The sequence below is a fragment of the Indicator indicator genome, chromosome 1 (genome assembly GCF_027791375.1).
Source record: "Indicator indicator isolate 239-I01 chromosome 1, UM_Iind_1.1, whole genome shotgun sequence".
Classification (NCBI taxonomy): domain Eukaryota; kingdom Metazoa; phylum Chordata; class Aves; order Piciformes; family Indicatoridae; genus Indicator; species Indicator indicator.
In genome coordinates this window covers 33,701,401-33,911,742 of record NC_072010.1, presented here as the reverse complement: position 1 = coordinate 33,911,742, position 210,342 = coordinate 33,701,401, and the positions used below count along the sequence as shown (strand labels likewise).

Below are 210,342 nucleotides of genomic sequence, written 5' to 3'. Positions count from 1 at the left end.
CCTGCCACTCACAAGGAGGCATTCAGGTGGTTATTCATGCCAGCAGAAGAAGCAGGAGATGCTGACACTGGGCTGGGGGGGGGGGGGGGGGGGGGGGGGAATGAGAAAGTGAAATAAAACCAGTGCTGGGCAATGAAATGGTTGCTGGGATGTTCTTCTGCAGGTCTGCTGCTGCCCCAGTAAAACATTTTTTCCCAAGGCTTTCTTCTCACTGTGACTTCCTTCTTCCTAAAGCTCTTGATTTAGAATATAGGCAAATTTCTGCCAGCTGCATAAATAATGTCCCCCTTGTGAAACTGAAAACTCCAGAGAATTGTTTAAAAGCATCCTGTCTTCTTACAGGTACACCCAGAAGCAGCTATTAGAGTAATGAGAGAAATAACAACAACAACAACAATAATAATAATAATAGAATGCACATGCTCAGGACAGTCTATGAACTAAAACTGTAGGTTAAAAGCATTCTATGGTGCCATGTGTGAGAGAGCCCCAAGCAGCAGGTATTGCAACCTGGGAGAAATGCAGAATTTCTACAATAGTTTGGATGTTCTCGCAAACAGAAAGCAGTGGGTTTTAAGGCAGTTATCAGGATTTTGTGTATAAATGTTAGTGATGAAATATACCTTTATTTAAAAAATGTTTTTTTAAACGAATTTTGTTACTTTAGTTCTATCTGAAGGGTTACCAGATTGTGTATTTTGCTCTGCTTTTAATATGTCTATCATTTTAATGACCCACTATGGGTTCTTACTACCTGGCTGGCTGGCAGAAATTAGCCAGCTGCCATATGGATGAAATCATACCTTCAAATGTTATGCAAAATTAGTTAACAGGGGAAAAAAAGGCCAGCTGGCATGCTTACAATGAAGAGCATGAAGAACAACACCTCCTTGAAGAATTTACTCAAATTAGACTTGGCTACTACATGCCAAGAAAAGAAGGAAGTTTCACATTAGGCTAAGTTGATGAAAATTAGAGCATACTCCTTACGTGATACATAGTAAATGTAATGCTGGTACAAAAATTCAGAAAAGTGTAAAAAAGCTCATTCTCTTAATGTCTTTCTGCCTCAAATAAGAAAAACAAAACAAAACAAACAAAAAAAAAGGAGAGAAAATGAACAATTCTTCCTCCTTCCACCCCCTAGTCCCCAGCCCCCACCCTGGGAATGGTAATACTTAAAGAGGTTAGAATCAAAATCTGTATGTTCCAGTTTGTCAAACATACCCCAAATATTTTGCTTAGAAAAGGCAGGCATGTGTTACTATTTTCACTGCATGTAAAAAACAAACAAAAAAGTCAATAATGAAACACTCACTTTGTTGATCCAGTTTTCACTGAGTCATTAAGGGCACCAAACAGAAGACACAGGGAGAGATGAGGCATCTTTGAACACAACAGAAAGAGCAGACTACTCAGAAATTCAACCCCAAATGTCTAGGCTAATTGGAAAAACTTGGAAAGAATAAAATCCCCAAACAATCCAAACAAACAACATGATGTGGAACAAAATAAAAAAATCAGGATGAAATTAAACCAACCTTAGCCTGTGTTGGAGATGTTTTGATGTAATTTGGTGGACCAGCTAGGAGAATCACTGTCTGTTCTCAAGCCAGTTGCAAGACCTGCCTCCAATGAGCTCTTCACCCAACTCAACATCCTCATCTGCTCAAACACAGCTGGTTCATTTTAGCAGGCAGCTCCTTTACCTCTCACTTACAAAGTTTATGCTTGGCTTGAGCTTGACTTAAGTTCCTTTGCCCCTTTGTAAATGTGGCAGCACAGCCCTGAACAAAAAGACAAAATCCTGTGGTTTTGATATCTCTGTCCTCAAATTCTGCATTGGTTTTGACAGAATCACATTTTTCAGCAAAATACTTTGCCCATGATTTTCAGTCGGTTCAGCCAAGCAGCACAGAGACCTTGGTCTCAATTAAAACTGTGGCTTTTGACATGGAGAGCAGAGCTCAGGGACAGGGAAATCATACAGGGCAGGCCTTCTCAGCAAGGCTGAAATTTCTCTCCTTCACAGAAAGAAATGAAAATCAGATTTGGCATTCAGGAGCCAGAAAGGGCAGGGCTGAGCTGAAGTTTCATTTCAAGGGCTTCACTGAGACCTAGCTGGATGTGTGCAGCAGCTAATCTCTGTCTTCCTTATTCAATGAGACCTTGAAATGTACCTTCTACTTAAGTAGGTTGTAATCTTCTGGGGCCTATACTAGCTTTCCACTTATGGAAATCAAACTTTGAACTCCAGGGAATGAAATGAGGTGAATGTAATTGCATATCTAGTCACAGATATAAGATTCAGGGCACATGAAACAGAAAATGGGGCTGAAAGTACAACAAGAATTTGAATTTCAGGGCAGAAGGGTACATAGAGAGCTTAAGCTGAAGAAGTAACTTCAAGTTGCTTAAAGTTCCTGTGTATGAGTTTTCAGTTTTTGTGGTTCAGAAAGCAAGGAAATGTGGGGAGTTAGCATGACCTATATTTCATGGCAAGCCACTTTTGCCACAAAGCTCCAGCATGGCCAGTGATAGAGGCTAGACATCAAGAGGTATAAATGACCACCATGAGAGATCCTCCAGTGCATCATGAGAAAAAGGGAGCTGACTAATCTTACTCTACCACTCATTCTTAGTGCAAAGCCCCTTATAGTATGACATTCGTCAGAAGTGTCTAACACTCAGAGGACAAAGGGAAAGACAACTGTTGCTCACCATCAGCTTAAAAAAGCTGCCTTTCAAAAAGCAAAATGCTCTAAGTCATCTTGTTTGCTTCCTTCTGAGGTTACATTCTTACCATTAAAGACCACTGATAAACTTATTACCAACAGAAGTAGTTCCTTTTTCTACTACTGGAAGAAATGCAGAATTTCAGTTCCTCAAATGAGCTATACCACTGTGGCACTTCTTTGGGCCTGCCTTAGAGGTACATCATCTTAACTTAGTGGAATTTTTCTATCAGCTTAGTTAAATGCATAGATAAGACTTCATCTTTTTTCAGCAGTAGTGCTGCTTTTTTTTTTTTGTTTTTTAACTGCCAATATATTTTCCAAAAGTGAGAACTCTTGTGGTAGTCTACCATTTTTTGGTATGATAAAGCTTTAGAACATGAAGAAAATTAATGTATCTTTACATAGAAGTTTTAGAAATACAAATTCCTTTCTTCTTTCTTGTGAAATCCAACTCTTTTTCTGGTGTTTGCACTTATCAAGCAGGTGACCCAGAGATTACTTTTTGTAATCAAGTGTGATGACTGCAAATTAAAAAGGGCAGGCTGGAATGAAAAGGAATATAGAAAAACTGAAGTAAAGAACACTATTATTTTGGATAGTGACTGACGTTGCTTTTCTCACTCTAGAGAGTGAGAACTAGAGGTCCTACTCTTTCACGTATCCCTCTATTCTTCAACAACGGGGAGAAACAAACGAAAGTGTTGTTGTAGGAGATTGTAATGCACTGGCTATTCAAGGTTATGTTGGTAACTAGTACACCATAAAGGCTGAAATATACACACTGTGCATTAATCAAAGGTGTGATGGAGGGCAGAGAAATCCAGCTAGTTCGTAAGGCAGATGTGGTGGCCTAGTAAGTGAAAGGCACCTCGCATCAGACATGGCCTACGAGTCTGCGCTGTCATTTCCACAGTAGATATGCAGTGTCCCGGCTCCAGTTTGTCTGAAGATAGATGTGGGACCACACGGTGCCTTCTACAGGGGAAAGAGGCTGCCCAAAAGAGGTTAGAATGTGTAGTACCGCGCTCCCGGAGCCTTGGTGCGGGGCAAAGGGTTACCTCAGCACCAAGACCCTGACGTCTCTCAGCCTCCGGAGAGGGCTCGTCCCGGAGCAGGGCAGTGAAAAGGACTCCCGCAGAGACATCCAACTGGGACCGTCGGGGTGGCAGACCCCACTCCAGACGCACCAAGCCGACGGGGCCGGGCCGTGCCGGGCCGGGGAATGGGAAGGGAGATGTAACCTCAGCGAGGCTTGAGCGGCTCCCGGCCCACCGAGGGCGCTTCCCCCCGCCAGTGAGGAGCATCCTCGCCAGTCGGCCTCGCCGCCACTCCGACAGCCGAAGCGATTGTAAAACGGTTTATGCCCAAGGCGATTTGCCCATAATCCGTTGGGCTTCCCAGGGCGGGGAGCGGGGGCAGGCGGGTGTGCGCGGTGCCCGGGGAGCCCCCGGAGCGGTGCCACGGGCGGGTAGGGGGCGGCGGGGGCGGGCTCCGCGCCGTGCACCGGAGGACACGGCGGCGGTGATGATGTGAGCGGCGCGGCAGCTGCAGACCGGCTCCCTCGGGAACCGGGGCTGAGCCCGGTGGCCGTGGGAGGGAGAGAAGCCGGGCGGGGAAGGGAGGAGGGGGCCTGGCCGGGGCCGGGGGAGAAAAAGGGAGGAGCGGGGCCGGGGCTGGGGGGGAAGGAAGAGCGGCGCCGGGGAAGCGCTGCCGGCTGGAGGAACGGTAGCAGCGGGAGAGAGCGCAGCCCGCTGTAAACTGCTCCGCTGTCCGTCGGCGCTCTCCCCGCGGAGGTAGGCGACCTGCTGCGGGGTGATGGAGAAGCATGGGTACCCCTCCTATAGCGCCCGCAGCCCCGCCTGGGAGGAACTGGTAGGTACATGCGTGCCTTGCCATTGCACGGGCATTTCCTACCCTTTTTCCTGCCTGTATTGTTCAGCTGGGGGGTCGGGCTCTCATCCTTATCGGTGCTCACCCTACCCCTCCCCTTCCCATCTATCGAACCCGCTCCGTGGCAGATCCCGATTGCCGGCTCTCGTCCCCTTCCCGCGAACAGCCGGGGGTGGGAGCCTTTCTCCCCTGCCGTGTCCGGCCATTTGCTGTCAAGCTCGTCCCTCTGGGGGACAGGGAGTTCTTGCCCTTTCTGCTCTTCACTGCCCGGGTAGAAAGCCTGGGATTAGCACCGAGAGCCTTGCCTCCAACTTTGCCGAGGGAGGGGGCGGGAGGATTGGATGTTGACACCGTTAAATACCTTCTCTTAGCACAGCAGGAGCAACGTGTCCAGCGCTGGGAAGCAGTTTCTAGAAAGAGACACTCTTTTGTTGTTATATTTTTCCTTCTTCTGTAGCCAGGCTGGGAATCGGTCCCATTGTGGCAGGAAAGCCGAGGCTGGGGTACCCTGCTGCCACTCTGTTTTGTGGGGTGAGGAGAAAGTGCGTGCCTTTCGGGTCCAACAAAGGGAGGCGAGTACCCAAACTGGCTAGGAGGAAAGCTGTGGAACGGTGTTTTTGTGATTTGTTTAAGAACCTCAGAGACCCTCCTTCCAACTGAAGGAAATCATGTCACCGGCATCCTCAGCAGGCGATAAAATCAGATTTCCCTTTTCAGGGCCATCTGGTCCCACTCTCGGGCTTTTCTCCATTGTGCACACACACATCAGGCAGGGAGGGCTAAAAATAGGCTTTGGGTAGCTGCATGGGAGATTTCAGGCTGTCTGAGAGGTCAAGGCTAGGCTGTCTCTGGCCCTGAACTTGTTGAGGCGATGCGAAGCATGGACCCACGCTACTGCCAAGCTCCCCTTTAGATGACAGTACCATGTTTTGCTAAGGCGTTCTGCTGGTCCTGGTAAATACTGTAAATACAGTTTTAAAGAACTGCCAGAGGAGAGCCACACTTTGCCTGGCTCAGCATACTTGCTCTCAGGAAAGCAGCAGCCCAGCTTTGAAGATACCCACATGAAACTTAAGTTCACCGCTTTTTGTGTTAGAATTTATAGCCCTCCCAAATACATTTTACTAGCTTCATTTTTGTCGTGAAGTTGAACATCCCCCTTCACTGCCCTCTGCAGTCCTTAAGCCTTGAAGCTGCTGCTGTAGATGCAGCTGTGATAGGGAAAACAGCTGTATGTGTGTTCCGGTAACATGGAGCTGACACTGAAAGGATAAGGCAAGAAAAACCCGAGATTTTTGCCTGAAGAGATGAGGACATCGTGGGAGGAAGGTGGCAAAGCTGATTCCTGCGAATGTGTTATCCTATTGAACAGTGACATTTAAATTGGCTGCCGTCACCCGAAACTCAGCTGAAAGTCGGGAGGTGGATGGATTGCAGTCCCTCAACTTGGAAATGTAGAGTCCTCGTTGAAGCATCCAAATCGGTTTCCTTCTGTGTGCAAGGATCAGATAAACATGGAAAAACAAGGAGCAGGGTTTTTTTTTCCCTCCCTCCAGTTTCCCCTCCCCCAGTAAGGGCCAGGATATGGGTCATGTTTATCGTTTCATTGCTGCATTTGTTACAGAGTACCTTCATGAATGCAGTTTTAAGGTTAACCACTATGCTGATTTCCTTTACACGACTATAATTTCAGCTAAACTACTCAATCCTTTACCTGGTAACCTGCTGTAAAATACACAGTCTTTGTGGCAAAAGCCACGTTGTTCTTCTTCATATCTGTTTGTAAACAGCCCTTTTATTTTAATGGGGCCAAAGAGTGGTTTAGGTGAAGAACTGCATGAAGGGGGAAAAAAGTGCACAGACTTCTCCCTTGTTCTCAAAACACACACACAAAAAAAAGTGCCCAGACTGCTGCCTCACTCTCAAAACACAGAAAAAGAGCAGCGGAAGACGAGAAACTAATTATTGCAGGTTTTGAATCCGTGCAAGTTAATCATCTATGCAAATTGTCAGAAGTCATTGGGAAGTGCTGTTTCTATATCTGTTTTGAGAAATAAGTGGTGGACATCAAGCGGAGTCACAACTCCTTTGCTTATCAGGGTTGAACTTTTGTGTACATGCAATGTCAAAATTCTATCAAACCCTCTTCTGAATTCATAGCTCAATTCCAAATGGAAAACCTCTTCCACACTCTACTAAGAGTTGCATTAGACCCTCCAGAATGGAGCTAAATAGAAGTGACAGAAAATGTAATGCTCATCTTGCCTTTTCTCAAGAGAGATTCAGGGGCTTTGTACTCAATATATATATATGTCTTACAGAATTCTGTATTTGACTTTGATATTTCATATGAGACCTGATTATTGACTTTATCTTTCCCCTGAAATGCACAGATAGGTCTTAGAATTTTTGAAAAGCAATCCTTATTTTGATGATCTCTACTGGTTTACACCTTTTTGCTCTGAAGCATTTAACACATCTCTAACTTACAGGTTACTGGATTGCCTCAGTTACACTTGAAATAGTCACGTGTGATATAGTTAACAGTGGTATGCATACATTTTGCTGTATTTTGGCTTCCCCTTTGGTAAGTAAGGAAGCCAAGAAAGAATAACAATGCTAATTTGCTTTGCAGAAGAAGTTGAGGCAGGCAGAATTTAAATTAATTTGCTCAGTGTGGGGAGCCCAGCTAAAAACTGTATTTATGACTAACTACCAAAATTATGAAATATTGAATAAAATATTTTAAATATGATGAATAAGGAATTGTTAACCTGACACATATAATGCCATTAATCCAGATCCCTTCAGAACAACTTTTTGAGGTGAAGGAAAAAGAACCCACAGTATTACTCTTCAGTTTATAGATGCCAAAATAGCCTAGAGAAAAAGAGGAAAATATGCTCGTTATGAAGGGAATTAGTATTAGAGCTGGAATAATTTATGTTCTAAGACTCAAATAATGCATTAATCTCCATTATAAGCAATAATCTCCAGCATAGCTGGAGTGTATGTGTATTTGGATTTTTTTCTACATTGCACTTGCATTTTAGTGACACATATTCGATTACTGGGATTGGATGTGGTCGAGTTAAAATGTTCTCACAGTGCATCCATGTACCCAGCACTTCAAGATTCTTCGAATATAAAGGGCAGATCATGAGCTGATTTTGGTCGCCATAGCACAAACGATGTCAGTGGAGCTGTTTTTATCAGTTGAGCATCTCCTTTTAAATGCCAACCTTTCTTTATGCTTTTTACCAGTATTCTGTGGCTTAAGCCATGAAATCTAAGGCAATTACTAAGAAGCGTACACCTGAGTATGTTAAATGAAAGACACAGCTTATGTAAATATTGTGGTTTTAATGGCTGAATATAGCCCCGTATTCTTCAAGAGCCTGACTCGCAGCAGTCTCGTAGTACCATTTGTACCGGTGTTCACAGCCGTATTCACTGAGCTAAAATGTGCTGTTCAGTATTTCTCATACTGAGTCTGATATTGATCACCTGGGAGAATTTCAGCTGTGAGATGAAGGAACGGAAGTCAAGTTGGTAGTCCTTACTGAGGCAAAATTTCATGGTTGTCTTAGGCAGCTTTACCTGGAACTGGATCCTAATTATCTATTAATGCCTCTGAAAAGAACAAGTGGAAACAGTGAAATCTATAAAGCTGTCTTTGTACATGTACAATGTATACATTTGTAGAAACAACTTTTTATGCTGATGTGAACGAGTAACTCGGGTACTTTCGACAATGCTTAACAGTTGCTTGGTTTCCACATTTTGAAGCACTCTAGGTGACAGGATTGTAGAGCCTGTAATTTCATGGACTGCACTACATGCTTTGCAGAAACCATATTCTCATTGCACTGTACTTGTGGGACACTTCCTGTCATTTGCAGATTTAGGTTATTACTATTAAAATCTTCACATCAGGTAACCTGAGAGAACACCCCTAGTAATTGTTTGTCATAGCACTCTGAAGTTTATCAAGATATGATGAAAGAGACTTGCTTGGAAGTGAAAGGCTGGTGCATTGTGTTCTTTTATCTCAGTTTTTGCATTTGGGCAGCCAGGAGAGAGAAAGATCACAACATAGCCCCTGCAAGGACACATGATGCCCTTTGCACAGTGCAGAAAGTATGCAGAAGCTACCGTTGATAGTTAAGCTCTGAAAGTGAACAGAAGATGAAGAACTGTATTTATTGCCCGTTTCACCTACAGATAGGCTTTTACCAGCTTTTATGTATTTGAGATGAAATGTAATGAAAAAAATCTGAGATGGCTATGCAGATGCCTAAGGAGATCTCCAGCTCTTCTGCTGAAATTTTAATAGCCATTGTATGTCACAGGAGCTGTTATATTTAAATCCCAAATTATTGTTACTATTTTTCCATCTAATAATGATGAAGCAATGTATTTACATCCATTGCTAAATGGACATGTCTTATAAAATTCAAGTTTTTAAATTAATATAACCAATTGTGAAAGTAGTTTGAAAACTAATCAGATTAGTGGTTTGCTCTGGAAGATACTGATGCCGTGCATTTATTACTCCAGAACTCCACTGGAAGGCTGTATTTCTGAAATACACTTTAACCACTACTGGTTTTAGGATCAAGGTCTAAATATGTGAAGAACAATTAACTAAGTGATATTTTATTTAAAAAAACCCCAACACCTGAAACCCAAAAGGTGCAAAACTTAGGATCATGAATAGAGCTGACTTCACGATTTCCCTGAGTTCAAATGTCCTAGTACCAAATTACACATTTGAGTAATATGCTGTCTTTGTGTGCCTTTCCCCCTCACGGTCTCATCTCTCCTTGCAACTGAATTTGGAAAGGTTTTCTCTCTGGGTGAAATGTATACTTGTAAACAGTTTTGCATGTAACTTCATGCAAGACCCTAGTCCTGTGATATAAATACCATAGCAGTTACATGCAGTGTATTTCGAATGCTTTTTTAGTACGGGAACAAATTTAATAGAAACTCTTGTTCAGATAGCGCTGTTTAATTTGGTTGAATTAAACAGAGTTAGTCAGTCTTGCTGGTGTTCTCTTAGCACTAAGACATTCCTCAAATCACAGTCACATTTACAAGCAACACATGCTACCATGAATTAACAAACTCTGTCTTCTTGTCCTTTTGCAAGGTTCAGTTGTTGTTTACCTTCAGAAGACTAAAGGAATTGCAGTGAGATGTGTTCTGGCATAATTTACTATTCCTGAAATAAAGGCAAAGAAGGGGAAGGAAGGAGGGTGGAAAGAACAAGTGTCCATAAACATTGCTCTTAACCTATCTTTCTTCCTAGCTATGCCATAAATTAATTCACTGAGAGCAGTACATACTTGAGCTTGCCCAAGTTTGATCCTGTGTTTTTGAAAAAGAACTCCCTCTCTGGTGAAGAGAGAGGCAAGACAGAATCACCCCTTAGTTTCACAACTGGCCTGGAAAGAAAAGGGACTATATGAAAACTTCAATTACTTTGAGATGTGGCATTAATGGTAGGATGTAGACCCTACTGTAATTCTAGTAGGGAGTGCAGGGAATATGATCAAAATTCCTTTAAAATATAATTTAACAGATTATTTTGATAATCCAACTTTGGACTTTTTTTCTAATACAGCTTAATACAAGTGAGGGTAGTAGAATTACATTTGAAGTACCTGATGCAGTAACACAGAACTAAGACACAAGACCTGCAAGGCTTCATAGAAATATTTGATTTCCCTTACTATGAATAAAAGTCCCAATAAAAGAAATGGGATAGTCTGGATTATATTAAGATTGTGGCAAGGTGTCTGCACTGTAGGGTAGGTTGTATGCTGTGGGTTTGGTTTCGTTTCTCATTAACTGCTTTGTATTTAGGTACTGTGGTATTATTAGTGCATTAAGGGATGTCAGTTCCCATTCTAGAAATATGAATAGAATTGTGGGAATGTGGAAGCCACAAGTATTGATGGCTTTCTCATGTTTAATCTGGTCCATGCAGCTAAGAGTTGTGTGTTTTATTTAGTATTGCTGTGACTTAAATGCTTATTTTGAACACTGACTACATACAAGCCACAATAATTTTGAAGTCCCACAATTCAGAACATGTGGTGACATTTTGAGAATGTGTGAGCTGCCAGATCTGAGATTAAAAGGGAAAACTGACCCTTTCTTTCACCAAAAGCAAAAGCTCATCTTTTACAAAGACAAAAATGAACAGAATAATAATAATAAAAAACCAAAAACAAACCCTACTGGAAATCAGTGTATGCATTTGCCTAAATTGTCCAGTGCTTTGATGCTGAAGGATACCACAAGACTCACTACTTGGAGAGGCACAGGTAGGAACCCAGTGCATTAGATGCTGTTCATTCAGTTCCCAAAAAGCACCCCGTGCTCCCAAGGGAAACACCCACCATCCTCATCCGTGGTGGGGCAGTACGTGGGAAGGCCACCCATACTCAGAGCCGGGGGGTTTCGCTGTGCTTGCCTGAGACATTTAGGACATGGCTTTCTACCTCCCACCGTCCGCCACCAGCTTTTGGGAACCGCGCGGCGTTGTGTAATGAGGGGTGCGAACGGAACGTGCTCAGGTACCAGAGGGCCGCTCTCAGCCTCTGCCTTGTCAACTTCCCGAACCTCGCTGGCCTATGTTCGCGCGGGGACGCCCGGGAAAGCCTTGGCAGGTGCTAGACGCGCCGGGGGTCCTCCACCGCCTGCCTTCGCCTCTTTCGCCCCTTGGACTCGCCCAACTGCTCCAGCTCTCACCTGCGGCGCGGCTTTCTCCGCCCCGACCCATCCAGGCCGACAGCGGAGCCACTCGGCGCCCCCTGGCGCCGGCCCTCGCTCTCAGCGGCTTCTTGGCGGCCGGGGCGCAGGGGGCCGGGCCCGAGCTCGTCCGCCCCGGCTCCGCCCGCTGGAGGGTGTCGGCGCTGCGGCCCCCTGCGAGCAGGGAGCGGCGATCTCCGTAGTCGGGCCAGGCGGGCTCGGGGCCCATCTCTGTCAGAAGGGTCGGCGGAAGATGGCGGCTGGCCGTCCCGTTTCACTTCGCCAGCGCCCGGCTCCGTCCCCGCCGCCGCTGCCTCCGTCCCCTCCCCCCTGCACCGCCTCTTTCCCCACCCTCCCGCACCGCCTCCGCCTCCTCCTCCCTGGGGAGGGGAGCGGCAGCGGCTGCCCTGGCTGAGCCGGGCTCGTGTGCTCTCTCTCGGCAGGAGTCCGGGAAGATGGCCGGGGCCGAGTCGGGGATGAGCGGCGCTGGGATCCCGCAACAGCCCCAGCCCCAACCCCCGGCGGCGGTGGCGGGGCCGGCGGACGAGTCGTCGGACAGCGAGGGGGAGCACGAGGGCCCCCAGAAACTCATCCGGAAAGTGTCCACCTCGGGCCAGATCCGCAGCAAGGTAAGGGGGACAGAAGACGGCGAGCCGCGCTCCCTCCGGGGCAAGTTTCTCCATCCACATCCTGGAGCGGGGTCCAACCCGGAGCCGTGGGCGGCCGCTGCATCCCGTCCGCATCCCCGGGAGCGGCGGCACGGGGCGGGGGGGTTGTGTGTATGAGGCAGCCGTGCCTCTTCCTTCCTTCCCTCTCCCCTCCTTCCCTCTCTCCTCCTCCCCGTCCAGCTGTTGCGTCCACATCTGTCCCCGGCTGGCAGGAAGAGCCCCCCGGGGTGGCGGAGCTTTGCGGGGCGGGAGGGGATGCCGCTTGCCCCGGTGGCCGGCAGCCCCCCTGTCCTGCCTGGCGTCCGGGGTGTGGGGGGAAGCGGCGGGCTGCCTCCCTTCGGCTTCTCTTCCTCGCGGCGGGCACCGCTGCCGCGGGGATCACGCCCTGCCTCCCCACAGCGCGAGTGGGCTGCTTCAACGAGCTTTTGCTCGACAACTTTCCTTCCTCCCCTGTCGTCTTCACATCCCCCCCCCCCCACCCCCCGTCCCGGTGGGCCGCCGCCGTACCCTCCGCCGGAGCGGCAGGCAGCGGCGGCAGGAAACCCGGGGTGGTACATCGGTCTGAGTTGGGAGCGGGAGGAGAGCGAAGGAGGGAAACGCGATTTCCACCTTGAAAGGCACCCGTTGAGATAGAAGTAAACTTACACATTCTTGCTCGTGGGGCTGGATACGTTAAGCAGCTGTCCAAATTTCATGTTAATGCATTATTTTGGCTGACCTGAGCTGCCGAGGTCATCCTGGTGGAATTAACCTTTTGATGAGTGGTGGTGTATTTACATCACATTTTTTCCTGTAAAATGAACTTAAGTAAGCATGTGTATAAAAGGTATAAAAATAATGAGATCCACTTATTTTCTGTGTAGAGGGATCCTATGATTTTTTAGGAAGCATGGCCCACATTCAGTGATGGGTTCTGTATAGAACCCCATTTGGGAGAGCTGGTGGGTGCAGTGACATCAAGGTCAGAATTTCTGTTGTAAGCATCTGGTTTGAGGGGCAAAGTGGCTCCGTGCAGGCCCAGACAGGTCATACTTAACGTTTTGATTTCTACACAGTAGATCATGTGGTGGTGTTTCCTCTACAGAGCACCCATTAAAGTTAGAAAGGTGCTGTTTGTGGAGTCCTGTCAGACTGGTGCTGTCCTTCCCTGGAGTCACCACTTCACGCACTACATCCAAAAGGCAGCCACGTTTAAACAGGGAGCACTGACTGGTAAAGAGTAGCGTTATCCCACTCCGTCAGGTTGAAAGCAATTTTTTCCCTGAAACCTCCTAACCGCAGTGTAGCATCTCATTTTATTGCTAAATGTTAATTTTGCATTTGCCGTTGTTAAGCCTGCCTGAAGGGTGGGTTACGTACAGTAAACAGTATGCAACTATTGCATCGTGTTGAGAATATGGTCCTATACAAAGTTTCATCTCTACACCACTTTGTGTGGCAGACTTCAAAATGTTTAAAAATGATGAAACATGGCATTTTATTAGCTGTGGGGATGTTAAGTGTGTTTGCGGGTTTGCTCTCACAGAGGTTGATACTTGTGTAAGGAAAATATGTGGATTATGAATGTTACTGAAACAAGTTTGTGAGCATGAATTCTCAGCCAGTTCTTGCCAGCTGTCACAGGTTGGTGGGATATTCTGTATCTGAGAGTTGTGAATGAATGCAAAGCTGGGATTGCCTGAAGTTCTAAGACAGCTCTACAAGTGATGCTTTCGTGTATCTTAGTTTGCATCTCAGTTCTATTTCTGTGAATCAGATATGTATAGGAAAAACTGACTGCTGACATAATTGGAGTCATAAAATGTTGCTTTACTGGTTGCCATTTACAATAATATGCAACCCTGAATATAAACATTTTTCTTTCTGTTTAATTAAAAGTGATATATCTTTGTTAAAGATGAGCCCCATGCTAAATAATTCAGTAGCACTTTATTTTATAACTTGCAATGCATTATTTAAAAGTAGCTATATTTAGACAGACAACTCCCATTTAGTCAAGGGTGGTGTATGTTTGCCGTTGTAGTAGTTGGTGATCAGTGGTTACATGAAACCACTAGAGCAAGGAACATCAGGGAGCTGCTCTTTTACTCAGCTTGTCCCTTTCATTCAAATTAGATTTGTTAAGCTTCACTTACTTGGTGAATGTGTTTGTATGCTAAGGTTTTAATTAAATGGATTGGATTTGTCTTACAGCTAATAATAGACTTTTAAAAGAACCCTAAACATGTATATACATTTATCATTGATGCTTGTGGGCTGTTTAATCCTGTGCTATTTTTCTCTGGATGTTGCTTCTATACTTATTTGAAGCATTTCAGCAACGTGGTGTTGATTCCTTAGCTCAGAACTATACCAGAAAGTCTCTGCTGGTAATTGTTTTTATTTTACTTAAGGAAGATGTTATTTTTAGATGTTTTGATACAGTTGATAATTTGTGAAAGCTACCATATGGCAGCACTTTACAGATAGAATCATTCAGGAGTGGATTTTTTTAACGTGTGTATAATAAGATTTAGCAAATGTATATATAAGAGCAAACCCCTCTTGCGAGCACAAACATAGGTCTAAAGATTTCTAACACCTGTAGTGCTGAAAGGGAGCTTTTAAGCTTTGCTCTCTTCCTAAATAAAAACAATTAAATATTTGTCCAAGGGCAGCAGGGGGTGAAAACCAAAATGTGGAGCTAAAAAAAAAAAAAAGAAGAATGCTATATTGGCAGATGTAATTACACTGGAGTTCATTGCTTGTTTGTGATATGCTAATCTTATGCTCACAGTTCTGCTTAGAAGTCTTGTCCGGTTTTACCATGGCTTGCCCACATTGAATAACAACTTCCTTTGCAAACTGCTCGTTTGTTTTCAGTGGAACTACTTTTGTAGTGAATCGCTGTGAGAAACAGATGAGTGACAGAGCTGGACATTGATGTAACTTCTATTATGGCTGTATTTTTAACTTATGCATATGTATTCCTCACATTTTTCAGAGAACTTTAAAGGCATGTCTGTGTAAAAATGTGGCCATTATTAATTTCCCCAAACAGAAAACTTGAAGATCAACATATTTTGGTGTCTGCAAACCTTAGAACAAGTTGGGGTGCAAAGGACTAAACTATTTTTTGAGCCAAAATCCTTGTTTGTGCAGGAGCTGTTTGCACAAGCCCTGTACTTGGTTACAGAGTGACATTGTATTAGTAGACATCTTTACAGGAGTCAGGAACAAAATTAATTAGCACTTGTCTGAGATTAAAGCTAGCATCATCCTGGGAGCTGTTCTATCTGTGGAGATTGTATGTGTTCCCCCGGTGAAATGCAAGGGAATGAACAGATGATAAGTAGCTTGTGAAGTTCAAGCAGTTTTGAGTCAAAATACCCAAGTGATAGCATTGAAACAATTCTTGACTTTGTAATGTCTACCCAGATCTCCCTCAAGTCTGGGAGACCTAAATATTTAGTACCTAAAAAAACTGTCTTCATGAAAAAGAAAACATTATTGAAACATACGTTTTGTTTTTGAGGACTTTGGAAACTGTAGTTAGACAATTTTGGTGTTATATTTGGGATTGAAGTAATGGAAGGTTCCCTGTGCATCTCCATTAAACCTGACTTCTTAAATTTTGAAGATGCTGGGTGAGATGGGTAGTGTCATTGTCTTCCTTAAATGAAACAGATTACTTCAGTTCTTGGGGCTACAGCCTGAAAATTCTGTCTGTCATCAGATGGTTTCTAATTTAAAATTATGGAATCATAGAATTGATTTGGTTGGAAAAATACCTCTACAATCATCAAGTCCGACCATCAACCTGGCACACCATGTCCTGAAGTGCCATTTCTACAAGGTTTGTGAACACTCCCAGGGATGGTGACTCCACCAGTTCCCTGGGCAGCTTGTTCCAATGCCTGACCACTCTTTCAGTAAAGAAATTTTTCCTAGTATCCAATATAAACCTCCCCAAGTGCAATTTGAGGCCATTTCCTCTTGCTAGTTGCTTGGGAGAAGACACCAACACCTTCCTCACTAAGACCTCCTTTCAGGTAGTTGTACAGAGCAGGAAGGTCTCCCCTCAGCCTGCTCTTATCCAGGCTCAACAACCCCAGTTTCCTCAGCCACTGTTCCTTTCTTTAACCACTGGAGTGCAAAGTATATTCTTTAAAACATTGTTTTGCTCTTTATCACTGGAACCTTTTGAGAAGAGAAGGTTCAAATTAGAGCTGGCAATTTTTAAGTTCTGCTTGTCTTGGGGATGAGCACAAGATTAATAAATGAAATAGTCCTTGGATACTGAGAAGGAGGGTCATCACATGAGCATAGTTTTAGTTCCTACTCTGTCTTGAGCACTCTGCTAAAAACTGGATATGAAGAATAGCACTTTCATTGCTGACCTGACTTCCAGTTTAATGGGTGCATGTGCAGTTAATAGGAAAGCTCTGCTGGATACATGTTTTGCTCTCAGATCTGTGATTAGGTATCTGGCTCGTGTTTATTTTTGGATGAAGCAGAAATTCTGGAGCCGAAAGTATAAATCAGGAAGTGCAAGAAAATATGGGGCATTGAGTGAAATAAATACCCTTGTAGCTGGGAGAATGCTTTCTTCCTCTCCTTCACCCCCAGTGGTTTTTATTAATAAGGAAATTGCTGTAACGTGGGAGATGTTCAGAAACACAAGTGTGTTGTAATTAGCGGAGATGATACAGTGTTGTTTAGTTAAATGGCAAGAGTTATTACTAGAATTATCTGAGGTCTTTATTTTTTTAAAGGTCCTAATTCATTATGGAGTAATAAAAGTAAATTAATTAAGTTCCCCATGGTGTTTTTATTGACCTTACTGGATAATATCAGCCATTTAGGAACTGAGGCTTCAAAAAGATTCTAACCTCTTCCATATGGTGACATTTGACAGTGCCAAGTCCCAGTAGTCACTTCCTGTTTGTTTCTGGTATACATTTCTCTCTGATTGCTGTAGCTTCTTAATTCACCTAAATGTAAAGCACTGTGATTGATTCTGGCCTTAGACTTCATGAATATAATTTGCAATGTAATCTACATTTTTGAACTTCAATAGTTCCAGATTTAATCAGGGAACATCATTTTTACACAGCAGAAGTTCTCAGGAAAATGTCATGGTAGCAGTGCTATTCCCTAAGTGGGATCCTTTATGTGCATTAGGGTTGTCTGAATGTGCAGAGCTTGAAAATGTGTTTTAATTTGCAATTTACTGTGCAGTAACATGTACAGTGTCGCTAAACTTTATTTTTGCATTTACACAGCAAGACACAGAACTTGAAGTGACCAAATGCATTATTAGCAGTCACCCTCAAATTCTTGGCACCTGGCAGCGCTCACGGAAAAGACTGATGGATGCTGCGGGATATTTATCTTCAGTATTTATATTTTATATAATTTGGATTAAATTGGTCGTACTGTATATCCATCTGTAGTAAAATGTTTCACCAGCTTTTTATCACAACTGTTGTGAAATCTGGCAAATTTGATTCCCTCACAGTGTCCTTGGGACTTCAGCCTCGATTTTGAAGTGAAATATTCAAAATCAGTTCATTGGTGTGTGTTCCTGACATGTGCAGACACACATATTTAGGCACAGAGTAATCTATTTAAGGTTTCATGTATGTGTAAAAAAAAATGCATTTTTTTAGCATGAAATGTAAGGGAAGTGGTGGAGTCACTGCCTGGAGTTGTTAAAAAATGTGTAGACATGGCACTTCAGGACATGGTGGTGTTAGGTTGATGGTTGAACTCGAGGATCTTAGAGGTCTTTTCCAACTGAAATGATCCTATGATGTGCAGGATTTGTTGCTTCTTATACTTGCTGTATCTCTACATAAGCTTTCAAAGAAGAGTCCATTAGTGGAAAATTTCAGCTAAGGACGTGATAGTTTGGGGAAGCTAAAAATGACTGAACATGCTATGCAGAAACCAGCAGGGTTAGAATGGAAAGAGTTACACTATTTAAGGCACAGTGGTCATTACCACTCCAGATTCTGACACATGTTTGTATAAAACTGAAATGAAATCTGCTAAGGCATTTTAGTGATGCATGTATTGGCAAAGCTTAAATTGCTAGCTGAGTATCAGAAAGGAGGAGCTTGCAACGTTTTTAAATACTTGCAAGCAGGTCTTCAAAGAAAATGTTGCTTTTGCTAGTTTCCTCCCCCTCCCCTACCCCTCCACCCCCAAAGAATCTTTAAAGGATTAGTGCTATTTTGTATTGAAAGATAACATGAATTATGCTTATGCACAGCTTCCCCTCCCCCCTTCCCCCCCAACAGCTGGTGAGCTTTGAATGTGAAAAAAGTCAAGATAATCACACTCTTACCTGTATTGTAAGAGATTTTGATTGTTTTGTTCCAGGGAGCTGGGTAATGCTTTTCTGCCAAAAAGATCAGGTGAAACACATTCAGCTGATTGTGTAGTTTAGAGAAAGAGAATTTCTGAGGTTTTCTAGGAAGCACGAGAAAAGACTGATTCAAGAATCAGTGATAACTGGGAATCCCTTTCTGAGATGCCTTATCTTGTGAACTTCATGTGCACATAGCAGCCATGCCAGAGCTCAAGAAAGGACTGTGCTATAGCTGGGTCTTTATCCATGTAAGGCCATATAGACATTTTGAATTGTTTCCAGCAGTTACATCAGAATCTGAGATGCAAGACTGCTATATGATTGCTGTATGACTACTGTATGACTTGCTGGACTAGCCAAGTTAGTTTGAATATCTGTAGCAGAATATGTAGAATTACAGTGATTTTTGTAATTGAAGTAGGGATCAAAAGAGTAGTTAGTCTGTCTGTCTGTCACAAAGCCTTTATCTGAGGGGAAGTATTGAATCCTCTTGGCTGGCTGAAGACAATAAAAGGCTGCTTAGACCAGTGTTCTTGCTCTGGAATGCTCCAAAAAGTTGTGTTTTTTTGTTTTTTTTTGTTTGTTTAAAAAAAACCAACACCAATGTTGCTCTTGTTTTGTTTGACCAACTATGCTTCTGTTAGGCCATCTGTAGAATAACATATCTAGTCTGGAGGAAGAAGGTACTGTGTGTTTTTGTGTGTGGATTGTATGAAGCTCAGAATACTGAGTTTTGGGCATAAAAGAATGATTCTGTAGTCATTCTGATGTTTTGGATGTTTTCCTCTGATAGGGATAATCAAGACATAGTTGAGTAGCTCACTTGAAGAGGAACCACGAGACTAGTATTCTGTTCTGGTTGGCTATTATGCTTCTTTTTTTTTTTTTTTTTTTTTTTAGTTATTTGTGACATAGGTGGATGTGTTGCTCTAAAGCTACTGACAGCGTAGCTAACTATGTTCATTTTTTCCTGTTTGATACTTTGGTTATGTGGACTTTGTCTTTTATGAAGAGTGAGAACCCCATTTCTTTCACCTTTTGATTTACCACCTTCTTATATTACAGTTTTATCCTTTCTATTCCTGCCTACAAAAACTAAACTGCATTATCTAAAATATTTTAAAAACCTAAGACCAGGCTACTAATTGCCAGCATGGTAACCACAGCTCTATTATAATGTGTTCAAACCATAACTCTCAAATTTGCCAGCAATGGAGGAAAAAAAAAAAAAAAAAGGGCAAGCTTAGCTTGGGGGCATCCATAACTTTCACCCTTTCACATCATCATAAAAAGAAACCTCATTCTTTCTTGATGTAAACACTGAATTTATCACAGCAAATAGGCTGAATGCTGACCTCAGATAAATATTATTTTGCTGATATACTAAAAATAAGACCACTGCATTGGATGCTCCTTAAAATTAAATAAGAGATTTATTCTAGTAAAACATTTAAGCACATACTGAAACACTTGTCCTGTACACTTTTAAATGATTAATTACTTCTTAAAATTAAGCCAGTGCTTAAGTGCTCACTGGATATGGGCCATAAAAAAAATTCATATGCTAAGTCAGAATGTAGTTGACTTACAACTTTTGCCGCATAGAAATTGTCCTGATATATTGCATAATTATGAGGAGGAGCAAATTATTTTCTTTTTTATTAATTTTTTTTTTCTTCCAGCTAAGTTTTTCATTTGACTGATGTTCCTGGTCAGGAATATTTCACCGCTTAGATACTGAAAGCATAGTAACAAAATCCCAAGTTGTATTCCTGGGAGAGTTAATGCTCTTGTAATGAATTCCGCAAGGTTTTGCACTTGATGACTATTTATTAGATGGGTGGTGTGAGATTTATGATCTAAACCATTCATTTCCTTGCCTTTAAATGTTTGGGGTTTGCAAATGGTGTGAGATCGCTCTACATTATTGTCACTTAGCAACCTTAATAGGGTTTCAAAGCTGAGTAGTAGTTTGTGGGTGGTGAGTCTCCCTGTGTATTTGCTGGCTGGGAAGCAACACAAGCCCCTCAGTGGGCAGCTGACAGGAGGATGTGTGTGCAGCCCATGACTGGGTCTTTCTAGATGTGCTTGCTTAGGAGAGCCGGCCATGCACGCGGTGTCATTTTGCACTTCTGGCATAGTTTCGTGCTGGGAAGATCTGCCGAGGTTTTTCATGCCTGTGGAGATTTAAGTGGATCTAAAGGGCTGTCATGCTGCTCTGGTCAGTTATGTCCTGTTGTGTGGTTGCTTAAATTTAGCAACTGAGTTTGACTGGCTTCAGTTTGACAGCTGGTAGTCCTTACTGCTCCAGTGGTGCTCCAGAGAGAGAGGGAGGACAGGGTCTTCTAAGCTCTTGGTGGTGTCTTGCTCTGGTTCAACTAAGGATGTCAGACAGGATCAGTGTGGCTTACCAGCAGTTCTGGCCACCTGTCGGGCAGAGTCTTCTTCCTTCCCTGTGCACAACGTTGATTGTGAGGATGGGCACGTAACTTCTGTGTTTGTTTCAATGCTCCCATAGAGACATCTTGCTTATTGTTCCCTCCCTCTTTTCCTGCCTGCTGCTGTCATGGTTTCTTCAGTAGTTCGGACAGTGAAAGGGTGACTTTCCTTTTCCTTTGAGCTTATGCCTCTGCAAGCATATCCCCAGTAATCCCCACAGAGGAACTGCCTGTCCTGGCTTTGCTGGGACAGAATTGCAGATGAGCAATGGGCTACAGGCCATTAACAGTTCTGAGTCAGCTGGGACAGCTGACCTGAGTTGGCTCACAAGTGTGTCCTAGACCATGAGCATCACAGTATAAAGGAGAAAGCTTGCTGTGGAGAAGGGAGCATCTTGCAAGAGCCTCCTGATTGGGCTTTGCTCCTTAGGACAGCTTTCTTGGATGTTATGACTACTGTGCTTTTGCTGAGTGTAGCTTTATATCTCTTGTATTGACACTGGTGGTCATTTGGCTATTTCATTTAATCCATTTTCATCTCAACCTGTGAGTCTTCTCTCCTTTTCCTGATTCCCTTCTTCTCCTGGGGAGGGGTCATCAGGTGATTACACTTTAGCCTCAGATAAAAGCTAAATGTAGATGCTGCCCAAGACCAAAAGTTTGTTGGGTGTGAGGTTTATGAGAGGATGCAGATCCATGTAGTTGCTCCTCTGGATAATTTCGCTCTGACCTACCTCTTCCTTCAGTAGTACTGATCAATCTTGGGAGCAGATGGTTCCCTGGGGAGCTATTGACTTGAAAACTAATGCTCCATTTTTGCCTTCCTTTCAGCTACTGTTTGTTGGTGGTGTTTTCTTGTTTGTTTTTGTTTTGTTTGTTTTGTGTGCATGTGTCCTGTTTTTGCCCTCTTCCCTCCCCTCGGGGAGCTTCTCTGAAGTAACTTCATGGACAAACACTGGTTGGCCTCAGTTTCAGAGGTCTGTTAAAGTGAAAAACGTAATATGGGTTTGTGAGTCAAGGATCTCATCATTGAAAGAGTATAGTACTGTTGACAGTGTAGATGCCATTTCTATTGTATATTGATATATTTATAGTACATGGATTTTGCCTGGGAAGAATGCTGAGAGGATGCAGGTCTGCAATGGTGAGCTAGTATGAGTGTGAAATAAAGAGCTAATGTTTCTAGTTAAATCTTAGCTTATAAGGAAAGAAAAAAAAATTATCATTTACAGAGCTGCTTACTACAGACAAAATAAACAGGAGTAATTTTTCAGAGATGTCTGACTGATGCTGTAAAGCTTGTTTTTTCCTTTCCCCTGAGTGGGGGAACTTAAGTCAACTTTGCATATAATTTCAAGTCTGCATTATAATACTTTTATAGGAGGAAACCAGAATTTAAGCAAACTTCATGTAGCTCAGTTGACAGTATCTTGGGTTTGTTTCTCGATTATGAATGAGTGCTGGGCTAATACACGTTTGTATGCTGTTTCTTGCTTGCTTCCAGAAGCAGGCAAGATTTAGAAAGCAAAGGAAGGGCTTTTACCTGTACCGAGTCCACTGGTTAACATTTTGTAGAGAGAACATTTTGGTCAACGTGCCTCAAAAGTATCTGTAGGCAAGATAAAATTTATACTTGAGACACTTGATTGCTTAGGCTGGTGATGTCCAGCCTTCTCTGATCCACTGGCAATTCAGCTGTCAAAAAATTCAAAGGCAGTATAGAAGTTAGAATCTGTGCTTGTGTCCTGTCTACTAGATGATAAGCTCTTTCTGAGCTTCGGAGGGTTGTCATATTTCTGTCTATGCCCCTGATTTTGCATCACAAAACTCTGTTTTGCTGCTTCTTCAGCATTTCACAGGAAAAGAAGATCCTAATAGGTACAGAACTTCTGATGAGCTATTGTCAAAAGCAACCTATTAAATGTGTGGGTAATGTTAAGCTGTATGCTTAAAATCCATCAGTGCTCTTGTGTATTATCTCATGTTGCCAGATAAATTCAAATGTAACTATAGTGAATAGCTCTTTTTTTAAAAAAAAAACTATGTAGTATTTACTCCAGTTTCCTTAATGTCTGCATTTTTCTATAGATCTGATTGTATGTATGCTTAAGATGATCTTTTTGCACCTATAATTCTGTGCATGTGAACCAATACTGAATTTTGTTTGTTTATGCTGTTCAGGGTAAAACCAACCAACCAACCCTTAAAAAAAAAAAATCAGTGCTTCTCTTGGCCACTGGGGAGGAGATGAAAGGAGTTCACATCATAGGTTCTACTCCTTCCCCACCCTTTATCAGACAGGAATCTGCTGCCAACAGTTTTATAGAGGGCTCTTATTTCAAATTACCCTTTGAGCTCATAATAAACCTATGCCCCCTGCAAGGCTGTCTCACAGTAAAAAAAAATAAGTCATAGCCAGAGCAAGAGGCAAATGAACTTGTGCTGAATTCTATGCTAAGGATGATTATACCTTTTCTTTGAAATATACATCACGGTTATTTACAGCTAATCCACAGTTTAAATTACTGTGTGTCGGTGTGAGAGATTATATAGAGAGACATTTTTCCCAGAGGAAAAAAATAAAGTATGGGTGTTGTTATGGAATCATAATAGTAATTTGTCTTGAAGACAGTTTGGGAGGTCATCTGGTCCTATCCTTGTGACTAGAGGAGGGTCATTTTCAAAGCAAAGTAAGGTTTCCCAGAGGCAGGTCTCTCACAACGCTTTACAGATTGCTAGAATATGGTTCCTCATTTGTTTCAAATTAAGTATTCTCTCTTTTTCATCTACATGAGTGTGCAACCTCCTCCAAGTGAACCTGTTCTGGAAGCGGGTGGGTTGGACTGGATGATCTCCAGAGATCCTTTCCAACCCCTATCATTCTGTGATTTTGTGTGTTGAGCATAACCTGTGTCTGCTGAGAAGGATTTGTCACTCTTTAAAGGCCTGGTTTAATAACTTCAGAAGAAAACAAAAATACTTCTTTTTAATGGTAGAATTGTAAGAAAGGTCTTAAAGGAAAGTGCCTTTCTTCTCTCCCTGTCTTACACCTTACAACATGGAGCAGGAGTGAAATGGTGTGGTTGCTGTCTGTTCATAGATTCAGTAATGTGCCAGTGTATGCTTATTGTACCTAATTAGGAGTATTCTAAGTTACTTTTTGTTTGCATTAAAGATAAAGCTGTGTGATTGCAGATGCAGATCAACGGCATGGAATCATGTCATGCCTTATCAAAGTCTAAAGTCTTTCTTTTCTCTCTAAATGGAACTTCCGTGGACTGATTGATGTTTTCAAATAGTCTCCCTACTATAGCCGTGTTTGTTTGCCCTAAGACAAATGTTTGTGTGCTGTTTGGTTAAAAATTGAAAGCTAGAATTTTAAGAGGCACCGGAGGAAACTGGGAACTCAACTAAACTTTCCTACAAAAGGAAATTGCGACAACTTACATTTTTTCCACATCTTGTTTCTGATGTCATTCAGCATTATGTTTGATGTAGAGTATTGAACTGAGATGCAGCTGGTTGAGATGCAGTTGAGGGTGCTTGAGTGCCCTCATCTGTACACCTGTTTCACCATTCTTCCCACATCACTGAGTCTAGCTCTGTTGGAACTAGACCTCTTGGAGGTAGTGACGTATGGCTCAGAGGCCATGAATATGGTACGAATAAAGACCCATCTAAATGCAGCAAGGAAATGCTTGGCACGGAAACTTGATAAAATATAGACTTCTTGGATGTTTATGTCCTGGATATGCTTTTAATGCTTTCCTTCTGGTAAATTGTCATGGAAGTGATTATAAAACATGTCAAACTGCAGTTTAGTTGGAAGACCAAGCTTGGGCTCAAATAGGAGATTTACAGTCTTTCATTTTACTTGACCTTGACCCACTTAAACTTGGTTGGTTATTGCTAATACCACTAAGCACTTTTACCAGAGCATATGGTGATGGAGAAATATTGATTCTGACTCTTCCCCCCAGGATGTTAAGCAATAATAAACCTCTGATTCTTGATGTGTGCAGAATTGTGTCAGGTATGGAAAAGCACTTCTGTGTTGTGTGGTTGGTGTTTTTTTTTTTTTTTTTTTTTTCATTGGGGAGATATGTAATGTAGTTTAAAAAGAAATTTATACTAGGCTGTATGATAAAAATAATATGCAGTATCCACGGAAAAAGAAAAAAAAAAAAGCTGGGAGTGCTGAATTTTGCTGGAAAAATCAGATCAGTGATAAAAGCGGACGAATATGTGCAAGGCTGTATTAGAAATACATGTAACAGAGCTTTTGTTCTCTAGGTAATTGCACAGTATATAAAATTGTTATTCATCTTGACAGATATAAATAAGGAAAATGTCCTGACACCGAAGATTTAATGGTGGCTCTTGTTTTAATTGCAAAATTACTCTCTTTTTAGAGGGAATGGTTGAAAAATCATTACTTGTATCTTGTCAAGTGGCATAGCATGTGGCTTTTTTATGTTCTTCAGAGCCTCCTGTATTTGACTGAAATCTACACTTAATTTTTACCCTAGGGAATGGAGCTTTCAGGGGGAATTTCTATACATGGTATCTCAAAACTGCTTAATCTTTGATAAAAAAATTATTTTTTTGGTGATGATTGTTTAAAGCTTGGTTATTCTCATCTTTACAAGTGTTTCTCGCAGGTTTAAAATCCAGGAAGAGCAATGCCAACTGTGAAGCCTGAAGTTCAGGCAGTTCCCTGAGAGAGTAGCACCTATTATAGAAGCACTGTTTATATAGCTCCAGTTCCGAACGTCACAGCGTGTCTATTACAACTATCTCCTTTTATATATCGGCTATAAAAACTAATTTTAAACTGAAAAAAGCATGTGGTCTCGACGTTTTATTGCTTAGAGTTAAGATACAGTGCAATACAGGTTTCAGGAGTAAACGCTGCTCATCATTGCAGACCCTTGGCAACCTGTGTTGGGTTCATTGCATATAGGGAAGCAGCTGTCTGAGTACTGGTGGGAGACTTTTGTATTGTTGTTTTCACAAGTTGCATAGAGTACAATTTGAAATGTTGGCATCCTGGGATTTTGACAATGGGAATGGATATGCTTACTGTTCCTAAAAGCTTCTGTGCAAAAGAGTGAAGGATGGAGAGAGCAGCCAGCATGTTTCATCAGTGCTGTTTAAATAGAGTAGTAATGTGTGGGACAGCGTCCTCTGGAAGCTAGATTAAAGCAGAGGTAGAAGATTGTTTGCAAACAGCAAAGTAACTTGGGAACAGCTTTCTGGGAAATGTTTTGGAGACTTGGAACCACACATCCCAGTAAATGCTTACCTTCACTGTCTCTTTCAGTGACCTCTAAGTCTTTTGGTTTGGCCTGAACACCAGCATAATGTTGCTGATGAATAGGACTGTTACAGCTTCTCAGAATGTCTTCATGTATTGTTGCAGCCAACAGCGGCTCAAATGAAGGCTCAGTGGAGGAAGAGAGGGTGTTCAGTGCGTCTGCAAGGAAGGATGTGCTACTTGATCCACTTGTGTAAGCTCCTGTACTGGACAGAGAAACAAACACAGAAATATGGAGTATCTCTAGAGCAGGAGTGAGAGTGTTTTTTTTTTTTTGTTTGTTTGTTTGTTTGTTTTTTTGTTGCCTTGTATAGTACGTTTTGTACGCACCTAACCTTCTGTGTTCATAGTAAGCAGATCACGCTGAGGAACTTTATAGCAACCAAGAAATGGGATTTAAGTGCCTGTGGATTGTGCTGGCTGCTATATATGTGTGCCTACAAATATCGTGGCATGGCTTGGTCAGGAAAGTGACCTGCGGGTGTTCCATCTCTAGCACCATATCGGGTATTGCCTGTTGTATTGGATTTGTAACAGCTTTTATCCTGGAAGCTGGTGGTGCTTATGGGAGCTGTTTAATTCTGTGGGTGGATCTTAAAAGGGGGAGGGTGTTGTCTGAAGGGCAGCATTCAGCCTGTTACGTTTCTCATGATTTTTCTGCAGTCTGTAGCTCCTGGGACATTTAATTTTTAATTTTTTTTTTTTTAATGGTAGTTCTCCTCAAGTGGACCCCTACCCATGAATTCACGATCTTGCTTCAATTAAGAGTATATTTTTAGTTGCTGCTATTGGAGTCCAAATAGTAAACCAAGCCTGCCTGTCTTCTTCAAAATCCAGTTAACCCATTTCCATCTTTTAGGAATGAAATAATAATATTCTAAGCATTGTATGTCTTCTGAGGATAATTACTTATTTTAATTGAAACCTATTTATTTCCCTAATCTTCTGCTCATACATGGAAGATGTAGTGGGCTAGTGGGAACAAAGGGTGGGAAGCAGTTCTGTAACTTAATTATTTTTCAAGGCATGCGTGTTCTGAAATGCGTGTTCTTTATGCCGTAGTTGTCTGTACTTAGGCTTTAAAATACAAGTTCAATATCATATCTGTCAAATTATGAAGGCTGGATTCATTTTTACGTTTCTTCTTTTTGTTTCCCCTCTTAAGTGAGCTTGGGGATTCTTCAGAAAACATTTTCATTCCTGAGGAGCAAGTTGCAACTCCTAAGCTGAGATTGGTGCTATACAATCTATGGAACACATGTTTAAATGTAGTCGAATTGTGTACCACTTAGCTGTTGTGTCAAATGGCTGTGAAGTCTGTTGATTACAGTGGTGGGAGAGGGGGGGTGGCTGTCATGCGTGAGCTGTTTCAAGTTGTTTCTGTCTCTTGGTTGGTTTTGTTTTTGTTTTTGTTTTTGTTTTTTTCTTTTTTTCCTGAAACTTCAAAGGACTTTTGTGTTGCAGTGAAACACCAGGGTAGGGTACTGGGCTAGAGTGATGATCAGGTATGGCAAAATGATGAAAAATAGCTTTTTGTCTAGCTGGGATGAATATCATGACCTGTTGTGAAAGCAGCAGTGTAGGAATCTGTGCTAAGGCTCTGCCTCCTCCTCAAAGACAGGACCTCCCTTCCAGTATTGGTGACACAACCAATATTTTGAGGTATAATTTGGATGTTCTCACCTTTCTTTTTACAGCACGTATTTCACAGTTACTTTTCCAGTGAAACTGTGCCTCTGCCTGTTCTGATGATGATGGTGATTTTTATTATATCATGCCTTTATAACTTCAGCTTGATAGATCAAGGAGGTGCCTATCTGGAGGACAGTAGTGCCATACTGAGGTACCCTAGCTAGCTTTAAGTGATCTTGTTTGCCTTCTGAATCCAGTACAGCCCTCGTGGGCTTTGTTCCCAATGGATTTAATTAGCATGATGTAGCACTCCTTCTTAAACTGGTTATCTTGTTTCCAGTTCCACTGTGCTTCATTTAGTGATAGCTTGGTATCTCAGCATTGTATTGTTTAGGCCTGCCCCAAAATGCTCACAAGGAGAGATTTAATAACATGGTACTGAGTTCTACTTCCTATTTGTGGGTTTTTTTGGTTTTTTTTTTAATGGTCTTTGCACAGTGGTGTATTAATGCTTCAGTTAAGGATGATGTCTTCTATGCTGCAGAAGGTGTCTTTTTGCACTTCTACTTTTCTTATTTGTCTTCGTGTGCCTTGCCACCTATTATGGATTGAGTTGAACCTGCTGTTATTCATACCATGCTGCAGTCATGCCAGCTTCAAAATGAAAGTGGTAGCTGGAGTAAAGTATTAATGGGGCTTGAAGTTCAGGTTGCAACATGGGAGGCTTCCTGTTCTGGTTGCTGCTTTTGGGTTCCAGATTTTTCTGGGTGTTGTCTCTTCCGCTGGGATGGTGATGGGACAAGGAGGGACAGGGCAATAGTTTTCTGGCTTGGGCTTTTGGCTTGATTGCTTCTGCTTGCTGCTGCTTTGCGCTGTGCTTTTTCAGCAGGTAGGCAAAGGCAATTAGGTATTTTGTACTACGATTAGATGGTTTTGCTCAGTAAACTCTATTAGTATCTCACTTTGGTTTTGTCTCAATCCTGATTTTTTTTTTTTTTTTTTTGTGTTACTTTTCTCTTATTTCTTGTCTTGGGAGAAATAGACAGGCTAGTCCTCTGGTTTGGTCTAACTTGTCTTGTTCTGATTTAAATCATTACACCACCCAACTCACTTTTCCACATCCTAACCAGTCCTTGGTACTTTGATCACTCACTCAAGGTGATGATTGCCTTAGGAGCAGCCTGCCTTCACTTCTCTCTGTGCTTATTTAGGAGCATGGTATCTGACAGACTGTGAGGTGAGAGAGAGTTGTGTCCTGCCACTTTACCAGGAGAATCCAAAACCTTTCCCACTCTTGTCAAGGGTTAGGGCTGGACTGGCAACTAAACAACTGATCCTGTGATATACTCTCTCTTAACCCCTCTTCACTCCCAATGGGAAGAGAAAGCGAATAAGGGAGAGAGAATTATGAACTGAAAAAAAAATAAACCTAATGAAAAGAAAAATAAAATATACACAAAACTGATATCAAACCACACATCCCTGATGCCAGTTAGTCACTATCACCAGGCTGGATCCAGTGGCATATGGGAATGAGATTCAGGAGCCAGGTTCTGGAATTGGATTCAGGAACTTGAATCAGGATCAAAGGCAGAATGGACACAATCCTCTTTGGATGCCAGCCATTGAAGAAGAGGAAGGGAAGAACAACTTGACCCTTGTGATCCTTCATTTTTATTGCAAGTATGATGTATGTGGAATGGAATCTCTTGTTGGTTAGTTTAGGATCCCCTGTTCTATCCATTCATCTCTGCAGGGGTGGCCTTTTACTCTGTACCTGTAGTAGTAGCATACAAGATTTAGTCTGTGAAAACATGCTATTAATTTCAGAAAGTGTACTTACAGAAAGTTGCATCACTGAACAGGATTTGTTCTGTTCTAACTCAAACCAGAACAACTCCCTGAAGGGACAATGTTTGCTTTTTCCCACCTTTCATTGCTTAATGCAATGAAAGACTACAAAGTGGTGTACTGCAAACTCCAGAATCATCATGGTGATTGCCTTACTTTCTTCAAAGACCAAGATGAGTGGATATGACGAATGGTATGAGGAAGAACCATCTTATATTTTCAAGCTCTTAATTTTCTTTTTTTAATGTGTAAATAGTTGATGTAAAGCTGAAGTGGAAAGACACTTGAAATGCCCTAATCCAAGATCTAGTCTAAAAATGCTGATGCTGTGAGGTGATCTATTCAGACTCAGAGCTTCCCTTGTTCAAAATTTTCCAATAGCTTTTAAAATATTTTTTAAAATTGTCCATTGACCTAAGAAATACAGTTATTGTAGTTAACAATACTGTTATAACATGCACTGACAAAATCCAGGTAACTTGAAGTTGGGCTGACACTTGATCCTTTACTCATACTATTGTTCCATTCTATTTTTTCCTCCATGACATCATGAACTAGGAAAGTGCCAACGTTTTTTTTATTTGTTTGTTTGTTTAGCCACCTAGCCTTTTCTTCCTTCATGCCATAACTTTTATGTTTAATTTTTTTATTTTACTTAATCCTAATTTGCAGAGGAACCTGATGGCAACCTGAGAATGTTTAACATCTGTGGTGGTTTTGCCACTGTGTATACCTGCATTTATCTGCAGGGGTACAATGACACTTTTTCTCAGCAGCAGTATCCATGACAACAACTGGGAATATCCATGCCTCTTTATTTCTCAGAAGAATATAGATTCTTACCTTCCTAATGAAAGGCCTGGAAGCAAAAGCTGTGCAATTTTAATCATGGCATATTCTCTTCAACCATTCAATAATGGCTATTCCCAAGTGTTTTAGTATCAAGAAAGTATCAAAAGAGCAAAATTAAAACACATGTATCTATGTGAGGGAGTTTGTTTTGTGATCCTCTGCTACAACCTATAATGAATTGTGTAAATTTTTGAAAAATGTTCTATTTTCTATTTTCAGTGTTGACATCTGTACCAAGTCTGAAAAGTTCAGGTGATGTGAGAGTGTGTCATGAAGCATGTTTCAGTAACACAAAAGAGCTGTTCTCCCTGTTCCTAATGATCAAAGTTACTGCTATTCTCCCAAAGCAATAAGCCTCTAAGAGAAAATAAAGTTATCAATGTACTGTCAGTCTAGCAATTTCATCTTTATATCTGGTGAGTGGTACAGAAGTAGTAGATGGGGCAGCTCTTCAAAAACACTCAACACCCAGGTGATTTATTTGCATACTTAAATGGGAGTTGATGATGGTGTTTAAAGCAGTCTCTTATCGTGAACAGAGAGAAGTCCATGAATTAAACAAAGGGCCTGGATAACTTGATTTTCTCTTAAACCAGTGAAGAGCCTTGAGCCACAAGTCTTATGAGGAGCAGCTGAGGGAGCTGGGGTTGTTTAGTCTTCATAGGAGGAGGCTACTTCATAAGAGGAGACTACTTCAAAAGAGGTTGGAGCGAGGTGGGGATCAATCTCTTCTCACATGCAACAAGAGACAGGACAAGAGTAAACAGCCTGAAGTTGTGCCAGGGGAGGTTCATGTTCAATGTTAGGAAAAATTTATTCAGAGAAAGGGTTATCAAACATTGCAATGGGCTGCCCAAGACGGTGGTGGAGTCACCATCCCAGGATGTAGTGTTTAGGGACAGGGTTTAGTGGTAGTGGTTTAGCAGCAGCAGTGGGATTATGAACTCTAGGTGAGCAGTTGGATGTGATGATCTCAAAGGTCTCTCCCAACCTCAACAGTTCTATGGTTCTATGATTCTATAAACAGAAATTTGAATTCAAGGACAAAGCCAATATGTAGATTCTGCTAATATACAGGTTGCCAAAACCCAGTGATTTCTTAGGATCTGAGATTTTGATTGCTGTGAAAATGAAGGCGTAAGATTCACTGCTTTGAGAGACTTAATATCCATTTTAATACCATTTCTGCATATTCTCTCAAGTAGCTTCTGGACTTCCAAGAAGGGCCGGCTATACCTCATAGCAGGTTTTCAGATGAACTCATTGTTTTAGGGCATAAGAAACACCGTGACAGATGGTAGCACTATTTAAATTGATTTATTCACAATTATCTGTTCAAATGTCTATTTTTTTCTTCAGGTGAATGTGGGAAATAGGGTAGAAGACATTTTGCTTACGATTTTCTGCCTCCTTCTGTGGAAGGGAGAGAGGAGGGAGGGAGAGTTTGTACCTTTAGCTTTTGGGAATTAGTAGGACAGGGAAGCCATAGAAGTAATGGAAGGAGGTGAAAAGAATTCTCTTAGAAGCCCAGAGGGATTTCTAAGAAGAACATACTCAATGTATGCGAGATTTAGAGCAAAGTGAAGAGGTATTCTCTGCCTCATGGAGTTCTGGAACTATTCCACATGAAGAAGATCAAAAGACATCTTGTTGGGGTGGGTGTCAGGACAGTTTTTACTTTGTTTTGAGCTCCCTGACTCCCAGCAAAAGACCTCACTAAGTCTGCCCAAGTGATTCAAACCCTGAAGCTTTAATTGTTTCTTGGGAACAGGTTCTTGTGAGTTTAGTGTAGGAAGTAAATAGAAATTGATATTCTGAGCAAAATCTCTGGATATGATAGAGAATATGGCCCTTTTATCCTTGCAGGAAATGAGGAAAGCCTTGAAAACTAATTAATCAGAAAACCAATTTAAAAAAGATTGCTTGTGTTGCATAAACATAATTGCGTCTAAGAGAACTTTGATTTTACAAACAAAGGTGGCAGATTTAACTGTTTTTTTTGACTGGCCAATCCTTTTTGCAAGTTTAGTTGCTGAAGTAGGCCTTTTCCAGAGAGCTTGTGAATAGCTGCAGTTCTGATAGTGCACACACAGATGCCTTTTCTTATGGCACATGTTTAACCAGAAGAAAAGGATGTAAGAAACTGTCAGGAAGGTGACTCCAGAGATGACCTTTGGATGCAGCACGTTGGCAGGGCTTCTGCCGGGCACTTAAGGTTTCTCTCTGCTTCTCACCTATAGGTGGCATGTCTGGAGAGGTCACCTTCCCTTCTCAAGGGGAGGAGGGGTATATGAATTGATGGCCAGCAGCTGCCACAGTGTGTCAGCAAGATGGGACTGGTACCAGTCTCAGTGTTCCTGCACCTGTTGGGAGTGAGTGCCAGCGAACCCTTGACAGCGTCCAAGAAAACCCTCAGTGATTCAAGAAACAAGTGGCAGGCTCCACAATCAGTATTTGGTTGCGATGCCCTGATTGGTGCCTTAGGAAGCTCCTAGCCCTGGGTTACTGGGAGCACTGTGCCTGGTTCTCTTTCACAGCTCCTTTTCTTTTCACTTTTCCATTTGTTACATCATTTGGTTGTGATTGATGTTTGGTTTATGCTGAATGCATACCTGATGGAACTACTCATTTGAGCGCTTGGTCTCTATGCCAATAAACAGTATACCTTGGCAGTGCCCGGCATTTTTTCCCAGTGAATATGTCAATGGTTGCAGGGACTGGATGGCAATAAAAACTCATGTGTTATCTTGAAATAAGAAGCATATTTTTAACAGTTGCACCACTGTTTTTACACTTTGTCTCCAACAATTTTATCGAAGCCAGTGCCATAAGTTTTCTCAAAAACCTATTTGCAGCCATTATTCATTATTTCAATGAACTTACTCGTTTTAAACTTCAGTTTGGTGAACCGATTTATCAATAGAACAGGTTATTTCACTACAAAGATCTAGAAGAGGGATAATTAACTCTATAGCTCATTCTGTCTGTCTGTCTTTTGTCCGATGGAGTCTGGAAGCAACTTAATGCAATTTTTAATACTTTATATTCTATTATCTAAAAATTGCTTTCCTTAATTCCATTCACTTTGCATGTTACAACACTGAATTAGTGTGTATTCTGTTCATAGCTGCTAATGAACTGCATTCTATTTACCTGGTTACTCCTAGGCTTTTCTAATAGAGTCATGAACTAATAAACTTCAGAGTTGAGGTACAGCAGATGTATCTGGAAAAGTGTCTGGTAATAATGGACTGATCTTCATCTGTTTTGTTACAAACAATATGGAAAAAGAGTCTGTGTGTTTGTTGGTTTTCTCCCCCCCCCCTTTTTTTTTTTTTTTTTTTTTTTTTTTTGGTAAGGAAAGGGATCTTTTCTTTTTGATATCAATATAATTTTCTGGCTAGCTTGTCAGAAATTCTACAGGAAAAATTAATTTAGTTCAAAGTATTTTTTTTTTTTTTACCTGAAAGTTGTGGAATACAAAGGAGAGCAGGGGATAACAAAAGGAAATTTAGCTTTTGCATTTTTGAATATATTTGAATATAATGGCTTTATGATAACCTGAGAAAGAAGAGGTAAGGTGGGATTCATGTTCTTTTATTTCACTAATACCAAGGTTAGTCATTTACCTTGCCACCCAAACTAGTTCTATAGCCAGTAGGAAGAAAAAGGTGGCTCTTCAAAGTGATTTGTCCCATTTCTCCATCATCATCTTTTGGACATCCCTCCTTTATTAATCACTTTTCTGTTGTCTGGTCAGATTTTACTTTATCCACATGACAGTCATTCAGCAATGAGAGTTGCTGGCATGGAACCTGATAGATGTCAGGGGTTTCTGTAGCATAATACTGCTTCCCTTCTCCTTTTTCTTCCCAGTAATTTAGTTTTGGGTGTGAATTAGCCATTCTGGGATGCAGTCATTCTCTTCCATTGTAATATATATAATTTCTCCAGACACTTGGAGGTGAACTGCTCTGCTCCCAAACAGTACTGTGTTCATGCTCAGTAAGGAGGAAGTTACCAAGTTCCACCTAGTTTTTAGGTCACTTGGTGAAATGCTGTGTTAGAAGAGCAGGTTAAATAAGAACCTGAACAAGGTAGCCACATATTTGGATAGCAAGAACAATTAGCTCACAAATAACTTTCTGGATGTCCACGGTCACGCTTTCACTCACTGTTCAAGGCAAATCTCCCAGATCTAATCTTTCCCATGCCCTTTTCCACTATATGAAAATGACTTTCAGTAAGGCAGCTCTACGAGTTTAAGACTGCTGTGTAAAAGTACAAAGTGTCAAGTGTTTCATGATTGATTTTCATTAATATCTTCATGGAAAGTATGAATCAAAATAGCATGGGAAAGAGAACTGACTTTTCATTCACTACGTGTATTGGTGGATTGAATTTGCACAGGACTTAGGAGCTCAGCTGAATTTTGCAGGAGCACACATGTATGATAGACATTAAAAGATGATGCTTGCAAAATGGGAATAATGCATCCTGTAATGAACACCTAAGCTGTTTCCCTGCCTAGGTTAGTAAATAGATAATATGTGGTGATGAGGTGTATTTTATGATAACAAAGTGCAGCTCTTGATGCTGGTATGCAAATAACTGATTTTTATTTATTAGAAAATTGCTTTAATCAAGTGCTATTTTAAATAAGACAAAAGTTGGTGTGTTTGTTTTGGTTTGGTTTTGTGGTTGCTCTTGTTTTAAACTAGGTGTCAGAGATGTTAATAGAAGCTTTTAGGATGTGTAGATGTGTCTGGAAGTGCCAGGTGTGAACTGGTTAAGGTGATCTTGGGAGGCAGAGGGCTTTTGTTCAGTAAAGGTTCTGGTACTTCATGTTTCTTCCACGCTTTTTCTTCCCCATCCTGCACTGCGTTTGGACTTCAATTACTTGTGGCATTGCATCCACCCCCTTCAGCCCCTTCCCACCCCATTCTGTATTTTGGGTTTCCACCTGTATCATACATACCTTTCATATTTCAGTCATCATAGAATCATAGAATGGTTCGGGCTGGAAGGGACCTCCAAAGATCATCTAGTCTGACCTCCCCGCAGTCAGCAGGGACATCCCCAACTAGATCAGGCTGCCCAGAGTCCTGTTGAGCCTCACTTTGAGTATCTCTAGGGATGGGACCCCAACCACCTCCCTGGGCAATGTGTTCCATTGTTCCACCACCTTAATAGTAAAGAACTTGTTCCTAACATCCAGCCTAAATCCACTCTTCTCTAGTTTGGAGCCACTGCCCCTCATCCTATCACTGTAGGCCTTTGTAAACAGTCTCTCTCCAGCCTTCCTGTAGGCCTCCTTCAGGTACTGGAAGGCTGCTATTAGGTCTTCCTGGAGCCTTCTCTTCTCCAGGCTGAACAACCCCAGCTCCCTCATCCTGAACTCATAGTAGAGGTGCTCCAACCCCCGATCATCTTCATAACCCTCTTCTGGACCCACTTCATGATGTCCATGTCCTTCCTATATGTACTTTAATTATCCACAGAATAGAGGTCATTCATTGCATGAAGGCTTTTGTGTGAACATGAAAGGTTCTGAGAGATCAGCAGGAGTGCTTACTTTTTTAATTTATTTTCTTCATAGGCCCCATCTCTTACCTGATCCTGGCTAGGCAGCAAGGAGGAGCAGGAAGAGTGGCTGCTCCCTCCTTTGAGCTCCTGGCTGGTTCAGTCTTGCATTTCTTTCTATCTTGAACCACTGATGCTGATAAGAAACACAGATGTTTAAAAATATCTCAAATAGCTGAAAATATTTGGAGTGTAGCTTTCTATTTACTCGTAGATGGAAATTTTCTTTTCTTTCAAAGTGTCATGCTCATGGAACATCCCAATCTGGAAGCTCAAAATATTGCTTTATATAGAAACAGTTCGCTGTGCAGTTTAGCCAATCGGGTGAATTCTTTCTATATTAGATTATGTGGGGAGTAATAAATCTGACTGAGGGCAGTGGCATATAAAAACCTTGAAAGGCAGAATAGGCTCAGTACATACTTGAAATCTTCTGTTTAGTGGATTTGTGAGGAACCTCCTGGGAAGGAAGAGTTAGACTAGACTTCTGATTTTATCGAAGACAGAGTTTTAGAAAATCAGTGAAGCAGTAAGTACTATATGAAAATTATGCCTATAAACTATTAACTGTATATATGTAAAGCCAGATTTCTACATAAAGGCAAATGTGTCTAAGAATGATGGATTTTAACTGAGCTAATTTCAGCAGTATCATTTAAGTCAGTAAACTTGTGCAATGAGCGTTGTTTCTTCTAATGCAGCTTTGTTTTATAATTGTCAGTATACTGGAGGAAATCACATTGGTCTCACTATTTCTCACCTCTCTCTCTGGTCTTGTGTCTAATTATTATTATTACTAACAATAGTCTCCAATTGTCTCTTTCTCTTTGTAGTTTATGCTGTTTTCTGTATTTTAATAATATGCAGGGGATATGTAGTTCTTCATGCAGTGCCTGTAGGCTTAAATGTGCTTTAATTTGAGGTATATAAATGTCACTTACCTGAAACCATCTTCCCTTCTTCCTTCTAATGTTTTCTTCTCTAATTTTTCATATTCAGTGACAGTGGCAAAGATATAGAGTAATGCTATGCAGCAATGAAATTTAGGATTTTGTGTTGCTGCTGGAAGTACAAAAATGTTATCCTAGTTTTATTTTAAGCTCCATTTCTGTGAAGATGAAAATGAGAGTTGTGAACGCTTATCTAAAGCATCACATAAGGAGTTACTACAAGAAAGATTCTGGTTTGTCCCTGCTTTCATACTAATGTTCTTACTTATAATGCTGATTTTAAAATACATTTTGGTAACAACTAGATCATCATCTTCCTCTTGAAGCTCTTTATTCAAAAGGCAGATAATTGGGAATCTTAACTTTACTAAAATAACTGTGTACTTGACATTGCAGGAACAGGTATTTAGAACCTGTGAAGGAGAGTGTTATACCAGGTTGCTGAATACTTACTGAGTTGTACCAGTAGATAAATTTGTAGTTTAGAATGCTTTATTTTCAAAGCACAAGGAAGCAAGGCAGCAGTTGCCTGCTGAGTACACAGCTTTATTCTGTTACTTAAGTTACTTTTAAATGTGGCTATTAAATGGCAACTTTTAGCACTGGATAGTATTAGGCAATTTAATAGCTTCGATTTATTGATGTTTCCATTATAACTCATAATGCACTGTCTGCCTTGCTGTGAAGCAGAATTGGGTTCTGGATATCACTATCATAAAAAATGTCTTAAGTTGTTCATTTTATTAAAAGATTGTGGTAAAAAGCTGTAAAGTACTAAACATGAAATAGTCAAATTAAAAAAGCCCTCTAGACTCAGTCTTGACTAATATTCCCACTTAAGTAGTATAAAAAGTACTGTAAAAATGAAATGCCCATTTGGAGTCAGTGAGTAAGTTCTGGAAGTTACTTGCAGCAAAGAAGTATCCCCACAGGAGAAGGGGACTATTTTATATCATCATATCTCATTGTATATTATCATATAAATGATATGAGTGATTTCTCAAAGGTTAAGGAAGATAAAGTGCAAGGGTTGTCCCTTAGGTGGTTATGGATGATTAACGTAGGATGTGGAGTGAAAATACAGAGAAGGAAAAGAAGATAACCTGAAACGAGCCAGTCAAAAAGATATACAGGTAAATGCATTGCATTGTTTGCCAAAGAGCAGTTTGGTTAATTCAAACTTCTATCAAAAGTATGAAACCCAGCAATCTCTATTACATGGTGGGGCTTCTCTTGTTCCTGTTCAGTAGATCTGTCTGCATTGCAGAGGAAGTTACTGCAGTGTTAACTAATGTGGTTGTATGACTTGTTAATATGTTTTGAAATACCATCTGATTTCCCTTGATCTCAGCTTCACTGAAGAGAATACTTGAATCAGAAAGCTTACCATTTTCCCTGGATTGGGCAGAGCTTTGCAAGACAACTAGGAATTACACTTTCCTCTAGTTTGAAGTGAGGTTTTGCAAAGCTCTTTTTTCTTTTGTGTCTTCATTGCAATCTTTCACAATGAAAATACCAGTATGGTGAAGTGATGCTGATTTTATTCACTGTTGCTATTGCTATTTATTGATGAAACCCTCTTAAGAAATTTATGACTCCCATGGTTGTCCTGTTCAATGGCTTTTCTTCAATTTTTTTTTTTTTTTGGTGCTGCATTTACTCTTCTTAGTTATGCTGGTGCAGTTTTATGGTCCACTCTGTAAATGAGATTTTTGACATGATCTGGGATGAAAGTAATTTTTAAAAAGAAATTCTAAAATTTGTTTTACCTCAATCATTTAATTGATCCAGGCTGCATCAGCGTAGTTGACAGTGGGGTGAAATGCAGGTCATTATATGGAGAATGAGAGGGAGAAAATGAGCATCATTAGGCTGAGTTTGCATGCAGGAGCCAACCTGTTGTGCAGCTAAGTGAAGTTTCCTACCTTGTCAGGAGAGACAGGAAGATGCCTCTGAAGGCCTCCAGAGGGAGATCCTGTCCATGTCAGTTGAGGAGCCTCAAATTTAAAAGGGATTTAGAATAAATCCTATAATATAATTGAAATTATCAGTAAATTCTGTAGCACCTACATTATTTTTTATTTAAAAAAATAAATCTAAAATTAAGTAGATTAATTTCTGATGGGAAAAAAAAGTGTAAATTGCCAAGTGGTAATAATAAAATATTTATGATGCTAAATTTCACTTCTTTTCGTTCAAATGTTCCTGTTTATAAACTTAGAATTCCATGGCCCTAAATGTATGTTGAACAGGGAATATTTTTTTTTCCCCTCCCATCTTTGTGTCAATACCTCAATTGCTATTTAAGGACATAAACCGTAAAGTAAGGCAAAACAGCTAAAAATAGGACTCAGTAACTAATACACGCTCATCCAAGTAGAACATGTGGAAAACTTCCGTTGACCGTGCTGAAGATTAATTTTACCCCCCCCCCCCGAAAAAATTAAAAAAAAAAAATTATGTTAAGCTGAGGATAAACACAGCCTTTTAAAATAGGAGGGAAGCTGTGTCAGTCTTTTAGTTTAAAACTGGAAAGGAAATGGGGAAAGGAAGAGGGAGGTTTGTGCAGCTTGTGTGGTGAACTTGATCTGGTTCAGAAATAATAAGGAAAAAATTAAGCAGAACCAAGTGAGAAAAAAGCCGGGATGTTTGCCTAGGGATTCTTGGCTATGTCTGTATATCTACTGTTTTTGTGCCATTTCAGCCCAGCAGCAAACTTAAACAGAGTATCTCCGGTTATGTGATTGAAATTTGGGAAATAAATTGGAGGTTTCACGATGCCTATACACCAGCAGAGCAAATATTTTAATTCTGCTTTTTATGCTTTTGGGTGCACACCTCCTCTCCTCCCCCCACCCCCCCCCCTTTTTTTTTTTCCCATCTGAGCAAACATTTTCGTCTAGATATACCATTTTCTTCCTATTTGTGCTAAGAAGTATTTTCTTGGGTTATTAAATCTAATTAAAAAAGGTCAGATAGAGAAGAATCAATCACTTTTGAAATGAAATGGAATTGAGGGGTGAGAGGGAGGGAATTAGTAAAAAATAAATGTGTTGAAAGAGCTGATGACTAGATGAAATGAGTAAGAGGGAGGGGCATGATCTGCCCTACAACTGTGGGTTGTTACAACTGAGCAAGTTGAGGCTGATCTGCAGTGCACCAGGAAGTGAAAACCAATTATTTGTAGAGCGTGAATTGTGTGGGAAGGGGAAAAAAAGTCCAATCTTTCCGCTTCATTTAACCCAAGCATTGAAATTTGTACAAAGGCCTGGTTTAACTGCCATCCTGCTCTATCCCTTGAGCAAAGATGAGGTTAAAATTTCCATCAAAATAACGTATTTTGGCAATGGAGTAGATTACAACATCTTGTATTCTGTTGTTAATTTAATTCACAGTTTAATAACTGTATTTCCTTATTTTGGGATTCTTTTTAATGTAATTGGTCTTCACCACTAGGCTCACAGAACTATAAATCACAGAACGGGAGGGATTTGAAGGAACCTCTGGAGATTACGTGGTCCCAACTTCTCTGCCAAAGCAGGTTCACCTAAAGCAGGCTGCACAGATCTATATCCAGACAGGTTTTGAATATCTCCAGAGAGCAAGACTACGTAACCTCTCTGGGCAGCCTCTTCTAGTGCTGTCACCAACAAAGTGAAGACGTTTTTCTTCCATCTTCAGATGGAATTTCCTGTGTTCCAGTTTATGCCCAGTGCCCCTTGCCCTGTTGCTGTGCACCACTGAAAAGAGACTGGCCCCATCCTCTTGACACCCACCCTTTATATATTTATAACTATTCATAAGATCCCCTTTCAGCTTCTCTAGTCCACTCTAAACAGTTCCAGGTTCCTCAGCCTCTCCTCTCTCAGGGATGTTCCAGACCCCTAATCATCTTTGTAGCCCTCTACTGGACTCTCTCCAGTAGTTCCTTGTCTGTCTAATCCAAACAGTTTTTGATGTACAAGAAAAAAAAGGAAGAGTTTTTGCCAACAGTTTTGAAATCTTTTTCTTTCAGAAAGTTACTTTTGAAGGAGGTTTCGTTTATCCATTTGAATAGGATATTGACCTATTCTGCTTTGTTTGGAGGAATGCTTTTGGTTTGTACATGACTGAAAACATAGAGGACATTTTTTTTCTCTAGTTGAGGAAAAAAAATACAGATTAGATGACTGACATATTGGGCAGATGGTGTTTGGGGACTGAGATATTTTATTTCTTGTGAACTTTAGTTTGGGTTTGTTGTTGGTTTTTTTTTTTTTTTAGTTTAAAATGCCCTAACCAGATTACCAAAGAGTGTTTATTTGTCCAGAAGAACATCTGTGTGCATGAGCTGTGCCTAAAATTGGTATTGCACTGAGGTATTTTACAGTGTAGGAAATTCTGATGCACATAACTGAGCCACTTGACTGTACTAATCAATAATAACAAGAAACATGGATTGTTTGAATTGTCAGTGTTTAAAATTGGGGGGGAAAAAGTGATAAAGGGGTGCAAGCAAAAAACAGTAGCTTATAGGAAACAGTTATTCTGGAGACAGGGAGCTCTTGGACTTTATTGTGATTACTCTGGTTTAATAATTATAGCTCCTTCCATGTTAATTCAGAAACCAGGTGTTAAGTTGATGAGAACAAATCCATTGTTAGATTTGCCCTTTTTTTGTTCAACTTCAGTAAAAGAAGTCCCAGTGGAAACCATGGACTAGGATTCAGATGAAGCCCCAGACTCTGCTCAGTTTCCCTCAGTGTGTTACACAGCTGGATGAAACTCTTAAATCTGTTAAATTGTGGTGATAACTGCCCCACAGGATGGGAGTGCTTCTGAGATGCATCAGATTGGATGGTCTAGTCAATTGGAGATAACTGGGTGCTGCTTCCTTTACTCAAATCCACTTTTTTTTCTGTTTGTTTGCTTGTTTGTTTTTTACATTTTTAAGTTTGTGCTGCTCTTTTGCTGCCAGTTCAATGAGAAGAAAAGGGTCAGCACCTGATGTGGAGTAAAAAAGTTTGTGAAGAACAGAAATAGGTGATTTAAAGGATGGGGAGAGAAGCATAATGTAGGCATAGAATTTGAGAGCTTAATATTCTTTGGGTGTAAGTACTACTTAAAGTGTATTCGTTGGTTTGTAAACACTTTCAAATGTGACATTTTTCTCATATGCTGAATCAAAGAACACAGTATAGCAATGGGGTTACAAATGCGGAGAGGACAGTGAGTAATCCCTACTAGTAAAAAAAAAAAGTAGCAGCAGTTTTCCTTTGCCTCAATTAAGTTTCAGATACCTACTTTCATTATTCTCTAAGCTATGACATATGAATGAAGTAATGCCTTCTGAGGTTTTGGAGACAGGAATTATAGTATAGTAGCTCTCTTCATTTCCAGGCTTGTCAGTACTGAGCAGCAATATGAAAAAGAGGACTGGAATAAGTGGTTCATATGCTCTATTCTGGAAACAGGTAACAGTCTGAATTACATGAATTATATTAATAAATAATATCTTATTATTTGCTTCTCTACAGCCAAACTTAATCTTACTCTTGGGAAGGAAGTTTTGAGATTTTGTGTGTAAACATACATAGATAAATATATGTTAACATGTACAGAAACAAACATAGTTTTTATATAATTGTGTGGTTTTGAGATTTTGTTCCTATCATATATAGCTGTTTATATACATACTGTACACAGACAAATGCACATATGTATGGCTATCTGTGTGCACCATGTATGTACATTAGACATGCATGGACATTTTAAGGTATTTTAGGGGTCTGGGGCATGTTTTCTCAAGAGAAGAGGGTGTGTTTACTTTTGTGAGTTTTTTTTCCCTGCTCTTTTTATCCCAAAAGCCATCAAGATGAATCCACAGGTAGTGGCACCCCTGCTTTATCTGAAAGAGGAGAAAAATGTTTGGACACTAGTGTTGGTTTGAAAGGCCATGTCTTCACTGCAGTTTTTAAACAGATGTGTAATTGGTGGATGGGGTTGGCTGCTTTCTGTCAATACTATGTTAGTAACTACAGCTGCAAGCTGACTGGATCTTCTGAATCATGGCTGTTTTGTAATTATCCATTTCAAGTGTCTTTTAATGTAATTTAACTTGCTTCTTATTTTCTTTTTATATTTTTTTTTGTGTATTTGGTTACGAATGAGTTATTAGTATCCCCTAAGTTTCTTAGTTTTCCTTGTAGGTGCATGTATTTTGTACATTGGTGGTGCATAAGCTTAGATACTACACAGCAATACCCCATTTTTCCATCTATTTTTTTTTTTGAGGGTTGCATAGCTACTTACATATGTTAATATGAGAACTGAGGTCTATCTTTTCCCTTCAGCCTGATAGGGAAGGAGTGAACGGAATCATGGCTTTAAATAGACTTACTGTATTAACTGGGATGCGGTCAGTTCATTGTGAAGAAATACTAACACCTTTAAGGAGGGTCTGAGAGCAAATGTCTTTTCTTAAACTGCTGGTGAAGGAGTCAACCAAGTAGGGTAATCAGACATAAAAGGACATTTCCTTTTCATGAGCCTACTTGATTAGGACTAAAAATAATAATAAATAATTAAAAACATAATTTTAGAAACGGTAGGCCTTTAATGTAGTATTTTTGTCATGTTGGTAGTGCAATATTCCACCATAATCTATACAATTTAACTCATCATGCCTGCTTTTCATCTATGGTGCCCTTACCTCCATATTAGTTTTGTGTTATGACTTTATAGGCACTGTAACAAAGACTTTTACCTAGAAACTGGTGGCATCTGGAGGAAAGTCAGCCATGCAATATTAATGTTTTTTTTTTCTAAGAGAAAGAACACATTTAAATTGCTACAATGATCTATTCAATCAGGTTTGTTTTCTAATTTTCTGCTTGCTGATGCTCAGTGATTATTCTGCATTTCATTCCTTTGATACGCGTGGGCTTTTTTACTGTCGAATTGATGTTTGGGTAGAGAAGCTGCTTGTAAATACAGAGTGACATAAAAATGTAAATTTTCAAATGATAGAAAAAACCTCTGCTTTAATGTTTCAGTGATTTACTTTAAGGAACAAACACTTCATTTTTAAACATCCTGCTGGATGCAACTTTTACCAAATGACCTGGACTAGGACTCCTTACGTGTGTCTCCTCATTGCTCTCGTATGCTGAATATCCAGATGCCTGCTCTTCAGAGTGTACAACTGTATTTCAAGCTTGTGATGGTATGTGAAGGCTGACAGATTTCCTAAACTTGCCTGCAGTGATCTAAGGCATGAGATTAAAGGCTGAATGTCTCCAATAGGAGGAGTATTTGACATTCTTAACTTCATTAGACATATGACTCTGTTTTGAGAAGACTTTAAAATCACATTGCTTTAGTCAGTCCATCAGCTCATTTGTTTGGCCCATGTGATATTTCTAATGAAGAAAAAGTACAGGACATGGAAGAATATGTTTTTTAATCATTGACCAAGTTATCTGAGATTTCCAGCCCTTCAGAATTTAAGAATGTTAAGATTTTTTTTCTTCTTTCAAATAATTGACCTATATATGCTTCTGTGCTTAAATCAAATGTATATCATAAAATACTCCTTTCTTCAGAAAGGTCTAATTTTATCTTGGTAATTCCCTTGCTTCTGAAATTGTGATACTTCAGATAAAACAGCAACTTAGAGCAATCTGCTGAGTCCTGACTGCTAGGATACATATAAAGACTATTTCAGCTACTTGAGTCCTAATCTTAATACACTTTATTACAGGAGCAGAATGTGAGAAGTGGTTTGAGCCTGATGTTCCCTGTGGAATGTTTTCCTTCTTCTTCTCCAAAGGGGGAAGCAGCTAGACAAGCTAGAAGCAAAAGAGGAATGAGTGTAGTGATGATACACATGTATAATGTACATGTGGAAACCCCAGAACTATGGAAAATAACAATGAAAACCTAAAACCTACGTCTTCGTCCATTTATCAGCCTTTTGCAGTCACTCTTAATCTCTGCATTGGGTGCATGATCAAGGTCTTTGGCAATTTGTATGCGGACACGGTTTTGCAAAAACAAGTTATCTGCTTGCATTTTCATTGTCAGAACTGGCTTTCATCTGCCTTGATCAAAGTGAATTCCTAAGTTTAACCTATAACCAAAACCTTGGACCCTGATGTTACATTTATAATTAGTTGTTGTGTTCATTAGTTGGGTTGGGGGTGGTGGTAGTGGTTGGTGTGTTGGTTGGTTGGTTTGTGGGTGGGTTTTTTTTTTTTTTTTTTTTTGAAACTAAGATATAGTATTTTTCATGCAGTGAATCCAACTGATATTTTGTAAGAATGTATCCCTGGTGGTGGAAAATAGAGAATAGATAAAGAAGAGCAGTAAGAAATTAGATATGTACAGGTAATGCTATGCAGTTACAGTTAAAAAGAAAAAAAAAAAGGCAGGAATGAATCTAGAACAGAAAAAATGAGTTGAAGGTAATATTCATCTTACATAATACTGAGTTGGCCTGGTTTAGAAGCTTACTGAAGAAACAAGTGCATCAAATAATAAAAACCTTTTCTTTGCTGTCTGCCCAGACAAGCTAGGGGGCCTGTCTGGAATGGAACCCACAGTACTGCCTGCTACTTGCATCAGCTTTTGCAAGGATAACAAAAAGGGTATCAAAAAAAGATGCTTCACTTGCAGAGGATTTTTAATGTGTTGGTTAAAGTCAAGCTTGTGGTATAATCACAGATAGGATTCTGAGTTACAAAGGAAGAAGCCTAATGACTCACAGAATAAAACCCATTAGAGGAAAAAAATCTTACAGCCTCTGACAATAGGGAGGAATCTAATGAAGTGATGACAGAGGGTGAAATAACATTTTCCAACTTCATCTTGTTAGTAGAGTTCATCCCATCCTTTCAAAAGAGGATCCAGCTGTACTCTTCAGTATGTTTACCAAGCCCATGCATAAAACACAGTTAAACAGCCATTTTTTCTCTTGAGTGTATTAGACTAGAAAAAACCCCAAACTTGCACCTTTCTGTGCCGAAGTAATTTATTGATTAAATTATTCCTATGTTTGTTTTAAAGGAGGAGAGTTGGCTTCTTTTGCATAGAACTGCATAGCTTTTCTTCTCTGTACCACTGCTGGGGAAGATTTACGAGGGGGACAGTGGAAGTAGTAGTCCCTTTTTGTTGCCAGTGAATCACTGATCGCCACAGGGAAAAGAGCCATCTAGCAATTTTCCCATGTCCATATTGTGACTGCACCCAGCTGTGTCATTTCTGCATGCTGCAATTCCCATTACACCTGCAAGTAGTATTTAGAGACAGCTGAGAACTTGATCACAGTTTTTAAAGACAATGATGGACCAAATCATAGCTACATGTATACAGAGACCACCTTCTCTGTATGCTTAGCAAAATAAATTTGTTTCTTAATGAAAACAGACACTGGAGGTAAAGTGCTTGGATTTCAAGAAGGAGTTTCTAGGCTTGTTCTCATCCCAAGGCAAGACTAGATGTGTAGAAAAACACAGATAAAATTTCCCTCGGCAACTGAGCACTGACTGTTTTAGGCTGATCTAATGGCATTGATGTTTCAAAGCAATCTTCTGCATTTCAGAGCAAAATCAAACCTGTTGAATATATTTAAATGGGGGAAGATTTGAAGAAAGAGATACACCTCTTTGTGAATATTTTTTTTGTGAATGCCAAGAGGATGATTTGACAGAATCAGTGAAAACTAAGTCATTCTCATATCTTTGAAGCAATTAGTCATCATCCTGTATAGTCCACGTTTTTAGACTTCCAAAATGGTCCTTGATGTAGTTCTGCTGAAGAAGGGGACTACTTTTTTGCCAGGTTTAATATTTTGAGCACCCGGACATAGTTTGGGGGCTTTGACTGTTTTCCTTGCACCCCATAGCTGTTTGAAGCTGCATTATAGAATATTTTCAATAGAAACCTCCATAGAGATTTCTTTGTGCAGTTTACTTTGTAGTTCAACATTTAGGATCAAGATTATGATGATTTTCTGTGACAAGGGCTGCGCTTCTGGTAGCTAGTGATTCAAAAACTGTCTGTCTTCTCTTCTGAATTTGAGCTCCTAGCTGGTTCTTTCATTTCCCTGTCTCAACCCTGTGAAAGAAGTGATACAGCCTCAGGCAATGTTATTTTAATTGCACATAGCTGCTAGACCAGGAAGAGTGTGGGATGGGAAAGGAAGAAATGAGGTCAACATTGCGTGGATGTGGAAGTACCATTTCACTGAATAGAATTTGGGATTTGCACATATTCTGATCCACGGCTCCTGCTGCTGTTTGAACTACACTTTTAATTGTTTTTGAAGACAGCAAAAGTCTGTGGTTGATGTCCTTTTATTCTAGGCTGAGTTACCTAATACTTCTTATGATAGAAGATTTTTGTACCTCTATTTTTTGAAAGGCGTTCTATTAAGTCTATTATTTTCACGTCTTTGGAATTCATCAGACATAACTGCAAAGCCAAAAAAGTGCTTTTTCTTTGTTGCTTGAAATCCTAGGTGTTTTTGTAAGCTCACTTACAAAAGATTGAAAACAGATATTCTTTTTCTCGTTGCTTTTGTCGTCTGCAGAGTTCTGGCATCTTGTCAAAACACTGCCTAAGCACAAATATTCTTATCAAAATCTGGTCCCACACTGCTGTCAACAGTGCACGGTGCTTTATTGGGAAGAAGGGGGGATGATAACAGTGGGGTGAGGAAACTGAGAGAAAGGGAGTTTGTGGTTAGATGGGCAGGGTTCAAGGAGTTTGGTAAGGGTGAAAGCAAGACACTGCGGCTGTAGTTTGAAAGCAACATCTCTTGCTTGATCACCAGGTGTGTAGGGAATGGAGCCAGAGATTAAATGCACAGGTAGGCTGTGAACTAGATGGGTGATATACAAGAGGATGCTGTATATAAGTCTTGCTGCTTCTTTAAAGGATTACTTAAAAGGCTTTTGGGATGGAAGGCCACTAAAACTGCAAGTCATCCATTCTTTGGATGCTACTTATGGAAATACTGGACACTGACTACTGCTGAGGTCCATGGGAACACTGAATGCTAAGTCCATCTGTGATCTACATGAATGATCAGTCTGTGACTGGAGGCGAGTTCTGAAGTTCTCTCCAGTCCATCAGTGATTCATGTCCATATTTATAATTGGAGAAAGGTAGCATGTTGTTTCACAGGGCTGATAGGAAGATGTTATGCACTAATGCTTGAATGGCGCATATTTGTAATGGTGAAAATTGTCTTATTAAAAGGAAAGTAACTGTTCTGAAGCCAACATAAAGACCGGGTGGCGTAGAATCCCCAAATGATCAGCATAAAAATAATACAGAATTTTCTCTTTCAACGTCTTGTATCCTGCTCACTGCCTCACCTGCCTAGAGTGAAGCCCCAGCGGGAAGAAATAGCATATCATTTTGTAACTACAGGGCTGTAAAAATAAGTATGTGATTTACAGAGCTAAATTATGATTGCTCAGCCAAATAGTTCTGGTTTTATTTAGTTTCTGAGTGCTTGACTTTGTCACTCCGATTGTTCAATGAATGTAATGTGATCATATTTTTGAAATAAAGATAAAATCAGCACAAATATTTGTTTCTTTGTTCTCTTTTCCCCTGTGATTGTAAAATGCTTCTCAGGCTCTGAATAGTAACATTTGTGTTGGTAATGCTGATTGTGTAATTAGGGCTTTTAATTTCCTGTATGAAAAATAGGAGTGGGTTTTTATTTTGTTTGTATTGTTTTGTGTAAATAGTGAAGTGTTACAGAGTGTAATTAGATGTCCCTGCTGGCCTGTCTTATGCCAGGCAGTAGCTTTTCTATTTCATTTTGTATAAAGTCTGGCTAGAAGTGTGTATTTTGCGGGTGCAGGGGGATTGTATCAAAACTTTCTCTCAGGCTTCTTTCACCTAAAGCTGGGTAGCAAGAAATTCTAGTAATAATTTTAGTAGGAAAAATTTCTATTTATAGCTGAGCTGTCTGTTTGTACTCCTGTGGTTTTTGTTGTTATGTTCCTAGAGAGCTTTAAGAACAAAGGAGAGTACATCTACCAAAATATTTCTTGTACAGGCTGCTTAATATACTACATAGAGTATGCTGAATGTCTAAACAGATTTTTTTTTTTTTAATTCTTTGTTTTTAATCCTCTGTTTATTCTGAGAAGAAAACATTACCTGTTTTACCTCAACAGAAAAGGCAGTATCTGCTAGTAGTAGGAATAAGCAGTTTCCAATTATAAACTCATGACCTTTTAACTCTGTTTTCTGGAGAATGTGACATGTTCATGATTTTCCAGAGCGTGCCCTGTATTGCAGGATTGATCCTCCACTTCTCTATATTTAGTTTGTTTTTAGAAAACAAGTCTTTTACTTAGCAAAAGAAAAGCAAATTTTTGTGGAGGGGAAAGATGTTAATTATGTGAAATCATCCTCTGATTTAATTAACTTTCTGCTCTTACAGTGAAATCTCTGTTTGGGACATTCCACTGTGAAGATTTGTACTCTGAGGTAATTGTCTGAACTGTACATGGATATCCAAACCTACTTGAATGAGCAGCTGAACCACTGTTTATTGTTTGATTAAGCTAAATTTGTTTATTAACCTCTTAGAGTTTGCGTAGTTATTATGTAATAAGATATATATTCTTATTATGATATTATATGGGGGGACAATATTGTCTTTGTCTCTTGATTTCCTTGATGGTATTTTCTTCTTATTTTCTACATTTTATTGAGAGGGCAAATAAATTTTTATCTGATTTAACCTAGAATTTCATTCTTTAGATACTCACTTCTCCGTGGCACTTGAACTGCACATTGGAGGAGTTTCACATAAGAGGAAGTGAGAGAGCAATTAATGACTTTAATAGTTTTCATGTAATCGTTTCCCATCTCCGCAGCCTCCAAATTCTTACTATTTTCTTGGCTGGGTTAGAACTTTCTTTCAGAGGAAATTTGGGCACTGAAGGGCAGCTGGCAAACCACAGTGTGGATGTCAGAAACAGAAATGAAAACAGAAGACTAAAGAGAAAAGTTTTAAATCTTGCAGTTTGGTAATCAAGAGAGCTGGTCCTTTGGAAGTGAACTTGTGATAACATCACTGAGACAGGGAAAAAAGAGAAGGGTATTAATGAATGGAAGCAATATTGTAGAGCTTAATTTTGTTTAGTAATATTCTGCATTTTCCTTCTTTCCTTAAACACTTGACCCCCTTGTACAGAAGACTGCATTGGGAAAATTTAAGTAACTGTAATCTATTGCCTGGACTTTATTTGAATTTCTCATCTCTTTTAGAAGAAAATTTGTTGGTTTTATGTCCAAAGAGATCTGGAAGATCTGCTTCTTGAGAACACAAAATTCTTGTGGTGCTTCTTGCAGTGTACAGGCTTCAGATTTCAGTTGATAATAGTTACATGTATTAAATTCATATATATATGACTTATAAATATATATTAAAAACATATAAAAATGACATATATATAATTTTATATATATATATATATATGACACACATATAAGTATGACGTGTATATATATTTATATATATATAAAATGTATATGACATACCATGCGTGAAACTCCTGGCCAATAACCTAAAGCAAAACTTCACACAGGTGTATGCTACTCTGGCAAAATTGCAGGCATTACATTCAAAGTAGCACTAGTTCTAGCAACCTCTCAGCTGAGTAACTACTAAAAATACAATTTGTTTTAAAATCAAGCAGTATTGTGGCTTGAGTTATCCACTGTAAATTAGGACATAAAAAAAAATTAAAGATGTACCACATTTTGTTGCTGTACATAGCAGTTGAATAGGATCATGCCATCTCTTCAGTTCTTTCTTTTAGTTTTGAACATCCTTAAACTCCTTTGCAATCTCTTCAGGCACAGTTTATACCTTGTTTTCTCACAGAAATCTGTAGATCACTAAACCCTATAGTGTATTTTCCTTTTACTTACTATTGACATGGTAATGTTAAATTGAAAAAAATCTGTTCAAATACCCCCTGGTGCTTCCTGTTGTGAGAGCACATCTTCCACTTGTGCCCTTCAGATTCATCAAGTTTGTAAATAACCCATGACACTTTTTGAAATGTTGTGTTTCCATTTATATTTTCTGCAAGTAAGTTTTCCTAGCTGCTTCTACAATCATATGAAACTAACTTTGTATCTTGTGAAGAGAATGTCACAAGAGACATTTCCCAAGTTTTAGAACACGTTGGTCTTGCTGTACCCACAGGTTTGTTACCCTACTGTAATTTTCAGTATTTTCCTAGGAAAAATCTTTGGCCATTATTCTTTGGCTCTTTTTTTAATCTCTTTATGAAGAGGAGGATGATGTTTTTGTGTTTGGTTTTCCTCAGGTATACTTCCCTGACTTCTCAAACGTTACTGCTGGTGTTCTGGCATGAATTTCTGTCAGACTGCAACCAAACGTTGAGATGTCTGTTGACAGTGATTTGCGGGAAGGTGAGTTAAGGGATTTGGAGTCTGTACTTGAGCAACTGCTACTCGACAGCTTTATTTTTCCCCTTTCCCCATTCCACAGCAAGAGAAACCCTGGAGGAAAATAAGATCTATGGGTTGGTTTAGGGTTGTATTAATATTGTTTTAACAACTTGCTGCAAATATAAAAAAAAAATTACAGTGGAAGAGCTTTCCATTTGAAGCAGAATCTCAGAATCAGATTAAGCAATGACATGATTGCTGTTTAGTGGTCAAGCAGTTTCAGGAATAAAAGTCATGTTGCAAAAAATAACGTCTTTAGTTTCCTTCGGTTGTCTTAAGGTTATAAGCTTGTTTGCCTATGTCTCTGTAGTCTGGAAATCAGTGTCAGTGGAGGTAGCAAGTACAGGCCATAATCACTGGTTCGTGGCAGGATGTTAGTGTGAAAATAACTGGGTGTCATTGAAGAGGTTAGATTAACTGTTAGAGCTGACAAGATATAATTGCTTATGAGCAGCTTTCTTTAACAATGAAAATTGCTTTACTTGAGGCTGTTTCTTCTTAGCATAGTGTCTGTGTCTGGCTGTAGCACTGGTTTTAATTAGAGGCTGAAACAGCTGAGAAGTAAACGCTCACTTATTTTTAGCCAGGATAAATATCAACTGAAACAGATTTTTTTTTTTTTTCTCAGAATTGGATGAATAAAGGGTAATGACAGACAAAAAATTGAAAGTGGAGATGCTGGTAGCTTAATTGAGTTTGAAACAAATGACTTCAAGACCACAGTCTGTATACAGAATGTCTATTTTCTAGTTGATTTCACCTTCATAGTGATGAATGCTTTAACCTGAGTTTCTTGATTGTGTCAATAGACCTTTTCAGTTGTCTGATCTTGAGTAGCAAGTTGGTAGCAAAATGTGACCCTCACACACATTGTAACTGCTGTCTGAATAGATTCAGGCTTGAAGAGGTAGGTTTTGTATATTGGGGCTCCTTGTGGATGTGAATAAAGTTCTGTGATTATAATTGAAGTTGTAACAAATGGCACATACATGCATTAACTGGGGCCTCTTTGTATTGTTTCAATATAGACTTTATGATTAACTAATGCCTGTTTCCTATTTTTTCCTATTCCTATTTGTTAATTTTTTCCTTTTGTTGGTCAGTACTTGATTTCCTGCGCTTTATCGAGGCTTCAGTTCTTCAGAGAAATCAATCACTCTTAGGGCTTGCTTTGGGCATCCATTATCCATTGAGGTATTTGCCCATCTTGTGGTAGTGCCTTTGTATCAAAACTGCTTTGTGCCGTAGGAGAGAATCTTGGAAGGAATGTAGGAGTCCTTTCTGTAGTGAGAGTGATGGCCAGAAGGTGACTTACAACACAGAACTGATCCTCGTCAAGCAGAATGACTGCATACGGTCTGCAACATGAGAACTTCAATACACAACTCTGTGTTCAGCACTAAGGTGGTAGGTCCTCAGTTCTTGAAACATTTCATGTGACAATCTGGAGTACAAACAAAGCATATGCACAGTCTACCACTTCATAGTTCACATGCAAATAAGCCTTGTGCTTTGATAAAAATGTAGTATGGGATGAAGTTTTGTCACTCCTCCTTGAGCCAATTGCTTTTTACACGACTCTGCAGATTGGTCAGCTAATGGTAAACAGAATAATGTGTTACTTGTATTAATGTTTCATCCTGGAGACTCGAAATATTTTGTCAAAAAGTAACTCAACTTTCTATTATATTTTTATGAAAACTTACCTAGGCTTTTAAGAGAAGGCATCAGCTTAGGACGCATCCCTTTTTCCCCCTCACTCTTTGAAATGACCAGTGACCAGCAACATATTACAAAATTTTTTTCAGGGACCTTTGGAATGGATTCTCAGGTCTGAAAGACTTCTTGGCCTGATTTTCTTTTCCTTTTTCACTCTGATCTCTCTCTTCATCTCCATGTATGTAGATAATAGAACTGCACTTCTGTGGCTATGTGTCATGGAGAAGTTGGACAGGTCTTGAACCAGTTTTAAAAGAATGATAGAGTTAAATAATGGTTTTTGTTGGAAGGGACCTCTACATCATCAAGTCCAACCCCCTGCCATGGTCAGGACATCTGTCACTAGATCAGGTTGCTCAAATCCCCATCCAACCTGGCTTTCAAGACTTCTAGGGATGGGACTTCCACAACTTCTCAAGGCAACCTGTTTCAGTGTTTTATCACCCTCGTTGTAAAGAATTCTTCCTTATGTCCAGTATAAATCTACCCTCCTTTCGTTTAAAATCATTACCCTTGTCCCGTGTACCATAGTTTTTCAACATGTCATTAAAACCAAATCAGAGTCCAAATTTGTTTTGTTGTTGTGCTCAAAGAAACCCCCCCAAAATGCAGAAGTTTGAAGTCCCAGTGTCTGCTCTTGTAGACAAGTTGTAAAGATTAATGCAGAACAGTATTTAAAAAAAAATTTATTGGACTTGAACTAATCCTGTGTGACAGTGCTCAATTAAGTTTAAATTTGGTTCAATTCAGTGTATTGTATCTTAATGAAAAATACTGGTGTGAACGGAATGGATGTTTGAGACTAGTGCACATGCTTGCCTAGACCCAAATTAGAGTTAATCCAGCACTTCAAATAAAACTCCACCTCTTAAAAAATTTCAGTATGTACTCAGGACATCAATGTAGCATATATTGGCTGGTAGAGGAATAACCTTGAGTTGGGTAAAAACTCATCAAGGCTGAAAAACTGCCAGACAGTGGTTCTCCTCAGTGCAGATTTTAACCGGGCTGCTGTGAGTCCTAACTGAACTTCTGTATTGAGAACCAGAGGAGCAGTGTAGTGGCAGAAAGCAAGCAGTTCTTTAGTGGATGCTGCTCTGGCATTTTTCTCTTAGTAGTGAGTAGAAGCTGTGAAGATACGATATGACTTTCAAAGATAGAAGAAATCCTTTCCCAGAAATTAGAACTTACCTTGGAAATACAGAGAGAGGCTATCTGCTAGTGCTCCTAGGCAAGAGAGGAGCATGGAACTTTTTACCTTGGCATACCTAATTTACTTCCCATGTGCTTCTCATGAGTAGCTGACCAGGTTGCTGTTGGTGGGTGGAAATTCAGAGTTACTGTATTGATGAAATCTGTGCTGTTATCAAAGGATACTTTTCTTTCCTGGTCACAAACTGGAGTACCATATGGAAAATTTTACTGGTAGGACATTAAGCCTGAGCTTTCTGATTCCATTGGCCCCACTGGCATATATTTTCCTGGAAAGGAATGTCAAGGTGAAATTTTCGTATGGTTTAGTTTCCTTTCGTAGTGACAAAATTTTGCTTCTGCAGCCTTTTTGGGAGGACACATGGGTGGGAGAAAGGTGTTGCAGCTGTTTTCTGCAGAGTTATGGAATTAGAGTGGAATCTGAATTTGCAGAACTGAAAGGCAAACTGAGATATCCGGTCAGGAAAATATCTGTTTTTCCCTGGTTGCCTTCTGTATTTTGTTCTGTGTTGTTAAGGCTTTTCTGAGAACAAGGAAACCAAGCCTGTGGATACTGGGAGAGAAGTGTAGAATAATGAGCTGTTTAACAAATGTTCTGAGGGACGCCTGAGGATCAAATGCCAGGAGACATCTTGCTTTGCTTGTGTGGGAGGCCTTATTGGCAGCATTGTCCATGCTGGTGTGTGCACTGTACAACATTCAAACGCTTTATGTAAGATTTACATGGTACTTCATTAACTGCTCCAGCGTGGGTCCCTTCCACAGGGTGTTAGTCCTTCAGGAACAGACTGTACCAGTGTGGGTTCCCCATGAGGTCACAAGTCCTGCCAGCAAACTTGCTCCGTTATGGATTCATCTCTACAGGGCCACAGGTCCTGCCAGGAGCCTGCTCCACTGCAGGCTTCCTATGAGTCATTGCCTCCTTTGGGCATCCACCTACTCCGTGTGAGGTCCTCCATGGGCTGCAGATGGACATCTGCTCATTGTTTAACCTTCATGGGTGCAGGGGGACAGCCTGCTTCACAATGGTCTTCATTATGGGATACAGGGGAATCTGCACCGGTGCCTTGGGCAGCTCCTCCCTCTCCTTCTTCACTGACCTAGGTGTCTGCAGAGTTCTCTGGCATATTCTCACTCCTCCAGCTGCAATTGCCACTGTGCAATTTTTTTTTTCTCTCCTCTTAAATATGTTATCACAGAGGTGCCTCCACTATTGCTGATGGCCTTGGGCTTGGCCAGTGGCAAGTCTGTCAGACGAAGAGGAAGCTTTGAGTAGCTTCTCACAGAAGCCACCCCTGTATGTAGCCCACGCCCCCTGTACCAAAACCTTACCACAAAAACCTGATACACACAGTCAATAAATAATATAGTGCCTGCCAAGATCCATGATGACAGAGCCTTCTGTGAAAGCATTAAAGCAATCCAGGAATGGAATAAGGGAGGAGTGGGAATCTCTTATTTTCCTCAGCCTTGGAAAAGGACTTATTTGGAAGGCATTAAGGGACACATCTAGCACCTCAGAAGTGTTGAAAGACTGAAGACCACAAGAGTACATGTGAAGTATATGACAATCATTAACTTAACTTCCAAAAATCATCTGTTACAACCATCTGCTTTCTCTCTCCTTTATGTGTCTCTCCTTATCTGTTTTTTAATTATTTGTTTGGGGGGGTAAGGTGTGTTTTGTTTTTATTGTGGTGCCTTTTTATTGTGTGTATGTCTCCTTTATGAGCTCATCTCTTCATTTTTTTTTTTTTCCCTGTCCCTGGAGATCCCAGGAATTTTGTGGGCATGTTTGATTCTTCATAGATGATTTACCTGACATTGAGCAGCTACAGAGGGAAGAAAAAGAGAGAGCTGGAAAAGGGTTCTACTTTCACTGGTCTCATGACAAGAGAAAGGCTGGCTTTTAGGGGAATGTCTGGTGTCATGACTTAGGACCCAGATTACATTTTCTTATGAAATCTACTCTATTTCATTAGGTCTGGTGACTTAAGTATGTTTGGCCAGGCATCTGAACTGGTCTGTCTCAGTCTCATGCCTTGATACCGTGTTGTATTATCCATCATTTGCATTCAGATTCATGCCCTTCATGGATTTATGTTTCTGGCTTTTCATCATGATAAGTCCAAGAATGTAATTGTTTCTGTTGTCACTGATGGGGAATTTCCCAGAAAATGCACTGGTTGTGTAGTGAAACGTTTTTACAGTAAGTAGTCTCATAGATACTGCAGCCCCAAAAACTATACCGGAAAGTAGAATGTTGTCTTCTAGCTTGCTGGAGTGTGTTTCTAAAAAAAGCATTTTTTAGTTTGTGTTTAGGGAGAAATGCTTCCAAAAAGTCACAGGGAAGGACAAGTCCATTGTCAGAGAGTGTAAAACCACTATTCACAAGTAAAAAAACTTTGTTTTGGGGGTCTTCAAGTCAAAAAAAAAGACTGACATGGAGCTGCACTTGAATACTTGGATCCTAAACAGTGCTCTGGAGGTTTATCAACAAAGCAGGACAAAGTATAGATGGATTTTCAAACACTTCTTCCCAGGGGCTTGGTGGTCAAGAGTTCATGTTGATTGAAGGCATTAATATGCCACAATAAAGGACGTAACACTGCATATGAATTCTGCATCAGCATCACCAAATGTGAACTTGCAATTCAATTGCAAGATCATGTTGCATCCATGTTGACCTAATGAAATGCATAAATTCTCTAGCTTTTATGTTCAGATAAAAATATTGAAGTGTTCATGGAGCCAGAAAAGCACAATTAATAATTGGAGGACTTGGTAGATAACCAACTATTGCTTTAGAACATTTAGATGTATACATTTACTTTGCTGAAGCTGTCAGTGAAGGTGTTTTGGTGTCAGAATACGTTTTCAAAATTGATACATGTGTAAAAAGTCAGATGTTTTGTAGTTTAAAAAAAAAAAATTCAAATGGCTGTGGTGCAGGTTAACTTGAGTGACTGTTACCTACGCTTTTGAAGTGTAGGTAACCCATTAATTTAAGCTGTAAGTATTACTGGGAGCATTCCTAAGTCAGGTACTTGATCTTGATGCTTTGCTTTGGATTAAAATTCTGAAATTCTGTCATTCTGAGCTTCATTCCATCTATTACCTAGGTTAGAGTGTTTGGCCTTGTTATAATTTTAAATTTCTGATTAGACTTGAAGTTTGCAGATACTAATTTAAACAGTCCCAAAACATTGTCTGAGGTTCCTGCAGCTAAAATTGTCTAAACAGTTGAGATGAAAATTGTCTGCTTTGTGTAAAGTTTTTTTTAAACATACAGAGAAAGGTTTTATATTTAGAAATCAACTGTGTATTCTACTCTAGAAACTCCCCAATTATAGTTATATACTCTTCTTTGCCTAAAGAAAAGCAGTGCTCCCACATTGGTAGGCTAGTGAAGTAAATACAGAAGCTGTTGTCATCTGTACAGACATTGCTTCTAGATGCTTGCAGGATAAGAATAAAACAACTTTCTTAAATTATTTATGAATATTTGTATTAAAAACATTTAATAGGACAATATACTATTTAAAACTTTGTTAAATTTACCATGCTGTACAGACTTCTCACTTCTCTGGAAAGCTTATATGAATTTTCTTAAAGATAATAGATGGTTCCCTTCTGATTGTTCAGTTAACTGCAGTATAATTTAATATTGCGTGAGGATTACTTTCAAATTCTGCCAGTAATGCCTGCCTGTCTAATTTATTCTAGATATTAGGAGGACTCCCAAGGCTATTGTATCTGAATGAATCATCGATATAACTAAATTTATCTTTTCCCTCTTCTATGAATAAAATTGTATTTTTGCTATTTCAAACTGTGAAATGAAACTAAAAACAGAAGTGGAAAGTTTCTTAATGCAATTGTTAGGAAGTAGAGGTAAAAATTGAGTCCGTGTTCATGATTCTCAAGTCATTCCTTTGCCACAGTGTTTTTCTTGGGCTTCTTATACTGTTTTGTAAAATTCATGCTTTTTCAGTACTGTCTGTATTTTGGAAGCAATCTATACTCACTGATTTACTTTCAGTTCAGGTGTAAGATTGGGCAGGGTATGAATTGTGGTTCTGTCCAGGTTTTTTGTGAGGTGACGTTAGCAAAGAGTCACTGAGGCCTCTAGACTGGGTCTTACACAGTTGTTCATGTGAGCGTTTGATGGAAGAGTTAATTTTAAAAATATTGTGATAAATACATGAAAAATAGGTGCAAAATACAGAAACATTATTTGCACTTCCAGTCATCTTTTGATGCAAAATTTTAAACCTTAATCTAGATCACACTGGCTGGTTTTGAAATTTTTGTTCTTTAAGACCAAAGGCCTTAGAACAACTTTTGATAGTCTCATGGGTTTTTAGATCAGGTCTGTTTCTGTTGAGGATAACTTTTCCATAAATGTATCAGCATTTTTCTGTCTAAAATATAAGTGCAAAACCAAGGTGCCACAGTCCTAGATAATATCATGGCAATTCGGTGCTGATTTGTTCTTTGAGGGAAATGTTAATGAAATAACATAATGGGGAATTGTGTTTCCTTATTATTTATGATTGGCCTCACTTGCTTACTGTTTAGAAGGAAACTAGAGAAAATGTATTTTAGGAGAAAGATGTAACCCCACATCTTAAGACTTAATATATGCAAACTGCTAATAAATATGCAGTACAGTAGGTCTGTTGTCTCCACTTAATTAGAGCTAAAAAAAGTTCTTTTTAAGTAAAATTACATTTCTTCATTGGTTTGATGCATAAAAATTCCTATTTATTCTCTACTTGCAGGCTACAAGTAATTTAACTAACAAGATTTGCAAACCAGTAAGTTGCCAAAGAAAATGTTTGTAACATTGTCTGGAACAGCCTTCCCTATCCCAGGATATAGAAAAATGTATGATTTTAGTCTCTCATGTTGTTTTTTGTAACAAAAAAAAAATCATTCTGACTTTAGGTGGCAAGTAAATGAGATGTGCCAAACTATTCTGGGCTGCTCTAAAGTGCAGTAGGCAACAGATGGGGTAACACAGATGGTTAATTCTTTATGTGTGTGTGAGTTAGCATACAGTTCTGGAGCGTTCCCAAGTTTGCATCTAAATGGAGTATATACTCCATTTGCTTACAAACACTCATGGAGATTTTTCTGTTGGTACAGTTGAGCTGAGAAAAGGGAGAGAGAAGATGAGATAGGGTGCTATTAAAAGCCATGTATGTCCTGAGGTGAAAAGGTACTTAGGAGGGAAGCTAAGCTGTTGAGTTCTTTGGAAATCTCTAATCTTCTTCTAGTCAAAAACAAAGGAATTTTTGATGTTGACTTGGGGGGGACACTTTGATCTGGGCATAGCATGTTGCTGTATCTGCCTTTGAGACTGCTATGTATCAATGCAGAAAAGGAAGAAGTTGTGTTGCCTATTGGGAGGTCACACTGGGAAAAAGTAATTTGGCAGACATACTCAGAATTGCTTCCCTGCTCATGACAGCAGTATCCGGATGTATAGCACAGGATATCATGTGCTTTTGTTGTGTCTTAAATAAATCCTCTCACTTGCCTTGTTGTTAAATGACTCAGTAACTTGTGAAAGCACCTATTTGGGATTATCTGCAACCTAGACATAATAATGTTAACTTGATGGAGGGGAATTATTTTTTTTTCTGTGAAATTCTGATCTATTTGAAATAAACTACCAGCAACCAGAGATTAAAATAGACTCAAAATGTTTTAAGATGATGTGCTAAAACCAGATTATTAGTTGACGAATGAGTGTCAAATATAGCATTGTAGATGCAAAAATAGTTATTTTTGGATACTGATGGTTATTTTAAGGTAATTGGCTTGCTGACAGTGTAATGGTGGGGAACTCTAAAAGTATTATACCTATACCGAGATGGAAGAGCACACAGTGAGGTGGATTAGGAACTGGTTACAAGGTAGAGTTCAAAGAGTGGTGATCGATGGTGCCAGGTCCACCTGGAGAGCTGTAACTAGTGAAGGCCCCCAGGGATGAGTGCTGGATCTGGTGCTGTTCAATATCTTCATCAATGACATTAACGAGGAGGGAACAGTGTCTGCTCAGCAAGGATGACACCAAACTGGGTGGCTTGGCTGATACAGCTGAAGGCTGTGTGGCCATCCAGTGAGACTTGGACAGACTGGAGAGCTGGGCACAGAGGAATCTAATGAGGTTCAACAAGGACAAGTGCAGAGTCCTGCATCTGGGGAGGAATAATAAACTGCACCAGTACAGGCTGGGAGGTGATCTGCTGGAGAGCAGCCCTGTGGAGAAGGACCTGGAAGTCCTGGTAGATAACAAGTTATCCATGGGACAGTAATGTGCCCTTGTGGCCAGGAAGGCCAATGGGATGCTGGGGTGTGTTTAGAAAAGTGTGTCCAGCAGATTGGTCTTGGTGAGACCTCTTCTTGAGTACTGTGTTCAGTTTTGGGCTCTCCAGTTCAGGAGGGACAGGGACCTGCCGGAGAAGGTACAAGCGGAGGGCTGCGAGGATGATTAGGGAACTGTAGCACTGCCTTATGAGGAGAGGCTGAGGAACCTGGGGCTTTTTAGTCTGGAAAAAAGAAGACTTAGAGGGGATTTAATAAATGTTTATAAATGTCTCACTTGCTCCCTGTGATAGGACAAGGAGCAATGGATGTAAACTGCAGCACAGGAGGTTCCACCTCAACACTAGGGGAACTTCTTTACTGCAAAGGTCACAGAGCACTGGAACAGGCTTCCCAGAGAGTTTGTGGAGTCTCTTTCTCTGGAGACTTTCAAGGCCCATCTGGATGTGTTCCTCTGTGACCTGAGCTAGATTGTATGGTCGTGCTCTGGCAGGAGGATTGGACTCGATCTCTTTGGGTTGCTTCCAACCCCTAACATCCTCTGATCCTGTGATCCTGTGAGATGTAAATTTACAGGATTTTGTGGTCTGAACACATCTATAAAATAAGACTTTAATTATTTCATTATGGAATTAAAACACTGCCTCTTTTGGGTTTGGTAGACATTTTCAAAGTTTTTTAATTCAATGGAGGTTGAGTAGCCTTTCTGGAGGTACTACAGCACTTCATCAATTTTGGATAGGCAGTAGAGCCCAAGGTCATATTTCTGCAGAAATAGTGGGAAAATAAGGACAAAGCCAATAGAAATTGCAGGCTTTCTTACAACTTCAGAGATGCAGATTTTGGTTTAATGTTTGCAGTGATTGTGCTTCACACATCTATCTCACTTTCCTCAAGACCTAAGTGGCAAAAGACGTAATTATGATGTTATGGCCTGAAAATCATAGTATTGAATCCATGAACCGATGTATCTAATACAATAACAACAACAACAAAAAAGCAAACGCAAAACAACCCTCAGCTTTCCCCTCCTCCCCCCCAAAAAAAACCCCAACCCCCCCCAACAAACAAAACAATCAACAGACCAGAAGTCAGAACCTGGGTCTGGTGCTTTCTGGGGAAGTTATCTGTTGGCTCATGGAGTCATTCTGAAGTTTCGGAGGCCGTTTGAACATCGCTAAGTATGTTTTGCCAAGTGGTGTACCTTCAGCTTTGCTGAAGGCAATTACTTCATAGTTAAACAGCCTCTGGTGAAGTTATTGTCTTAAAGGGACACAAGGGTTTGGATCCCTCTCCAGCTGAGGAATAGAGTGCAGTCATAGGTTTCTTGAGTCATGGCTCAACACTTTAAACTGCGAGATACTGGACCAGCAACACTTTTCTATGTTCCTCAACGGAAGTGATTGTGATGGGCTCTGTTATGAAATACTTTCCTGGTGGTATGGTGTAGGTTTTGTGCACATTTATGTTGCCAACACCTGACAGATCAGATTTATGTGGAATATTATGAGAATTGCAAGCACATTTTTGTGTGAGTAAGCCTCTGGACAACTTGCTGCTGCCAAAATGAGGCTCAGTCTAGAGAACTGTAGGAACAAAGCTTTAGCCTCCTTTACAGCACTTTACTGTTTTTGGAAACTGAGGACCTTGAAGAACCAGGTGGTGGTTTTTTGTATTCATGTTTTGGAGCATAAAGACTTCATAGAAATTGTTTTGTCCCAATCCCTCAGTCTGTGGAGGGGTTTTGTCAGTTATCAGGATCTTGCTGAGGTTTGGTTTTCTTGGGAGAAGAGGTTTCACTTTTTGAGTGAGGCACAGTTTCTGTTGAGAGAAGTTTGCTTCTCCATGTTTTGTGGAGATGAGGAGAGCAGAAGGAAGGCACATACTGACAGTTGTGTTGGACAATGTGTTTTAATGAACATAGATTTTTAAAAATGTATATTATTTAGGGCAAGAGGATTTAAAATCTGTAGGGATGTACTCCTTTGGTGCTGGTTGATGGGGTGACCTTTAAGCAGGGACGGTACATGCAAAAGTGCAAAACAGTGTTTGCATCACTTTTGGTGTTTATAGATACGTGTATGGTAGCAGCTATACCTTTAATGACTGTAAAAGTCTTCCTTTGCCTCTTGTGCTCCTGCCATTCTAGAAAGAACGATAAACAAATAAAACTTTTGGAACATAACCTCTTTGCCTTCCAGCATGGTTCCCTACTTTGTCATGAAGCTGCTGATTTTGCTTGTCCCCATTAATTCCTTTTGTGCTGTCATGAGGACTCAGACTTCTTTGAGGTGGGCAGCAGTGCCCTTACAGTGGACTTGTATCCTTCTATACTATTTCTTTTTTTCTCACCACTTTTTTTTTCTACTTTCTCCTATTTTAAAATAACATATTTTTCAGGTTTTTAATCATCTATAGGTTGAAGTCTTGTATAAAAAGACAACAAAAAGTGTTTCTATAAATATATTAATGCCAAAAAGAGGGGCAAGAAAAACCTCCACTCTTTATTGGACTTGGAGGGGAATATTGTAACCAAAGATGAGGAAAAGGCTGAGGTACTAAATACCTTTTTTGCTTCCATTTTTCAACAGCAAGGCAGGAGGACTTCAGGATAACTGGCCTCCTGAACTGGTAGATGGGGTCAGGGAACAGTATAATCCCCCTGAAATCCATGAGGAAGTAGTTAGGGACTTGCTGAGCCACTTGGATACTCATAAGTCCATGGGACCTAATGGGATCCATCCAAGAGTACTGAGAGAGCTGGCAGATGAGCTGGCCAAGCCACTGTCCATCATTTACCACCAGTCCTGTCTCACTGGAGAGGTCCCAGATGACTGGAAGCTGGCCAGTGTAATGCCCATCCACAAGAAGGGCCAGAAGGAGGAACCTGGAAACTACAGGCCTGACAGCCTGACCTCAGTGCCAGGCAGGATTATGGAGCAGATTGTCTTGGGGGCAATCACAGTGCACCTGCAGGATGGACAAGGGATCAGGCCCAGCCAGCATGGATTTAGGAAGGGCAGGTCCTGTCTGACCAACCTGATCTCCTTCTATGACCAGGTGACCTGCCTGGTGGATGTGGGGCAGGCTGTGGATGTAGTCTATTGGACTTCAGCAAGGCCTCTGACACCGTCCGCCACAGCAAACTCCTGGCCAAGCTGTCAGCCTGTGGCTTGGACAGCAGCACTCTGTGTTGGGTTAGGAACTGGCTGGAGGGCCAAGCCCAGAGAGTGGTGGTGAATGGTGTGTTCGTCAGGCTTGAGCTCTTTGCAGTAAGAGCTTTGGTCTTTCACAGAATCACATCATATAAGGAGTTAGAAGGGACCTTGAAAAATCATCTAGTCCTACCCTCCTGCCAGATCAGGGCTCTATCCTATTGGGCATGTTTTTATTTCTTGCACGCCCTTGTGTTTGTTAGTTGTTCACTTATCTTCCAGACCCATGAAGTCCAGTATCATGTCTGTTGCTATTTTCCTTCCCCTCAGAGACGTATTTATATGTAAAGTATATAGTCTGTGTACTGCTGTGCCTCATAGTGCCTATGAAGAAAAGCTAGCTTGTATTAGGGATAAATATCAAATATAATAATACCTTTGATCTTTGCTAAATGTGGTTGTGGTTCTTGTTAAATACCATGGCTGTTTCCTGTTGTAATGTTTCCACATATGTCTGTATGGGAAAATTTGAATTCGTGAAGAAGTGTCCTCAGTGATGTGCCTGAATATTAAGGTCTGTTTTGTTAAATCTGGTAGGGTTTTTTGTTTTGTTTCTAAATATATATTTCCTTATGGAAGTAATTCTTGTCAACAAGTCAACTCTTTGTTTTCACCACCCCCTAACTCCCTTTTTACTGGTACCACCTATAAAAAGAAAAGCACTGTATTAAACACTGAAGTTTTCCAATAGGTTGAGAAATAGATTTTTCATGCTTGGATTTCCCAGGTCATAGTAACAAGGATCAGTATCTTGCCTAGTTTATCACTTGAGAAAGGAAACCTTGGCTCCTCAGTATAATCAGAGCCTGATTATGTGAAACATGAACATTGCATAGACTTAAGAGAGGCTTGAGAACTTGGGAGGAGATTTTAAAATTTCTTTTAACTTTGCCTTTTGTCACTTTAACTCTAGGCTTTTGCTTGCTTGACCCTTAGAATTTTGCCTGCTAGGAAACCTCTCTATATTGCTAGTGACAGATTGTTTTTATTTTGGATTATTTATAGATGCTGGGCGTTCTTTGGGAGTGTGGTATTTATGAGTCCCTTTACGGAGCCACGTTCCGTTCGTGCTTGCTCGTGTGTGCACCTTTGGTTAAGAAGGCTCTGTGAGCGGCACTGCTGCAGAGGAGGAATGGTTTTCATAAAGTGGAGAGGTGGAGGTTTTGGCAGCTGCCTTCTGTTCCTCCCTGCCAGCCTTCCTCTTTAACCCTACGCTAGGCATGAACTCTGCTGTTTCTCACAGCTGTGCAGCAGGGTTCCTGCTCCTCCATATCCTGTGCTACATGAAATTGTAAATGCATATAAGCAGACAGCTTCAGTTGAAGAACTTGGTGTTGAGATTTAATCATTACTAAAGCATTTTGTTAAAATGCCAGCTATGTATGAGCAGCAGGTGTCTTCATAGCAATGAAAAAAATCCCGTCTGAGAAATCTACTGTAGAGCCTTTGCCAATCAGTTGTGGACAGAGCATTGTTTTCTTGGTGGTGGTTGCTCTTCTTGAGTAATAAAGGTCAAAGCTATGTCTCACTTGTTTCTGTTGACCTCTTGAGGGAATGTACATGCAAGAAATGCATATTGGACCCCTCATGAAAGTATAGCATGGAGAAAGCAAGTGGATGTTTTACAGTTACTAAAAATATGTAGTAGTATAATCTGTGTGTTTAAAACATTTTTGGTTAAATTCTTTTTTTTTTTTTTTTTTTTGTTAACAAACTCTGGTTTTTGAGAAAGAAATTGCTTCACTTAAACTAAATCCTCCCACAACAGGTCACATTTTAGCTTTGACCTCTGTTTCCTGTGACCATGATACTTAGAGATGTAAGGTTGGGTTATTCCATCATCTTGACATAGCCCTGTACTGCTGGCTGTTATCCAGAAATGTTAAAGAAAAAAATTTTTGCTAAAAATAACAGCTTTTGATTTTTTTTTTTTTTTTTTAATAGAGAGATGTGACAATACAATCTGGTTGAAGCCAGGCTGCATTAGTGTGGTGAATAAATTAAGTTTGTTATAGCACTGCTTATCCCCACTTCTTTTGTGCTGCAAGCTAATATTCTTCGTTGTATCCCTCAGAGTTTAGTTTACTAAGTTCTCTTGAAAAAAACCTACTTAACTCAGTGTTTCATGCCATTAAAAAGTCTGTATTTTACTTCTAATTGCATTTTTTGTTGCATGAAACATTTCTAGCAGCTATTGAGTGTGCTGACTGTCTACTTAGAAATGTTTTGAGGTGCCCTTTAAACCATCTCTGTTCTCTCTACAAAAGTTCACCTCCCACCACTGAACTGAGTAGATTATGGAGTCTTGCCAGTGAGAAATCTTAAGGGAAAAACACTGTGTTCAGAAAATGCTGCTGTATTCGGAATCCTAGGACTTGTTCTAAAAATATACTTAATTGAAAAGATTTGTTTTCTCTTCTAATGTGGTTTACATCACTGTTTTATTAATATTTAAATAACAGAATGTTGTAACCCAGAGTACAGAAATACTTCTGTACAGAGCTCCCACCAGAATCTTGGAAATCTTACATGAAGCATTATGATGTTTATTTTGCCACTGGCAATTTTCTTGGCTTAATGTTGCAATACAGAGGAGGATGAAACTCTGGGCTTCCTCCAGAATGAAAACCAGATGATTAATGGGTTAAAAAGGAAAGTCATTAATTTCACCAAATCATTATGCATAATCAGGAATAAGGGGTTATTACTTGTGAGAATCTCTTTGGAAATTACTTGGAAGTGTTTGCATTCTTTTTCCCCTCAAGCTACCAAAAATCCAATGCATGAACACAAAGAGTAAATCTGCTATTTTCCTTTGTATCTCTAGTATTGCAATCATGAAAAACTCTGGATGTGATATGCTCTTGGGTATATGTGCAAAAGGCAAATCCAGGTTTGAAGAACTTGATCCTACATAGCTTCTACAAGTGTTTTGGTATAGCATATTTTTAATGTAGAGCTACCAAAAGGTACACATTTTAGTTGATAGGAATTGATAAAATTTACACTTGTTTTTGTATTATTTTTTTTCCTACAGCAGACAGCTAAACACTAATTAAAACCCTTGGAATTTAGACATAGGTAGCAACAGACAGTTTCAGTGTTGCCCATTGCCATGTGAGAAGGTGGAGGGCTGCTGACTGCTTTTATGATTTGACTACTGAAAGCTCTAGCAATGTCATGCAGCCCAGGTTTCCTTATAGGTGTTTTTCCTGGGCATTATATGGGATGGAAATAAGAAATTTGCATTGCAAAAATTCAGGAAAATGCCTTCTGTTGTTGGAAGAAGTGGGTTTGCCTGGCTCTCGATTCCAACCTCTGTCTTACAAAGAGGGTGTTCGTTCTTCAGAATCCTCTTTACTTCTGAGACTTGGGTCAGAAACTGGGATGTTAGTCAGAGGTGGCCATCAGTGCTCTTGCCCAAGGTATTGGGGAGGGGATGGGGGCAACTAAGAAACATTTTTCTCTCTGAACATAAATACTTTTTGGTGATCAAAGAAGAGTGCATCATCACTGCCTGAGAGAGCTTGGTCAGGATGGCAAAGTGGGCCATCAAATCACATGCTGACTGGTGTGCAGGTTCGTGGTTTGGTAATTCTTAGCTCAGCAACTGAACAATTGATCCAGATCTTAAAATAAAACTTGCTCCTCCTCCAGTTTCTTGAAAAATGCCACAACGTGACAGAAGAAACTGGGTTTGCACATCCTTCCCGCCAGCTGTATTTCAGGTAGTTGGAGAGAAAGTAATGTAGCATACTTTGTCTTGATGTATAAAAATATCTGTCAGGATCATAGAATCAGTGTTTGTTAATTTTTTTTTTTTGTCAACGAGGTTAGAAATTAATATACATAATTACATTAACCAGGTTTGTTGTTCTTATATTCAAAGGATGGGGCCTTTAAAAACCCCTTCCTCTTGGCAGTTCTGCTTCAATATGAAGACCATTGAACCAAACTTTACGCCCTGATGAGGAGCTAAATACAGATAAGGCAAATTTGGATAGATTATGTTTTAAATTTACAATTATTACTCTCTATTAAACACAAATTTCCTAGCTTCTTATCTGTCTCCAAAGAGTTATCATTCTATATGGTCTTTCAATAATTTGAAGTCAAATGATTGGATTGATGCAAAACTGCAATGGCTGGCTTATAAATGAAAAATCCGTTTTTCCAGAGGAAAACCTATTTTAGTAACTTTAGTTATAACTTCAACCAAAAGCTTATGGCAAGCTGGCATCTCTTCCAGTGGATACTTTGGATGTGTTAATGTGTACCTCTTGAGTGTATTGACTTCTTTTTCCTTTTTTTTTTTTTTTTTTTTTTTTCACTGCTGTATGTTCTCCCATAATGTGGTGTGATGATTATTATAAATGTGGTCATGAAAAAACTGAGTACTCAATAAATTCAGATGCAATGAATCTAAGCTCAGTGTAACATTATCAGGAATTTGCTTATGATCAGGTTTATGGCAGAGATTTTATCTTGAAAACTTTGAGTTGGGAGTACTGAGTGATTTGGGGACAAGCCAGGGGTTTCTATTTGAGTACTAAAGTAGCAGTAAAGCAGTGAGCAGTGGTACTTTATAGTCACTCTTCAAATAATTACTTCATGTGTATAAAAGTTTAAGTTTTGTTATTATGTGATAATGCAGTGTATAAACTTAAGGATTTTCTTTAAACATTTTTAGCTATGTGAAAAAATAAGAGTAGACTAGAAATAATGGCAAGAGTGAAAGTTTTTCTTAAGGCCAATGGAAATTATGTTCATTAGTCTTTTTCAAGTAATTCATTACTTTAATATGATAAAAATGAACCGTTTGAAGACTATATATTTGTTTCAGCTCTGGCCATCCATCGTTGACTGTTCTGTTTAAAGTGGTGTTGAATGCAGTCATAGACGTGAAACTTTTAATGGAGTGTTTTGTTTTTTTTTACTCCATAAACTTTTACCTGTAATTCTTGTGATGCTAATGGAAGCTGTACCACCTTATTACATTTTAAAGATATTTCAGGAGAGTTTTAAATATTGAATTATCTAACATGACAATGTGACATGCCAGCAGATGGAGACAGAAAGTAAATCAGACTGTGATGCAGCGAAGTTTCTGGTTATCTGGAGTCACCTCCACTCGAACAGTAAATTTTCCATTTTCATCCATCCAACGTTTCAGATGAGCTGCTGTTTTTAAAAAAAGAATAGCAAAATTCAGCTTTTTAACAGAGATCTTATATTTTGCCTTGGTAAGATGACTTAGCTAGAATCAGTTATATGATGGCCTTTTTTTTTCATTTCATGCACTGATTTTTCTCTTCGTTCTTTTCCTAAAAACATAATTCCCTGCTTTTGCAGGAGTAGCACATATATATATATGTATATAGGTGTATGTATGTATACGGTGTGCATTTCTTCAAACTTCACATGAAGTTTGGTGATTTTTGTCTCAGTTCCCACTTAAGCTTATTTTGTTGGGTGGTTTGAATTTGTTGCCACAAAAAAATGTTCTTGCTGCATGAAGGAAAAAAAAATACGTTCTCCTCATGTCACCTACTTGTGTTTCCATACAAAACCCTCTTCTTCCACAGGTCAGTGACACTGGAAACTATTCTTTATGTTCACTTCATGTATACCTAGTAATTTTACTTAAGCCTTTCAGTCAGGTTAGAGATGTTTAAAAACACTATATTTCCTTTGGAAGCTATTATAAGGTTAACATTTAAATGGCCTTCTGATGAAGGATAATGTGCAGTTGAAGTATAACTGATGAAATTGAATTTCTGTAGATGCACTGAAGAAATAATTTGGCATAAAGTGTCTGGTTAATGATGGTGTGGGGTGTAAGTTTAATTTGAAATTGTGACAGGTGTGCACACCTAGCACCCAGACTTTCCAATTTTAAACCAGGTTACTGAATTCTAATATTCATGATTTCACAACTGGAAAGGAGTATTTAATTGAAGGAAACCACGTTTGTGAATTTAAAGAATAGGAAGAAATGTCAGAGCCTTCACAATTTTCAGTGTGCCTTTATACTCATTTTCCAAATAATATTTTCCTGCTGATTCTAAATTTGGGGAGAGTTACTTGTTTTTAGGTTAAAATGGCCTGATGGGTTGAAATTAGCTAAGCGACGCAGAACTGCTTTTGGTTTCCTGGTTGCATAAGCCTACCAGGAAGGCTGTGAGAGGTCATGCTGCCAGAGAGACTGTGGCAGCAGTTTGGGTGTGCTGTGGTTGCACTAATCAGAAAAAAAAAATGTTTGTAAAGCAGGGAGTGGTTCTGTGTTAGTTTTTGCACAAAGAGAGGAACTACTTGCATCTGTTTTTCTATGTTTTCTAAGGCAGTGGGAGAGGGCTCAGTGAATGTGGTTGAGTGTCTTTTGTTGCAAGATGACTTTGATTTATAGGCATATCTTCTTTAGGTTTCTGAAATGCCATAGGCATGTAGTTCTATAAAATTCACTAAAGCAGTGATAGGGGCCTGCTGTTCCACATCTATGTTCTGAGTAGCCTTGAGAAAGTGATGCTACTTAAGATGTAGTTCCTTCTCATTGTTTTTGTCTTCGCTGCAGAATACTTTCAGCAAACTTCATACAAAGTTGTCTGCAAGATGGGATGTACTTGGAGTTGTTCTCTGCCCTTGCCTTGCAATCAGCAAATGCAGGAAAGGAAATCTTTCAGTTGCAGAGGGGACGGATGGATAACCTAAAAATGGGTTCTCTCAGCAGTGAAAAGTAGATTTAGCTCTATTCTGGATCAAGCAGGGCTGGAGGAAGTGATTTAGCAGAGAAGCTGTTGCACCCCTAATTTTGTTGTGTAGATGGAAATGCAAATTTCTGAGGGCAGTAAATAGAACATACTGATTTGTATATTCCACAGTTGGCAACATGACACATCAGTGGTAAAAACCCTGTTCTCTACATGCTTGAAGGCTTTCCTTAACTAGCCTTACATGGTGCTTGCTTTATTGGGGTGACTGAGAAACAGGAGCAGAAAAACTGTGCAAACCCCTGTTTCTTCAGAGGTGCCAGAATATGGAGATTTTTGTACAAGGCAGATATTAAAATTACACAGTGATATCTGTATTATGCCTCTGCATCCTGAAATTATTCAGGTTCATTCAATTAGAAAAGACTTACACCTCTTGTAATATTTTAGATTGATTTATTGTATCTACTTATGAAAATGATCTTCTGTTAGACTTTATGGAACTGAATGGTCTTGTGGCATGAATAGTATCTTTTTTTTTTGAATGTGATAAATATTTTGATCCAACAGTGGGTAATGCACATATTTTGGTAAACTGTGGCTCTTAATATTCTTTTTACAATATATGGTAGGGTTCTGTGTTAGCAAAACTTACAAGGAGGAGGTATAATGGTAATTCTTCTTCTTAAGGTCATGAGCGGGGCTTGTAATAAGCGAAGAGCAGTACTCTATGAGGTATGATAATGTGGTTTATATCCATCATAGGATGCATTGAAAAATAACCCAGCACATGTACTGGGTGATCAAACTGTGTATAAAGGCTAAGTAATGGTTTCTCACCTTCTCTAAGGGTGGAGGTGTTGTTCACACTTTGTATGGTGGAAAGTTCTGATGCTGGGAGGTGTTGAAGGCTTTCCAAGGTTACTTAGTGAAACGGTGGGGAGGGTTTTGAAATCTGGAAAGCTTGATTGCAGTCTTGTTTTTATTTATTTATTTATTTAGTTTAAATTTTAAAACTTATTTATTTTTAGATTTGTTTCAAACCGGCGCCTGTCTAACCAATGAACCAAGTAATCACATGAGTATTGAATTTGCCTGTCTAGGGTATTTTGTGCTCTGAGCTCCTTTATGTTTTAAAAGTAAAGTATGTATTTTCTAAGGAAGAGTAGTGCTTCTGCCACTGTATTAAATAACATAGTCTTCAACTCAGAAGTATTTTCTGTCTGTATGTCAGAAAGGCAGTGTGGTAGAGCAGACTGGGCTAACATTTTATGGAGTTTATTTCCATATTCTTGCATTAAATACACTACATTTCTTAAGGATTTGTGGGAAATTGATACTGGAGTTGTTCTGGAAATTGAACACAAAAATCTTGTATTTTGATAGTAGCCCAAACTAAAACCAACTTTATAATGATGATGTAAGTGGGATATGTAGTCTGATAATTTCTTTAACCTAGTTTTGGCATTAATTTTTCAAATTTGTCAGTTCAGAAAACCTTTTTGGACTTGATTCCTTTGGAGATGGAGACGTTCAGTTGCAGAGTTTGTTCAGCCAGTGTTTGGGCTCAGAAACCCAAGAAAATCTTGTGTCATTTTGCGTGTGAGGTCGTAGTGTCATTATGCTTACTTTTTAAAAATTTCATTAGGAGTTTAAAAATTACATAAAAAGCCTAAACCAAAATAAAAGAACCCCCAAACCAACAAAAGCTTTCAGGTACAATTTGTTAAAATTCTTTCCTAGTAGAGCTTAAAAATTCAGTTTGTTGGTGTATCTGTCTGATTTTCAGAACATCTGTGAGAATCTGTTGTCATACACATGTGTGTCATTACAGCTCTGCCACTTTCTAATGCAACTAAAACAGAATGGTTTTGAGACTGCTATCTTAAAAACTTTGGTGGAAGCTGTCAGTAGATTTTTTTTAACTTGTTCTCCTCTTCTGAGCTTTGGTTTATACTATGGTACCCATGAGTTAACAGCCTTTTTCAAGGAGTAACCCATAACATGTTTTCACAGGTATGGGCTGATTTTTCTAGTTCCTGAGTGATTGATAACAGAAAATTTCACATCTGTTTCTTTAGAGGAGTGAAGAGGTGTCGTGTAGGAAGAGCATCCGGTATCCCTGTCACCATCTGCTCTTTTCTGTTCCAAATTTTGTATTCTTTACCTTTCTTTACTTTCATGTGTTTGAATTTTCTCAGGTAATGAATTCGCTTTAAATACTTTAAAATATATTATGTAAGCAAAATCCCAATATATTAGTTATTTTGCTGCAGTCTTTCAGATACTTTAGAGAGCCTCACATTCATTAGGGTACTCTTCAAATGGTCAGCTAATGATTTCATATCTTCCAGACTGATTAGCACAACCAAGTGTACCACACATCTGATTTTTGCTCTAGAAATGTAACACGTGGCTTAAGAAATGCAACTGATCGTTTATGCTGCTGCAGCCTTGGGAGGTTTGAGGAAATTGCAATAGAATGAGGAGAAATTCAGCTATTCCCTATATGCAGGACTTAAAGTATTAACTTAATTTTGTGTCCCTTCCTTTTGGTTTATTCATGAATAAAGAGATGAAAGAGAATTTTGAAATTGCAGTGTGGAATAGCAAATGCTGGCATTTGAGGAAATGCTAGAAAAGGCTTTCTGACTCCCCGATGCCTTTCAGAGATAAGTTTTGAGTTTTTCCTTAACCTGACTGGGCATTCTTTGGGTATCTACCGACCAAGTGGAATTGCCTTCACTCAGCCCTAAGACCTACACAGCTTCTGCTGTACAGGAATGGATTCACTGCACTTAGAACTTGCCTCAAAGCTTCTAATGTTCACAAGCTAAGCAGCTTTTATTCCTCTCAGCAGAATTTGAAACGTGGGTTTACAGATTTAGATGAAGAGCAAAAGGAAAGCCCTGGATATTTGCATAGGTTCTTGCTCTGTGTTGTCCATAACAGTTGGAGGAAAAGACACTGCCCTTTTTTTTCAGCAGATAATGCTGGAGTTTTCAGTGATGGTATCCAGGCTAAGCTGGTTTTCTTTCAGACTTCTTTTTCTGCAAGGGACCTTTCATGAGATCCACAGACTGAACTTTCTTAGGATCTTTGGCATAATTTAGTAGTACCTTATGCATTTTGAAATTGTCAGGTCATTCTGTATGAAAAAGTCTTGAGGTATGTTGTTATTTTCTCTAAGCCAGAGCAGCTGATTCCTAAAAATACTATGCATGGATTTACAAGTGATAATATCTAGCTTATTTATTTTAGCTTAATTATTTTATGATCAGGGTTGTTTGTAGAAACATGTTTCTGAGAAGATTCATTAAAACTATTTTTATGAGTTATCTGAAATACCCAACTTGACTCATTTATTTAGCATTAAGCAAGGATATACCATTTGACATGGGAAGTGAGATCACAGAAGTTCATCAAAAAGTAATGAAATGTTTCCTTGATTCATTTACAGGAGTGGACTGTAACATGAAAAATTCCTTGTAGAAAAGCAACTTCATGGTCGGAGAGAGGTATTGCATAAAATACAAGCAAAGTAACTGGATGTGGGAAATGAGTCAAATATAGTAGTTTGAGGATGGGTTCAGGATTTTGATTCACTGTTCTGTTGGTGCTGACTCACCATGGCCTTACGCAAGTCAGTGAAGTTTTCTATGTATCAGCAGCTCAGCCTGAAAGTGCTGTTCCTCTTACCTTCTTTTACTACCTCCAAACTTTTACTGTTGCAAGAAAAAGAGCAGAAAAACTTTTAGTTGTAAGAAATTTTCAGTATTTGGCATGTTCTTAAAATACACTTTTAAAAATTGCATTTTCCTGTTTCATTACTGTTTTGCAGTGTCTCTGCTGCACTTACGGAGAGCTTTGCAAAGGGGAAAAATTGACTCTTGAACCATATTTTACAATTAAAGCAACTGTCTTGGAAAAGATTTAGCAAACATGCAAAGTATAAACAAGAATAGCTTTTCTAATCCCCTTTGATTATGGTCAGTTTAAGCTTGTTTAACACAAGCATTTTAGTTACCAGTGTAGTTGTGCCAGTACAAACTGCTCAGCCTTGTCTGGTTTAGGAAATGAGTTACTAACAAATGAAGCCCTGGGTTATTGCAGTGGTAACATTATACTAGTTATTATTAACATTATAGAATTGAAAAATTACTCAGGTAAAACAAGATGACATTGTATTTAGACATGTATTTAACCTGAGAGTTGAAATTTCTGTTTGAAAGCAACCTTGTTTCCTCAGAGAGTGTTGGTGTGGCAAATAAATTCCATGCTCTTGAATTTTGTGGTGTTTAGCAGTAACTTTCTTCACTTTGTCTGCCTTGGCCTAACTTGGTTTTACCATGAGATAGCCCATTCTGACTTTCCACCCCCACCCCCCCCTCCCACCCCACTTTGTTTTTCTTGGGTTGTCAGAGCTGAATTTGCTGTGTTGAAGAATTATTTCAGACGTAACTGTTGATTTAATGAATCATCCTGACAGCAAAGAAGTTGTTCTTTAGCAGGGGATTAAGCAAAACAGGAATGTGATGCTTTTGCTTGAGGGTAAGAGTGACTGCACATTGGGTTATGGACAAGCTATCATGCTTTAGTGTCAAACACTCCCATAATCTGCCTCAATTTTCAAGTCCAGACAAGTCCTCAACAATGCTAATTTTGATCTTAGTACAAATGCTGCCTGTATAGAGATTATAGGAAAGCTGGAGTTGATTCACTGCAACGTATTACTTGCGAAAGCACTGGGGAGTAAAAGGTTGGAGAGGAACAACTTGGTGGCCTTGCCAACTTCCAGACTTCTTTCTTTTCCTGTCTGTATTCTCTTGGTAGTCTCTGACCACGTGTAAGAATGCTCTCCAATGCATTTGGGACCTCTGTATGCGTAAAATAATATGTATTCGGAATATACGTAATTTTGCATGAAAAATAGCCCAATGTGAGTGAAATAATGAAATGATTCACAGAATCAGTGTGGCTGAATAAGAACAAATCATGGGTGACAACCAATTTGTTGTAGGGTTTATCTGCACTGTATGATCTTGTATGTACTTACAGCTATTTAGACAGCAAGTAACCACTTCCACTTTTTTTTCTCTTCTCTGCTTCCGTGCAGTATGAATCTAGTAAATATTTATATACCTATCTTAAAAAAGAAAGGCAAATTATTTTTGCAAGACCAGCTTGTGTGATTTATTAATGATACTGACTGATCTAAGGAAAAGACAGATTGTGACCCTATTTTACACTGAAAGGGGAATAGGAATTGACCTTTCATAAGAGTAAAGCCTGAGCATCCTCTTTTATGAGAATCAAGAAAAGTGAATCCAGCTGGTCTACAGAGGTTCTTCTACCTCTCTACTCTGCCCTGGTGAGACCACACCTGTAATACTGCATCCAGTTTTGGGCTCCCCAGTTCAAGAGAGACAGAGACCTGCTGGAGAGAATCCAGTGGAGAGCCATGAGGATGATTAGGAGACTTGAGCATCTCCCCTGTGGAGAGAGACTGAGAGCCCTGGGGCTGTTTAGTCTTGAGAAGACTGAGAGGGCATCTCATCAATGTGTATAAATATTTGAGGGGTGAGTGTCAAGTGGAGGGGGCAAGCTCTTTTTGGTGGTGCACAGTGATGAGGCAAAAAACAGTGGGTTCAAGCTTGAACACAGAAGGTTTCACCTCAACATGAGGAGAAACTTCTTTACAGTGAGGGTGACAGAGCACTGGAACAGGCTGCCCAGGTTGTGGAGTTGTCTTCTCCGTCGACTTTCAAAACCCACCTGGATGCATTCCTGTGCAGACTACCCTAAGTAATCCTGCTTTGGCAGGGGGATTGGACTTGATGAGCTCTTGAGGTGCCTTCCAATCTCTAATGTACTGTGATACTGCATAGAAAATTAAAATCTTTATCTAAGGCCAGAAGTGAGTAACCACTGATAACATATCAACTTGCCTTAGCAAAAATGTTTACTCTTCCATGTTACAGGGACCGAAAGCCTCAGCTTTCAGTACATGACTGCCAAAACTCTTTTATATATTTTCTCACTAAATGTGTGGGTTTTTTCCACAACAAATCCTTTCTATTATTAAAAGGGTAACTTGCAACACTTTTCCACCCCCCGATTCTCCCAAATTTCAGATTTTGATACATAATTAGCCACATTTACTTTCTACAGGTAAAGTACATATGTTATAAAGAGTCAAAAGCTTGCTGCAGAAAAGCACTTATTTCACACAGGCACTATACTTATTTTCTGTGTGCTGCTGGGCACAAGACACTGTACCTGATCATTTCCATCACACTGCTACCCCCACGTGGTCATTAGCTGTAATCCAATTTTTATGAAAAGGAATAAAAACTTTCGAGGATTACTTTAATTTAAAAGGAAATCGCCATTTTTAGAAGGACACTGTGTTTGTGTTTTATCAATATTTGTTCAAGACATTAGATGTAGACTATTGGAAAGTGATAAAAATAAGCTCCTGTGCTCCTTTTCACGTAACGTTGTGACTTTTCACGTAACATTGTGACAGAGTCAGTGTTCACTGGGAAGTTGCTGTTAAGAACTAGCTTTTGCTACAGCTTTTATTGCTTGATTAGAGGAAGAACACCTGGAAATTTCAGGCACAGAATCTGCAATAATTTTAATATCCTGTGAAACATAAAATAGAACATACATTAGAAAAAAGGCCAGTGTGAGATTTCATTAGCATCAGCTACTTTGTATTAAAAAATTAGGCAACAGTATTTGCTTCCAAAGTAATTCTTATGTCCAGAAACAGTCTGTGCATTGGAAGTGTGCTTGACACCCCTGCTATAGAAAAGAGTAGTGTAAAGAGCAAGGAAATGCAAGGGACGTGAAAGAAATAAATGCTTTGTTCAAAGCCAAGGATAAAATCTAGGAAGTATGGAAATACTTTTTGTATGACTTGTCTATTTATTGTGGAAACCAGAATTAGTGATTATAAACCAGTTTATTATATCTTTTCAAGAAATACAAAGACAGGTATTAATTATGCACAGTGTGAAATGCTCACATTAAAATTTTTATTTTTTGCTAATAATTTCTGTGTAATACATTTTAGAAATAGTTACAATGTGTTTTTGAAATATTTCAGGAAATTTTGCTTCATAGTGATACATTCTAGAAATTAGACATTATTTTTCTGCGTGCTAACTACATACCTTTTAAAGCCAAACCCATCACTGACATATCTAAATTCCATTCATCAAAATTCTGTCAGAATTCCTTAAAATTAACACAAAGATGGTAGTGGAGATGTCTTTGTGTCTTGCACTGTAGGTTAACTCATTTCTTTATTGGGATTGCATATTGTCACCTTAATGTGGATCCTGTGGAGAGGTGGTATGTGGTTTCTTCATGTAGATAGCTTCTGCATTATCTTTACCCTCACTGTTGGCACAATTATAGCAAGTAATTCCTAGGATTAATTCCAGTCTTTGCCGATCATCAAGACCTGGAGTAACTCTGTTGCATCTTTTACGTAAAATTAAGCATCATATGGTACGCTGGGGCAGTTCGTAGGGGAGAGAAGAGCACAGCAGGCTCTGAAGGGGAGAGGCTGTTTTCTTCAGTCTGTTCCAAGAACCTATCTTGATCTTTACTAAACACAGAAAGGTGGTCAGTAGTCATTGTTTATTATTTAAATCCTAGTTTATAGATAATGCATGAATCATTCTTAACAGAGAGAAAAATTGTAAAAATCTCTGTTAATATCATCCAACATCAGTTCTGAAATACAGTAGTTTCTACTTTTTCATTTCTTACTATTTTTACTTTTAACATACCCAATTATACTCAGGTTTGACTGTTCATAAATTATTTCTTTCATATAAAGAAATGTTGTAATTTTAAAATTGGTTGCATTGATACTTCATCAGATAACTGCTTAGAACTAGTTTCCAGATATCCTTAGAACAAGAATATTCTACTTTGCTTACTAATAAGCAAGTAAGTAAGTAAGCAAGAGTTGTACTTTATCAGTCTTGTTAAATGCTGCTGGAGTTTGCTTATCTGGAAAGATGTCCTCCATCTTGATATCAGTATTAGTTTACATTCTCTCTATGTTTCAATCTTATTCATTCTCTCTGTTTCCGTCTTATTTGCCTATTGAAAGGTTTCTAGGTAGGTATATTAATCAGCTAATCTCAGCTCTATGATTTCAATGACACCATGTATCAAAATGACAAAAAAAGTGTTGTTAACAAATTTGTGTGGAGATTCCCAAGTGCAGATTTTCTCAATTGTTGATTATTCATAACAAATGCAGTAATTCATGGCATATGTGAATGATTTCTGTAAACGAGGATGTAGGCTTACGCTGTAGGAGTCTTGCTGATCTGTATGTGGCTTTTCCCATCATTAGCAATGATGCTAGACTTAATCTTATCTTTTTCCTTCTTTGTCCTTTTTCAATGCCAGTACTGCTTTAAGGATCTTCTTTCTCATTTCATGCATATCACTTCAGTTTTCTCTCTTGATTTAAATGCCTTAATCTCCTTTTGGTGTTTATTCAATAATATATATGTTGTTAAAAACTAATGTATTCCTTCCTCAGAATGTCTTGGTGCATCCTTTATGTATATTGTTTGTTTAAAGCTGCAGGCTCTTTGGAGCAGTAACTCCTTGATTTTGGTGCAAATATAAATGGCACCAGAAAGATGCTGCAAGGCACAGCAGGCTCTGCATTCATCTTTGGTGATTAAGGCAGCAGAAGGTAAAACCACTGTAAAACTTTTTAACACACACACACACACACACACACACACACATACATAGACCCCCACACACCCATTAACCTGCGAAGTCACGGTGTTTTTTGTGTCAGCGTATTTATTTTTGGTGATGTTTTCCATTGATGTCCCCGCCATTGAAGTTGAGTGTTAAAATAGAGGAATATAAATAATAATAAAATAGTTTTTCTGTATGGGAAATCTAAAAATGACAACATTCCTGATCTTTGTCTCAAACTTGGACAGTCAACGTTTTTTACATATAGAAAATGATATTTTTGTTCTATCAGCCTTAAGATATATTAGAAAACGCATAAAGAAACTTTCAGCCATCTCATTCAGAATTACAAAATGATGTATAATTGGCACTGAATTATAACCCACCAGTTTCTAATGCAGATAAAAAGCAAAAGGCCTGGTGCCTAGCAGGACCTGTTAATTAAATGGGCTTCTGTGGCTGAGTGCTGCATTCCCAATAGATGTGGAGGGCACAAAGAAGATGGAGGATCCCATTAGCCTTCAATAACCAGCCTACCTCGAGGCCTCCTGCCGCTCCTATCATCTGTTAGCTTGTCAGCACTTGGCTCTGCGTTTCCCCCCACGGGCTTCTCTTACGAGTTTAAGACCTTCCTTAACTAACAGGTACCTAAATTAAACCATGACTTCCAGTGGAGGATAACAAAGTATAAGGCTGTTGTTGGTGATGGCACCCATAGCATGGTGTTGTCAGGCCACATCAGTTAATGGAAGGGAATGTATGCCTAGACCTTGATAAATTCTGCCCATTTCTGAGGGTATGGAGCTACGTTTTGAAGTGCAAGTGCAAATCTGAGGTTTTAACAGTGTCATTTAGACAGAAAAGCCTGGTGGGAAGTATTTTTCTTTTTGTAATTCCCTTATATTTTTGCTGTGTACTCATACTGTGTGTGGAAAACCTATTCTATGTCTTGAACAATTGTTTGAAAGCAGCAGCTACAATGTCATTAGATGAATAATCCTCTATAGATAGTTGTAGAGCACATGAAGACCATTAGAGGCTGCTGCTCAATGAAAATTGATCAGATGCCCTCTTGAAATATCTGGTTGTTGTAAACTAGTTCCACTGGCATTGCCTTTTTCATTGACAACCTGAAAATTAGCTAGTAGCTGTGGTGTTAAAGGAAAGCACTTGCAGTCTCTGCAGCTGATGGGATAAAACAGTGGAACAGTTTAAAAATCAGTACTGCTGATGTGAAACTTGCTTTAGATTGTAGGAAGCATCTTTTTTTTTTCCTTTCTTTTTTTTTTTAATTTCTTGGAGATTTTTTTGGTAATATTAACTGCTCTGTCTCTAGAATTGCTACTTATGGTAGTTTCAGCCCAGATAAATAAAACCAGTGTATTGTACATATCATACATGTAAATAGGCAAGCGTGGTTTTAATTTTGTTTCCCTAAATGATTCAGTGGGGCTAGGGCTAGCATAGTGAGATACAAAGTGTACAGATGGCTTAACTGCTTGAGAAACATCTCTTCAGTGTAAAAAAAATAAAAAAGAAAAAAAAGGGCAGGGGGAAAGGAGGCAGTGAGAGAGAGAGAGAGGACTATTAACTGCATTTATTTCCAGGCTTCTTGCTAGTGTACCAAATCGGAAATCTGGTTGGAAGAATTGAGAGCAATAAAATCAGGTGACTCAGAAATTACTCTTAATGTGAATGTTTTGACTTTGTCGTCACCTTTCTCCCATCCAAGTTCTTGTGATCAGCACCTGTAATTACTATCTGGAACCAATTCATGAACTCACAGTATTTTTCTGCAAATGAGATTTTGGACTAATATTTTTTTCTTAAAATATTTAATCTAAAGGGCTTTTCATATTTTGACAAGGAAAGTAGTATAACAAATAGCTAGAATTATTTTTCTTGGAATTGAGGTAGTGTCAGACTGTAATTACCTAGCCTGTTCTCTTAATCCTAGCTAGTCTGAAAGAAGATTGAAGATCCTCCTATAGATACAAATTATTTATCATACAGCCTAGATCTGATGAATACATTTTCAATGATTTTAGCTTGTTTTCTGTGACTTCCTAGGTGTGTGAGAAAGTCCTGGTATAACCCAACCTCCATCAGAAGTGTGCAAAGCAAATAGAATGCTCTGACTGAGATGTTTTTATGGATTTAGTACTAAGGAGCAGGTTTTTTACTTCAAACCACTGGTCCAGAAACATGCATGCATGTACTTCTGTCATCGATGTTTCTAATGGCATTGTCTTAACTCAGGCTTACTGCTGTTGGCTACTTAACCTGAAACATTGCACAGTGGCTTCATCTTCCCTTCTGTGACTGTCACAGCATAGGAAACAGCATAGGCAAACATGGGGCTTATCTGGCAAAGTCCTCTAGCTCTCATCATAGGCAAAAAATAGCAACTGCAGATGTTCTTTAAGTACTTAATGCTTAGAAACTGGATGAATCTTAAAAGTTTATAGTACCTTTATTAAACACAAGTAAGCAATTATGAGATTAAAAGTATTTTAAACAGAAGAGACTAGATACCAAAGAAACATGATCAGGAAACATAAGAGAAAATCTGATTAATCACATCTATTTTTGAAAAATATTTTCCATGCTTTCCACTTAAATGTGAAAGGCCACTGAAATAAATAGGACACTCGATCCTCATCCCAGATGAGGGTAGAGATTCTTGCTCATAAATACTCTTGAAAATGCTACTTCATTGGGAGGTTCCACACAGCATAATTCTATCTACCTCAAGGGCTGTGACCCTTGTCTTAGTGAATCTTAGTCCCAAGCAGGATATAAGACTTTCATAACCTCTGTCCTCTGTGGAAAAACATTTGCAATTCTCCCTCTTTGTTCTGTTCAAAAATACTGCTAGATGTAACTCTATTAGCCTGGTCATAAAAGCAGAGCACTTATGACTTATTTAGTAACTGTGCATTCTTATGATTTTCTCCTGATGAGATATAGTGTGATTTGAACAAAACCAGGTGGGGGCATGTCAGATGAAGAGCAAGAACAATATTTCTATGAAGCAATTACTGTTCTCTCTGGTGTTCTCCCTATAAAGTACCGTGAATTAGGCACAACCTTAAAGTTTTGAGTTCATCCATTGGCGTTTTACATCTGTATTGTTCTGCAACAGCACTTTGTGGGCTTCAAGTGCAACAAGGAAGGTTTAAATAAGGGAAAACATCTTAGTGAAGAGGATCTCTGTAACTGAGGCCTTTAAGAAATATCCTCTGGGAATAGCTTTAGGATGGCTGATAAAGGCAGATGCAGATGCTCATTTAAATAGAAAGAGAAGAAGGATAGTGTCGTTTTGTAACGACAATCAGGTCATGTGAAAAGCCAGATTTTAGACTCCCCATCATTCTGTGATTCTGTCTGGAGATTCTGTAACTGGGAGCTGGTCATATGAATGTTAACTCTACAGAAGTGATGAATGCAGGCTTATGAGATACAGCACCTCTAATTCTCATGTTTTTTTGCCATCCAATGCAGATGTTGGATAATAGTAGCATTTTTGCCAACAAATGGGCCAGAAAAAAGTTTCAAGTGGAAAAGATGGGACCCCTGAATAAGATGATATATAACCTGTTTCTGCAAATCTGTATGCAGTTAGTATTTTCTTGGAGGAGAGATTGTGGACTAGAAGATCTTTTTATGCCTCTTCTAGGTCTTTTATGAGTCTCTGATTTTGTTAGTGGGTATGGAGGATACATTGTTTAGCAAAAATTTCAGAATATTTTTTAGGTTTTATTGAAGCTGAAATGGAATTTGCCTTTTTTAGCTCTCCTGAAGAGTAGCTTTTGCATCACAATTTGAAAGCAAGCACACTGTAAAACACAAAAGTGTTCTTACCTTCGAAGTGCCAAATCTTCTTACACAATGGATAAGTAAAGTAACAGGTTTTATAAAACTGAGGATTTATTTAAATGGAAAGTACTTTCCTCAATTAAAAAGCCCCACCACACAAAAAGCAAGAACCCCCCCTCCCCAAACAAACAAACAAAAAACAAACAAAAAAACCCCAAACAAATAAAAAACCCCGAACGACAACTATAGCAACTTTTATTCTCGTGCATTTATTTCCATGTTTGTAGTTTTACTTGGTCTTGTAGTGTTTTGTTGGTAGCAGTTTACATTTGTTAAATCAAAACAATTGCATGAGTCTGTTTAAAACAGAAAAGGCTAAGTCCATAATTAACTCTCACTTGAAGAACAGAATTTAGCTACTACTACATTTGTTCTGCTGTAGCAGTAAGATCTGTTGAACAGCAAGTGGGTTGGGAGGTGCTATGCTATTGTCTGATGCAGGGGTATTAGAAAAGATTCCCTCATGTTCAGGCATGATTTATCTTTGGTAAGTCCATCCTTACTGTGTCCAGTTGTATCCTCATTTTTATGCCCAGAAGTATGTTTCAGCAGGAGTCACTCCCTATTTTCCCATGGACTGAAGAGAGACATTGTGTTGTACTCCACAACTCAAGAGTTTGGACATGAATTAAGAGCCAGACCCTGTACAGAGCTGGAAAAAGGGTTGCTTGATAGATAGAAGCATGAGCCACGCTGTGTAAAAACTCTTGAGAATTATGGATCTGCCCTGTTATGGTCAGAGATGTTTTTTGGGAGAAGCTTAACCGTGTTTTCTGAATGAAAGAAAATATCCTGTACATGAATGAGCCTGGTCACAAATGTGAATGTGAATGCAGAAGTAATTGCAGGCTCTTATTTCCCTTTAGTAAACAGAGGGGAAGGGAGGGTCTGATGTATGTTATTCTTCTGCCCTCCAGTCTTGTTGTCTCAAAAGAGAGAATTTCCTCCTCTCATTGTAATATGAGAATTCTGCTTCCATTGGGGTTGCTGTTAAAGACTGGGAAGAAAAACAGGATTTTACCATGAGAATTGCTAGAAACAGCTGAGACTCTTGGCCTTTACTGAAAGTGCCTTGCTGTATTGGGGCTTTTGTCAACAGCCTTGTGGTAATACTCTGTTTCCTGAATTTGTAGTGGTTCAGTAGGTACACACGTAATGTTTGTATGGAACTGCACAAACCAGTGAATCTCTCAGCATAACATCTCTTTGTGGTGCCTGCCTGTTTGGATTTGAGGTGCAGTGAATAAGCCATCCAGCAGAAGTTACAGAGGACTGTTACTGGCCTGGAATGTAAACCTCAGATCTGTTTGCCACTTATTCCGTGCTATGTCACAAAAGTTATTTTATTTTAATTTTGATAGATTTTCCTTCAGTATATGCCAAGCTATAAAATATTACCTACTGAATTGAATAATTCCAAGTTAATTAAAATACGGTAACTGAAACTGGGATTTTTGCTGCCAATTTGGGCACTAGACACTGTCTAGAACTGCTACATTTTTTTGTGTGTAAGAAAATCTTGATTGGAAGACATTGTGGTAGGGGTACTTCAATAATATTTGTAAGGAATTATAAAAAAGCAAAACTTAGAAAAAAAATTGTGTTATGGCTACAAGGACTTTAACTTTTTGATCTAACAGTCAGAATCTGGCTGTTGGTATACTGCATGGGTGAACAAAGTGCTTCTGAAAAGCATACAGAAGGTGGAAGCAGTGGCAGATGACCCAGAAAAAATGTAGAGAAACAATCATACCAGGATGGGATTAGGACAACCAAACTCCACCTGGAATTGAATTTGTCAAGGGATCTGAAGATCAGATCAGAAAGAAGGCTTTATACAGGTACACCATGAGAAAAACAAAGGCTAGGACAAACTTGTGCCTGCTGCTGGGGACCTAGTGATAAAATGCATGGCAAAGGCTAAGGTATTCAGTGCCTTCATCACCTTAGTCTTTATGGGTAAGACCAGCCTTCTGCAATTGGAGGTCCCTGAGACCAGTGGGGAAAGTCAGGAACAAAGAAGTCTTATGTGGCAGTTTAGGCTGGATGCCCCCTGCCACTGCTACATGAGATACACCTCTGGTGTCCTGGGTGCCCACCCAGAGGGGTGGACACAGGAAACGGCGTATTTCTACCCATAAATCCTACGCCCTATAAGGCCATCTGCAGAGTCATTCTCTTCCTCTTTCTTCCCTCTGCTCCCATGGGAGATGTCCTCTCTTATCGGGTAATGCCAGGGGAGTATCCTCAAGGCCTCTTAGGCCTGTCTAGGCCTAATGCCAGGAGGAGAATGGAGGGGGAGGCAGTCTCAGACCTGGCCAGCCTGAGACTTGCCTAGCAGTAGGAGGGGGGGGGAAGGAAGAGCCCTGAGGGGTTGGGTAGACCCTCAGGTGGGAGGAAGGGAGGACTGGGAAGCTTTTGGGAATCCTGTGAGGGGATTCTGTATGCTTTAGGATGTTCTTTTCCACTATGCTTTGTAGTTTGTAGTTTTTCTGTAGCTTCACCAATTCATTTTTCCATTTTAACTTTTTCCATCACTCTCCAATCCGTTTGCGTGTGTCATTCTTTTGTCCCTTTCGGGGCAAGAGATGTTCTGGCTGGCCTCAAACCAGCACATCTTATCATAGGTGGAGGAGGATAAAATTTGGGAGCACTTAAATTGCATGAACACGAGTCCACTGAACCTCATGGGTTACAAGTCCATGTGTTGAGGGATCTGTTTGTTGCTGAGGGAACTGCTTTATGGCACTGCAAGGCTGTTCTCCATTACCTTTTAAAGGTTGTAGCAACTGGGGAAGGTTCCTTGAGGACTGCAAGAAAACAGATTTCATTCATGCTCAAGAAAATCAAGAAGAAAGATCTGGAGAAATACAGGACCAGTCAGCCTCCTCTCCATCCCTCATCAGATGTTGGAGCAAACAGTCCTGGAAACCATTTCCGAACGCATGAAAGTAAAAATGGTGCTTGGAAGGAGTCAGCATGGTTTTACAGATTGGAAGCCACTGACTTTATCATTCTGCAGGCAGGTGACTAGCTCAGTGGATGGGGAGAGAGCAGTGGATATTATCTTTAATTTAGCAAGAATTTTGACACTGTCTCCCATAACACTCTTCTAAACTAATTGACAAAGTACAAGCTGGATGAGTGGATAATGAGATGGACTGAAAATCAGATAAGCTGCCAGGCTTGAAGTGTTGTGATCAGTAGTGCAAAGTCAAGTTAGAGGTCAGTTACTGATGGTGTACCCTAGGGGCTGTTACTGGGGATGGTGTTGTGTGACATCTTCATTAATGGGCAGGACTATACCACCAGAAAGTGTGGAGTGTTGTATCAGCTGCTTTGTGAGGAGGAGTGGTTGATCCAACAGATGACTGTGATGCCGTTTAGAGGACAGGCTGGAGAAGTGGGCCAACAGAAACTTCATGAAGTTCAAAGGCAGTTGCTTCATGCACTGGGGGAGCTGGTACAGGCTGGGAGCTGACTGGTTGGAAAGCCAGCTTGGCAGAGAAGGACCTTAGGGCAATGAAGGTCAACAGTATGCTGGGCTGCATTAGGAAGAGTATTGCCAGCAGGTCAAGGGAGGTGACCCTCCACTCAGCACTGATGAGGCCACATGTAGAGTGTTGTGTCCAGTGCAGGGCGGCTTAGCAGAACAGAGACATGGACATACTGGAGAGGTTCCAGTAAAGAGCCACAAAGACGGTTAGGATACTAGATTATCTTTGATATAAGAAGAGGTTGGGAGAGCTGTTACAGTTTTTCCTGGAGACAAGAAGGCAGGAGGGGATCATATTCATATGTACAAATAACTGAGGAGTGTAAGAAATCTAGTGCCAAACTCAGGACAAGAGACAATAGGCACAAATTGAAATACATACATTATCATTTAAACACAAGAAAAAAAGTGTTGTTTGTTTGGTTTTAGTTGGTTGGTTGGTGTCACTGCCCCTCACACTCCCATTTTGAGGGCTGCCCAGGGAGGTTGTTGGGTCTCCATTCTTGGAAATATTCAGAACTCAGCTGGACTCAGTCTTTGACAAATTGCTCTAGATGACTTGACTTTGGGAGGAAAGCCGGACTAGATGCTCCCTTCCAACCTCAACTGTTCTGTGATTCTGCAACAACTTATGTTCCTTAATTTTGAATATATGTAACCTAAACCTACAGTACCAGTATTAATTATGGAGTAGAATTATTGAAAAAGTTCTGTGTTATTCCTTGTCTCAAAATGTAGCTTTTTATTCTGCAACTTTGTACCTTTTGGTTTTGTTTGTTGTTTTTTTTTTTTCCTGCCATTCAGGTAATAAAGGATAGAGACTGGTATTTATTTTTTTAGTTATAGTGTTATTATTTCTGAAGTCTCCATCATTCAAAAAGCTATTAAAGAAGAAATTTGATTAAAATGAAATGCCACTCATAGTGAGATGCTCAATACAATGGTAAGAAATCACAACCAGACTCCTGTGGAGGAGAATAAAGAAGACATTTTCTTTGCAGCATTGAGTCCAAAGAACACACAGTAACTGTTGTGCCCCAGGGCACACAAAATCTGTGTTCAAACTGGGAATAGATTTCCCATCTGTGGCACATATATACTGTATTTGTTTTCTTTAAATAATTTTGATGATAACACAAAGGGGTTTTTTTCCACTATCTACAATACATTAGCTTTTCCAAGCGCTTGTTGCTGTACGTTGCTTAATTTTTCTTTGTTTGATATTACACTGGTATAATTTTACAATTTACATTCAAATTACATGCCCAGCCATTCTCACTTAAAGATGAATTTCTGAATAGTGGGAGATACTGTTTTTTTCTCCTCATGCCTGAAAAGTTGAATAGATAATCAAGAGATCCCCTTTTTTGTTTTTTTGAGTTCTTATGGAGTTAAAGGTTTTAGAGATTTAAGTGGTTTAGAAATAGAGCATTAAGTTAAGACTACTGGTGGAAAAATAATAGAAAATTTAGTTCAAAGGATGATTAATGTGTATTCAGGATTTTATGTGCCATCCAGTAAAACAAAATGGGGCCAATATAAACTTGCAATGAAGTGCAGCCACTGAATTAGATTTAAAGCATTTAACCTTTGTTTCTGTAGCAGCTGGAAAATCCAGGAATCCTTGGGTATTCAGTTAATAAACTTACCTGTTTGTAATTCTAAACATATCAAGAATCTGCTGATCATACAACTACAGTATTTGTGGAATTGGTATTTATTTGTCTCTATGGATTATGGAGTAAGACATCAACTGCAATGATAGCTTAGGAAAGGTTAAGGAGTGAATGGATGGGATATTATTTTTACATTTTTCATATCTTCAAAGAAGTGAATAAATACAAAGAGTCTAAGAATTTACTGTTTCTAAACACATTTGCATTACTCTGAATTTTCCTGAAACTATGTGCAGAATGCATGTGTTTTGGGTGGTTGTAGGTCTCTTCCAACAGAACTATTTTACTCTTTTCTACAAGTCTTCCTGGCCTTCTGTAAATTCTGTTGCTAAAAAGTGTTTTCTCTATTCTAACTTGATTGGTGAAAGTTAGACAGAGAAAAAGCCTGAGAGAAGGAAATGAGTTGTTCCCTGGCTTTCCCTGAGGAATCAAAAGCTCTGAGTGCCTCTGCATAGGCTCCTTTCTACCTAGTGTAGCACCTAAGAAGTCTGACAGCATCACTGGAATTTGTTTACATGTTCTCAGAGGGGTAAAAGTAAAAACTACAAGAGGTTTGTGATGACAAATCTAACTTACAATTTGGTTTCAGGAAAGAATTGCTTTTTTGTTGCAGTGTTTAATGTATTTTTGTTACATGATGCTTTTGTTATTTCCTCAGGTAATCGGTAAACTGTTATTTGCTTATTAACATGGGCTAGAACTAGAGGAAGAGTTTTCTCTTTTCTGTGGAAATATAACGGAATTGATTTTTTTATGTTTGTTTTGTTCTTGTTTTTTTGTTTAATTGGGTTTTTTGTCTGCTTGTTTGTTGTGTGAGGTGACCAAATGATTAATTTTGGACCTATACTGCATATACAGACTGGAAAGTGTACTGAGTGCTTCTCCCTATTTACTTCAGATCAAGACCTAAATAACTCTGGTAAAGAAAAAAGTCTTGCCAACTGAGTGCTTTGACTGTTTACTGTGCGTTTCATGTTTTCCATTTTTGTTCTTCCCGAGATATGTACTTGTTTATATTTTTCTGTCTCAGAACCTGTTAGGCTTAGATGTTTTAAACTCTGCTCAGAGCATGTGTAATTAAAAAGGAAGAGCTTTTGAAACTCCAAACAGTAGACAAAAAATCCTATTCTAAGGCTAACTTAGCTGGGTTGTGTACTAATGCAAAGATACTTAAGGCTTTGTCGCTTAGTCACAGTCCTAGGAAGTGTTTTATCCTTTTTCAATGTATTACAGTGCTTTCATGCCCTGATTAACAGGGCATATGTGAGATCAGAGTGAGATCAACATGCTGTATGTGGATTGAAATTTGGAGTTTAAATATTTGAACCACAGATAAAGTTTTTGTTCAGTTTTTCAATCTAGTATCAAGTTTATATCTAATTTTTTTTTTACATGTGCTATAATGTATATTTTAAAATCAATCTGCTCATTTATTTTCACTTTGGTGCCAAGGTATTTTTGTTGTGGCAGTTTCTCTGCATTTTCATGTTTACTTTGTTTTACTAAGCTACCATATAGTCCAAGTGGAGGAAGTGGAATACTTTTGTGGGCTTTGTTTGTTTGTTTTCTTTTGTTGTTTTTTTTTTTTTTTCAGCAACACTGATGCAAAATCTGTTTCCTCAGTGTAGGCTGGGAGGAAACATGAAGGGAGAATAAGACTGAGGAAAAAAATGCTCTTCATAAGTTGTATAATTGCATTTTTTTTTAAATTACTTATTACTTAGGCTAGAGGCCAGCTTCATAAAGAACCCCAAAAATGTGGAATATAAGTTTGTAAGAACATACAATTTTATTATTACACAAAATAATTATGCTTAATCACAGGTTAGTGTTTTTATGGGTTATGTGGGGTGTGTGGCTGGCTTTCATTGTGACTAGATAGACCTTTTTTCTTTAATGGGACAGGAAGGACTGTCATCAGCAGTGACAGATTCAGCATATGCAATTTACCACCTTTTGTGATTTCTCTGTCAGTAATGTAACCTGGAGGATGTGTTAGCAGCAGCAGTCTGGGACATTTCAGTTGAGGTGAACATGGTGCTTTAGATGACCTGTAATATAGCTACAGATGTTCAGCTGAGTGATCAGTTCTTGGTGGTATTTCTTTTTACTAAGATTTTCTTGAAATGAATGCAGTGTTATGTAGGCAATGTGATCATACTTGGTTTAAGTTTTATTTTCGCTATTCTTAGCTGTAGAAGTTCATAGGTATAACATATTTCTTGATTTGATTTTAATTTTCAGGTATCAGCCTCCCTTCACTACGATTAAGCAATCTTCACTAAAAGTGTGACCTTGCACTGTGCAGCTGATTATTTTGGCATAATTAGTGAAAAAATCTGCCAGTATAAGTGACACTGATGGAAACTGCTGTACAGAGATTGTCAAGAAAGTCACAAGCTTAGAACTCCTAGGTCATAATTTTAATTAAAATCAAGAGTTGGATTGTCACACTTTTTAATAGTAAAAGTAATTTTCAATCTTCTGAACACATAGAATATTTTAGAGAGCTCTGACTTAACTTTGAGATGTGAGACTTTACCTTGTAATGAAGACTGTCTGCCTAAAGTCATACCTGTGCAGATGGTGAAAATGTACCAAACTCTCCACCATACTAAAATCACGAGGATTGGTTTTATTTCAGTACTCAAGTTTGCAAAGTCGCAGGAATAGGAAGTGTCACAGGAGGATGTTAATCCATATCAAATTCTTTAATCACCTGATTTGTCAACAACCAGTTATTAATTATTTTGGTAAATGAGGGCCTAGGTCCACTTAAAGATATCAATATCCGACTTTAAAGCAAGAAAGATATTGTCAACATAGTGAGAAAAGTCAGGCCGTAATCCATCCTCAATAACGGAATAGGAAAGGCTGTTCAGGAGCAGGATGTGATTTTGGATGCAGTCCATTCCCCTGGTAATTCCTGGCAGCAGATTAAAAGGACCATATACAGAGGTGGTGTTCTTGAATTTGTCTAGTCCTTTTTTCTTACTTGTTAGTGCTTTGTGCCTCTACAATCTCTTGTGACAGGAAGCTTCATAAAATCGTTACCTGCTATGTAAAGATGTGCTACTTTTTATCCTTGTTAAGCTGATTTCTATGTGGTTTCATCGCATCCCTCCTCTTTATAAGATTGGGGGATTTGGTGAGAAGTAGGCCTGCATTCAGCATACTCTGTTTCAATATTAGCTTTTATAAACTTTCCTTGTATTACCCACTCAGTCTTTTGCTCTTCAAACTGAAGAGTTCCAGCTGTTACAGCCTCTCTTTGTAAGGCAGCTGCTCCGTCCTCTGAATCATTTGAGTTGCCGTCCTCTCTACCTTTCCTTAACCCTGTTTCTTAAGTTGGAGAGACCAGAACTGTTTGGCACATCAGTGTTTTATATAGCAGGAAACAATGTCCTTTCTCTTGGTTTTGATACTTATTCAATTTTCAATAATAGGATAGGTTGTCTTTAGGACAACTGGCCTCCTGAGCTGGCAGATGGAGTCAGGGAGCAGTATAGTCCTCCTGTAATCCAACAGGAAGCAGTGAGGGACCTGCTGAGCTACTTGGATCCCCACAAGTCCAAGGACCAGATGGGATCCCTCCCAGGGTAATGAGAGAGCTGGCAGATGAGCTGGCCAAGCCGCTCTCCATCATTTTTCAACAGTCCTGGCTCACTGGTGAGGTCCCAGATGACTGGAAACTGGCCAGTGTGATGCCCATCCACAAGAAGAGAGGGAAGGAGGAGCCAGGGAATTACAGGCCTGTCAGCCTGACCTCAGTGCCAGGGAAAATTATGGAGCAGATCATCCTGGAGGCAATCACAGCGCACCTGCAGGACAGGCAAGGGATCAGGCCCAGCCAACATGGATTTAGGAAGGGCAGGTCCTGCGTGACCAACCTGATCTCCTTCTATGACCAGATGACCTGCCTGGTGGATGTGGGGCAGGCTGTGGGTATAGTCTACTTGGACTTCAGCAAGGCCTTTGACAACATCCCCCACGGCAAACTCCTGACCAAGCTGTCAGCCTGTGGCTTGGACAGCAGCACTCTGCGCTGGGTTAGGAACTGGCTGGAGGGCCAGGCTCAGAGAGTGGTGGTGAATGGTGCACTGCCAGTGGGCAGCCTGTCACTAGTGGTGTCCTGCAGGGATCAGCATTGAGTCCCATCCTGTTCAATATCTTTATCGATGATCTGAATGAGGAGATTTGAGTCCATCATCAGTAAGTTTGCAGATGACACCAAGATGGGGGCAGGTGTTGATCTGTTAGAAAGTAGGAGGGCTCTGCAGAGGGACCTTGACAGGCTGGCCAGATGGGCAGAGTCCAACAGCCTGAGATTTAACATAGCTGGGTCCTAGAGACTGGCCACAACAACCTCCTTCAGTGCTAGAGGCTGGGGACAGAGTGGCTGGAGAGCAGCCAGGCAGAAAGGGACCTGGGGGTACTGGTTGACAATAGGCTGAACATGAGCCAGCAGTGTGCCCAGGTGGCCAAGAAGACCAATGGCATCCTGGTCTGCATCAGGAATAGTGTGGCCAGCAGGAGCAGGGAAGTCATTGTGCCCCTGTACTCAGCACTGGTTAGGCCACACCTTGAGTACTGTGTCCAGTTCTGGGCCCCTCAGTTCAAGAAAGATGTTGAGTTGCTGGAATGTCTCCAGAGAAGGATAGCAAAGCTTGGTGAGGGGTCTGGCCACAAGCCCTGTGAGGAGAGGCTGAGGGAGCTGGGGGTGTTTAGCCTGGAGAAGCAGGGGCTCAGGCGAGACCTCTTTGCTGTCTACAACTACCTGAAGGGTAGTTGTAGCCAGGTGGGGGTTTGGTCTCTTCTCCCAGGCAACCAGCACCAGAACAAGAGTACACAGTCTTAAGCTGTGTAGAGGGAAGTTTAGGCTTGATCTTAGAAAGAAGTTCTTCACAGAAAGAGTGATTGCCCATGGGAATGTGCTGCCCAGGGAGTTGGTGTGGTCAATGTCCCTGGAGGTGTTTAAGAACAGACTGGATGAGGCACTTAGTACCATGGTCTGGTTGATTAGTTAGGGTTGGGTGATTGGTTGGACTTGATGATCTTGGAGGTCTCCTCCAACCTGCTTGATTCTGTGAAATAATTTACTTGGCAAAAGCCAAAGCTCTATGGCTTTTCTGACTGACAGCAGAGAGCTGTGAACGATGATTCCCAAATCTCTTTTCCACTCAAAGTTGGTAGGACTATGTTAGGTTTATTTTATGACATCCTTTGAGTTCCTCACCATTGGCATGGACTTTTACTACAGAAAAGATTTCATTGTTTGATTCTTCTTTAGGTCACTTTGTTTGAATAAACCTGATTCCTTGGGAATACACAAGAGAGGGTAACTGTTAAGCCTTCTGTTTCCTTTCTATTTCTCGAGCAACTTTGAGTCTACAAAAAGTCCCATTTTCCAATTACATTCTAACTTCATTTCTTTGATAGTCTTTGGTGGGAAGCTTTGTCAAAGGCTTTCTGAAATACTGAATCCACTTGGTCTTGATTTATCCACATGCATACTTTTCTCAATCCCATGCACTCCCTGCATGTATCAGGGTAATATTTTGTTTTACAAAAGCTGTGACTTTTCCTCATGGAGCCTATATGGATTCAGCACCATTACGCTTTTGTATGGACTGTTGTCTTACAGGATTGGAGGTTAGTGTCAGTGGTCCTTTCAGGAACCTCAAGGCTCACAGGTCAACGCCTTCTTGTCCACATGACTTAGAGATTTGGCTGGTGTAGTTCTTCCTGTATGTGTGCTTCATGTTGGTGTAGCTGTTCCAGTGTTAGAAAGAACATATGTGAGATACCATCTTGTCATCTTCTTTGGTAAAGACAGATGCCAAATATTTGATGAGGTTCTTTGCTCTTATCTTCTTATCCTTGAGTACTCTTTTCATTCCTCAGTTGAAAAATGATCCTGCCAAACCCCATGCTGTCTTTCATCTTTCACAGTATTTATGGACAATTTGGGTCTCAGTGTGAGCATCTGTTACAAGATGATCTTAAAATTTTTCTTCACCCTCTTAATTTCCTGTTTACATTTGAACTCTCTGTTTTATGGTTTTTCCTGTTCTCATTTTCATTCTCCTCACTTTTAGGAAATTTCTGATGTTTTTTTCTTCACTCTCCTGACACATTTTGAGCACTGTGTCCACTATGTACATGAAAAGGAGTAGAGGGGAGAGTTTTATCTTCAGTCATTCAGTACTTTCGTTCACAGTTGCCAATTATGCATCCATAGTGAGTTTACAATTTTCTTGTCTAAATTCAGAATATTTTTTTCTTTTAGATCTTTCCAGTAGCATCAGATGTAAAAAAAACACAAAAAACCCACAGAGTTTTGTGCAGACGTGGGACTTTACAAACTGAATGAATTTAGAAGTAAGACAATGTGGCTGGTTGTCTTTGAAATTAAAACTGTATGAATTTTCAAGTGTTATATACTGAATATTTTAAAAGCTGCTGATATAAAAAAAAGATGTTTCTCCTTTCTACTAATCAAAATATTCATAAATCCCCCTCACCTGTTTTTTGTTGGGTTTTTTTTGTCATTTAGATTATGGCAATGTAGACTTGCATTCAACATTCTTGGATAATTGAACACATGTACACTTTTTTTAAATCTATGAAACTGATCTTTATAATTGGATTTCTTCTGGAAAATATATTGCTGTGGAGCACTGTCTTATAATCACATCATCATTGTGAATAATTTTCCTGATTTTTAATGGTTACAGTGGGAAAGATCATTAGTGAATCTTTTCTAATAGTCTCATGCTTCCGGAGGGATGTTTTATTACTCAATGATATATGATACTGTATGGGGGAGCCCGAGGTTTTGGTAAGCAGATGAGAGGTGATTTTGTAAAAGCGGAAAGTAGCATGGGATTGTGGAATGTGGACTTTTGTTTCTCCTAGATTACAGTGAAGTAGTTAATATAACTGGCAGCGATTATTGCTTATGGTTCAGATTTGATGTCCAGCTCAAATTAATTAGAAGAAGGTTTCTCTGAACAGTGAGATCTTGAAGCACTGTTTGCAGTGGCATTTTAGGAGAGGAAAAGGTATTGATTGCTTTCTTAAGGTGTAGCTACAGCCTGATCAATGCTCTGGAAAAACTGCATGACCTGGTTGTTGACTATAATGCAGACCCAAATTCAACAACTTGAGAGGTCTCTTCTAACCTCAAATTACTGTAAGCGCTCTGACTTGTGTGTGTATTCAGGAAAGAGTTATTAGCAGATTATCTAATGGCTCAGTTGGCAATTGGAAGTTTTTTGCACATTTTAAAGGCTAAATTAAGTTAATTAAGGATATCTGGCCTAAGCTTTTTGTTCAGTTTTAATGCCTGCAGCTGCAGTACTGTCTATTTGAGATGCTCAGACATCAGCCCAGTGTATCTATTGGTGCTATTATGTAAGCTTCAGATGTGTATTTCCTGAAATGCTTACGTTTTTCAGGTTAATGTTTACCAGCCTAGCATTCTTTTTAATCTTTTGTTACATAAACACGCTCTGTTGAGCCTATATGTTTATGTACTGCCCACTTTAGGGAGTTAATTTTTAAATGGATTATTTGAAAAATAGTTTCATTGTTTGGTTGGGGTTTTTTATTTATTGATTTGATTTTAGGGAAACTGGTGTTTTAACAGAAATAGAGGGAAATATCTTATGTGGGCGTAAAAAGGACATAGAAGAGTAAATGAATTCTTTACTGAATAACAGCTCAAAGTTTAGTGAAATTCATGTTCTTTGAACAGATTTTTAAACTCATGAAAATACTCAGTATATGTGACCTTTAAAGGTCTCTTCCAACCTCCAAAGCATCCTATGATTCCATCTTGTCTCCTAGTACACATACTGAGTTTTAGGGAACATGAATTTCACAGAATCACAGAATGTTAGGGACTGGAAGAGACCTCAAAAGATATCTAGTCCAACCCCCTTGCCAGAGCAGGATCACTGTACCAGATCACACAGGAACACATCCAGGTGGGTCTTGAATATCTCCAGATATCCACAACCCCCTGGGCAGCCTGTTCATTGTTCTGTCACCCTCAAAGTGAAAGATGTTTTCCTCATGTTTCCATGGAGCTTCCAATACTTTGACTTCCACCCATTGCCCCTTGTCCTGTCACTGGGTATCACCAAGGAAAACCTGCCTCCATCCTCTTGGCGCTCGCCCTTTACATATTTATAAACATGAATGAGGTCATCTCTTAGTATCCTCTTCTCCAAGCTAAAGGGCCCCACCTTCCTCAGTCTCTCCTCGTAAGGAAAATGTTCCACTCCCTTAATCATTTTTGTGGCTCTACACTGGACTCTTTCCTTCCATTTTGGAAATATTTCCAGTAAGTCAGTGCCTGCTATGTTTATGGAGTACTGTTTCCTTAGAATTTAATCTTTCTGGCCTTCTATCTTCTGACCCTGGATGACACACAGAAGTCACCTACTCCCATCCTGTATGATGAGCTTTTGCAGTCTTGCAAAGCAATATGAAAGTGCTGCATGACTACAATGAACAGCTGCAAATAAACACTTGTATTTGATAATAAATCTATTTATATCATGTCAAGCTGGCTTATTCTAGGGTCTGTAAGAAAATTTCAAGCAATCTTAAAATGGTGTGTGGTGTGCAGACCCTTTCACCTGGGAATTGCTATCCCTTAGCTGGAGCAGGAAGGCTGATGAAATGTGTCAGTCCAGGTTGTTAGCATGTGAAGTGGGATAAATCCAAGTTTTCAGCTGTGACGTTTCATCTGAGAGGATTGCTTTTATGACAGCATAAATTCAATTGCTTTGTGACTTTTGCACCATATTCTTAGTTTTTGATGTTAGCGGTATGTAAATGAAGGGCTTGCTGTATGTAACAACGATGTTTCTCATTTTAAGGAAATGGTAGAAACATTAAAATGGTTTCTGCTTTTTCTGTGTTATCACTTCCATTAAAGTTAAGTAGAATTTGACATCTGATAACAGAAGGTGATGTTTATGAACTTCAGGTCAGGTCTTGATTAGGTCTCTAAAAGACCTAGAATAAATTCAATGATGTTTATATCACATTGCCTAGAATTTGTTTTGTTATAAGAGTCTTGCCATGTTACTACACTACAAAATGGAAATATTAGAGGCCATTTAGGAGCACAATATCAAAACGTACCTGCTTTTTCTCATTAATTTCAAAACTCGTGCAATTAGTATGCTGTGTCATGTCATTTCAGCTGATTAAGTGGAGAATTTCTGTAACTGGTTGGGTGAATCTCATGCATGCTGGCGAAAGCAGCTTGCACGTTTAAAATACACTCGTGTGTGTCTTACTCGTTTTAAAAAATGCTGCAGAATTCAGCCTGCAGTGGAAAGGTTTAGGTCACTGAATTGTGTTTTCCCCAGAAATGTTTGCCTGGTAAAAACATCCCTTGCTGTTACTGTTCTTACACTTTCTATATAATAATTATTCCTAATGGTGGGCGGATTTCATGCTGAAGGCTTCAGTTCAGCAATGCACTGGAAGTCCTGCATCATACTGGATAATTCCTTCTATTTTAATGGCGTAATTGATGTCCTTGAAATAGACACACATTTCAGCACTTTTTTTGAAAATGTGGAAATTGTTTTTTCTCTTCAAAGTCATCAGATTTGGAATTGGAAACGACCTCGTGTAGATGGTTTTTAGCATTTATTTTTTTCTGAATTGTGCTGCTGTTGGTTGTTGCTCACTTTAATATTTGCAGGTTTGCAGCTGTCCAGACAGTTGAATTATTTTGTGTTCATCTTCATGATACTTTTGTGCCGCTTAACTGCCTTTTGAGTTTACATGTAAAATTAGCATTTTTGCCACCATTGTCATTATCTAAGAAATAGCACTGCAAACAGAATTTGTCTCAATTTATATGAAGAGGTAAAAATTGAAACCACAGTTATATGAGGAGTAACATGTTTTAAAAAGCGTAACTTTCATCTATATATGTAGCTATTTAGATATGTATTTACATTGTCTTATGTATTTTAATATTTTTCAGACAAGTGTAAAAGAAGGATTACTACTGAAGCAAACAAGTTCTTTTCAGAGGTGGAAAAAGCGTTATTTCAAGCTTCGAGGTCGTACCCTGTACTATGCTAAGGATTCAAAGGTAATTCTTTGCTATTAGCATCTAATGCCCTATACTTGTAACTTTCATTTTTAAGTTAGTATAGTAATAATAATAATTTAATGATTTGGTAGTGATTACAGAATATATCTGGTTGGAAGAGACCTTGAAAGGTCATCCAGTCCAACCTTTGACCAGCACTGAAGGGTCAACACTAAGCCTTGTCTCTAAGCACCAAGTCCACATGGCGCCTGAACACACCCAGGGATGGTGACTCCAGCACTGCCCTGGGCAGACCATTCCAGTGTTTCATAACCCTTTCAGTGAAGAAGTATTTCCTAATATCCAGCCTAAACCTCCCCTGGCACAACTTGTAACTGTTTTTTCTAGTTCTGTTGCTTGTTATCAAGGAGAAGAGGCTGGCTCTTTCCTTGCTCCAAACTGCCTTAAGGTAGTTGTAGAGAGTGATGAGGTCTCCCCTTAGCCTCCCCTTCTCCAGACTGAACAACCCCAGCTCCCTCAGACGTTCCTTGTAGGTCATACGCTCCAGACCCATCTTCACCAGCCCCACTGCCCTTCTCTGGACATGCTCCATCACTTCAATATCTTTCCTTTAGCGAAGGGACCTAGAATTGTTTTATTAGAAACAAACTGTATATAAGATGTAGTGTGTTAAATTAAATTAACTTCAAGGAAGATTGGTGATTTCTCTTTTTTTTTTTTTTTTAATGATGTTTATTTTATCACAGCTATTTCAACCCCTTTGAGTATTCAGATAAATAATAAATTTATCTTAAGAAGATATGGAGTTTTCCTTGGGTGGTTCTCAGGCAGTCAAATCTAGCATTTAAAAAAAAAAAAAAAAGGAACAATTGGATAATGCTCAGAAGTTATCCCTCAAAATGAATTCTATTAAAATAGGACCATATGACCATAATACCATTTAACATGTAGCAATGGTTACATGAAATCATCATAGGAAGGATTTCTGCCAAAACTGGTATCTAAGGGAAAAAGTTGTATGTTGTTACAGTGTGAGAGCTGAAATCACCCTCCCACACTGACAATAACCAGACTAGCTCAGTGCAGAAGCAAATGAAGCTGTATTTACAAGCAAAACTACAATCTATGATGAAATGCAATAAATATGTACAAATAAACACTAGTCACAACATTTACAAATATGTACAATCAACAGAAAAACACAACAAAGCCCTGTGGACTCCCCGAAAGGGAGGGGCCCTGCTTCTTCCCCCCACTTCTTTTTCTCTCCCCCCCCTTCCAAGAGCTGGCATGCAAAGGGAAAGAAAAGCAAGAAGCTGTGGAGGATTCATGAGACTTAGCTTGTCAAGGTCAGTATGCAGGTGTATGTTATCTTCAGCCAGGAGAGAGAAGCAGCAGGCAGACAGACTGAGAGAAGATGGACTGCCTGACTTTGTTTTCTTTGTTTTGAGTACTGACTCTTAAACATTTCTATCTCTCCAATGGAAGTGTTTAGAATAATCATTATTTTGCTTTCTTACACCCAATAGTGATTTATTTACATTCCTTCACTTTTCTGCTTGAACTTTGTGAAAAAAATTAAAGACCATGGTCTTAAAACCATCACAGTTATCAACTGAAAGTTTTGGTGGGAAAATTGGGAGTGGGCAGAATGAAATACTTCTTTTCAAACGGCATTTCCACCCTCAAGGGCCAGGACTGAGAGTATTTTGGCTTGTTGGGCTGGCTCAGTTTGTGCTGTTTCATAGCAGTAAGCATTTATTTTTCTTTACCCTGAAGAAACTCATGGGATCTCTGGGTGAAGTGCTTCATGTCTCCATCATCTTCTATAGCCTGGTCTTCCTCTCAAAAATATTACTAAGGCATGAAGACCTCTTTCTAGGGATACATGACTGTAGTTGCATGCTGTACAGTTCTGTGGGTGTGATGAATTAAGGAAACTATCATCTCTCCAGGGAACCCAGCACTGAAGCACCTCTGTTGTCACACTTCTCTGCACACAGTGCTACCCGAAGCAGTTCATATAGAGACTCAACAAACGTGGCAGATAAGAGCTCTGAGAATGCCAATGTTGCCTGTGCCCTAAAAATGAGAACAGGATATGTCAGGAGTAGGCAATTTTACAAATGCACTGTAACACTAAATCTAGACAAACTGAAACTCCCCCAACATTAATTCTCCTTCCCATTGAATGGAAGAAGAATGTGGTATAGCTGAAAAAACGGGGAGGTGTTTTTGTTGGTCTTTTATCTGTGCTTCAAGCTCCATCATGACTTTACCAGAACCTAATTAATTCTTTGCCAGAGGCTGCGGTGTTTGAAGAAGACATATACTTCTCTTGCTGAAACATCAAAAAAAGTATTGGAAGGGATCCCTTCAGGTCCTTGAGCTCTGTTTTCTTAGATGAATATTGTATCATAGATGTTCTCTCATGAATTTGGAGTTCCATCCTAAAAGTGCTTAATTAATTTATATTTTACTAAATGTGAATCTGTTTCTTCTGACACCATATTTCTGCCACAGACACCCCAAAGCTGCATCTATTTAAAAAAAAAATAAGTCTTTAAAAGAGATTTCAAAAGAAATAATCTTCTTTGAGCCACTTTTTATTATGCTCTCATGTACCACTTGGATATCAAACAGGGCTGTGTTTAGGGGTCGGATAGGAAGTCTTATGACATTTCATAAGTCTTTTCTATCTTTTCATAACTTCTTTTCCTGTTTTTATTTTCCAATTGGATGGGCACAAGGAAGTGAAAACACAGACTGTAAGCATACCTGAAAGTGGACTCTGGCTATATTTAATGTTTTTATGTTATTTTCCATTCACAGTCTCTAATATTTGATGAAGTTGACCTGTCAGATGCCAGTGTAGCTGAATCAAGCACAAAGAATGTCAACAACAGCTTCACGGTATGGAACCATTATTTATATCGGTTTTGAAAGGTGTGGAAAGATCATTACTAAGAAAATCAAGAATCCTCTGAATTGGTTCTCATTTTTCTTTAGTTGGAAATAAAATGTGCTTGATTTGGAAATGGTGTAATGTATCAGAACAATATTACATCAGCTATTGATGATTTTGCTTCTGTGATTTGTTTTTTTACAGAAATTAGAATGTTAGATAATAATTGCTTCAGAAGATGATGATACAAGGCATTAATTTAGCAAGATTCAGTATTAATACTTCATTAGTACTTAGTATAGTTTGATTTTTGTACTGTGCTTTGAGGTGGCATGCTAAATCGATTCAAATGTAATTGTGTTACTGCTTTAATTTCTTAGCATAACATTTTTGGTTTTCTGTCATACTGAAGTGTACTTTGTATTTTTTTCATTGTGTTGGTCATATTCCTGTGTGTTTCCAAGTCACATGGAAAAGCTGTCTTCACAGTTGTGCCTTGATTCTGATGCTGGTATAAGAAACAGTGTTCCTAAGTCCCTGTTTCTGTAAGTTCACAAGTGTGTTTTACACACAGGTCTTGCCATTTATTGTTCAACCGCTTTGTTGGAACTAAGTGATAACGTCTGACACAGTTCCTCTGCTGATTCTTAACCTCTGGAAAAGTAAATTTTTTGAACAAGAACTAGCTATGAGGAAGATTGTGAGTAAAGTTCTTCTTCTGAAGGTCTTGAGTTCTCCTGCTGACTGCAATGGCATCATTTTTCTTAACCTGCAAATCCCGTTATTCTGTATAAAAATGTTGAATTTCCATTTTCCTGAGGATTTTTATTTCACAGGTGGTTCATGTTGTTGTTATTATTGATTCTTCTCCTCCAAGACAGTCCAGCACAAGCCTCCTGAAAGCTTCATCAGGTCTTCCTTGCTCTGGTACCTCCCAGGCAGCTACTGAAGTAGTCAGGATATTTCAAAGACATGTTCTTACTGGCCAGGACAGTTCAGTGTTGTGTCAGTCTGAGCTTCTTTACTGACTAAGGATGCAATTAAAAAACATGGAATTGGATGGAAGGTCTCAGATGAGGGGGGTGGCTGTGTGAGGTACCACTTGGCTTTTGAAAAATTCCTTTCTGTTGCTTAGAAGCTCTGCTTCTGTCTTCATCCTAGTCAGAAGTAAAGCTGTGATGCAGGCATATCAGACACCTGAGGAATAATGAGTTGACTGTCACTTATTGTTCAAGACAGGATATAAGGCTCTGCATCTTCTGAAGACTCAAACTTTCTTCACTGTAGCTTCCATTACAGGAAAATAAAAATTAAGAAAACTCTGTCAATAGTATTACTGCTGATCACTGAATCATGAAATGAGACATTCACCTGGAGATCTGGATAGACCAGAGAGCTGGGTAATCACCAACTGTATGAAACTTAACAAGAGCAGATGCTGGATTCTCAATCTGGGACAGGGTAATCTTTTGTGATACATACAAATTGAGGGACCAGAGGCTGGAGAGCAGCCCTACAGAAAGAGGTCTGGAGGTTTGGGTTGATTATGGAATGTAAGTCAATGATGTGTCTTGGGGTGCATCAAGGACAGCATAACTAGCAGGCTAAGGGATGCAGTTGTCCCATTTTACACTGCACTGATGTGGCCTCACCTTGAGTGCTATGTGCAGTTTGGTGTGACTTCATCTAAGAATGACATCACACTATTAGAGTATGTCCAGAGCAGTGCTACCAGGGTGGTGGAAAGCCTCAAGGGCAAAACTTGCAGCTAATAGCTAAGGTCACTTAGTTTGTTCAGCTTGGGGAAGAGAAGGCTGAGGAGTGACCTCATCACAATCTCAACTTTGTTGAGGGACACAGTGGAGGGAGAGATGCTGATCAGTTGTCTCTGGTGACACATGATAGGATAGTGAAGGTGTGCCAGGGGAAGTTCAGGTTAGAAGCAGGAGAAAGTTCTTCACTGAGAGGGTCATCAGTCACTGAAAAAGGCTCCCCTGAGAAGTGGTTACAGTACCATGCCTTTCAAGAGTTCAAGGAGCATCTGAATGATGCTCTTAGTCATATGGTTATATTTAGGTGTACCTGCAAGGATCCTTATAGGTCCCTTACATCTTGACATACACTATGATCTGTGATATTTGAGTACTTTTATGTGGGAAAGGAAAGTGACACATGTGCAGGTCTTTTTGGTTTTGGGTGGGGTTTTTTTGTTTGTTTATTTGGGTTCGTTGTTTGGTTTTTTTCACAGTGTTTAGTATTCTGTTATCTTTTAGGCTGACTCAGTGTCTCATTCTTCACTAAAGTCATGTTTTGTATCTAGTATCAAGATTTCAGAGGAAGACAGTAGTGAAAAAAGAAATTTCAGGGGCTACAGTTCTAACAACTTTGGAGACATTCTTTTCTTGTCTGGGGTAATTTAGGGCAAACAATGTTTTCTTTAAGGATTTCAAATTAATTTTGAAAAATTACTCGGATTTCTAGCTCTCTTGGATTGAAATGTCATTTGATGTGTCTGTGAAATACAGTAACAGTCATAATTTTGCTTAATCTTTTGGCTTCTTCCTTTGTGATTGCCTAACTCAGTCTCCCAGCTATGCTGCTCAGTGGAGGAAGAGATCTCTGGTATTCCCTGCACCAGTCGGGGGTTGGTGGGGAGGGTGGATGGTTAGCTTTCCAGCAATACTCCTTATAAATTAAAACAAACATTTCTTTTTACTTTTCCCCCCTTTCATTTTAAAAAGGATAATCCTGCCTTTCCCAGAGTTACCTTTTTTGCCCTTTTTTGTTCTAAGGGCTCTGTTAATTTTTTGGCATTTTAACAAAGAGAATGCTAAATCCTTAACTTTCTCTAGTGAACGTACTCCTCTTTGCTCTGTCCAGGTACTCATGTATCTGGAATCTACACCAAATAACCATATTTCCAGGAAAAAAACCCAACCAACCAAAGAAAGAAACAAACCCAAATCCAACCAACCAACCAACAGCTTTTAAAATGAACTACATACTGTTGGTTTTTTTTTTTTTTGACAAATCCTTTTGTCATTTCATTTAAATTTCACCCCCCATCCCCAAGCTTCCCTTTGCCCCACTTGTAGAAGCTACTGGTGTTTCTTCTTTTGCCCTTTTTAGTTTTTCTATTTGGAGACAGAGGTGTGCATGTCAAGATTTTCCATTATTTTTTTTTTTGGATGAAACTCAAGTCCTAAAATCAATCATAACACAGAGATTTAAGGTTGAGTTTATTTGTAGTGCGCATGCTTGCAGAATATTTTATGTAACTGAGTATCAGTGTTTATTCACCAGGGTTACTTTTCCTTTCTTCATACAAACAAATTGAGGTTAAAGGGAAAGCTGAGATAAATAAATATCTGCTAATTAAAATGAGAAGCTGCTAAACTTAAACCTCTTAATCTGTTTTAGTTTTTTCTTTATTGCTGATGATACCACTTTTCAGTGAACAACCAGCTCATTTCTAGCAAATTCTTCTAGTGCACAAGCTTGCATTAGGGTGCCTTGTAATATATTGTTGTAACTGTTTTGTAGTTCTGACCATCCTCATCTAGAGGGTGTTAAAGACAGAAAAGGATGTCCCTTGACTCTCGAGTCTTTATATGAGATCTCAAGGCAAGGTTATTCCTGCTTGCTTGTTAGGTACCAGTCTCCTGAGTCTGTGGGAAGAGGAGTTTCAAGAAGCCAATTTCACCCATCAAAGCACCCTCTCCATCACCCACATCAGGAACCAATGAGGGTTTTTTATGGAGTCATGGAATGGCAGGGGTTGGAACGGGTCTCTGGAGATCATCTAGTCCAAGCCTGCTGTGAAGGATTGCCTAGGGCAGACCACACAGGAATATGTCCATATGGGTTTTGCAGGTTTCTAAATAAGGAGACTCCACAACCTTTCTTCATAAGGCAGACGTTCTGGTCCTTTAATCATCTTCATAGCCCTCCATTGAACACTCTCTGGTATATCCCTGTCCCTCTTTAAATGAGGAGCCCAGAACTGGACACTGCTCCAGACCCTTGACCTGCTGGATGTACCCTTGGATATAATTTGCCTTATTGGCCGCGAGGGCATGTTGCTGACACATGGATAACTTTTGGTCCACCAGGACTCCAAGGTCCTTCTCCATGGAACTATTTTCCAGCAGATCAACCCTTAATTTGTACTGATGCATGGTGTTATTCCTCCCCAGGTACAGGATGCTACCACTTATCCTTGTTGAACTTCATTAGGTTCCCTTTGGCCCAGGTCTCCAGTCTGTCCAGTTCTGTCCAGATCTCACTGAATGACAGCACAGCCTTCTGGTGTGTCAGCCAGTCCTCCCAGTTTGGTATCATTGGCAAATTTGCTGAGAGTGCACTCTGTCCCTTCATCCAGGTTGTTGGTGGAGATGTTGAACAAGCCTGGTCCCAGTACTGACCCCCAGGGAACACCACTACAGGCCTTCAACTGGGCTTTGTGCCTCTGATCACTATCCTCTGAGCTCTGCTGTTTAGCCTGTTCTGAATTCCTCTCACAGTCTACTCTTCTAACCTATACTTCCTGAGCTTACCTACCAGGATGTTATATAGGGAGACAGTGTGAAAAGCCCTGCCGAAGCCAAGGTAGACAACATCTACTGCTCTTCTAAGATCTACCCATTCAATTACACATTATAGAAGGCTATCGGGTTAGTCCAGCGTGATTTCCTCTTGGTAAATCCATGATGGCTGCTCCTGATAACCTTCTTTTCTTCCACATATTTAGAGATGACCTTGAAAATGAGCTGCTCCATCACCTTTTCAGGGATGGAGATGAGGTGACTGGTTTCTGATTTCCTGGGTCTTCCTTCTTGCCTTTCATGAAGAGTGAAGTGATACTGGCTTTCCTCCAGTGCTCAGACACCTCCTCTGTTCTCCATGATCTTTCAGAAATGCTCACCCTATGTCTGCAGTTCAGTGATGTGAGTGGGCACCTGAGTCCCTATAATGGTGCTGGGTACCCTGCTGAACACTTCTTTCACAGCACCTTGCTTCTGCCTCTGCGAGGTTTATGTCGTGTTACCTCTTTGGGCACGAATCAGTCTCCCATCCTTATTACACGCAAGCAGACAGAACACTGGTGGTGTGCTTTTGTTCCAACAGGTATAAGGAATGGGATTTTTAAAAATGAAAATGATTCTTGGATGGGCATATTCAGTCAATGACACCACTCACGGCAGTAATGGTGGTTATGAATGAAAAGATTTTGACAGGTTACCTTTGGGCTCAAGTTTCAACCTCTGCCTTCCTTTTGATTGAAAAACTATTGCACGCTGATGAGTGGGGAAAAAAAAACATGTGAATCTTACCCATGCTGCTTTTCAGTCTCTGAGCCACATGGATGTATAAAAATTATTATAACTCTGTCCTAGAGTCTTGTGAAAAATGCACAGACATCATATAGCAGCACCTATCTTTAATCCAAACTAATGTTTGAATGATTTAATTCGATTATGTGTGTGTGTGTTTGGTTGGTTTTTTAATTGTTGTTGTTATAAATATGATGGAAAATCATATTTTTAGGATAGAAATACTGGCTTTGAGGCACTGTTTTATTTAGTTGACTTTTGACATTTAATTTGGGTTAGGCCAACTTCTGGTGCATCGAGGAATTACACAAAGTCATGGACACTCAATCTCTTACTATATAGTTATAATCTTGGCTAGATTAGTTCCAGTATCTATTTGCATCTAAGAGTAACAGATGAAACAATTCACTGTTGTTCTGCAAGGTGCCTCCAGGAATATGAGGGGACTTCATCTTACCCTAACTTCAGCGTACAACTCAGTGGTGGGTTTGTAGACCTCTATATTTATGCATACAGGGTAAGATTAATAACTCTTTAAAGCAGATTCCTGTAATTGTTCAATTCAGTATAGACTCCACTGTTTATTAACTAACTCTTTCTTAGCTATGATAGGAAACTTGACATCGAGCTTTCAGCTTTCTGAATCAGGTGTTAAATCAAGTACTTTTTGTTGAGTATGGGTCTTCTGACAGTAATCATCTTTAGAGAGTGGAAGCTGCAGTAGGTAGATCTGCTGTCCTGGGCAGCCTACTGCAATTCTTAGTAATCAGAAATTGTCTGGAAATGAGACTTTATATTCTAGCCAATAACACTGAGTACTAAGATTATGGATACGCTTGCAAAAATGTCTTAGTACTATGAATTTTTTGCTGATTTCTTTGTTTTAGTAATGCTTAAACCCTATAGACCATAGTGTCTAATTATTTGTTCTGTGGAAAAAGAACTCCTAATGTACTGGGATTTAATTAAGTATTGTCTCCTACCATTATGAGAAGAAACCTATAAACAGCCTGTTCTTTGTATTTGTATTATTTGCTTTTGATTTGACTATTTTTCAAGGTCAGTAATCTCTGTAAATTTTTTTTTCAATACTCTTACCTGTTGTGCTCTTCTGACTACTATTCTGCAGCATCATCTCATAAGTGAAGTGATCAGTTTGGGACTCAGGGAGCACAAGTCATGGATATTTGGGACTAGTTTTTCAACTAGAGCTCATTTACATTCCTTATGTATCCGACATTTTGTGTGTTTTCTGCTGTAACCACACATTATGCATTTTTTAAAAATCCTTTATAATGATACTGAGATCCATTTCCCGTAAGTTTGGAGCTGTCTGTAATTCATAAGTTCTATGCTTCTGTGATTTCTTTTTTTTTTTCCCCCCTCTGGTGTGTATTACTTTATTTTTTACTACCACTGAACTTTTTCAGGTCACTCTTTAATACTGTGCCTGGCTTGCTTTGAAGAGCCTTGGTGGTCAAGAAGAGGAACAAAGTAATGGTTTTGATATCTCTTAGCTTTTCATCTCATTGCATGATCATGACCTATTTTTTTTTTTTTCTGTTCAATGACTGGACTAAAAGATTGAGTCAGTTTGATGTTTCAGCTTTTTTTGAGCAGAATATTTAGTTCAATGACTGAAGTAAAAGGTTAAATCAACCTGATGTTTCAACTTGTTTTGAACAGAAATACTTAATTTAGTTCAAATTACAGGAATTTTGGCTTAAAGTATTATTTTTTTCATATTATATAAAGAATAAAAACCCCACCAAACCCATGAATGACATTTCATTGAAGTTAGTCCCTGAGTGTAACTTTGTTACAGAAAGGAAAAGAGCTTTTTTCCCCTCTGATACACACTTTTTTTTTTCAGTCAGACTTATCAGTTCACTTTGACCTGAAAGAAAAGGATTCTGCTTAATATGTTGTTAAACAAACAATCTCTGTCCACTTGTCTGCAGTTTCCTTGGTATTGTGTATATTTGGATTGATTTTGAAAAACTAAACATGTATATTTGCTGATTTTCCTTTGATCTATTATTTTGAGATGGTTAGATAATTTTTATAGGTTAGTGAAGCTAAATAATCCATTGGAGCAACTGCTTCAACTGTGGTTAAAATTGATATTGTTTTCTTCCAGAACTCTGATTACCCTATTTCCTAACCATGTTTCTGAATGTAGCATGTCATACATCTTGGCTGAGGATGTAAAGTTTGCTGTATGTGGAGCCAGTTTCAAGCATAAAACAAAAACTTTTTATATCTTTGAATCCTCCTGTACAGCCTCTGGTTTTAGTGGGAGGTTGCCCAGTTGTACTGGAAACTCAATTCTTGCAATTTGTCACAATTTCATGTGGAATATTACAGCTGGGCTCGAAGGCATATTGCTTTTAAGAAGTTTATTTCAGCTCTACTGCTTCTGACATTAGTCAGCTCTCTGCTCATCATCGAGATGAGCTGCTTCTAATTGATTTTAGAAATTTAACTTCTAATATTCGTGATGGGATTGGAAAACAGAATGCATTACCAGATTTGCAATACCACTTTGCAGTATGTTGGAGAGAGTGTCTTAATTTCATAGACTTGGACATATTTTGCTTCCTTTCTTGCCACCCAGATTTTTTCAGAGTTGTTATTAAGATTTTTCTTCAGGGACTACGAGAACTTCAGGGAACGTGAGAAATGCTTAACCTTCCCCAAAACACAGCAGGAGGAATGAGAAGAGCCTTTTCCCAAAGGAGTTAAAAACCTTTCATCTTTGGTTTGGGCACTCTAGTCTTCTGTATTTTTTAATATCATAGGCAAAGAGAGACAGTCCCAAAGCTGGGAATAATTAACTTAATACTGGTTTTTTTCCTGTTTAAATGATCTACCATCAGTTCAGTTTTATTACTGACTCTTGAGTTTCCCAAAGTTCAGGGTCTTGAGCTTTATTGAAGTGCAGAAAAGCTTGTGGATGCTGGAAGAGGTATTTCTCTGTTGTCCTGATTGTTTATAGAATACAATTTACTGTAGTTCAGTCTCAGTGGACATTAGGAGATGGTTTCCTTACTTGGGGCATCAAGCCTCTTTCAGATGCTATTCTGCATCAGTCTGTTTTTTTCCATGGGCTGCACACCTAAAGGTTGCACTGACCTTTAGTATGCTTTCTGCTTCTCTTTCACAGTCTTTCATATTTATGTAGTTTGGTGAAATCATCTGTGTTCCCTGAAATCCCAGGGAAAGTCCTGGGATTGTGGGGTCAGCAACCACCCTCAAGGCTTGTTCCATACTTGGGATGGTTTCCTCTGGTTTCAGCTATTGCTAAGCAAACCTTTTCTTAGCCTGACTTGTTCTTGGTCTGGATGAATGAACTTTCTGATTTGCTCTGTAGAAATACCACAGAGCACAGCTATCTGCAATTTTTTTTTTCTTTGTGAAAAATATGTTTGGAGTATATTACTACATACAGTCTCTGCTGCTGTTCCCTTGAAGGGAGACCTTCTTGTTTGTCTTTTCCCTTTAATAAACCACACAAAAGGAATGGATTTGCGTTTGGAAACATATTTCTGTCTTTTGATGAATTTACATAAACCAAATTTCAAATAGTGTACACTCTTTCGTCCACATGGACCTCTGCTATGGGTGTATCTTAATTGCATACTGATTTTATTAATACAAATAATGCTAATAATAATAATGATCCAGGTATGAATAATGAGCTTATGTTGGTATTATAAAATCAGTTGTGCAAAGAAAACCAGAAGAAATACGGTGAATTGCTGTGCCCTCTGTGTAGTGCTATCCTTAGGATTCCTCTTAGCATAATTTACATCATATTTTTCCTTTAGATGCGCAGTAGTTTTCTGGATTTTGGGTACCTTTTGAAATTTCCTTTGTATTCCAGTTGAGTGTTAACATTGCTAGCAGTATATACTGATGATGATTGGAGTTCAGACATGTGGGCAGACATCTTTACTTAAAGTACCTTACTCTGTGACCCCAATCCCATTCTCAGAAACACTGCACATTAAATTTTGTCCTGGGTGTTACGGGAAGGGTCAGTGCATGCCAGTCTTTCAACACTGGGGAATGGCATAGACAGACATTTCCCGTATCCTCTTTGCAGTGTGGCACAGGGATGATGGAGGTCTTGGAGTGGTATCTCTGCAGATCTCAGGGCTTCTTGTTATCTCTAGAAGATAGAGTATGGTTGAAAACAGCTCAAGTTCTTGTGCTGGCCTCAGTAGTGTGACTCTGCATTGCACAGGTAGCTGACTCTGATGGATTTAGTTTTTCCCTGATTGTGAGCTAACTGCTGTTTCATACAGATGCTGATTAGCCTCTGAATGATGAAGGCTTTTTGATGCTTCCAGTCCAAGCAATACCAAAACCACAGAAAGTCATGGGAAGTGCTTTATGTTCCATTTTGTTCAATTTTCCACTCGTTTTCAAAAATTTCTTCTATATTCAGGCTGCTTAGAAACAAAACAAAAACTGAAATAGCAAATGAATACGCTCAGGAAAAAAAAATAAATAGACAAAAGCAATTAGTGTGCACTTGTGATGCACTTTGGTTTTTCCTCCATTTAGCACTTGCTTGTTTTCCCCTACCCTCTCAATGTGACCAAATTCTGTAATGAAGCTGAGAGCTCTTTGCGTAGCTTTGGGTGTGACTTTCAAGTTTTAAGCTCCTTATCTCTGACTTGATGCACTGCCTCCCTTTCCCTAGAGTGTCTGGAGATACTGAAGCTTTAAGTTTAATGATGAAAAAGCAATAAAGCATTTCAGCTATGAGGCTTAAATCCATAGATAAATCACTTGAGATTAAGCTATTACAAGAAAGCTGAATGTTTTTCAGAAGGGGAAAGCAAGGGTATGCCTAAAAATGTGACCGTTCTGGACTATGTTGTACCTTTTAGTTACATTTGCCTGGAACTTGTTTTCCACAGATTTCAAGCTTAAGCAGAATTTTTTCTGAAGTAGCTCACAGAAAATGTCTCTTTTTCTTCCTTTAGTTTTCTAAAAGTTTCTTTAACTTGTTAAACACAATAAGGTTTGCATAAAAGTAAATGCGTTTAAAATATTTTTTTCTTGTCTAAACTATGGCATAGCACTGGTGAAGCAATTGGGGTATTTAGATATCAAGCACTGAGGATTGCCAGGTTTAATTCTTAATGCAGTTTTACACTTACCTATTCTCTGATATTTCTTTCACTTTTTGCTTCAAAACTGGTTAAAATACCTGGAGGAACCTCAAAAACTATCCCTCAGTGCAGTTCCTGTACACCAAATAATATCATAAACAAAACCATTGGCGTAACCTTTGAATAAATTTCCTGCTTATTATGAATAAGGATCCTTGATTTCTAGCAGCTGGATGATGTTTAAACAACATCTGTTATTGCAGATGAAAAAAAAATAGTCACTTGCTGATTTATTTTGTATAACTTTGCATCTAATGCTGTTAAATACATAACTAAATGTTTTCCTTTAAGCACAGAAGCAATCCCATCTGATAGTTTTGTAATAAGCTGGTGGAGCCAGAGCTAAGGGCACAGCAGTAATAATGAATGTAATACACCTTTATGTAAGGATTTTAAAGAAAGGTGCAGGCCTCAAACTATATATAGCAATTTCCAGTTTACATTTACAAGAATAGTCTGTTGGTTTTGTTATATTTAAATGCTGATTTAAGATAAACTTTTAAATTCTCCCCTCCAAATTCGTGAAACTTTCCTGCCCTGCTTCTTGTAACTGTCTCATTATAAAGTTATACTTCTGAAAGAGTAGTAATTTTCTTTTAGCGGTTGGTTGACACTGGATAGATGAAGTCAAATTTGAGGAGCTGTAGATTTCTAACAAAGTAACCTTTGCTGGATGCTTTTTGCATCTGTTTTACAGTTTGAGGCTGGACATATAACTTAATTATTTGATTTACCTGGATTATGTTTTCGCAGTATTACAGTGATTTGGGGGTTGGAAGGGTCCTCTAAAGGTCATTTAGTCCAACCCCCTGGCTGAAGCAGGACCACCTAGAGCAGGCTGCCCAGGACTTATGTCCGGATAGCTTTCCACTGTCTCTAAGGATGGAGGCTCCACAACTGCCTTGAGCAACCTGAGTCAGTTCTCAGTCACCCCTACAGAAAAAGCGTTTCCTGTTGTGCATTCAGAGCCTCCCGTGTTTCAGTTTGTGCCTGCTGCCTCTTAGCTTGTCGCTGACCACCACTGGAAAGAGCCTGGTTCCATCCTTTTTGCACCCTGCTTTCAGGTATTTACATATATAAGTAAGATCCCCATGAGCCTTCCCTTCTCTTGAGTAAACAGTCCCAGCTCTCTCATCCTCTCCTCATATGTCAGGTGCTCCAGTCCCTTTGTGATCCTTGTGGCCCTTCCCTGATCTGTGTGCAGTATGTTGGTGTCTGTCTTCTACTGAGGAGCCCAGAACACAGTAGTCTGGGTGAGGCCTCACTAGTGCAGAGTAGAAGGGCAAAATCACCTCTCTTGGCATGCTCGCAACACACCTTCTAATGCAGCCCAGGATACTGTTTGCCTTCTTTGCTGCAAGGGCACATAGCTTACTTATGTTCAATTTATTCTCCAGCAGGACCCTTAGGTCCTTTTTTGCCAAGCTGCTTTCCAACTCAGTGGTCCCCAGCATACACTGATGCCTTGGATTGTCCTCCCCAGGTGCAGGACTTGGGACTTCCTGTTAAAGCTCAGGTTCCTGTTAGGTTGTTTATCCAGTTTGTCACGGTCCCTATGAACAGCAGACTCCTGGCATATCAGCCACTCCTTCCAGTTTTGTGGCAGGAAACTTTGCTGAGGGTGCACTCTGCCCCACCACTGAGATCATTAATGAAGATGTTAAACAGGATTGGACCCAGTATTGACCTTTGGGGTACACCACTACTCACTGGCCTCTAACTAGACTGTGCCACTGATAACCAATTTCTGGGCCCAGCCATTCAGCTAGTTTTCAGTCTACCTCATTGTCTGCTTCTCCAGTCCATACTTCATCAGCTTCTCTATGAGGAACTTAACGGATAGTGCTGAAAGCCTTACTGAAGGCTGGGTGGACAGTACCCACCTTTGTCTCTTTATCCACCAAGCCAGTCATCTCATCATAGATTATCAGGTTGGTCAAGCATAACTTCCCCTTGGTGAATCTCTGCTGACTACTCCTGATCACTTTCTTGTCCTTCACGTGACTGGGTGTGTTCTGGGAGATGCTCCCTTATTTTTCATAGAAGTGGTGTAAGGCAAGGCAACCTAAATTACCTGGGCTGGATTCTGCTGCAGCATGAAGTCAGGGTAGACCTTGTACCTGTTTGTGATGTAACCACTTTTGTCCTGCCTTTTAGTTAAGCCTGCTTCTTTAGCGTTAAGCCCACTAGTGTACTGGTGCAGAACATGCTATGTGGGACTAACCCATTTCTTCCCCCTTATAAGAGCTTTTACTGCGAGGGCCAAAACCACACATTATTTCATTACTTCTGTGCTTGGCAACAGTGGAACAGCAGAAGACCTGCAAAAAGAGGGAAGCAACATTTTAGTGGAGCAGACAGAGCTATTTGTTCTAATTATAAATTCTATATTATATTCAGGCAAAGATAATAGCCATTTATTACTTGCCTTGCTTTTAAATCCTCCGCCCCTTTGTAATTTAGATTTTGCCAGGCTCAGCTCATCTTGAAAACAAATAGTGACTACAATTCACCATAAAGCACTAACTTTATACCTTTGTCAGGGACAGTACTATAGTAATTTTCTTAGTAGCCTGAATTTAAGAAATTACTGTAGAAGGCTGCCCAGCTGCTACGCTGTGATTTTTGCAGACAAGTTCCAGTAGGTACAGGAGCAACAATGACTCCAGGCAGTCTACTCCCACCACTGTGACGGAGGTGGAGTCATCTGTCGTGTTCATATGGATCCATTTGCGTGAGGACAGGGAAGTGGACAGGGAGGCAAAACATATTATTGTGGCTTTTGCCAGAAATCACTCACCAATGTCTAGAAGCAGAGAGAGAATTTAGAAACTAATAAATCTGTTATGTTCATACCCCAGACATGGGGTGTGATCCCTGAGAGGAAAAGTGGAGGTGCTGTCTTTCTTTATATCACACTCCTTTCACTAGTTGCAGAAAGATATTTTTCAAGTATCTGTTCAAAGAACAAGAAAACTATTTCCCCATCCATTTCAGATTCTAAATGATGTTTTTAGATTACTAAGTGAATTCAATATCGTCCATACAGAGTGCTATTAGTGTAATGCCTGATAATAGAGCAGTAGAAGGTGCCTTAATACAAATATCATGTTGCAGGAAGCAGGGTGCTTTAGAAGAGCTACTCTGTTGCTGCTTAGATGTAGACCATTATTTTCTTGATTACCAAGTGCAGTCTCTGTATTTTTCTTTGAATTGGAAAAGAAAACCATAAGTGTAGCCTCTGAGCTTTGGGAACTGTATTTTCTTATTTGTTGCTGATATGATAAAGTAAGGTAAAAATTGGGCAGTAGGCTTTAGTCAAACTCTCTATGATTTTATTCTACAGATCCACTGGGTTGAAAGCACATAGAATGTTACTGGTAAAGCTAACTCTGAAAGCAAAAGGTGCTTTCAAATTTACACTACATCTAATGTCAGTTTTATTTCCTTTCATGACGTTAAGCTTGTTTCTAATAAATGCTGTGTGCAAAAAAAAAAATGCAGTAGTGGCCCAAAACTTGCCTCAGTAATTTTCACCAAAGTAGGTTCCAGATTTGTACATACATATGTATGAGTATGAATATATTTTTAGAAGCCAAATTATCCTAATGTCAGCATGTGTGAAAATCCCAGTTTATGGCAAGACCTATGTGGTGGCAGACTGGACGAGGTCTTTTTGTTCTCACGCAGAATCACAGAATCCATCAGGTTGGAGGAGACCTCCAAGATCATCAAGTCCAACCAATCACCCAACCCTAACTAATTAACCAGACCATGACACTAAGTGCCTCATCCAGTCTTTTCTTAAACACCTCCAGGGATGCTGACCCCACCACCTCCCTGGGCAGCCCATTCCAATGGGCAATCACTCTTTCTGTGATGAACTACTAAGACCAAGTCTAAACTTCCCCCTGCTCAGCTTGAGACTGTGTCCTCTTGTTCTGTGCTGGTTGCCTGGGAGAAGAGACCAACCCCCACCTGACTGAAACCTCCCTCTCCTTCATTCCCCACTCAAAAGCCTCGTGTTTTCTTGACAGGACAGGAACATTATTGCAGTAATGAACCATTTTTCTTCCCATCCAGACATTCTTTGTTCCCTATGATGTTTTAGTACTTGCGATGTTTGCCTGCAGCTTTTAAGACTCCTTATATTCATTCTTTCCTGATGCCTACTGTGTTAAAAGTGGTTTTGATTCCCTCATTTTCATTACTTTCCAATATACTTCAGTATCTGGCTTTGATAACTCTCTTTCCCAAAATCAGCAATGCCTTTGTCTTGGATACTTGACAACAGTTAAGTAATTTAATCTTTTAAATTAAATCTACTTGTTTTATTTATTTTTTTAAGTAATTTTGTCAGTCTTCATCTTTCTTAATTTGTCCCCTGCTTTGTCAGTGTGCAAAGCATTAGCACCTGAGTTCCTCCAAGATGTAAGAGTTTTCTTATTCTGACATTATCTTAATGATCTTCCAGTGATTCCTGGGACACTTCCTTTGTCAGTGTTTTATGCAATTTCTTGTCTATTAAGAGTTGAGTATGTATATTGGAGTAGATGATCTCTAGGGTCCCTTCCAACCTAAGCCATTCCATGATTCTGTGATTCTATATTCAGAGTGATATATAAATAATAATATCTGGGGCAGTGATCATTATTTTTTTAAAAAGGTAATATGTAACAATTCTACTGACTTTGGGAAAAGTAAAGATACGGGATTTTGAATATGACTGGATGCAGTGAGATCCTATTACTAGTAAAATCCAGATTTACAAGGTTGGGAAATAGTTTTTAAGGGCAACTCAGTCCACCTTAATTTTGATTATGTCTGCATGCAGGTCTAACTGTCTTTAATGAATGCACTCTAAACATCACACTAAGTTAATCACTTTCTGTAAGAATCCATAGGAAGGTATTCCTTCTGTGTAAATGAAATTAAGTTATAGGAAGTCATTCTCAGGTTAGGAGAAGCAAGAACAGCTATACTGAGTTAGTGTAAAGCTCATAAACCCATAGTGAATCAAAGTAATATAATAGCAGTAGTAGAAAGGAGTTGGTGTGTGCCTGCATCCCAGAAGGTCAGCTGCATCCTGGGCTGCGTCAAAAGATGTGTGGCCAGCAGATCCAGAGAGGTGATTCTGCACTCTGCTCTGGTGAGACCTCACCTGGAGTAGTGTGTCCAGGTCTGGAGTCCTCAATATAGGGAGGACATGAAGCTGATGGAGAGGGTCCAGAGGAGGGTCATGAAAAGGATCAGGGGATTGCAGCACCTCTGCTATGATGATAGGCTGAGGGAGCTGGGGTTGTTCAGCCTGGAGAAGAGGAGGTTCTGGAGAGACCTAATAGCAGCCTTCCAGTACCTGAAGGGGGCCTACAAGAAGGATGGAGAGAGACTGTTTACAAAGGCCTACAGTAATAGGATGAGAGGCAATGGCTTCAAACTAGAGATTAAGATTGGATGTTAGGAGCAGGTTAGGATGTTAGGAACAGTCTACTACCATGAGGGTAGTGGAACACCGGAATAGGCTGCCCGGGGACATGGTTTGGGGGGCCCCATCCCTGGAGGTATTCAAGGTGAGGCTTGGCAGGGCTCTGGGCAACCTGATCTAGTATTGGATGCCCCTGCTTACTGCAGAGGTGGTTGGACTGGATGACCTCCAGAGGTCCCTTCCAACCCAAACCGTTCTATGATTCTGTAAGTGGCAGATCATGTGCAGTGATTCTTCCTCTTGTGTAACTTACCAGCATTCACCTGCAGGGTTTTGAGGCTTGCTAAGCTGAAGGTTTTGGACGTTGTATTTTATACTACATGATGCCTCTATTCATGATGAATTTGTGAAATACCATTTTTGGTTTAATACTTCTGATCTCCTCAACATGCTTTGGGAATGCTTCTCAAGTCACAGAATCACAGAATCAACCAGACCATGGCACTAAGTGCCTCATCCAGTTCTTAAACACCTCCAGGGACCTCGACCCCACCACCTTCCCGGGCAGCTCATTCCAATGGGCAATCACTCTTTCTGTGAAGAACTTCTTTCTAAGATCAAGGCTGAACTTCCCCCTGCACAGCTTAAGACTGTCCTCATGTTCTGTTGTTGGTTGCCTGAGAGAAGAGACCAACCCCCAGCTGGCTACAGCCACCTTTCAGGTAGTTGTAGACAGCAATAGGGTCTCCCCTGAGCCTCCTCTTCTCCAGGCTAAACAACCCCAGCTCCTTCAGCTTCTCCTCATAAGGCTTGTGCTCCAGACCCTCTCACCAGCTTTGTTGCCCTTCTCTGGAAGTCTAAATAATGTGTTACATTTAGAAAAAAGCCTTTGTTGTTTGCTTCTTTCCCTGAGTTCTTACATTACAAGAAATATGTAATAAATAATGAGAGTACCTCTTCTGCATTATTTTGTAGACTGAGATAAGAATCTGAATAGACTGCTTAGTTTATTTTTTTAATAAAGAAAAATTCCGAGTGTTGATATTTCTTTTCATATAATGCTTTTTTCATGGTATCATATACCTTTTTGAAGTTTGTTAAAAATACGTAAATCAAAGAGAATAGGTACTTTAATCATCATGTTAGAGATGCTGTATTTACAAATATGTCTGTCTTCTGACTTTCCACTTCATTTTTATAGCACTAAAAATAATTGATCTTACGTTCCTGTGCTCGTTAGTATAAAGTTTAGCTTTTAGACTGTTGAAATGTTCTGAACTTTATTAATTTTATTCATTAATTTTACTGCGTTCTGAATTTAATAAGAATTGAGAGAAAGGACTTCCTGGTATGTTTACATCCATTAATTAGCCAATATTAGTGGCATGATTTGGTTGCCAGTATGTGAGTGTGTAGAACCTTTAGAGATGGCCTTTGGTGTCTCACCTGCTGTTCTGGATGCTATGGTCCTCTGTCGTATTTACCTACCTTGTGCTCATGCTTTGTGTATGAAAGGGTATCTCCACTGGCACTAGATATGTGTTAACTACTGAACTGAGGCATTGATTTTGGGGAGGGGAGAGTGGGGGGAATGCAGAGAGGATTTATTTGATCAGTTGTATTAAAGACATGAGTAATATAAAGAAATACTACTTGAAACCATCAGGATTGCTGGGAGTCTTAAGCAGTAAATGCAGCTTTTGTTGCTTAATGGCATCTCACAACATCTGGTTACAGGTACCATCAGTAGTGAGCATGGGGGAAGGATGAATGCAGAGTTTTGAGTGGACGTCCCTTTACTTAATCTGTGTTGTAATGTTGTGCTGTATGATAGGAAATAATCTAATGGGTGTATTTGCCCTGATGAGATTTCTGAGTCCACTGAAACCTGGAAATTCCAGCAGAATTCTGATTGTTGTTGGAGCCAGGGTTATATTATGGTTTAATGGCTTTTCTGGGCTTTATTTGATGACCTGGCCTAGAAAAACATTTTGAAGTAATAAAGTATCTGTTTGGCTCCAAACTAATGAGAGAAACATTGCTCTTTGCATTAACTGTTCTTTAGGAAGAGCTGTGGAGAGCTACTAATAAAACTTACTAAAAAGCTGAAGCAATATTGAAGGAAATAGAAAACAGAGGAATGATTCCATTCGATGTGAAGAGAGTACAGTAGAAAGAAAAAGGGGGGGGCTGGGGAGGGGAGGAAGCCCACAGGGGTTTTGCCTCCCCTCCATGTGACTTGCAGCTTGCTGCACTTCAGTTACGTTTCCTCTGAGATACGTTGAAGTGCTGCTCAGTTTAATGAAGAAGTGGATAGGATAAATCAAGGCTAGAGATCATTTACAGCAGAGACTGGGTAAGTGCAGCTGTAGATGAGTGCTTACTAATATTGTGCAAATGTTAAAATATCTGACCTGGAGCATTTAAAACAATGCTCATAGCCATCATTTTCGGTGGTCCTTTCTTTGTTTTACTTAAGTAATTTGCAAATGTGAGTGGTATATACCATGCAATAGGTTTATGCATGAGACTGGTAAAGGATTTTATTTTATTTTTCAGACTTCCTACAACAAGACAAATAACTTTCATTTCTTCAACTTATTTTGTTTTAAATTTATTGTTATGTAAGTAGCTGCTTCATCTATTTTAGTGCAGTGCTCAAAATACTTTCAGTGGGAGTTAGATGATAGTTTCTGGTGCCTTCCTGTTATTTTAATTATTTTTGTATTGGTGAGGGAGAGGGGAAAACAGATTGTACTCTGAACCTCCTAGATACAGCATCTTCAAATTTCTAGAATCCAGCTCCAGACTACTGAAAATTCCCTAGCATCAACTTGTTCCAGGAATTCATTCAACCCTCCTAGTAGGATATGATTTCAGCTGTTTGCTTTTGTTATCTATATCTTTATAAAAAGATTTGTATGTGTTCTTTCAATAGATACTTCTGGTTTTAATATATGTATGTTTAAATTTATGTATGTTTAAGTTTGTGTATGTTTAATATCAATATACAAGATAGAGAAATATGATGAAAGCTTCAGTTGTTCTTTAAGACTTCAGGCTTTTGATTTTGTTATGTTTTTGTTTCTAGCAGTTGGAACAGACCTTGAAGTTGTAACAGTACTGTTATGAAATAGAAGTGCAATTTTTGTCAATTAGTCATTTCTGGAATGATTGCTTTAGCAGTTTCAGTGCCTGCTTTTTGAGTGTTTAAATCTCAGTGTATAGACAAAGAGCTGAGAAGGAAGCATGGTCAGATTGTATACCAAAGCCTGGTTAGAATCTTGGAAACTAAAATTGAAGAGCAAACTCCTTTGTTGTTTATAGTGCATTAAAGAAAATATTTGTAAATGTTTAATATAAATGTCTTCCTTTTGCACCATCTCACAAGAGATGAGTATATTAAATACGAGTACATCTCACAAGAAAGAGTACATTAAATATGACAGTTATCAGGATTTTGAATATCTGGATTAATCAGAATTCCTTACCTTTTTCAGATAATCACTCCATTTAGGAGGCTAATATTGTGTGCTGAGAACAGAAAAGAAATGGAGGATTGGATAAGCTCTCTGAAGTCCGTTCAGTCCAGGGAACACTATGAGGTAAGTTCACCAAGTAACCTCTCTCTTGGTACAACCTGTTCCTGCTCAACAGATCAAGCTACAGGACACAGAACTGGAGCATTCACTCCCCTTAGTGTGAAAAAACATGTCTAATGTCAGAGGCAAGTTTAAGATGTTTACTAGTGAAATAAGAGCTTATGGTCATGCTTTTGGTTAGAAGTTTGGAGGGAGAGCAGGCTAAGTACCCTTTGGAAAATACTTCGGTGAACATTGCATTGTCATCCCCTGTAATGTGGAACCATAGGTAATTTCAGTCACTGTAGCTGTGTTCTGTACTTGCAAATTTGTCTTAACTTCTCCTTTACTAGACCGCACAGTTTAATGTGGAACATTTCTCAGGGATGCATAACTGGTACGCCTGCTCCCATGCCCGACCTACCTTCTGTAACGTGTGTAGAGAGAGCCTCTCTGGAGTCACTTCTCATGGCTTGTCTTGTGAAGGTAAAATGAATGCTTTTTTCTCTCTGCTTATAATGCTGTGTGTAGACAGATGGCTGAAAGTTTAAGATGAGTAATGATTCTGATAATAATGAATAAGAAAAAAAAAACATGAAGGGAGAAATCTGTTCTCTAGAGTGACTTCCTTCTGGGCAGAAGGACTGCCTAGGCAAAGGTGATCAGGCTCACCATCTATGTGCTTCAGGTACCTTTTTCTAACTCATATCGACGAAATGTCTCATTCTTACAGCAGTGACCAGTTTGGAATGTGCTAGGTGGACAGTTTGCAAGAAAAGATTGGATTTATTTGATTTACCCATTAAAAATGTGAGACAAAATAGTCTTACTGGTTTGCAGAATTGGCATTACTCAGGGAAAAACATAATAATGGTAGTTTCTGCCTCAAACCTGTAAGAGTTCTTAACGCTTTATTCAGCTCTATGACCCCTTCCTCTCCAGATCTTTTGTTCTGTTGCTGCTGCCTGATCCTGCAGTACAAGCAGGACAGATGAGGATAGATTTATTGGTTTACAAAAAGCCTCTCATTCAGCAAGGGGTTAGAGGTGTAGATACCTTTGTGTTTTGATTCAACTGATGAAATCCAGTACAAAGGAGGAGGTGTGGCTAAGAAAATGATATTTCAAAAACAAATAGTTATAATAAACCTGCCAGAGCTTATTCATTTTCTGCTGCAAGTTCTGTGAAAAAGTGCTAACAGATCTGTTTGTGTTAAAAATCAGCAGAGAATAAAGCAGCTGTGTGACATGATGATATATATAAAATGTAGAGATACTTAATTGCCAGAACACCTAACTGTCCAGAAAAGAGACACGCTGTTCAAAACTTGATATTTTTGGATGCAAGTTACCCAATTTTGAATACATTTCTGTTACTGATGCTATTATAATACTTGAAGTCTGAGCACAATAATATGTATTAAGGAAATCTTACAAAGGAAACATTAACCCATTATCCTGAATTGTCCATGCTTTTAATGTAGCTAATGGTGCAGTTGCCAAGGAACGGGATGAACCCATTTCATAGAAATTAGAAGTAGCATAGTTACTTCAGCTTCTCTGGTGTATGCTTTCCACTTTGTATAAGTCATTTGGACAGTTTTAAGGCAATTATGGTATTTTCAATGTCTAATATTGGAAGATGGAAGTATCATGTGCTTAACCAAAAAGGAGTTGTATCAGTGTACCGATACAGTTACATATACTCAGGCTAAGGAAAGACTTATTTCCTTTCCTAAAGAATTTATCTTTTTATAAATTAGTATTATAGCTATTTTTAAAAAGGTATTCAGCAAGAATTCTTCTTGCAAGATTATCAGTGTTAATGGTTGTAGTTCATAATTTCTGGGGTTTTTTGTTTTGTTTTGTTTTTCCAGTGTCTTATTTTTCTTGTGAGAGGTTTTAATTTCCAAGGTGTTGGTGTCTGTTTTACATTAAGGAAGTTTCCTTAATTTTTATATTTGGACCATATCACCTTTCTTAATACAAACTAATGCTACATTTATCCATATTTCTGATGCCAGTTGATCTTTCAGCAGTTTTTATGAATGGCTTATAAAGGTAATCTGGATTTGCTTTCATTGGTCCACAGTTCCTTAATGTGTGACCTGAACTGGTTTATATGTAGCTACTGTGATATTCTTTTATCTGTTCATAAATTTGTCTCCCCTTACTTCTTAGCTGCAAGTTTCAATCTGTTTTATTTTTTTTCCAAAATGCATTTTAAAATAAAAGAAAAACTTTAATTATGCTTCTAATCTAAATTATTAGACAGTTGGCTCTTTTACTGGAGTACTCATACTTTGTTTCTGACTCTATAGCCCTATAAAAAGCCCTGGTAATCATCCTTAATTTCTTTAAGAAGTATTTTTGGTTTGATACTACTACTTTCTTTGAAGTTCTTATATGATTGAATTGATATTTGCTTGCTCCTGTCATGTGCACTTCTAATGCATCTGTCGTCGTCTTTTTTCTTTACTTACCCTGTGTTAGCAATATACACTGTTTGAGGAGATGATGTTGGAATTATGGAGTCTTAAGATTCCCCAGACATGTTCTGTGCTACTTTTTCTCATTACATCTTTTAAAAAGCTGTTAAAATATTCATGGCTGGCTATTCATCTGAAACATCCAGTGTTGCTTTACACTGGAAATCCATTTATATCTATACTAAATTCAATCGTTTGTGTGGTCATTGTTCTCAAGCTACTCTATTAGGTCTTGTATTGAGAAGCATGAGAGGCTTCTCAACAGATATTGCAGCTCTTCCTCCTCCCAGTCAGTGGTTTGAGTTCCTGGCACTCCAAGTTATCTTGAAAGTGGCTTAGACTCTTTGTGGTGCAATTTTTGACTGCTAAAGGTAGGTAAAAAAATAGATAAATAAATCCCATTGCTGATGTTTTTCAGCTTATGATACTTTAGAAGATCAGCCCTGCAGTATTTTATTCTCTTAGACCAGCTGGTCTTCAGGAGCCTGACCACAAAACAAAGCCCCATTTCTTTTGGATATAAGACAGGTGCCTTCTCTTTTCAGGGCACTTTCCCTCCAGGTAGTCTTCAGGAAATGTTGACCAAATTAATTGCATGCAACCCTGAAGATATTCCTGTAAGTGTTGTGGAAGCCAGTGTAGCAAAAGAGGGTATGTTAGCACCTCTACTAGGAAAACAACTGTAATGTGAACTTACATCTTTTTAGAAGTCAAATAATCGATATGTGTATCAAACTGAAGATAAAATTTCATTTCAAACCAGGCTTTAATCTTTCTACTGCTCAAAAATCAATTGACTTTTGACAAATTTAATCATATACTTCTTTAAGGTGTAATGCTCTTCCTCCCACTAGTGTCTTTTTTTCTTCTCAAAAGATAATCTACTTTTCAAGTGTTGTCTGTGTGTTGTGTTGCTCTAGCTAGCACTAAAGGACTGACAGTCTCCACGGCATTCATCTACAGTCTTTACTAGGACAGAGAAATTACATTTTTTGACTTGGCTTTGGGAATTACTCCAAATTAGTTGAATTAAATAAAGTTTTGGTTCTTTATGCTCCTCAAGTGTTCCTCTTTTTCAAAGTTTAGCTTGCTACATGCAAGCCTAAGAAGTTGTCAGGTAAAGAGAAGGATACATGGAATGTTTAGGCAAGGAAACCTGAAGAACTACTGTAGGTCATTATGTAGAGAAACTCTTTCAAATTCTAGCCTTAATTATTCTTTATTAATACCATATTTTTATCCAAGTCATTGTCAGTGGAACACTGCCTTTATTGCTATTCTCAAATATGTATTTCTTCATGTAGTTTTTTCATTATCATGACTGAATCTTAATGGTTGACTATAAAATATACCTAATAAGAATGAGGTTGCAGTTTAAATAAGATGCTCTATCCTGTGATGAACTGCACAAACAGTATTGGAAGAATGCTTTAGTATTGTGAACTCAAGCAATAAGAAGATACCAGTGTTACATTGCATCTGCAAATGCACTTTGTATACTTTTGGTCTTTTATAATTATGATTGGTTTGGGTTTTTTTTTCTCCTCACAAAACACTTGTTCTTACCCATTGCACAGGACACTGTACACGCACTGCCTGGGTAGTCATAGTTTCCAGGGGTTTTGCCACTTTTTTTTGCACAGGCCGGAGAGTGACTAGTGAATAAAGCGGTCAGGAAGAGAAGAGATGGTCATTGTTAAAGAAGCCATTGTGTTCTGTGACTTTGCATCATAGTGTGCCCCTTTGTAGTCCTGGAGAAATCACTGATCACCAAGACCTTGTGATCAGATCAGTAGTCTTGTGTTGTTTATAACTTGGGATCTGTGTCACAGAAACACTGAGTTTTCTATAAATGCAAAAATCAGTTGAAGCTGTTATCAAGCCCTTGATACTTTGAAGATATACAGTATGGAGGGAAAAAAAAGTCTTAACTGTAGTAGCAGGGTAATAATAATAATTTTAAAGGGTGGGAAGAAATTAATATTGATGTCTAAAATGAAGTATTTTATTAGCTTTTAATAAATAGGGCAAATACCCATTGAAAATTATTATGAACCAAAGCACAACAAAACTGCATGCTTATGAATAAACATCCATTGCAAGCAGTGAATGAGGGTCCTATTCTCAAAAAATGTATGATCATATAATGAAGACTTTACACCTGCATATGAAAGCTGTCTTGCAAAGTTAAGTAACTTAGCTGAGTAGTACTTTATGAATATTCTATTAGCACTCTGTAATATTAAATTAACTTAGAAAGTTGCTTATTTGGGTGAAAATAGTGAAAACTACCAAGGAACTGGTGAACTTTATCCTTTTTAACAATAGACATGCTTGAAATTGTAGCAAAATTGGGTCACTGTTTTCATGTGAGTGACTTTTTTTGCTGTGGCTTGTCCGTCTGCCGTGTGATAGTATTGGAAACAAAGCAGCAAATTTCTTGGAATACCTGAAGACAAATCCTTCCATCTTGACAACTTAAACTACAGAGACAAGATCAGGAATTTTCAGAGCAGTTTCAGAACTTTGGCTTTAGCCTTTGGAGTTTGAAGAGAACAGTCTGAGCCAGTTCTTCTTTGAAGAACACTGAATGGAAAATTTATAACATAGGTGGCAGAGTGGTGAGTTTGGGGTGAAGAAGAACTGAGTGTACTGCTAGTTGAATTAATTAAAGGGTGGTTAGAATAAAAGGCCTTCAAGACAGAAATGCTCTATAACAAAGGTGAATATTTTCATTGCAAAACATCTATGCTAATATTCAATAATGTTGACTTTTCTTCATTATAGGTAAAAATAGCTCTAGATTTAATTGCTGTGTCTGACAGCAGATGTTGGTACCACTGTGACAACTGATTGCTAATTAAGTGATTTTCTTGGTTGGCTTTTTGAGAGAGCTTCATATTCCAACCAGAAACATTTAGACAGGAAATGAAAATATAAAATGACTGTCTACAAATATTTTGGATTTGGTTTAGATAATTTTTTTCTTTTTCTCATCTATTTCACTTCATTGGTGAAGCAATGGTAATTGATGTCTCGCATAATCTCTGCGTGTTTCCAAAATACTTTGGGTGTCAGAGTGCCTCATGAACAGGATGCAGTGTCATCTGAGACAAAAGAAATTAGGGAGTAGTGGTAACTAAGGTTGAGATTTGATTTAAAAAATTTCCTTTCTCTAACTGTATATCTCTATTTCCTTTCTATATATTCTGTACTGCTGTGTGCTTTGTTTGAAAATTACCTCCATGTCTGAAGTTGATGTTGTGGTAATGTTTAATGCTCACAATAACAAAAAGTATAGTTTGATGATATTGGGGTTGCCAGGGGGTGACCTACAGAAAGCGTGGTCTGAAATTTGTTGAGTTACATACAATACTCACAAAGCAAACATTGGCTGTCACTTGGCCATCCATGGTTTGGCTTTCTGCAGCTCTTTAGATCCTGGATTTGAATTTGTCTTTGCCTTGTTGAGTGAGCAGAGTCCTGAGATCTATTTGAGTCATAGCTCAATAAAATTTGAAAATTCACTCACTTTGTTATGCCTTCATGATTTGGAATTTTCTGTTGCCCCTTATCCTTGATTTGTTGTATTTTGGTTGGTGTAACAAAGACATGCATATCGTTTATGATTAGGAAGCAGAATTCAGTGGTGTATCTTCTCCATATCTACTCAAGGTCCATCACTTGAAAAAGCAGCCTTTATTTTCATACTTTTGTGAGGGCTGAATTCTTTAGACACTTGGAACCAGCTTAGGTTGTCAGTCACGCACTGTGATGCTGAGCTGTTTTGAACATGAAACAACAATGTGCTCTTGTGGCCAAGAGAGCCAATGGGATCCTGGGATGCACCAGGAAGGGTGTGTCCAGCAGGTCGAGGGAAGTTCTTTTCCCTCTCTGCTCTGCCCTGGTGAGACCACACCTGGAATACTGTGTCCAGTTTTAGGCTCCCAAGTTCAAGAGAGACAGAGACCTGCTGGAGAGAATCCAACAATTAGAGCCATGAGGATGATCAGGGGACTTTGAGCATCTCCCCTATGAAGTGAGACTGAGAGCCCTGGGACTGTTAAGTCTTGAGAAGAGAAGACTGAGAGGGAATCTGATCAATGTCTATAAATATCTGAGGGGTGGGTGTCAAGTGGAGGGGGCCAGGCTCTTTTTGGTGGTTCACAGTGATAAGACAAGGAACAATGGGTTCAAAGTAGAACATAGAAGATTTCAGCTCAACGTGAGGAGAAACTTCTTTACAGAGAGGGTGACAGAGCACTGGAACAGGCTTCCTGGGGGGGTTGTGGAGTCTCCTTCTCTGGAGACTTTCCAAACCCACCTGGATGCATTCCTGTGTGGACTACCCTAAGTAATCCTGCTCTGGCAGGGGGGTTGGACCTGATGATCTCTTGAGATCCCTTCCAACCTCTGATATACTGTGATACTGTGAAAATGCAAGTATACCCTAGTAGTTGAGAAATATGGGATATTTGGGTTTATGAATGCTGCCTTTTGAAATTGCATAGGGAGTGTTATTGTAAAAGCAACAAGACTCCTTTTTCTGTTTCTTTCTCTCTGAGCTAAGCACATACTTTCGTGCATCTTCTCGAACAGTGAAGATTGCTCTCAAACTCAGATGTTGCTTACATAGTCTTGGTTCAATTTTTAAATTGATCTGGCAATGGATCAGTGGAATTAAAATGAGAAATTTGTGATTCATAAGACCTTTTGTACCACGGCTTAATGTTTTTTAATGGTAGACAAGTTTCCTGTCAAATATTTGTTTGAAAAGAGACTACTACTTCTGGTCTGCTGGCTAGTTCTCATAAACCTTTAATGGCCTTTGCCAAAATAATTTATATAATGCACTCTAAATAGAATGATGTCATGCACTTCCAGTAACAGAAATACCCACAGTTGCACAGTTGGGTGTGTCAGTCTTTTTGATCTAATATTGCATCATTAACTAGTCACATTAATAGAGCTGAAGAAAATACAAATAGTTTTATTAGATTGTCAAAATGTCTGCCTGTACTATAGACTTGTGTTGAGTATTCCAATGAGTAGATTTTTAGTAAAGAACCCAGTGACAAATCTAGCTCTTCCTCACTTAACTTAATTCTTTGAAAATACTGTATCCACCAGTATGCTGAATAAATGTATCATCACCTAACCCTTCACTTTCTCAGTTCTGAAAAAACAGGCATGGGGTAGTGCCCAAAAGGGAACTTTTAAGCAAGGATACAGAGTTCCTGAAGCAAAATACTTTTCTGAGGTATCACCTCTTGCAAATTAAAACCATGTAACTGAATTGTGTCCCTGCAGGAAAAACACTGTTTAAAATATATGTGTACCTTAAAATATATTTGTACCTTTGTATTGCATCTGGGAAAAATGAGGACTTGTATGGATTTGAGGACATACTTAATGCAGGCTACAGCTAAAATGTTAAACCCAGTTTAGAGAGTTAAAGCTGGAGCGATTATGAACTGTTTTTAGTTTTTCAGTTGGGTTGTCATGTGTTCAACACTACGTGACATGTACTTGGCTTTTTATGGAATATCTGTGTTTAATTTTTTTCAAGGTATGTATGATTGAAATACAGCAAATAACACAGTATACATGTTTGTCTGCCTTACAGTGTGTAAGTTTAAAGCACATAAAAGATGTGCTGTCCGAGCAACGAATAACTGCAAATGGACTACGTTAGCTTCAATTGGAAAAGATATCATTGAAGATGAAGATGGTGTAAGTTCTATTCATATTTACAGTATTTTCCAAACCTGCTGTTTCTCTGTGGGGCAAAAAGTTAATGGTAGGTGGCTCTATTCCTGAACACTTTTCAAAGATTCATGTGCTATTTAGAGCAAAAGTTATATTCCTATCTCACAAGACAAGTTCAGTATCTGTAGGCTCTAGATTGCAGCCATGTTACAGCTTTTTAAAGGCCCCAAGCGGAGAAACTGTGAAGCTGGAGAATTGTTCCCAGAAGTTCGTGCTGCTCTTAAGCAAAAGTGATATTTTATACTGTTACTGTGTTCTTTTGGCAACCTATTTTGTGTCCTCCTTACTGATAGCTATTGTCCAGAAGACCTGTTTGGAGTTCACTGATGTGTGGGAGGTTTTTTTACTGATGAAAGCAGGAATTTTAAAATTAGCAGAAGAAATGACAAAGGCTTTTCAGAGGTGTATTGTATTAGATGTGTTATTTTTACAAACACAGTGAGTTATGTGCTGCTGACATGAAAGTTCTTCCTTAAATGTTAGTAAGAAATTGCTCACCTATGAGTGTCTTGAGTTGCCCATGGTATTAATGGAATAAAGACAGTACTGAGTAAAGCTTTGCACTGCATTTAGAGACTACTTTATAGAACTGTAACTTAAGAGCCATGATGAGGGTTTCTGTAAAGCCGCAGCGGTATTCTGCTGCCCTGCATATTTTGCTGAATTTTAGTTATTTTAATTGGCATGTGTCATGTAGTCAGCATTGAATGAATAGGTTCTTATTTGTTGTATGGAGTCTCTAGATTTAACTGTCCTATTGTTTTGTGGCTAGTTGCTGCCATCAATAGTTGAATGAGATGTGTCTCCCTTCTCTAGCATCTTCTGGCTAGCATATAAAACTCTGCCATAGTCCACATTCATAGCTGTTGCCTTGCAAGCATCAGCATCGCTTATCCTGGTCAGGCATATCTGCTTCTTTGATGAAAAGGTAAAGCCATGGGAAACAGTATAAATCCACCTGTGCTGGAGAGACAAAAGCCTCTAATTTCTGGTATGACTGCTTCTTCACAGATAGCTATGCCCCACCAGTGGCTAGAGGGTAATCTGCCCGTCAGTGCCAAATGCGCAGTCTGCGACAAGACTTGTGGCAGTGTTTTACGCCTGCAAGATTGGAAGTGCCTTTGGTGTAAAGCTATGGTAGGTGCAATGAACCTCGTCCAAGCATCTAGGATTTTACCAGCTTTATTGCTCCCCACTCTTTCTTTTGTCGTTTCATAACCATGCTTTCAGGTGAAGTCGGAGCAGACAGCCTGTGCAAGCTCAGGTCTCTCTGATGTTCATCATGACTGTCCTACTTGCTTTGGTTAATTTATAATATGCCCACAGATGCAGTGTTTTTTAATAGATGTGGTCATCCAATTTGTTTCATCTGCCTTCTCCTAACTGATAACAGAAGACTCAGACGCTTGTTCTGTATGTCTGATAATTCTGTGTTATCATCTTGTCTCTCTTATTTTAGATACTACTATAATAATATTTTAGCAACATTATTAATATTACTATAGTAATGTTTTTATTGCTAGAAAATCTCAAAGTTCTCTTCTTCAGTAGACTCTGTAGGTTGCTGATTGAAATTCTATACCATGCCATTGCTGTTTCCCAAAAATGCAATTTTCTCTTAATTTTTTTTAACTTGTCTGGAGAGACAGGTTTCACATGGTAGAGTATAGAAGTGAAAAGTCAGCAGTTTTTTATTGTGGAAGCTTTTGGCATATAGATGTCCAATGATCTGTGTGTAGCCAGTGGGAAATGATTGACATCTCCAGAGATTTGAAATTTAGCAGCACCCTCTGCATTTGCCTGTTTTTCCAGTAGCTGTGCATGAGATCTCTACAATGCATTATGTGTAGGACCCACCTTAGGAAGCCTGGTCTGACTCAGTAGCTGTGCTGGCTTGAATTCAGATACATCTTCCACATCAGCCAGGTGGACCAGGCATGTACAGAGCTATTGCATTACATGACCACAATGTGCCAGCTGCCCTCAGCACAGATGCTGGCAGCTGGGAAACATGGTCTTCCCTTGCTCATGGATGGAGGTAAGCAAATCCCTTGAAAGGGCAAATCACATTTGCTACAGGGGTAGCTGAAGATGAAATACTTGAAAGTGATGTTTTGTGGAATCAATAACAAGCCTTTGTTGTTGAACACTCATATGTCTGTTTTCCAGTATTGCACCACTTCCCTCTACACATAAATGTTACATGTTAGTCTGTTTTTGTTGTAAGTACTGTATCAGTCACACTTTCATCAAAAAATACCACTGTAGGGAGATAATATTTTCTTTCTTTTGTAGGTTCACACTGCCTGTAAAGATCAGTATCCTCGTAAATGTCCACTTGGCCAATGTAAGGTATCCATCATACCTCCAACAGCACTAAACAGTATAGACTCTGATGGTACGTAGCGTGGTAGTGTTTTCACTGGTAGCTCTGGACCTGTAGTGCCCAGTGATACCAGTATAACTAAACAGAGCAAAAATCCTGCAGCAGGTGAAATATAGAGAGAAGTAGAATTTTCTACATAGTTTTTTAGAGGATTTTTTCAACCCACATGAATTAAAACCTGGTTTTGAAAGTTCCCTCACTAGAAATCTTCTTTTGTTTTATTTTTCATCCTTGGAAACTTTTGAAGTAAATGACTACTGTCCTCAGATGAAGTAGGCTGGTGCTTGCCTAGCATGCATCACTCAGTATAGAATCATAGGATTGTTTCAGTTGGAAAGGATTTTTAAGGTCATCAAGTCCAACTGTTAGCCTAACACCACCACGGCCTGAAGTGCCATGTCTACATGTTTTTTAAACACCTTCAGGGACAGTGACTTCACCACCTCCCTGGGCAGCCTATTCTGATGCCTGCCCGCTCTTTCAGTAAAGAAATTTTTTCTAATATCCAATCTAATGCTCCCTCGGTGCAATTTGAGGCCATTTCTTCTTGTTTTATCACTTATTATGAGGGAGAAGAGACCAAAACCCACCTCACTACAGCCTCCCTTTAGGTAGAGAGTGCTAAGGTCTCCCCTCAGCCTCCTTTTCTCCAGACTAAGCAGTCCCAGGTCCTGCAGCTGGTCTTCACAAGACACATTCTCCAGGCCCATCACCAGCTTTGTTGCCCTTCTCTGGATGTGCTCAGGCAACTAAATGTCTTTCTTGTAGTGAGTGGCTGAAAACTGAACACAGTATTTGAGGCGCGGCCTCACTAATGCTGAGTATGGGGACATGATCACTTCCCTATGCCTGCTGGCCACTCTATTTTTGATAGAGGCCAGGATGCTGTTGGTCTCCTTGGACACCTGAGCAAACTGCTGGCTTGTGTTCAGCCACAGGTCCTTTTTTGCCAGGCAGCTTTCCAGCCATTCTGAACCAGGACTGTAGCGTTGCATGGGGTTGGTGTGACTCAAGTGCAGGACTCAGCACTTGGCCCTGTGAAACCTCATGCAACTCGTTGTGTGAGTGTTTAGATTTTGGGCAACTCTGCTTTATACAGAGGTAAGTTAGCTGAATGGCTCAGTTCCAACAGCTATTTTATGGGGCTAAATTGAGGAAGTGCTTCCATAATGTCTCTAAATGTCTTTTAAATATAAGCAGTCTAAGAATCCTGCAACACAGATAAAAACTCAGCAAATGTTCAAAACTCAGAGGTGCTCTTTGGTCGCTCTGTACGAAGATGTGTGAACAGTGGAAGACTGCACTTACAGGCAGGGAGTGGGTTTAATGAGTATCATGAAATCGAACTGCTTTAATTTCATTGTTTGTGTCAATGGCGAACAGCTTCAATGCAATTCTAATGAATTTATTGTATGAAGTTAGTGATTGCTTGTGCTGTGTGTATTCACTGCCATGTGGTGACTTAGACCAGAGCACCATGTTGCTATTTATTATTCATGTTAGGAAGCTTATTCCATATGTGAAACTATTTTTCTTGGCATTTAAATAAATTAATCAAACCTTATTTAAAATTAGATGTTATGATAATGTAGAATCAATTTAGCATCCTTCAATGCCATTTGTTTATTTGTAGCTTTAGTAATTTTTTCAGTCATTGAAACCAGCATCATAATTTTAATATTGCCTGAAAGACATGTCAAAACATATACCTGTGATTTCTGATTCTGAAGTGTTGCTGAGAAACCACTACTTCTATAAACTGATCATGCTAGTGACAATGGACAAGTGTCTGTTGGTGTTACTTACTAAGGGCCTTATAGAAAGCCTGCTTTAATTAGTTAAGACCTGCGATGACTTTAAGCTTTGAATCACACTGGTGTTCAGTGATTCTATTATAATTAATAGTATAACTTCAGTCTGACAAAGAAGTTATCATGCAAATTCTCATCTGGGAGCAACTGAGTACAGTAACCTGAAATCTGTGGGTAGTCATACAGAGGTGGATGATCTAATTCAGCTGAGTAAGATTAACAAAAAATCATATTAAAACCCAAACCCTTGTAACAGAATATATATTTAATTATTGAGAAGTAGTCTAAAAGGTTAAGAAACTTTTTCACTGTGGAATTAAAGTTATTGTCTTCAGGATTTTACTAAATCTAGGCACTGAAAATACTGGAGAGAATAAAATGAACTGGTAAATCGTAGAATCATAGAATCAGTCAGGGTTGGAAGGGACCACAAGGATCATCTAGTTCCAACCCTCCTGCCATGGGCAGGGACACCTTACATTAGATCAGGCTGGCCAGAGCCTCGATTTTGAGCAATTGTTTTCCTTGCAGGACTAGTACTGAGTTTAGCATTTTCATTGTGCATTATAAAATGTACTCCTTACGTTCCTCATCCCTTTCTTCCTCTGTCCCATGATTTCCTTTTATGTTGTTCATATTAGAAAGCCTTATTTATTTCATTCTTTCTGACTATGTTCACAGGTTTCTGGAAAGCCACATGCCCGCCATCCTGTGCCAGTCCTCTTTTAGTTTTTGTTAACTCAAAGAGTGGAGACAATCAGGGAGTAAAGTTTCTTCGTCGATTCAAACAGTCGCTAAATCCAGCTCAGGTGTTCGATTTAATGAATGGAGGACCTCACTTAGGGTAATGACCTTGGAAATCTTTAGCAGTGCCTTTCTGCAAGGGAATTTAGTGTTGTGTTGTCTCCTCATTGCTCTAATTCTATCACCAATGTCTACTGTGACTTTCTAATTGAAATCTAAGAGATACCAGAATGTCAGGATGAATTCTGGTGGGTGAAGGGATTGTAGGATAACCTATGAGCCTTGAGTGTTGTGTGACTTTTTGACTAGCTTTGACATCAGTTACTGTTAAGGTTCAAAACCATTATAAATGTTTAGTCACTTTCCTGAATCTGGGCTTTTATGCACACTTGCCTCAGTGCTTTTATTCCATTTTGTATGTGTAATTCAGATACTCTTGTTACTTTGTAACTGTACTCTATCTTTTGAAGTTCTGAACACAAGTATCAGTGGGGGTGTCTGCAATGGGTGATGGATAAGTACACTAGGACTTTTGTCATCTAAAAACTACATTCAAAATGTGACACTAGGACTTTTGTCATCTAAAAACTACATTCAAAATGTGACACTAGGACTTTTGTCATCTAAAAACTACATTCAAAATGTGACACTAGGACTTTTGTCATCTAAAAACTACATTCAAAATGTGATATAGGCAACAAATGCAAATGGTTGAGAAAATGAGCATCTCAATGAAATTTGGAGCAAGAACACAAACCATCAGGCATTCTATTAAAACTGAAGATTGATTATTTGAGAGATAGGGATGAAACTGGCATAGCAGTGGCCACAGCCCAAGCATCTTTGCACATTCATAAAGTTCTAATTCATGCATATTTTTCTGTTGCCTAACTTAATTCCACTCACATATATCATGGTGAAATGGTTTATTATTATGAGTTACAGCTGCTTAAAACTAATTTTTACACTCATAAACTTGCAGAATTAGGCTTTCATGATAAACAAGTAAATAAATGTGCACAAATTCAGTTTAAACAGTGGGCAAACAATACAAATAGAATGCAGCTGTGGATTTTTATAATTAGTGCTGTGTTAACTCTTTACGTTGTACTGTTCTTTTTATGATAACCTTGAAAGTCTGAATTTAATCAAAGGCCATTTTGGCAACATTTGGTACATCTTATTACAATGACCAGGCTCTTTTTAAGTGGAGAGAAAATTTTTGAGAGAGGACCATCTGAAAAACGTGTCTGTCTGTTTGCAAGTTCTTGTGCTTCATATAGTTATGTTAGTTACTAGTAGCAGCATGGTTCCTGAGTCTTGCTTTGGTTTTGTACAGTAAGCATAGGTCAGATTGAGTGCTTTTTAAATACTTTCCCCAAACACTTTCCTAAGAGAGATCCTCAGAAGTTATTCTATCAGGTCATTCTGATTTTTTTTTCTTCTTTTTCTAATTCGTCTAAAAAGCAGAGCTGCATTCTTTAAGACAGTGTATTTCTAGGAGGTTTCTCTTTTCTCAGGGTAGGAGAAATTGTTCTGGTATCCACATTCAACATTTTTTTCCTGAAATATCTGCATTTTTGTTTTGAATACAGATGTGCCTATCATATACAAGTTGCATGATTTTCTTTAGAAAAAAATGTAAATGCTTCAAAAATTTGTGATCTTAATACATTGCTTTTTAGAAATAGTTCTGAGATTATACACATTCTGGAAAATAACATGCATTAAAAATAAACATCTTTATTTTTATTATTTTAAGAGTTTGTGCTTTCCAGTTCTTTGGGTTTTTAAGTTTAAATCTCTCTTGTTTTTACCTCTTGGCTGTTTCTTAACATTTCATTCCCCCTTCTTGTGTCTCACCCTTCTGCTTGTTCTGTCTCTCTGGTCCTCATTTTCTGTACTGCCCAAGTGCTTTTATCCTGGAGGTATTAAAAGTCAGAGAACAGGAGGAAGTGCCATAGGAAGCATAAGCAGGATACGGCTTGAAGGACCTAGTGTGAAATACTTCTACTATTTGTCTTACACTGTTGCAATCACCTTATGTGTAATAATTGCCTCAAATGGTCTTTGCATTTAGTCAGTCATGCTTTGGCAGAAGCCTGTCCTGTGGAGCTCCTCCTGTCATTGTCTCAACCTGTTCTCATGAAAAATCCCCAGTGGTGCCTGGTACTTCCAGCTGAAATGGGAAGCACAGAGCAACTGCAACTTCATAGCTTAGATATTAAAAAAAATTACTAAAAAATATTAATAAAATCCTGAAAACAATAGCAAGAGAACTTTTTAAAGTAAAATCTGGCATGTTATTTATCAGAAATGTCAGTATAAATGGAACACACAGCAATAGGGGAGATTCAGATAGGACTGTTGTAAATAGATGGTTGTATCCACATACCCCAGAACAATAAATGAAGAAACACGAAGGTGCCATGCACCATGTTTTCTTGTAACAGCTGCTAATGAATAGAATTGCTTTCTCACTAATGGACATAGCTGGCTCTAACAGGCTGCATTTTCTCTGCAGTTTGCGGTTATTTCAGAAGTTTGACAACTTCAGGATTCTTGTGTGTGGCGGCGATGGAAGTGTGGGTTGGGTCTTATCAGAAATTGATAAGCTCAGCTTGCACAAACAGGCAAGTGTGCATGCTTGCTTCCCTTGACTGTACTAGACTTGAGTTTTGCATGCTTACTTTTCCATGACTTGGTTCTTTGTCGTGTGTACAGGCCAAACTCAGTAGCTGCTGTTAAAAAAAACTTTTGCATGTGGAAATAAGACAAGCTGCAGCAGACTCGCACAATTTGATTTACGGTCTTTAGACAGCAGCTGTGTAGTTAACATTTGTTGCTTGAAGCAACAAGCATTGGTAGTAGTCCGTACCTCTTCCTTCTAGTTTTCACTAGTGGTTTTGCTGCTGTGTTGTGTTTCAGTGTCAATTAGGAGTGTTACCCCTTGGTACTGGAAATGACCTTGCTCGTGTCCTTGGCTGGGGAGGATCCTGTGATGATGATACACAACTTCCTCAGATTTTGGAGAAACTAGAACGAGCCAGCACAAAAATGTTAGACAGGTAAACCTCTAAATGTGCATGTACCTGATTTACAAAGAGGTTCATGTTGTATTTGTTTGGGTTTCTGATGACCTAAATCCATCTTAGAGACTCAGTGTTCAGTAGTTTTGGTTTTTAGGGTGCAGATCATAATTATGAGGGAGCCCTCATAATGGGGACAGTTCTTCAATGTAATTGAAGCGAACAGTCAGAGCAGAGAGTGATTGATGAAACTAGGAAGTGTGTTGTGCAAAGATGAACAAAAGGCGACAGTTTGTTGCGTAGTCGATGAAGCTGCATAACTGCCTGTTACAAGAAGTCGTAAACATTAAGAAGTTGCATATACTGAAAACCATTTTGGGCAGTTTTATGGACTCTGTGCATGCTATTAAAAACCATTATCATTAGCATATTTTTTTTTTTTTAGGAAACACCTGAGCTTTCTGCCCTACACATGGGGAGGAATTGTGGCTAACTGTAGCTTGATCCATTACTAATATTTCTGTTTGAGGCTTTTTCTTAGTCAAAACTAAGAGATCTTTCCACTCCTCCTTTTGTGTAGTTTCCATCTATAAAGCAAGGAAGCAGTCCTCTGTTAAAAAGAGAAGATCATGATCATTATTGTTGCAATGAAGGCGTAACACTCTCAGTTTTGAGAGGAGTATTTTTTACTCTGTTTCTTTCTCCCATAGGTATTTCTGTTTTTCTCTAGTTATAAACACTCGAATGTCAACAAAGGGGATTTTGGTTTTGGGTGTTTTTTATGGAATAGAGAAACAAGTCCATTTTCATTTTAAGTTTTTCTGCAGAGTATGTAGAGAAAGGCTTCTTACTGATCCTTAGAATTAATTGTTGGCCTGGACATTCTGAAAGATTCAGAGATTTAACCATGTTTGCCTTTTTCTGTACTGTAAAAAGGCTGTTTCCTTTGTTTGCTTTAAATTCTACAGACTTGGTCCCAAGTAATATGCACTCATTGCTTGTTCTTTATAGCAAGCTTTGAAGATTGTTGGTATTAGGGAGTTTGTACTATGTATGCTGTAGAGTAGTGTCCTTTACCATGGGAAAAAAATTAAACATGTCAATGATGATATTTCACTGTTTGCTTTGTTCTCATGCCTGCTTCCCCTGGTTGAGATGAAAAACTGATGCTACCTTAGAGCTTTTTCTCTAGGAACACATCTATTTTTTCCTTTGACTTCTGCATTAGTTTGCACAAAGTTCTTTTATGTTGTGAATGTTTTGCTGCAAAAATCTTTCCTGCCTGCATTACATATTCAACAATTTGTTCAAAAATAAAGCTCATCACTAACAAATAACCTGACTACTAAAATAAGTTATTACTGTTAATTATTTCATTCATCTGTAATTGGTGTACTTAATTGGTGTACTGCTCCTTTTTCTTAGCAAATTAATGTGATTGCTCTGACAATGGATTTTTTGTTTTGTTAGGTGATTTTTTTGTGGGTTTTTTAATTTGTTTTTTTGTGGATGTGTTGGATAAAATATAAAACTAACAATCTGGAAAGTTAAAAGCTGTTTCGTTCATTCAGGTGGAGTATAATGTCCTATGAGCTGAAATTACCAGTGAAGCCTTCTATTCTTCCAGTGACTGCAGAAGAGGCAGAGGAATGCCAGGTAGACTAACTTTTTTGGTTGTTTTTTTTTTCTTTACTTCACTTTTTGCTTCTTGAATCACAGTATTTAGAATTGAGGCCCTTGTGTGAAAAATAGGAACAGATATTTTCTGATCTGCTAACTGAACTAAGTTAATGTCTGTTTATGGCATGTGTCTCGGGTAATCAGGGTTTCTAGTTCTGTATTATTTGCCAAAAATGAATGAAGGTAGTAATTCTTTGAGGAGAGAAGACACAAAACTTCCTGGAAAAAATTATATTCGCATAGATACAGGTTATACATTAGTTTACCATCCATATATAATATTCTAAATGATAATCTTCTGTATTATATTGTATATAGTTGTATGGTTTAGTGTTATGCTACTGTATAATAATTTTATATAGACTATAGTACATGCAAAAATCTATATTTTTATATATATATTAAGACAAGATATTTGTTCTCTTGGTTTTGGAATAAGCATTGTAAAAACCCAGCATTTTGAACAAAGGTTATATCCTGAAATCATGAGAGAAGTTTTTTATAGTTTGATAGCTAGATGATACTACCCATCTTTCTCTTTGTTCTTTCAAGTCATACTGGTCTCAAAGAAAAGCTTAGTCTGTCTTCTAGACTAGATTTGTGCTTGTAGAATCTGATGAGGTTTCAGTTTTGAGAGGGAGATGTTTTAATCAAATTAATTGGCATGAAAATCCTGACTATAAATGGGAAAATAAGATATTCCTACAAAAGTTCATGCATATCAATTTTATCTCAAAAAGTACTTGAGAAGCAATAATTAATTATCAGACTCTTGAATAATTTAATAATTCAGGCTGTTTTAATTGGCAAGGAGGTTATAACCTTCGACAGCCTGCCTGGATATAGACATGCAAAAAGGCTGGACTCCACTGGCTGGGTTTTTAATGGTGTTGCTTTGCGTGCAGCTCTGTTTCCAGTGTCAGCAATCTGGATCAAGGCTTTATTGTCTCTAATTTCTCAAGACAGTTAAAATTTTTCATTGCATCTTCATCTTGTAAAAGGAAAAAAAATGCAACACATTTTCTATTAGTTAGTTCTGGCTTTGAAATTGTTTAGCCCTTTGTGGAAATGGAAGGAACCTACTCATATAAAACATCTTCTTTTTTTTTTTTTTTTTTTTTTAAATCAGTTCTGTAGTCTATAGTTAGCTGCTATTACTCTGAGCTGGACAAAGCTCTTTTCTTTTGAGTAACCTGTTCAATCTCTACTTAATGGGGTTTTTCTTCCTTGTTTATTGAGTTATGTTGTTTCGGAATAAAAAGAATAAATAACCTTTTATTTGGTAATGTAGTAAAGAACAGTGTGAAAAGTAAGTAGAAGTATGTATCCTTTTTTTTCCTTCCCTCCAGTTTCTGAAGACTTATTTCATTTGATGTCATTCCAGAAATCTTACTCTGAAGTTTAAGCAATGACAGTTTGTTCTTACAGATCAGATGGTCATGTCGTGTTTTTGCCCTTGAAGTGAAAACTGATTTGCAGTCATAGTTCTAGAATTAAACCTGAGTTTTATGAGGGAGGAAAAAAGTGGTGGTGTATCTGCCTGCTTCATATTAAGGGCAAAAACACACTAAGAGATTTTAAGAGATTCCTATAAGAATTGGCCATAAAATTCCATAACTGTAATTATTTGTAGCTTTAGATTTGGAATTTGTTTTGAATTATCTTTTAAAATTGATGTCTGGATCCATATCTGTTTAGAGACTGGATATAATGTGTGAAAATGCATTTCTGATCCATTAGCAAACTTTTCCAGAGTATTTCAGAACGTATAATTATTCTGTGCAAGAGGAGATGGACAATGCACATGTTCCTTCTCCCAAATGTTCTTTCAAAGGCTAAAACCCTGAATGGTTTGCTCCTTAGGGATTGGTTTACACCATTTTAGCAACTTTTGTCAGTAGGAGTACTTGCAGAGGAAGAGCCCATCTGACAGTATCAAAAAATGATTCAGGATTGTAACTGCAAAATTTTTATTTATTCTTAGCTGAGCAGCTTTGTTTGAGGGATACTTTTCTTGTTATAGAAATAAAAATATGCTGGATTATAACAATTTGGGTTATTATAAGTATAAAAAGAAGGTTGGTTTGTCTTTTTTTATTGCCTCATGGACAATTTTTAGCCTAGAAATAACTTACTATTTTCCTGCAGAAAATAGCCATCTATCAAGTTCTCAGATACAGTGTTACTCTTTGAATATTAAGAATCTGGTATATAAAATATAGTATGCAGGTAGAATCTGCATTGCCAACTGCTTTTCCTTGTATTATATCTGAAATGGTAATTCTGCTATTTTTGGAGGCCTTCTTACTCACTCCTTGGGGCTTAACTGTTGAAACATGTGGAAAGGGAAGTTGTCTTTTCTCTTTGTTTTCAGATATCTGCTTATGAGGATTCAGTTGCTGCTCATCTTGCAAAAATTCTCAATTCTGATCAGCACTCAGTTGTCATATCATCTGCCAAGTGAGTTAATTGCTTTTATGTACAATGTGTGGGATAAATTCCCTGTGTAACATCATCACCATAATTGCCTTCTGTCTAAGTCTGATTATATTATGGTTGGCCCGACTGGCTTGGCTTAATATATGTTGATTTATAGTTTTTTAGCAGAAGGTTTTTTTTCCTCCACATTTTTTCTAAGACCCAGTTGTAATGACTAGCTTAATGCTGAACACGTCAACGTTTTTTAAAAACCCTATGATATTCATATAAAGTGATTTTAAATCATTCCAAATCAGCATGCATCTTAAATATAAAACTTACTGTTACTAATGAAGAAATGTGATCTACTTCACATTACATATCCTCTGGGGTGTTTCCATGCATATCCATATCTTTAAGAGGACAAACAACTTCACCAATGTGAAGCAGAACATCAGGATAGGTATCTTTGCCGTATCTCTGTCTATCAGTTCCATCGACCCTTCAGGCAATAGGATGTTCTTTTTTAACCAACACTAAAACACTTAAAATTGAGAGATAATTACTTGGCAAATCACGAGTATCATCTGAAATCAGAAATATTCTGTGTATACCTATTCTGTGAACAAAACAAAAAAATCTTACATTTTGCAATATGCAAAAGACCAGTCGTAGAATCTTCAAAAACATGTCTGAATGTCTCCTTTTTTTCCTGCTGAAGAAAAAATCATGCATAACACTTGTTGAAAATTGAAGGACAAGATACTGTTGTGACTCCAGATTCTAAATTGAGCCTGTATCTTGTTATTTTTTTTTTTAATTCTGTCAAGTAAATTTCAATCAAATGAACAGCGCTAAGCAATTACTCACACCTTGTTAGTGAGTTTGCTGCCTGTCTGCAGTGTAGGTAATAAGAACCAAGTCTTTCTGATTTACACAATGAAAATTCATTGCAGCCACTGTAGTTTCTGTAGATATGTCTCAGGGTTGCCAATATGCTTTCATCTAAGATGTGCTCCAATAAAGTCAGTAGATTTTCATCATTGTTTCTAGGCTTCATCTTTGCATGGGAGTTTGCAAGACTGTTTAAAGTTACCAAAGTTGAATGCAAGTTTGCAAACTCTGCTGGTATAGAAGGTGTGCAAGCAAGAGAATGGATAAAATTAGTCATGTTTATTTCAGTTCTTAGGAATAAAAGGCCTGTGTACGAAGTGTGCAAAGGCTTCAATAAAAAGGAGGAAAAAGTTTTGCTTTAAAGCTCATTTGAATTTTTCAAGCCATTGAAAAAAGTCTCATCTGCTCTATGTATGATCACAGAGAACAGTTTCCAACAAGAATGCAGTATGCATACAGATAAATTGTTGTAAAAATGTAATATTAAAAACATATTTCATTTGATGTCTCCCCTTTTCTGTTTCTTTTTCTTACCTGAAGAGTATTATGTGAAACTGTAAAGGACTTCGTTGCTAAAATAGGGAAGACGTATGAGAAGCCAACAGAAAATGCAGAGGAAGCTGATGCCATGGCCATTAAAGTAAGATTATGACTATGTTCTGGTTTAAAGTTGTGGAGTGTTTGAAGTTTGTAGCTCATTTTCAAATTGCTCCAAGTTATCCAGCTTGGCTTTAATTTCAACCAGTGACTTCAAAATTCTTCTCTTCTTATTGTATAGAACAGTTGTTTCCAAAGCATCTTTAAAGTCTTAAGATCTCTATAAACTCTCTTTGGACTTTTTTCTTTCATAAAGTTCATGGTAATGTACATACAAATAAAAGACAATATTTTTGATTAGGAATTATACTTTCAGGGATTAAGTTAGATACAGAAAAAATGGAATAATGGACAGAAGATACTGGGAGGATGAAGGGAAGAGAGACTACAATGTTAAAAATAATAGTTTAAGCTACAAATTGTAGAGATCATATTGCAAAGGGTTGGGGAAATAAAATCCCATAAGGATTTGGTATGAGGCATAAAATTTACATGAGCTGAAAAGAAGAAAACAAAATCACTCTCAATCACAGTCAGGAAATGTATTTGCTAAATGTCAGTTTGTGGTTCAAAATTGTGTTTCTATTTGGTGCACATTTTAGACAGTGATTTTTTTTTTTCACTGTTCCAAGGACAGAGAGTGTTGTATTCCTTTCCCTTAAGCACAGAAAAGCCTAGAGAGAGCAGCTGCTTAGTCATGGGTGGAATGTTTGACAGTGTTTGGTTCTAGGCTGTGCCTCTTGCTCTGTGGCAACTGACTTGCTTAAATCATAGAATCACAGAATGGTTTTGGATGGAAAACACCTTAACGATCACCTAGTCCACCCCTAATGTACAATCATGTAGCAAAGGCAAGCCTGTATCTCTCAATCTAACAGCTGGGCATTTCCCTGTGGGGTATCTCTCCAAAGTGGGGTACCAAGCACCTATAGTTTCTTGTCATGCGTGGCATGGACAAATCTGTGGTGGCTTTCTGAGCAGGCCTTAGGGAGAAGAGTAGGATCTAATCTGTACCCTAGTTAAGTGACAGGCTGAGTTTAGAATGGTGCTTTGTTTTAATCTGAAGGTAGGGGATTTTTGTTATGATTACTCTAATCTGGTTAAATGTTGCAGGATATGTCTGCAAATAAAAAAGGTGCAGACCTACTTATGATCAGATCTTCCAAAATCTTGAACCTAGGTTTGGATTTGACATAAACAATTATATAGACACTTAAGATATGGACAATTTTATTTACCTAATTTCCTGAAAATGTTCTCACATTCACTGTTTGCTTTCATGTGTGTGTGTTGTTTTCCGCTTTATCTTAGTGCTCTGAGTTAAATGAGAAGCTCGACCTATTGCTCCAGGCTCTTCACACAGAAGCCCAGGCTGCTCCCATTCTCCCAGGCATCAATCCCCCCATTGTGGAAGAAGAAGCTGAGGAGTTTTCAAGTGAAGAATCCTTGTCTGAAAGTAAAGAGCAATTAGCAGAGTGTGTCTCCAAGTCTTCCACCCAGAAACTCTTCAAACCGAGGGAACAGTTAATGCTCCGGGCAAACAGCTTGAAGAAGGCTGTGAGGCAGATCATTGAACAAGCAGAGAAAGGTGCATGTCAGCAGTGTTTTGATCCTTACAGATAGAACAATAATGCCTTTTTTTTCCCCCCAATAATATAAATTTTCACTATTAAAGTTTGATCTCTATGTCCTTACATAGATACAATTATGCAGTTATTGCAAGCTGCAAGGAAAAGAAATGCAGCTTGTATGGATGTTGATGACTGTGCATATAAGAATACAACTCTATGCATGTGTGTGCACCTGTAAGTGTGCTGCTTTTGTAACTATTATCCTCTGCAAAGAGAAAATTTCTGGCAGCTAATCTTTATGAATGGGCAAAGAATTGCTAGACTATTTTTAATGGAATTTTCAATAGAAATCTTTTGTTAAATGTTTTTAAAATTGAAAGCTAAAACTCCAAACGCTATTTTTCTATGCATGCAGTTTTTCTTTAAGAATCTTGATGTTTTCTCTTTTAATAAGCAGTTGTGGATGAGCAGAATGCTCATAGTGAAGAACAGGTGGACCAGTCTCCACTAGAATATAGCAAAGAATTGGATGAATCAAAAGAAGATGAAAAAGAGGAAGATACAAAGGAACTTGAGTCCTCATCAAGTGAGTAAATTAGGAATAAAATAATGCAATTTCCTTGTACTTGCATTATGAAGTATAGTTGGCTCCATAATTAAAAATACTAGTATTCTGTTTCACTGGAAGCTAGTCACAAATTTAACAGATTTGGATAAATAAAAATTAAGGGAAAAATGCAGGAGATAAGATGAACAGTCATTTGAAATGCATTTACAAAAACGAGAAAACGTTTTTTGGGGGAAGAGAAGTGCCTGCATTTAATCCAGTGCTTACGCTCACTTTTCTACAGGAACCTGAGCAGGGTCTAGAGTCTAAGGTAAGTGGAATAGCATGTCTCAGTTGTAGCATTTTAGGGATTATTATAGGAATTTCTGTCAGTCACTTCTGTTGAATGAGTTTCAAATTGTGTAAACCAGACATATTTACTCTTTGTGTTGACAACAATAACCTGATGTCTCAGCTGGGAACTTACATTGAGGCAGTTACTGGAACAGAGAGAATGAATATTTTAGTTTTATATGTGAAGTGGAACAGTGTAAAGAAGGAAAGACTGTAATAGAAACTGGAACATGGAAGTGTCTTGAGAAGGGACAGGAAACTCTATTTGTCTAATTCAGAATAGAAATTAGAACCAAAGTCTTTGATATCCTAGAACTCCTTCCTGTGAAAAATATTTTACATTGCTGTCCCAAATACAGGAGTGGAAGTTCTGCCTTGTCAGGAAAGACTTGAGGGAGCTGGGTCTCCTTATCTTCAAGAGGAGACCTCACTAATGTTTATAAGTATGTGAAGGGTGGGTGTCAGTAGGATGGAGCCAGGCTGTTCTCAGTGATGTCCAATGATATGACAAGGGGCAATGGGTGCAAGCTGGAACATAGGAGGTTCCGCATAAACAGAAAACTTTTTCACTGTGAGGGTGACAGAACACTGAAACAGGCTGTCCAGAGAGGTTGTGGATCAGCTCCACATTGGTTTTAAAATGCAAGGGAAAGAATCCAGTTAAATTATTTCAGTCAATTATACAGAGCAGTCAAAATATTGTATGATCTGATTTTAAAGCAGCGTGCTTAGAAGGTAGTGTTTTCATGAAGGAATAGTCCAGTTTGTCACTAAGATTTCTTTTTGGCTAGTCAGTGTTTGGTTACTCTGTAGAATGATATTTAGAGAACAGTTGTCTCCTGAAATAGTACGGTATTAATTCCCACATTGAGATGGAATGGTGAAATCTCTTCTTGTGTCCTTTATGAAATCTGCCAGCAAGTGCCTCCAGTGGAAGAAGGAAGGATGATTTGTCTGTGTAGGACCCTTGCTTCTTCCCTTGCTTGGTTTTGGCAAGTCAGTAGTCATGTTTGAACATTTTCCCAATGCTGTGTTTTGTGTTGATTAGTAGTTCATGTGCCAGGGTTGTTCATGAGCCTCAGTTTTAGGAACGTTACTTCTTACTGTAGTTGGAAATTTCAGTCTTTGCCGTGTTATTGAAGTGGACAATGATGCACTGTAGGTCAGCTCTCAAGAGGATCTTGCAAGTCATGGAGAAACGGTGGTAGCTGGTGGATAGCAAAACACATCCTATGCCAAAGTGAACAAAGTTGTTTGGGTGTTGAAACCCATTCCATTACCCCAACCCACAGCAGTGTCTACAAAAGGCGTCCTCGTGAGGCTCTGCTCTGAAGCTGGTGCCTGTGTTGGTAGCTTCTACCTTCAAAATATGACATTAGTCTCTTGGGGCTTCTGTTGATTTGGAATCTCACATTTCCTTTTCTCCAGGAGTGGATGTCAGAATTTCTCCAGTCATTGTCTCTTCATTGGCCCCTCTCCTTTTCCCTTACAGGAATCAATGCTTGTTGGTTGTCCTGTTTCAGTAGTAGCTCAGAGGATGCTAACAATACAGATAATCAAATCCTTCTGCCAAAATATGTAGTACTCTCCCCCTCATATATGTAGAAATAGATAAATATATAAACCCCCTTGCTTCTTGGTGATCCAATTTCTGCATTTATTGGGGAGCCTTATTACGATTTGTACACATGATACATGTGCAACAGGGTGCATATTAATGCTGTCAGTGGAAGGTAGGTGTTCAGAGACAAAGTGTGAAACATCAGTTCAATTATCTGCAATGAAACATCAGTTTTACACATTAGAGCTCTGTTGTTTTTATCAGAGCATGAACAGCAAAAGTTTATCTCACTTGCAGTTATCCCCGTGAGTCTCATCTGCCAAATAAAGAGCAGCTGCTCTGTTGATTTTCCTATTTAATATAATTGCCTTGTTGCCAAGCAGACAGACAACAGACTGTGTGGATAGCATTGTGAATTTTTCAGTAGCATTATGAAAAATGAATGTCAGTTTCATTCTGAATGTTACATTTTACTCTCAGAGGAACTTCCTGGTCATTTGGTGGAGATAATACTTTTCCATGTGTTAAATACCTTCTTCTTATTATCTAATAACTCTTATTAGATGTCACTTGCAGTTTTTACTGTTTTGTTTTATGCTGTTTTGGGTTTTTTTTTAACATTAGTACATGTTTCATTGTGCACAGATACAAATTATTGTGTTGTATTCTCATGGAATATTACAGCAGTTTGTGATACCTGCTGTTACACAGATGTTGAAGTCAGAAGGAGCTGTTAGTCCACTTGATCAGACCTTTCATACCTTACCTACTTATCCCTGTCCTGTGTCTAATTATTTCTGTTTGACTTAAGCAGGTCATCCAGAAAAGTGTTTTATCTTATTCCTGGGATACAGGAAGGTGAATAATTTGCCATTTAATTAACTGTTCCATGCTAAATTATCATCACTTTTTAAAAAAAAAAAAGGGGGGGGGGGGGGGGGGAATGCCTGGATCCAAGGCTGAATCAATTTGAACACAATTTCTAAACTCCAGTTCTTGTTATTATTCGTCTCTACATTTTTAGACTCTGCTTTGTCTTTCCATTAATGTCTTCCTACAGTACACCCATGTTATTCTCAAGCTGAATTATGATGACTGATGTGAACTGATCTGTCCCCCTCTTGCCACAAAAAAGGGTATATTTTATCCTTCCAACTGTATTCCCAATGGTAGTTTTCTTCTGTTTTCTTGATACTAGTCCTCATCATTCTATTTTTGTTGAATTAGTTTTCAAGTTTTGACAGGTATGTATCAGAATTTTTTTGTTTGTTTGTTTTCTGAGCTTCTTCAGATAGTTAAAGTTGAAGTTGTCCTAAGCTGAAGTATTTTTAACATATCAGATAATTTGGAGCAGAAGTAGCCAAGAAATGTCTGACTATGGTATCTAGTATGCAAAAGCTTTCTATGTACACACGGAAATGCTATTGCAAAGCATTCAGTAATGCCCAAACTTTCTCCCTTGGGGCACCAATTTCTGCCTATGTTTAACAAAGCTCAATTTCACAAAGATTATCTTCCCCAGGCTAAAGCAGGCACTGGCAAATTCTCTCAGTCTTCATTAAATGAATTCTGCCAGGAAAGTAAATTATAGCGCCTGAGGTCAGCCCTCTGAAAAGCCTGTTCTCCTTCCTCACCTCCAAGGCAGCCCCAGGAATAACTGGCCTCACTGAGCTCTATTTACATCTCTTTCGCCTTGATTTTCTTCCCTTTCTTTTTGCTCAGCCTTTGTCATCAACAATTACATCATAGAATCATAGAATTGTTAGGGTTGGAAGGGACCTCAAGGATCATCTAGTTCCAACCCCCCTGCCATGGGCAGGGACACCTCATACTACATCAGGTTGCCCAGAGCCACATCCAGCCTGGCCTTAAAAATCTCCAGGGATGGGCCTTCTACCACCTCCCTGGGCAACCTCTTCCAGTGTCTCACCACCCTCATGGTGAAGAACTTCTTCCTAACATCCAATCTGAATCTACCCATTTGTATTTTTTACCATCTTGTAGGCCCCCTTCAGATACTGGAAGGCTACAATAAGGTCTCCAAATTTGCTTTTTGTTAACAATGTTCTATTGATCCATCTTCTGGAGACTTTTAGCAGCAAATAACTTATTTCAGTTATTTCTGGGATTGCTGGACTTTTTTTGTGAAAAAGAAACAGTGGTGAGAAACTGATGTGTCCCACAATTTTTCTAACTGCAGAAGACAAGTATGTCTGAACCTAGCCTTTTCCCTTCCCTTCCCTTGCAGTTTTCAGTTTGACAGTACATAAAGATGTCAGAGTTTTGTCTGATGTCAGGGAGACCATTTTAGTTGCTTGAAGCAAATAGTGTGGCTGTGTCAATCAGGTATTTCCATGGCCTAAGGGCTGAAGTAACTATCTATGTAAAAATTGTTCTATATAATAATGTACTTAGTGTATATTTATAAGTCAATACGCATTGATTTTCAGTTTCAGTTTGGATTGTTTCTTTAACATGTTTATCAGAAGCTTTACACAACATTAAATACTATTGCATTTTAAGGTGGATAGTTTTTGCTAGCAGCTTGAAGCATAAGTTGAAGACTCCTCGTACTGAATGCCATGCACACTTGTTCTGTTTAATTTGTGCTAGTAACTTGATCTGCTTCTGAGTTTTCTTTCCTGTGTTTAGAAGAAAAGCTATGGTGTGAGTAGGGAGGTTATTTGTCATGGAGTGGTAACAGTTTAAATTAATGCTTTTGAAATACTCTCAGGGCTGTAAAAAGTACGTATTTGGTAATATCATAATAGATCTAATCAGTTCTCTTACTTTTATTTCTTCTGCTCAGTTAAAACTGCACCAAGATCTCCAGATCGACGTATAAGCCGAGGTATCCATTCTCAGACAGGCTCTTTCTCTGCTCCAGCTTTAGCTGCAAGTAAGGAAAACCTCCCAGTGCTTAACACTAGGATTATCTGCCCAGGTAATTGTGACTTTGAAATTTTCTGTTTCTTGTACTACTTTAATATTGCCTTCTGTTCCCCTGCTTGCTCTCAAATAATGAATTTGCTTCACACCCTAAATTTGTTTGAACCAGCATACACTTCTTCACAGTGTATTCATATAGCAGGCAGAATAAGATTCCTGATCGTCTGGCACAGTATCAAAAGTGTAGCAGAAGTGTTGCATTTGATTCTAGAGGATAAAAAATGAAATTCAGGATCTTGGAATCATCAAATCATGGAGCAGTTTATGTTGGACTTTTAAAGATCCATCCAGTCCAATAGTCTATCATAGGTAGGGACATCTTGCACTAGATCAGATTGTTCGAAGCCCCATCCAACCTTGGACACTTGGACTTAGGACGTTTCCAGAGATGGGGGCATCCACAATTTCTCTGAGCAACTTCTCTAGTGTCTCACCAATCTCATCACAAAAAGTTTATTTGTTAGGCCCAATATAAACCCACCCTCTTTCAGTTTAAAACTATTGCTGCTGCTTCTGCTTTTACAGGCCCTGGGAAGAAGTCTCTGTCTTTCTTATAGCCCCCCCTTTATCTATTAAAAGGTTGCAATGTCTTCCTGGAGTCTGCTTTTCCCTAGGTTGAACACCCCAAACACTTTCAGTATTTTTTTTGTAGGAGAGGTGCTCCAGCCCTCTGTCCATTTTTGTGGCTCTCCTCTGGACTCACTCTATCAGGTCGATGATTTTCTCGTACTTGGGTCCCCAGAGCTGGATGCAGTACTCCAGATGGGGTCTCACCAGAGTGAATTAGAGGAGCAGAATCATGTCCCTCAAACTGCTGGCCACACTTCCTTTGCAGCCCAAGGGTATGACTTGCTTTCTGGGATGAGAGTGCAAATGGCTGGTTTGTATCCAGTTTTTCATCCGCCAGTATCCCCGAGTCTTTCTATCATTCATCCTAATCATTGGAGATTATGAAGGGGCTGAAGGGCAGAGCTCTGTAAAGTTCAAGCCTCTGAATAAAAGGTGTCTTTAGATACCTCTTTGGAATTGGGTACCTGAAATGTGAAAATCTGCTGTGCAGTAAAGTGGTTGAAAAAAAATCCATTCTTACCCAAATGTAATTCATGACAGTAAAAGATTATTTCAATTAACTTTATGTGTATAGTGCAATTCGTATAAGTTTAAGTGAAAATTTTTAGGAAGTGTTTACATGCATTCAACAGTGTTCTGTAGTGTGACAAAGATATTGCACAAGGTAGGCATGGTGAAGCTGTGATCTTTCTACAAATTAAGATAGCTAAACTATAACAGTTTAGAGATGAAGATTAAACTACATAAAAAGCTGTAGTAGTCTTTTTAAATGTTGGGCTGCCCATCTGGTTACTAAGCTAGCCAGTGAGCATTAGCCGGAAACCCTGAAATGTATATGTGTGTTTCCTTCTTGTTTTTTCTCAATGGTGGTACTTGAAGAGTCAGCCACTGCACTGAAGCGTGGCTGACTTTCTGGTCAAGAGAGCCAGATGCCTGAAAAAATAACTGATATAGGTAAAAAACAGGTAGAAACACAATAATTCCCTATATGAATGTGATGGTTTTAAGACTGTCTTTTTAATTTTTCTTCACGAAGTTTGAGCAGAGAAAGTGAAAGAATGTAAATAAATCACTATTGGGTGCAAGAAAGCAAAATAATGATTATTCTAAACACTTCCATTGGGGAGGTAGAAATGTTTAAGAATCTCTACTCAAAACAAGGTTGGGGAGTTGGGCAGTTCTTGGTTTGCTCGGCTTCTGTCTGTCTGCTGCTGCTTCTTTTCTGGCTGAAGATAACACGCTGACTTTGACAAGCTAAGTCTAACAGCCTCTCTGCTTCTTGACTCTCTGCCTTCTGCCAGAGAGGGTCTAGGGGGATTCCTTCTGGCTGGGGGGGAGGCCCCTTGGGGAAGGCCCCTTAGGGAAAGCAAAGGGGGCTTGGTTGTGCTTTTCTGTTGATTGATGTTTGTAAATGTTGTGAATAGCCTATATTTGTACATATTCATTGCATTTCATCTTAGAGTATAGTTTTGCTTGTAAATACAGCTTTCATTTGCTTCCAGACTGAGCTAGCCTGGTCATTGTCGGTGTGGGACGGGGATTTCAGCTCTCACACTGTTACAATGAATTTATTTAATTTTGTGTCTCAGTATGTGGCTTGTGTAAATATATGTTTCTCTGCTTATCAAATAATTTTTTTTGTTGTTGTTTTTCTGTCTTTCTTTTTTAATCAGGTTTGCGGGCTGGTCTAGCTGCTTCTATTGCAGGAAGTTCAATTATTAGCAAAATGTTGCTAGCCAATATTGATCCATTTGGTGCTACACCGTTCATTGATCCAGATCCAGATTCCCTGTAAGAAATATTTATTCCAAATTTACTATTTTGCTTTAATTTGGGTTTTTTTGTTGGTTGGTCAGGGTTTTTTTTGGTAATATTTTTGTTTATACATTCTGAAATTCTTGTTCCGCTATCATTTAGCAGTAAGCTTCAAGGTCTGAAAATAGGTTGGGTTGTGCCATTTTAGTTATGAGTAGTGCAAAACTGTCTTGCAACAGCCAGAATAATCATAGAATGGCTTGAGTTGGAAGGGACCTTAAAGATCACCTAGTTCCAACTCCCCTGCCATGGGCAGAGGCACCTTCCCCTAGACCTAGGTTCCTCAATGCCCTGTCCATCCTAGCCTTGAGGACTTCGAAGTATGGGGCATCGACAGCTTCCCTAGGCAACATGTTCCAGTGTCTGACCACCTTCACTATAAAGAATTTCTTCCTAAAATCAAGTCTAGATTCACTCTCTTCCAGCTTAAAGCTGTTACACCTCATCTTGTCACTACAAGCCCTAGTAAAAAGTCCCTCCCCAACATTCTTGTAGGGCCCCTTCAGGTACTGGAATGGGGCCTACAGTAAGCCCATGTAGGCCCATGTTTACCCCTTGCTCATGCCCAAACAGCTGGTCTGAATGCAAGCTTCAGCCACACCAGCAAGATGTTTAGGCAAGTCAGGGTGTTTTGTAGTAGAGAAGGAGTGTTCCCCTGAGGACAGGAACAGTGAGATGGAAATTCATGTCCTAAGCTGTCTCTGCTTCCAAGAACCAAGTATAGCATTGGCAGATTATGGATGGTATCTGGGTTGTGGTCCAGAGCTCCCCTAAAATAAAGCAGTCTGTGCTAGTAGCATCAGCCAAACATCCAGTATTAGCGTGCCTAAAGACAGCCTGGGTACTCAGCCCAGTGTGTGCTCCTGTCTCAGAGCTGCACCCAGGGCAGCTCTTTCCTCATATCCCACTGTTACTTTGGTCATGGTGAAAGTGGATATTGGAGATAGTGTTGGAAAGAGATGTGATAGGGTTTCATCTTTACCCCACGGGAAGTAACTTGTACTCGCAAAGGAGCTAGCAGCCAATCTATCCTTTCACCTGCTGTTGGATTCCCTCAGAGAGATTCAGACTAAACATCTCTTGATGTCTCTTGGTTAGTGTACCTGTTCTGAGACCAACCACAATCTTCAAGTGCTGTGTGTCCAGATACTGTACACATGTACTCCTAATTATTTCTTTTCTTCTAACAGGGAGGGATATTCAGAAAAATGTGTTATGAACAACTACTTTGGAATTGGGTTAGATGCAAAAATTTCACTAGAATTTAATAACAAGCGAGAAGAGCACCCTGAAAAGTGCAGGTAATATAATTGTCAGTGACAGAACCAGGATGTTTCCATTTTTTTTTATTTTCCATATCTCTTTGCTTGAATTGATTGACTTTTTTCACATCCTACAAATATAAGACAATAATGTATTTCAATATGCAATTCTTGTTTACCTGTTTTCAGAAGTCGGACGAAAAACATGATGTGGTATGGAGTTCTTGGCACAAAAGAGCTACTGCAGAGAACTTACAAGAACTTAGAGCAGAAAGTTCAACTTGAGGTAAATTTTGTTTGTTGGCAGGATGAGGAGGGTCTTTTTCTTCCACGAGATGTAGTGAGGAATTTGGGCTTCCTCTTGAAACTTTTTAAAGTTCTTGTGGTCAACCTAAACTGGCCTCAAAAGGTGCCATCTAAAAGTGTGCTGTATAGGGATTCCTCAGCTGGGTTGTTTTTTTTTTTACTAAAATCCCAGTACTTAAATAAAATACCCAGTATAATGTTTCTTGTAATTCAATGTTTTTTTTAAAAAAAAAACTATATAGTTAGGATCTGTTTCTTAATGTTCATTGCATCCAAGGAGAAGACAGTAGCATAAATGAGCATACACTAAACAGAAGGAGAGAGATCCTTATCCTTCAGGCTCATTTTAAACTACATGGAAGTTTGGTTACACAGGTATCTTAATCAAAAATTCCTGAAGGGGGATTCTGAATGTGAAACACAAGAAGCCCAGCTACACCACTTGAACCCTTCTCTAAAAGGTGTTTGACAGTCCACAAAAGAAACAAGATCATCATAGCAACAACAAATGCAGTGTAAATTATCTAAGCATGGTTATTTTTAGTAAGTTCTAACATAAAATTAAGTCTTCTTTGTCACATGGGAAACTTAAAGGAGGTGTAAGTGATTATCGAATGAAGGAAAAGACTATGGGATGGTTATAGTTATTTTCACACAAAGAATATCTAGGCTGGATTTTGACAGAAAACAAAATTGATTTCTCTTTTTACTTCATGCTAAAAATTTCAAACATGACACTTATATGAAGATAATTTTTTAAGTTGAAAGAATATTTTAAAATTGATGGAACTCTCTCATTCCTCTAAGAGGATTTTGTCTGGTAGTGGCAGATTGCTGTTATTTAAGTGCTGAGTAATTATCAAGGAATTATGCAGTAGTTAGCAAATGTAATGACAGGAAAGAATGTTATGTACGCTGCAGATAGAATTCTAATTTAAGGATATTTTGAATAAGATTCAAGTAAGATTTAATAAGGCATTCAAATCTGACCTTTGCATATTTATTTTTGAGCATTTCTGGAAGTAAACCATTAAGTAAGAATTTCATATTGAGTGTTACCTTGCACAATGTTCGCCTTATGCTAAAAGATGTGATGAGGTGCACAGCTATGGAAAATTAAAAATATCAGTTTCAGGAATTGGTGACAGACCTCTGCTATGATACAGCATTTCTTAATATCACTGCATATTTTAGATACTGTGACATTTTGATTGAAATACTAAATTCTGTCTTGTGACTGAGATTAAATCATAAGAGAGCCCTAAGCAGATTCTGGAAAAAAATTTCATCTCTTTCACCTTCTGATAAAATTCTGTGGATTTTATCCTTATTTCTGGAGGATTTCTATTTAATTTGTATAATTTTAAGATCCTTTTGAGGGACTAGTAGCTTGCATCACTATCTCCTTAAAGGCAACTTCACCTGCAGATTCATAATCCACAAAGTGATGCCTGCATCCAGCATCGATAACCTTGTATTCCCAACTTGCTTCAAATCCACACTTCTGGCACTGCTGCAGGACTACACTTTTGAATCTAGGCTGAATAGTTTGAGATCACTAGGCTCACTCCTGCAGGCAGTTTTATGTCAAGAGTGATATCACTGATGTCTGTAAATTTATTCTTGGCCACAAGAAGGATGAGATTGGCCTACATCATCCCATGATCATATTGACCAGGATATGGAGAATAAAGGAGTAAGACAAAAAGGCTGAATGATCAGTCATAGGAGTGACCTCTGAACCAGAAAATTAACAACTCCTACCCACAGGCAGGGTGACTGGGGTTCAATTCTAGATTTGCCTTTGCGCTTTCAGGAGGTGAGTGAAGTTATTATTACAGAAAGCCAAGCATACAATGCTAACAGCACTTATATTTAATGACATGTTTATGCCTATGCCAGAAATACTTAATATTTTTTTAAATTTTGTTTTTACTCCATTTAATGAATTTATCTAAATAACAAATGCATTGCAGTTTTGGGACTGGGTGGGATAGAAGACTAGTTACTGAATGGGTAGATAAAGCTTTTTGTAATGTCCACAGCAATCTTATGGTGTGCATTTAGGAAGACAGCTTTCTTCTTTGCAAAAAGATTTTTAATCCTTGATAGAGCATAGTCTGTGTGCTCACAGTAAGGGGTGTGAAAATGTTTATTTAAAGAGTCATGGAACACCTCTGCTGTACATCCTCCAGCATGCAGTATCTACTTAGTTTTCAGCTCTGCAAAAATGAGTGCTAAGACTGGGGAGAAGAGGACTGTGTAAGAGGTGCTTCACGGCATGGAGGGAATAGGGGAATAGTCTTATGTTAAACCTGTTAATGACTGTCCTCCCCTGCCAGCTCTTTTGAAGCCTCATGTGCCAAAAATGTCTGATTACTTCTGTCACATTTATCTGTATACTGAATGAGCTTTCATCCATTACAGTGCGATGGACAGTACATCCCTCTTCCAAGCCTGCAGGGCATAGCTGTGCTAAACATTCCCAGCTATGCTGGTGGGACTAATTTCTGGGGTGGAACCAAAGAAGATGATGTGAGTAACATTTAAGAGAAGTGATCTTCCTTATTGCAAACCCAGCAATAAATACTAGCTTATACTTTGGATAGCAACTCTTATTCAGGGAGACTGTTTGACTTCTTTTGTGTCCATTCCAGCAAAATGTTCATAATAAGGCGTGCTGATTTTTTTTTTTTTAATGTTTCTATGAGTATTTCCAGAAACTAGCAAACACAAATAATTTCTCTTTATATTGTTTTACAAACTCATGTGAATACGGTTTCTTATGGCATATATTCCTGTTTGTTATATTCTAACAAAAAGTAAGATAGACAAGGATAATCGCTTACAACTTATACCTGATTTTTTTCCCTTTTTCTTCAAACAATTTTGATCTAAGAGATGATGATTCAGAAAATGAGTGACAGTGACTGATAATTTAGTGGGGATAGTATTCTGGTTTTTAAATATTCTTTTCAATGAGCTTCTAAAATATTTTAAGATACCTTTTTTTAACCCTTCCTCACATCTCCTAAGAAATATTTTACTACACAGATACCTTAATATCTTACAACTTGGAGCAGTCTTACTGCTGCCATTCAGCAGTCCTGGGATGCTCTGAGGGAAAGTGCTACCTGGATGTGACACGAAACTCTGGCAATTGTGCTGTGCAGCACTTTCCCTGAGAAAGCCCATGTTAGCCTCCTGGTCAAAGCCACTGCTTAATGCACTGAAGGCTTCCACTGGCTTGGTGGTCAGCAAGGACCAAAGTCCCTTAACTTGTTCCCTGTCATCTCCCTGAGCTGTTGCTGTGGACAGGCTAGATTCAACAGTGTTGGATCTGCACCCTCTTTTTCTTCAGCTCCAGGAAATCCTCTATCAGGAGACAGGACCTGACTGGCTGTGGCTTTTGAGCTCCTTTTAGGGTTTTTCTCTGGTCTGGTCTTACGTGTTTCTGATTGTTTACTCTGCCCATGATGCGAACTGAGGTATAATACCACTCAGAGATGATCTCTCTACCTGTTAAACTCTTACTGGAGTGATTTCCCATGCTGATTTTCCCCCCAAATTGCTCCCTATTGCATATCGGGATGAAATGGTCTATCTTCAGTTGATCTTGGTATCTCCTGCCAGACCCGGTTAAACTCCAGACTAAGACTTGTGCTGTGGCATGGCTGGATTCCCCTGTAGGACACCAGGTGGCAATGGCACACGCAGGACTTTCTGTGCTTTGCGTAAGCTCATGGAAATTCAACGTTTTGGCTGGATATCAAAATATTCCATACAGAGGCAGTTTCTGTATTTACAGTGGATAATTGTATACAGTGCAAACAAGATCCTCTTCAGTATGAATGCTGAATGTTTAACAAAGCTGAGCATGGACTCAGATGTTGCTTTCCAGAGAATTCAGAACATAAGATAAACACTTCTGAGAAAAAAGACACCATTATGCCTCTTAATTTCAAGAACCTCTTAGATATTAAGCACATCAGTCAAGCAATTTTGAGTTGGCCTTTCATCTCGCATTGGAAAGCAGTCTGCATGCTGAAACATGCCATCTTTCCTATAAAAGGATATGCCTCATCATTCAGATATTTAAAATGGTGTTAACACTACTGTTTTCAAATAATATTTGCCTACTGTCTATGCTGTCTCTCTCATATGACATTCTACAGTAAATAAGTGTATTTAAATCTTGAAAATGAATTTGTGTTTCATTGAACATACAGTCTTAAGCACTAGATTTACCATAAAAGAATGGAATATTTTATTTCCTTTTCAGATATTTGGGGCTCCATCATTTGATGATAAAATCTTAGAAGTTGTTGCAGTATTTGGCAGCATGCAGATGGCAGTTTCAAGAGTCATCAAACTGCAGCACCACAGAATAGCTCAGGTTTGTTTCTTACATGAAAGCATGCAACATGTTTAGCATCAATTTGGGATGCTGACAAGTAGTGGTACTCCTGATGACCACCACCCTATACATTAATAAAGTGCTGACATTGTTTTAATTTTAACGGGTAACAAATTGTCTTCAGTGATGAATGAACTATGAAAGGGTTTCATCCTTGAGACAGCCCTGGAAGGAAGCCACAAGCTCCTAGTAATCAACATATTTCATGTCAGTTTCATTTATTGCTCTGTAAAATAACGTGTTTGTTCTTTTCCAGTGTCGGTCAGTGAAGATCACCATACTTGGTGATGAAGGGGTTCCAGTGCAAGTTGATGGAGAGGCATGGATCCAGCCCCCAGGAGTTATTAAGATCATACATAAAAACAGAGCTCAGATGCTAACACGAGACAGAGTATGTTGCAGAAAGCGTGTTAAGAGAAACCATTACTCACATAGGGTTCTGTAATACTTTGGTTCAGTTATATCATTTCTATCATAAGCTGGTGTGACAAAGCTTTGATAGCTTTTATCAATTTTACTAGTGCCATTACTTTATTCTTATTAATATATAGTAAGAATATTTTGACTGTGTCAAAACACAGTCTCATAAATAGCAAATTTCTGTAATGTCCATTCTTCAGAGTAACTGTCTGCAGGTTTCTGCCCTCTCTCTTTCTGTCCTACTAATCCGCCCATTCCCCCATGTCTCAGTCTCAAACAGAAGAGACACAAGCAGAACCTGGTCACAAAGCCACTGGAGAGTTCAAGGTTGTCTAGGATCACCATGTGAAAGCTGTTTCTGTCTCTCAGTTCTTCATCCACTAGTTAGGTGTTGCATGTAGGATGGTGTTAATAGCTTTTCAACTCTGTTTTAGTAAATTTGTTACTTTTCCTCACCGTTTTTTTTAGATTTGAATCCTGTATTAGTTTCAGAGTCGGATCGTTCTATCCATGCAAAATGTTCTTGTGTTATCATTGTCTTTGTGTTCTTACGGTCTTGGAAGATGTATTTTGAGAATAATGAGAAGGAGATAAAGAGATTTTTGTAATGTAATTTTGTTATTTATGCAGCTAATACTATTTATATTAAATTTAAAAGTTATTTGTTAAACAAATTTTAACTAAAATTTTATATAAATTAAAATTTACATGATATTAGAATTTTTAATAGCTAAGAATACTTCAAGTGCTATGAACTGAATGCATAATTCATTTTGATTAGGCCTTTGAAAACACCTTGAAGTCTTGGGAAGACAAACAGAAGTTTGATTCCTGTAAACCTGTCATTCGATCTCCCTTGTACCCTCAGCAGGCTGTTGATTTGGCTACAGATGAAGAAGTTGCACAGATCCAGCTGTGCTCACAAGCTGCAGAAGAACTTATTACCAGGTACAGTAAAATTAGTAAGTTTGGATTGCAAACCTAGACACTGGGACTGAATTATTCATGCAAATGCATGCACAGATGTGGAAGTGTCTTATTTTTCCTGGGTTTTGATTAATGTTTTGTTGCCACTCTGTCAGTTACTATTTATTTTAATGTGTTTTTTTTTTTAAGGCTCTACTTGTTCATGTATGCTTTTCTTATATATTTATGTGATTTTTATTTCTGTGTGTTTATGTATATTTTTTTCTTGTGGAAACCAACTTTCTGAACCAGTTGAAGTGGCAAACTGGAAATGTATTTACTGAAAAAAAAAATCAAACCCTTAGAAGGCAACCACGTGGCTGTATCCACCTGCCCTTATTTTTTTCTTAAAGGCTTTTTAATCACAATTTCAAGAAGATGTGCACTTTTCAACAAAATGGAAAGTTTTCTTAAAATACTGCACACCAACTTTCAAGGATCCCAAATAGCCAGATAAAATATTCATACCTTTTTGCATTCATCCACTTATTCGTTGTCATTGCAGCTTTCTCTTTCATTCCTTGTGGTCAAAATCCTTATCTCTGTGCCCATGGACACATCAGTAATTTGTATGGGTTGAGATGATCAGTGAGCTGATGGTATAAAACTGATCTCACAGCCTTTTTATTTTCAAGAGCTACTTTCTTCCTGAGATGCAAGTGTATTCATAATATTATAATTTTCACAGAACAAAAACAAACAAAACCTACCAAAACTTTTCGGGTTGGGGGAGAGGGTGGGGAGGCTGGGGGGAGCAAGGGAGGGCAGTGTGTGTGTGTTTGGTTGTGGTAGGTGGGGTTTTTTTTAAGAAAATGATTTTTTTTTTTTAAATCAGAACATTTTGTGAAGCTACTGTTTGGTTCATCATGATAACAAATTATCTTAAGCATCAAAATCAGTTCTTGAAGTATGTGGTGAGTTGAAATTGAAGGAAGGAATTTAAGAACTTACCTGCTCATATACTGTACTGGTGACTTAAGTACACAAAGAAGAACAATTTAAGTTATAAATTAAAGTGAGATTTAGCCAAGACCGTTTAAAAAAATTTACTCTTCTGGAGATGGTCCTGAGGTTGTAATTACAGCCTCCCATAATCTCAAATGATTGCAGCTGATTTTAATGTCACATTTCAAAGAAATGCCTGCTGAAGTGAGTGCAATGGTTTTTAACACAACTTCAAGTAAATCATCTTAATGTACTAGGGGTTTTCACTGTAATTTAGTTTAATTCATAGCCCAAACATTTTTGGTGTGATTTTTCTTTGTGTTCTAAGACAAATAGATGTGTCTTACATTTCAGAGCAGAAAAAATAATCTGTGTTATGGATATTATTTGTATGAGGTGCTGTATTACTTGAAAAGATACTTGTATTTCAAATTTTATCTTAAAGGTCTGTATTTTTTTTAATTGTATATTTTCTCATCTGATAAAATTGTGTACTCTTAAGATTTATTCTTTAAAGAAGGTAAGAAACAATTTTTTTCTTTTTAAATATTTTTGTAGGATCTGTGAAGCAGCAAAAATACATGGCCTCTTGGAGCAGGAGCTTGCTCATGCTGTTAATGCATGTTCACATGCATTAAATAAAGCCAACCCAAGGTTTCCTGAGGTAAAGGAAGAACAGAGTTTTATATATAAGTAAATAAGCTATAATATCTGTGTGCATTCGCTTGTGACATGGGAGCTGTATTCCCTGTCCCCATGTTAAAAGAAGCTGGATGATAATTCTTGAAGCTTTTGATAAACGTCTCCTAAACATACACAGACATGCTCAAATTTAAATGAAATTGTTTAACAGATGAATGGATGCTGAATCTTCTCCCTGTTTTTTTCAATCTTTTTTTAAGGTGAGAGTAAAGGGAAAATTACTTCTGATTCTAAAGGTGCTGCTCTCTATAGCAGCATGGAGCCTCAGTCCTTCATATGCATAGGGAAACACCCAATAGCTGATGAATTTGGTAGAGATCATACTCAATGGTTCTGAAATTATAAGTAGTACCAGGAATGGGAGTTAGGATAACTGTCCTTTTACAGAATAATATTAAAAAGGGAAGTCCCATCCTGGTGTTAGATTGCTATGATGTCTGAGAAGGCAGTAGAAGCAGTTTCTGCATTCATCAGCATCCTCCCCAGCTGATACTCTCTTCTGTGAATGTTGCATGTTAGAAAGGGACATTAATGACACTTAAAATGCAGACCTCCTGGATGTTGTTGCAAGGAGGAGTGAGCAGCTGAAAGGGAGTTAGGGAGTTTGGATCAGGGCATGGTAAGAGTATGTCTGTTGCCTTTTGGAAGCAGTAAAGAATTTGCTCCATTTGCATCAGTGGTCCAGAGCCAGGGGTGCTCATCCTGAAGTGATGCCACAGTGCATATTAAATCGAGTGAGGTGATGTAGTTCTGAGCACAAGTAAACCAAACTCAAGTCAGCAAACAGCAAAAACAATTGGCAAAGTAAGCTCGTATCTGCTTGCAGACAACTGTGTAGACATGTCCCCAGACAGAGAGTTGGAGGCATGACAAAAGCTGAGAAGTGCTGTTACTATATAAAGGTCAGTTCTTGTGGATGCATTTACAGAAATTTTCATGCTTAATTGTTATCCAGGTGTTATGCAGAGAGTGCAGAGGAGGTGAGGGGAAATGAGTTTTCTGATTCTCTCTTCACACTAGACAGTCTGAGTGTTTTCAGGGATTAAACTCAAGAAAGGTTAATTAGGTAGAGGCTGTCTGTATCTAATCTAAATTTATGTATGGTAAATACATTAGTTAGCCATATTTTAAGAAGTAAAGGTTAACAGCTTAATTCTGCTAAGCATAAGGTAAAAAATTCAGATCAACAGTCACTGCTAAATGGGCCCACAACTTTCCTCCTAGTCTTTGTCATCCATAAAAACTGAATTCATCTCACAGGTGGCTGGTCACTTGATGATCTTCAGTATTGTATATTGTCATATTAAATGAAATTGAGGAAAAGACAGTAAACAGAGACTACATTTCTATTTTCAGTGCTGAAGTTGTCAGTGAATTGATATGTTTCTCCTTGGAGAAGATACTTACAATCTGTGCTGTAAACCCAAATACTTATTGTCAATCTGACTTGCATCACTTCCAATAATTTTTTATGATGCTTATTCCCCAGAGCCTTACCAGAAACACTGCCATGGAGATAGCTGTCAATGTGAAGGCCCTACATAATGAAACCGAATCTCTGCTAGTAGGAAGAGTTCCTTTGGTAAGGTCACAAAATACATTTTTTGTATTCCCCCATTCAGATTATCTCTGATTTGTTTGTTGCTGATTTTTTTTTTTTTTACTGGGATTTTTGACATGCTGCAAGAAACTCTGTTTTGTCTAGATATTTTCTGAAGGCACTATTTCCATTTTGACTTTTTGAAAAGCAGTTCCAGCCTGGAACTGAGCACAAGTTTACAATGTGTTAAGGATGAACTGTGACCCTGGATGTGTTTATAGGTTGTTTGGATGTGGTGCTTGGGGATATGGTTTAGGGGTGAACCATGTAGAGTAGGGTTAGTGGCTGGACTTGATAATCCTGAGGGTCTTTTCCAGACTGAATGTTTCTGTGATTCTGTGAATATTTCATTTTAATTGAAGGAACTGATGTGAGCTCACTGAAATAAAATATTTTCATATTGAAAAAGTCATTTGCGAAGGAATCGAAAAAATCCTTTATTTTCCATTGTTTCGTTCATAGTGTTAATTTCTATCTAGAAATAAGCTTTTCCAAGATGTTTTAGGAGAAAAAATTACCCTAAATTGCTGACTCTTCCATTACCAGAATCACATTATTGTTTTGGGTTTATATCAGGAGCAATATTGCCAATGCTTAACACTTTTTCACCATCAGATGGGCAGGGTTTTTTGTCCCCAGGCAAAATGTTTTCCTTTGAGAATCAAGCAATTAGATAAGTGCTTGTTGAGAAAGACAGAACTCTCTGCTTCACTCATCTATACAAAATGGATGACTTGATTTCTTAAAATGAAAATACAATGTAACTTCTTCAAAGGCAAGTGGTCTGTACTCCAAATTAACTGGACTGTTCAAATTGGGGAAAAATGGGAAGGCAAAAGAAAGATCAGAGTCTGCATACGGGCACTAAATTCTGTGAGCTTTAGAAGATAAAATAACATGATAGTAAGAGGGAGTTTATGTTTCCAGTATTACTATGCTAAACAGCAACATCTTACTGAAGATAGTGTCTCCTTTGAAAGGTGGTAACATATGCAACTAGTGAAGCAAAGGAAAGAAGTTTTTGTTAGTAATTAATAGGGGCTTATAATTTATCACCAAACCCCAAAAACATCAAAATCTTTTTCCAGTGCTAGAGAGCAAAAATTCTCTTACATCTCCATTTTAAAAATATATTAATTAAGATATAACTTGATTATGTCCTTTCAAAAGCATATTCTGCAAAGCTTTGGGACTACTACTTCAAAGAGAAAAATAGATGCTTAGATTGCTTCATTAATGATTCTAAGTTACTCATTTCAGGATTCAGCTCTACCTCAAAATAGTGTTTCAGCAACCCCAGATAAAGCCAAAATAACTTTGCCAGGGATTAGCTGCCTGCCTTACCTTATCCTCACAGGTTCAACTCTCACAACAGCTGCAGAATAGTTTTCAGACCAGTGTTTTAAGGAAAACTGGTACCTCCATGGGGTTCTCAAAGTGTTAATAAAGTCAATTTCCTGTAGGTCAGCAAGTCTCAAGCTTTTTACACTGCTACCACTTTCTTTTCCTCTTTGGCCTTCATTTGTATTTTTGGCATTTTGCCTTCTGTCTGGGGCTCCAGTCAAGTCCCTCTCTTCCCAACCTCAGCCAGCAGCAGTGGCTGTCACTCCATATCTCTGCAGGAGTCATCATGCAGGTATTGTATCATCACTGGAAGAACTTTCGGAATGGAATATCTTCAGTGATATCCATTTCCCCTGACTTCATCACAAGAGAGAGATCCATCATATGAAGAGATCTGCAAATAGCAACTCAGGCTTCCTGCCATGTATTCTTTTACACCACTTCTCATACAAGGATTTTCCAGGTTTTTGCTCTTCTGGTCAGGTTTTAACTCCCTTGAGCTGTAAATTTTCATTTCTAGTGTGTTCTAGTGTAGGTGTTACCAGATCAATTTCACTTTATGAAGACTCGTGATGATAGTGATTGGCAGCTAGGTCCAGCTGGTCTGCACCAATAGTCTCAGCTGCCTCAGTCATCCATTTGTGGTTGGGACCATACTAAATATAGTGTTAGGGTGATCTGATGCATCTCTGAAAGAAAATCTAAGTTGGGAGGATCATTTGTTCTCACCATTTGTTTACACTCTCTATGAAGCAGTCGTCTGTTTGTGTGTGGTAACAACATATCTAGATTTAAGTGTTGTATCATAATAAAACTAAAAATACTATTTTTCTGGCCTTTTTATAAACAGCAGTTAGAGTCTCCTCACGAAGAACTGTTGTCTGATGCTTTGCACAGTGTGGAAACAGAGTTGAGAAAACTTGCTGAGATTCCTTGGCTTTATTATGTTTTTCAACCAAACGATGATGAGGTGAGTGTATCAGTGTGAGCTGAAATTCCCCCCTCACAGCGACAATAACCAGGCTAGCTCAGTCTGGAAAGCAAATGAAAGCTGTATTTCCAAGCAAATCTACAATCTATGATGAAATGCAATGAATATGTACAAATATACACAATTCACAACATTTACAAATATATACAATCAACAGAAAAGCACAACCAAGCTCCCTTTGTTTCCCCCCAAAGGGGAACTTTCCCAAGGGCCCTCTATCCCAGGGGCCTCCTACCCCAAGACCCCCTGCAGAAAGCAGAGTTAGTTAAAAGCAGAGAGGCTGTTAACTTAGCTTGCCAAGGTCAGTGTGTTATCTTCAGCCAGAAGAGAAGCAGCAGCAGCCAGACAGCCCAGCAAGGAAGCCCCGACCGCCCCTACTTTGTTTTGAGTAGTGGTTCTTAAACATTTCTATCTATCCAATGGAAGTGTTTAGAACAGTCATTATTTTGCTTTCTTACACCCAATAGTGACTTATTTACATTGTTTATCTTTCTCTGCTTGAACTTTGCAAAGGAAAATTAAAAAGACAGTTTCAAACCATCACAGTGAGTTTGATTAATGCTTTCTGTTTCTAATTGAAATTAATTTTCTTCTGATAAGGAAGAGTAAGTTAGAATCTGCCGTGATCTGGAGAGGCAATTTCAGTCATGATGTTGGACCATTTTTGTCTGCTGTGAACAAGCATCTAAAGCTTAGAGCTTCTTGTTCTGCTCCCTTTTTCGAATGTAAAGGTTTTGAGTTTTTATTTAATAGATGTTGTAGGTTAAGGGAAATCAAGAGTTAATTGGTATAATCACAAAGAAAAGTCCTCCAGAGGCTAGAGAGTCCCAGGGGGACAGGCAGTTCATCCCAGGATATTGTAATCTATTATTCCATTCCGTTTTTCTGTATTTCTCTACTTAGGGGAGCGTGCAGCCAAATCTCTCTCTCTTCTCCCTGTCTTGGGACGTGCGCCCACTACCTTTGGTGGAGGAGAGGTTTATCTCTTGGCTTTGGCTGGCAGGGAGTTGCGAGCTGCACCACTGGACCTGTTGAAGCCTGCAGCAGGCCTGAGTTTAGTGGGGGGCACAGTTTAGCCTGCTCTTGGTCTTGCTGAGGCTGAGTGGGGTGGAGGTTTCTGGAAGGATCTGGAAGGTTTTGGCCTGGTGTAGGTCCAGGTGTATTCTTTTCACCTGAATGCCCTTTGTGTTGTCCTGGTTTGGGGCTGGACAAATCCTCTCTTGCCCCTAGAGGGACAAAAGAATGACACTCACACAGATTGGAGAGTGATGGAAAGCTTAAATGGAAAAGCAATTGGTGAAACTGCAAAACACTACAAAGCATAGTAGCAAAGAATCCCAAGTGTACAGAGTCCCTTACACCACACCCAAAGGCTTCCCAACTCTTCCCTTCTCCCACCTGAGGGTGTACCAAACTCTTCCCTTCTCCCACCTGAGGGTGTACCCAAACCCCAGGACTCTTTGTCCCCCCCCGCCACTGCTAGGCTAGTCTCAGGCTGGCCAGGTCTGAGACTGCCCCCCCTGCCTCCTTCTTCTCCTGGCATTAGGCCTAGACAGGCCTTGAGATACTCCCCCACCATTACCCGATAGGGGAGCATCTCCCATGGGAGCAGAGAGGGAAGAAAGAGAGAGAGAATGACTTTGCAGATGGATTTATAGGGCGCAGGATTTATGGGTAGAGATACACCGCTTCCTGTGCCCACCTTACTGGGTTGGACACTTGGAACACCAGAGGTGTAGCTTATGTGGCAGTAACAGGAGGCACCCAGCCTAAACTGCCACATGTGTGTATTTGTGAATAGAATTTCCATTTAACCTTCCAATCCAGTGTGGACCATTTTTATTTTTCTCCTGGGAAGGGGTAAAATATCTTTCCTGTGCTTTTGCTCTGGGCAGCTTGTGGCTCAAAATTAGGACAATAGATGAAACATGTATGGGGTTAAATCCTGACATTATTATTTATGGCAGTAAAATCTGGTCTTATTTTTTGAGATTGAATGAATTACCACCTCAAGCATTTAATTAGAGTGCCTTCTGTTAATTAAAGATAAATGTATCTCTTCTTTCATGCAGGATCCCCCTCTGGATTATGCTAAAAGAAACAACAGGAGTACAGTCTTTCGCATAGTGCCAAAGTTTAAAAAAGAAAAAGTTCAGAAGCATAAGACCAGCCCTCAGCCTGGTATGTGTTTTGAAATTGCAAGAAAAATAGTAGAATTAGGGGAAAATGTGATTTTATGGTTGTTTTTGATAAGAGGTGACATGATGCACTCTACTGTAAGAGTAAAGGCAAAGTGAAAAGCAGTGAGCTAACTGGCATCTTCTTTAGGAAAGCATTCAGTAGGACCCCAAGAATTCCAAGTGAACCAAGGAACTACTACAATAATACTTAGCTAGTTTTATCATGCAACAGGACCTGTGTCTGTTACATTTGATTAACTCATAGCAATCCAAGCCTCCTGTGAAGCTCCAATTCAGGTTTTCCAGGGTAGTTTCAGAAGGTGCACAATAGCTTTTATCACATTGGTTTTATTAACCAGTTATCCTTAAATTTCAGATGGTTTCTAAGTTCAGCGAGTGAGACAAATCAAATAAAAAATTATAGATAATACTTATTTTTTCATTAGACGAAGCTGAACAAACTCCACTCTCCTCTCTTTCTGTTCTTATCCATGAACTTGCTTCCTTAAGATTATGTCCAGGAGTTAATCAGTGATCAGATGGTCCTAAAACTGTTTCTACATCTTTGTCTTTTTAATGGACAGCTGGTCATAACCTGCAAAATCTTGTAGTCATTGATCAGACTTTTAGATTTCAGATTAGACTTCAGATTTCACTTCATTGAAAAACTGATCAACATTGAATAAAGTTGCAAAATTATAGTAATAAGTAGCATAACTTTTTTTTTTCCCAGTAAATGTGATCTTATTAGGACTAATGTGGGCAACTAACCTTAGAGAACAATGTTTTACAGAGAGCTTCTTAATGGCCTATGTAACACAGTAGCTTAAAGAATATTTGTTGCATTAATTAAGAATGCTGGATCCTGTTAATTAAAGCTGGACTTGCTTGCTGCCATTGCTATGTCTGAGAAATGGTTGATATTTTAATTTTACATGTTAATTAAGTTTTTGAAGGCTTCTGCTCTCCCTGGAGGACTACTAATAAATTAATAGTGTAAAGCAGAACATTAGTCTTTGCATCACTGTTCCTAAGATCTTTTAATGGGAACTTGTTGGGATATGAAGTTTTAAAGGCTTTACTGAAGAAACTGGAGTAAAGCTGAAAGCATGGCTGCAAAGCAAAGAACCCCAACTTTGTTTAGATACTTTCTCATGTTTACTGCTAACCTGTAACCTGCATGTAAAAAAGGAAATTGTCAGTTTTTGTGGAAATGACACCTCTAACCTTTCCCTTTGCTAGCACGGCAATTCTCTGTTTTCCACTCTCTTTGGCCTAACCTTTGCTTGTGATGCATTTGAGCATGTAGAAATTAAGGGGGTTTTGCTCTTAACTTTGGTAGTTCAAAAATGGGGCACAGATGAAGTTGCTGCTTGGCTGGATCTGCTCAGTTTGGGAGAGTACAAAGAAATCTTCATCAGCCATGACATCCGAGGCTCTGAGCTTTTACATCTGGAAAGGCGAGATCTTAAGGTATTTCCTTTGTGCTACTTTTCTGCTATTGACCATTTTCTTTGACAAAACAAGAACCAATTTTTCTTCTTCCCTGCACTTGTTATGTGCTTGTAGCTTGGCTTACACTGTGCAAATATGCAATAAACTAATATGCGCTGTCCTTTGGCCTGAACTTCTGAAGCGCTGACTTGTACTTGCAACCAAGAATATCTGTGTTATCTGAAATTTCCTTTTATTTTCTTTTTTTGCACTTTCTGTAGAATGATAGCATTACAGCTTTTCAGAAGGCATAGGAAAAACACATTTGATATCTTCCTGACATCAGTGTAATATAATTCAAGAGTTCACTGTTTCCATTAAACAGAATCAGTATGGATCAGTTGGAGGTGGTGATAACAATTTTGAATCTATCATCTACTGCAAGGTCAGCAGCTTTGAGCAGCTGCTTCAGGTGGTTTATTTGTATTGGATAGAGTGGGTGTGAGAAACATAAGCAGTTTAATAAATTGCAGCATTTGATTTGCACCGTGTTGGTGTTTGTGTGTTGAGAGACCTTCACATTAGCTTTTATTGTCCCTGGCCAAACGCTGCCTGATTTTAGCATTACAGATTTTAAAAAGAGCACTTCCTTTTGACTCCAAAATTGTAAAACTTTCTTCCTCTGATGGTCAGATTGGTAAATTTTGCAGGGAGAAACGTTACCTAGCAGTCTGAGGCTGTTATTTGAGCTTGCTGGTCTTTTTCAAGAATGACTTAAGTGCATCCATTATACGTAATAGAGACTATATCTTTGGGGATTCATTACATGATTTTTCTCTGGGAACTCAATAGTCATGAGCTCTTGATAATGTGTTTTGCAGCTGCTTTTCGCACATAGGAGGGGAAATAGGATATTGTATAAATTGCAAACAATTTACATTTAGAGTACAAGTCATTGCTCTAGCCATAGTGCAGTAGTGTCCAGGTAAAGGCAATATTTTCATACAAGTATGCTATTTTTTGTAGTTTCTTATATAATATGAAATCCTGATGTTATACGGTGGAGCTTGCATTGGGTGACTGTTGCAGTAGAAGGCAGTTGTTGAAGATAGCTGTATTGGAGATTCTCTATTTGGCTTTTTTGTATTATTTTGCCCTTTGGTATTAGATTGCCTAAGCTTCTTTGCATGGAAATTAAATTCCATTCTTTCAGGATAGTTCCTGACATGGAGGGACAATTTAAGGACAGTCCCTTTCTGCAAAAACATAGAAACAGAAAACTGTCCAAGTAATCCACCAAAATGTTCCAGTGATAGATGTTGCAAGTCCATGTTTTGAAGGGACACTGAACAAATTTAAATCTTAACTGGGGACGTCAGCATCATCACAATGGTTTGCTAAAATATTTAAAAAAAAAATCAAGATGTCAAAATTGTTGGATTAAATAATGGTGGATAAGATCAGTGTTAAACTAGACATGGCTTCTGGTACCAATTTGACTGCATGCCCAGAAGACTGTATCTGCAACCAAGCCAACATCTGCAGCAGGATAATCATCAACCTGTTGCTAAGATTCATAAATAAATAAACAAAACCCCATAACAAAGACCTATACCCTGAAATATCTAAAAATTTGTCTTAGAGCATATTTTTATAGAGACAGATTTTTACTTTCTCCTCTATCTAGTGCTGCCTGGAAGCACACAGGAGGTTTTAAATGGCTCAGCATAGCTGGACAAGGAGTTGCTCTATATACCATTTGCCATGGGAATAGAATCACGGAATCTTAGAATTATTTGGATTGGAAAGGACCTTAAAGATCATCTAGGTCCAACCCACTTGCCATGGGCAAGGGGCACCTTCCACTAGACCAAAGGCCTATTCAGCCTGGCCTTGAACACTTGCAGAGAGAGGGCATCCTTCTTCTCTGGGCAACCTGTTCCAGTGCCTCACCACCCTCACAGTAAAGATTTTCTTCTTCATATCTAATATAAATCTACCTTCTTTCAGTTTAAAACTGTTACCTTTTGTCCTGTCACTGTGCTTCTTGATAGAGCCCCTCTCCTGTACTAATAGAAGTCTTGCTCTAGAATCGTGCCATCTGCTCATTAACAGATACCAAGAGCTTCCAAAGCTGCACTGTTTGTAAGGTAGGCCAGGCTTGTGGCCAAGCATGGCTTGTGCTCTGTGTAGCAACACTGAATTTAAAGAACAGATTTTAGTAGTTGTCCTGTTCATTACATGTGGGTTGTGATCTCTGCAGGGACCCAATTAAAGATGGCTCAGTGAGCTTGCAGTTTTCTGCCCAGTGATCTGAGTTGGTAATGTGGTACCTAGAAAAAGAGGAACACATCATAAGCTGCCCTGTTAATTTTTTCCTCCCTTTGGTTGTCAAGCTGTGCAGACGAGTCTTCAGTGTTCCTGTGAGCTGTAACCTGCCTACAGCCTCTCCTCCAGCATAAGCTTGTGCTTCCTGCCAAGTTAAATGGACTTGACATTGATTCACAAGCTGTTAAGTCATGTGCAACAGATTTACCTCTATTACCTCTCATGTATACAAGAGGAAAAAATCATTGCCTGTTTTGACTGAATCCTCTGGAACTACCTTTCCATCTATGGTCAAAAGTAGAAATAAAAAGCAGTACAGAAAAGAATTTGGTGAACATCTCTTCCTGTGCATGCACTACTGAAATAGATCAATACATTGACTGAAAAATTGGACACTTCTAATTATATTTGTGCATAGCTTGTGGCTTCCATTCTCAGTTAGCTCTCTGTGGCAACTGGCAAAGGAGAATCTCCAAAAGGTATCAGGTACCTTTCTCTACCCACCCCCTGCAAAAATAACCTTTCTCCAGCCTTCAATGCCTATTTTTATTTAGAGGAATCTTAGACTTTAACGTTCATGTGATTTTTCTTTCACTTGGGGAAAGGTTGGATAGTGAATTTCTACTGTGCTGATGAAATTGTAGAAAAAAGCCTATTTGTGACTTTGGTTTTTAACCCTATTTTACAAGCAAACTCACTGAAACTAGACTTTTTTTTCTAAACCAAATGCTGGCATTCTTATCATTGATAAATATGTTGCTACGCACGCAACTTAGTAATAATCAGCACCACACCATGTTTGGTAGGACGAGGATGCTGTCTCCTTGGAACTCCACAGCAATGTTGATTTCCTTGGAGAAAGAGTTTTTGTGCCTCATGTCAGCTTCATGGGCAGTGCCAGCCAAGCTGGAGTCTGTGCTGAGGACTGCAGCATTTCATCGCTGTGTCTCGCAGTAGTGCATTTTGAAAAAGTTCTTGCATGGAAAATGTCTAAGATTTGTTAGACTTCTGGCATGCTAGATGGCTTTCGACATGGGGAATGCAAGTAGGGTAGGTTTCTCATCTGGAAGATGTTAATAGTAGGGAATGTTTATGCAAGTTGTTTGGTCATATTACGTTGGTGGTATGTTTGGCCAAAATACGTGGGGCAAACCTGGAATAAATGGGTTCCTGGCTAAGCAGACAGGAGCATAGTCACCATAATATAATGCAGATGAAGAACTCTTGAGAGCTGTTACAAGAATTTTCATCAGCATTTTTTGCACACCTTTTTTGTGTGTGTTGTTTTCCAGAATTTTTTGAGCCTTACCTGCTGAAGGCCTAGAGATGGCAAAGTGGTTAGGGATAGCAAAATGAGAAGGGATCCTGCAGTTTTAAGGCTATAGCTGGGGGGGGGCAAAGTTATTTTCTTCCTCAGACTCTAGCTAGAGTCTTGTTTTCAAAACCGTATTTTAGTCAAATTGATTTTTTGTTAATTAGATAGCAATTAAATATAGAGAGATTATGTAAAGCAAGATCAAACTCCTGCATGCACAAAAATGCAAAGGTCTTTGGGTATCTTCCTTCCTGAATGATGTGTGGTATGCTGCTGTAGCAGATCCTTTTATAATCTGAGATAAGAGAATTTCTGCAAGCTTTCCTCTATCAGTAGTAAACAGAGAAATCTAGATAGTGTTTAGTGTCAGTTTTCCTCCAAAACAAATTATTCAGTTTATCTTTTTGCTTGTTTGCTTGTTTTGGCTTTTATTTCACCCTGGAAATGGGGCAGAATGTATCAGAAGAGTCCCAAAAATTGTGGTGAGGCTTTTGAGACTTGCTGTTCTAATTTATATTACTGAACTTCAACTTGGAATGGAAATAAAACTGAAATCTCTTGCCTCTGAAACATAGGTTTTGATGATGCAATGTAAAGCTTGCTGGAAAAAGTGGCTAAGTTTTCTGGGAATTGTCTAATATGATTCTTTCCTGTGATCTTTTGAAATTGGGCAGCATCTCATTATGTTGCTTATCCAACAGAAGTGCTACTTGTGAAAAATGTTCCTTGTGAAGAATTTGCAAGTTCTTAACTTCTAATGTGTGTGGCTTCTCATGGTTTGGAAAGTATTCTACAGGTTTTCCCTTATGTAGCATCTCCTCCATAGCAACTAGGCTCTTTCGGTAGTTTCAGTTCTCTGGTGTATTTTTGATTCACTGGAAAATTAACTTTAGCATTAAAAAAAAAAAAAAATTCTATCTGTGCTGTGATACCTTTAAAATAAAACAATTAATTCATGCCCATCTTATCGCCCTTTTCTCGCTTTGGAGAAGTGCAAATTAATTGCATACTAACACTTCAAAGTAATATAAAATACAGGTTTTCTGATGTTTCTGTGACTCTAGAAAGGTAGATACAGTTTTTGTGTAGACTATGTATAGAATATTATCTATTGTTTCATTTTTCTCTCTGCATGAGAATAATTAAGTTGCTTAACTGCACTCATTTCAATGTCTTTGCAATGCAAAGTCTTCTGATTAAAGGGAAAAGATTTCTAGTTCAGAAAAATAGTGAAACTTTTCTAAATTTTGTAGTAGTATTATTTATTTTAAACCTTAGGTAAATAGATTGTGATTATTGCATAAATAACTAGTGTTTGACACTTGCTCAACACCACTAACACAAAGATTTTAAAGGGGTTTTTCAAAGCTGGGTTTGGCAGCTAAGGGAAGCAGATGTCCACTAAACTGAACTGAAAAATCGTTATCACAGTTGGGGAGCATTAGCACAGCCAGGCATCCCAATCTTCTCATCTGACCACTGGACGAGTCAAAATTGAAAAAGAATGCTAATAAAGCTGTTGTTATATTAATACTGGGAGGAGTTTGCTGCAAAAAATTGTCTGTTGTCGCTCATACAGAGTTGTCCCAGCAATCAATATTAGGAGCATTTCATCTGATGGGATTGCTTTAGTGGTGGCTACAAGGAGATTTATGCTAGTGCTTTTAACATTTTCTTTTGGGATATGACTGTCATGTCTCTAAGAATTTTTCTTGCAGCTTATCAGGAAGATCCATGATTGGAGACAACCTTTTCCAGAATGAAAAGCAAATGCTTGCTTTTTTTATTGCTCTCTTAAGGGAAGTTGTCCTACATGCCTGTAGTTGTTGCATCTACTTTTCCTTGAGAAACTAGGGATACGTGTGTTTGATTATTAAAGCAGACATCATAGGGCCTCAGATCAAGTAACACTGCTGGACAGAAGCTCTAATCCACCACATCCTACCAAACATTTGATTGCTGTATTAGAGAGGAGGGGGAGATTGTTCTTTTTTTTTTTTTTTTCCCTAGAAATTGTGAAAGGTTTTGGTACTTTTAAGTCAAGCGAAAGATGTTTTTGACAGATATTGCAGTGCCATAATTTCAGGTAAGTAATCTGCTGTCTGCAGGATAGAGAGGGATTCATTGTGTCCTCTAAGCAATTTTTTGTTAGGCACCACTGTTAATTCCATAGAATCTTTTTCTAGTTAATGTTGATTGCAGTGAGCACATTTCTAGACATGTGTTGCATGGCTAGATCATAAACAATAGTTTTTTCTTTTCCTTTTTGTAAATAAATGTCCTTCTTTTTTTTTTTTCTTTGATTTCTGTAGGACCTGGGGATAACGAAAGTGGGTCATATGAAGCGAATTCTCCAGGGAATTAAAGAGCTTGGCAAAAACACCCCTATGTCTGAAGTGTAATTATGCTAGTGCTCTCCCTAGCAAGAGATGAGAAAGTTGCTGGAGAAGCAAAGCTGTTGCAGGCACTTTGCTGTCTGTGTGGTTTACTGAATGGAAGAATAAGCACCAGTGTTTGTACAGGCTACTGTCTCTGAATTCTTGTATGGCGAAGAGCTTGCTGCAAGAGTACAAAAGGATTTGTGCCAAAAAAAGGTGGTATGTTCTGTGAAGATGTTGTGTTGGTGTGCAAACTTGGCCAGTTCAGATAAGCACATTTTGGTAAATTGGATTGGTTTATGGTGAACTGCACTGACTGGAAAATATTTGAGAAATGATCGCTTTGCTTACATACAGCTCAGTACGCCTCTCTTTATGCTGCAGCAAGATACCACTGTACAGCATAAGGTTGTCCAGTTATCCTTCCAAGGCATAGCTCCACAAAACCTCCTGTGCAGGAGACCAAGAGGTTTTTGAGGTTCAAGACGTGAGCCTAGCAATGCTGCGGGTACCCAGCACTCGCTGGCTACGCAGAAAGGGGGAGAGTATCTTGTGATACCATGAATGCAAACTGTAATGCATGGTGTGCCTGCCTGAATCGTCTGTTGTTCTGTTGCATGACACATCTGATACTTCAAACACTTGAACAACTTTTATATGGGTTTGAATGGGATTTAATTTATTACTACTTGAGTGTCTTTATTTTTCTCCTCCAGTTTCAGGCACTTTTCTATTCTTCAGTGTTGTATTATGCCTAAAATGTGTTCTACAGCAAAGGATGTGAGGGTATGGAAATATAGCATTTGTGCCATATTCAGCAGATTACATGCATTATACATGATTGAAACACTGTACAGTTAGATTTTGAAATATACCATGTACAGAAGGTATATCAGGTAATTAAGAGTATTTTTGAAAGACAGGTACCTCACAAAAATATCAATTGGCTTCCTGCATGGAAAATCACAAAGAATTTCTCATGGTGCATTTTAAAGTAGTTATTGAGTTCTCTTAAACATCTGTAGCATATTCGAACTTTCAGGCACTAATGGTTTTATTTATTCTATTGTTCAAAAAGAAGGTTGAAAGATTAATGAAAATTTTTTACGGGATAATTAATCTTATTTATCATACGTAAGAAGAGTTTTAAAATGTAGTGGCTGATTTGATTTTTGTGGGGTAAGCTTTTACTCATTACTAATTAACTATTAATTTAAAAAATGTCTCTGTATGCATTTCTTTAGAAAGGCATCAATTTGTTTCTTGTCAGCACTCCTACATCAGTAGATCATTAAAATCCAACAAGCAGACTCTGAGGTTTTATACTATGCATGCAAAGATGAATCACATGCAAGTCATTAACCCATGAGTGTAAACAGGGTAAAAAATGAAAACCATCATTGCTTAGAAATTGCATTATACCAGAGTTTATAAGGTTATTTACAGTTTACTTAAATGAAACATAGCTTCATAATTGAGTTTCCTGGTTAATTTTTCACAAAAAATATTTATCTAGTAGAAAAATAAATTATGTTGTCCACAAAAAACAAACAAAACCAAACAAAAAAATCAACAACCAACCAACCTTAATTGTTTGAGATGATGTTGCACAGAATTGCCATCTCTTTGCTGTTTCTAAAAATGTGTTATTGCAGCACAAGGAATATTGGACTTTTATTTAATAGAGTAGCTTTGACATTTCTTACAGGTTAAAGAGTATCTTGTGATCTACTTATGTTTTCCTTGTAGGCAGCAAAGTTTCTCTTGTTTTTTTTCTCCTCTTTCACTTGTTTTTTCTCCTGTTAAAAGGGGCCAATGTCAAGTACATCCTGGTTTTGCTGTCCTTTCCTCATGAGTATGATTGGAGTTGTCCCATGGAAGGTAGATGGCAATCGTCCTTTGGAAAGTAAAATCTATTCCCCTCATTGTTTTGTTGTGAAAAAAAATCAAAAGGAGCAAGACAGACTTCATGTATATCCAATTACAGTACTCTGTGCTCTTGCTGCTGTAGGTTAAATAAACACCACTCTGGGAGCTCTGTGAACAAAATTGATTGTTCTGGTAAACAAACAAAAGCAAAAGACTACACTGATTAGGTTTTCCACAAAAAAAGAAAACCCCAAACCAAAATCCTTCTGCCAAGTGACATGATTTTCATGCTATTGCATATGCAAACAATGGAAAAATTGTTTGGTTTTTGTCATGTACTCGACATTCACCCCTTTAATGATGTTCAGGTGGCATCCATCAGATTTTAACAGGTTGTATGTCCTTTACTCTCTGCTTCTCTGTAAGCTATGCTATATTTTAATGTGCAGCAGCATTCTAATGTATCACTGTTATGGTAGACTATGTAGTCAATCTTCCTGGTGCATTCAAGGACATACGTGGAAGAACTTCCTTTGCTTTCCTGATTGTAGAGCTACGCTCAGCCTTGCTATATGCAGTGCATTAAGATAGGCTATGGAACAGGATCTCTTCAGGCCACTGTTGAGGTCCACATTGATGATATTAAAAAATGGGAGCTGCCTTTAGGCAGGGAAAATGGGCAAATGTTGTTTGTAACACAACTTTCTTATGACACTTCTCAAAGTACCTCAGTATAGGACAACTGATCAATTGTCTTTGTACAGTTTGGGGTTTTTTTTAGTGACCACCAAAGAATTTAACTTTTATTGTCCTAAGCAGAAGGGTTTTCTAAAATGTGCAAGTAGAGAGAGAAAAAAAAAAAAAAAAGTAAGCATCATTTATGCTGTATTTATTAGATGCCCAGGAGAGCAAGTTTTATGCAACTCTATGCCTTAGATTAATGTTGAGCATCAAATCTAAATGCATCTGACAAGGAGTCTCAAAATACTTGACGCGGTTTCTCTGCTGAGGTTCTGGGTTATGACTCTGTTTAGTCGCGCAGCTTTCCCAAAAGTCTTTCGAACACAGTGTAACTGTCTCATTTTTATTGTAATTTCCAAGTATTGGGGTTTTTCCTTAGTGCTGTAGAAGCCCTAGCTCCTAGAACTAAGGACATACGTAACTGTGTTTTTAATGAACTGAATTCCTAATAATTTAATCCTGATGTTTAAAGTGCTTCAAAGCATACATCTCAATATTTCAACAAAAACAAGGTAAACACATCCCCTAAAAGTAGTTAGTTTTTTAGGAAACAAGTCATCCTAATAGACCTTTTGGAGCCTGATTCAACATGCTAGATTCATCAAGACAAAAATATCACTACACCGTTTGGTGGATGACTTTTTCCCCCCAGTCCAATGCGCTTAATTTCTGCAGTCACTCAGCATACCTTAAAACTTGAAAGGAATCCATTTTATTGAAGTAGCTAGTGTTCTTATAGATGATAGGTCCTACACCTCAGGAGGAAGAGGAGAAATGCATGTTTTGAAGTGGCAGCAGATTGCTATGTGCATTCCAAACAGAATGTTCCAGTTCACTGTATTCAATTGCTGTAGCAACCTCTGGTTTGGGTCATCCAGGTATTGCCTTCATAACACCTAATGCCACCTTCTTAGAAACAGAATGAAGTCAGTTAAACTCATGGTTGTAGGTACTGGGTTTTGGTTTTTTTTTTACAATACTTTATAGAAAATACTTGCTCAAAAATGAATTTTTGCACATGCTGGCAATTGCAAATTTTCTTCGTGATGCATTTTTATCTATTTCCCTTGAACTGCTGTTTTTTTCCTCCTGAATATCTATTTTTATTTTCAAAGAAAAGTATTTTAAACTTGGAAGAACAGTAAAAGGTAAAGCATGCAAAAAAACTCTTCCACAATATTTCAATCTACTGCTTCTTACTTTGAGACTAGCCTAAACATTTTTGGTCCTGTAAATAATAAAAAGAAATAATCCCTGCCCAAAGAAACTTACACTGCAATGTTGTATAACTGTAATTCAGACAAGAGGAATTGATTTTAGTATTATTTTATTTTATAGTAGCCCACTTAATATTTTCCTATACTTTTTATAGAGAAATAGATAACCTGCCAACATTGTCTTTTTAACTGACTCAGCAGTGCTAATTCCCTTAATGAAAATTTCATATTGCCTTGATAATGAACAGATCTTAATTCGAGGGTAAAATTACCAGTGTTCTTCAATACATCTAGCCTTCATTTCAGGAAGACTGGCATGACACCTTTATCACATGTAATGGAAAATTAATATATGTGGCAAATATGAGAGGATATTCCATAGTCTTGCTTTTAAAACAGATGTAAAACTACCTATTGTACACAGATAGTTCCACAATGGACATACAAGACAAATTCCCCCCCAGTGATTCCATTCTGCTTGATGCTTCCTATTAATGATTTCATTACTGATCTTTCCTACTGTTTCTCCATTGTTCTATCTGTGCTCCTAAGAATTAAGTTTGACAGCTCTAGAAGCTAACAACTACCAGTGCAAGAAGTAGAATCACAAGCAGTGCATATTGTTGAAGATAACCAAGCTGGAGCAATATATTTAGCTTACAAGCAAGAAATCATATTGTCACTCATGTGAGTAAGTGGGAGCCATAGATAATTATATAAACAATTATAAACTTATTTTTTCACCCCAGTAATGTAAGTAACTCTGAACTGCAGTGTCCTCTGTGTGACCTTTATACCATGGGCTCTCCCATTTACTTTTTTAATTCTGTTTTCATAGATTGTATGTTTTGAGGTATGATTTTCATATCACCCAGGTTTGATGCTGCTTATTCTAGCTGCGAAGATTTAATGTTTGCAGGAACTGTACATGACTATACTTCTGTCCTAAGTAAAAAGGAAGAGTTTTTGATGACTTGAGGAAGCTGAGGAGTTTGGACAGGACTTAAAATATTTCTGGAGACTCTTCAGAGATGAATGGTCATGTCAGCAGGATTGCTAATGCATCACTTGGTAATTATCAACAGAAGATTTTTACTGGCTGTAAAAATTTCTGTATTTATATATAGAATATAGTGTGAAAATTGATCTTTTTTAACAAAAAAGAAAAAATTCTAGTTCTTTTCTACTACTGTTGCATAATGTTAATAGCTCTACTAATGGTTAGTTGGCTTGCTTGTTTCTGCCATACAGAAGCCCAGGCTGTTTCTCGGAAATTGTATTTCATTTGGAAGCCACATGGAAACTTACAGGACACTATTCCTGTAGCCAGCTGGAGCTAATACCAAAATTCATAGCAATTTCTTTAGGCTTAATAGTGATTGCCCTCAGTATTTTAACTGAAAGAAAAAAAAAAATTTTTTTTTTGGAAGTTGCTTTTTTCCAGCCTGTAGAATTAAAGTGAAAACATATCCCTTCATCAACTCTAAAAAAAAAAAAAATAATCAAATGTCACTGCTGTTAACACTTTGACAAACTAAAGGTTCTGGCAGTTACAGACCTGAGAGTGTTCCTGGACAGGAATACTTAGCTGCAGTGGTTAAAGACCTACCATGTTCAGAGCCGTCCACGCAAAATTCATATATTGCCTTGGTAGAATTATAAACATCTGCTTTAAATAATTAAAGACCTTGTTTCCCAGTTGACACAAGCACTTTTTTTTTATAAGCTCTTTGGTGGGATTTTGAGTTCACATAACCTGCTGCTTCTATTAGGAAGGGCAGAAGAAGCTGGTGCATAATTTACGTTTAACACGGGTCATGTCTCTACTAATGTTCCCACACTGCTTCCCAGCTCTTGTGTCTGGATGACTTCCCAGCTGCTTAGCCAAGTGACACCTTCATGTTTCCTCTGTTTCTTTTCTGAAGAGCTTGAAAAATCTGTACGATGCTCCAGAACATCTATACTGACCAGGGCTTCAAGTTACGAAGTCTAGCATAGTCACAGTGAACTAAAATCCTTTAAATTATGCTCTCACAATCCCTGCTAAAAGCTGTATTTAGCTTGCCATACCACTAACAGTTAACACTAGCTACTGGAATGCCCTTGGGAAGAGAGGTGTTTTGGCTAACTCAAACAGCTGTGTAAGACTTTTGAATACTAGAAATTGTGGTACCTATTAGTAGGACAAGTATGCAAGTGATTTATCCATATTTTATTCTATGGAACAAACAGTTTGGAAGAGTATACGTAGTGCAGTTGAAAGATCAGTGTTATGATTGAAAAGATATTGAAATCAATGTAGTACAAAGTTTGGAGTACTTTTATAATACAGTTTTTTCCAAATTAATTTGAAACAGTTATCTTATGAAGCTATGTTTGATCCAGATATATCTAGATTATAGTACATCATGTGAACTGGAAGATGAAGCCAGGATGAACTAAAATTGGATAATATGTTTTCATGATAGAAGTCAAGTGAAAATCTAAAACTAAAACCTCCACAGTGCCCCAAATCCTTCCTATGAACACTTAACGTGAATTAGCATTTTAAGTACTATTTTTATTAAACTAATATATTGATTGGATAGAAAACTTTTGAGTTTAGTAACCTCACAATGTCATTAACCAGGACAGAGTTACAGATATGACTGTTGGGTTTTCTCTGCACCTTAGCTGAACTAAGCTCTGTCTGGGACTAACTCTCTTTGCAGTCAATTATTACTTGAATGGGGGAGTTGAGGAAAACTATTCAAAGCTGCTTGGTCTTGCTTTTCAGGGAGGGAGAAGCAGATATGTTGACAAACAGAGCCTGGGGTCTCCTAATGAGAATTTTAGGATTTTCTACTGAGGCAGTTTGTGAAAGTTTACAACTAGAACACAGAGATATGGATACTCACCATGAAATTGTCTGGTGGCACTGTCCTCTCACAAGATGCTGTCTCTATATATTGAAATAGGCTTTTGGACTGTAGTGCTTAGATTTCAGGTTTTCCTACAGGCATCTGTCACTTGTGTCCATACTTTGTCCTGGATTTCTGTTGCCATAAAGCATGCACCTTGAACAATGTAGTCATCCATATATGACAAAAATTACTATTTTTCCCTTTAAAGAGGGAACTTGCCCTGAAAGAATTAATTTCATTACCCACACCCTTACATATGTACGTCAAATCCTAAAACATATGAAACATGGGGCCTCCCTTGAGCTGCCTAGTAATTTAGCTTGCTGAAGCTTATATGTGGAGGGTCAAGATAATGTCCACAACAAAAGATGAGATGTGCAATAGATGGGATTTGTATGTAGACTACAAGCCATTGAGCAGCTTTTAAAAAGTAAAGAGGGCCTTCTTCATTGCTGTCACCACACACGAATCATTTAATGACACCTGCTTCTTGCAGGTGTCTACTTAAGTCTTCTCTTAATTCATGGTGACAGCAAACATAGATTCATAGAATAGTTTAGGTTGGAAGGGACCTAACGGATCATCTAGTTCCAGCTGCCGTGCCATGGGCAGGGACACCTTCCACTAGACCAGGCTGCTCATCTAACCTCCAGGGACAGGGCATCCACATATCTAACATATCAGTTAGCGATGACAAACCTTCTCACTGTCACAACTGTACGTCCAGAGCAGGTATCTTTAAATACCAAGCACTAAGGAGTCACAGGAATGTTCTGGCATTTAAAAACTCAAATGTAACTTAAAGTTATTTTGATGGCCCTGGGAGGTTCCTGGCCCAACACAGGCCATTTCTGTCATTAGTCAGGCATGTCACTTGAGCTCCAGTCAAGTACAGCTCTTAGTTAATTCTGTAGCAACCTCTTACTTGCATAAGTGGATGTGTAAAGTGCACATGGAAGTGTTGCAGAGATGTGACACTCTATAAATTAATGCAGAGCTTACATACGAATTACGTTTTGTAGTACAAAGCTGAAACAATTTACACCACATTCAAACCTAAATTCAATAGAAAATGCAAACATCTAATGAGATTTGTACTGGTTTAGGTAAAAATTGCTGCATGCTTAGTAGTTTCAGGCCTTCATTTCCCCTGTTAACTCCACAGGAAAATTTGTTGTCCTTGCAGACACACAGATCTGTTGGGACTTGAGCACGTGCTTAGTTTTAAACCTGCACCTCAGCACCACTTGGAGATTGCTTTTAGTTCTAGCATTTTGTAAGCCTACAAAGGATCTGAGGAGTTAAGACACACTTCCTCACATAAAAGTTATCATCACATTGACCATTGATAGACTTTTAAATGCCACACCTATGAATGTTGTTCTCTTGCCAGTGTTTGCGTGTGCATGTGTGTGTGTATGTAGCATTTGTTTTGCAGTGTGTCTATGTGTGCACACCTGTGTATATATCTGTATATACATACCCTGGTTTTGCCCAATATAATGATTCCAACTTGTGTGTAGAGCCAAACGAGCCCTTTGAAACTATACAGTGCTTGAGATGCTGCATTGTTTTTATTATAATATTTTTTTATATCAGATGAATCACAGGATGTTTACAGATGCTTATTAATATTTAACTTATACAATGGAGGGGCAGGATGTTTATGATTGTTGTCAGCTAAAGAATTGTATATGATTCTGGGTGAAATTTTGGCTTTGTTGAAATCCTTGGCAGAACTCCCATTGATCTCACTGAGGCCAAGATGAAACCCCTCTGAATCTATTGTTTACTGGCTATTTTCCTACTGTGATAATTTTTTTTAATGAGTGAAATATATTTATTTTTTTCCCAATGTGAAATCTGCAGTTGCTATTTGGATTTTTCTACAGAACCTACGAACTACAACACAAGTGGAAATAAATGCCTCAGAGAATGTACAGAATTGTGTTTTCATCTGCTCCTTGATTATGCCTAAGAAAATACCTTCTAAAATAACTTTTGTAAGATTTAATACAGAATCTTCTGAAAGCAAATCACCTTTCATACCTCACAGGAAGAGGGCATGCAGTGTAGCAGGTGAAGATGAAGAATTATTTATTGATTAATAAAAAGTAGTCCCGTTCCATCTATTTTGTATAGCTACTGATTTCATACAGGTCATCTGACTGCAGATCTGGAATTAGACAATATAAAACACCTTATCCAAAAATTTATTGGGGGAGTGTTAAAAAAAAAAAAAAAAGTCACATGCCATATGGCTTTAAACTTCTTATCAAGACATGGAGGTATCTTCAGAGCCAGGTTGTAGAATGATTCTTTTCATATTTCAGAGATGAATAAAATTATGGAAATGTGAAGTGGTAAGGCAAATCAGACAACTGCTTGACCTTGGAGAAATGACTTGTTTAGAGACAGAAGGATCAGTTCTTCAATAGCACCAAGAAGGAAAAATATCTTAATGCAGCGCTTCCTAAATCCTGTTCCAGGGTAACTTTTAATTATGTATGCTCTAAGTGTATTCTTCCTGTAAAGACATAAGGCTGTGAAACAGCTAAATAGATGCATCTTTTTTTTTTCTTTTTCTCCATATAAGGTTAAATATATCTTTTTCAAACAAGAGCTATCATGCACTTTGAAATACTTATGTCCAGAACAGGTAAGTTTGTATTCATCATAGCATCCCAGGGATACAGTAGGATTTTTAAAGTGAGGTAGTTATGCCAATGTTATCAAAAGCTGAAGAAACAGCAAGCCAGCTATATTCCACTGTGAGGCGTTTTTCTAAAGGCATCTGTGCAGAATGCCAACAGTTTCCAGGAGCCTTTACTGTAGTTTTAAGAAAGGATCCTATTAGATTCCTTCTCTTCCCCTTGCTAATAAGGAAGTAAGTATGCACCTTGGTTGAACTTTGCAGGAGTTTGTTTGCTATAAAAACAGACCTCAGAAGAATAAACAGTTGAGGCAGTAGGCTTGTGGAAGATGCATAGGGTTCTGCCTGGGCTCGCTAGTCTGCTAATGTGGATCTGATTACAGGTTTGGGAGGGAAAAACCTCCTATTGTGCTCCTGCTGCAGTCAGTGGCAAACCTGGTTTTTAGTGGGAGCAGATGGGCACCCAAGTGAGCAGGCAACTTCTCTTTTGCATGTTTGTTGTCTTTCTGTAATTCTAATCAGCCGTAGGGTTCAGGACACACCATTATTAGAGAGGCCAGGATGAGTAGAGGAGATGAGAGGAAATGAGAAGGAAGTGGCTGGAGGTCTGGATTCTGCCTTTAGTTTCCTGCTGCAGAGCTGATGCAAGGCTGGGGGCAACTTGGTTAACCTCTGTGTGCCTCACTTTCTCCACCCAAGGGAGTAAGGATGCTTGTCACCTTTGTACAGCCCCCTTCCCACCCTGAAGATCTGTAAGAAAGCAGTGGTATATAAGTGGCTAAGTTTTACTGACACTATCGTATGTAGTATAAATAAATGACATTTGTCCATAACACTGCAAAAATGGCTTTTCCTGGTTTCAGTTCTGACTATTTGATGACCTGAGTAGTCAGGCCTGAAGCTTAGCGATTGCTCTAGTACTTACTTACACACACATAGCGGGCTCTGTTTGCTGCAGAAAAGAGTCAAACTTTAAACTGCCTGACAAAACTTGCCAATGAAGTATATCTAACAGAAGCAGGGGTGTAACTTTTGGCTTTATTTACTTGTAATAATGGTAAGGAACAGTGAATTTTGTTTGTTTACATACTGTTTACAATGGCACAGTTTTATTTTTAATATATAAAAAAAAATAAAAAACAAAACAATTGAGGTATTTATTGCATATACTATTTTAAAGATGTTTTATGTGTTTTCACCTTTGGAATATATTGTTACATTTCCTTGTACAGATAATTTGGGTGGCTTTGTTAATATAGTTAGTAATTTTTATGACTACTAAGTGACCAGTTTTCCGTGCCTTTTTATTGTTGGATGCATGATTACATATTTATTATTGTATGGAAGTCACTGAGATGTGTATTTTTGTATTCTGCTGGAAGCAATGGTTGATTTTATTGTACATGATAAGAGATGCCTTCCGTAACAGGCACTCGTATGAGATCTTCCTTCTCAAATAAACAGAATGCATTCAATGTATGTAAGTCCTTGATATTTTTGTGTGTGTGTGTGTCTGGAAATCAGTGGAAATCCTTGAACATCATGACACCGAATTTTAGAAGTTATCTGCTCAAAATGTGGGCTGCTGCCAACATCATGAAATCTAACCCAAAATTCCCCATTGAAAACAATATAGTGGCTAGTGTAAGCTTCCGTCATTTAAAAGAAATCTCTGTATGCTAAAAATAAATAAAATTTGGATGAATGACTATCAAGCATCATTTCTGTTCAATCTGCCAGGCGCTGCCTGAAAAAAGTGGTTTAAATAGCAGGCTTTGAATATGGCTTTTAAACGTTCTTTATATGGCTACGTGCAAGCCCACATGTAAGTAGGTCACTGCACATGTAGATGTTTACATTTGCAGGGATCTTCCACTAGATCTTGCTGGCATACAGTCTATGAAATGCAAAAACAGGTTTACATTTGCACCCATAGTAACCATGGTTGTTAAAACAGAATATACAGTAGTGTCCATTTTTCCATGGCAAGTGGCAATAAAACAAACATGTTTCTCCTTAGTGGTATATGCTGAACCTCTCGTAATACCAAGACAGGTAAACACTCATTTAAGTTGATTCCGTGCCAGGACCTGAAGACAGGGCAGTTCTGCAGGCCATCATCAGCTACTGTCCTATAGGTCAGTGAGCTGCTAGACTGGTACTTAAACACAAGATATGATGTGGAAATAACTACAGTCAGTGGCTTACACAGAAGAAAAAAATACAGTGCACAGGAACCTAAGTAATTTGATGAAGGCATTAATCTTGTAGTTGATGAAGGCAATCATCTTGTGATTCAGATTCTTCTGTCCTGAAGTGACATACATGTGAGAGGCATTTTTATGGATAACCTGGAATGTTTAAAGGTCTGCGCTGGCAGTTTTAACAGACAAGGACTTCCACTTGCTTACAAATCCCTTAGAACTGAAGCATGTACTTGAAGTTTGGGTGTGGTTTCTGTGCATTCAATTTATTTAAACCAAAATGATTTTAAGAATCAAAGCTGTGGCATAAATGAGAGACCATATCAGGGGAGAGAACTAATGAGGTAAAGTAGGGTTATAGTAGTGTGTTGACACTATGAACTCTCCAGAAGAGAAACTTCTAGCAGTTAGACTTAATAAATTAGGCCTCCCATAGTTCTTCTTGTCCATTTATTAGATTTGTGTAAGTCAGAGAACGTGAAAAAAGAAGTCGTTGGTTGCATTACAAACCTTAACTTGGGACACGTACTTAGGCAGTTTTTAATAATTTTTAAAAGAGTTTGGTGAATGGATGAACTTCATACAACAATGTATTTTTTTAAGTACTTGTGTATAATAAATCCATTCATGCCAGTGACACAGAATAGCTGGTGATGAAGTCTGAAATTGTGCTAACTTGTACCTCCCGTGACTAAACTTTAAAAAAATCTGAAAATTCAAATTATAAATCGCACAGCAAGTCCCTAGAAGAAAATCTAATAGAGTAGACAGTTTATCAAAAAAAGGGGTTATATAAGCATATTGTCTAAAACACAAAATCTAGTAGTGAATTTAAAGAGATTGAGTTGGGATGAAGAGGCAATCTACATGGGCAAGAATGAAACTGACAGCAGTATGAGCAACTGCCTACATGTTAGTATTTGAATATCAGAATATTAGAATGCTGTAATACTAGAATATGATAGAACAGGAGGCATGGCAAAAAATGAGAAAGAAAATTAATTTACAGTGATGTCATTCAGGCTGCTGAAAGTTTGTCTTTAACTTGAAATCAGCCCTCCTGTCCTGGAAACAGATGTCGGATTATGGTGTTAGGCCAAACTGGTTTGTACCACTTCCTCTGTAGTGATTGGAGGCTATTTTGTAACTGCAGTTCTGATCGTATTTCCAAGCGCATTTTTAGGGAATAAAATAACTTATGTCTGTGGAACAACAGCCATGATTGTCCCCTGCCATCTCACGGCAGGAAGATGCCATGGATCAAATCTATACTCTTAAGCATGACACAACACAGCTTCTGTTCTGGCCAAATGCAGAACAGATGAGTGAGAGCAGCAGCTGGCCCTAGTCCTCTTTTAGCCGAGAACTGAGGGGATCTACACGGAAGTGCATCTTTTTATAGAGGGAGAGATGGATAGATGTCACGGTGATGAAAAGGGACATCCTGGGACATGGCAGATGCCTCGTTGAGGCAGCAGGAATTTTGCTCAGGTTTAGTTTCCATTTCCTTTCCCTGACAGCAGTGCACAGCTGTGCCTGCCCTCGCCTTTCATTCCTCCACTCTGCCCTTTAGCTGTTATTTGCCTCTCACATGTCCCAAAGCTTTTAGCTCTTCTCAGGTGCCTAACGGTCATTTCCCAATTACACTTTGCCAAGTGTAATTTCCTTTCTTCAATTTCATTCCAAAAAGTATGTCTGCTGCCTAGCAACAACAGTGCAGCAGCAGACACAGGCTCTTCTGGCAGGCAGGCTATCCTCTGAATAAATCAGTTCATTAATTAAAAATCAGACATGTAATACTTCTGAATCCCTAACGCGCTATCCAGGATAATCTGCTGATGGCGTAACTACTCAGCGAGCAGCCTGCTTTCCTGAGACTTCCTGGGCACAGCTCCTCTGACCTGCTGTTGGAGCCATCAGTTCTCTGAAGGTCAAAGCCTCCAAATGTTCAGGCAAGAGCCTACAGTAGTATGTGTGATTGTATGTGCTTCTGATTTATGTGCTTAATGACTTATTGTCTAGCTAACTTTGTTCCAAGACATGAATTTGATCAATCAGAAACATTAAGGGATATCAGAAACATTAAGGGAAATCAGAAACATTAACTTTCAGATGAATAAAAATTAAGAAAGTTCAGAGTGCTGCTTCCACTGAGGGAAAGCTACTTATTTAAAAGCTTAGTTGGTTCACAAATTACTTTGGAAAGCCTGCACAAAAAGCTTGGTGGGTAATAGTTTCAGGGCCCTCCTTTCTCCTTACCCAGCCTCTACAAACACTGAGAGGAGTAAGTGGGTTCTGGGGCTAGCTCCTCATCTGGGGCAGAGTGCTGGTTCAGAGGAGGGTGTCTTTACCTGGAGTTGTGTAGGCAACACTCTCCTAAAATTAAAACCCATGCAGTTAAATAAAACAGTATTTTGTAAAGCGAGTTTTTTGCTGACTTTCTAAGGAGGTGAGCTGTACATGATTCTGCTCTGCCATGCAGTTTCTCTCGCTTACTCTGTTCTGGGCTTCCACTTTTCATGCATTGAGCACCTTCTCCAATGTAATTCACATGCTGTAAACCTAAGGAAGCATTCGCATAGGAGGGATACTCAAGATCAATAGGTGGAGGACCATCAGACAGCATTAATTACCTTGTAAAATCCAGCTGAAATCTGAAATCAATTTTCCAGATACCAGTGAAAGTCACATCTGTCATTTGTTACCTCATAAGAAGAAAATAACTGAATGAGTTTATATAGGAATAAAAATCAAATGTGTTCCTTAAAGAGTTTATAAAGGAGTTAGACAGCTACACAAGGAGAGGACATAGAATCACTGAATTGTTTTGGTTGGAAAAGACCTCTAAGATCACAGAGATCAACCATCAATGTGACACCACCGTGGCCGTTAAATGACATCCTGAAGTGCCATGTCTACACATTTTTGAACATCTGCAGGGACAGTGACTGCATGGCCTCCTTGGGCAGCCTATTACAATGCCTCACCACTCTTTCAGTAAAGACTAACCCTCCCCTGGCATTACTTGAGGTCATTTCCTCTAATTCTATCACTTGATATGAGGGAGAAGAGACTGACACCCACCTCAGTACAACCTCTTTTCAGGTAGTTGTAGAGAGCAATGAGGTCTCCCTTCAGGCTCCTTTTCTCCAGACTAAACCACCCCAGTTCCCTCAGCTGCTTCTCATAAGACATGTGCTCAAGGCCCTTCTCCAGCTTTGTTGCCATTCTCTGGACAGGCCTCAGTGGCTCAAGATGGAGTAGACAATACTCTGCTCTACCACAGCACCAAGGAAATGAACAGTATAAATTTTACAGTTTCAAAGTAAAACCTTCCCAGAGCTGTTTTAGAAAAGTAGATGTGTTCTACAAAACAGTATTATATCTTTCAATACAATTTCTTCTTCCTGTGGCCACTCAGCCATGAAAATGGCTACTATGTAATTCTCAGAATCCTGAGCCTGTTTAAAATATCGATAGGAATATTAATTAAATCTTCCATTGTTGTGGAAAGAGTAGCCTGGGAAAATGAGCCTAAATTCCTGAAAAATACAATAACTTATGTCAGGACAATCAATCACTGTTTATTTCTCAGTCAATAAGAACTATCAGTAATGGCTGACTAAACTCAATTAAGTTTTAAAATAGAAGTTAAATTACTAACCCATATCATTTGCTGCCAGGATCAACAACAGGTCAGGGCATATTTTTTTCAAAATGTGTGTATTCTGAAAACAAGATTCAATGTCTTACATTTTCTTAGATGGCCAGTCAGTCTGGGGTTTTACTATTTTCCATTGCTGGAATAAGTGGAAAAAAGCCTGGAACATATACCCTTGTGGTTATTTTACATCCGTTACTTTAACAACCAGTTTGAATGCTTCTCATATCCAGACTAATCCATGGGGAAGTGGAAAGAAGAAATATTTTCTCTTAAAGAGGACTCCTGTCCTCAGAAGACTTACTTGCACCTATCACAGTAAGTATGAAGTACCTCACTATGAAAGAAATTTAAACTGTGAACTGGTTGAAGGAAACAAGTCAGAGAGTTGTGGTCAATGGGACGGAGTCTAATTGGAGGCCTGTATCTAGTGGAGTCCCTCAGGGGTCAGTACTGGCACCAGTTCTATTAAATAAATTCATCAATGAGCTGGATGAGGGCACAGAGTGCACTGTCAGCAAGTTTGCTGATGACACCAAACTGGGTGGAGTGGCTGACACACCAGAGGGTTGTGCTGCCATTCAGCAAGATTTAGACAGGCTGCAGAGTTGGGGACAGAGAAATTTAATGAAGTTCAACAAGAACAAGTGTAGAGTCTTGCACCTGGGGAAGAACAACCCCCAGGTATCAGTATAGGATGGGGACTGACCTGTTGGAGAGCAGAGAAGGGAAAAAAAAAAGACCTGAGGGTCCTAGTGGATGGGAGGTTGGCCATCAGCCAGCAATATACTCTTGTGGCCAAGAAGGCCAATACCGTTAGAAGGAATGTGGTCAGTAGGTCAAGAACGGTTCTCCTTCCCCTCTGCTCTGCCCTGGTGAGGCCACGTCTGGAATATTGTGTCCAGTTCTGGGCTCTTCAGTTCAAGAAGGACCTCAGCAAACTGCTTGAAAGAGTCCAGCACAGAGCCACAAAGATGATCAGGGGGTGGAACATCTTCCTTACAAGGAGAGACTGAGGGAGCTGGGGCTCTTTAGTTTGGAGGAGACTGAGAGGTGACCTCATTAATGTTTGTAAATACGTAAAAAGTGAGTGCCAAGAGGATGGAGCCAGGCTCTTCATGGTGATGCTCAATGACAGGACAAGGGGCAACAGTTGGAAGCTGAGGCATAGAAAGTTCCCTGGAAACATGAGGAAACGTTTTTTCGATGTGAGGGTGACAGAACGCTGGAATAGGCTGCCCAGAGGGGTTGTGGAGTCTTCCTCTCTGGAGATATTCAAAACCTGCCTGGATGAGTTCCTGTGTGATCTGGTATGGGTGATCCTGCTCTGGCAGAGGGGTTGGACTAGATGATCTTTTGAGGTCCCTTCTGGCCCCTGGCATTCTGTGTGATTCTGTGTGTAAACTAAAATAAAACAAGAGCCTGTACACAGGTAGTATTCATTTATCAACTTGCTCCCATGGTTAAACAGTCATAGAATCATAGAATGCTTTGGGTTGGAAGCACCCTTAAAGATCATCTAGTTTCAATCTCTCTACTATGGGCAAGGGCAACTTCTAATAGACCACACTGCCAGCCTGGCCTTGAAACAATCTGCTAAATCACCTCTAATATTAAGAAGTGAGCACAATATTTTGTGGTTCCTGCAACACAACAAATAAAAAGTGACATTCCCTGAATGTCTGCAATTTCTGCAACACTGCAACACAATAAATAAAAAGTGACATTCCCTGAATTCGTCTCACAATAGCACAGTTTACGTATCTTATGTAAATAGAACCTTCAAGCCTTTCATGGAGGCTGAAGTGGGTGGGACTTCCATTTCCTTTCAAAGCAGGCCACCTAGTGCTTGCAGAGCTTCATCACAATGAGAAACCTGCTGCAGGCACCGCAGTTTGCACTCCCGCGCTCATTCGCACTGTCTTTAAACCACGGAGCTGCTCTCCTGCTTTTCGAGACATACTATGCTCTAGCAAAACTGAAAAGAATAAAAATTTTAGGTTATGATTTCACATGCCTGTTCTCTGTCTTGCTCTCTGTAACTTACTTAGCTACAGCACTGCTTTTTGTCAGACCTTGCTGTCAACCAGCCTAACTCCCTAACATGGTCACGAGGAGGCAATGACCACAACATGGTAGGCATCTGCTAGATCAATGAGCGACACGAAGTGACAGAAGGATCTAGCACCAGGACTGGCCCGAGAAGGAGGTAGCACTGGGAGAAAAGAGGAATGACAAAAGGGAAAAGTAACACGATCATCCCCTTTCACCACCAGCAAGCTGACAGAAACTACATCCTCAGCTTCATCAGAGAGGAACAGAATTAAGGTAGGAACACTGACAACTTCGCCCTCTCCAGAATGACATCAGCACATTATCAGAGGAAATAAAATTTCCCAATCCTTTACAAGTGCTATTAAAAAATCATGAGCTAAGTCGTTTCCATACCGGAATGTGACATCTCCCAAGCATAGCTTGGGATGATGTTACTAATTCTGTAGCTGTCTGATTTGACGTGTAACCAGTGTCCCAGGAAGATACTTTATCCCAGCATTTTGCTGGAGCTTTTCTTCCCCCTCTCAGTGAGACAGAGAAGAAAACACAACCTTTTGCAGTCATTAAAGATCCTATGGCAGCTTTCATGGTGTGTTTAAATTCTAGTGTTGGTTGATCCTGTCTGAAATTTGCACTGGATAGATTGGATAGGTCTCCTGGTGATCTCAAGTGAGAGGTAGGTGAGCCTGGGGATTTTTTGTGCATGTATAAATGGAAATACTGAGGTGTTCAGCTCTGTGTATGGTATAGCATAGTTCAGTTCAGCCCTGCATGACTGCCAATCTATTTGATAACATTCTCCTATTTTGCATAGGTTCAGCCTTTCAGTTAAAGTAAAAACCAGAGATTTTTTTTACTCTAGTCTGTTTTTAAAGAAGTGCAGACCTTTTACTTTCATTAAAAAAAAGGAAAGCAAGACGAGCTAGAAGATCAGATGTCTATCGCTAACAAGACTATTTGTGGCAATCCTGTCTTGCAGACCATAAAATTTAAGCAAAATCACTGTGTCAAAAGTTACAAATAAATGTTTTCTATATTTGGTCTTCAATGGATAATGGGCACCTCCACATAACACATCCTCTGTTAACTGCCATGAGAAAATGGGCTGGACTGCTGGATCTGGCATGGAACTGCTAATGTTTCTATGGTGATAGGAAATTTAATAGAAGAGCAAGCTTCTTTTGGTCATTAATTTCAGAGTATTACAGAGAGACTCTGAATTTCAAAGCAAGCTTTGCATTCTTCAAGATAAGTGTGGCAAACTAATACATAATACTGCATGTGTGCTTTGTGCAGCTTCTTGTCAGGTATGTCAAAGGAAGCCTGTTATGCCACACTGGTTGCATCTTTTATCCCTGGTAAAAATAGTACATAAGTAGGCAGACAAAAAAAATCTGTAATCATGCTCCTCAGGGCTCTATCCTGTTGGAAGAACTTTACTTTTGGCTCGGGATCATCTGATGTTAGTTCTGCATCGTCCATGGTAAAAGGTTGTTGAATGAAAAGAGAGATGTGCATGAACACACTTCAGGTGAATATTGGGGAGGTTTTTATAGAACATCCAAAAATTCCCGGCACTCCTTTATGTACACACAGTACATTACTATTTTTAAATTAGATTTTTCTTTCTAATGAATCAAGATGTACTACACAAAGATCCATACACCACTGCCCCAGGATTGCTCTAGATTACTCTGTGTGGAGAATTTACAAAGTGCTTTGGAACACAGAGGGAGGAGGGTGCAGTGCACTGTAGCTTTAAATTCACTTTTTGCCTTCTCCTAGATGCTTATGAAGACTGAGGGACCATAATTCTCTCTCCATAGGGTGTACTCTTCTTCAGTCCATGTTGTGAGCAGCACTCCTAGTTCAGACAAGTCCTTTTCACCTGTAGTGTGCATCATTATCTTTCCTGAACAGAACTGAAAAACACCCATGCTAAAAAATTAACAGCCTCAGTGAAACACTTTATTTTGATGCATATGAAGTATTTTCTCCAGCACAGTGTCTATTTTTCTCTCACCTACACATATATACTGCCCTAAAATGTAGCCATATACAGCCACGATAAGTTGCAATGTATTGTATACATTAATCATAAATATTAATTTCAAACTTTGAAATAATATCTTAAAACTCATTGGAAATTAAGTATACTTAGAAACCCAGTCTTAACAGTGTGAACATCTATCAGGTTTCTGCAGTCTCTTCACGTGCATTTACATAGAAAATTATCCTGAGATAGAAGGGGACAAAATAAATGTGTTGAGTTGAAGAGAGGAGGAAGAGGAAGAGGAAGAGCGAGGAAGAGGAGAAGGAAGGGGCCTATAGTCTGGCGCATTTCCCATTTCTCAGGTTTAGGTTCATTCCCCACCACATGCCAGTTATTTGGGGTGGACATTTGTGTTCTTATGCTGTGCCTCACAAGAAAAATAATCCCCAAAACACAACCAAAAAAACACCCAACTATATATTTTTTTTTTTTGTGATAAGGAAAATCTGCATTGAAAGCTGCAAAGCTCCAAAGGGTGCCCCCTCCCTGGATGATGTAGGAGGAAGTGTACATTCAGGCAAACCTGTCTTGCTAGAGAACTAGGATGGGAAGCTAAAACTGTTTCCTGACAAATGCTGCATGCAAACTCCTCCATGATTCTTCCCAAACCCTGATGTTCTTCTCCACACAAACCATATCACTTGGCTTTCAACCATAAAAAAAACACTTTCAGTGCCCTGAAAAATCAACATAATTTTGCCAATGAATAAACTAAATCAGATTATTGTAACTTCATTGTCTGATAGAAAAATGGTAAAGTTAGACTTTTAGGGGAACAGAAATCCATTTCCATTTTTCTCCTTTATTTTGTGTTTTAGACGGTATATTGCTGAAGAATCCATCCTCAGTACATTATTGTAACTTACCCTTCAGTGACTTTATTATACCATTAAGTTCAGCTCATAAAGGATCAGATGGTTCTACATTTATGACTATGGCAGACTTTTTAGCATAAAGAAATAAGAATATTAGAGGCTTACAGCCACTTATTTCTTTCCTGTACCTCATCTTCCCTGCTCCTAAAGAACAGAAAGTCACAATTGGTTGATCCTGACCTAACTTTCAGCAGCAAGAAAACACTTAAGAAACCTTTGGACTGCAACCTCTCAGTATAATCATGATGCAGGGACAGGCCTCAACATCTCCACATATTTAAAGCTGATGAAAAAACCATTGCGGATAATTCTGGAAAGTTTTTGGCAGATAAGGAAAGAAATAATTTAATACTTTTGCAATACAACTTTCAAGATCAAATCCTAACTACCTATAGCACATCTGCTTTATTACACACAGCATGTGACCTAGGCAATGACATGAAAGCAAATATTAGCTCTTGTTTTCCATTCATTTAAGGTTAGAACATTATCAGTTGTAAATGAAGACACACTGGTAAAGTTCAAACAACTTGATTTGAATACACTTTATTACATTTTCCAATATTCCTGATGCAGTTTCTTACAACTGAGCAAGCAGAGAATGGATGATTCCCCTTTCGACCAATGAAAAATGTTTTAGTTTCTTTTTCACATATATATATGTGTGTGCATGTGTGTGTGTGTGTTTCCATGGCTTTAAAGCATTAGTGACCACAAAGAGACTTAAATATTATTTTTCCTAATTCTTAAAAAGAATGACTAATAACATGATCAGTACATAGTCAAAGTACCCAGTAATGCATGGTCTTACCAAGATACATAATTTTAAGCTCTGTTTGACTGCTGAAAAACTTAATTTACTGTGAGCTATAACTACTGATAATACCATGGAACATTTTTGTTGCTCTACAACAGGTACTGTGTTTTCTGTATGTCACATTTTTGCAACAAAGAAATACAAAGAGTTCTTCTTAGAAGCTATGACCTGTTCCACTCATGTGCTGTCTAACTGGTCAAAGCAAAATCATGGAGCTTCTTCCTCCAGAAAGCACCAGGCCTGCTTTTTTGAGGCTGTACCTTGACTAAATGACAGAATGTTACAGACATTACTGAGATCATTATCCACATATTCCTAGATGCAGATTTTGTTATCATTCCTATTTAGACCCTTCCCATTCCATTTCTGACCACCCAGTCTGCAGATGCTGTCCTCCATACATCAGGAATACATGGGGGTAATCATCATTTTAGTTAAACTGGATATATTCTGGAAATACATTTCAGACACTGTTTACATTCCTACTCTGATCAGCTGTCGTGGTTTGAACTGAAACAGCTCTGGATGAAAGACAGAATTAATTTACCCCAAAGGAGTAAACAACCACACTTGCACAGAACTGGAGGCTAAATAGAAATACTATTTACAAAAGTAAACCAAATACAAAAGGTACAAAACCAAAAGGATATAGAATCATAGAATCAAGAAGGCTGGAAGAGACCTCAAAGATCATCGAGTCCAACCTGTCACCCTAAACCTCATGACTATCTAAACCATGGCACCAAGTGCCACGTCCAATCCCCTCTTGAACACCTCCAGGGATGGTGACTCCACCACCTCCCCGGGCAGCCCATTCCAATGGCCAAATATATATACACACAATCCAAATCAGTTTGGGCCTAGCTTCCCAGCTGAGCCCACCAGGCCTCAGCTAGGCAACAACAAGGCCAAGACCTCCCCCCCAGCACCAGGCCTCAGGAGGCTCAGAGTAGGCCAAACTGCACTCCCCTCCCTCGCCCCACCAAGCCAGACAGGCCTACCAGGCCTCAGTGCTCCCCCACCAAGCCTCAAGGCACCCACCCCCTCACCCCCTCCACTATCTGGGCACACTGGGCCCAACCGTGCAGCAAGAAAATAGCTTACCAGGAAGGCTGCACTCCCCCTCAAACCAGAGACAGCAGCCACTGCACCTGCCAGGAGCAGAGAGGAGGGAGGAAGGGACAGAACAGGCTGTGAGTTCTGCTTAGGTAGGGATGCAGGATTATGGGATGGAATAACAAATCACAATTTCCTCTGTCCACCCTCTGGGATGGACTGTCCAGCCCCTTGGACTCTATCTTCTGGAGGAATTTAGCTCTATGGTAGGACACTTGGACCATAACCTATAACATCAGCCTCCGAGACAGATGAAAAATTTAATTTACTTGGTTCTCAATAGGTCATGCAAATGTATCCTTTGCCAGCTGAGAAATTTTCCCAGAAAAAATTTAATGAGGAATATGAAACAGCCTTCAGCAAAGGTAGCTCAGAAACAAGTAAATCTTACAGTGACTGGGAAGAACTCACAGTATTTATTTCAGGCATTTATATTATTCGTCTTATTCTGCGCAAGATTTTCCATCTTCAAAGAGCAATTTGCAAAGAGGTCCTTGGAAAGGAGCGTTACAGGGTGGGTTTAGGAATTACCCCCCAACATAGATTTGGAGAATTACCCCCAAAATAAATCACCAGACTAGCTCAGAAGGTTTTGGAAGCAAATGAAGCTTAATTGACAAGCAAACTAAAATCTAGAAATATTAAATGCAATGAATATGTACATAATATATATATATTTACAATTTATAAGCAACACAAACACACCCCTGCCCCTGACCCCTCTGGAAAAGTCCAGGGGGCTGCTTGCAGCTTGCCCGCTGTCACTTCCTTTTGCCTTGCCCCCCATACCTTACACAGTCTAAACAGAAGACAGTTCAGCTTGCATTCAAGGTCAGAGAGATAAGGGAGCAAGCCAGCTCCCCAAGGTAGTAACTCCCTCTCTGTGACATGGGTACTTGGGGAATCCTTGTAGCACTATAAGCTTTTTATACAACCATGAAGATGGAGGAATGCAGCACTCCCTAATTTGTCTTAGGGAATTGATTTCTTGTCACTCTTAGTTTCCTTTTTTTTTTTTAATTTTTATTTGAGAGAACTGAAAATTAAGTTTGGGAGAAACTATTAATTCTCCTATTATTGCTGAAAAGCTGTCACCAAGCAGTATAAGGATTTGGACATTCCCTTCAATATTTTGGTGGGAAAGACAATGGCACTTTAATTAAAATATGCTCACATTTAAAGAGTGTTTCTTTTATATACTGAATGAGGAAATGAATATGTGGCAACACTGAGGAAACAAAGAATCAGAGAGACTTAAAACAGATTACTGCAGTTATTTGTGTGTTGGAATATAAACCCAGGCAATCCGAATGGACGTACTGATTGAGACTGACCTAAACCCTAAACATATGCTCAGGTTACTGCATCTGAGATGAAGAGCACATTTTAAGATACATTGCAGCAGCATGCAGCAAACTGTATTAAAAATATACCAGGAATGAAGAAGAAAGCACACTAAACAGCACATTTGTGGGAATAGACACACAATACAAATGACTTCCAGTTCAAGAGTAAGCTTGGTAAAAATGGCAATGAACTGGGTCTTGCACAGCAAATCTAAAGGTCAGTGAAAAGCAAAGCAACTGCCATAACATTCATTTGGAATCCAGATGGTTAAGAGGATAGGATTCACCAAGATTGCTGTAGCATCTCTGCAGCAGTTGAATTTGAAAGAGAAGAGTCAGATTTATTTACAATGTGGAAGGAAGAAGATTTGAAATGTTGCTCAGTAAAGCACCTACCGTTCCTCTGATATCACAGCAGGAGCATTAGATACTACTTAAATAGATGAAATTGCATTTACTACTTAAATAGATGAAATTACCACTAAGCATTTACAAGGGAATTCATCGTTCCCTGGAGTTACCACAGTTGAAGTAACGATGGTATATGATATCTCTGGACTTTAAAGAGGAAGTATATGCAGCAACTGGTTGGAAACTAAGGAGAGAAGCGTACAGAGTGTAAAGTATCTGCGGTTTTAGGAAACGATGTGATTTATCCTATAATAGAAATCATCTAAACATTTGGAAAAAAAAGCAGCTGGTACCTTTTATGATGACCCCATAACTGTAACGTGCAGGAAATCAAATATGAAGGTTTTGTTTGTTTGTTTTTTCACAAACTTGTCTGATCCTTTTACAAAAATACAGCAAAAGTGAAAAAAAATGGAACATTGAAAGAATTCTGCAGTAATATTTAAGGTCACATTTCACAAACCTGGCACTTGAGCATGGGTTAATTGTGACAATGAAGAGGGCTCCCCATATTGGTGTGGACCTCAATATTACCAATTACCCAGTAAAGATCAGTATCTTTTACTTAGTTCAGAAAATATATTTGCCTCATAGTGCATTTTTGGCAAGTTTATTCTAACTTGAATTCATCCAAAAATACAGACTGAAGATAGTAAGACAGTGTGTCACCTGAGGGCAGACGTAAGAGTTTATTTCAATCTAATAGTGTATGTCTACAGTAATTGTACCTTCTGGTTAGCAGGCATACCCAGGCAGATACTGTTGGGTATTGCTGGCATGTGACGATATTTGATTAGCAATAACCACAAAACGAGCAATGAAGGACAACCTGAAAACTCCCTCATAGGCTTTGGTATCATCATTGATGCTTAAGGAAAAAAAACATTGATTCCATCAAGCAACAGAAGCTTGCAAAAATCGCAAGGCAAAAGCTGAAGAAATCCACAAAGAACACAAATTGCAGTACAGTTACATTATTTTCTGACTGTAGTCAGTTATTGAGAGGGTGTTTGACCATTTTCTAATTTGAACAGATTGACACTGGAAGTGCTGGATCATCCTACTTCCATCAAAACTTTCTACAGAAGCTTAAGCCATGATCTGGCTGTGGCTGCTGGCCAGGAATCCAGCCAAACTGGCTGCTTACTGTAACTCTGCTGACTGGCTATCTAGCTCCCTGGCAACATGCCGACTGCTCACTTGGTTTCTTGGCTCCCCAGGCTTGTCAGCTGGCAAAGAAATAGATTGTTCCATTTTTGCCAGAAAGGCTGCAGAGCCAATGCATTTTGTTCCAGCGCTCAATGAAACAAAATATTGACAAGTTGGAATTTCCTGTAGAATAAAAATTTTGCTTCCCAGCCAGCTCTGGTTATTATTGTACACTCTTGTGTAACACAGTGACGGCATTATCGCATCCTCTGAGTAAACACAATGCACAGAAAGGATGTGAATCCAGGGAGCCTTCCAAGCCTTTGGATAACAATCTTGTAGCATCTGAAACCATCCCTATATAGTACAATGCATCTTTTGATAAAGTTAGTTTGTGACGCCTTCCATTTGGCATTAAAAGACCTATTAAGTCAGCTCTGAGAACTTGTTTGTCAGCAGGGCCTAACTGGCCCACTGAGGGATGAATTCAGTTTATAGTCTGTGGATTATGCCCTTTATGTATATTGTTGTGGAAAATGACTTATGCAGGTTACAGATCAAACTCCAGGGAAAGCAAAACAAAGTAATAGCCAAACATAGTTACAAAATATATAGATGATTGGGATTTCCCTGAAGAAAAAATGAGTTAAAATATCCATGAACATGCAAATAAAATGGCTTCTCAAACATGGAACCGGAAGCAACTGATTGGCAAAATATTCAGTGAATAGGAAACCAGAAAATGCCACCAGATTATGCCATAAAATGAAACCCTGCTGGAGACAAAGGCCACAGTCCAGCTGAAGCCAAAGATTCCAGGATGACTACCGAAATTATGCACTCAAATAAAATGTTCTGGGTTTGTATTCAGTTCAGGTGTGTCAAGATTGTTTTCAGAGACACTGAGCAGAGTCTAAACAGCAGCACATGGGTATGCGCTCAGTGGCAGAACAAGCCCATTTAAGCTGTTTCCATTCTCAGTTGTCTCTATGCCATCCCCAGTGCCATGATGACACATTTATTATATCGGTGAACTGGATCAGCAGAAAGGAAGTCTTTTCAGTTCAATCTCATTTTACTGCTCAATTTCACAAATGCTCAGGCTGGCACAGTCCAGAAGCAGTGTAGATGTAGAAGCAGGTAGCTGGGCTGGGGAACAGAAGAGGATGCTATAAATGGATAAGCCACCAGAAGTCTTTCATGAAGTAGTTACATTATGAGCTTTAGATTTTTTGGTGGCGTATATAGTATAAAGCATGGCAGATGCTTCCCAGCTTGCTGCAAGGGAATCAACTGAAAGGCTTACCCTGGTTTTGAGACAAGTGTATGCTGTGCCTCCCATTGAAGGCAGGAATACAAAGACTACAAATTACCTATCTGCTTTTGAGAAGGCAGCCTGTGTTATTATAAATTACATCAGTGTAATTTATTGGGCATAATGTAAAGTCTTGCCTGAACTTAATAAAGCTTTAGTTATAGTGGGCCATTTTTCAGAGGTAGTACCATAAAAAAACACAAACCAGTCAGTTATGTAACTGCATAGTTTTCATGTATAGAGGAATAAAATCTAAGGGATGAGTAAGAAAATACATGGGAAATGGCCATAAAGTCACAGATGAGCTCTTCATCCTCTTTTATATGAGTGGCATTCAGTACCTTAGAGAGGTGACATAAAAGTCTGTCAAAGATAATCTTTCAATAAGTTGCTCCAATCCATTGATCCAAAAAAATATCAGGCTTAAAAGTCAGGTGCAGACAGTGACTCAAGATAGTTTCAGGGACATGGCAGTATTTCTGACAAAAATATTCTAAAGACAGCTATTTTTGATATTGAGAAAAGCAGGCAGAAAACAGTGCCAGTGCAGGACTCTGTCGGTTTCACCTCACATTTTCCCTCAGTGAGCCTGATCCTGACCCCCACACATGGGTTGATGTCCCAGCCTGGCCTTGACCCATCCTTGTCCCAAGGGACATGCCTGATGTCCCAGGCTAGGGCTGTCCCTGACTTGCCCTGCTCCTTGTCTGGGGGTAGTACAGCAGGCCCCAGCTGGCCAGACCCTGCCTGGAGAAGTATAAAACTGAACAGGACACAAAATACCACAACCCAGAAACCAATAGTCTATTTCTTCATAATTAATACAAATTTTAAGAAGTGTTGGCTGGCCAGACAGGTTTCCTGTGCTTTTACATAGGCAGTAGTTAAATTAATTGTAAAAAAAAAAATTAAAAAAAAAATTGCTATTTCAAACCTACCCCTCTTTTAATCACTGTATAAAACCAATTTTTTTTTCTGACATTAGCATGCTGTGGCTTATGTTTCATAGTTTCCTGATGACCGTGATCTTTATTTTTTTTCAAGGTTTTGTCAGGGAGCCGTAGGAACTAATTCTGAATAGTCTAAGGGGAATTATGAAACAAAGGGGGAAAAAGCTTTGAATTTATTTTTAAAGCATGTTTTCTCATCTTTACACTGCTTCTAGATCTATTTTGTTTGGGAGATTTTTTACTTACTAATAGTCTTGATACATGAAAAAAAAAACCCACAAAACTTTAGTTATCATGAAAACTGAAAAATACTTTGAAATATTTGGTCAAAAGAGGTACTGTTTTTGTTAACCTTAGATGTACAAAGATGTCATATTTTTTTACACAAATGACAGTGTATTTTCCAAACCAGGCTGATCTCAGTGGACTCTGAAACGATGACTAACTTGAGTTAAACTTGATTCTATTATTCAGTTACTTTCTCCCCATCCCATAGGGGCCTGCAGTGCCTGGGAATTTGAGAAACTTTTTATCTGTCCCACTGAGCTAACATTGTGACATAACTTTAGAACCAGCAATCCGTTGTTTATCTGTCCATCTTGTGTATGGTCTGTGGCCTTTGCATAGTTTACTAGTTTTTAGAGTAAATGAAAATGGGGTTTATCTACTTGTTGGCAAAAGGAGCAAATGAATACACATCCTCTGACTTCTAAAGTGTCTAAAATGATTACACAACCCAGAAACAGTCTATGATCAAGGAGTAAACAGAAATAAAATACCACAGCTTAAGTAAAAACAGAAGCTAGGCAGAAACAAGAATTATTCAGACAAGTAATGTAGATCCATTAGCAAAAATTCTCATGTCCTTTTCATAGGGATTGGGTGGTACCCGGGAGAAAAAGGCAGTCAGGGTAGTCTCTACCTGCTGGTAAAGTAGACAGGTTCGACTTTGAAATCTGCCAGTACTGAAAAAGTTACAAGGCTAGCATCTTCTTAGGATTTTGTCCCCCCCACCTCCATCCCCTTCCCTAGCGTAAGAAGTTTTGTACTACTGCTAAATTCAGCTTTGAAGGTTCTCCTTTCTGACTCCCAGTAACTGTTGCAACTGCATGCCACCCTGTCTGCACCTGTTGCCACAATGGAACTCTGGTTCTGTTGCTCTTTTGGAAGTTCGCTCATATATGCTGAGTCTCAGAAAGACCCGACCAGATTCTGCAAGTCTCTCTTTTGCAGAGAGACAGTCATTAGCTGACAGTGTTAGACTATCCATTACGTACCATTCAATACACTCTCTTCTGTGTCTTCCTTGTAATTGTCAGGTTAGTGTCTGAAGTACCCGCTGCTGAAATGGAGTGTTGGAAAGCTACAAGAGGCTGTAGTGTTTCATCCAAGTAGAAAGAAATCCCAGGCCCCAACAGCACATCTCCATCCTAACTTAAGCAGATTTGAAAATCAATTGCTTATTTTCTAGGGTAAACAGCATACCCAGTGTAGAAGGAAGTCTGGCAATACTGAGTTTAAAAAGAAGTGGAAAGCGAGGAACAGCAAAGCAGCTCCAGACAGGGCTTGACAACCTACAGTCAATGCCTTATCTGACTAAAGCCAGACTCTAGCCTCTAACACATTCTGCAGAGCCAGCCAGCGAGATGGAAAGTAAGCCTGGCATCAGTGTTTAATGAGCACCCAAAAGGTAGGCCTCCTGTCCACACCGACCCGGCAAGCACTACCACTTCGCAGACACACAATCCTCTGAACCTATGCAAAAGCTGTAACCACCGTGCTTTCTTCCATACAGAGCTGATCTTGGTCCCGACCGTGCCGACCCACACGGCTGCTGTGGATGGGACCGAGCAGGACTGGCTGCAGCGGCTCCCTGACTGGAGTGGTGCGTAAGGCGAACAGTTCCAGCCGACCTAACCCCACTGAGAAATCCAGCGGGGCAGCTCTGGCAGGAATACGCGGACTACACTTCTCACGGCCGGGCAGGTATAAACTGGACTCGTGGTGCCATGAGGGCAACACTGCACACAGGCCACGCCTCGACCTCTTGGACGCCGAGTAACGGTCGCGGACGGCGCGCGCGACACACACCGAGCGCGAGCAGAAAGAACCAGCTGCGCGCGCCAGCACTAACGCAACCTCGGCCCCGCCTTTCACGGAGCCGCTTTCCGGAGCGGCCTCCAACTCCCGCCAATGGGATCACGGCAGTATTTTCCACGTGACTCTCTCTCTCCACCGGAGGCGCGCGAGGCTGTGTGGGGCGTAGAGGGGTGGGGTCTGGGGGGAAAGCGTCGCGAGAGCGGAGGCGCGCGCCGGGGGTGGGGCAGAAGGGGGCGGGGCGGCGGCGGGGCGCTGAGCTGCGGCGGTGACGGGGGCAGCGGGGCTGGGCCCGGTCCCGGTGCCGGGCTGTTGTGGTGGTGAAATGGCTGCGGGTGCCGGGTACTGAGAAGGCAGTCAGGTACGGGATGCCCGCTTTTATTCCTCCTTCCCCCAACCATCCCGCTGCTGGGGGAGTCGAGGGAGCCTGCCGACCCCGGCTCTGCACAGGGTAGTGGACAGTCTGTCAGGCAGGGCTCGCTCTCACAGGTGGTCCGTTCCTGGGTGGCGAAAGGACGGGCAGAGCATCCTCCGTCGACCGTCCCCGCAGGGCGCTGGCGCCTCCCCAGCGAGCGCTGTGTGGCCTGGGGCAGCGCACCCCGGCACGGGCCCGGCGGCTCCTCCGCACACACCTGAGGGAGGGCGCTGGTGGGGGCCGCCCAGCGCGGGACGCTTTTGAACCGCAGTGCGGAGAGGGGGACACGGGAGTTGGTAAAGCAGCGCTTTGACCTCTTGACCCGTAGAGCGGGAGCGGTGGTGCTTGCAGCATCCCTTCTTCCTTCCCGGATAGCCCCCTGGTAGGCGCGGCGGCCTGCGCCGAAGGCCTGCCGGTGGAGCGCCTCAGTGGGAAGTCCAGTAACCCCCTCGGTTGGGGTTGTTCGCGGTCTCAACACAAACTTAACGCCTGTGTTGTTGCGGTTGATGCACGGAGGCTACATAAGTTCGTGTTGCCTTCTGCGCTGTTTGGCTTGTGATTAGTGAGTATAGGTTAGATAAGTTCACCCCATTCTCGACATTTCTTTTTCTAAACGCGTCTCCTCCATTTCCCTCCCCACACCCTCCCAATTCCTTTCCCCTTCAGGGAAGAGGGATAACGAATATTGGTCGTTTCCTTTCTCTTTTGAATGGCTTTTTTATTATGACTGAAGTATATTTCGCTGTTTCCCTCAATATCCAATGGAGGAAGAAATATAATAGGTTATGAACTGTAGATCAGCTATTGGAGCCTTCTTATTGACGTCCTGATACATTCCCAGGGTTAGATAGAGAGGAAAAAAAAAAAAGAGATTCCATTCTATCTGGAAAAGATCTGTGATATTAAAATCAATGGTAACACAGTGCGCTCAAACTATCCATGTTACATTTGAGAAGATTTTTACTTTGCTTTGTATTTCCAAGATAATTTTAGAATTGTACCGTTAACCTTTACTGATAATACTGCCAATATTAATTTATTGAGAAATTAAGTGTTTTTAAATTATGTTGATCCCCTTTGCCCAGGGATGTTTCTTGGTCTGCAGGGCAAAGTGATTTTTTTGAGGCCTGGTAATTGAATTGTGCTGGGTTGGTGAATGTCTTGTAATTTCATATCCTTTGGGGATTCTTTACAGTTTGTTGAAGCAGCAGTTTACAGCAGTTGAAGTAGTGGTGGAAAGTCTTAGTCAGTGTGGAAAAATAATAAAATAGATTAGATTATTACTATTTTCTGTTAATAATTTGATATAATCTAATATTTTTTTTAAAAAACAACCAAATGAAAAACCAAACCCCTAATCAAAGTATTGTCTGGTGAAGTTTCCTGTAAGGGGAAATAAGGTCACTTGAGAAAATGCTACTGCTTAGAAAATAATAACCCCTCCAACTAAATTGGTTTAGTTATAGTATATACGAAGTAAGCAACATAATAAAGTACAGAAACTTAAATGCCACAAACCACAGAATCTATAGGCTAATGGATATTTCTGCTGCATCAAGTAACATTTTCTTCCTCAGGATGTATTTGAGATTCCTGACCCAGGACTTGTGGAGAACACAGGGAAGTGGTGGGGTGATGATTTTTAGCAATGATTTAGCCGGAGAAAGTGAATGGTTCTTCTGGAATTGATGAAGCTTGACACTGATGTCATGCTTCAATGTTGCAAAAACACACTGTAAAACTGTAGAACCAAAGAAGAAAAAGAAGATGCAACCTTTCATAACTGTCATTAATGCTGACCAACAATGACGTGTTACACCCCCCCCCCCTTCTCTTAGTGTGGATGTGGCTCTACTCAAAGACAACTTCTCATTTTATAAATCGACTTTTTCAAGACTGCCAACCTAATCAGTGAAAGTGCTGAATCATTAGAAATGAGAAATAGAGAAGGATCCATCAGACTGTTCTACCTGCTATTAGTGTAGGTTTGGTGAATTTGTTTTCAATAGCAGTTGTTTAGGTAAGGTCATAAAAGAGTTACATATTGTTTTTAAGGTGCTTTTAAATTTCATATTTGGAATTAATCTTTTTGAGCTCAGTATTGAGTAAACCCGTCTTTTGCAAATCATCAATCAAGTTCTTTTGGCTGCTTCAGGTTCTTGTATGTGTTTAACATGTGCACACATACATACGTATGCCCCTATAACTATTGAAGAGATTTATTCAGCATATTTGCACTTCACAGAAAAATGTTCCTTCTTGCTGTCAGCTAGTGATTGTTAGTGCATACCGATTTTTGATAAATTTAGTTATAGGCTAAATTTATACAAAGAAAATAAATTCATGCAAAATTCCTGTTGTGTTCCCATAGGCTGATTAATTAATTTTGCTCCTTACATATATTCAAACAAGATTGTAAAAGTTAAATAAATGCTTGTATCATGTTCTGATGAGAAAGGTGTTCTTCAGAAAATCACTGACAAAATGGATTTATAGAATCATAGAATAGTTCAGGCTGGAAGGCAACTTGAAAGTCATCTAGTTCACGTCCTCCTGCAGTAAGCAGGGACATCCTCAACTAGATAGGTTGCTCAGAGTCCTGTCCAGCCTGACCTTGAATGTTTCCAGGGATGGAGATCTACCACCTCTCTGGGCAAGCTGTTCTAGTGTTTCACTGCTGTTACTGTAAAAAATGTCTTGCTTCTGTCTAGTCTAAATCTACCCTCTTTTAGTTTAAAATAATTACCCTTTGTCATATCGCAACAGGACCTTCTAAAAAGTTTGTTCCCATCTTTTTTCTAAGCCCCATTTATAATTTGAAAGACCTCAATAAGGTCTACCCAGAGCCTTCTCTCTTCCAGGATAAAAACCTCAACTCTCTCAGCCATCAGTTATAGGAGAGGTTTTCCAACCCTCTGGTTGTTTCTGTGGCCCTCCTGGTACTGCTTCAAACAGGTTAATTTATTTTTTTCTCCTATGCTGAGGACTCCAGAGCTGGATGCAGTACTCTATGTGGGGTCTCACCAGAGTAGAGTAGTGGAGGAGAATTTCCTCTTGACCTGCTGACTATACTTCTTGGTTTTCTGGGCTGCAAGCACACATTTTCTGCCTACATCAGCTTTTCTTCCACCAGTACCTCAAAGTCCTTTACTGCAGGGCTGTTCTTCATCTCTTCAGCCCTCAGGCTGTATTGGTACCAAGGACTGCCCTGACCCAAGTGCAGGACCTTGCACTTGGTCTTGTTGAACATAATAAGGTTCACATGGGCCCACTTGTCAGGCTTGTCCAGATCCTTCTGGATGACCTACCAGTTCGCTTTGTTACCTCGGTCTCTTAATTCTTAGCCACAAGCTTTCAACCTGCTCATGGCAGTTCTTCAGAGACGTCTTCACAATCTATCCATTTTGTGATGTAGAGGGCAATGCCTCCGCCCCACCTTCCTCAGCTGTCCCTTCTGGACAACCTGTAGCCATTGATAGCCAAGCTCCAATCATGGGATTTGTCCCACCAAGTTTAAGTAATGGCAGCCAAGTCATAACTTTCTATCAGCACTGTAGCTTGCAACTTCTCTTGTTTGTTGCTAATGTATGCATTTAAGGTAATCCAACTTGCTAGAAATGTAGACACAATTAATAGTCAAATACAATATGCAGAAGTAAAAATAATTTTAGGTGGTAGGCTTTAATTACAGAAGAAATGATCTATTTCCAGGCTGTTTTGTTTGTCAGTGCTTTTGCTTCCTGTCCAGTTAGTCTTAGAGTTTGGGTACTTCTTGGATGATTGAGCCATTTTTCTGTTGAAAATGGATAATAAAAGACACTTTCAGGTTTTGTTTCATTGTTGGGTAAGTCAGATGACAGAGCTGAGGTGCTATAGGTGTTGGGAAGAACTTGTATAATTCAAATGCTGAAGGACAGAATGCAAACAAGACAGAATGGTTATGGTTTTAGGTTGATAAACCAGTACAGTTGTAGTCCAGCATCTTTCAGAGTCTCTATATTGTGCTTTACAAGTCTTGGTTTCGTGAGGTAGGTGACACTTACAGGTGACTCTGTTTTGTTGCTCAGGCCTCCAGAGTTTACTATCTGATGTCACAGGGAAGTACTTCACCCGCTTTCTGAAAGCAATGTTAACTGTAGACTTCTGTGCCTGATTAAATACTGGGGGACCCAAGGTGGCTGTAAAGTCATCTCCATGATTTTGCTATGCCAAGGTGGCTGTAAAGTCATCTCCATGATTTTGCTATGCTGGGCTTCATTAAAATTGCTTCAAGGAGTGATCAGTCCAGAAATGCAGAGTGCAAGTAATTAGCATGACCCTATGTGAAAATAACCAGCTTTTCCTCTAGATGGCTCTTAGGACAAGGATGTATCTAAGAGTATTTCCCTGATGTGATTAGATTAACAGAGTGGATTAGCCACTTAAGATAGAGCAGTGGGGACAAGTGAGGAGGATGCCATTCTCTTGCTTGATACCCTTTCATGGTGGTGGTTTTTTTTTTGTTTGTTTGTTTTTTTAACAAGAGCCTCAGTAGAAGGATCCTTGTGTTTTTTGGTCTTCCATCCACAGAAGTTTGCTATGATTTGAGTTTTTTATTTGTATTTGTTACATGTACATATAACACATATAACAAGTACGCATATAGTACATATATTATATAATATATATGCCTAACTTCTTCATGTTAATGTCTTAATTTTCCAAACTTCAGACATCCAGATAAGTCACATGCTGTGCTCCCAAGATTGAAGTGTTGCAATGTATTTACGTAGTGTAAGGTTTTTTTCAAAGGTTCTAGCAAATTCATCTCATGAAGGAAAGCAGAAAGGTGGGAATGTGAATAGATGTACCTAATAATATCATGTTCTTGTATTCTAGAAGTTGTTTTACTTTACTAGGTGCTGAGGTGGGGAGGGGGGAAATGAAGAATACAATTAGTTGAAACCACTGCTCATCTTATTTAAATTACATACACTCAAGAACAAACCCATGCAAAGATTAAACAAAAACATGTACTTGAGCTGAGACTGAGAAAACCAAGGCAGACAGTTGTGCAAAGGAGACCTACATACTGATGTTTTGGTGTTTGTTTTTTATTTTGCAGTTGTTTTTAAATGTATTGGCTCCGTACCTGGTTTATTTTGAGTAGTCAGGAGTTCCTTTTCCTGGCTATATTGTGTGACTACGGGAAAAGATGAACTATTAAAATTTGCATAGAACTTAAAACCCCAGCACATGCTTTCTGTCTTTATTAATACCCTATATTTATTGTCTGGTTTTGGAGATTTAGAGATGAATGAAATAAAATAGATTATTCTTTCTTTTCATTGCTGCAGATTAAAGAAGGAAACTTTGAAAATTTATTTTGATGCCATTGCTGTTTTTTTATTGTTCTTGTTGTTGGTTATACTTAAGATCAATAAGGGTATCTGGCTTAAGCAGAAACTTTGCTTTGGCAACGTAAGAGTGCTGGTAAATGCATCTTTGGTCCCTTGTGCTTTGCGAGTAGAGACAGCACTGCCCAGAGTGGTGCCAGAGAGCAAGATTATTGGTACATGTTAGTCTAAACAGAAGTTACCTACGTTAGTCTGTAGTACTTAGAGCTGACAGAAATAAATAGTCCAGTTGGTTCAGTGGGGAAGTAGTGCATTTTCCTCTCAAGATTGGTAGAGAAATTAGCTGATAAA

The 210,342-nt window shown here is 39.1% G+C and overlaps 1 protein-coding gene across 2 annotated transcripts; it reads left to right on the top strand.

Moving 5' to 3' along the window:
* The first annotated feature begins 4,553 nt into the window (after positions 1-4,553).
* On the top strand, positions 4,554-174,832 carry DGKH (diacylglycerol kinase eta). Of its 2 annotated transcripts, XM_054391362.1 has the most exons (31): positions 4,554-4,610; positions 11,834-12,019; positions 98,536-98,646; positions 101,440-101,520; positions 120,957-121,061; positions 121,391-121,523; positions 129,152-129,258; positions 130,306-130,431; positions 131,590-131,692; positions 134,173-134,335; positions 136,760-136,868; positions 137,164-137,303; positions 138,836-138,920; positions 141,319-141,404; positions 142,797-142,896; positions 144,165-144,441; positions 144,882-145,010; positions 149,696-149,830; positions 152,079-152,196; positions 153,411-153,521; positions 153,672-153,768; positions 156,216-156,323; positions 158,071-158,184; positions 158,462-158,596; positions 159,407-159,573; positions 161,095-161,200; positions 162,728-162,820; positions 165,033-165,152; positions 167,246-167,354; positions 168,696-168,826; positions 174,743-174,832. In XM_054391362.1, the coding sequence occupies exons 1-31, from the start codon at positions 4,554-4,556 to the stop codon at positions 174,830-174,832; spliced, it is 3,732 nt and encodes a 1,243-aa protein (XP_054247337.1). The 2 variants fall into 2 exon arrangements, with proteins under 2 accessions (XP_054247337.1, XP_054247347.1); XM_054391372.1 differs by lacking the exons at positions 4,554-4,610; positions 11,834-12,019; positions 98,536-98,646; positions 101,440-101,520; positions 168,696-168,826 and having other exon boundaries at positions 120,993-121,061; positions 174,743-174,795.
* Positions 174,833-210,342: the final 35,510 nt, after the last annotated feature.

Bases quoted from the DNA above. Each gene is read 5' to 3' on its own strand.
- DGKH (XM_054391362.1), top strand. From the start codon at position 4,554: ATGGAGAAGCATGGGTACCCCTCCTATAGCGCCCGCAGCCCCGCCTGG. The intron at 131,693-134,172 runs GTACGTAGCGTG...CTATGTTCACAG, and splicing joins AAACAGTATAGACTCTGATG to GTTTCTGGAAAGCCACATGC. The intron at 152,197-153,410 runs GTAAGAAATATT...TTCTTCTAACAG, and splicing joins GATCCAGATCCAGATTCCCT to GGAGGGATATTCAGAAAAAT.